The 277,494-nt window shown below is 42.4% G+C and overlaps 6 protein-coding genes, 1 long non-coding RNA gene and 10 other non-coding genes across 40 annotated transcripts; 5 read left to right on the top strand and 12 right to left on the bottom strand.

The window, feature by feature from the left end:
• Nucleotides 1-38,694: 38,694 nt before the first annotated feature.
• Nucleotides 38,695-50,948, top strand: LOC140900734 (uncharacterized). Its single transcript, XR_012155715.1, has 3 exons — nucleotides 38,695-38,825; nucleotides 47,109-47,220; nucleotides 50,553-50,948. It is a non-coding gene; the product is annotated as an uncharacterized lncRNA (long non-coding RNA).
• A 19,035-nt stretch (nucleotides 50,949-69,983) lies between these two features.
• CEP295 (centrosomal protein 295) lies at nucleotides 69,984-125,195 on the top strand. 11 transcript variants are annotated; one of them, XM_073337112.1, is made up of 30 exons: nucleotides 69,984-70,171; nucleotides 70,557-70,618; nucleotides 72,075-72,208; nucleotides 73,679-73,879; nucleotides 75,827-75,951; nucleotides 76,775-76,868; nucleotides 80,650-80,763; nucleotides 81,721-81,861; nucleotides 93,910-94,093; nucleotides 94,350-94,523; nucleotides 95,299-95,523; nucleotides 97,096-97,202; nucleotides 100,791-101,000; nucleotides 102,066-102,163; nucleotides 102,292-103,426; nucleotides 105,237-105,417; nucleotides 105,565-105,717; nucleotides 106,877-107,095; nucleotides 108,681-108,790; nucleotides 109,819-109,963; nucleotides 112,442-112,684; nucleotides 113,717-113,871; nucleotides 114,171-114,336; nucleotides 116,108-116,790; nucleotides 117,417-117,590; nucleotides 119,338-119,455; nucleotides 120,290-120,493; nucleotides 121,292-121,391; nucleotides 123,652-123,751; nucleotides 124,780-125,195. In XM_073337112.1, exons 3-30 carry the CDS (start codon nucleotides 72,089-72,091, stop codon nucleotides 124,816-124,818), a joined length of 5,718 nt encoding a protein of 1,905 aa, XP_073193213.1. In that variant the 5' UTR covers nucleotides 69,984-70,171; nucleotides 70,557-70,618; nucleotides 72,075-72,088; the 3' UTR covers nucleotides 124,819-125,195. The 11 variants fall into 11 exon arrangements, with proteins under 11 accessions (XP_073193213.1, XP_073193175.1, XP_073193185.1 ...); XM_073337074.1 differs by lacking the exon at nucleotides 70,557-70,618; XM_073337084.1 differs by lacking the exon at nucleotides 70,557-70,618 and having other exon boundaries at nucleotides 69,984-70,167.
• Nucleotides 109,490-109,571, top strand: LOC140905645 (small nucleolar RNA U2-19). Its single transcript, XR_012156891.1, has one exon. It is a non-coding gene; the product is annotated as a small nucleolar RNA U2-19 (small nucleolar RNA).
• Nucleotides 125,196-128,251: 3,056 nt separating the features above from the next.
• Nucleotides 128,252-156,208, bottom strand: TAF1D (TATA-box binding protein associated factor, RNA polymerase I subunit D). Of its 10 annotated transcripts, none has more exons than XM_073337198.1 (18): nucleotides 156,120-156,208; nucleotides 155,250-155,372; nucleotides 152,623-152,904; nucleotides 148,694-149,138; nucleotides 148,138-148,313; nucleotides 146,226-146,280; nucleotides 145,481-145,842; nucleotides 144,272-144,346; nucleotides 143,966-144,028; nucleotides 139,075-139,140; nucleotides 138,572-138,658; nucleotides 138,184-138,255; nucleotides 136,322-136,379; nucleotides 135,413-135,499; nucleotides 134,162-134,230; nucleotides 132,043-132,131; nucleotides 130,824-130,914; nucleotides 128,252-128,583 (listed from the first exon to the last, which is right to left on the bottom strand). In XM_073337198.1, exons 3-7 carry the CDS (start codon nucleotides 152,883-152,885, stop codon nucleotides 145,681-145,683), a joined length of 1,101 nt encoding a protein of 366 aa, XP_073193299.1. In that variant the 5' UTR covers nucleotides 152,886-152,904; nucleotides 155,250-155,372; nucleotides 156,120-156,208; the 3' UTR covers nucleotides 128,252-128,583; nucleotides 130,824-130,914; nucleotides 132,043-132,131; nucleotides 134,162-134,230; nucleotides 135,413-135,499; nucleotides 136,322-136,379; nucleotides 138,184-138,255; nucleotides 138,572-138,658; nucleotides 139,075-139,140; nucleotides 143,966-144,028; nucleotides 144,272-144,346; nucleotides 145,481-145,680. The 10 variants fall into 10 exon arrangements, with proteins under 10 accessions (XP_073193299.1, XP_073193318.1, XP_073193308.1 ...); XM_073337217.1 differs by lacking the exon at nucleotides 138,572-138,658 and adding an exon at nucleotides 142,843-143,021; XM_073337207.1 differs by adding an exon at nucleotides 142,843-143,021 and having other exon boundaries at nucleotides 138,184-138,658.
• LOC140905639 (small nucleolar RNA SNORA25) lies at nucleotides 130,640-130,772 on the bottom strand. The gene has a single exon (XR_012156885.1). It is a non-coding gene; the product is annotated as a small nucleolar RNA SNORA25 (small nucleolar RNA).
• LOC140905641 (small nucleolar RNA SNORA32) lies at nucleotides 131,364-131,484 on the bottom strand. Its single transcript, XR_012156887.1, has one exon. It is a non-coding gene; the product is annotated as a small nucleolar RNA SNORA32 (small nucleolar RNA).
• On the bottom strand, nucleotides 132,248-132,388 carry LOC140905699 (small nucleolar RNA SNORA8). The gene has a single exon (XR_012156938.1). It is a non-coding gene; the product is annotated as a small nucleolar RNA SNORA8 (small nucleolar RNA).
• LOC140905643 (small nucleolar RNA SNORA18) lies at nucleotides 134,308-134,439 on the bottom strand. The gene has a single exon (XR_012156889.1). It is a non-coding gene; the product is annotated as a small nucleolar RNA SNORA18 (small nucleolar RNA).
• Nucleotides 135,849-135,921, bottom strand: LOC140905698 (small nucleolar RNA Z40). The gene has a single exon (XR_012156936.1). It is a non-coding gene; the product is annotated as a small nucleolar RNA Z40 (small nucleolar RNA).
• Nucleotides 137,607-137,742, bottom strand: LOC140905640 (small nucleolar RNA SNORA1). Its single transcript, XR_012156886.1, has one exon. It is a non-coding gene; the product is annotated as a small nucleolar RNA SNORA1 (small nucleolar RNA).
• On the bottom strand, nucleotides 138,818-138,958 carry LOC140905638 (small nucleolar RNA SNORA8). The gene has a single exon (XR_012156884.1). It is a non-coding gene; the product is annotated as a small nucleolar RNA SNORA8 (small nucleolar RNA).
• On the bottom strand, nucleotides 139,753-139,878 carry LOC140905646 (small nucleolar RNA SNORA40). The gene has a single exon (XR_012156892.1). It is a non-coding gene; the product is annotated as a small nucleolar RNA SNORA40 (small nucleolar RNA).
• On the bottom strand, nucleotides 144,145-144,216 carry LOC140905655 (small nucleolar RNA SNORD5). Its single transcript, XR_012156900.1, has one exon. It is a non-coding gene; the product is annotated as a small nucleolar RNA SNORD5 (small nucleolar RNA).
• Nucleotides 155,881-174,901, top strand: C1H11orf54 (chromosome 1 C11orf54 homolog). 4 transcript variants are annotated; one of them, XM_073337293.1, is made up of 10 exons: nucleotides 155,889-156,396; nucleotides 160,702-160,846; nucleotides 164,082-164,180; nucleotides 165,499-165,572; nucleotides 166,416-166,517; nucleotides 167,842-168,018; nucleotides 168,753-168,902; nucleotides 171,354-171,470; nucleotides 173,731-173,932; nucleotides 174,185-174,901. In XM_073337293.1, exons 2-9 carry the CDS (start codon nucleotides 160,789-160,791, stop codon nucleotides 173,902-173,904), a joined length of 951 nt encoding a protein of 316 aa, XP_073193394.1. In that variant the 5' UTR covers nucleotides 155,889-156,396; nucleotides 160,702-160,788; the 3' UTR covers nucleotides 173,905-173,932; nucleotides 174,185-174,901. The 4 variants fall into 4 exon arrangements, with proteins under 4 accessions (XP_073193404.1, XP_073193394.1, XP_073193375.1 ...); XM_073337274.1 differs by having other exon boundaries at nucleotides 155,890-156,396; nucleotides 173,731-174,901; XM_073337284.1 differs by lacking the exon at nucleotides 155,889-156,396 and adding an exon at nucleotides 159,251-159,337 and having other exon boundaries at nucleotides 173,731-174,901.
• A 3,861-nt stretch (nucleotides 174,902-178,762) lies between these two features.
• MED17 (mediator complex subunit 17) lies at nucleotides 178,763-196,769 on the top strand. 2 transcript variants are annotated; one of them, XM_073337157.1, is made up of 12 exons: nucleotides 178,763-179,119; nucleotides 180,088-180,254; nucleotides 180,970-181,189; nucleotides 182,433-182,569; nucleotides 182,668-182,752; nucleotides 185,402-185,554; nucleotides 186,502-186,632; nucleotides 189,174-189,358; nucleotides 191,353-191,490; nucleotides 193,409-193,526; nucleotides 195,191-195,350; nucleotides 196,297-196,769. In XM_073337157.1, the coding sequence occupies exons 1-12, from the start codon at nucleotides 178,882-178,884 to the stop codon at nucleotides 196,500-196,502; spliced, it is 1,938 nt and encodes a 645-aa protein (XP_073193258.1). In that variant the 5' UTR covers nucleotides 178,763-178,881; the 3' UTR covers nucleotides 196,503-196,769. The 2 variants fall into 2 exon arrangements, with proteins under 2 accessions (XP_073193258.1, XP_073193268.1); XM_073337167.1 differs by lacking the exon at nucleotides 178,763-179,119 and adding an exon at nucleotides 179,151-179,681.
• Nucleotides 196,770-205,524: 8,755 nt separating this feature from the next.
• Nucleotides 205,525-212,395, bottom strand: VSTM5 (V-set and transmembrane domain containing 5). The gene is made up of 4 exons (XM_073329137.1): nucleotides 212,083-212,395; nucleotides 207,255-207,584; nucleotides 207,026-207,163; nucleotides 205,525-205,568 (listed from the first exon to the last, which is right to left on the bottom strand). Exons 1-4 carry the CDS (start codon nucleotides 212,393-212,395, stop codon nucleotides 205,525-205,527), a joined length of 825 nt encoding a protein of 274 aa, XP_073185238.1.
• A 23,488-nt stretch (nucleotides 212,396-235,883) lies between these two features.
• LOC140905633 (high affinity choline transporter 1-like) lies at nucleotides 235,884-268,189 on the bottom strand. Its single transcript, XM_073329138.1, has 8 exons — nucleotides 268,012-268,189; nucleotides 261,564-261,677; nucleotides 254,116-254,271; nucleotides 251,225-251,373; nucleotides 246,204-246,347; nucleotides 243,939-244,092; nucleotides 239,034-239,251; nucleotides 235,884-236,417 (listed from the first exon to the last, which is right to left on the bottom strand). Exons 1-8 carry the CDS (start codon nucleotides 268,187-268,189, stop codon nucleotides 235,884-235,886), a joined length of 1,647 nt encoding a protein of 548 aa, XP_073185239.1.
• Nucleotides 268,190-277,494: the final 9,305 nt, after the last annotated feature.

Raw genomic sequence — 277,494 nt, forward strand, 5'->3', positions numbered from 1 at the left:
GATAATGTGAAAAATTATAAGTAGATCTAATGGTGTTTATTTCAATGTACTGTAGTGAAGAAAGCCTTGTCAATGTGCATGACATATCTCTTCGCTTCTGTGACACATGGTGCATGTAATTTTGTGCCACTGACACGACATAAAACTTACAAAAACAATGCCTAAAGCTCCTTAAATCACCTACCTACAGTTTCATATTCAACCACCAGAAATATGTTAGTGTGTAACTGATGTTGTATCTCAGCAAAAATAAGCCTGTGAAGATATACAGTATAATTTTCTCTTCAACCTTTCCTCTCTTCTGAAGAACCTGTCATATCTGCAAGACTGTTAGAGTCTGTACTGTGGGCTGGATCCTGGGTGGTGCTGAGCAACTTCCTGCAAGATGCTAAGCACCCTCGACTCCCATTGATCTCAGTAAGAATTGAGGTGACTGGGTAACGCACAGGAAGAACTCAGTTCTTTGCAGAATTGGGTCCAAATAAGCTAAATTATATTATGCAGTTTTAGTTACTGTTGGTTGTAGTTTGACATTTCCATCACACCTTCCTTTTTATATCACAGAAATTTATTTAAATGGCAAACACCTGACTTTGCTTCCCATGCGGTTTTTCACACCAATAGTCAAATTTTTTTTTTAACGATATGTTCAATGTCAGGAGGGCAAGATTTTTTTGGAGAAACTTAGAAACAAAATTCTTTTCGTTTTAAAAGATCCTGTGCTGCTCACGGACTTTCAGGAGACAATTTGACTCCCTCTGCGTATAAACATACCGCTACTGTGGACCCACTTCTAATTTTCCTATGTCATAGCAAATAGGTGTCCAGATGGCTCAGCCATTTGGGATTTTTTTCTCTAATCACTACCTTAGTCCCAGCCCATAGTTAATGGCTGTTCAGTGATCTGTTAAAAGACTCAATGGCATTTCAGGGTATAGGTATGGCTTTTGCAGCATGCCCTTAAAGCCACCTCATTCTGGCACCTACCTGTGCGCCTCTTTGATGGACACCTTACTGAGGCTGGAAAGGTGAAATGATGCAATCAGAGGGTGTTTTTGATTCCACAGAGGCTATGTCATATATCGGCTGTGTCCAGAGTTGCTTTTTTCCATTTTGATCTGGCTCGGAGATTGGTACCCTTCTTTCTGGATGTGGACAATGCTGCAGTTCTCTGTGATGGATCTTCAAATGTGGAACCTACTTCTACCTGTTTGGTTCAAAACAGCCTGAACTGATGACATTTAAACCCCACCATAAAGCACAGGCTATTGGGGTGGGAGAGGCATGACACAGGCACTTGTCTATGTTAGGGAGGGGACTATGATCACGCTTTATTTTTATTTAAGTTGGCTATAGTTGCCTTGGAGAGTGGCTTTACTTTGGTTGGCTGCAATGAGAGATTTTATGTAAGGTGCTAGGATAGACAGGTTTTCCCTATATTGTTATAAACAGAAATAAATTAGTAAGTAAACAGAAGTAAATAAACTAGTGATCTCTGCTTATCTCCTAAAGGACAGGAGAAGTCCACCTAGACAGAAACACCACAATTAGCACTAACTAGAATCCTTGGTGGCACTGGCCTTGGAGTCCCAGGTCTGGACTGGCATGTAGACTGAACTAACCCTGCGAGGCATGTCCCTCACATGGCTATGCAAGTTTAATTCCAGCCTAGAACCCTTTCATTTGTTAATGGCAGGGCTTCCCATGAAAGATATGAAAAAATCGGTCTGCATCAATAACCATCTTTGGGCTCAATTCCAAAGTCTCTCTTCACATTTTATTTGCAGAAGTTCATATCGGTTCAGTCCCTTGGATTCCAACAGATAAGTCTCTAAACTCTTTTGATAATATCTCCCCAGGACTCACATTTACAATGCAGACACATGTTATATTTCATCGCAGTGCTCACCTCACCACAGTTTGCTGTGGCAATAAATGATAGAGAGTGATTGTCTAGTTGTGCAAATGTGGTTACAGAATCAGGCTAATAGAGATTAGAGATGGGCACAAAGTTCAGCTTTGAAACTGGATCCAAATCCAAACTTCCCCAAAGTTAGGGAGTTTGACAATTGTGTGTGTGTGTGTTTCAGATCTGGTGTTCTGGTTTGAAACCATTCCTCATAGTGAAAAGCATCATTAAGAACCTTAATAGTTGTAGCAGTGTCTCCTCATATCTTGACTTTTTCTATTTCCCTTCCTAAAAATATTAGGAGTTAGCCTCTTTTCCCTCAGTCCATGCAGTTGTTTTCTTCTATAAAATTCAATAACAAAAAAGAAGAAATCCAAGGCATTTACGCTCACAGAAAACCAGTCATGCAAAACATTAGTTTATGAAAGAGAGATGGTTATACTGAGTCAAAACTAACACAATTACCTACTTGAACAGGCTCAGCTACTCTACGCATTACCTAATTTTGCCTCTTTAGATTCTTACTGTTTTTCTGTTGTTGTGAGGTTCTTTTGTTCATTCTTTTACACTTTTGTTTGCCTGGACCACCGCTAACTAGAAATATATTAGTAGAAGCTGTTGTCATGGAAAATCTGAATTACCTCTACAGATATAATCTCGCTGTCACTGCTAACAAAAATGGATGCAAGATCTGCAACCTATACTTATAAATCTGAGCTTGTCAGGAAAAGGGATTTTCAGTCCCATGAAAAATTGAGATTTTGAAAAGAAAATTGTTCCAAATCAGAACAAAAAAGCCAAAATTTCAATTTTTTCCTCTAAATTATATTTTTCAAAATGCATTTTGGGTCAGTCAAAATTTTGTGTTTTGATTTTGACCCTTTTCTGTTTTTTTTTTAAATAAAGAATAAAGGACATTGTTAAATGAAAAGTTTCAAAACAAAAAAATCAAAAATTTTTATTTCAAACTTTTAAACAAAACTTCATTGAAATCAATATGATTTAATGAAAAAAATCATTTAATCAAAATGGCATTTCCCTATTTTAACATACATTTTCTTACGAGCTCTATCATGTAGCTCTGCTCCTATGAGGTCCTGAGTTCCTCCAATGAGGGCTCAGGCAAGCTGCTTGCAGGAACTTAGAGAACTGAACCTTTGTATGTCTTGGGCACCTCTGCTGAAAATTATGACCCAATATGGTTGTGTCAAAGGTAAACTACAAACTAAATACAATGGCAAATAGGTATCACTTCATCTAAGCGTACCTTCTTGGGTTCTAAAATTTGCCACAGCCTGGCCTTGTCACCTTGTAATGTAGTAGCAGATGGTATAATAGATTTTTCATTATTCTCTATGTCCAGGCATAGATGTTACGATCTTATTCTTCTTCCTTTGAAGTCATTGGGTGCCTGCTCCTCAGTCCCACTGCACAACTAGTGGTAAATTTGGCCCTGCAAGTGTGTAATTCAAATGAATGGGAAAGTGTGGACTGAACTGCCCACAGCTTGAAAAAGCTGAATATAGTGGACTACATGCTACCCTCTGTTATGCAGTTCAGTGAGTAGTAAAATGTGGCACATTTTTACAAAACCAAAAGGGGTGCTGATCAGTATCCTGACCAAAATTCCAGCCTGGGAAATGACACACTGCTTGCCTAGAATTCACTTTGTACTTTCTATTGGATACTGCAAAGGGATCTCACTAAACTGGTTGACTGGGCAACAAAATGGCAGATGCCCATTGAAAAACATAATCCCAACTATCTATACAAAATTTTGGGGTCTAAATTAGCTGTTACCACACAAGAAAGATCTTGGAGTCATTGTGGATAGTTCTCTGAAAACATCCGCTCAATGTGCAGCGGCAGTCAAAAAAAAAACCAAACTAACAATGGTTGGAAGCATTAGGAAAATGATAGCTAATAAGACAGAAAATATCTTAATGCCACTATATGAATCCATAGTACGCCCACATCTTGACATTCTAGTCACCCCCTCAAAAAAGATATATTAGAATTGGAAAAGGTAAAGAAAAGGGCAATACAAATGAGTAAGGGTATGGAACAGCTTCTCTATGAGGAAAGATTAAAAAGACTGGGACTTTTCAGCTTGGACAAGAGACGGCTAAAAGGGGATACGATAGAGGTCTATAAAATTGTGAATGGTGTGGAGAAAGGGAATAAAGTGTTATTTACTCCTTCACATAACACAAGAACCAGGAGTCACCCATAGGCAGGTTTAAAACAAACAAAAGGAAGTACTTCTTCACACGACATACAGTCAACCTGTGGAACTCATTGGGACACCCAGAGCAGGGGGGACTACAGACACGCAGAGCAGGGGGTGTTGTGAAGTCCAAAACTATAACTTGGTTCAAAAAAGAATTAGATAAATTCATGGAGGATAGGTCCACCAGTGGGTATTAGCCAAGATGGTCAGGTATATAACTCCCTGCTCTGGGTGTCCATAGTCTCTGATTGCAAGAAGCTGTGAGTGGACAACAGGGGATGGATCGCACGATGATTGCCTGTTCTGTTCATTCCCTCTGAAGCGCTTGGCATTGACCACTGTCAGAAGATGGGATACTGGCCTAGATGGACCATTGGTCTGACCCAGTATGGCTGTTCTTATGTATAGTGTTCTTCACTTCCTACCGTATGCTGCCATGAAGTGTTGCTGTGCACATGAACAGAGTGTCTTTTTCCCTTCCAGAGGCTTCTACATTTCAGTACTAGGAGACATAATTTCAACATAAAGTTTGTAAAGCAGTTTGGGATCTTGGTTTTATGATTAAAGACCCTATAGAAATATAAGGCTGTATTATTTATAGACATTTGTGGTGCTGACCATAACAATGGATTTATTATCAACAATACACCTGTAAGGTAGGGAAGTATTACCCCAATTTCGCCAATGAGGAATTAAGATGAATTAAGAGAGAGTCTTGCCCTACAGCACACAGGAAGTCTGCGGCAAAGTGAACCTAGATCAAGTGTGTCCCAATACAATGCCTTAACCACAAGACTATCCTTTCACATGTTATCATTGTTATTTAGTTAGGAATAATTACTGCAGTTTTCCTTTCACACTAAGGGAATGGGGCATGAAGTTCTTACTGCTCACTGTGTAGTTAGAAGAATGTGAAGAAATAGCTGTTCAGAAAAGTATGCTATTGAAGATCTACATTGGTTCAATCAGTCTGCAGCTCACAACTGTGAAATGGCCTGTTTTCTCGAGCTCTTCAACAATGTACATCATTCACTTGCAGGGCTGGCCTTACCATGAGGTGAACTGAGGCGGCCACCTCAGGTGCTAGACTGGGGCGGGGAGGTGCCACTAGGACCCAGAGTGTAGAAAATTGTGTCTGCTGCTGGTGCATGTGTATTCTCTCTGCTCTAGATGCACAGAAATGGTGGAGTGCTGTGCTGGGGGAAGGAGGGCACAAGAGACATAACAGGCAGGCAGGAGAAAAGGTGAGAGGGAATTACAGAAAGCAGCAGGAGCTGCAGGGAGAGAGAGGAGGAGGAGCCCCTTAGGTACCTCTCTAGCACCCCCAGGAGCCTGGACTGATTAACACCAGCTTCTCAGAGAGCTTCCTGTTTCCTGCTGCTTCCCTGAACCCACTTGATGAGAACAGGCAGTCAACTGAAGTAGTAGGAGCCAGTTAATCCCTTAAGATGCTGATACCTTCCCTCACTCAGGCCCTGCTACCAGCCTGCTTATTTGTTCCCTTCAACTGAGTGTTGAGAGCCACTGTAGCTGGCACAGAACAGCAGTCATGAGTGAAAGAAGAAAACGCTCCTCTGGGGCAGCATTCAGAAAAAGAAAGCAAGCAAAGGAAGCTTTTCTATCTAAGCAGGAAGGAGCTCTCCATAGATACATAGACACAAATGTTCACGGTGAGCCTTCCGGCCCCAGTGAGGATGTGAGTGGTGAGGAGATGCCTGATCTTCCAGTTAGTCAGAGTGCAGGTGACCTGGCAGCTACTGCAGCATCTATAACTCCATCTCAAATGGATGTAACCATGCATGTTTCTGAAGAAAAGTGTAGATCAGAGAAGAGTGTGGTGGAGGCTCAAGAAACAGCTGCTGCTGAGTTTAGTTCCTTAAGTCTGGATGATCCAGGACTGTGGACCCACTTGAGCAGTAGCCTGAGGGACTTCCTTGTACTGCATGACTGTCCAATTTGACCAATGTACATGGCAGAGGGGCATTGCTGGCACATGATGGGATATATCACATTGGTAGATGTGCAGGTGAACGAGCCTCTGGTCAAACTGGACAGTCTCTACGTAAAAGAATAAATGGACACAAATCAGATGTCAAGAATTATAACATTCATAAACCAGTCGGAGAACACTTCAATCTCTCTGGTCACTCGATTTCTGACCTAAAAGTGGCTATTCTTCAACAAAAAGACTTCAAAACCAGACTCCAACGAGAGACTGCTGAATTGGAATTAATTTGCAAATTGGATACAATTAACTTAGGCTTGAATAGAGACTGGGAGTGGTTGAGTCATTACACAAAGTAAAACTATTTCCCCTTGTTTATTCCCCCCGCCCCCCCCCCCCCCGTTCCTCAGACGTTCTTGTTAACTGCTGGAAATGGCCCACCTTGATTATCACTACACAAGGTTTTCTTTTCCCCCCCCTCACCTGCTGGTAATAGCTCATCTTAAGTGATCACTCTCCTTACAGTGTGCATAATAAACACCCATTTTTTCATGTTCTGTATGTATATAAATCTCCTCACTGTATTTTCCATTGAATGCATCTGATGAAGTGAGCTGTAGCTCACAAAAGCTTATGCTCAAATAAATCGGTTAGTCTCTAAGGTGCCACAAGTACTCCTTTTCTTTTTGCAAATACAGACTAACATGGCTGCTACTCTGAATGCTATCACAGAAACTGTTTGTGGGAGAACAGTGGCAGAGGAAAATGGAATCACCAGAAACATACATAACTTCAAATTTCTGTGTGGCTTAGTGTTGTGGCATGACATACTGTTTGAAATAAATGTTATAAGCAAGAGACTCCAAGGTTTTGACCTTGATATATCTGGAGCAATGGAACAACTGGGCAAAGCAAAGTCATATCTACAGTCTTACTGGTCAGATGAGGGATTTCAAAACATTCTGAAGAGTGCACAGAAGTTGGCAGAGGAACTTCACACTGAAGCTATTTTCCCACCCATTCAAGAATACAAGAGTCACCGAAGAAGAAGACATTTTGATTACGAAGTTCGGGATAATCCCATAAGAGACCCCAAACAACAATTCAAAGTTGAATTCTTTAACCAGGCGCTAGATTGTGCAATACAGTCAGTTGAAGAACGTTTCATGCAGCTCAAGGAACACAGCAGTATATTTGGGAAGTTGTATGATATTCCAAAACTCCTCACTATACCTGAAGAAGACCTACACCAGCAATGCAGGGCAGTAGAGACCGTGTTGACATGTGATGACATGTGCGATACTGATGGGAGTGATTTAGGTGATAAACTGAAAGCCCTTTCAAGATACATTTCAGCAGGATCAACTCCAGAGGCTGTTCTGGAATATATGTGCACAAATAAGATGACCACCCTCTTTCCAAATGCTTTTCTTGCTCTGCGCATACTTCTAACACTTCCTGTAACAGTTGCCAGCTTCTCCAAGCTGAAGTTAATAAAAACACATCTACACTCCACAATGCCACAGGAGAGGCTGGTTGGCCTTGCAACCATCTCAATAGAGCAAGAGCTGGCTCAGACTGTGGACCTTCAGCAAGAAGCAGTTCAAATCTTCGCAACCAAGAAGGCACTGAAAGCACCACTTTGATTATTCAAACAGATAAAAATACCAGTGTTTACTATGCAGACAAGAAAAGTTACATTTGCTGTTCAGGCATTTGAAAGTTAAGTGTTACTTTAAAATTTTTGAACAAGGCATTTTAAGTTGTTAGTTCTCCTTTATTGGGGTAGGTAGCAGAACAGTATCATGAGAGGAGTAGAACAGGAAGAAGGCAGAATTGAGACCTTTCAAAGTTTTGGCCCAAGCAAAGGGGCAGGGGGACGTCATTTGAGCTCCCTGCCTCAGGTGCCAAAATGTTGTAGGCCGGTCCTGTTCACTTGATAACACATGGAACTTGAATTGGCTTATATACAGCAATTTCCAGTTGAAGTGTTGGTTAAATTGATACATTCACAGAGAGAAATGAAGTAAGGATGTTCTCTCTTTATTTATTGGTGAGGAAAGTCCTGCATGAATATCCTCCTTAACTATTAAGAGCAGAGGAAGAGTATCTGTGTACGAGGGGAAAGATGAGGGGGAAAGGGGAAGCAATTGTAATGCCGATAGACCCCCTGATCATCAGTGGCCAGGATCAAACCTGAGACCTATGGAGTGTAAGGCATGAGCATCAACTGCATGAACTAAAAGATGTAAATTCTTTAGCCAAGGCTGTAGCAGACTCATAAATCTCTAGCTAGTCTAGCTGCCACTCGAATAGGACAGAGTGCTACACCAAACAGACATGGGTTACACAATAAAGAGGAGAGAGAATGTTTCTTTTGAGCTAATTGCTTTAATCTTTTCCTTATTGTTCTTATCTCCTCGTTTGAAGCCAATGAGAACATACATTCACCCCCCACAGCCACTGCACAACTAGTGGTAGAATTTGGTCCTAAATATATAACTGCAATGAATGGAAGGAAGGCGTTCCTTCCTGAAATGAGTGGAAGGTGGGCTGACTACCCTCTTGAAAGAAGACAATCATTTTGGTAAGTAGGGAGAGCCCAGAAATTCATGACTATTCCTCACCAGCTAGGAAGGGCATGTGTCAGTCTCATCAGGTGGCTCTGATATTTTATAGTTCTTCTAGGGTTCCCTGTGTGAACGGTCCAAATTCTGTGAAAGAGGGCATGGATTTATGGCTTATATGGACGGCAAGCAGTTCTCTTAATCCTGCCTTGGATTCAGGTGATTTTATCTGCAAAGCAGGCTGGAAATTCTTCCCAGTGAACAGTGCTGGATCTTTCTAGAGCTTAACAGGGGCATTAACATTGCAGTTTATGATTCAGTATAGTTCTTCTGAGCATGACTTCATGGCTGTTCTGGTGTATAAAAAAATAATCTCTTGGCGTTTTTTCCTCCTGTGGCATACCACAGGAGGAATTCCTTATGCTTTAGGTTGTCAGTGGCTGCTAGTGTTTTCTGCCACTGACTTTCATTCTCCTTCCTTACAGTCAGAGCACATAACAACTCCCGTACATGTTAGCAAAAGAGATCAGACTATGTGCTTTATTATTTAACTAGTTGGCCGTAGCTACAACAGAAAACATTTTTCATTCCTGTTTCTGCTGAGTGAAAAATATTTCACTAAAACCTTTAAATAAATTAAATACCCACATTGTGCATCATTTAGTTTCAGTCTCTTTTATATTAAAATCATTTTTGTCTTTCACCTTTGCACAGCTCCTGTATGTTTAGTAACCATTTTCAACAACTTACTATCATGCAGTGCTAAACAAAGCTTTTACATGGTGGGCTTATTTTACTTCCAGCACAGATACTGGTCCTTAATTACCCCAGTATTGTTTTAAACTCCCTCAACACATTCCTGTCTGGTGTTCTGCGTTGGAATAACACTTTCATTTTATAGTATGCATTTACAGTCAGAGGCTTGACAGGAGGCAAAGGCAATCAAACCACATTGTCTGGCATAACAGTGGAGGAACTGCCATGTTTCTTATGCAGAAGATTAATAATAGACTCTCCTATCTGTATAACACAAAATATGTCATGCTGAAAAGTTGCATCCTGTGTGATATTGTCACTTATGGGAACCCAACATGAGACATTCAAAAGAGGAATTTTAATCTTTAATCATGAAGCCTGTTACTTAAATATCAAACAATAAAGCTCTTCTGCTGATGTCAGACTAAGATGCTAAGTTCAGACAGAGGTTATAAACAACTTCCCTCTTCAGCAAGAAGGTGGTAATTAGCAGGTTGCTCACAAATAACTCTTTTAATTAAAAGCTTTAGGGGCTATATTCTGCTCTTAGATGCACAATGACCATTATGCTGATGTTGCAGTCGTCCGGGTGGCAGAAGATTGTGGCACGAGCTAAGGTATTAGTATGGGGAAGAGAGAAAGGGGCAATTTTATAATTATTATTGAAGGAGAATAGACAATATTTGAAGAAAGAAAGAAAGAAAGAAAGAAAGAAAGAAAGAAAGAAAGAAAGAAAGAAAGAAAGAAAGAAAGAAAGAAAGAAAGAAAGATTAGAGTGGAAGAAGGATAATGGAGTTGTCCATGGTGTGGGATGGGGAGACAGTTTGGGAGGAAGGCTACAGAGGTCAATTTGTGCCCTGGTCTACACTAGGACTTTAGGTCGAATTTAGCAGCGTTAAATCAATGTAAACCTGCACCCATCCACACGATGAAGCCCTTTTTTCGACTTAAAGGGCTATTAAAATCGATTTCCTTACTCCACCCCTGACAAGTGGATTAGCGCTTAAATCGGCCTTGCCAGGTCGAATTTGGGGTACTGTGGACACAATTCGACGGTATTGGCCTCCGGGAGCTATCCCAGAGTGCTCCATTGTGACCGCTCTGGACAGCACTCTCAACTCAGATGCACTGGCCAGGTAGACAGGAAAAGAACCGCAAACTTTTTAATCTCATTTCCTGTTTGGCCAGCGTGGAAAGCTGCAGGTGACCATGCAGAGCTCATCAGCAGAGGTGACCATGATGGAGTCCCAGAATGGCAAAAGAGCTCCAGCATGGACCGAACGGGAGGTACGGGATCTGATCGCTGTATGGGGAGAGGAATCCGTGCTATCAGAACTCCATTCCAATTTTCGAAATGCCAAAACCTTTGTCAAAATCTCCCAGGGCATGAAGGACAGAGGCCATAACAGGGACCCGAAGCAGTGCCACGTGAAACTTAAGGAGCTGAGGCAAGCCTACCAGAAAACCAGAGAGGCGAACGGCCGCTCCGGGTCAGAGCCCCAAACATGCCGCTTCTATGATAAGCTGCATGCAATTTTAGGGGGTTCAGCCACCACTACCCCAGCCGTGTTGTTTGACTCCTTCAATGGAGATGGAGGCAACATGGAAGCAGGTTTTGGGGATGAAGAAGAAGATGATGATGATGATGAGGTTGTAGATAGCTCACAGCAAGCAAGCGGAGAAACCAGTTTTCCCGACAGCCAGGAACTGTTTCTTACCCTGGACCTGGAGCCAGTATCCCCTGAACCCACCCAAGGCTGCTTCCTGGACCCGGCAGGCGGAGAAGGGACCTCCGGTGAGTGTACCTTTTAAAATACTATACATGGTTTAAAAGCAAGCATGTGAAAGGATTACTTTGCCCTGGCATTCGCGGCTCTCCTGGATGTACTCCCAAAGCCTTTGCAAAAGGTTTCTGGGGAGGGCAGCCTTATTGCGTCCTTCATGGTAGGACACTTTACCACTCCAGGCCAGTAACATGTACTCGGGAATCATTGTACAACAAAGCATTGCAGTGTATGTTTGCTGGCGTTCAAACAACATCCATTCTTTATCTCTCTGTGTTATCCTCAGGAGAGTGAGATAGCATTCATAGTCACCTGGTTGAAATAGGGTGCTTTTCTTCAGGGGACACTCAGAGGAGCCCGTTCCTGCTGGGCTGCTTACCTGTGGCTGAACAGAAATGTTCCCCGCTGTTAGCCACAGGGAGGGGGGAGGGTTGAGGGGGTAGCCATGCGGTAGGGGGAGGCAAAATGCGACCTTGTAATGAAAGCACATGCGCTATGTATGTAATGTTAACAGCAAGGTTTACCTTGAAAGAGTGTAGTCACTGTTTTATAAAATGTGTCTTTTTAATTACTGCTGTCCCTTTTTTTTTCTCCACCAGCTGCATGTGTTTCAATGATCACAGGATCTTCTCCTTCCCAGAGGCTAGTGAAGCTTAGAAAGAAAGAAAAAACGCACTCGTGATGAAATGTTCTCTGAGCTCATGCTGTCCTCCCACACTGACAGAGCACAGACGAATGCGTGGAGGCAAATAATGTCAGAGTGCAGGAAAGCACAAAATGACCGGGAGGAGAGGTGGCGGGCTGAAGAGAGTAAGTGGCGGGCTGAAGAGAGTAAGTGGCAGGCTGAAGACATGGCTGAAGCTCAAATGTGGCGGCAGCGTGATGAGAGGAGGCAGGATTCAATGCTGAGGCTGCTGGAGGACGAAACCAGTATGCTCCAGTGTATGGTTGAGCTGCAGCAAAGGCAGCTGGAGCACAGACTGCCACTACAGCCCCTGTGTAACCAACCGCCCTCCTCCCCAAGTTCCATAGCCTCCACACCCAGACGCCCAAGAACGCGGTGGGGGGGCCACTGGCCAACTAGCCACTCCGCCACAGAAGATTGCCCAAAAAAAAGAAGGCTGGCATTCAATAAATTTTAAAGTTGTAAACTTTTAAAGTGCTGTGTGGCATTTTCCTTCCCTCCTCCACCACCCCTCCTGGGCTACCTTGGTAGTCATCCCCCTATTTGTGTGATGAATGAATAAAGAATGCATGAATGTGAAGCAACAATGACTTTATTGCCTCTGCAAGCAATGATTAAAGGGAGGAGGGGAGGGTGGTTAGCTTGCAGGGAAGTAGAGTGAACCAAGGGGCGGGAGGTTTCATCAAGGAGAAACAAAGAGAACTTTCACACCGTAGCCTGGCCAGTCATGAAACTGGTTTTCAAAGCTTCTCTGATGCGTACCGTGCCCTCCTGTGCTCTTCTAACCGCCCTGGTGTCTGGCTGTGCGTAACCAGCAGCCAGGCGATTTGCCTCAACCTTCCACCCTGCCATAAACGTCTCCCCCTTACTCTCACAGATATTGTGGAGCACACAGCAAGCAGTAATAACAGTGGGAATATTGGTTTCGCTGAGGTCTAAGCGAGTCAGTAAACTGCACCAGCGTGCCTTTAAACGTCCAAATGCACATTCTACCACCATTCTGCATTGCTCAGCCTGTAGTTGAACAGCTCCTGACTACTGTCCAGGCTGCCTGTGTACAGCTTCATGAGCCATGGCATTAAGGGGTAGGCTGGGTCCCCAAGGATACATATAGGCATTTCAACATCCCCAACAGTTATTTTCTGGTCTGGGAAGAAAGTCCCTTCCTGCAGCTTTTGAAACAGACCAGAGTTCCTGAAGATGCGAGCGTCATGCACCTTTCCCGGCCATCCCATGTTGATGTTGGTGAAACGTCCCTTGTGATCCACCAGAGCTTGCAGCACTATTGAAAAGTACCCCTTGCGGTTTATGTACTTGCCGGCTTGGTGCTCCGGTGCAAAGATAGGGAGATGGGTTCCGTCTATAGCCCCACCACAGTTAGGGAATCCCATTGCAGCAAAGCCATCCACTATGACCTGCACATTTCCCAGGGTCACTACCCTTGATATCAGCAGATCTTTGATTGCGTGGGCTACTTGCATCACAGCAGCTCCAACAGTAGATTTGCCCACTCCAAATTGATTCCCAGCTGACCGGTAGCTGTCTGGCGTTGCAAGCTTCCACAGGGCTATCGCCACTCGCTTCTCAACTGTTAGGGCTGCTCTCATCTTGGTATTCATGCGCTTCAGGGCAGGGGAAAGCAAGTCACAAAGTTCCATGACAGTGCCCCTATGCATGCGAAAGTTTCGCAGCCACTGGGAATCCTCCCAGACCTGCAACACTATGTGGTCCCACCAGTCTGTGCTTGTTTCCCGAGCCCAGAATCGGCGTTCCACAGCATGAACCTGCCCCATCAGCACCATGATGCATGCATTGGCAGAGCCCATGCTTTCAGAGAAATCTGTGTCCATGTCCTGATCACTCACGTGACCGCGCTGACGTCGCCTCCTCGCCCGGTATCACTTTGCCAGGTTCTGGTGCTGCATATACTGCTGGATAATGCGTGTGGTGTTTAATGTGCTCCTAATTGCCAAAGTGAGCTGAGCGGCCTCCATGCTTGCCTTGGTATGGCGTCCGCACAGAAAAAAGGCGTGGAATGATTGTCTGCCGTTGCTCTGACGGAGGGAGGGGCAACTGACGACATGGCTTACAGGGTTGGCTTCAGGGAGCTAAAATCAACAAAGGGGGTGGCTTTACATCAAGGAGTATTTCAGGCAGGACTTCACAGAGGGTTCCAATAAGAAATGGTGCACCTAAGATATTGTTCTTATTGGAACAATGAGGTTAGTCTGGCCTCTGATTGATACATGGCTAGATTTACCTTGCTGCACCTTCTCTGTGAGTGACTGCAGTGTGACCTAGGGGAATGAGTCCCCTCGACAGGGGAGGGGGGGAAGCAAATGAGTACAAAACAAATCTGGTCTATTTCTTATTTTGATCCACTCCATCCATCTTTTACATCTTTGGCTGGCAGCAGACGGTGCAGAAGGACTGCAAGCCATCCACATCTCACAGCTGCTCGGCAGAAGACGGTGCAATACGACTGCTAGCCATCCTCATCTCTTCCCTGCCCGGCAGAAGATGGTGCAATATGACTGCTAGCCATCCCCATCTCTTGCCTGCCTGGCAGAAGATGGTACAGTACGACTGCTAGCAATCCGTATTGCCTGCCTGCTCACCATAAGACGGTTCAATAAGACTGACTGCACGACTAAAGAGAATGATCTGGTCAAGTCACTCCAAACTTAGTCCCTGCGCCCATGTCTGTCCAGGCGCTCCCGGCTGACGCGGCCAGGAGCACCTCGGACATCACGATGACGGCTACCAGTCATATTGCACCGTCTGCTGCCAGAAGGCAATGGGTTGCTGCTACTGTGTAGCAATGCAATACCGTGTCTGCCAGCACCCAGGAGACATACTGTGACGGTTACCTGAGCGGGCTCCATGCTTGCCGTGGTATGGCGTCTGCACAGGTAACTCAGGAAAAAAGGCGCAAAACAATTGTCTGCCCTTGCTTTCACGGAGAGAGGGAGGGAACGGGGACCTGACGATATGTACCCAGAACCACCCGCGACAATGTTTTAGCCCCATCAGGCATTGGGATCTCAACCCAGAATTCCAATGGGCAGCGGAGACTGCGGAAACTGTGGGATAGGTACCCACAGTGCAACACTCCGGAAGTCGACGCTAGCCTCGGTACTGTGGAAGCACTCCGCCGAGTTACTGCACTTAATGCACTTAGAGCATTTTCTGTGGGGACACACACACTCGAATATATAAAACTGATTTCTAAAAAACCGACTTCTATAAATTCGACCTGATTTCGTAGTGTAGACATACCCTAAGGAATTAGTGGGGTGTCTAGGAGGATATATTGGACAGAAAGGAAGAGCTGAAAGCCTTGTGATGAGGTGGGAAAGATCAGAGAGAGAAAAATAAATTTGAGTCCTCTGCACAGAGCTGTTAAGAGAGACCATGGGAGCAGATGAAATCACCCAAGTCACCTCCTTCTTTCTACGGATGAGTTTGATCCATCCCATCTTTCCTGTGATCCATCTTGTCCGGAACATTTGAATGAACAGTAAACCAGCACTGCAACACTCAGTTTAATTCAGGTATCAAGACAACTTCAGGCAAATCCTCAAAACGCAGAAAGTACTAACAGAATGAGAAAAGGCTAACCAGGAAAAATGTAGGGGTGTCTGTGTGAAAAAGTCCTGATAATAAGCTTGCAAGGAATTTAAAGTCTTCCTTAAAATGTTCAAAGCATGTCCGCTTGGCTTGAATCCAAGATATGTAACAGTTTGTTCGACAGTGATGGAGTACACACTCAACATTAATTCCTAATGTATTATTGCAAAATGTTCTGTAATGATGACGTGCTTGAGCTGTTAATTGATTATGAAATGCCTTCAGAGTTTTATGAAAGGCATAAGATACAATTAGTTATTATTGGATCATGCAGCTCATTAACTGTAAAGAAAATAAATATGCTGAGTTCCAATTTGCCTGTGAATCTCTTTTGTTTGGAAACAGATTTGTGTCATTTTCTTTTTCTCTGCTAACATCAATGTCTGCTGCTTGTTAGAATGGAAATGTGTTCAGAGAGATTAAAGGCTTGAACCAAATCCCATTGAAGTCAATTGGAGTCTTTCCCATTGACTGCAGTGGGAGCTGGCTCAAGCCCTGATTGACTTGTCCAAGCTCAAGCAAAAGATCTGGGGGGGAAGAGCTAAACATAGAACCTATCTTTTCTCTTCTCTTCTGGATAGGTTCAATTCTTCCACATCTATTTGAGTCACAAGACATTTATAGTATAGACTCCCTTTGAGATTCTGTCCATATCCAGAACAGGACTTTACAGTTTGAAGGTGGTTTGAGTTTTTGGTTCAGGCCCATCTCTCTTTACTTTGTCAAAAAGGTTTCTTTATAAATGGTGAGATTAAGGCAATTAGGATCAAATTTTCAAAAAGTGACCTCTAATGTTGTGTGGTGTGATGGGTGTGATGCTCTGTACCTCGAGGGAATAACTTGCACCCCCATGTTCATCCTTATAATATGATTGTGTGGTATCCAATGCAACGTTTGTCATGTCAGGTGTCTTCAGAAGGCTCATGATGCACTGAGCACTGTTGATATAATAATGTTATAGGTTGTAATTTCATGTATATAGTTATGAGGCTGAAAATGCATCCTCATGCCTTAAAACAAACCCAGGCAAAACTCTCCAGGAGCAGAGGGACAGTTCATGCCTCATCAGGGCATGTATGGGACAAAACCAGCCCAGCCTCACAGGAACAAAGGACACTCACCTAGGCAGCAAAAAGGATCTGGTGGACTCTCTCAAGAGTCACCCTACTTCCCTTGGTCAGTTTGGGACTACGATGAGGTAATGCTCACCTGACTCTGAAGGGGGAGGGGAGCAAAGCCAAGAGGAAAGAAAGAACATGATAAAAGGGAGCGACGTTTGCCATGCTCTCTCTTCCACCCCCATTTACAGACACCACCACCAAGCAGCTGAAGCGCTAATCAAAGGGGAGAGCCTGACTGAAGGGCAACAAGCCAGCCTGTGGTGAGAAGCATCTAAGTTTGTAAGGGCAATGAAAGTGTTAAGATCAGCTTAAAATGTGTTTTGCTTTTATTTCATTTGACCAAATCTGACTTGTTGTACTTTGACTGATAATCACTTAAAATCTATTGTTTGTAGTTAATAAATTTGTTTGTTTATTCTACCTGAAGCAGAGTATTTGGTTTGAAGTGTGCCAGAGACTCTCCTTGGGATAACAAGCCTGGTACATGTAAATTTCTTTGTTAAATTGACGAACTCACATAAGCTTGCAGCATCCAGCGGGCATAACTGGACACTGCAAGATTGAGGTTCCTAGGGTTGTGTCTGGGACCACAGATATTGGCTAATGTCATTCGGTTGCAGAATCCAACCAGCGGCCGGCAAAAGTGCTCACTCACGTAGCTGGGAGCAGCTTACATGCTAGAGGCTGTGCGTGAACAGCCCAGGAGTGGGGGTTCTCACAGTGAAGCATGGTAAGGCTGTCTCCCAGAGTCAAGGATTGGAGTGACCTAAGAGATCACCGGTCCAGATAACACCAGGGGAATGTCACAACGGGTTGGTCCACTCATTGCTAGGGTGGCACCTCCTCCTCGCATTCTGGGGAATAACTAGCCAGATCAACACTCCTTATGGTTACACGCTGTTCTCCACCTCTCTCTCTGAGTGTGAGGCCCCTCCCTCACTCCACGAGCTGCTGCTGCCTCTTCATGACTTGGCCCTCCAGTCAGGTCACCAAATGGCTTCCCCTTCTGTGATTGGAAAGTCTTTCCTTGCCAACAGTCCTAGGTAGTCTTCCCATTCACTGCCTCATAGCACCACTTCCTCAGTGGCTGAGAGCGGAACCTGGGCCCCCTACTCCAGTTTCTGGCTCAAGGCCCTCTACCCAGCAGTCAAAATCTGTTCTCTTCTAGACCTTACTGACTTTCCCTGAGCCCCATCCCACCTTTCTGGCTTCCCCCAACTCTGAGTTTGCAAGCCCAAGCCCAAGCCCAAGCCCAAGCCCACCTCCCTCATCCCAGGGAGTGATTGCAGACTTCCCTAGCAGCTCCCTCTGCTTCCAATTTCCTGTCTTTATAAGTTCATCCCAGCTCATTCCTCCTCAGCTGGGCTTCCTCACTCAGTCATGGGATTACTTGGCCACCTGATTCCCCTCAGCTGTGGTCCATTGGATTAATTAATCCCCTGCTCACTCTGTATTAACCCTTTCTGGGACAGTGTGGGATAAACACCCCATCACATGTGGTAAAATTGTTTTCAGACATGAATGCAATAATTGTGCAACTCCCCCTCCCCCCATTTTAAGCCTGTGGAAGCCCCACCATTAAAAAACTGTATGTCTGGGGAAGCTGTGGCTCGGCGAGGAACCACTCTGTTCTATCACCTAGGAAACCCAAGAGGAAATACTCATAGGGACTAATGCTCACCTTGGAAGCATAAATTTGCCTTGGTTCATGCTCCATGCTTTCAAAAAACCCCAATGGAAGCCAAGAGAACATGGCCCAAGAGAGACCCAAACTGCCCAGGTTAAAGGGAGCTTCAGAAGTAGCGTGGAGAAGCCCTATGTCAATGGCCCAGCTCTCCCTCATCCTGTGAGATCTGCATGATTTGCTTGCAGACCTCTATGCACTAGTGGATCTTGAGACATTCCACAGGTATGTAAACCTCAGTCTTTGCACACATGATGCACGATCAACTCAGAGTACAAACTCATTCTTACATCTGTCCAGCCCACAGGAGGGCTGTTATAGCTCTTAGCTCTTGAAGGGCAACTGTTATCACTACACTTAATTGCACAGAAGAATAAATGACTAAGCAAAAGTATTTCAGGCCTCTTAAATATATTAAGAAAATAACAACGAAATAGGAGTTACTATCCTGACTCAGGAAACACAGTTCAACATTTGGTAGGAGACTTTCCACTTTGTTGTATAGCAAGGTTGTTGTTAAATTAATAAAACAAAAATTAAAATTAGAATTCATCTCACATTATCAGTGAGAACTGCCTGCCTGTCTCATGCATTCAAATGCTGCCATCTGAGACACATAAAAATCCCACTTGATAATGAACTATATCAGGAAAAAGGCATCTCTCATTGAGAAACATCAACAGCACCACAGATATGGAGATAATGAAAGAGGGACAAATGTTTCTCTGAGCCCTTTTCCAAACTGAGTTTTGAATTTGGATTATTAGTTAATAAATATTTATTTGGCTACTATACTGTAACATTCATCTAGATAAGGTACTATAATCACAGCAGTTTTCCTTTAAGAAATGCTGGCTTTGATTTTGTGATTATTGAGGTGTTCCCAGCCTCTGATTCTTATCTCCATCAGAAGTGTGTGGAAATGGGCAGTAATCCCTGGAGTGCTGCTAAAGTCCAAATGGATTTAATTTTCTAACTCAAAGAATGCCTTGCAATTAATTTTACATAATTGGTTTTCTTGTAGATCTTACCTTTTGAGGGAGCTTAAGTGTGACCGGCAATTTCTATTTTTTAAAGTTCTTCATTTTTTCTTAACTATTTTCATATTTGGATTTTTTTAAAATTAATATTTCAGAATGTAAGATGTTCTATTGCGTTGTTTGTTTTGTTTCAAAATTTTTGTAAAAGGGGTCATAATTTTTCAAGCTTTTCCAACAAAATAAGAATATCAAAGCAAGTGAAATATTAGTTGTAGATCTCAGTAATGTGGGCCAAATTCTATATTGATTTACACCAATGCAATCCTATTGATTTTAATGAGTCACACTAAGTTTGTTTACTGAATTTCACCCTGTATTTATTTCTTACCGACGGAGAGTTTTGGGAATTTATAAATATAATGTTAGTACTTTCTAAAATGAATTTAAACTCCTGGGGTAAAATTCAGCCCTCTAGAAAACCAGCATATGACTGTGCAACACAACTCAAAATAAAGCAAACTAATGTCCCACAATAAGCAGGAATTAGACTTATTTTGAGTGGGACTTCAGTGTCTTGGGCTGGTCCTCTGTACAGGGGTGAATTTTGTCCCTAGTTCCCAGGCTTGTAGTGAGTTGGTGCATTGTGATTGACAGTCTGGTACTTTGATAATGGCTACATTAGAAATAATGTAGATATTGCTTTACACCAGGGCTATCCCCCCGACGACTATGGAATGATCATACATGTTGCACAAAGATTTTGTATTTTTGCAGAAATATTTTAAAAACTCTATTTCCACAATGCAGTCAGTCTGGAGAACTCAGTGCACTCACAAGCAAGCCCTGCACCCAGAGGCAAATTACAGTTTCGTGGGGCCCTGGGCAAGAGCAAGTGGGAGGTCCTCCCCACCCCTTCTGCCTGCAGTCCCCCCAACCCCTCGCCCAGCACTCCTGCCGGGGAGCGTGTTTGGGGTGGAGGGGCTTGCTCTGCTCCGCCCAGCTGGCGCTCCTTCCGGGGATTGGGGTTGGAGCGCGGAAGCAGGGTCAGGGCACAGGGGCTTTCCCCGCTCAACAGCAGAAATGCCAGGCGGGCGGAGCAGGACAAGCCCCCATGTCCTGACCCCGCTCAATTTGTGCTAGGGCTTGCCAGGGCTGAGCCTCGGCACCTCTTTCATTACAAATTAAGCACTGTACATGAGTATACCCAGTGTCCCACTGTGCTTCAGAATTCAACAGAAAACAAACAAAATCATGCATTTGCATATAAAGAGGCTCTTAATTTCCATTCTTTGCTCATTAGCAGCCTTCATAAACCCATCTGTCTTTGCTGCTGTTAAATTTACCCAGAAAAAGTCACATTTCTGATCAAAAAGAATCATAGAATATCAGGGTTGGAAGGGACCTCAGGAGGTCATCTAGTCCAACCCCTGCTCAAAGCAGGATCAATCCCCAACTAAATCATCCCAGCCAGGGCTTTGTCAAGCCTGACCTTAAAAACTTCTTAGGAAGGAGATTCCACCACCTCCCTAGGTAACGCATTCCCATGTTTCACCACCCTCCTAGTGAAAACGTTTTTCCTAATATCCAACCTAAACCTCCCCCACTGCAACTTGAGACCATTACTCCTTGTTCTGTCATCTGCTACCCTTGAGAACAGTCTAGATCCATCCTCTTTGGAACCCCCTTTCAGGTAATTGAAAGCAGTTATCAAATCCCCCCTCATTCTTCTCTTCTACAGAAGTTCATCCAAAGGTAATTTATTTCTCCTTCCTTTATTTCCATAGGACTTAGACCTTTCTAGACACAGGACAATTAGTTCTAGCCACAATTGAGAAGAGAATTCAAGATTCTGTTATTTCTTTTGTTAAAATTTTCCAAGCTAGTGGTGTGAAGACGCTATTTAAATCCAAAGTGCTATTGTTATAGAACAGGGAACCAGGATCTAGATAATATTTAATCTTGCCATGAGTGCAAGAGACTGGACTAGATGACCTCTCAAGATCCCTTCCAGTTCTATGATTCTATGATCTCTTGAATTCTAGTTCTGACTTTGCCACTGACTCATTATTTGACCTTGGACAAGTCACTGAAATGTTCTGAAAATGATACTACTTTCACTTTAGTGGTGTAAATCCAGAGCAACACCACCAAAGTTAATTGAATTACACTTCAAAATACAGTTTAAATCTGGTAGAATGGAAAAGAGAATCAGCCCCATCTCTTTGTTACCCATCCGTAAATGAGCTTAATATTATTATTCATAATAATCATGTTTATGATAGTAGTGCCAAAGGGCTAACCAAGACTGGGGCCCCATTGTGCTAGGCACCGTACACAGTAATAGACGGTCCCTGCACCTAGAGTGTACAATCTAAATAGACGAGACGGACACAGGGTGGGGGCAGGATCTGATACACAAGCAGAGGCAGCAAACCACATGGTAGTTCCACAATTTTTTTGCGGTGGGTTTAGTTAGGAGGGACTCAGCTAAGTGGAAAGGGAAGAGGAGGTGAGTGAGGGGGCCAGGGCAGGGGCGGAGAGAATAACACAGGCAGGTGTGGAGTGAAGCTGAGGTGAAGAGAGTGTGAGGGAGTGGGATGGAGCAAACGGCCATTCAGCACAGGGTAGAGAACATCCAGTCAGTACTGTAGAGGGTTCTCTGAATGCCCAGAGGTCCCTGCTTTGGCTGCTTCTGCCCCAACTGGCTGGAGTCTCTGGCTGGCTCCTCTCTGCAGTTTTCTCCAGAGATCACATAGAATCATAAAAAGAAAAGGAGTATTTGTGGCACCTTAGAGACTAACCAATTTATTTGAGCATAAGCTTTCGTGAGCTACAGCTCACTTCATCGGATGCATACTGTGGAAAGTGTAGAAGATCTTTTTATACACACAAAGCATGAAAAAATACCTCTCCCCACCCCACTCTCCTGCTGGTAATAGCTTATCTAAAGTGATCACTCTCCTTACAATGTGTATGATAATCAAGTTGGGCCATTTCCAGCACAAATCCAGGTTTTGCCCCCCCCCACACACACACAAACCCACTCTCCTGCTGGTAATAGCTTATCTAAAGTGATCACTCTCCTTACAATGTGTATGATAATCAAGGTGGGCCATTTCCAGCACAAATCCAGGGTTTAACAAGAACGTCTGGGGCGGGGGGGGGGGTAGGAAAAAACAAGGGGAAATAGGTTACCTTGCATAATGACTTAGCCACTCCCAGTCTCTATTCAAGCCTAAGTTAATTGTATCCAATTTGCAAATGAATTCCAATTCAACAGTCTCTTGCTGGAGTCTGGTTTTGAAGTTTTTTTGTTGTAATATCGCAACTTTCATGTCTGTAATCGTGTGACCAGAGAGATTGAAGTGTTCGCCAACTGGTTTATGAATGTTATAATTCTTGACATCTGATTTGTGTCCATTTATTCTTTTACGTAGAGATTGTCCAGTTTGACCAATGTATGTGGCAGAGGGGCATTGCTGGCACATGATGGCATATATCACATTGGTGGATGTGCAGGTGAACGAGCCTCTGATAGTGTGGCTGATATTATTAGGCCCTGTGATGATGTCCCCTGAATAGATATGTGGGCACAGTTGGCAACGGGCTTTGTTGCAAGGATAGGTTCTTGGGTTAGTGGTTCTGTTGTGTGGTATGTGGTTGCTGGTGAGTATTTGCTTCAGGTTGGGGGGCTGTCTGTAGGCAAGGACTGGCCTGTCTCCCAAGATTTGTGAGAGTGTTGGGTCATCCTTCAGGATAGGTTGTAGATCCTTAATAATGCATTGGAGGGGTTTTAATTGGGGGCTGAAGGTGACGGCTAGTGGCGTTCTGTTATTTTCTTTGTTAGGCCTGTCCTGTAGTAGGTGACTTCTGGGAACTCTTCTGGCTCTATCAATCTGTTTCTTCACTTCCGCAGGTGGGTATTGTAGTTGTAAGAATGCTTGACAGAGATCTTGTAGGTGTTTGTCTCTGTCTGAGGGGTTGGAGCAAATGCAGTTGTATCGCAGAGCTTGGCCGTAGACGATGGATCGTGTGGTGTGGTCAGGGTGAAAGCTGAAGGCATGTAGGTAGGAATACCGGTCAGTAGGTTTCCGGTATAGGGTGGTGTTTATGTGACCATCGTTTATTAGCACTGTAGTGTCCAGGAAGTGGATCTCTTGTGTGGACTGGACCAGGCTAAGGTTGATGGTGGGATGGAAATTGTTGAAATCATGGTGGAATTCCTCAAGGGCTTCTTTTCCATGGGTCCAGATGATGAAGATGTCATCAATATCGCGCAAGTAGAGTAGGGGCGTTAGGGGACGAGAGCTGAGGAAGCGTTGTTCTAAGTCAGCCATAAAAATGTTGGCATACTGTGGGGCCATGCGGGTACCCATAGCAGTGCTGCTGATTTGAAGGTATACATTGTCCCCAAATGTAAAATAGTTATGGGTAAGGACAAAGTTACAAAGTTCAGCCACCAGGTTTGCCGTGACATTATCGGGGATAGTGTTCTTGACGGCTTGTAGTCCATCTTTGTGTGGAATGTTGGTGTAGAGGGCTTCTACATCCATAGTGGCCAGGATGGTGTTATTGGGAAGATCACCGATGGATTGTAGTTTCCTCAGGAAGTCAGTGGTGTCTCGAAGGTAGCTGGGAGTGCTGGTAGTGTAGGGCCTGAGGAGGAAGTCTACATAGCCAGACAATCCTGCTGTCAGGGTGCCAATGCCTGAGATGATGGGGCGCCCAGGATTTCCAGGTTTATGGATCTTGGGTAGTAGATAGAATATCCCAGGTCGGGGTTCCAGGGGTGTGTCTGTGCGGATTTGATCTTGTGCTTTTTCAGGGAGTTTCTTGAGCAAATGCTGTAGTTTCTTTTGGTAACTCTCAGTGGGATCAGAGGGTAATGGCTTGTAGAAAGTGGTGTTGGAGAGCTGCCGAGCAGCCTCTTGTTCATATTCCGACCTATTCATGATGACAGCAGCACCTCCTTTGTCAGCCTTTTTGATTATGATGTCAGAGTTGTTTCTGAGGCTGTGGATGGCATTGTGTTCTGCGCGGCTGAGGTTGTGGGGCAAGTGATGCTGCTTTTCCACAATTTCAGCCTGTGCACGTCGGCGGAAGCACTCTATGTAGAAGTCCAGTCTGCTGTTTTGACCCTCAGGAGGAGTCCACCTAAAATCCTTCTTTTTGTAGTGTTGATAGGGAGGTCTCTGTGGATTAGTATGTTGTTCAGAGGTGTGTTGGAAATATTCCTTGAGTTGGAGACGTCGAAAATAGGATTCTAGGTCACCTCAGAACTGTTTCATGTTCGTGGGGGGGGAGGGGCAGAAGGAGAGGCCCCGAGATAGGACAGCTGCTTCTGCTGGGCTAAGAGTATAGTTGGATAGGTTAACAATATTGCTGGGTGGGTTGAGGGAACCATTGCTGTGGCTCCTTGTGGCATGTAGTAGTTTAGAAAGTTTAGTGTCCTTTTTCTTTTGTAGAGAAGCAAAGTGTGTGTTGTAAATGACTTGTCTAGTTTTTGTAAAGTCCAGCCATGAGGAAGTTTGTGTGGAAGGTTGGTTTTTTATGAGAGTATCCATTTTTGAGAGCTCACTCTTAATCTTCCCCTGTTTGCTGTAGAGGATGTTGATCAGGTGGTTCCGCAGTTTCTTTGAGAGCGTGTGGCACAAGCTGTCAGCATAGTCTGTGTGGTATGTAGATTGCAATGGATTTTTTACCTTCAGTCCTTTTGGTACGATGTCCATCTGTTTGCATTTGGAAAGGAAGATGATGTCTGTCTGTATCTGTACAAGTTTTTTCATGCAGTTGATAGATTTCCACTCCATACAGCTAAATGCAGTGCCTTGCATAATGACAGGTTTCATAGAATATCAGGGTTGGAAGGGACCTCAGGAGGTCATCTAGTCCAATCCCCTACTCAAAGCAGAACCAATCCCCAATTTCTGCTCCAGATCCCAAATGGCCCCCTCAAGGATTGAACTCACAACCCTGGGTTTAGCAAGCCAAGGCTCAAAGCACTGAGCTATCCCCCCACAACATGATGGGGATTGTAGGAGAATGCACCATCTGGGCCCTAGTGCCCCCAGAAGTGAGGGAGGAGGGCTTACCTCTTACTTTTCTAGCTCATGGGAGTGTTGTGAGGTTAATTTGGTTAACATTGGCTCTGTACTGTATCAGATGCTAATACATTACAACTTTTAGTGCCAAATATGTCCTCTGTAGGGCAAAATAAATAGTTGACACATAGAACAGTCATGCTTAAACCATTTTGTTGAAGAAACATTAAAACGTATTGGCCTTCATTATAGCACCCATGGCAAATATTCCCATTATTATTTTTATTAGGAAGAGCAGAGTGGTCTATTACATTAGGAGAGCCTCTGGATGCATATAAATAAATTACCACCAAAAAGTTACAAGGTGTAAAACTTAAACCTTGTTTGTGCACAGGTCAAAAGAGAGGCGTCACAAGCTGGAAAAAAAGAAGTTTGGGTCTGCTAAATAATTTGTTGTTATACATTGGGAGAGAGAAGAAAATCTACACACACACAAATAAAAAGACAGAAAGGTAAATTAGTACTGTTAGAAATGGTCTAGACTGCCTTCCGTCTATCCTTTTAACACTACTTTGCCTTGTTATATCTGAATAAAAATGAGAAACTTTTTAGTAGGAAGAAGCAAGGATAATACTGATACCAAGCATGAAAACCTCAGTACATCTGATACAATGCAAACAATGCAAGAAAATAACTATTTATCTCCAAGTGTCCCAACATCTGCCACCTACAAAATGCTACTGACCTGAGGCAAACCATCCTTGAACTGTGGACATGTCAGATCTCACAAAGCTAAGTAGGGTCAGGTAGGAATGGGACAATACAATAATAAGAATACTTTTCACTCCTATGTAGAACTCTATATCCATAGATCTCAAAGCACTTTACAAAAATGTGCGTCAAATTATCCTCATTTTGCAGATGGGGAAAGTGAGGCATACAGGTTAAGTGTCTTGCCTAACCAAGTCAGTATAACAGCAGGAAATAGAACCCAGGTCTTCCAACTCCCACTCCAGGGATAGATTCACTGCAATTGGATGGGAGCCTTCACAGGTGCCACAGGAAAACAGCCTTGGCGATTTGATGGCACTCTTTCCTCTGAATCAATGTGTCAGCATAGCATCAGGGGGCACCAGGATACTGAAGATGATGGCATTTGGATCTTATGAATACTGTTTTCCCTGTCTTCCTTCTGCCATTCCTTCAAATTGTTTGTTACATCCCCTTAGTGCATCATGTCTCAAACTAAAGCCTCACTACTCTATCCAAAGCTCAAAAGACTAAATTCCAATTAAAAACATTCTGGGCTGGTAAAATAATACGACTGAGATACTCAGTGAAGAGAGGTTTGCAAGGAATACTACATTGTGTAGTTGTGCTGAAGCTAAACAATTATGGCAAAATATATACATGTGTAAGCAGAGTCAGGATGAGCTCCACCCTCACATCTGGTGGTGAGTTGTGGCAAGTTGTGGAAAAGAACTTCAGGGGCTGATCTCATTTGCAAAGGCACACCCACCCTGCCTAGCATGAGCCCATAGCTGCCCAAATGGTCACTTTAGCTGCTGTGGGATCCCCAGTTTCTCTGTTGTTGGGGCAGAAGGAATAAATTGTTATTATCCTGATTATGTGAATCAAGGACAGTGGAACTGTACTTGGCCTTTTGTTATGATGGAGGGACTCACCATCAACTAAATAGCACTCGCTAGGCAAGGGACATGGGTTCCAAAACTCAGTGAATGGAGAGAGAGGCTGGGGATCGATATTAATATGTGGTGATATGGGCCTCTGTTGAGGGTCCTACATGCTAATTGCACCTTCTGCTCTCTCCAGTGTGGAATATCAGAGCTAATATTGATTCCCTTAGGAGTCTAGTTACAGGCTGTTGAGCTGAATTCACTTTGGGCAAATGGTGCACCAGCCCTAAGGCTCCCCTACTACCAGCTGAAATCATGAGAGAGCTGAAATCACTGAGTGTTGTGTTAAGTAGCGGGAGGAGCCTGAAGATATATGGTGGAGCAGTTTGTGGGACGGCTGGCGCAGCTCACCGGGGGGGGTGCTGGCAAAGCAGAGCAATTTCTGGGACAGCTGGTAGAGCGGCGCAATCAGCTTCGGATCATGTAAGGTGCCCTTTAACCCTGCCATTTCCACCCAGGTTGGGAGGTAAAGCGCTGCAGATAAACTTTCAAACTCTGCCCTGACCAGGGACAGAGACTTTTGGGTTGTTGGACTTTTGGGACTTTGGGTGACTTTTGGATTGCTGGACTCAAGAACCAAAGGGAAAGAACATGGCCCAATTAGCTTGGGTTGGGTTTTGCTTATGGATTGTGTTATGAATCCTGTCGGTGGTGTTTCCCCAACATAATGCCACATTGTTTCTCTCTGTTATTAAAAGGCTTTTGCTACACTCAGACTCTGTGCTTGCGAGAGGGGAAGTATTGCCTCTTAGCGGTGCCCAGCGGGGGTGGGGGCTCGCGCCGGTTTTGCATTGTGTTATTGGAATGGATCCCCTAGATACTGAACCCGGCCCTTGTTGCTGCCAACTCTGATGGGCAAAAGGGTTACACATGCAAACATTTTGTTCCCAAAATGACTCTTCTGTATATGATTATATTAAGGAAGAAAATAATGTTATTTTCAAAGAAGTAATTTAGCAAAGAGATGCATCAAGTGACTTGTTTATAGCCTTTACAAATTAGCAATACCATTGGTTTGACCAACGTGCCCTAAAATGAGCTCATTAAGTCTCACTGAAAATGCCATAAAGCAAGTAATCGTATGATTAAAAAACCTCTGTGAATTTTATGTCCAATTAGAAAAATACTCTGCAGTGCTCAGCACTTGATTTCAGTTGTGAAAGTCTGCCAAAATACATTTAACTAAAGTGCACATATAGGTTAAATTAATACTCTTTGAGACAGAAGCAGCCCTGACAACAGGGATGTCAACTATTAAAGGAAATAACGCAAAGATCGCAGCAAAATTGCTTGTTAAAAGCCCTCATAAACTGGTGGAAATATCTATGCTTATTTAAAAAATGTATTATCTTAGATTTAAATGGATGGCTTAGTGGATAAAGTGATGAAGATTATCTTTCTTTTTTCACAGCTCCCAGCTTGACCACAGTGCATCAAGAGGAGTGACTACATTCCTTGCAAAAATAAAATAGGCATTATTTTGCTTTCCTGCAATCAGAAAAAGTGGTGTATAGGGAGAAGGAATACCTATTTAATGGAGTGGACTACAAGGATTGAAATTTCTTTAAGTAAGAAGCCCAGTCAGCCTTTCTGGTCTGTTAGCTCAGTGACCAGGCTATACACAGATATTGCCAAACATCCTAGATTTAAACTCTCCTCTCAAACTTCCTACTATATTATTCTCTTCTGGAGCCAGGTTAAGATCAGAAAAAAAAAAATTGGTACATACGCCCTTGCTTTGTCCCTTCTAGAATGTGGTCCTGCTCTTTCTCTCTCTGTAAACTATTTCAGTGCAAAATTTTCAAAAGGAGGTTTTAGTACAAATATCAAAATAAATATAAAATCATGGCCAGTAGTACTCTCTTAATGAGTCTTTACTGGCAGAACTATATGTTAGAGCAGGAGTTGGCAACCTTTGGCACGTGGCCCATCAGGGTAATCCGCTGGCGGGCCGTGAGACATTTTGTTTACATTAACCATCAGCAGGCTCAGCTCTCTGCAGCTCCCATTGGCCGGGAATGGTGAATCCAGATCCCCCCCTCCGCCCTCCCCCCCCCCCCGCTGGGGCTCTGCGAGGGAAACCTATCCTGCAGCCCCAGAGCTGCTGTGGTGGGGAGAGACGCCTCTCCTGCCCAAGCCCAGGTGCTGCTGTGGGGAGAGAGAGCTGGGGGGAGTCCTCTCTCCCTGCCATAGCCCCGGAGCACCCTCCTGCACCCCAAATCCCTCATCCCTGGCCCCATCCCAGAGCCCGCACCCCGAGCTGGAGCCCTCACATCCCTGCACCCCAACCCTCTGCCCTGAGCCCCTGGTGCACCCCGCACCCCTCCTGCACCCCAACTCCCTGCCCTAAGCCTCCTGCTGCACCCCACATCCCTCCTGCACTGCAACTCCCTGCCCTTAGCCACCTGCCACACCCTGCACCCTGACCCCACCCCACCCTGCAGCCCGACCCCCTGCCCTATGCCCCCTGATGCATCCCTCCTGCACCCCAACCCCCTGCCCTGAGCCCCCGCCACACCTCACACCCTTCCTGCACCCCGACCCCCTACCCTGAGCCCCCTGCCGCACCTCACACACCTCCTGCACCCCAACCCCCTGCCCTGAGCCGCCTGCCACACCTTGCACCCTGACCCCACTCCACCCTGCACCCCGACCCCCTGCCCTGAGCCCCCTGCCGCACCCTGCACCCCTCCTGCACTCCCTGGGGACAGGGAGGGGGCAGAGTTGACGTGGGGATTTCAGGGAAGGGGTTGGAATGGGGGCAGGGAAAGGGTGGGAAGAGGTGGGGCAGGGAGGGGCCTCATGGAAGGGGTGGAGTGGGAGCAGGGCCAGGGCAGCAGGGGGGGTGGTCAGTGGTGCACCCCTCGGGCCAATGTACTAGTCCTCATGTGGCCCTCATGGTCATTTGAGTTTGAGACCCCTGCCCTAACACATGCTCTTTTGCTGCAGCTCTCTCATCCTCCCGCTCTTGAATCTAGATTTACCTCCTCGCAAGCTCTAGTGATCTCCTGTTTTTTCACATCTCCTCTCATTTTCTGTGTTATTCAGCAGCACACCTTAAAGAGAAATCAAAGGGCCTTATAAAGTAAAGAAATCAAAGTATTTCTGAGGGGTTCCGTTTCTAAAAACTGAACCAGTATTGGAATCTATGCATAGCTACTCTATAGTCACTGCATGTTTACACACACTCTTACTCTCCTTCCCATTGCTCATGCTTCTCCCAAATGCTAGCTGGTTCCTTTATCTTGTCTTCACACCTTCTCCCATGCTGCTCCTCACACCCAGAACTCCAGTCCCATACATGCATGCCAAATGACCACCACCCTTTCATCACTTAAGCCTCGCCTTGAAATACACTTTTACTGTGAAGCCTTTTAATGAGAGAAACAAGACATTGGTCCAGTAAAAAGATATTACATTACCTATCTTGTCTCTCTCATATCCTGTGTGCAATATGGCTACAACACTGCAAAGAAGACTTTTAATGATAATCCACCTGTGACCCAAAGCACCTAGGTATTCACACCCTATACATTACTGTGAAAATCTTTTGTACAAAATATGCCTTATGAGATATCATTTAAAAACGAATAACTTGCTGGTCAACAATACCATGGTAAAATGTATGTTGAAACATTGTATATAAAGTTAACTCCCCCAGTATGATTTTACTTGAACATGTGAAAGACCAGGTGGCGTTGCCTAGGTAACGGTGTTAAATAGGTCTGTCCTAAACAAAGTAATGTAGGTTTGCCTCAATTTACATATAAGCAGTGAACAGGACCATCAAGAGAGCAGGGGGAGGAGAATGGAGGAAACAGAACAATTTGCATTTTAGCAAACACCAGCAAAGGAAAAAAAACAGCACGGAGCTTCCTTCACCACCAGACTCCATGTCACCTTCCTCTCAGCTTGAATAAAATTTACTTTGAAGGGACAATCTTCAGAAGAATACATTGCAAAGGTTCATAGGTCTAGAAAGGGCGGGGGACCAAACAGGGAGAAACAGGATCCATCCCAAACAGGAGCAAAGGCAGCTATCTACCTGTCTCCAATGAGATTAAGCATGGTGTAACCAAAAACAAGAGAAGCCCCATTTATATAGAAATCAGCAGAGGGGCGAGAAGTCCACAGGAAGGGAAGAACAGCATGAGCTCATCCTGCCTCTTGAAACAAAGTCACTGAACTTTGGAAGATATAAGCAAAGACAGAAGCCATCTTTGGCATCCATCACTAGACAGACACAAGGAAATAAGGAACTCTTGAAAGCTGAGAAAGATGGGCCCTTCAGCCAAGGGCGAGAGGGCGGGTCTGAAGTCTCTGGAAACTGAATATAAGTGAGACACCAGCTTAGGCAAAGAGCTTTCATCTAGTATGATAAGGGAAGCCAGCTTCTTGGTACTTCTGTAAGGTCCTGACTGAGGGAAAGTCAGCTATGGCTGGGAAGAAGAATGACTGGTGAGAGAAACCATCTTGAACAAAGTCTGTGCCTTGCTAGATTTAAAATGCTGCACACACTGACACAACATCCACTGATGGGAGGGATTCTCCTGTCAGCGTGCGTAATCCGTTTTCCCGAGAGGTGGTAGCTAGGTTGATGGAAGAATTTTTCCACCGAGCTAGTACTGCCTACCCCAGGGTCTAAGTCAGCATAGCTCCATCCCTCCGGGGTGTGGGTTTTTCACACCCCTGAAAGACTTACAGCTATGCTGATGTAAGTTCCAAGGGTATATCAGCCCTAAATTGTAGACATTTAGATGCATGTTTTCACTTTTATTTGCCTGTAACCCTTTCTAACTTTATTCCTTTTACTTAGCATAACTTAACCTATGTCCTGTTGTTAATAAATTCGTTTTAATCTTACTATAAACCAACTCAGTGTTGTCTTTGCAGGGAAGACTTACCCCAGCTAAGTTAATAAACTGGAATGTGCTTTTGTTTGTTCTAATAAAGATTTATAAGAACAAACAAACTTTATTATTTCTCTGAACTGTCCAGGGGAGGGCTAGACATTGCAGAGCACACCGTTTGAGGAAAATTTGGGACTGGCCTGAAGTGGTTTTGGGATCACCTTGCTGGTTGTAATCATGGCTGGAAGCCAGAGTGTGACCGATGTGTTATTGTGATGCCTGCTGGGGTTATAGTTGCTGGACCAGGGCTGCAGTTATACACAGACACTCAATGGGTGACTTGCATGCTTGTTGCTGATTGTGAATATCCCAGACAAAGAGTTACAGTAGCAAAGCATTGCAAGACAGCCAGGGATACAGGGTAAGAGGGACACAACCTCATGTTTTATGTTTGAATAGGGGTAATGCTGTGTACCTTTATATTTTTTACAATGTGCTTACGAAACAGTCTCCACTTTATAAAATTCCCTTTTTTCTGCCACGTGCTCTTTTAACCTATCTTTATATTTTTCGCTTTTATTTAATATTTTTAAATGCTCTTGTCTTAACCTACCCTTATATTTAATATTTTAAATGTTTCTTTATTAACCTACTTTTATATTTTTTCTTTTAATATTTAATTTATTTTAAAATAACTCCTAACTCTTTTAAAATGCTCTTTTCTTAACCTACCTTTATATTTAGTATTTTAAAGCTTTTTAAAATATTTCTTTATTAACCTACCTTTATATTTTTACCAGGTGCTTACTAAACAGTCTCCGCTTTATAAAATTCCTTTTTCTGCCATGTGCTCTGTTTTAACCTAACTTTATATTTAATACACCCTTTAAATTTATCTCAGAATTTTTTATTCTTTAATAACATGCCTAACTAGTCCTTTAAAATCATCTCTCCTTAATAAACCTGATCAAGAATCTTTCTTTTCTTTAATAACTTGCCTCTACTCTTTCAAACTAACCCTTTAAAAACAAAAATCTTTATTTTTCTGTAGGTTGTCTCTTTCTATTCTTTAATAACATTCCAAACTAGTCCTTTAAAATCATCTCTCCTTACTAAACCTAACCAAACAATCTGTTTAATAAATTTTCTTTCCTTTTTTTTCTAAACCTAACCAAAGCTTTCTTTTTTTAAAAAAACAACTCTCCTTTCCTTTAAACTCTCTCACTCTATTCTTTCAACCTTTTTCTCTAAACAATCAACCAAATGTATCAAAACACAAGCACGCAACATTCCCCCTATTCAAACATAAAACATAATTTAAAATTTTAACAATCATAAAAAAAAATTTAAATGGCCGATGGCGCCAAACCTTGACACCAACGGAAATGGGAATGGAGGGTGAGACATAAGCCCAAAATGGGGCATGGAAACCTGTCAAAAATACATAGTGATGAATGTTATCGAGGTATATACTACTCCCATGACACCATTTAAGAAAGAAACATTTTAAAAAGATCTCTAAGATACTTTGTGACAGGACTGTCATTTGGGGTACTGGCAATTGACTATGCTCTATCTGGTTTAGATTGTGAGGGTCTTGGTTGAAGTAGTGTCCACATCTTCTGCTCTTTTATCTTTTATATACTGCTGGTATTCCATAAACAACAATAATGCATTGCAATACATACCTGGTGAAAGTGCACTGTACCTCTATGCAGGGTGACTTGGGTTCAATTGTAAGTCACAATTTCTTACTCTTGGGCCATGTAGAGCAGAATTTGCTACAGAGTTCATGCCATGATGGCAGTGTCCAACATCCACTTTTCTAGCTGCTTTAAGAGTGGCTGTTGAGACACCAAAAGGGATCCCCAATGATATTCAGCCAAAAAAACAGATATTTTCCTATTAGACAGCTTTTCATACTATTCAAGAGAATTTGCTGCAGTGTGTTATATTCAGTTGTTTCAAAAAAGGACACTGTTCCAGTTTATTCTCTGCTTAAAATTATCTGGTCAGTAAAGCAGGTAATGTTCACTTTATAGTTTCTGAAATTAAATAAAGTAAGTATTTTAAGTAGGAGAATTAAAGGAATGTTAGCCAAATAGAAAATGGTACAATAGTTCAAGAAGAAGTGCAGAACAGCTGTAGGCTCATTGGATTGAGAATAACTAGCCTATTTTGCACATAATTATTATGCATATAATAATAATTGGAGAAAATTTCCTTTTATGGCTTCAGTATGTTTTACAACTTAGGGTTGGTTGCAGAGTTTTTGTTAAAATATGTGCACATGAACAAACAAGTCCATGCTGTATAATTATGCATATGTTTATATTTTGAATAATTCTCCCAGCTGGTTCCAAGGACATGCAAACAGTGCAGTTAGACATAGCTTTCCCTTACTCATATGTACCTGGGGCCAAACCCAGTTCAATCCCACTGGCTTAGTTACTGTGATGCCTAAATTGAATGTCCAAATCCAGCATTTGGTATACTCATATAAGCACTGAAGCATGTCAATATATCCATATGGACCTATATAAACACCATTCATATTCACCCAAGTGCTAATCTGAGCACCCAACCACAGGCTATAGACCAAAAAGACACCTGTGAGGAAGTATGCACTGGTTCTTTCAATCTATACTAGGAAGACAGCGAAAGGGCCCTGGGAAAGGTCCTAAGCAGTTCTACACTGAGTCAAAAGAGAAAGCAAGCAACTTAAAGGTAATACTGTTTTCTTTATTCTAATAAAGTAGGATTGGGCATTTGACCAGTCCAAAACTATTGGTCAATTGTCCACTAAAACATCGGGCAAATATTGTCAAATACACCGGACCCTCACTAGAACACGCGTCTATATAGCGCGAATTTGCATATAACGCGGTTGCAGCCATGGATCCCAAATTTAATTACTTTAATTGGAATTCATTTTAATGTGGTCCCCACTATAACGCGGTCCCTGCGTTAACGTGGTACCGTTAAGGGATCCCAAATCCCGCGTTCTAGTGAGGGTCTCGTGTAATGTAAAAAATGGTCAAATATTTTAAAGACGTAATAGTCTTCAATAATCTTAGCCTTAGATAGATACTTATACGTAATTACAAAAAACAAGTTATTTAACTGAGTTATTTTAACTCAGAAAAATGTAAAACACAATGAAATGAAGCTCTAAAATATTAAATAATTATTATAATTGATTTTAGCAACATTAAGTTAGGATTTAATTGTGAATGTCATTCAAGACTGAACAGTTACCAAAAAAAAAAAAAAGAAAAATTACATAAAAGAGAAATAAAACAAACATATAGCAGCTGTAAAAAAAATCTCATTTTAAAATGCATTTATGCTAAGTAGACAGCAGGCCAACTTGTCAAGCATCTTGATTTTCATCATCGTCTCTTTCTTTATCAGCTTCAACTGCTTCATCTGTGTTTTTGTTGTCATCTTCACCAAATCCATCAATATCCCCTTCTTCCTCTTCATGTGATGAATACTGAGTCAGTGCTTCATCTGCCACTTTCTTCTTTAATCTTAAATTGTGAAACACAGTCACCAGTTTCCCGGTTGTTAGAAGTCTTCAGTCTATTTCTGGTTTTTAAATCGATGATTCCCCAGCCTGACCAATTTTGTTCCACACCTGCAGTAATACACAGAAGTGTTAAAAGAATTTCTGCCACTGTATCTAGATTGCAAGGAGGCCACAACACTTTTCACCCTGATGGAGTAAGCTGTTTTGATTCAACTGCTGGGATAGCACTCCACATTGTTTTATGACTGAACAAGCTGCTTCTTGTTTTACAGTTTGCTACCTCCATCAGAACTGTTTGTATATCCTTTGAAATTTGCAACAGCCACTAGGCACTCACAAGCGAAATCAGGTTCATCATAAACATCTTCCTGGAAGTGTGCATAAAGAAGGTAGGCAGCATTATGTGTCGGAGAGATCACTCAATTTTTCTATGATATTGTTTTATTATTTTTTTCTTTTCAACTTTTATGACTGTTTTCAGTATCCCCACAAACATTTCTTAAAGTTCAGGAATTCGTTCTTGGCATCAGACATTGTACAATTGTCATTTTTCTATATTCTCAATGGACTGAGCCATGGGTTCAAGCAGTGAAATAATTTTGAGTTTCACATCCAAAAGACATTGTCATCAAGAATGTCAGTGCAGATTACTTGGGGGCAACCTCTGGCAACCCCTCCTTCAACAGCTGCTGAATTAAGAACCTTCTTGCATATCTGAAGATCTTTGAGACATTTAATAGAAGATGCCCGTCAAGCACAACAAGGCTTACTCGGTGTGGATGAAACTGAGTACTTTTAAAAAAAACACGCTGGAAAACAGATGCTGGTATTTTTTTGTTTTTGAAAATCTTGACAATGCTTTTCACTTTTTACACATGTGATGAGAAAGTTGTCAGATCTTCAACATCACGAGTGAAAAGCTGCATTTTATGGGCAGCACATCTGTAACACAGAAGCTAGGGATAGTCATTTATCAACAGAGTCCAAACGGCTTTCATATTAGCTATTTTGTTGGTCACAACCAAAATAACTTTCCATGGACCCACTGATTATATTTTTAACTTGTCAGCAATATGCGGGCTATGTGGTGATGCTGAGTTATACATTGGAATGAATAAAACATTGGTTGTGGAGTTGTTATCATGAAGTTGATGATGCCCTCTTTGAGGGTATTGTGCCATTCATTAGACTCTGGAGACATGTGAGGAGCTTGTGCAATAAGAACACCAACTCTCTTTTTCACATTGTCTACTTCAGCATTCAGAAGACTTCTTTCAAGCCATTTCCTACTTGATACTTGGCAAATTGGATTTAACTGATGGAAAAATTCTAGCATATAAGAATTTTCAACTATATGAAATAGTGTATTGCCAACATAAATACCCCTAACGAATCTACAGTCAAGTTCGTTTTTCTGGCCATGGGACATTCTACCCGAAAACTCTTAATACCAATTGGATGAACGTCTGAAGACTTTCCAGGAGTAGTTTTTGATGCTGAAGAAAATGGAGTAGCAAAATTCTTATTAGAAGATGAAGAAATGGAATTAGCTTCACTTTCATTGTCACTCATGGCACTATCTTCATCAGTAGACTCCAAGCTTCATGATGATGTTGCCAAAGACAAAGTAGAAGGAGAATGCACAGAATTTTTTCCCTTTCTTGCTGTTTGACTGCAACAAGCTATGTTTGAGAGTAGCTGGACACATGTCACAAGAATTCAACAAGTGTTTCGCCATTCTATCTACATGTGTTACGTATTCAGAAGAACAGAACTTCCACTGAGCTTTAACAGTTTTTCCATGATCGGGTCTAGTAAAAATAAAAAGTCAATACAAATTATTTTAGCTTTCCAGGCTCTGCATAATTTTATGTCACTGTTAATAATGTCTCACTACTTCTGGAATGCTCTCTAGATTATGAAATATCTCCTGTATTTCAATCAACCAATAGCCATTCAGTTCTGTTTTTAATTGCTGCTGTTCCAGAAGATTCCAACTAATAAAAATATTTTCAGGAATGCTGCCCTTTCCCTCCCAGAACCCTTACAGACTCCCCTACCACATGTACCACATACCTCCTCCCTGCAGCAAATACAATGGACTCAGCAGCAGCAGCAAGAGGAACAGCGCAGCAGGGAGGAGCATCTACAGATATGTATTGTCAACCCCCTTCATTAGCATAAAACATTTCATATTATCAGCAAGATTTGGCTGGGGACACGTGTGGGTGGGCAGGTGCGGGAGGGTGGGTATGACATTCCGGGGTGCAATCCAGACCAGTGAGGGCCTGTGTCACCACTTGCCCTTTGCCCTGCACCTAGGGTTGTCAATATTGTATTTCAAATTTAAGGGACTCTTTTCTTAGAACCCCCACCCCATCCCTCCTCCTGATATTATCACTAATAATAAATAATAATAATAATTAATAAGCAGTACTCACCTACATTCACCAAGCATGTTTTTTGCTGCTTTTTGCAGCACTCAGCAACTCCCGATCTTGTTGTACAGAGAGGAAAAAATAAGGGACCTCCCTTCTAATAAGGGACTGTTGGCAACCCCTATGCTCAACACTTGCCCTGGTTTGATGCTGTAGCTCCTCACAAACAGCATGCAGGTCACATCCTGAGTGTCTGTGTATAGTCACTGCTCTGGTTCAGCAGCTCTGACTCCAGCAGCCTGTCAGCAAATCTGGCTTCCAGCAGCCCTGGTTACTGTTTTCAGAGTGATCCCAACACACTCCTAAGGCTGATCTATACTATGGGGAGATTGACACTGCTGCAATCGATGCAGCAGGGGTCTATTTAGCAGGTCTCGTGAAGTCCTGCTAAATCGACTGCAGAGTGTTCTCCAGTCAACCCCGGTACTCAGTTGGAGTAACATAACTTAGGTCAGGGATCTCAAACACGCGGCCCGCGGGGTTCTTCCCTGCGGCCCGCCAAGCTCCCCGCGGCCCCGCCCCATCCCCTCCCCAGCGCGCCGCATCCCCAGCCTACCTCCAGGCCAGGGGTGGGCAAACTATGGCCCCAGGCCAGATCCGTCCCCTCTGGGCTTTGGATCCGGCCCATGGATTTGCCAGCCTCGTGGTGCTGAGGAAGTGGCGGGCACCGTTTCCCTGTGGCCGCGGGGGGAGGGGGCGGAGAGAACTCCGTGAGCTGTTCTTGCCTGTGGGTACCTCCCCTGAAGCTCCCATTGGCCAGGAATGGGGAACCGCGGCCAATGGGAGCTTTGGGGGGGGTACCCACAGGCAAGAACAGCTCACGGAGTTCTCTCCTCCCCCTCCCCCTGGGGCCGCAGGGACAGGGTGTCCGCCGCCTCCTGGAGTGGAGCAGCATGGGGCTGGGGCCAGGGCCGGGGCAGGCAGGGAGCCTACCCTGGCCCTGGTGCATGCCCCTGCCACCCCAGAGCCACTCAAGGTAAGCAGCACCGGGCTGGAACCCAAACCCCTGCCACACCCCACACCCCAACCCCCTGCCCCGAGCCCCCTGCCACACCTTTCCTGCACCCCAACTCCCTGCTCTGAGCCCCCTGCCACACCCGAGCCCCCTGCCACACCCCACATTTCCTCCTCACCCCAACTCCCTGCCCTGAGCCCCCTGCTGCACCCCGGACTCCCTCCTGCACCCCAACCCCCTACCCTGAGCCTCCTGCTGCTCCGTGGGCAGCGGTGGGGGTAGAGTGGGGGGGGGCGGGGGCAGTGGGGGGGTGATGCAGCCCTCGGGTCAACATACAAGTCCTCATGTGGCCCTCCTGGTGATTCGAGTTTGAGACCCCTGACTTAGGTCAACTTCCCCCAGTAGTGAAGACAAGCCCCTGGTCCCAGATTTCCCCCCCAAAAAGTATGTTCTGCACTATACAGCCTCTCCTGACAGTCCAGACATATTAGGTCCATTGCCCCTCTAAGAGGATTAATATACAACAATCTGCTACCTTAAATGACACGGGATTCACAACACGGGATTAATTTTAATTAAAGAATAAAACATGTTTATTTACTTACAAAGTGAGAGATTTTAAGTGGGTAAAAATAATGAGGCGTTAAAGACAGAAATGCTTACAAGAAAAATAAAGATAAAAACTAGGGCTGTCAAGCGATTAAAAAAAATAATCACGTTAATTGCACTGTTAAACAATAATAGAATACCATTTATTTAAATATTTTGGATGTTTTCTGCATTTTCAAATATATTGATTTAAATTATAACACAGAATACAAAGTGTACTGTGCTCACTTTATATTTATTTTTATTACAAATAGTTGCACTGTAAAAAACAAAAGAAATAGTATTTTTCAATTCACCTAATACAAGTACTGTAGTGCAATCTCTTTATCATGAAAGTTGAACTTACAAATGTAGAATTATGTACAAAAATGACTGTATCCAAAAATAAAACAATGTAAAATTTTAGAGCTTACAAGTCCACTCAGTCCTATTTCTTGTTCAGCCAATTGCTCAGACAAACAAGTTTATTTACATTTGCAGGAGATAATGCTGCCCGCTTCTTGTTTACAATGTCTCAGGTGCAGAATGAAAGTTGAATACACTTTGGGTAGACTGAAGGGACTCTGGTGATACCGAAGACTTTGAGACAACTCTATTTTCCTTTAAGCACAGCACTAAAGGCATTACTTTGCCATCATTAGCTGAAAACGGGGAAGAGTTAGGTGAACTAAGCTAAATTGGCAAGAAAATAAGGTGGTAACAGCAAACCATAACACTGAGGTAAATAAACTGACAGTTGGAATGTGAATATACATACTGTAGGAATGAAGCAATTGTTTATAGTTTGGTATGTGTGGAACATTGGCATGCATCCAAGTAAAGAGTGGAGCATGCTCAGTACAGAAGGAGGCTAAAGGTCACTCAGACACTGAAAAGTAAGTCAAGCAAGCATGTTCAGTATAAATACAGGCTAAGGGTCACGGACCATAATATTTAGTAGACAGACCATAATACTACAGACCATAATAGATTCATAGATTCATAGATATTTAGGTCAGAAGGGACCATTATGATCATCTAGTCTGACCTCCTGCACAATGCAGGCCACAGAACTTCACCCACCACTCCTAAAAAAGACCTCACACCTATATCTGTGCTATTGAAGTCCTCAAATTGTAGTTTGAAGACCTCAAGGAGCAGAGAATCCTCCAGCAAGTGACCCATGCCCCATGCTACAGAGGAAGGCGAAAAACCTCCAGGGCCTTCCAATCTGCCCTGGAGGAAAATTCCTTCCCGACCCCAAATATGGCGATCAGCTAAACCCTGAGCATATGGGCAAGATTCATCAGCCAGATACTACAGAAAATTCTTTCCCGGGTAACTTGGATCTTACCCCATCTAAAAACCCATCACAGGCCATTGGGCCTATTTACCATGAATATTTAATTACCAAAACCATGTTATCCCATCATACCATCTCCTCCATAAACTTATCGAGTTTAATCTTAAAGCAAGATAGATCTTTTGCCCCCACTACTTCCCTCGGAAGGCTATTCCAAAACTTCACTCCTCTGATGGTTAGAAACCTTCGTCTAATTTCTAATCTAAATTTCCTAGTGGCCAGTTTATATCCATTTGTTCTTGTGTCCACATTGGTACTGAGTTTAAATAATTCCTCTCCCTCTCTGGTATTTATCCCTCTGATATATTTATAGAGAGCAATCATATCTCCCCTCAACCTTCTTTTAGTTAGGCTAAACAAGCCAAGCTCCCTGAGTCTCCTTTCATAAGACAAGTTTTCCATTCCTCGGATCATCCTAGTAGCCCTTCTCTGTACCTGTTCCAGTTTGAATTCATCCTTCTTAAACATGGGAGACCAGAACTGCACACAGTATTCCAGGTGAGGTCTCACCAGTGCCTTATATAACGGTACTAAAACCTCCTTATCCCTACTGGAAATACCTCTCCTGATGCATCCCAAGACGACATTAGCTTTTTTCACAGCCATATCACATTGGCAGCTCATAGTCAACCTATGATCAACCAATACTCCAAGGTCCTTTTCCTCCTCCGTTACTTCTAGTTGATGCGTCCCTAGCTTATAACTAAAATTCTTGTTATTAATCCCTAAATGCATGACCTTACACTTCTCACTATTAAATTTCATCCTATTCCTATTACTCCAGTTTACAAGGTCATCCAGATCCTCCTGTAGGGTATCCCTGTCCTTCTCTAAATTAGCAATACCTCCCAGCTTTGTATCATCTGCAAACTTTATTAGCACACTCCCACTTTTTGTGCCCAGGTCAGTAATAAAAAGATTAAATAAGATTGGTCCCAAAACTGATCCTTGAGGAACTCCACTGGTAACCTCCCTCCAACTTGACAGTTCACCTTTCAGTAGGACCCGTTGTAGTCTCCCCTTTAACCAATTCCCTATCCACCTTTCAATTTTCCTATTGATGCCCATCTTATCCAATTTAACTAATAATTCCCCATGTGGCACAGTATCAAACGCCTTACTAAAATCTAAATAAATTAGATCCACTGCGTTTCCTTTATCTAAAAAATCTGTTACTCTCTCAAAGAAGGAAATCAGGTTGGTTTGGCACGATCTACCTTTTGTGAAACCATGTTGTATTTTGTCCCATTTACCATTGACTTCAATGTCCTTAACTACCTTCTCCTTCAAAATTTTTTCCAAGACCTTGCATACTACAGATGTCAAACTAACAGGCCTATAATTACTTGGATCACTTTTTTTCCCTTTCTTAAAAATAGGAACTATGTTAGCAATTCTCCAATCATATGGTACAACCCCTGAATTTACAGATTCATTAAAAATTCTTGCTAATGGGCTTGCAATTTCTTGTGCCAATTCTTTTAATATTCTTGGATGAAGATTATCTGGGCCCCCCGATTTAGCCCCATTAAGCTGTTTGAGTTTCGCTTCTACCTCAGATATGGTGATGTCTACCTCCATATCCTCATTCCCATTTATCATGCTACCATTATCCCTAAGATCCTCTTTAGTCTTATTAAAGACTGAGGCAAAGTATTTGTTTAGATATTGGGCCATGCCTAGATTATCCTTGACCTCCACTCCATCCTCAGTTTTTAGCGGTCCCACTTCTTCTTTCTTTGTTTTCTTCCTATTTATATGACTATAGAACCTTTTACTATTGGTTTTAATTCCCTTTGCAAGGTCCAACTCTACTTGACTTTTAGCCTGTCTCACTTTATCCCTACATATTCTGACCTCAATAAGGTAGCTTTCCTTACTGATCCCTCCCTTCTTCCACTCCCTATATGCTTTCTGCTTTTTCTTAATTACCTCTCTAAGATGCTTGCTCATCCAGCTTGGTCTACAACTCCTGCCTATGAATTTTTTCCCCTTTCTTGGGATGCAGGCTTCCGATAGCTTCTGCAGCTTTAATTTAAAATAATCCCAGGCCTCCTCTACCTTTAAACCCATAAATTCTTCAGTCCAATCCACTTCCCTAACTAATTTCCTTAATTTTTGAAAGTCAGCCCTTTTGAAATCAAAAACCCTAGTTGCAGATTTATTTTTGTTAATCCTTCCATTCAGTTTGAACTGAATTAGCTCATGATCACTTGAGCCAAGATTATCCCCTACAACCATTTCCTCTATGAGATCCTCATTACTCGCCAAGACCAAATCTAAAATGGCATCCCCTCTAGTCGGTTCAGCAACTACTTGTTGAAGGAATCCATCAGCTATCGCATCTAGGAAAATCTGAGCCCTATTATTATTACTAGCACTCATCCTCCAGTCTATATCTGGGAAGTTAAAGTCTCCCATGATCACACAGTTTCCATTAGTATTTACTTTATTAAAAACATTAAAAAGGGCTCTATCCATATCCAAATTAGATCCCGGCGGTCTATAGCACACCCCAAGCACTATCCCAGGGGAGGCTCTAATAGTTTTCTTCCCCAATTTAATTGTTGCCCAGACAGACTCAGTCATATCCATTTCATCGCTTCTTATTTCTTTACATTCTATCTCATCATTGATATACAGTGCTACCCCACCACCTTTACCTTTATTTCGGTCTTTCCTAAACAGCACATACCCTTCAATACCCGTAGCCCAGTCATGACTACTATTCCACCAGGTCTCTGTTATACCTATAATATCTGGTTTCACTTCCTGCACCAGTAACTCTAGTTCCTCCATTTTGTTACCTAGGCTCCTTGCATTAGTGTACAAACATCTTAATTTTTGCTGTTTGGCCTCACTCACATTCTGTACCCTATTAGGCACGGTTATTTTACTACCAGTATAACCTATTAGACTTGTATCTACACTGCCCTTCCTCCTACCTACAGCTGTATCCACTCTTACTTCATTTTCTTTCCACTCTATGCTAAATTCTGGCGTGGAGATTACCTGGACATCTCCCAACCATCTCCCCCAAATTCCTAGTTTAAAGCTCTCTTAATCAGTTGTGCCAGCCTCCATCCTAGAAGTCTATTTCCTTCCCTACTCAGATGAAGTCCATCCCGAGAGAACTGTCCTCTATCCATGAATGCCTCCCAATGGCCATACATCCCAAAGTGTAGTTATGCAAAGTGTGGGCCATTAATGATGGTTTGGAATCTTAATTGCTCCCATTAACCAGGACAATTGACTGTAGATGGCTCTGTTTTACTTGTAAGTCTTCCTGTATACCTGTGCACTGGCAAGTGGGTAATGACGTCTTACGGTGACATGTGATCATGTCACCTGAACTGGAATCCATCTTTAACATGGTGCTTTTCCATTGAGAAGGAGGGGTGGGAACCCAGAGGGACAAAGGATTCCCGCCTTATGCAAAAGATATATAGGTGGGTGGAACAAAACAAATGGGGCAGCCATCATGAGAAATCCCCTAGCTACACCTGAGCTGGAACAAGGGCTGTACTGGAGAAAGGATTGTGCCCAGACTAGGAAGGCAGCCAGTCTGTGAAAGAAACTTATTGAAACATCTCTGAGGGTGAGATTTTATCTGTATTCAGTTTTATTACTGTACTAGGCTTAGACTTGCGTGTTTTATTTTATTTTGCCTGGTAATTCACTTTGTTCTGTCTGTTACTACTTGGAGCCACTTAAATCCTACTTTCTGTATTTAATAAGATCACTTTTTACTTATTAATTAACCCAGAGTATGTATTAATACCTGGGGGAGGGGGGCAAACAGCTGTGCATATCTCTCTCTCAGTGTTATAGAGGGCCAATAATTTATGAGTTTATACAGGGTAAAATGGATTTATTTGGGGTTTGGACCCCATTGGGAGTTGGGCATCTGAGTGTTAAAGAGAGCAACACTTCTTAAGCTGCTTTCAGTTAAGTCTGCAGCTTTGGGGCACGTGGTTCAAACCCTGGGTGTTTGGCTCAGCAAGACAGGGTGCTGGAGGCCCAAGCTGGCAGGGAAAGCTGGGGCAGAAGTAGTCTTGGCACATCAGTTGGCAGCCCCAAGGGGGTTTCTGTGATCCAACCCGTCACAGGGGGGAAATGGGGTGGGTTTATGTGTGGGCAGATGAGGCCAGCCCCTCCCCCCTGCTGGCCGTGTGCATGTGGCACTGGGCCCCAGACTCGTGGGGCAGGGAGAGATGATAGGAAGTAGGGCTGGGGCCATTCCCTGTGGGTCCCTCTCAGGCCGTTAACAGCACTGCCCAGTGACCAATGTACGTGGCCTCCCCTCAATCCAGGCACTATTGGGGGCTGCTATTCGGGGGGCCGGGGGAGGGGGATTGCTGCAGGATGCTAGTCATTCCCAGACAGGAGCTAACACACAAGTGAGGGCAGGGCAGCAGCAATGGAGAGCCAGCTGGCCTCAGCGACCTGCCCTTCCTTGAGGCCCTGCTTGGGTCAGGTCACTTGCTAGGGGCCATAGATAGACCTGGGCCTGGCCACTAAACAAGGCAGGCTGTAAAATGGAGCCAAAGCCACCGAGAGTCTGGCTGGGCAGGGAGGCTGGAAGTGTCTGTGGGGAATGGAGGAGGAGAAGGAAACTCCACAGATCTGCCCTACAGCTACACTCTGAGGGCTGGCAGAGCTCTGTGTGGGGTGAGGGAGGGCTGGACTAGTGGGGGGGGGTCCCTGTCCTGGGTACCACAGGTCAGCACTGAGGAGAGCTGGGGCTTGGAGGGTGGAGTTTGCACCACCCTTGCCATGTTGTTATAATGCCCCCAGCCACTCCTGCCCCTATGAGCCCTCAGCTGCACTCACCTGGGTCACCTGCGGGTTTCTGTCCTGTAGGTGAATGAGCAGCGTCCCCATGCTCTTCTCCACCTCAGCCCTAAAGAGGGACGACTTCTTGGAAACAAATTTGCTGAGGTGGCCAAAGAGCTCCATGGAGATCTGCCTCAGGCCGCTGTTCTCATCCTCAAAGAATACTCAAATGAGGTGAACAACAATGACTGACAGTTATGTTTCCAACAATTATATTTGGAGGATAAAGAAAGGATTGAAAAATAACCATCGCAGGAGACCTACCATTCCCCTTCCCCGCCCCCCTCTCACCAGCCAGTTCCATCAGTGTACAAGGAGGAAGACATGGAGCCGGTACCACTGGTTCCAATCAGAGCCTCCTCATTGCTGGATGATGCAGCCATCCTGTTGCTGCCCTCTCCTCCAGATGACTACTGGCAATATCAAGATCTATTCCAGAGGGTGGGTAGTGATCTGCAAATCCTGATGGAGGAGATCCAGGACCCTCAACTCTGTCTCCTGGATATCCTACAGCCACAGGGACCATCCAGGATGGCTTCCAATAAATGAGGCCATGAGGTTCATTTTGATAGTTTTTAATTACCTAAGTTTGAAAATTTTGGCCGAGTTTTCATATTAGATGCAGGCTTTTGTCACTAAGTGCTTCAGCTAGCCCAGTGTTTCTCAAACTGAGAGCACTCCAGGGGGGTCTGTGGGCCTCGCTGATCAACTCTTCCCCTTTCCTCCGTGAACTCCTTCCCTTCCCTCCCAGCACCTCCTGCATGCCGGGGAACAGCTGTTTTGGGGAAAAGGGGTGGAGTAGGTGAAGTGGAAGCAGGGCCTGGGGGCTGAGCAGGGGGGTTGGGGGTCCACAAAAAAAATTAAATCAAAATGGGGTTTGTCAGGGTTCCTTCCCTACTCTGAACTCTGGGGTACAGATGTGGGGACCCACATGAAAGACCCCCTAAGCTTATTTTTACCAGCTTAGGTTAAAAACTTTCCCAAGGCACAAATTCCGCCTTGTCCTTGAACAGTATGCTGCCACCACCAAGTGATTTAGACAAAGAACCAGGGAAAGGACCACTTCACTTGGAGTCCTATTCCCCCCAAATATTCCCCCAAGCCCTACACCCCTTTCCTGGGGAAGGCTTGAGAATAACATCCTCACCAATTGGTACAGGTGAACACAGACCCAAACCCTTGGATCTTAAGAACAATGAAAAGTCAATCAGGTTCTTAAATGAAGAATTTTAATTAAAGAAAAGGTAAAAGAATCACCTCTGTAAAATCAGGATGGTAAATACTTTACAGGGTAATCAGATTCAAACACAGAGGATTCCCCTCTAGGCAAAACCTAAAAGTTACAAAAAAATGGATAAACCTCCCTCTAGCAAAGGGAAAATTCACAAGTTGAAAACAAAAGGTAATCTAATGCGCCTTGCTTATTTACTTACTCTTTTTGTAATATCAGAGACTTGTACAGGATGGTTTATAGGAGAAGGATTTTTTTTGACCTGATGCTTCTCTGCTTTCCCCAGAGAACACACACCAACAAAGCCTTCCCCCCCATCCCCCCCAAGATTTGAAAGTATCTTCTTCCTCCATTGGTCCTTTTGGTCAGGTGCCAACCAGCTTCTTAACCCCTTACAGGTAAGGTATTTGAGCTTCTTAACCCCTTACAGGTAAGGAGCGATTTTATGATAACCTTAGCTGTATGTTTATGACAGGGGTCCTCGGGTTGCTAAAGTTTCAGAACCACTGAGCTAGCCCATGGTTTAAAAAGACATGAAAACCCAAACCAGAACAAATAAAAAAAAATCAAACAAAGTTTCAAATATTTTTATTTGTGAAGTTTCTGGAAAAAGTAATAAAAGTAATAAAGCAATAAAGCTTTTAAAACATTCAGAGTTTCAATGTGTGCTATTCTTACAACATCTTTATTGCTAAAAATACTAAACACAAAATTCCCTAACATATATTGAAGCTCAGGGCTGAAAAAAGATGACTTCATAGCTGATTTAAAAATATATATGTATTTCAGGATTACCACTATCTCTGGGGTCCAGTTTGATTAAGCAATTAATGGATCATCCTGAATTGCAAAAACAACTACAAAAAGCTCAGAAAAATGCCCAAAGGGTTATGATTACTGTTCACCACTCTAATAAAAAAAACTGAACGTACTGAGTGTATAAAAAGTGACACCAAACATAGTTGGTGGGAAGTGTTTTTGGGATGGTCTCCCACAGCAACAGAATTCTTTAATATAATTTTACATTCTATTGTGATAGTCTTAGCAGAATAAATTGAGGATCAATGTATGGTTACAAGTAAGCCAGTATTGGAATGCTTGGGGTAACAGCTAATGAAACAAGCCACGATGTTGTTGTGAAGCAAGGGCAGAAAATAGCAGACCTCTTTGAGCCCAAAACCACTGTGAGGCCCCAGTGTGAAACTGAAGGATGTGGGATGTGCAAAAAGAGTGAAACACATCAGACTACAAGATTCCTGACCCTTTAGGGAGAGATCTAGGAAGACTGCTCTCTCAGAGATGGAAGATGTGCAACATCATCTTCAGGAACTGATTGCGAACTGCAACATTACTGAGTCGCACAGCCTGTATGCTTCACCCATTGTGGTGGTCCATAAAAAGAATGGGAAAATCCGGATGTGTATTGACTACCGCACCCTAAACAGCCGCACTGTAGTTGACCAGTACACCATGCCTCGAGTACAAGATGCCTTGGATTGTTTGCTGGGGAGCCAGTAGTTCTCAGTATTGGATCTCTGAAGTGGATACTACCAGATCCTGCTGGGAGAGAAGATAAGGAGAAGACAGCCTCCATCTGCCCAATTAGGGTTTTATCAGTTTGAACGCATGCGTCAAGGGATTTCTGGGGCACCTGCCACATTTCAACTTCTTATGGAGAAAGTTGTGGGAGACATGAACTTACTGCAAGTCTTGGTTTATTGGATGACCTGAATGTATTTGGAAGAACCTTGAAGGAACATGAAGAAAGATTTCTTAAAGTGCTTGACAGGTTGGAGGCCTATGGACTAAAACTTTCAATTGATAAATGCCAGTTTTGCAGAACATCAGTGAAGTATGTGGGTCACATCATGCCCCAAGAGGGTGCGAGTACTGATTGGATAAAATAGAACCACTCATTACATGGTTCTGCCCAAGTAATTACAGAGAGCTTAAGACTTTTCTCAGAGTTAGTGGCTACTACTGCAGGTTTGTGAAGAATTATGCTATCATCATGAAGTCTCTCGATACCCATTGAGGGGATACCCATCCAGAAGAACAAATCTAAGACCAAGAGTAAGGGGAGGCCCCAGGGCCTCCTAAACAGAGACACTATGGCCAATTAGAGCCCTTTAGAGCATGATGGGACAAGAAACATGAAAGGGCTTTTTGAGAAATCATTAACTGCCTAACTCATGTTTCAGTCCTAGTCTTTGCTGGCCCAAGCAAGCCATTTATCTTTATATACAGATGCCAGTTTGGAGGGTTTAGAAGCAGTCCTATACCAGGAAGTTGAAGGCAAATGTAAACCTGTGGCCTTTTCCAGCCGAGGGTTGTCTGATACTAAGACTCACTACCCCATCCACAAGCTGGAGTTCTTGGCCTTGAAATGGGCCATCACTGAGAAGTTTTATGACTACTTGTATGGTGCGCAGTTTCAGGTGTGGACAGACAATCCGCTGACTTACATGCTAATAAGTGCTAAGCTGGAGGCCACAGGGCAGCGATGGGTGGCCACCTTGGCTAGCTACGAGTTCAGCATTCAGTACCGATCAGGAAGAAGCAATGTAGATGTGGATGCACTGTCCCAGCATCTGCAGGCATCAGCGGTTGCTGTGATTCCAGTGGATGGAGTGAGAACTATTTGCAGTGGGAGTTGTCAAAGAGCCAGAGGCCCAGGAGAGTCTTTATGGTTGTGTTGCAGAAACTCTGGGCCTATCCCCTGAAAGAGTGCCACCTGCCTCAGTGAACTATATTGTGTTGGACCAATCTCTGTTACCCTGCAATGCTGCCAACTGGCAAAAAGCCCAACTGCAAGATACTGACATTCGTGACACATGACTTGCAAAAAGGCAGTGGCGAAATCCTGTTGCAATTATTCCATCTACCTCTGAGGGTAAACTTATATTGAGGAAATGGAGAAAACTAAAACTGATACGGTGAGCACTATACTGAGTCACAGCAGATCCTTTACAATATCAACGAATGCAACTAGTGCTGCCAAAAGAGTACAGAGCCCTGGTCATGAGGGCCCTGCATGATGACTTTGGACATTTGGGAGTGGAGAGAACCCTGGAACTTATTCATAGTAGTTCTGTTGGCCCCAGATGGCTGCAGATGTTTGCAAGAAATATGAGACATGTGCTCAGTGTGTTCAAAGAAAAAACTCTGCCCACTAGAGTGGTGTATCTGAAGAATATCACCAGCAGCAAACCTTTGGAGCTGGTGTGCACTGATTTCTTGTCTTTAGAAGTGGACAGGAGGAATGTTGGGAACCTTTTAGTAGGGACTGACCATTTTACATGGTGTGCACAGGCAAAACCCACACTGGGCCAGAAGGCCACCACCATTGCTCGAGTGTTGTGGGAGAAATACTTTTCACAGTGTATGGATTCCTGGCTCGGATACTCTCTGACCAGGGATGGGACTTTGAGAATCACCTTCTGAAGGAGGTGCTGATGTTACCAGAGGGTTTTTTTCCCACTTGCTTGCCATCTGTGTAAATTGCAGCACCCTGGATAGGGATACTGACAGTGGAGGTTGGGTGGGAGGGAGAAACATTGTGAGTAATTTACCTCTCCCAATTAGCATTTCAAAGGTAGTGTTAGCATCAGAGTGCTTTAGTTTGTAGGGGTCGGTAGTTAGTTTTAGGCTAGATGCTTTAGGTAAGTTATAATTAATGATAGTTTGTAGTTAAAAATTCAAAATGGTGGATGCATTAACTTTCTATTAGGAATTCTCAAGATGGAGGACACAGACTAAATTGACCAACAGCACGCAAGGAACAAAGGTCGAACAAAGTTCAGGAGTATGACTCAAAACACCTGCTGGAGGGGGCAGGCGGAGGAGTAGCTATGATGTCAGCGCAAAGCTGATTGGCTGAATGAGTTGCCATCCATGCAGGTAACAGGCAGCTTGAAAGGTCAACCAATCAGAGAAGGCCAGAAAAGTGAATATAAGAAGGCAGCTGGCAAGCTAGGGTGTGCGTGTGGTTGGTGAGAGAACAGAGAAGAAAGGCGATCAGAAGGTGAAGATCAGCAATTAAGTAGCAGTAGCAGAGGGAGAAGATCATGAACAGCAATAGAATAGATAGAGCCAAAGGACCATCATGATCAGAGGGAGTGAAAGAAGGAGCGTAAGTCTGATTTTTGTCTCGTTAGTGTGTGTGTGTGAATAAAGCTGGATGCCTGCTGCTGAGTGAGAACTGCTCCACCCCATGCTGTGAGCAGCTGGCCACTGCTTGCAGAATAGTAATTGTTAATTGTTCCCTGTTTCTTTAATGTTATATTGTAGTGCTTTTTATGCATATACATTGGGTACTTGTTACATTGTAATTAGTCTAAGGTTACTGTATTGTAGGCCTTATGCATATGTATCAAAGGTTCAGTGTATGCTGATATTGCAACATGGTATTTGTCTTACAGTCTCTGTAGTCTCTTGTACTATTTAAATGTATGATCTTTAAAAATAATCCAATTTTGCCTTATTGCCTACTATACAATTTAATTTTTTTCCTTTCTTTTTCTTTTGTTGCTTTACTAGATATATTGTAACCACCTAACTTTCTCTTAATAAATAAGACTTTGTTTTCAAAGCATTACTGCTTGTGTGCCTATTCCTGATCGGAGGGCTGTATCCGTGGCCTTTCAAGGATTAGCCTGCTCTGGAGAGTCCTCTGTGGGTCAGAGGCAAACTTCCTGGCAATATCCTGGAAATTCCCTTAGGGCAGGTCACTACCTTTCTCCCCATTTGGGCAGAATAAATTAACAAATCAATTTATAATTATAGGCAAACCAATACTGAAGTGCCTTGGGTCCAAATTTTGGGGTAACTCCGAGGATTTCAGGAATTAAGAAATCCAGGACAATGCCTATCACCCACACGGTGATCCTCAGCCAGAGCGTTTTAATCAAATGCTGTTGGATATGCTGGGGACTTTATGTCCAGAGCAGAAAGCAATTGGAGCCATCATGTTGCCTTTTGGTGCATACCTACAATGCCGCAAAGAATGATGCTGCAGGAGTCATCCCTTATCTCTTGATGTTTGGGCAGGAACCAAGACTACCCATAGACTTGTGCTTTGGCATGTCAGAGGATAAAGATAGCTACAAGATGCATCAGCAGTATTGTCAAGGTTCCTTCCCCACTCTGAACTCTAGGGTACAGATGTGGGGACCTGCATGAAAGACTCCCTAAACTTATTCTTACCAGCTTACGTTAAAAACTTCCCCAAGGTACAAACTTTGCCTTGTCCTTGAACCCTATGTTGCCACCACCAAGCGTGTTAAACAAAGAACAGGGAAAGAGCCCACTTGGAGATGTAAATACCTTACAGGGTAATCAGATTCAAAACATAGAGAATCCCTCTAGGCAAAACCTTAAGTTACAAAAAGACACACACAGGAACATACATTCCATTCAGCACAGCTTATTTTACCAGCCATTTAACAAAAGGAAATCTAACGCATTTCTAGCTAGATTACTTACTAACTTAACATCTGTTCCCGGCAAAAGCATCACACAAACAGACCCTTTGTTTCTCCCCCCCATCCCCATTTAAAAGTATCTTGTCTCCTCATTAGTCATTTTGGTCAGGTGCCAGTGAGGTTCTTAGCTTCTTAAGCCTTTACAGGTGAAAGGCCAGGAGGGATTTTATAGCACTGTATACAGAAAGGTGGTTACCCTTCCCTTTATTTTTATGACAAGTATGTTTCCCGACTAAGAGAAAAGCTGCTGGATGCTTATTGCTAAGTTATGGCTGCTGCCCACAAGAACTCGGATCGTAACAAGCACTGATATGATGCTAGGGTGTATTTGCAGGAGTTCCAGCCAGGGGACAGAGTTCTGCTGCGAAATTTGGGTGTTGCTGGGAAACAGAAGATTGCTGATAGATGGAAGACAATATCTTACCTGCTGGTGGAAAAGCTGGGCGACCTGCCAGTCTACAAGATTAAAGATAAAGACATTACATAGAAACCTCTTACTCCCTGTGGGGGAACTGGTAGGCACCTCTTATGGAAGGGACCATGATATGGTACCAGGATGGAAAAGAGGTGCTAGACCAAATCCATCACCCAACATGTGCAGTAGGTCCCCTGGGACTAACCCACCCTTATTTAGTGCATATGAGAGTGAGTCTGAAGAAGAGGACACTACCACGGTGTACCCTAGATTGGAGACCAGATTCTGGCCTTAAAGGAATGAACTGGGGGTGGTTGGGGACTCCTATGATTGGTGCAGCAGGGAGTCAACCCCCCTTCTCATAGCCAACCTTAACCCTCCTATGAGGAGGGTGGATGGTAATAAGGTCCCGGCAATGGATTTGCTGGAGGGACCTGGATGGAAAAAGAAGGGGAGCTGCATGGAAGTAGCATTTAGGTCTGTTGCTGGCGCACCCATACCAACAAGGAGACCAGCTTGGGATAATGAGCTTGTTCCACCAACATTCCCAGACCTCTTGGAAGAAAAACAAGCCTGTGATGACACACCTAGGCTGTTGGACAGTGGGGACATACAGATGGAAGGTGTCCCCAGTGCCTTGGACCTTCCAGTACCAGAACAGCAGATGCGCATTTGATCAAAATGTTCACAAAAGGATCAGTTTAAGAGAGAACCCTCTTAACCTGGCTTGCTCCAGTATGATCAGGTAGGATCTGATAAATACCTGTAGCAAGCCTGGTTCTTTTATACAGTGTAACAAACAAGTGATGTCAGATTTATTGTTGCTATCTTAGCTAAAAACCAGGTTTTGGTTGGTTTGAGTCATTACTGGTGCAACATGCATAATCCTTCCTATTGTTCCAACCAGTTAGAACTGTCCCTGATAATTGCAGCCTTTTTTCCCCAAGAACTTTTCCTCTTACCTTATCAGTTATCTTTCAGGTCCAGTTTCTCCAAGTAGGCCACATTCCAAGCCCAGTATTCCAATCAAGCATACCATCTTTCAAAGACCTTCCAACTGCGAACTGCAAACCATATTTTTTCCAAGCTATTTAATCCTTTTTATACCTATTTAATCCTACAATATACATAAAGGAAGGGAGTAGAAAATCTTCAGAACTTTGAATGAGACAGACCCTTTAATCGAAACATCTTACCCAGCAGCATCAGTTTGCTTATCTCAAAAACAGGACTCATGATCAGTTTCCTATAATATAATTCTAGAGCATAGATTTGACCTTTTACACATATTTTTCTGTGAAGAGAGTTCCAAAAAAATCTATAATCTTAATTATTTCCTTAATAAATTATTCTCTGTTTATACCTGCTTAATTGCAGGAAGCAAGCTATTTAGAGAGGATATATTAAGTGGAGAGCATGTCATAATGAGGAGTTTAAAGGACAAAAAAACCACTAAGATCTAAGGAGATTGGAAAACAGATAGCCATTTAGAAAAACACACTTTTCAAGTTTAATTTATAAAACATGCATATTGAACATCTGGTATCCTCAATGCACAATCAAATATTAATAGCCATCAGTTTGCTCACAAGCCCCAAACACTCAATTCACAGCAAGACTCTTGCAACTCCCTGCACCTCATGAATTTTAATCCGCAAATAAAGCAACATAGCCTGGTAATAGTAAAAATAGGGAGATAGCAACAGCTGCCCCCCTTTTTTAATGCATAAATCCCAAGCAGCCTATCCTTCATCCTTCCCAGGCCAAACTATCCTACTTACATCTAAGATTTTGCAGGCCTATGTAATTCCAAGGCCTAACCAAGGACTTCAGCCCCATACAGGCTATTGCACAAGGACACAACCTCAAGTCCTTCTGCAGGGAAGTGGATACCAACCCAGACTTACCCTGGAGCAGGTGGGTGAAAGGCTCAGGCTGCTGGTGCAGGTTCAGTGGATCCACCAGTTAGAGGCTGGCTAGTAGCCTTCTCATGCAAGGATGCTGTGTAGGAGCTGCAGTGCAAGCAGGTCAGCTGAGCCCTGTGGAGAGGAGCATGTCCTCACTTCATCTCCTGTGACTTCTCAGACCAGTGCAAGGAGAGCAGTGGTCAGCACCGAAATAACTTCTGCTACAAGAGGTGTGATAAAAAAAAGAACTAGCATTTTACAGGAGGGGAAAACTAGGGTTCTTCCCAAGGACTGGACCCCACTCCAATTACACCTTGCTTACTCTGGGACCAGTACTACCCTGTTTTGTCAATAGGCAATGACTACTGTTTGAAGTTTTTTGGGAAAGAGTTCACAATACCATACAATGGCTCCAAGATTCATGTGGCTCAGAATGTTTGCACATTTACAGTTGGCAAGAGCTTGTGGGAACAGAGCACTGCTGGCAAAGAATGTATTCTGCGACCCAGGACTAATTGTAGGGGTGAGACATCTCGGGGGACACTAGGATCAATGTAGTGGATTCCCCCAAGCCCGCTTCAGTGAGGAGCCAGCGAGACTCCAGCTGGTAGGAGCAACTGCAGAAGCAAGCAAAGCAGGGACCTTGGATGCTGATTAAGTCAGTTCTTTCTGCAGGACTTCCCCTAATTAAACCTATCCAAAAACTGAAAAAGAAAGAAGTGGAACTAACATTCCATTTGCTGCCAGTGATACTGGAGAAATTTTCTAGCCTACATTTTGTGTGCCTATTCTTTACTCTGAATATGCAGGAGTCACTCCACCCTACAATGCAAGCTGTAGATCATGAGCATGCTTGCTACAAATTTTGGACATATGCCTGGTTGTAAAATTTCATAAAATGAGGTATGGCCATGAAATATATAGCCTGAAGCATGAGCAGTAGGGTCAGATGAGGTAATCATGGCTCTGAAGTAAAAAACAACGTGAATGAGCATGTGCAAAATGAGATAATGTATAGCAATGAGCATGTGCTGTCTGAAGATGAGATAATGTGTGTAGGGGTGCCAATTTTGGTTGGATGAGTTCCTGGAGATTTAATCACATGACATAATCTTTAATTTAAAAGATTAATCTTTAATTTCTGGAGACTCCAGGCCAACCCTGGAGGGTTGGCAACCCTAAATGTGTGTTAGTGAACACGCTCAGCAGGGGTTAAGAATAGCACCATAAAAGAAAACTCCAATAAAACAGTACAAAAGGCAAACGATCAGCAGGCAGTTGTTCAGCTGGGAGCCAGTGAGAAGAGCTGCTGGAAAGGACTCACCAAGAAGACAGAAGAGTAGCTGAGAGGATTGAAGAGTTCCAGAGACAGAGTAACGGATTAGAATCCTAAGTAGAGCACTGCTGAAAAACGACACTTCAGCAAACAGCAACATTTGTGACAACACAACAGAATCAATGGATAGTATAATCCTGTTAATTCTAATTATAGTTGGCATAAAGTATAGTTTAGTATTAGTCTGCCTGAGTATGTGAATGAATGGTTAACTGTAATTTTGTTATGTAAAACTTAAAATATAAGTTAAGAATTGCTGTCCAGGGCCAGGCTTTGGGGTGGACTGTCCAGGCCCCCGCTCAGGGCAGCCTGCCAAAGACGGCGCCGTGCACAGGGTTTGGATTCCCACCTGACCGGCTGAGGGCCAGCTGGGTTGATGGAGGCGGCAGGCAGGTGAGCAGCAGCACTCGAGAGGGGGCAGCGGGGAGAGACCCGAGCTGCCAGGGGCACTTGGATGACCAGCCATCCGAGCCAGGAGACTCCTCCAGAGCAGGGGTTCCCCTCCTCCCCCATGCTCCATGTGTGCAGCCGCTGCTGTTCCTGTCCCCTGCCCCCTTCCTCCCCAGAGCCGCCCCTGGCCACTCCGGACTGGGAGCATCCTCCTGTCTGCTGGGGGAGGAGGGAGGACTGATGTCGGGGCATCCTCCTCACCCGTGCACCCGATTTCCATTGAGCTGGGGTGACGGGACAGGGGAAATCTGTGTGTGTGCTGCTGCCCCTCTGGGTCCAGAGTTGCTGGCGGCTGCTTGTGTCTGAACGCAAGCCTTCAGGCTCCTGCCCCTGAGTGCTTTCTTAAAGAGACAGCGCACTCATACACTCAGGCGCACACACATTCCCCTCAACACAACACACTCACGTGATCACAGCCAAAGACCTTAAGATGGCAGTCTTGGAACAATCCGGCCTATGGCAAGCTTGCAGGCTGAGGTTAGACAAAGGTCACTACAAAACCTGAAGGGAGGGGTCAGTCAGGCAAGGCACAAGTTTACAGTTAGGTCTGGCTCTGATTGACAGGCAGATCTAGCAGCTATGATCGGTTTAAAAGAACTGACCAGTCAGAGAGGGTTTAAAGATTATTGGAGGAAAGTATGCTAATGATGAGGATTGAGGGAATAACCAATCAGAATAGGCCAAAAAACGTATATAAGGCAGAGAGCAGACAGGCTTGGGTTAGTAGAAGGAAGAGGCCGGAAGTAGAAGGATGAAGTCAGCAGAAGTGAGAAGAGTCAGGGTCAGGAGCAGGAGAAGAGGAGGAAGATCAGCAGAAAAAGTGAACTCACTGAAGAGGGTGGAAGAGGATTAGGTTTTGCAATGGACCAAGAAACCAGTGGCAGTAGCGGCAGCAGAATGACAACAAAGAGAGCAGGACCCCTTCTGACAGACAAGAGGACAAGAAGATTACAAAACTGAGCGTGTCAACTATAGCATAAGTTATAGAGAATAGGGGGATTGAATGTGTATCTTTGGGATAATAAAGTTGGATGTCTGTGCATGTATATGTAACCAGGGTCTGAATGATCTCTCCCCTGACAACTAGCTGGGGAGAGGAAAGACTTCAGGAGCAGACTCGATTTACATGAGCACACCCACTCTACCTAGGTATCCAGCAGATAGAGCTGTGTTGCCAGATTGGTAAACTTTGGCTGGTGTTGGGTTACAAATCACTTTAGTACTGAATGCAGGGATAGTGAAATGTTATCAGTGTTGTCTTTACTGTATGAGTAAAGAGCAGCAGAACTGTGCTTAGCCTGTCCTGTTTGAGGGGGTCACTCTCAACTGAAATGAACTCACTAAACTGGGGGCTTGAATGCCAGACCCCTGTGAAAGTAAGAAGGGGTGGAGACAGGTGTCCCTGCCAGGAGGTGTGGACTCTACTGAAGAGCCCTAGGTATGGTTCAACCTGCCCCTCCCCAGTGTTCAAAGATAGAGCTAATTAAGGCTCCATGCAGAGTTTTTTGTGTTCTTAAGTGATCACTAAGGCTGAAATCACTTGCTGTGGGAGAGGGTTTCTGCCCAGTCTTCTTCAGCAAGGTAGTTCCCCCACTAAGAGCTGAAAATCACTAAGAGCTGGGTGGAACCTCAAGAGACTGACCTGCAGAGGTCACAGCAAAGAGGCAGGTGATGGCAGAAGGCGACAGATGGTGGGCGGGCGGAATAGAGCGGAACAGTGACTGGCGGGGCAGCCAGCGGAGTGAAGCGGTGGCTGGCCAGCAGAACAACGATGCCAGATTAAGTGCTCAGATGTCAGAGCAAGCAAGGTACCTTCTTCCCCCCACCCTGGGTGGGAGGTGAACTCACACAGATGTCCCTCTGAATCCTGGGGTCCTCACTGACCAAGGACAGACAACCCATGTGAGTGGGGTGTGGTGAGGGAGCAGAGAGGAACATGGCAAAGGACCTTCTGGTTGTAGAACTCAAGAACTTGAGGCAGAAGACACTGCCCAACGTACTCTGGGATGGTGTTCTGCTCATGGTGTTGTGTTTATGAATCCTGCTTGTGGCATTTTCCCAAATTAATGTCGGCTGACTTCCTCCTTTCATTAAAAGTTTCTTATCTACACTCAGGCCTGGTCTACACTGGGGATGGGATCAATCTAAGTTACACAACTTCAGCTATGTGAATAGCGTAGCTGAAGTCAACGTACTTAGACCTACTCACCATGGTGTCTTCACTGTGGTGAGTCAACAGCTGCTGCTCCCCCATCAACTCTGCCTGAGCCTCTCACGGCGGTGGAGTACAGGAGTCGACAGGGGAGTGCTTGGGGGTCGATTTATCGTGTTTAGACTAGGTGCGATAAATCAACACACACACCCCGGATCGATCGCTGCCTGCCAATCCAGCGGGTAGTAGATGTCTATGCCTCAGACTCTGTGCTTGCGAGAGAGGAATTATTGCCTCTTAGAGGTCCCCAGGATGGTGTGGAATTTTCCCAGGTTACTGGGTGGGGGCTTGAGCTAGTTCTGTGTTGTATTGTTGAAAAGAGACTCCTAGACATTGAACCCGGCCCCGGTTGCTGCCAACTCCACCTGGCAGAAGGGTTACATGTGTTTGTTGCTATGTATAAAGTTTAGTGTTTAATCAAAATTGCTGTCAGCATCCTACATGTGATTGATCACCACATGTAGAATGTAATCATGTAAGCCACCTCTAACTATATGACCCAGTGGTGCAAGTAAGCCAGTACAGTCAGGTACGCTGTACCATTAAGACATTTATTGCCGGTACGCCATACTGGAAAGACACATTTTCAAGAATTAATAATAAATACTGGTTTTGTAAATTAACCATTGTCATGGACTCATTTTGTGTAATGTGCCAAGTGTCATAGCCATCCCAGGACGCACTTTGGACAGTGTTTTAGGGCAGCTGTGTGAGACTAGTCCATGGATTAGTTCCTCTTGTTATCCTCATAAGGAAGAGTGCGCTGGCACGTGTCCTCAGTAACTCCTCACTTAACATCCTCTCGCTCAACTTTGTTTCGATCTTACATCTCTGCTCAGTTACAGAACACGCTCCATTTAAAGTTGTGCAATGCTTTGCTATAACGTGTTCTGGCTGCCTGCTTTGTCCACAGCTGGCAGGCCCCCATCAGCTCCCCTACGACCCCCCCCACAGCACCTCCCACCCGCTAGCAGACCCTGCGGATCAGCGCCTTCCCCCTCCTCCCTCCTGCCTGCGGCAATCAGCTGACTTGTGGCGTTCAGGAGGGAGGGGGGAGGAGTGAGGACGCCGTGTGCAGAGTAAAGGGGGGGGGAAGAGGTGGGTTAAGGGGGGTTAAGGGGGGAGGCTTGGGGGAAGCGGTGGAGTGAGCAGGCCAAGGCTTCAGCCCCCCACCCCTGGTGCTTGCAGAGTAGGGGAAGCTGCCGCTGCTGTTGTGCAACGTGCTTCTCCTAGCCTACAGCACCTTCAGCCTCCTTGCCTGCCTCTCCACCCCCCCACACAAATGACCAGCAGGAGAGTGAATTTGTGTGGGGGGGTGGAGGGTGAGAAAACCTGGATTTGTGCTGGAAATGGCCCAACCTGATGATCACTTTAGATAAGCTATTACCAGCAGGACAGTGGGGTGGGAGGAGGTATTGTTTCATATTCTCTGTGTATATATAAAGTCTGCTGCAGTTTCCACGGTATGCATCCGATGAAGTGAGCTGTAGCTCACGAAAGCTCATGCTCAAATAAATTGGTTAGTCTCTAAGGTGCCACAAGTACTCCTTTTCTTTTTGCGAATACAGACTAACACGGCTGTTACTCTGAAACCTCTCCTTACAATGTGTATGATAATCAAGTTGGGCCATTTCAAGCACAAATCCAGGTTTTCTCACCCTCCGCCCTCCTCCCACACACAAACTCACTCTCCTGCTGGTAATAGCCCATCCAAAGTGACCACTCTCTTTACAATGTGTATGATAATCAAGGTGGGCCATTTCCAGCACAAATCCAGGTTTTCTCACCCCCCCACCACCCCCAAAACACACACACACAAACTCACTCTCCTGCTGGTAATAGCTGATCCAAACTGACCACTCTCCTTACAATGTGTATGATAATCAAGGTGGGCCATTTCCAGCATAAATCCAAGTTTAACCAGAACGTCTGGGGGCGGGGGTAGGAAAAAACAAGGGGAAATAGGCTACCTTGCATAATGACTTAGCCACTCCCAGTCTCTATTTAAGCCTAAATTAATAGTATCCAATTTGCAAATGAATTCCAATTCAGCAGTTTCTCGCTGGAGTCTGGATTTGAAGTTTTTTTGTTGTAAGATAGCGACCTTCATGTCTGTAATTGCGTGACCAGAGAGATTGAAGTGTTCTCCGACTGGTTTATGAATGTTATAATTCTTGACATCTGATTTGTGTCCATTTATTCTTTTACGTAGAGACTGTCCAGTTTGACCAATGTACATGGCAGAGGGGCATTAGCTCTCTACTCTGCATTGCTCTCTTATCTGCACCGCCGGTGGTTCCAGAAATACTTTTAAAATAGATTGAAAATATTGTAGATAAATGTAAAGGTAAAAATCAATGTGGTCTTTCCATGTTAGTTTGCTATCAAATGTCACAGCCAGGAATGTGTAGCTTTTACCTATACCTAATTGCTGTCCATATAATTTTTTTTTTTTAGTGACTATCAATACTTTAATTTTGTGAACTCAAAATTTAAAGCTCCATATGTTTCCCCATTCCCCACTTTTCCTAAGAGCTTCATTTATTCTCTTCTCAGCTATTTTCTGGTTCCTGTTTCTATGGCGCTGTCATCTGCAAACAAGGAAATGCCTATTCCTGCACTCATCCTTTTTTTGGGGGTGGTTTATCATGTTGAATAAAGTAGGGTTGATTACACTCCCCTGTGGAGTATTGTTTGTGATTTTATATATGCTAGAATAGGCTTTCCCTACTTTAACCTGCATAGTTTTTACTTAAGAAATCCTTTGTTTACCTAGTTTCAGAGTAACAGCCGTGTTAGTCTGTATTCGCAAAAAGAAAAGGAGTACTTGTGGCACCTTAGAGACTAACCAATTCATTTGAGCATAAGCGTTCATTTTGGTTAAGGGGCCACAAGTACTCCTTTTCTTTTTGTTTACCTATATATTCTTCTTTTTATGTCCATGGATGTTATTTTATGCAATAAGCCCTCTCTCCAGAATACATCATATGCTTTTTCAATATCTTGGAAAGCTACTTATTTCTCATACTTTTTTGTGTTTGTCTGTACTCTACTATATAATCAGCTGTACTCCTTCCTCTCCTGAACCCACTTTGTATGTTCTCTGTAAGTACATTTCTCTTTATATATGTTGTTAATCTTTCATTCTTTCCATGGCTTTACCCATACATGATGTAAGGGCAAGTGGCCTGTAAGCATCAAGTCTTGTTTGCAGCTTACAGAGTTTCCACACTGGGACTACAAACGCATGTTTCCACTCCATTGGTAGCTCACGTTTCCCCCATATACTGTTGTACAGTTTTAGCAGTATTTTTAGACTCCATCCAGATGTTTTACCATTTCATTACATATGCTATCCTCATCTGGTGCAGAGTTTTTGCTTTTAGCTATAACTTTTCAAAGTTCCCTCATACAGAAGTTTTCAGTTAATATCATATCCTCATCTTCCTCCAACCTCTTCTAGTTCTCCTGATTCTCTTTAATGATCCCACGTCGGTCCACCAGAGATTTCTATACTCTGATTTTCACCATTACTAACATTGTAGACTGTGACACTCTGTACCTCGGGGGAACATCCTACACCCCCATGTCCATCTTTATAAAATGATTGCGTGCTAGCCAATAAAAAGTTTGCCATGTTGGGTGTGTCAAAGTCAGATTCAGGACTCACATAATTTGTCAGACCACTCTGTTTATTAGCAAAGCGCCTTGCTAATGCACCCAGATGTGAGCCCTGAATCTGACTTTGACAATTTGGAGGTTCCACCGAGATGTCAACTGTCTTCACTGGGGCTGTGTGACTCCTGACTGTTCTTAGGACGGCCGTGGCAAGCTGGCACCTGGGCATTTGGCCCGAGCGGTCCTCCACCAGAACGGAAGGGTGCATGACCACAGTGAAGTCTACGCCATTGAACCTGTTCGTTCCCACTCTGTTCTGGTAGGGATCCCAGGATCTGACATCAGGAATCTGGTCAGGTAATTATTTCTGTGTTTTGTCCGAACTGAGGATTGTCCTGTCTCTGTGTCTATCTGTCCTCCCTGTGGTGTGTTTGAGTCTGGGCACCATCTCCGTCTGGGGATTGGCTGACCATAGGGTTCCTGTCCCCACGGTCTGAGTGAGTGAAATCTGTACAATCGCAGCCGCACCGCGCCTTGGGTAAAACCCTTGGTGTGAAAGCAAGGGCGATTGAGGCAGTAGCCTGTGGGCTCCTTTTGTGTGTTGCACCGGGCATCGCTCTGACGAACCCGACTTTCCTTCTTGTGTGATTGGTGTGTAAAGTCCTCCTGTATGGATAACCAGACGTCTAAGTCGGGACAGTTCCCTAAAGAAACGCTGGCTCAGTTTATGTATTTTAGGAAGAGTCCGGACTCCTGTACATTTCTGGAAAAATGGTCTAGGCTAAGGGGTTCAGGTAGAGTGACTACTACCAGCACTACGCTTCTGTCCCCAGAAGCATTTACAGCTATTCTGAGGGAAAATGGGCCCTTTTCCCACAGAAATGATCTATAAGGGACTGCTGCAGGCAGCAGGCAGAGAGAGAATCTAATCAAAATCGTTTGACTATTGGGTAATGTAATCAAAATCACTAAAGGATGTAAGGGTGTTCTATTGGAACTTAACTGCCTCAAATGTATAAAGGGAATGTAAGATGTAAAAAAAACAAAAACAAAAACCAGAGCAGTGTGGAAGGGATGTTAAGGGAAAGAAAATGTGTATGTATCTGTCTCTGTGTGTGTAAATATGTAAAGTTCTAAGGACCAGTTGGTTGTTTTTGTTTTAAATAATGCCACTAAAAATCCATTTGACTCTTTAATTCAAAGTTGCAAAACTGACAGACCTTTTTGCTAGACAAAGGTAATTAGTGTTGTTTGGCTTTGGGATTTGGCATTTAACCCTTAAAAGGTAACTCAATGCTTTACAAAATTTAAAACGTTTTTAAGTTGTGGCTGCAGCAGGGCAGTCAAAATCAGGAGAATAGAAAAAAAAATTCTGGATTCTTTTTGTTTGTTTGTTTTTTGTTTGCTTGTTTTTGTAACAAAATAGCAGATGAGAGGTGTAGTAAAAAAAAAAAAAGACAGTGCCCTTCTGAAGCAACAGCAGAGGTGAAGTGCACAAAACAAAAAGAAGCAATGTTCGAAACACTGAGTCTTAAAATGGCTCTGAGTAATCAGACTGTCACTTTGATAAAGGTACATGAAAACTCCGTAAGCAAAAAAAAGAAATAGTTACACCTTATTTAAAAATGGATCTGGATAATGTTATAGAAGTTAAACTATAGAAGGAATGTGCATTTTCCCCAAATAATGTGCAGGGTATATTGTAGAAGGGGCAAAAGAAATGCAAACATACCATGCTACTTAATTAAAATGCTATTAGGGCTCCAAAGGGGGCCACAATAGGTTGGGTTTTCTTTTTCAGATTGCTGTGTGTTTTGGAAGCAGAAGTTAAAAGTAATCAAAACTCTGGTGAAAGTTGATTGTGTCCCTTTTACACCCTGAGCTGCTGATGGCTTTAAATCCAAAAGCAGGAAGTGTCTGTGAAAATGCAAATTACCTAAATGATAAAGGAAGGAAAGAACTAGCAGCACAAAGGAGCTGCAGATAAAGGACACACCTGGTCAGCAAACAAATTGTCTAAATAAAAGACATGGGATAACAAGATAATTTTAATAAATTTAATGATAATAAGTATCCCTGTAACAACGTATAGTGTGTATGATTTTTGGAAAAACCCTTTACGGTCGTATGGTAATGATGCTTCTCAGCTATTGCCTGTAAATAAAACTTAAAAGCTTAACACAGCAGGAAAAACATTATAATGAAGTGAGCTGTAGCTCACGAAAGCTCATGCTCAAATAAATTGGTTAGTCTCTAAGGTGCCACATGTACTCCTTTTCTTTTTGCGAATACAGACTAACACGGCTGTTACTCTGAAACCTGTCATTATAAACTTGGTCTGCTATATAAGAAGGAAAACTCAGGGATTTAATGACTAAACAGTGTGATAATTTCCCCATAACCCTTAAAAGATAAAAGCCATTGAAACCTGGCCTGCCTATAGAACAAAAACAGGAAAATGTGGGGGCAATTCCTCTGTTTTTCCTGCAATTAGCAAGGAAATTTGTAAAAGAAAGTGGTATTATTATTAAGCAATAATCTGTCCCCACCAGGGGGGTGGAAATTGTTTCTTTTGTTTTTAGACTCTACAAGCAAGCTGGTGCCAGTGGAAGAATAACTCAGAATATCATGGATCTATGTTTTGTGTTGTTTGTCTGTGGTGTTTGTCTTGTTGTATTTTAATGAACAGAAAACCTTATGACATGGGTGGGGGATGGCTTCAAAAGGCTGACCTTGGGGGGATGGGGGGAAGATGTGTATGGGAATGCAAAAGGCTAACTCAGGAGAATCCCAAAATTCAGTGGCCACTGTTAGGATCTTGGGACAAAGACCGAGTAGACGTCCTAAAAGACAAACTCGGCCAACCTAAAACTAAATTGGCAAAAGGAGAGGTTGATTGTTTCATGCAGTGGTGGGAAGAGGCAAATCATAGGTGGACAGAATCAAAACTTGCCTCTCTCAAAGATTCTGGCTTCTATCCCACCAGATGCAACTCATTTTACTGTTGTTGATTTGTGCTCTGCTTTCTTTTCTGCCCTGGTTCACCCTGACTCCCAGTTCCCGTTTGCCTTTTCTTACAAGGGGCAACAGTACACATGGACCACACTGCCCCAGGGGTATACTGAAAGCCCGTCATATTTTTCCCAGCCCCGGTGGAAGGGTCCTCATCAGGTACTGCTTAATACACAGACGGCTGTTAAACTATCTGGCATCGCAGCTTGGATACATGCTTCACAGTGTAAGAAGGCACCATCCCCAGAGACCCAATCATCACCTCAGGACAACGCAGAGTCAATTTTGACTCCAGAAGAAGACGTACAGGAACAGTCTGCAATACCTTACAATCTACGTTCTCGTAAGGGTTGCCAGAAGCAGACGACGAAAAAAGAAAAAAAGCAGTAGTGAGCCTAGCGCCTACTGCCTGGTGGACGTAAAACCGTGACTGCGGTTCCCTCAGTTGAGGTTGTCAGAACCAGAAGAGCCTTGCCTCCAACATGCACCTCTGCCTGTTCCTTGGCTGCTGGTATCTTACGGTCTGGGGAGACCATGATGACAATTCTTTTATCCAGCAGCAGGTGTGGATAGCTCAGACCCTTAATATTTCTAATTGTTGGGTCTGCAGCCACATCCCAGCCCACTCTCACACTGGTGTTCCTGTCCTGGCTATCCCACTCAAGTCCTCAGACCTCACTGGAGGGCCTCGTCCGTTTAACAAAATATGGAACAGCAATGACACTTGGGAAGCGGTGGGAATAAATGCAACTAAATGGATAAGTGTGGTGGAGGGAAAAGGTCATTGGTGTTGGGTGTGTAATGGGACGGGGCTGGATCTGGGGAAAAGCCGTTGCCTTCAGCATATTGTGGCCAATGGTGTATAGGATTATTCAAACAAAACTAAAAAGTGGCAGGCCGGGTATGGAGATATGAATTTTTTCTCAACCTGGGATCAAACAGAGAAATCAATCTCATGTTCCCCGTACAGTAACCTTAGTGAAAACAATACAATCTTTCAATGTCATGCAAATAACACCATTCCTTGTAAGGAGAATTACCCTGTACCCTTTGGGGGATACTACTCCTCCTTTGCAAACACCTATATGACAAATGGGTGCAACCGACCCTTCCTGGCTTTAATAGGCCATCACTGGGTGTGTGGGACCAGAGCTTATACCAAACTAACAGCTAATTGGTCAGGAACCTGTTATCCTGCCCGACTCTTCTCACAATGCCGAGTGCTAGGAACCTTCCCTCGAGAACACCTCTGCAATTTCAGGTGAAAAAGAAGGGACTTAACAGATGCCCAACGGCACGTAAATAACATAAGCCCCTTAACCTGGGAAGAGGCCATTGGCAGTTTCTTAATACCATTAGGGGGAGTAATACACCATGCAAAAAGGCTCCTAAGGTTACAAGCAGTAGTTGAAATAATGGCAAATGAAACCAGAGAAAGTTTAAGAGCCCTGTCCAAAGAAACAGGGGCAATCCGACAGATTGCCCTCCAAAACCGTCAGGCATTGGACATAGTGCTGGCGGCAAAAGGAGGGACTTGTGCTCTTATTGGAAAAGACTGCTGTGTGTATATACCAGAGAACACCAATGAGGTAATAGATCGTGCTAGCCACTTAGAACAAATCGCATATCTTCCCCACGAAGAGGCAAGTTCTTTATGGAAGTGGCTAAGTAACCTTTTCAATTTCTCTGGCATAGGAAACTGGTTGTTTCAGGGAGCCCTAACTCTCCTGTTTGGAATCCTAATAATTTTTGTATGTTTTCAGTTACTTTCCTGTTGTATCCAAAATTGTGTCAGGCATGCTACACAGATAGCTGCCCCAAACCAGAGTACTAATTTGGTGATTTTAAATATCACTGATGAACAAAGAGATAAAGAACGCTTGATATGTGGAACCCAGTAATTGTTGGTCATTGCGTAGCTTGACCAAAAGGAGGGATTGTGAAAGTAGAATGAATTATATTGAAATTATAATTCATTAAAGAAATGCTACTTGAAGGGTTTGTTGAAATATAGTTGTCAGGAAGAGAAACATTAAGGAGTGTGAGACAATGGGTCCTCAAACTAATTAACTTAGAGCTCCTACTGAGCTAGGAGATTGGTAAACGTTAGTATGCAAATAAGATATGTATGGTTAGTTTCTGCTTTCCTTTGTCTCTTATGTTAAATTGGCTTTGGCTTAGCTGTATAAATAGGTTATCTTGGGCCTCAGAGAGGGGCTCACATCTGGGTGCATTAGCAAGGCGCTTTGCTAATAAACAGAGTGGTCTGACAAATTATGTGAGTCCGGAATCTGACTTTGACAGGTGTCTTCGGAAGGCTCATGATGCACTGAGCGTGGTTGTTAAGTGATCTTATAGTAATTGTTACAGTAATGTTATAGTAATGTTCCAGGTTATAATTTCATGTATGTAATTATGAGGCTGAAAATGTATCCTCCTGGCTTAAAATAAGCCCAGGCAAAAACTCTCCAAGAACAGAGAGGCAGTTCACACCTCATCAGGGCAGATATGGGACAAACCCAGCCCAGCTTCACAGGATATTGAAAGTGTTAAGATCAGCTTAGAACGCATTTTGCTTTTATTTCATTTGACCAAATCTGATTTGTTATGCTCTGATTTATAATAATTTATTATAATTAATAAATCTTTGTTTATTCTACCCGAAGCAGTGAGTTTGGTTTGAAATGTGGAGGGGGGTGAGGGAGTGAGAGAACCTGGATTTGTGCTGGAAATGGCCCACCTTGATTATCATACACATTGTGAAGAGAGTGGTCACTTTGGATGGGCTGTTACCAGCAGGAGAGTGAGTTTGTGTGCGTGTGGGGGGGGGGGGGGGGGCGGAGGGTGAGAAAACCTGGATTTGTGCTGGAAATGGCCCAACTTGATGATCACTTTAGATAAGCTATTACCAGCAGGACAGTGGGGTGGGAGGAGGTATTGTTTCATGGTCTCTGTGTGTATATAATGTCTTCTGCAGTTTCCACGGTATGCATCCGATGAAGTGAGCTTTAGCTCACGAAAGCTCATGCTCAAATAAATTGGTTAGTCTCTAAGGTGCCACAAGTACTCCTTTTCTTTTTACTCTGAAACCAGTCTCCCCTTGGGATAACAAGCCTGGTACCTATCAATTTCTTTATTAAATTGACAAATTCATATAACTTGCAGCGTCTACCGGGCATAACTGGACACTGCAAGGTGGAGGTTCCTAGGGTTGTGTCTGGGACCAGAGATATTGGCTAGTATCATTCGGTTGCACAATTCAAGGAGCAGTTTACACGTCAGAGACCATGCGGGAACAGCCCAGGAGTGGGGGTTCTCACAGCAGAGCAGGGTAAGGCTGGCTCCCAGAGTCAAGGATTGGAGCGACCTTGCAGATCAATGATCCAGATAACACGAGAGGGAAACGTCACACTCATAGCCTCATATTTCTACTAAGGTTCCCATTTTTCTTCATTAGAGCTTTTTATCTCTTGGCCATAGTATTACTTATTCTACACTCAGCCCTGCCCACTGCACCTGCGCAACCAGGGACAGCTACCAGTGAGCCTGGTGCCTGCCCCAGTGGGCAGAGTTGGGAGTGGTTCAGCCACCCTGGAGAAGCTGCCGGCGTAAACTCATGGGAGCAGCAGCTCCCTCCTCCCAGACTGCCGCTTTTGCCATGGTGATTCCTGGTAGAGCCTTGCAGCTCCATGGATACTGATTTATAACCACAGATATCCACATCCAGAGATATACATTTTGTATCTGCGCAGGGCTCTATTGACCTGGGGCCCTGATGGGGCAGGATCCCACAGCTGTATCTCCAGGGGAATGGACCCACCCACTGCAGATGCAGAGGTGGGACCAGTCGGGAAGCCGACCAACCCGGGCTCTTTCTGAGCTACAGCACTGGCTCTGCCTTGTTCCTATTATTTGAAAAATGTATGAGGACCGAGGTGCAAAAAAACCCCCCATGTTCTGGAAAACCAATACACATGGCAACCCTCTTTCTATCCTCTATCTTCACAGCCCTCCTTGACTAACGACTGCATCATTATAACAAGATTACTCTTCCCTGCCTTTCTGCCTGTTGTTTCTTTTCCAGCTCTGGCACAGCCACCCATTTCTTTTTCCTAACCTCTGACCGGCCTTCCCCTCTGCTAGCGCCTTCATTTTCAAGCCTGGAGTCAGTATTCTGCCTTATAGCCTCCATCGCCCCACAAAGCACAGTTTACTAGCTGGGACCAGAGATATTGGCTAATATCATTCGGTTGCACAATTCAAGGAGCAGTTTACATGTCTTTGGGGGAGGGATAGCTCAGTGGTTTGAGCATTGGCCTGCGAAACCCAGGGTTGTGAGCTCAATCCTTGAGGGGGCCATTGGAGATCTGAGGCAAAAATTCAGGATTGGTCCTGCTCTGAGCAGGGGGTTGGACTAGATGACCTCCTGAGGTCCCTTCCAACCCTGATATTTCATGAAAAGCTTGGCCAGCCTTGCCCCACTGGGCCCCATCCCTATAACAACCCAACCATCCTCTTCACCCCCCGCACCGCCGCCTTTTACATTCGCGCCGACGCCTTCTTTTCCCGCCGCTAGAGACGTTTCTTGGACTGCGCCAGTCAGTCACCGCCCTTCTTAGCCACCATTGGCCAACAGGCGCCATGATGCTGCCCCAGGGGCGTGGCTTATTCCCCCTGGTCTCCTGCCTGGGGAAAAAAACCTCTGATTGGCACGTGCGCAATCGCAGCCGTGAGCGGAACTAGCGTCCAAGCTTCCCCCGCGCCTGCGTAGTGTAGGTTCATGCGCTGGGCCGGCTTCGCGCTGTTCCCTTAGCCATTGGCGGGCGGTTCGAACGGCAGCGGATGTGACGACGTGGGCCCCCCTACCCAGTGACCGGAAGGAGCCGTTTGAAACGACGAAGGCCGGGGCGCGGTAGGTCAGTAACCAGCAGGCTTAGGGGGAGCGGCGCGTGTCGCCTCCCGGGAGCTTCGCCCCTTTCCCCAGCCTCGCCCCGCTCCCGTGCTGCGGTTGCGGCGGCGGCGGGGGGTGTCGTGTTCGGCTTGGGTCGGTCCCGTCCCCCCGCAACTGCCAGAGCTGCAGCGCTGGGGAAGCGGAGGGGGCTGGCAGCGGGAGGCCCCTGGGGTGCCGGGCGGGTCGGCCCGCCTCGCTGTAGGCTTTGTGTGCGTGTGTTCCCCGGCCTCAGGTGGCGGCCAGGACCCCGCTGGGCGGGGGGCGGAACGGCTGCCCTATCTGCGAATCGCTGTAAGGGGAGGTAGGGTAAATATGGAGACACTAATCCCGCCACACCCCTCTGTTGCCAGCGCCTGCTTCGGGGCCCCTTCCTGAGAGAAGCCGGAGATGCAGGTGTAGGCTGAGCCATGGGGTAAAGCGCGAACGCTGCTGGCCTGGAACAAACGTTTGGGCAGTGGCCCCCTCCCGTGTCTTCCCACGTGCGCTAACTACCCTGCACTGAAGGTCAACAAGTGATCTCAAGGTCAAAAAGGCCAGTGTAGACAGACCACGTGGGTAAACTGCATACTCATGGCTGATGTAAACTGGGCTGTTGGGAGAAAAACAATGAAGTCGGGTTTTAGGGGGCAAGTGCGGGGAAATGGTAAGACACAGAACAATAGAAACGGCCCCTCCCAAATAAGAGTGCTTGGTGTGCATGCCAGCTTGCATCTGTGTTATATCCCTTCATTATAGTGACAGGTTTCAGAGTAGCAGCTGTGTTCGTCTGTATCCACAAAAAGAAAAGGAGTGGTTACTCCAGTGATGCCGACAGGTGCTTTTACAATGCAGAGTTCTAGTGAACAGACGAATTTAGTTTATTTTCAAGTTTCTTACACTCTCTTCTTGCACTACATTGTACCAAAATCTGAAATATCAAACATTTAGAAGTGGCTTCTGCTTTACCGATTTAGTTTATGCTGCTTCTGTGTTCCTGAAATTTCAGTTCTTCAGTTTTTGCACTGAAATTATCCTTTTCTATTTCAGTAGGAAATAGAATGTGTTGCTCTCTTTTTTCAGTGTTTTTCTCCCTTACTGCCTATGTCAAACTTTTGATTTATAATTTGTTAGCATTGATGCAGCTGAGGGACAGATACCAGTAGCACATTAAAAAAGTATATAGTAGTTAAAAGGTCACTGAGAAACTGGTTATTTTCTAGTCATTTTTACAAGCAGACTATTGCCGATCTGGCTCAGAACTTCATATGGTAGAGATTCCCCATCTGGTCTGTGGAGAATTTACAGGTCATGTAATCCTCATTCTCCTTGTTTCCAGCTGCTGAATTACATTAAAAACAGTTTAAAATACTTTTGTTTATAATATTACTTTTTCTTGTCAGTAATTGCTGTAGTTGGTATAAGGATATGAGGTAATTGGGAAAGAGTGGGTAAGGTGGTCTGCATGAGGGGGAGGAGGTAAGGGCAATGATGCGATCTCTGTCAGGAGTTAGTCCTTCCACCCTTTGAAATATCCTTCTACAGCAGGATGTCTCAGACTGTTTCAGTCCAAATAACCCAGTACAATGAACTTTTATTGATACGTTTCATAAATTGAATGGAGTTGTAGCATGCATGCTTTCAGAGGCCCCAATCGCTCAGTGATTGTCATGTGAATGTAGGAGTTGTCCATGCAGAGCTCATTGCAGGTTTAGTGGCTTAAGTGATAAATGCGTTTTATTGTAAGCTTGTAGCAAAGACTTATGCTTAATGCCATTGAGTTTTTTGGCAAAGTGTGCAATGAGCATGAATATCTTTATAGATTTTTAGGCTTTCCTATAAGTATTTTTAAATACAGTATGTTTACTTTATTCTATGATGTTTTGATACAGAAGTCAAATATTCAATGTATGCAAAGATGAAAAGAAAAGTGGCAAAGGGTGGGAGACTGAGGCTTAGTCCTAACGAAGAAGCTTTACTTTTGAAAGAAGAATATGAAAGACGACGAAGACTAAGGCTGCAGCAGGTATGTCTGCATTATCAGCAATAGTTTTCATTTAGATGGTTGAAGAAAAGAACATCTACAGTTTAGGAATACGCTTCTTTAAACAATACTGTCACACAGCAAAATTTGCAGTTTGGTAACATACTGTGCTGTGTTTTGCAGAGTAAGTTTGTGAAACGCTTTCGTTGTCAATTCATTGTACCTTTTGTGGTGGCTTTTCTCTTCACTGTTCTTTTCCCAGGCCCCAGGGGGCTCTGTCCTTGCTCCTTTCCTTCCTCTACACCTTACTCCTGAACAATCACATGTAAATGTCTCTCTTCAACTACCACCTATCTATGTTGACAGTGACCACTTGGATATGTCTCTTTACTCTTGAGGTATCACTTCCATACAGACTCACATTCCTGACTGCCTTTTAGACATTCCTTCTAGATGATGCACTGCCAAATCAAACTAAACATTATTAAAACTGAATTTTTCCACTTAAACTTCCCTTTTCTCCTTGGTCACCTTTGGGGAAATTCTATGATTCTCCATGTACCATAGCTTGGTGCCTTAATATAAAATTGAACTCTTCTCCCCTCTCTTTGTGTCCATGTGGCTAAGTCCTGTAACTTTTTCTACCTCTTTCTCTCCATATCTACTGCTCTTACTCTTATTTCATTCCTCATCTACTGCAACTTTCCTTTTGTTGGTTTTCTGGATTCTCATTTTGTCTTCCTTCAGTCTATCCAAAATGCTGCCATTAAATTGCCTACTTTAGGTACTGCTGTGTCTGTCCCCTCTTTTAATGCCATTATTGGCTCCTCCTGGTACAGAGGAAATGTAAGCACCTTGCCTTTAAAGTTTTTCACAACCTGGCTTCTAATTGCTTTTCCACCCTCATAACTTTCTGAAAAAAATGCATTTCCTACTTCCTTGTACATTCTCTGTTTAGATTGTGTGGTCTTTTGGGCAGAGACTTTCTATAACTAATAAATCTTTCATTCAGCAGTACTCACTGATTTGGCAGGGGTATGTTGTAACAGCATGTGAGATTTGTTTGCTAGCCTCTTCTTAATTCTCTCTGACAGGTGGCTTTTGTCTCTCTACTCTTGAGGTATCACTTCCATACAGACTCACATTCCTGACTGCCTTTTAGACATTCCTTCTAGATGATGCACTGCCAAATCAAACTAAACATTATTAAAACTGAATTTTTCCACTTAAACTTCCCTATGGAGAGAAGGATATTAAATGCATCATTGAATTATGGCTGTTAATGGTTGGTCAACTGTAGCTCATTATGAATAGTTTTGCACATTTATTTAAGCTTTTTAGTTTGGAAAAGGGAGAAAATGGCAACTTAAATATGCTCAGAACCCAATTAGGTTGATCTGAGTAGTCACTAAGGTGGATGAGACTGAAAGAGTCACTAGCAAGTTGGTTAAAGGTCTGCTACAAAAATAAACTGTGATAAGTCCTCTGATAAAATATAATTTACTTGCTCAGGTTAGAGAGCAGGAGAGGTACATTGCTGTACAGATAAGACAAGAAGTGAAGCAGAGGAAAGATGAACAGCTACATCAGTTGGCAGAGGAACTGAAAGCAGAGTGGTGGAAAGCACAAAATCAGAAGATTAAAGCCTTGGAAAAACTTTATCTATCAAGTTTAAGAGCTGTGGGAGAGGGACACAGACAGGCAAAGGAAAATGTAAGTAAACAAGTCATTTGATATTGTGTCATAGTCAAGGCTCTCAGAAAATATTTACTTAACTAAAATTATAAAGATTACAGCTTACAAGTTTCTGTGACACTTCTGACCTTGCATTTATAATGCCTGAAGTGATATGTTTTAAAAAAAGCCACTTGAAAAGCAAAAATATTGACATACACCTTTATACATAAACATGTATGCATGAGATAAGGCATGGTGTGTGGTACTATAAACACTTTTTATTGGCATTTATTTACAATTGCATTGCTTTATGAAGGATGAAAATCTTCAGGCCTCACAGCACAAAACAGCCGCTAATTGATATGTTTTAGGAAGCAACTTCTCTTATAGGCAGGTTATACCATTATTGGCCTACAGGGTTTTTGTGACTTCGTCTAAAGAATCTGGTACAGGTCTCGGTCAGACAGGATGGACAGCTGGTCTGATACAGAAATGTAATCTGTTAGGCAAACTTCAGAAGAAACATGTTTAAAACGTGGCATAAACAAAATACATGATGGTGTGTGATAGTATAAAGGTTTTATTTGTATGTGTTTGGGATGACTTGTTTGCTTCTTGTGTAAACAGTTATCCCAGACACATACCAAAAAAACTGTTATATAGTAATACACTATCACATCTTTTCTGAAATATACATGTGAATGTACGTGAACATCTTTACAAAAATCGTGTGCAGAGCCCATCACATAGCTCCTGTTATGGGCTGCAGAGGACTTTATCTCAGCTTTCTGCGCTGGGGTCTTGTCACAGTCCCATCAGTGGTTGTAAACTGCACAAAAACTTGATTGTTTTTCCTCTTAACTTACACTGGACCAGATTCAGAGCTCATTGAAATAAAGGAAAATCTCTCCAGTGACTTCTGTGGACTTTAGATCAGGTTTGTAGAGAGGAAGGATTGTCATACCCCTAGGTCCATGTGTTAATTGTATGTCTAAACAGCAACTAGACACTTGTGGCTAGCCTGTGCTAGTCAACTGAGGCTTGTGAGGCTTGGGCTGCTGGGTTGTTCAGTTGCTATGTAGACTTGTGGGCTCAAACAGCCTGAGCCCTGTGAGCACAAGTCAGCTGGCATGTGCCAGCTGCAAATGTCTAGTTGCTGTGTAGACCTACACTAGAAGTCAGGAGACCTAGCTCTGCTACAGATTTCCTGCATGACCTTTGGTAAGTCACTTAACCCCTACCTCAGTTTCTCCATCTATAAAAAGGGGATCGTGCTACTTCACCTGGTGTTGAGACTTAATTATTACTCAAGTGCTTTAATATCCTAGGATGGAATGTGCTGTAGAATTGCATATTAGTACTATAGTAAGAGGAGGCAACTAACTACGAAGGATAGAGTTACTGTTGATATATCCTAGGAATTGGCAACAGTGGAAAAGGAGGCACAAAAAGGATGTGGCATTGTAAGGAGTTTTTGCTAAAATACTACATTGTTGATAAATTGTGGTAATGGTTCTTTGAAATGCTAGCATCACTTTGGTATGAAATTGGTATTTTGAAAAAATTCTTGCTTCTAATAGATGCAGCTAGCAGTCAGTGAGTAGATGCAGAGGAAAACTAAGCTTTTCAAACTGTTTCAATGAAGGACGGGGGAGGGGAAGGGCATGGCAAATTTGTTGCTATTGGTACAGAATGATACAAAGAGCTATAAGGAAAGCAATAGAGTAAGGGAAAGTGATTTCGTGTAGCTCACGAAAGCTTATGCTCAGATAAATTTGTTAGTCTCTAAGGTGCCACAAGTACTCCTTTTCTTTTTGCAGAATATTTTGATCCTTATAGTACAGGATTAAACACGATGCATTTCTTTCATATGACGTGCTGTTTGTCAGCAGTAATACTTGAATTGTCATGTTGATAGTATTATAAGTCATTAGAATCTGGGCGAAGTGTTTATTATAACATTCGTTACATTTCATTGTAAAGGAACCTGATTTGGTGGCTCTGGCAAAGAAAGCAGAGGAAAGGAAACAAAGAGCAGAGAAGAGACATAAGGAAGCCCTGAAAGAACAGAAAAATCAAAAAGAAAAACTGTTGAAAGAGCAAACATGGTATATAGTGGTAATTTACTTTTCTTTAAAATGCAGATTATCGTGTATAAAGAGTGAAATGCAGGAACCTTGAGACTTCTTGTGTGGTACGTTTGTAGTTTAGGAATTCCGTGTAGTGCTTGATGAAGTTATGGAGTTTAGTAAAAATTCTAGCTTGAAAAACAAGGGGGTAAAATGGTCAAATGAACTAGATGGCTCAGGGAGCTATCAGTGTGATGAAGGGCTTTTCACCATCATCACTGGTTTCAGCCCCCTTGTGTGGTTGACATATGACAGTGACATATGAAATTAATTGATCTTGGTTCAGTTCCTGAGGGACAGATATTCACTTCATAAAATCCACCAATCCACTGGCTGTCATGCTTCTTAGTGTTCTCAGCAGATGAGTTCAAATTTGAACAGGCATGAAAAAATAAATGATATGTCTTAGAAGATAGTATTACTAGAGGAGATGAGGCACTATAGGTAAGTTTGTGTACATATGAAAAATTAAAGTGGGCTGACCAAAATGACACATGCAACCCAGTAATATTCAGGAAGCTTATTTAAAAAGAAAGGTTGATTTTGTTCAGAAGCTTGTGCTCTCTGCAATTCTAATCACTTTCTGAACATCTGCATTATTTCAAGATATTGATTATTCAGTGCTGCCTTTCTTTTTCAGTTGCCTGTTCACTGATCAAATTACTTCTGTTCACTCACTCCTTGAGAGTTGTTATAAGGGTACATACAAAGATTAATTAAAATAAGTTTTTAGGTTTACCTTTGATTTTTACAGTGCTAATATTCCTGTTTGAACACTTTTTTCCAACCATTCTTGCCCAAGGCGAACAAATGCACGTAAGCATGCATTGTATGTGGAAAAAGAGAGAGCTGCCAAAATTGCAAGCCTGCCACCACCTCCACCCCATCCTTTTGAGGTGAGTATCCAATATGTGGGGATGGTGATAATTTCAGGGTAAAATATAAGCATTACTATGGCTTTATTCTGTCTTCTGGAAGTCTGAATTCACTGTTTGCATGTTGTAAGTTGCAATAGTGCACCAAAGACTTCAAGGGCAAATTAAAGAATTAATTTTTATGCGCAAACATACTCCTTGTCATTAGGTTTTTTATATTTAATTTGGTTTGTGATGGTGGTGTGTTTTTGTTTTGTGAGACTGATCTGATTTTTCTTGATTAATGAGGTCTTTTAATCTTTATTACCATTGAGGCAATTAAATGAAAGTTTAAATGCTCTTTCCCCCAAAATACAAATACAGCCCCAATCCCGTTTTAATGATTTTATAATGTGATACTTTGGTTTGTGTGTGTAACTGAGAGCTTTAAGATTCTGTTAGCTTTTTTTCTTGAGCTGTTTTTGCATTTTCTTTGTTACACTTGTGGAATATGGAGTACAGAATATATGCTAGAACAATTTTGTGATGGGTTTGGGTCCTTTGGGGTGTCACCTGATGTGCTGAGGCGTCACTGAGCCTGTCTATTATGCCAGCCTCGGTCCCCTTTACCTGGCCTTGCTGGGTTATGCTCACAAGCCTCTTCCAGCCAAGCACACAGGCAGGGCCACACCCAGCTGCACAGAGCGACGGACTCAGCCTTAGGGGCTAGCTCCAGCCCTCTGATGCCCACTCCTTTTAAGGGGTACAAACCCAAAGGTTTTATGAAATTTGCCCCCTACCTCAATGTGGAGGGAGATATGCACAACTTCTTCCCCCTGCCATTAGAAATTACATAAAAGGGGTTATATTATAAACAAGTAATAAGTTTATTAACCACAAAAGGTGAATTTTAAGTGAATATAAGAGATAACAGGCAGAACAAAGCAGATTACTGAGCATTTAAACCAAAGTACGCAAACTAAGCTCAATATACTTAAGAAACAGGTTACACAATGTAATTTCTTGTTCTTAATGTTTTAGGCAGGTTGCAAAGTTTCTGTGGTTCAGAGTTTGTTATATTTCTTTTCAGACTGGACCCCTGTCTCACTCTGGAATCCCCCCTTGCCTTCCCTTCAGGTGGCTTTTGCAATCTTTCTTCTTGGGCAGACAGGCCATGGAAAGGAGGAGTCCCATTTGCCTTCCTTCCCACCCTTAAATAGGATTTACATAAGGCAGGAATCCTTTGTTTCCCAAACTTGATCCCCTTCCTTTTCAATGATATCTCACATGAGCCATCTTGCGTAAAGTACATCTAGGTTATGTCATATTCATATCATACGCATATTTTCATAAAGAACAGGTAGTGACACGTCACAAATTCATTTTGTTAAAACAGTGGTTTAGAAAAGCGAATGGAAACTAAGATACTGATCCTGCAGTAATTTTGCGTGCACAGACGTACACCCACTTGGAGTTTCATTGTCTGCTGTGCGGCTTTTGTGCACCACAGAGGTCTATTGTAGAATTGGGGCCTAAGTTTGAAAAATAACACGAAACATATTTTTAATCTTGTGGTGATTTTATATTAAATACATTTCTACTTAATTTTATCTGGAACTGGACAATACTATTTTATTGAAAACCATTTCAATATTAGAGAAAGAAGTTTCTTTCAAAACTGCCTGCTGTTAGCTCACTTAATATACCTGTTGACAGTATATCCACTTCTAATATTGAAGGATCACAATATATTACCATAAAGTGTATGAAGGCCTAAGAAATTACTCTCATGGCAGTGGCTTTTAGACGTGGATAATTTGGGCCTTGATCCAACAAAGCACTTATGCACATGCTTGACTCTGAGCACATAGTCCAATTGACTTCAGTGGGAATACTTCCATAATTAAAATTGAGCAAGCGCTATGCTGGATTGAAATCTTAGTAACCCGGAGGGGTGGAGGGGGGAACTGCTGGGGCCCATAACATTTTTTCCTTTGAAAAATTGTTATGGTTCTTACAGAAGCACCTCAAATTGTTTTGAATTGGTAAACTCTTCTTGATTTCAGCACTCTTAAAAATAGCTTAAATTGTGTTTTGTTCTGTTAAATTGCAGGGAAAAAATGCTGCCGCTAAGATCAGTGTGCTGAAGTAGAGTGAATTTTTTTCAGGCTGGATTGGAAACCCCAATAGAAACTCTGACAGATTCTTAACTACAGGAGCAGTAATAACATTGATCACATATGGGGAAATAGGCCACTAAGGGTCTTTGCGTCCTAAGGAGATTTTTTTTTGTTGCATTAATTGGAAAATTACAGCCTTGTGACAGAACTTTCTCATCTTTGCAACAATTATGATTTGCAACTCTTGCATAAAATGCTGGAGATTTGATTAAAACGTAATCTGTTAATGACTGGTTAACGTTAAATTTTCAAATATTTCAAAAGAACTATATCTAATTATATTCTTAAAGTTGTAGGGAAGAGGGCTAGCAATAGGTAATCTAAGTTTAATTATGGGAATTGTCTGTTTTCAAAGCTATAGTTAGTATCTATAAATATTCTAGTTTATGTGGGTTTGTTATAATTACTTTGATTTATTGTCCCAGATAATTCCGGTAACATATTTTTGTATTGTTTAACATTTCAAGTAGTCAAATTGTCAGTGGGGCTATATTATTGATGCATCACCAATATTTCTAGACTAGAAAGCATGTGTTTTCAATACTTAGAGTGGTGGTAGTCTCACTCCATTGGGAAAGTCGAAACTGGTGCGCTCTCTTTCTGTGTGTGTGTGTATATAATATGATATATATAAATAAAATAAGGTATAGAGATGGGAGTAGAGGACTGGGGAAGGCATATGAACGGGTGGCATGGAGTCTGGCTCCCTGGTCTTGGAATGGGGGCCTCTGAAGGAGACATGAGGTAGATGCACATGAAGGAGACAGAACACTGGTGGGATATGAGTGTGGGTGGGGAGTACAGAGGACCACAGGAGCAGAGGTACAGGGTATGTATGCATTTTTTCACACGTTTTCAAAGGGGATAAAGGCCAACCGCCGCCTCTGCTGCATTTGTTTGCATCATATCCTACTCGGGTACGACTCCTATCTTCTCACACCATCTGTGGGCCACTAACATCTGCAAGAGAGAAACCTTGCTTTGGTGGGTTGAGGCCCTCTCCTGCACACGTTCTATATCAACCCAATTTAAACCTTTTGGCGCTCATTTTAAAAAGCCCAGGGAAATTCAGAAACGAAGTCAGAAGATTTTTCAATTAAGTGTTGCCTGTTTTCCTCCTCTCCTCAATTGCACACATTTTGGAGGAACAGCGTAGACATTTGCTAATATAAGGAATGTCTTTTCTTGAACAGAATTACTAGTAATTCTGACACCATCATAAGACATTTAGGCATTTGTAAATGTAGTCTGCAGTTGAGTGTATTTGAGAGATTTTACTTTTGCTTTGTTGTTTGAAAGTATATTGTGTAGTTTTGGTTGTCCTACATTGTGACAGCTGCTATAATTGGGATCTGTATTAGTACATTAAAAACAAAGCACTTTTAAATTAAGGTAATAACTGTTGAAAATTGGAACCATAGCCTTAAGATTAATGACAGTTGGCAGGGAGGAGTTTGTCTTGGGCTGTTAGACCCTGTCAGTCATTAAACCCTCTCTATGCCTCATGTTGAATGTGATTTGTTAGTTAATATATACGTAAAGTTTGAAAATCTATGCAAATCATTTATTTATGTTCCATGTAGCTCATAATGGAACAGTGCAGCTGGTAAAGTAACTGATAATTTGTACTTTCTGCTTTTTAGAACTTTGAAGTGAAAAGAGTGCCTACGGTGAAGGTCTATAATGCTGACAAGTTTTCTGTTACTCATCACCATCTTTCTGAACCTTATGTGGATAGAGAAATTGACACAGAGCAGGTGACGGATGTCAAATATGTCTATGGCATATGCTCCCTTATTTCAGTACTGTTGTCTTGCATCGATGGATTTTAGATCTGTGGCAACAGATACTAGTTTTGCAATACTTGTTTTAAATGATCTAGGAGCTGGTATCACATAATTATAATGAAGACGTCAGCTAATTTGGATTTCAAATGGTGAAGACTTGTAACAGCATACATTTTGCGAATGTATTTGGGCCCCAATCCTGCAAATACTTGAGTAGTCACATTATGTTCAGTGGGACTGTTTGCTTGCCTAAAATTACCCAGGATTGTTAAATATTTGAAGGATCATGGCCTAAAGGCTAAGAGCAGATGCCTCAGAGTTTTTCATATGTAAAACTTGGAAAATGTTTTCCCTGTGGTGTTGCCTGTGCATCCTTGTGTATGGGCCTTGAGTTTTCACATTAACTTTTTTCAGCTCAGTGGCCAGATTTCAGAAGGCTCTTACATTGCAAAACTCACAGAATGTGTTCATTTTCCATATGAATCTGGGAAGACTTCTGTATTTTCTGTTATGTTAAAAAAAAAAAAAAAAATCTACCTAGTATGAAATCAAATGTATAGCACTGTCTGTATTCAGCATTATACCTTGTATTGAATGAAAAATCCTGGGTGTTTTTTGGTGTAGCCAAGCTACTATAAATATTGTATAAGGCATTTTTCACAGCAGCACTTGAAACTAGAACAACTTGACATCTCAAAATGAGAGGATTATAGATGTCACTACGTACATGTGCCTTTTTCAAAAGAATAAAAGCAATTTTGTACTGCTTCAATTGTATACATTACAAGTTGTGTATAGCCACTCATAACTACTTTTTAAAGTGGTTTGGCTGAATAATTGACTACAGAATTACTCATTTGTTGTTTGCTATATTTTGAGTCTGCACAGTTCTTTGTGATATTTGAACTGTTACTAATTGACTACCAGCCAGATGCTCGATTAGTAGCTGAAGAGGAAGCAAAGCGGTTGGACGAACTACAAAAAGAGGGAGAGAGAGAGAGGAGAGAACAGCTTGAAAAAGCACATCTGAGAGGAAGTCATGCCTTGAAGATAGTCCATTTGGAACAGGTAAGCAAAGTAGAAATAGTACACTGTAATTCTTCATAAATGTCAAAATGACCAGCAATTAAAAAACCAAACAGTAGTAAACTGGATTCTAAATTAATTAGTTTGAACTAGAACATGCTGACTTCAGGAAAGACCTTGGAATAATGGATGTTTTCAAAATGCATATCCTTAAAAGAAAACTGTTCTCATTTTGCTCAGCCCTGCAATCAGAACGTTCAGGAGGTAAGAAGCAATTCTCCCTGTCATTAAAATGACAGGGATTTGAAAATTAAAGGAATGCTGCAGATAGTTCAGGTTTCGTGGATAATGCCCAAATTTTACAAAACCTGATATATGAAAACAATAAATAAAAAGGTTTTTGGTTAGGTGTAGGTCTTCAGTTGCAAACACTGGAAAAGGAATGTTGAAATGAGTGTATAAGAAGTGGGAATGTACATTCTGTTTTTAAATTGACTTATATTTTTTACCAAAATTGCCCACAAACATATACATAGTAAATAATACCTTAGATTGATTTTAAAAAAAAGTGGAGTGAATTTGAGCTATTTATTTTGCAAAGCTTGCAAACTCTGCTGGTATGCTTCTAAGTTCTTTGCTTCAGAATTGTTTGGCTTGATCTTGAACACTGCTGCCCCTTTAATGTAAAGGGTTTTTAACTGAAGTACTGCAGTGTGAATAAACTGCTTAAAGTGGTCTAAACCAATGAGGTGGTCAAACAGCAGGAACAATTTAGGCAGATTCAAAGCTTAAGTGTTTCAGAATCCCCATCTCTCGCAGTGTTCTAAGAACTGTAGTGGTTCCTTTAGTGACCTTTAAAAATGTTCATAAAACTATTATATTGATTTTCAAAAGTGCGTGAGTGAAAATCAACGGGACATAAGGTTTATAATTACTTGGGCACGTTTCACATTTTTACTTGACATCTACAAAAGCTTTATTTAAGACACTATAATCGGTCTTTCTTCCTACTTTAATTCTTGCTTCAATGCTAAATGAACATTAAAAACTGAATATTGAAATATTTAATTTTAGGCAAAATACAGTTCTTTTAAACATTTAAAAATGACCTATGCTTTATATTAAGTAATAGTGAAATTCCTGACTTTGGAATTTGACATCTAATTCTGATAGTCCTTCTCATCCCCATTTAGGTATTTAACTGTGTTACTACATAATGATGACAATGCTCAGCAACACCCAGTAGCAAGTGTGAATAACTAGGTTGTTCTAAAGTTAAAACATATATTCAGAATACAGGCTACTCTGCTCGCTTCCTCTACTAATCTTATAAGAGATGACAGAATGATTTTTAATTCATAGAATCATAGAATATCAGGGTTGGAAGGGACCTCAGGAGGTCATCTAGTCCAACCCCCTGCACGAAGCAGGACCAATCCCCAATTAAATCATCCCAGCCAGGGCTTTGTCAAGCCTGACCTTAAAAACTTCTAAGGAAGGAGATTCTACCATCTCCCTAGGTAACGCATTCCAGTGTTCCACCACCCTCCTAGTGAAAAAGTTTTTCCTAATATCCAACCTAAACCTCCCGCACTGCAACTTGAGACCATTACTCCTTGTCCTGTCCTCTTCTACCACTGAGAATAGTCTAGAACCATCCTATCTGGAACCACCTCTCAGGTAGTTGAAAGCAGCTATCAAATCCCCCCTCATTCTTCTCTTCTGCAGACTAAACAATCCCAGTTCCCTCAGCCTCTCCTCATAAGTCATGTGTTCCAGACCCCTAATCATTTTTCAAAAAGAAAAGGAGTACTTGTGGCACCTTAGAGACTAACCAATCATTTTTGTTGCCCTTCGCTGGACTCTCTCCAATTTATCCACATCCTTCTTGTAGTGTGGGGCCCAAAACTGGACACAGTACTCCAGATGAGGCCTCACCAATGTCGAATAGAGGGGGACGATCACGTCCCTCGATCTGCTCGCTATGCCCCTACTTATACATCCCAAAATGCCATTGGCCTTCTTGGCAACAAGGGCACACTGCTGACTCATATCCAGCTTCTCGTCCACTGTCACCCATAGGTCCTTTTCCACAGAACTGCTGCCTAGCCATTCGGTCCCTAGTCTGTAGCTGTGCATTGGGTTCTTCCATCCTAAGTGCAGGACCCTGCACTTATCCTTATTGAACCTCATCAGATTTCTTTTGGCCCAATCCTCCAATTTGTCTAGGTCCCTCTGTATCCTATCCCTGCCCTCCAGTGTATCTACCACTCCTCCCAGTTTAGTATCATCCGCAAATTTGCTGAAAGTGCAATCCACACCATCCTTCAGATCATTTATGAAGATATTGAACAAAACTGTCCACAGGACCGACCCCTGGGGCACTCCACTTGACACCGGCTGCCAACTAGACATGGAGCCATTGATCACTACCCGTTGAGCCCGACAATCTAGCCAACTTTCTACCCACCTTATAGTGCATTCATCCAGCCCATACTTCTTTAACTTGCTGACAAGAATACTGTGGGAGACTGTGTCAAAAGCTTTGCTGAAGTCAAGAAACAATACATCCACTGCTTTCCCTTCGTCCACAGAACCAGTAATCTCATCATAGAAGGTGATTAGATTAGTCAGGCATGACCTTCCCTTGGTGAATCCATGCTGACTGTTCCTGATCACTTTCCTCTCATGTAAGTGCTTCAGGATTGATTCTTTGAGGACCTGCTTCATGATTTTTCCGGGGACTGAGGTGAGGCTGACTGGCCTGTAGTTCCCAGGATCCTCCTTCTTCCCTTTTTTAAAGATTGGCACTACATTAGCCTTTTTCCAGTCATCCGGGACTTCCCCCGTTCGCCACGAGTTTTCAAAGATAATGGCCAATGGCTCTGCAATCACAGCCGCCAATTCCTTTAGCACTCTCGGCTGCAACTCGTCTGGCCCCATGGACTTGTGCACGTCCAGCTTTTCTAAATAGTCCCTAACCACCTCTTTCTCCACAGAGGGCTGGCCATCTATTCCCCATGTTGTGATGCCCAGCGCAGCAGTCTGGGAGCTGACCTTGTTCGTGAAGACAGAGGCAAAAAAAGCATTGAGTACATTAGCTTTTTCCACATCCTCTGTCACTAGGTTGCCTCCCTCATTCATTAAGGGGCCCACACTTTCCTTGGCTTTCTTCTTGTTGCCAACATACCTGAAGAAACCCTTCTTGACATCTCTGGCTAGCTGCAGCTCCAGGTGCGATTTGGCCCTCCCGATTTCATTCCTACATGCCCTAGCAATATTTTTATACTCTTCCCTGGTCATATGTCCAACCTTCCGCTTCTTGTAAGCTTCTTTTTTATGTTTAAGATCCGCTAGGATTTCGCCGTTAAGCCAAACTGGTCGCCTGCCATATTTACTATGCTTTCGACACATCGGGATGGTTTGTCCCTGTAACCTCAACAGGGATTCCTTGAAATACAGCCAGCTCTCCTGGACTCCTTTCCCCTTCATGTTAGTCCCCCAGGGGATCTTACCCATCCGTTCCCAGAGGGAGTCGAAGTCTGCTTTCCTGAAGTCCAGGGTCCGTATCCTGCTGCTTACCTTTCTTCCCTGTGTCAGGATCCTGAACTCAACCAACTCATGGTCACTGCCTCCCAGATTCCCATCCACTTTTGCTTCCCCCACTAATTCTTCCCGGTTTGTGAGAAGCAGGTCAAGAAAAGCTCCCCCCCCTAGTTGACTCCTCTAGCACTTGAAATTGTCCCCTACGCTTTCCAAAAACTTCCTGGATTGTCTGTGCACCGCTGTATTGCTCTCCCAGCAGATATCAGGAAAATTAAAGTCACCCATGAGAACCAGGGCGTGCGATCTAGTAGCTTCTGCGAGCTGCCAGAAGAAAGCCTCATCCACCTCATCCCCCTGGTCCGGTGGTCTATAGCAGACTCCCACCACTACATCACTCTTGTTGCTCACACTTCTAAACTTAATCCAGAGACACTCGGGTTTTTCTGCAGTTTTGTACCGGAGCTCTGAGCAGTCATACTGCTCCCTTACATACAGTGCTACTCCCCCACCTTTTCTGCCCTGCCTGTCCTTCCTGAACAGTTTATAACCATCCATGACAGTACTCCAGTCATGTGAGTTATCCCACCAAGTCTCTGTTATTCCAATCACATCATAATTCCTTGACATCACCAGGACCTCCAGTTCTCCCTGCTTGTTTCCAAGGCTTTGTGCATTCGTATATAAGCACTTGAGATAACCTGCTGATCGCCCCTCATTCTCAGTATGAGGCAGGAGCCCTCCCCTCACAGACATTCCTGCCTGTGCTTCCTCCCGGTATCCCGCTTTCCCACTTACCTCAGGGCTTTGGTCTCCTTCCCCCGGTGAACCTAGTTTAAAGCCCTCCTCACTAGGTTAGCCAGCCTGCTTGCAAAGATGCTCTTCCCTCTCTTCGTAAGATGGAACCCGTCTCTGCCCAGCACTCCTCCTTCATGGAAGACCATCCCATGGTCAAAGAATCCAAAACCTTCTCTCTGACACCACCTGCGTAGCCATTCGTTGACTTCCACGATTCGACGGTCCCTACCCAGGCCTTTTCCTTCCACGGGGAGGATGGACAAGAACACCACTTGTGCCTCAAACTCCTTTATCCTTCTTCCCAGAGACACGTAGTCCGCAGTGATCTGCTCAAGGTCATTCTTGGCAGTATCATTGGTGCCCCCGTAGAGAAGCAGGAAGGGGTAGCGATCCGAGGGCTTGATGAGTCTCAGCAGTCTCTGTCACATCGCGAATCTTAGCCCCTGGCAAGCAGCAGACTTCTCAGTTTTCCCAGTCAGGGCGGCAGATAGAAGACTCAGTTCCCCGGAGGAGAGAGTCCCTGACCACCACCACCCGCCTCCTTCTCTTGGGAGTGGTGGTCGTGGAACCCCGCATCTCAGGAGAGTGCATCTCATGCCTTCCAACCAGCAGAGTCTCCTTCTGCTTTCTCCCCCCAGACACATCATCTGGTCCACTCTCCGCAATGGTACCTGTGGAGAGAACATGAAAGCGGTTAGTTACCTGTGTCCGCGTTGATGGAACCCGGACATTCCCCCTTCTAATTGTGCATAGTAAAGGTGATTGCAAACTATGTACTTTTTAACCCAGCATTCTTTAGAGGCAGCATGACTGATAAGACTTAATCCACAGAATATTAGCTGGGAGAAAAGTAATTATTCTCACTTTACACGTGGGGGAATCTGAAGCAGCAGCTACCTTTTAGTAGGAATGCATAAACTTTACCTCCAAAAACCTGGGTTTAAATTAACTTTAGTGACAAATTACCGTATATACTCGTTCATAAACTGAATATTTTTGGTAAAAAAGTGACGCATCAAAGAGCGGGGGTCGGCTTATAAACAGGTCTACACCAAAATTTGATGATTTTAAACGCTATGAAATTATTGAATTGAATATCTAATACATTGTCATTTTGTTTACCTGGAGCGTTCACAGGCACGGAGCTCCTCAGCTCCCAGTGGCCGCAGAATGGCAAACCGCAGCCACTGGGAGCTGAGCGGCTCCGTGTCTGTGAACGCTCCAGGTAAACAAAACGTCCTGACCTGCCAGCAGTTTACCCTGACGGGCCAGAAGCCAAAATTTGCCAACCCCTGAAATATAGGGTCCACTTATGAAAGGGTCATACAGTTTTTACTCTTCTTACCTATCCATCTTGTGGGGTTGGCTTGTAAATGAACGGGCTAATGAATGAGTATATACGGTAAATGAGTTTGTCTTCAATCCAGCCCACGTTCCATACTGCCACAGTTCGGCCCCAAGCATCTCTGGGTATGTCTACACTATGAAATTAGTTTGAATTTATAGAAGTTGGTTTTTTAGAAATCGTTTTTATATAGTCAATTGTGTGTCCCCACACAAAATGCTCTAAGCGCATTAACTCAGCGGAGTGCTTCCACAGTACCGAGGCTAGGGTCGACTTCCAGAGCATTGCACTGTGGGTAGCTATCCCACAGTTCCCGCAGTCTCCGTCACCCATTGGAATTCTGGGTTGAGATCCCAATGCCTAAAGGGGCAAAAACATTGTCGCGGGTGGTTCTGGCTACATGTCGTCAGGCCCTCCCTCCGTGAAAGCAGCAGCAGACAATCATTTCGCACCTTTTTTCCTGAGTTACCTGTGCAGACGCCATACCACGGCAAGCATGGAGCCCGCTCAGCTCACTGTCACCGTATGTCTCCTGGGTGCTGACAGACACGGTACTGCATTGCTACACAGCAGCAACCCATTGCCTTGTGGCAGCAGCCGGTGCAATAGGCCTGATAACCATCGTCATCGTGTCCGAGGTGCTCCAGGCCACCTCGGTAAGGTCGGTCAGGAGCGCTAGGGCAGACATGGGTGCAGGGACTAAAAAGGAGTGAGTCGACCAGGTCATTCTCTTTAGTCCTGCCGGCAGTCCTATTGTACTGTCTTCTGCCGAGCAGGCAGGAGATGAGGATAGCTAGCAGTCCCTGCTGCACGTCTGCTGCCAGCCAAAGATGTAAAAGATAGATGGAGTGGATCAAAACAAGAAATAGACCAGATTTGTTTTGTATTCATTTGCTCCTCCCTCCGTGCAATCAACGGCTTACAGTCGTTTCGGTGAGGTCTGTCGGGCACCTTGAAAAGCTTAATGGAGATTCACTCCTGCCGGGGGAGGGATAGCTCAGTGGGTTGAGCATTGGCCTGCTAAACCCAGGGTTTTGAGTTCAATCCTTGAGGAGGCCATTCTGTGTGACAGTTGTTTTTGTTTCTCCTTGCTGTAAAGTCACACCCTTTGTTGATTTTAATTCCCTGTAAGCCATGTCGTCAGTCGCCACTCCCTCCGTTGGAGCAATGACAGACAATTGTTCCGCGCCTTTTTTCTGTGCAGATGCCATACCATGGCAAGCATGGAGCTGCTCAGCTCACTTTGGCAATTAGGAGCACATTAAATACCACGCGCGTTATCCAGCTGCACCAGAACATGTCAAAGCGAAACCGGGCTAGTAGGCAACATCAGCACGGTGACAAGAGTGATGAGGACATGGACACAGACTTCTCTCAAGGTACGAGCCCTGGCAGTGTGGGCATCATAGTGCTAATGGGGCAGGTTCATGCAGTGGAACGCTGATTCTGGGCCCGGGAAACAAGCACAGACTGGTGGGACCACATAGTGTTGCAGGTCTGGGACGATTCCCAGTGGCTGCGAAACTTTCGCATGCGTAAGGGCACTTTCATGGAAGTTTGACTTGCTTTCCCCTGCCCTGAGGCACAAGAATACCAAGATGAGAGCAGCCCTCACAGTTCACAAGCGAGTGGCAATAGCCTGTGGAGGCTTGCAACACCAGACAGCTACCTATCAGTCAGGAATCAATTTGGAGTGGGCAAATCTACTGTGGGGGCTGCTGTGATGCAAGTAGCCAACACAATCAAAGATCTGCTGATATCAAGGGTAGTGACCCTGGGAAATGTGCAGGTCATAGTGGATGGCTTTGCTGCAATGGGATTCCCTAACTGTGGTGGGGCCATAGATGGAACCCATCTCCCTATCTTTGCACCAGAGCACCAAGCCGGCGAGTACATAAACCGCAAGGGGTACTTCTCAATAGTGCTGCAAGCACTGGTGGATCACAAGAGACGTTTCACCAACATCAACGTGGGATGGCCGGGAAAGGTACATGACGCTTGCATCTTCAGGAACTCTGGTCTGTTTCAAAAGCTGCAGGAAGGGACTTTCTTCCCAGACCAGAAAATAACTGTTGGGGATGTTGAAATGCCTATAGTTATTTTTGGGGACCCAGCCTACCCCTTAATGCCATGGCTCATGAAGCCGCACACAGGCAGCCTGGACAGTAATCAGGAGCTGTTCAACTACAGGCTGAGCAAGTGCAGAATGGTGGTAGAATGTGCATTTGGATGTTTAAAAGCACGCTGGCGCAGTTTACTGACTCTGTTAGACCTCAGCGAAACCAGTATTTCCACTGTTATTACTGCTTGCTGTGTGCTCCACAATATCTGTGAGAGTAAGGGGGAGACGTTTATGGCGGGGTTGGGAGGTTGAGGCAAATCGCCTGGCCGCTGGTTACGTGCAGCCAGACACCAGGGCGGTTAGAAGAGCAAGGCAGTGTGCATCAGACGAACTTTGAAAACCAGTTTCATGACTGGCCAGGCTATGGTGTGAAAGTTCTGTTTGTTTTTCCTTGATGCCTCCGCCCCACTTCATTCACTCTACTTCCCTGTAAGCTAACCACCCTCCCCTCCCCACTTCGATCACCGCTTGCAGAGGCAATAAAGTCATTGTTGCTTCACAGTCATGTATTCTTTATTAATTCATCACACAAATATGGGGATAACTGCCAAGGTAGCCCAGGAGGGGTGGTGGAGGAGGGAAGGACAAGGCCACACAGCACTTTAAAAGTTTTAAACTTATTGAATGCCAGCCTTCTGTTGCTTGGCCAACCCTCTGGGGTGGAGTGGCTGGGTGGCCGGGGGCCCCCACACCCCATTCTTGGGCATCTGGGTGTGGAGGCTATGGAACTTGGGGAGGACGACGGTTGGTTACACAGGGGCTGCGGTCTGTGCTCCTGCTGCCTCTCTTGCAGCTCAATCATACGCTGGAGCATATTTGTTTGATCCTCCAGCAGCCTCAGCATTGAATCCTGCCTCCTCTCATCACGCTGCCGCCCCCTTTCAGCTTCAGCCCTCTCTTTAGCCCACCACTTACTCTCTTCAGCCCGCCACCTCTCCTCCCAGTCATTTTGTGCTTTCCTGCACTCTGACATTGTCTGCCTCCACACATTCATCTGTGCTTTGCCAGTGTGGGAGGACAGCATGAGCTCAGAGAACATTTCATCGCGAGTGCATTTTTTTCGCCTTCTAATCTTCACTAGCCTCTGGGAAGGAGCAGATCCTGTGATCCTTGAAACACATGCAGCTGGTGGAGAGAAAAAAAGGGACAGTGGTATTTAAAAAGACACATTTTATAGAACAATGGGTACACTCTTTAACGGTAAACCTTGCTGTTAACATTACATACATAGCACGTGCTTTTGTTACAAGGTCGCATTTTGCCTCCCCCCACCGCCTGGCTCACCCCTCCCTGTGGCTAACAGCGGGGATCATTTCTGTTCAGCCACAGGCAAACAGCCCAGCAGGAACGGGCACCTCTGAATGTCCCCTTAAGAAAAGCACCCTGTTTCAACCAGGTGACCATGAATGATATCACTCTCCTGAGGATAACACAGAGAGATAAAGAACGGATGTTGTTTGAAAGCCAGCAAACATACGCTGCAATGCTTTGTTCTGCAATGATTCCCAACTATGTGCTACTGGCCTGGCGTGGTAAAGTGTCCTACCATGGTGGACAGAATAAGGCTGCCCTCCCCAGAAACCTTTTGCAAAGGCTTTGGGAGTACATCCAGGAGAGCTTTATGGAGATGTCCCTGGAGGATTTCCGCTCCATCCCCAGACATGTTAACAGACTTTTTCTGTAGCTGTATTGGCCGCGAATGCCAGGGCAAATTAATCATGAAACACGCTTGCTTTTAAACCATGTATACTATTAAAAAAGGTACACTCACCAGAGGTCCCTTCTCCACCTGGCAGGTCTGGGAGGCAGCCTTAGGTGGGTTCGGGGGGTACTGGCTCCAGGTCCAGGGTGAGAAACCGTTCCTGGCTGTCAGGAAAATCGGTTTCTCCGCTTGCTTGCTGTGAGCTATCTACAACCTCATCATCATCATCTTCCTCGTCCCCAAAACCTGCTTCCATGTTGCCTCCATCTCCATTGCAGGAGTCAAACAACACGGTTGGGGTAGTGGTGGCTGAACCCCCTAAAATGGCATGCAACTCATCCTAGAAGCGGCATGTTTGGGGCTCTGACCCGGAGCGGCCATTTGCCTCTCTGGTTTTCTGGTAGGCTTGCCTCAGCTCCTTCAGTTTCACGCGGCACTACTTCGGGTCCCTGTTATGGCCTCTGTCCTTCATGTCCTGGGAGATTTTGATAAATGTTTTGGCATTTTAAAAACTGGATCAGAGTTCTGATAGCATGGATTCCCCTCCCCATAGAGCGATCAGATCCCGTACCTCCCATTTGGTTCATGCTGGAGCTCTTTTGCGATTCTGGGACTCCATCATGGTCACCTCTGCTGATGAGCTCTGCATGGTCACCTGCAGCTTGCCACACTGGCCAAAAAGGAAATGAAATTCAAAAATTTGCGGACCTTTTCCTGTCTACCTGGTCAGTGCATCTGAGTTGAGAGTGCTGTCCAGAGTGGTCACAAGGAGCAATGGCTCCAGGAGGCCAATACCATCTAATTGCGTCCACAGTACCGCAAGTTCGACCCGGCAAGGCCGATTTCAGCACTAATCCCCTTGTCAGGGGTGGAGTAAGGAAATCCATTTTAAGAGCCCTTTAAGTCGAAAAAAGGGCTTCGTCGTGTGGATGGGTGCAGGGTTAAGTTGATATAACGCTGCTAAATTCGACCTCAACTCCTAGTGTAAACTAGGGCTCTGTTTCATTTGAGTCTGATACAAATGAAAAAGTGCTGTTGGCTGAGTGTTTCCAGTGATCATCCTACCACTTTGGAATTCACATCTCCCTTGATACAAAATACCATGATCTTTTGAGTACATTGCAGAGCTCATCTTTTTTTTCCCCAAGATGTTTGAAAATGGGGGGAATTTTAGAGATGACAAACTATTGTATGGGGAAGAGGGATTTAATTTATTAAATTAACTTACTAGTGGTGAGTTATGTTTGTGATATAATTAAATTATATCTAGGGTGCCTAGATCACTTACTACTTTTTTCCACAGAACATCTGTGCCTCATTATGTATATAGGAACGAGGGTTCAATAGTTTATTATAATTTTTCAGTAAATGAACCCATGCCTTATTTATTGTACACCATCTACCCCTTGCAGTGAATATAAAATTGTTAATTGCCTTATGGCTGTTCTGTAGTGCTTATCAAAGTATCTGAGCACTTCAGAAAGATCAAAGAAGTTATCTTCGTAACAAGCCCTTAAGGGGGGGGAAGATATCTTCATTTTCCAAATGATCCACAGACAGATTAAGCCCAACATTTGCAAAAGTGTCCACTAATTTTTGGAGCCATGGTGATTGGCTACCCAACTTGAGTCATATAAGGCTTGATTATTTTCTAAGGTTCTATGTAACTGCGTCTCTTATTGACTTCAGTTGGAGGTGAGTGCTCAGCACAGAGAAAAATGAGACTTTTGCCTCTTTTGTTTCTTTATAATTTGAGAAGCCTGAAACGTTTTCTTAAAACATTTTTTCTGCCTTTTTTTATTTTACATTAGCAATTCTGCACAAAGGTCTTGATGGTGACTAGAGAATTAGAAAAATTATATCACAAGAGATGAGGTAAAAGTTGGGCTTTTAAGAAAGGAATGGATTTTAGTCACTGTTGTAACTCACCGGTTTTTGTTTTAACACTTGTTTAACTTGACTAACATTTTGGAGAAAAGAAGTCTTCCTTAAATATTCAATAGCTCCAATCTGTCAGGCAAGGTGTGCGAGCTAATGATCTATATAATCTCCTCCAAGACCCCAACCAGTCATCCAGCAAAACTAGGGAAGACCAAAATTGACTGCTGATATTTCTAAGGTATAAAATAGAAGGAAACATTTAAAACAGACTTTGACTTCTTTTATATATCATGACAATACAAAGAGAGTACTAGCCCAATCTTTAAAAAAAAATCCTTTGCAGGTCAGCAATTTAACAACACCCAATGTTTTGTTCTATAAAATAGAAAACTTGGAGTTATCCTGTATTTAGGAAAGTTGGCCTACAGGTATATTTTCTGATCTTTAATATTGTAGCTGATCCTTCAGTGCTATTAATGACTCTCTTGATGCCAATAAATGAGTGTAGGATATCTAGATTAATATATTTTAAGAGGTGTTCTGTGTGTATATATTTAAGCTCAGGAATTTTGTATTCCAATATGAAGCAAGCATTAAACAAATCTCATGGCAGCTAAATGAAAATGTTTTATTACTTTTAATGTCAGACTGTCTGGATGTGAATGCTAAATTGTTAATTGATTACTTTGCTACTTGAAGGACCGGGAAAGGTTAATGAAAGAACTTGAACAGATGCAGAATATGGACCTGGCACGCAGAAGACAGATTGTGGCACAGATGCCACCTCAGCTGTTCGAACCTGCATACAGACGCCTGGAAATTAAAGAAGACTGGCAGAGGGAACTGGAGTTTGCCTTTGAAGATATGTACAGTGGAGATAGGAGTAAGCTATTTTGAAAGATTAAGTGAGCCACTGTCAGCATACAGTATTAAAAAAAACAACTTTGTAGTAGGAGATGTAAATTAGATGTGTTGAAAGATTCAAACAACTTCCTTAGTTTCTTTGAAACGAAGTTTTAATTTTGGAACTCTTGAGGAGCTTCTTATGTGGTGGTCTTAATCTTGCAATTTAAAGTGGTTGTATTCCGATTACAGATTAGAATATATGACTCTTTCACATGGTTTCATTTCTTCTTTAGAAATGAAAGGAGACATGATTTTGCACCTAGAGCCACAGCCTTTGCCAATTCCCTCTGATCGGTCTCAGGATGAGGACTTGGATATCTCCCTGGAGCCAGATTTTGCATGTGAGACTCAACCAAATTTGGACAAGGTGGCAGAAAAGGAAGCCCAGCACCCCAGTGAACCAGAGAGTAAGAAACTTTCAAGTTTAACTCTTGTATTGGATATACTTCATTATTTAAGCCATTTGGATGTACCAGAGGAAAAAGAGAGGTATTGTTTTTGTACAGGAATTTTGGAAAATGTAGTAGTGAATTAAATAAAATAAAAATAGAAAGTTTATTAAATACCAGAGATCATGGTATCTTCATCTCTCTTTAATTTTAACATCTAAGAATAAGAACTACTGAATTTAGAAGGGGGATGAGCTACAGTTTCTTTGGAACCATGGCTTTGAGTAGTTTAAGTTGAATGTAGATTAACTAGTTATTAAAGTATTTTTTTAATTATAGATATGAAATCTGTGCATCCTTAACAGCTTTTGATACACTCCAATTTCTGGAATGGAAAGTAATAAATACAAACTTCAAATGAAAAAGTGAACTCTCGGTTTTTTTTGTCTCAGTCCTATGAATTGTGTTGAGTAGTACTGAGGACTATCCTAAGAAGTTGCAGGGTTTGTAAATGTAACTAGTGAAATTGCATGTTGACTGTAATACATGCACATTATAAATATTTTGAAAAGGTACCTTAAGATATCTATGTTGAGAACCTGTCTCCATTCCATATCATAAAGTTTTTTGTGTCTCCTTAATCCATTTGTATAAGCAGCTAATGAAAACAAATTTTGCCACCGTAAATATCTTACTAGGATGATTTTGTTTACAATCAGTGACTTACATAATGTGTACCTTGTTTTGTCTTGTTCTTATACCTTTAAGAGTTTGAGGTCTGTGTTCCTCCTAGATCATGAAGTGAGAGTGGCTCCCCAACCACAATCAAAACTGGTCTTAAAAAAATTGCTAAATAAGATCCGGAGCCAAAAAGACCAGTGGACTTCAAAATGTGATGCAGAGATTCAAAGTGAAATTGAGACAATTGAGTCAGGAACACTTGCTAGTGAAGAGAGACGATTATGTGATTCAGATCCTGGTCATGAACAACATACTGATTCAGTCTCTGAAGCCATAGGTAAGTATTGTGTAGCTCTCCAACTAAATTAAATGTGCTTTGAGAGCAAAGAAGGCCTGGCTGGGCAGAGCTGTGAATACTGCTTTACCCATAAGAACTCGTTAGTGAACAGCCTAAAGTTGGTGCTTTGTTCTGTTCATTTTGGAGATGTGGGTTAAAAAGTGGCTATGTGACTTGGCTTTAAGAAAGACCATTTGATTTTCATTGAGACTTGCTTCTTTGAAAATTTTACCATTGGTCCACTTCTGAATTTTTTTAAAGGGACTTCTTTTAAAAGAAAGTTCTTTGGAGGGAGGCTGAAATCCCTTTCTCCCATATTTCTTGTCATACTGGATATCAAGTAGCAATAAATTGTAAGGACATCTGTTCCTGGATTCAGTAGCTCTTTTGAATTATCTTTAGCATGAAATAGATTGGGTTTACTGCTTGATTTGTAATTACTTTGCAACCATTTGTTTATCGCCCATTTGCTTCTGGGATGTCATTGGATTAATGCATGTGATTGTTTTTTTAGAGTCTAACTATTAGGCAGTTCAGTCACAAGTACTGTAGTTATTTAATAAGTAAATGATCAAGTACCTTTAACATATTAGAATTTTACTTATACTCGTGAATGTATTTGCTGTAATCTCATTGTTTAAATTGAACAGGCATTCCCTGAAATTTTTGGAATGGCTTTGCCATTAAGGCGTGTGTGTAGATGTGGTAATTTTATTACTTCATTGATAAGGTGTGAGAAATACACTTGCTAGAGGGGAGCAGGAAACCTTTTCTCATGAATATTGAGAGCTAGTCATAAGTGACCATTCTCAATTTAAATGCTCCATTGAAGCTGACTGTGTTCATGGGGATGCTGAGAAGGCAGAAGCAGAGGCTCAAAACTCTTCTGCTTGAGGGTGCATGAGGAGAGTCTCTTCTGTCTTTACCTGGCAGTGCTGCCTCTACACCTCTCCTTCTGGCAGCAGAGACCTGAGTTGCTGCTGCTGTTGCTTTTTCAGTAGCTTATTGAAGACTTAGAGAATTTTGGCAGAAGCAGTGAAACCAAATCATGATCTGCTTTCATTGATCTGTTCCAGAAAGCTATGAATGAATTTAGGGGAGGAAAAAGAATGTGAGAAGCTTGCTATACTTTTTTAGCAGCTAGGAAGATGGTGGGTTGGAAAGTGTAAATACTGCTTCAGGAGGGTGTGTGGAGGAAGAGAAGCCCCTTCCCCATCTCCCTGCATCTGGGAGAACAGTGAAAAGGAGAAAGATGAAACTCTCCATCTTAGAAGTTGCTATTAAACCCCAACCAATATAAAAGATGGGGCCCCTCTACAAGATTCAGGGACAGAACTCTAGGTGGTGGGAAGTGCCAATTTCCACCTTCCCAGGAGCCAGTGGGGATGTTGGAGGAGGAACTTCTCATTAGGGTGTTTTCCTTAGACTCAATTAGGGAAACCCACCCCCAGATGAAACACTGGGTTGACCTGTAATACCTACGTTTTTAGTGTTCTGGCTAGTAGTTCCCAAGCCCCGACATGAGTAATATTCCTGACTGTGCTATCTGTTAAATATATACATGTGTTTCAGAATCTCCAGAAACGTTGGAGCATACTGTTATAGCTGGAAATTCAGTCCTAATCCACCCTCAAGAACAAGCAGCCAAAATTAGAACGGAAATAGAGAGACAAAAACAGGTATGTGGGGGTTTTTTTGTTTTTGTTTTAAACTTCTCAGGATCCTTTAACGTGTGCTTTACATTATATTTGCTATATTTCAAATCTAAGAATGGCCATATTGAGTCAGATCAGTGGTCAATCTAGCCAAGTATCTTGTCTTCCAACAGTGGCCAGTGCCAGATGCTTCAGAGGGAATGGTCCGAACCGAACAGAGCAATTTTATCAAGTGATCAATCCCCCTGTCATCCAGTCTCAGCTTTTGCAATCAGAGGTTTAGGGACACCCAGGGCATAGGGTTTTCCTTGACCATCTTGGCTGATAACCATTGATTGACCTATCCTCCGTGAATTTACCTAATTCTTTTTAACCCAGTTACACTTTTGGATTTCACAACATCCCCTGGCAACGAGTTGTATAGATTGACTGCATTATGTGAAGTACTTCTTTAGGTTTGTTTTTAAACCTGATGCCTATTTCATTGGATGACTCCTACTTCTTGTGGTATGTGAAGGGGTAAATAACACTTATTTCCATTCTCCACACCATTCATGATTTTACAGATCTCTGTCATATCCTCCACCCTCTTACTCATCTCTTTTCTGAGCTGAACAGTCCCAGTCTTTCTTCTCATATGGAAGCTGTTCAAACCCATAATCATTTTCGTTACCCGTTCTTTGTACCTTTTCCATTTCTAATATATCTTTTGTGAGATGGGACAACCAGAACTGCATGCAGTATTCAAGGTATGGATGTACCATGGATTTATATAGTGGAATTATGATATTTTCTGTCATTTTATCTATCCTTTTCCTAATGATTCCTAACATTATCAGCTTTTTTGACTGCAGCTGCAGATTCAGCTGATGTGTTCAGACTATCCACAAAGACTCCAAGATCTTTCCTGAGTGGCAATAGCTAATTTAAATCCTATCATTTTATATGTATACTTGGGATTATGTTTTCCAGTGTACATTACTTCACCTTTTACCAGCATTGAATATAATCTACCATTTTGTTGCCCAGTCACCCAGTTTTGTGAGATCCCATTGTAACTCTTTGCAGTCTGCTTTGGACTTAACTATCCTGAGTAATTTTATATCATCTGCCAACTTTGCCACCTCACTGTTTACCACTTTTCCAGATCATTTATGAAGATGTTGAACAGCACGGTCCCGGTACAGATCCCTGTGGGGGACCAATATTTATCTCTCTCCATTCTAGAAAACTGACCATTTATTCCTACCCTTTCTTTCTTGTCTTTTAATCAGTTACTGATCTATGAGAAGACCTTCCCTCTTATTCCATGGCTGCTTACTTTGCTTAAGAGCCTTCAGTGAGGGATCTTGTCAAAGGCTTTTGAAAATCTAAGTACACTATATCTACTGGATCATCCTTGTCCACATGTTTATTTACCCCTGCAAAGAATTCTAAGAGATTTGTGAGGTGTGATTTCCCTTTACAAAAACTGTTGACTCCCCCCCCAAACAAATTGTGTTCATCTATATGTCTGATTATTTTATTCTTTACTATAGTTTAAACCAGTTTGCCTGTAATTGCCAGGATTGCCTTTGGAGTCTTTTTTAAAAATTGGTGTCACTCACATTGCTATCTTCCAGTCATCTGGTACAGAAGCTTATAAAACTGATAGGTTACATACCACACTTAGTTGTTGTGCAAAGTCCCCCATGGTCACACCATATACTCTACTAATAGTCTTTGTACAAAATATGCCTTGTGAAGTATCATTTGAAAACTAACAAGTTGATGGTCAATAATATCATGGTAGCAACATTATATGTGAAGTTATGTATGATGTATGGTGATGGTAGCACATGTTCAAACGCACACAGCCCTGATTAGGCAAAAGTTGTTAAACAGGTCTGTCCTAAACAAAGGAATGTGTGTTTACCTCAGTTTACATATAAGTAGTAAACAGTCTCCATGAGACAGCAGGAGGAGGTAAACTTGTTTCTCAAAGACAAAGGAAAAACTGATTCCTCTAGCCAGGAGTCATCAAAGTTGATGGGCAATCATTGGTCAAGTGGCCGTCCTTTGGCAAGGAAGGGGAGCAGGAACATATGAATCCCCATTTTATCAAGCAACAACATGGAAGCTCTTTCAGAGACTCCACAGCCAGAAGTAACTTTAGGGGTAACCCTCAGGAAAATGCATTTCAAAGGCAGACTGGACTATAAAAGTGGTGAGAGGCAAAAACACCCCAGGTTATTTTTCTTTCTTTCCCTATCTCTCTACTTCTCTCTTTAACCTAAGATGACAAAGGAACCAGCCCTTGGGGAGGGGGGCAGTTCTGACCCAAGAATTTGGTCAGCAATGGGAACATGTGGTAAGGATTTTACCTTGAACCAAGTCTAATTTAAGGTTTAGCTGCTATAAAGAGTTTTATCTTTAGTTCTCTTGTGACAATTGCTGACTTTAATACCCTGTTTAACTACAAAGAGATTTTAAGTGAGTACAAGTATAAACTTGTTTTATTTTTTAATCAAAATTAGTCCAGTGTTTGTGTTTAAATTGAACTCTTAGGGTAACTCGAGTTAAGGTGGCAAACTTGCATATTGACCCCGATGGGAAAACAGACCTTTAATAACTGAATTGCCCAGGAGAGGGCTGGACAGTACAGAACACAAGTTTTTGGGAAAATTTAGAACTGGAAGTTGCTGGGGCCACCCTGCAAGTAATAACCAAGGTTGCTGGAACCCAGAGCATGGCAGGTGTTTTGCTGACAGGCTGCTGGGGTCAGAGTTGCTGTACTGGGACTGTAGCTATACACAGATATTCAAGATGTGATTTTCATGTTTGTGAGCTACAACAGCAAAGCATTGTGTGGTGCCCAACGTTGCAGTGCAGGTGGTGACACACCCCATCACTGGTCTGGAGTGCACCCCGGAATGTGACCGTGACCATTAAAGATCTTGTGGCATGTTGTATAAGAGTATGTGTTAACCTCTGTGTCCTGGCAACAATTTCAAATAGATTCTGTATTCTTCACTACCTATCCCAAGGGGTTTTGAGCTGCTGTTGTGCCCAGGTACTTCAGTGACTTGTGCATAACAAATTCGTAGACCAAAAAAATAAGCCACTTCAGAGTTTTGTGAAGTGCAATTTATGCTGTGTACCTTTTAGCTACTTCAGAGGTATTGTGAGACTTGCATCAACATTAGCAAAATGTGTTGAGAATCTTTGAAAAGCACGAAAGAATTGCAAAGTACACTTATTCTGAATTCAGTTGCAAGATGGGGACTTTGTCCCCCCATTCCCTCCCACCTGAAAATTGTCAATAGAACTGAAATGAATAGATCACTTTTTTATTTTATCAGTTTAATAGCAATTATTCGAAGCAATATGTAATATAGCTCTGTACAGTGAAATTTTACTTAAAGCAACCACCACACAGACAGTAAGAATCTGTTCTAGTCAAAATCAAGCAAAATTATACTGTAAACTTTAGGGCTACTTTTAGAGGTCTCTTGCAATAGGGATTGCCTATTGTAGGTTTCGCTGCAAGTGATTTGGGACATAAGAATTAACTATGTTTTATGCTTCTGTCATTTAATTCTGGAGAATCACTGTAGTATTTCTCTGTGATAGATAGCGCGAATAGAGCAACAAAAACAGCAGCAGCTAATTTTGCTTAAGCAAATTGAAGAAAAGAGAATATGCTTAGAGGCAGAGTTCCTGAATGTCCAAATGCAGGCTCAGCTGGAGGAAATAAAGAAAAAAGAGCAAGAGGAGAAAGCTCAACAGTCGCAGCGGAGTCCTGATCCACTTATGAACCAACAGAGGGAAGTGGAACACAAGGTAAAGTAAAAAGAAAAGGAGGACTTGTGGCACCTTAGAAACTAACCAATTTATTTGAGCATGAGCTTTCGTGAGCTACAGCTCACTTCACGAAAGCTCATGCTCAAATAAATTGAAGTGAGCTGTAGCTCACGAAAGCTTATGCTCAAATAAATTGGTTAGTCTCTAAGGTGCCACAAGTACTCCTTTTCTTTTTGCGAATACAGACTAACACGGCTGTTACTCTGAAAGGTAAGGTAAGAATACTTTGTATCAAAATTGAGAGCTGATTCCCATTACTAAATTGGAGTAATTGTTTAAACTTTATTTTCAACTTGTTTGCCGTGAGGCAGGATTTCCTAGCTCCAAAATGTATTTGTGCTAATGTGTAAGCACTGATTCGCTTGACATCCACAGACTTTGGGTATTGATTTATTTCTGCAGGATTATAGAACATTTATCATAGAAATTAGAACATTTTTATGCACAAAAACCAAGGTCATGTGGCTGACTTGTGCAGTGAGCCATATCATTCTCTTCTGTACAGAAACGCATGGGAAGAGGGAAACTACTCTTTAAAAAAAAAAAAAAAAAAATGCCTTTTTGGCTACATAGAAGCCCCAAACATTATCACCTCAGGAGGAGGGGGAGATGAATGAGGGTATGGAAAGGGTATGGTCTAATGGTTGCTCTTAAGTGATCTTGAGGCATCTTCTTTCTAGACCCCCATTCCTCCTTTAAATGCAGCCATCTTGGATCATTGGTCCCCTAGTCTGTGGCTGGACCCTTGTACCTCTCTGAAATAAGCGGCAGATCAACTGAGAGCATTAACGTCCACAGTATGTGCTAGTATATAATACCACTTTGGCAGGAGAGAATGTAGCCTTAGACCAGCTGCTCTAGGAACTGCACCCCAGCTCCACTGCCTCAAGCTGAAATTTCATGGACTTCAAACAAGCACTAATGCAGAGTGGCTTCTGCTGGCTTTAGAGTAAGAGTGAACATGCTGCCTAGCATTAATCTTATTTAATAGGTTTTATACGTGTTGTTTGAATTTTCCCACCTAAACAATTCATTTCCTGTTAGAATGAAACTGCTGCAGTGCCAGAAACTAGCAGTTCTAATGAAGAAAATCATATACAGATGATTCGTAACTATCAACAATGTCTTCTACTGCAAAACAGGTATTTTCCCTGGGTAAAATTAATATCTTGGTTGGATTGTTTGAGAATTATTTTGTAATTGAAATCTGTTCCAATAATGAAAAATGTATTCATGCTACACAGGAAAGAAATGTTTTTGTTCTGTTTAGATTGCACAAACAGTCAGTTGAAGAAGCCAGAAAACAGTTGCAGGAATATCAGAATAAGCTGAAGCAAAGATATCCATCTATTTCTATGCCATTAGGCTCTGCGGTTACGTTGCAGTCAAGATTTATTAACTTAAAACCAACTACCTGTGAATCAGTTTTACAAATGCGTGGTCCGGCAGTGCTTCATAGAGATCATCCATCAGCTAACCAGTCATCTGTGCAAGTTCATGTACAAGAATATGTTCCGCCATTAACCACACATTCAAGAACACCTTTTGTGTTGGAAAAGTCATTTGAACAGAGAGATGACGAGCAAAGGCATAACATGGGCTCTGGTAGACAGATACAATCTATAGAGGCCTTGCAGTTGGAGCAAAGGCAGTTTCATTTGCCACAACAGAATTACCCTTCACAAGAACAGATGGAAATGTTGGATCCTTCTGATCATCAGGTCAGAGAGTTGTCAGAATCCCAGAAGCTGCGAGGGTCAGTCATGATGACTTCACAAGATGCTTCAGTTATGATGCAAACAGAAGCGCAGATACAACGGGACAGTTCAGCTTTTCCCACAGAAGAGTCATCTGAGCCTTCAAAAACCCTAGACCTTGATAAAAAATCAGTAACATCTCAGAAGATGTCAAACCTACTAATAGAGACGGAAGCACAAAAACAGCCTTCGCTTATGTTTCTTGATATGCCAGCAGCAGAGGGGTCTCTGATAGCTCAGGCTGCATCATTTGCTTCTTCAGAATACCAGCAGGTACCTACAGAGAGCAGCATAAAGACAACCTTTGAACAAACTATCCCCCAGCCTTTTCAACGACTTACTTCATTATTTCCTGGTGAATCTGAGACTGGGGTAATCCAGGAGTCGTTGACATCCAAAAATGGAGGTACATCTTTGTTAAATTATTCCAATATACTAAAGTTAAGAGAGAGAGTGCTAGCTTCTTCAGAGAGCATCCAGGCTCAGCAAGACCATTTGAAAGAACTGCAAGAACAACTGGATGTACAAAGAGAAGCTCTTCTTTCTAGGCAGAGAATGCAGGAAGAATTGCTTTTACATAAGCAGGCTAAATTGAAGGAACAGATGCAGAGACAACAAGAGGCTTTGAAGGATTTTCTTAATAAACAGGTATGTTTTGTAAATGTAGTATAATGAGTTGCCTGCTAGTAGGTGTCCAAGCTACAGAGTGGACTTTGCCGATTAGCAGAGTTCCCCATGTAGTGTGCAGACTTTGAGGATGTGCGTTTCTCCTTTATTGAAATTAAGACTCAAACTAGTGATCTGTGACCTTTGTGATCTGTAATCAGTGGTTCTGTTAGAGAGAGGCTCTCGTGGCTCGTCTGTCCAAGGATACAGGAACTGTGCTAAGTTTGTCTTAGCTTGAACTCTGAATGTTCATTGAAGTAGTTACAGTTTTTGAAATATTTGCAGGCATCATTATTCAGCTTTACAACCTTTAAATGATACCTCTAACATTAAGGATATAATGAACACTTGTGTCAGGTAAACGGTTTTAAACTGAGCTACACTTTTTATACCTGCAAACAGGAAAATTGATTTTAAAATTGCTTATATTGCCTTCTGTTTTGTTAAATTGTTTCTGAATAGCAGTAACATTCTGGCTTTGAATTGTTTTTTAATCACTTAACGATATAAAATAACCCCTGTTCATTTCACAAAGGAATTTAAAAATTCACATTTGTAAAGGCTGATCTGTTTCAAAAGGCAACTTTCCTGTTCTGCATCTCAATTCTAACTAATCTTGTTTTAAATTTGCAGCTTCTCCTGACCAGGCAAAAAGCTATAGTGTGATATTTGCGATACGGACAAATATCCATTAAGGTTTAGGCTGGGGCACTCATAATTGTCCCTTGTAATCTAAGAAAAACTCTCTCCCCAACCCTCTAACTATGGGGCCTTTTCTAAAGCTTTTTCTTTGCTGAATTTTCCTTTTTTGGGGAGGTTGGGGCGGGAGGAGGGTGATAACAAAGAGAGCATATTGTCTATGAACTAAGCTACCGTTGATGATTAAAATTTGTTTGAACTTACAGAATCAATTTCATTTACTAAAAATTCCCAGGTTGCCAATTTTTTCCAGTATAAAACTTGTCCATAAAGTCACCTAAGGGATTTCTTTAGTTACCATTCTAAGATTAGAATTGGATGAAAATTTTTCAGCAGATAGTAAATTTGCTGAAAACCAATGGTTCAGGGTGACTAAAACTATTCAAGGTAGAATTGAATTCAGCTAATAATTCATTGGAATAAAAGAGTGCATTTTTTTTTGCAAGTTGAAACACTTTGACTTTCTGTGTGTGTGTGTGTGTAATGAGCTGTTTTGACATTTTATTTTGAAACAACCCATTTTATTTAAGCAAGAAACCAAAATAATTCAATTTTGGTTCAAAATGAACTTATTTTGGTTCAGCCACTGAACCAAAAACTCCGTTATTTGCTCAACTCTATCCAATATAGTCCACAATATCTTCAAGTTAAGCAAGTCTCTTTATAGAAGCTGGCTATACAGAAACTCTTTTTTTGCCTTATTTTATTTAAACCGGTCTAGAACAGTAGGCATCATAAAGAATGACTTCACGCTGCTTTGGTTCTCTGCCTTTCATTTGTGGAGTCTTCAGAGAATTAAAATCTCTATCGCTGGTAACTGAGAAGCAAATAGAAATATTATTTCAGGACTGGATCCTGCAAGAAACAAATTATTTTGGCGCAATTCAGCAAAACACTTAAACACACAAGTAATTAACTTTTAACAAGTATTCACATGCTTAGATGTTTTTCTGGGTTGAGCTCTTAGAACCTTTCTCTTTCCATCTTCTGGAAAGTCCTGAGGTATAGTGTATTTGGTACACATGGAAAAAAATAGAGGTTTAGTAAAATGGGTGTGAAAATTATCTTAGCCACTGTTACTTCCTTTTTTAAGAGAGAAGAATCTGTCACGTACAGAGAGATGACAGAAACACAGAAGTCTGATCACTTCAATCTGATGACTTACCTTTTCAAAGATGCAGAAAATAAATCTCAAGAAGTTAATTGTGGTGATATGAACAAATATGATGAAAACAGATGGCTTTCACAAAGCATCAGTCAAGCTGAGCAAATCGGTGAGGCCATTTATCATATTATAATGCTGCTGCTCAGTTTTTCAATTATAATTGCTTTCTTTTTTCCCTTCCCTCAAATTGGATCTTCAACTGCTTATAGTATGTTGCAAAAATGTAAATTGCAGAACATTTATTTTTATATTACAGAGCAGTCTCAAAGAATTCTGGGAAGAGAACAGAGATGGCAAACTTCAAAACCGCCTCTGGCTAAAATCAAGTTAGGGCTAGATTTGGAACAACATGAACTAAGTGTAATACCAGAGCTAGACACGCCAAGGAGTGGCAAAGTTTCTTTTACAGGTAAAAAAAAAAAAAAAAAGCAACAAAACTTACTAGATGTTCTGGTGTGCTTGAAATATAATTCCTGAAGTAAGAAATGAGCATTTTTCTTTTAAGACTTTGAGGTGGTTGAGGGTGAAGCAGGGGTCTCAGCTGTAGCTTTATTGAGGTTCAGGTATTTATTTTGTATTTGTACAAAGGGTGATAAATTGTTCTCCTTAACCACTGAGGACACAATAAGAAGTAATGGGCTTAAATTGCAGCAAGGCAGTTAAGTTAGACCAGGGGTCAGCAACCTTTCAGAAGTGGTGTGCCGAGTCTTCATTTATTCACTCTTAATTTAAGGTTTTGCGTGCCAGTAATACATTTTAGAAGGTCTCTTTCTAGAAGTCTTTAATACATACAACAATAGTTCAGTTATATAAAGTAAATAAGGTTTTTAAAATGTTTAAGAATCTTCATTTAAAATTACATTAAAATACAGAGCCCCCCAGACCAGTGGCCAGGACTCGGGTAGTATGAGTGCCACTGAAAATCAGCTCGCGTGCCGCAGATTGCCTGCCCCTGGGTGAGACATTAAGAAAAACTGTCAGGGTGGTTAAGCACTGGAACAAATTACCTAGGGAAGGTTGTTAAATCTCCATCAGTGGAGGTTTTTAAGAGCAGGTTAGACAAACACCTTTCAAGGATGATCTAAACAATACCTAGTCCTTCCTCAGTGTAGGGAACTGGACTAGATGACCTCTAAAGGTCCCTTCCAGTCCTACATTTCTATGATCGGAAACAGTATTTCTCTTTATGTACTCTGAACATTAGACAATACTTTGTAGACTGTCCATTTCACTGTTGTATCCCCTGAAAAGTCAGGTAGCTTCCTTAATTGCTTAGGTCTTTCAAAACTAGGAAAACCTGGTTCTAAAACTACACAAATGGGCAGAGGGACTCAGTAAATTAGTTTTAATTTTTTTAATTGACTAGAGTTCAAGTTCACAGTATCGCTTTAAATTAAACCTAGAAATTAAATGCATTTTAGCAAGTGCTAAACATTTTAATTGAAATCGAACACTTTACAGATTCAGTACTGTATTTCTGTAGTTCAAAATGCGCGTTTCAACACAGCACGTCTTTTTATGAAACATTACCTCTTATCTCTAGTAAGTAAAAATTCTTTCAAATTCAGATAAGGCAGATTCCGTTGGTGGAGAAGCTTCTCTCATTTCATCTGTGGAAGACCTGATGTCTGGCATGTGCAACAGTGAATCTGTTCATGAGGAAAGAGACTTATCCATAGGAAACTGCAAAGTACAAGATTCTAATGAGAACCCAAGATACACTAACCAACTAAGCAGTTCTTGGCATGAAAGACTGGTGGTGGATGCTAGTAGTTCACGTGAGCCAGGTGGGAGAATCCATCTTTTTTTAAGGTATATGTAGTTATTTTATCATTGTAAAATATACAGCTCTTTAACTATGTCTGGCCTGATTTGTTAGAGGATGTACAGTGGGTCTGAAGTGTGCATGTGTGTCTCTCACACGCACGCTTGACTCTACATACATTTAAATGTAATACTCAGTTTTATAGATCGTATTTTAGGGAGTTTCCCTTAGATTTATTCCTCCATATTATGGTGACTTCCTCAAGGAACCGAACCACCTATCGTATGGGTGGTAATTGTGGTCTTAGATGCTTTCATCCATGTGGTCCTGGATTTCAGGACTGAATTTGGTACTCCTGCCAACCATATATTTTCCTTTGAATAACTCTGGTTTTAACAAATACTGACTAAAGACACTTTTTAAAAAAAATATCTGAATGTGTTAAGGGGTAGGCAATTTATAGATAGCTGTGGGTTTTGGTATTTTGGTTTAAAATAGTAACTAGACGTTATATATAAACACCTTAAATTTTCCAGCCTTAAGCTCCAATCCATGTTCATCTGCTCAGCCCCCAATCCCAAACAACCCTGCTAGCATTATTCCAGATGTGATTTTACTTCCACGTTGTTATCCCAGTCAAAACTGCTAACTGAACATTGTTCCTTTTCTGATCCATTTTCATTTTACCTAGCTATCTACTTTAATCCAAAATACCTGCCCATAAAGGCATTATTGACTGTATTAAATCACATTTTGTTTAAATGGGCCCACGTTACCAAGCGATCCAGATCACTTTGTATTACTGCCCTGTCCTCATTATTTATCACTCCACCAATCTTTATCTGCACCAGTCTTTGTGTTTCTACTTCAGAGATTGGGAGGTGAGATCTGAGAGTACATTCTCTAGTTTGCCTCAAAGGGGGAGCTCTTGGCCTTATAGGTCAATAATTCTCAATCTTTCCAGACTACTGTACCTCTTTCAGGAGGCTAATTTGGCTTGCATACCCCCATGTTTCACCTCACTTAAAAACTGCTGGCTTACAAAATCAGACATAATACAAAAGTGTCACAGTACACTATTACTGAAAAATTGCTTTTCTCATTTTTACCATATAATTATAAAATAAATTGAAATGTTAGTTTATACTGACTTCGCTAATGCTTTTCATGTAGCCTGTTGTGAAACTAGACAAATATCTAGATGAGTTGATGGACCTCTACGTACCCCTAAGGGTACACATACCCCTGATTGAGAACCACTGTTCTAGGTAACAGTTTTCTTTCTCTAACTTTTGATGGCATACTTCCCCCACTGATTAAGTTCTTCAGATAATATTTTGCAAAAAAGAATGTATCGTTCGCATTTGTAAATTGTAGAAAAGCCAACTAAGGAGAAGCACTCTGTATTTACCAGTGCAATTGCTGTTCCTGGAGGTAACACAATGGATCAGATAGTTTTTTTTATAGTCGATAAAGAAGAGGTAAACATGAACAGAAGTCAACAAGTTATATAGGAACTGAGGCAGCAGGATTAAGTCTGGTTGCCATCTAGTGTTCAAAATTTGGTAATGTTGGACTTTTAGCTGTTTCCTGTTCTTGATTTACAGCCAGCCCCAAGGATTCTGTTGTCATGGGTCATGATTTACCAATTTATGCTGCTGACATTGGAAGGGGAGTAATTACAGATTCTCAGCCATCATTTAGACCTGATAGTACGGTTAGTTATGCTGGAAATTAATATAGCATGTCTTTTAAAATAACTATACTACTTACATTCAGTTGACTGTCTTAGTATATCCTAAACCTTTTTTATTTATTTGAAATATGAATTTGAAGGTGACCTGCAAAGTGTTTTGTGGGGGCAGTTATTTATACCATAATTTTGTTGCTTTGTGATGTGTAAAACACACATGCAATTCTGCTTCTTTTTTCAGTAGAAATTCAGGTCTTGTTTACCCTTTATTTCCTGCAAGTTTTCATAGACTACTGGAGAAGTGGTGTGAATATTACAAGTTTCTGAGCAGCTAATGGATGAAAGGGTTTTTAAGTAATTTAAACCTGTTTTGTTAACACTTTAAAAAAGACAGCAGCAAAATCTTTGAAATATTCAAATATCTTGTCCCTTTCAGTTCAGGACTAAGAAAGCACTTATTCCAGCTTTTCTGATCTCCTAAGGATTTGTCCAGCAAAAACAGGGGAGAGAACTTTGTATCCCTGATATTTTTACAATTTAAAACAAAGCGAAATTTCTAAAAAATAAAATAAACCTTTCCAGGCCCCATTTATATGACATAAAGAAACAAAAAAGGCACAAACCCAGCAGTCTTCCTTTGCAGGTCACCTATAAAATGAACATGGAGGCTTTCCTATACTACACTTCTGTTCCTCTGAGATCTGCTCTTTTATTATTGAAGTGGATCTATGATGAGAATAGCCAAATCTGAGCACCAGTAGATCACCTGGTTTACATGGTGTATGATCTATATAGAGTTCTGGGAAGCAATATAACGGATCCTGAGAATGTGGTTGTGTGCTGTGTGTGGGGGGGTGTGTGTGTGGGGGGGTGTACGCACGCATGCATGTGTGAGAAATTTTTGTACTGAGCAATGATGAACCTTTATTTTGCCTGAGTCTTCAAATAATGAAGGTTCCTACACTTGAACTGAGCTCAAAATTAAGTGTTTGTATTTTAAATAATTTGTCTTGTTCATAGACAATGCTATAGTTATAGTTTCTTGACCCTAGGTAGAACTTTCTAAAGGATGGACAGCCAGTTTTGCTCCACAGGCTTGTGCACGAGAGGCAGCCTGTGATTATTTGTCTTCAACAACCATTTCCACTGGCAGTTTTTTAACCGGTGAAAAGTTGGACCTAAGCCGTGCTAACACTGGTAAATGTTTTTTTCTTATAAACTGGATTTTATTTACAATATTATAAAGGAAAATGAATCTAATACTTTGACATTAGTGAGTTCTTCTGAAAGAAGATTGATTAATGTGAAACTTTACTTAAGCCTTGTTAATGTTGCCCTCTGAAATAGAGCATAGATAAAATGGAATGCATGTTCTATGGTTGTAGCTTTATTTGACTTTCAAGAAAGCTGAATATATTAGCAAGTTAACTACAACTACATTAGTTTTGGCAAATGGCAACTGAAGTTACAAGTACTGTTTGAAGTACCTCTGGTTTTCAGGTTGGCAAAACTGAAAAAAGGAAAACTATAAATTGTTTGCTCAGAAAAGGAATTTAACATTTCATACATGCACATACAGTAAGTCTTTGCTCTTCTACAGTAAGTCTTTGCTCTGTCTATGACAGGTCGGCAACCTGTAGTACGCGTGCCAAAGAGGGCACGAGAGCTGATTTTTAATGGCACGCTGCTGTCTACAGTAGCATGTCATTAAAAATCCTGCCTGGCCCGCTCTTCTCCGCACCCCCCCCCCCCCCCCCGATCTCTCCTTGCAGGGCAGGCAAGCTTCCCCCTCCCCCTGCTTCTTCCCCCAGTGTGCTGGGTTCCTGCCCCTCCTCTCCGTCCCTGCGGCTATGGAGGGGGAGAGGGAAAAGTGGAGCTCCAGTGCGCTCTCTGCTCCGGCGACCTTGGGGAAGGGGGTGGAATCGGGGTATCCCTTCCAGCCCCCTGCCGTGAGCCACTCAGGGCAGGGGGCTGGGAGCACCCCCACGACCCCAGTCCACACCCCCAGCCCCCTGCCCTGACTCTGGCACCCCCCACACATACCCAGCCCCCTGCCCTAACTCCGGCACCCCCCACACCCCATGCCCTGACTCCGGCACCCTCCTCACACACCCCCACACCTCATGCCCTGACTCTTGCATCCCCCACATCCCACCCTGAGCACCAAACAGGAGGTCCGTGTGTGCGCACACCCCCCCACATTCCCACCTGCGCCCCTCACAGCAAATGGGAGCTGCCCTGGTAAGCGCTCCACACCCAAACCTCCTGTCCCAACCCTGAGCCCCCTCCCTCATTCTAGCTGCTGGCCAGACCCTGCACCCCAACCCCCAGCCCTGTGCTCAGCGCACTCCCATCCTCCTCTCAGTGCAGAGAGAGAGGAAGAGAATGGCTAGAACCAGGGAGAACGTAGGTACCTACTCTTACGTGGACAGGGCCGGGACCCGAGACCGGCAGCGGGCTGAGCGGCAGTGGGCTGAGCCGCTGGTCTGGGGTCCTGGCCGCCGGCCCCGCTCAGCCCGCTGCCGGCCTAGATGAATGGAACCTGAGGCCAGCAGCGGGCTGAGCGGGCCGGCAGTGTAAGATCATCATTTTAATTTAATTTTAAATGAAGCTTCTTAAACATTTTGAAAACCTTGTTTACATATGACAATAGTTTAGTTATATAATATATAGACTTAGAGAGAGAGTCTAAAAATGAGTCTATAGAGTCTAAAAATGTTAAAATGTATTATTGGCATGCGAAACCTTAAATTAAAGTGAATAAATGAAGACTGCACACCATTTCTAAAAGGTTGCCGACCCTGATCTGTGAGTTTCAGTATTACTTGACAATTTGTCTGAACAGTGATCACAAACTTCAGATGTTTTTTCATAGCATACACTTTGTAGCAAGCCTTAGAGGTATGGTTTTATCAGGTCTGATATGGTATTTTAATTCCTCATTTTTATATGTTCATAATTTTCTGGGAAAATCTCATTTTGGGAAGAAATTCCATGGTCTTGAGTTACTTTGAACAATACAAGTCAGATATTTTCCTCAATATTCTAGATATGACAGGTTAGTAAACATGAAACATTCACATGGGTTTTTTTTCACTGAATGCATCCGATGAAGTAAGCTGCAGCTCACGAAAGCTTGTGCTCAAATAAATGTGTTTGTCTCTAAGGTGCCACAAGTCCTCCTTTTCTTTATTCACATGGGTGTGACTGAGTTAGCATTATGAGACCTAACTTTTCTTTATTCTTTTTGAATATAGTCTTCTGATTCAAGATTTCTGAAAATATTTAACGCTTTAACCGGTCGTGTTATGTAAATTTTTTAAATAGCAAACTCTGCCCTACATAATGTGTGTTTAAGGATACACTAAAACACTGTGGGGCACTCAGATGCTGTGGCATTGAGGGCCACATATGTACCTGAGAGAGAGGGTAAAGATCTTCATCCTTTGAAGTTGCTACGCTCCATCAAGCATTATGTGATTAGGTATTGTCAATGTAGATTTATAGAAATTACTTTTAAGTTTTGTATGGGAGAGAATTGTGATAGAAGACCATCATTTTTTAAAAATCTTCAGTTTACGCTGTTTCAAGGCTGTCAAAAGTTTATTTTCGGACAAGTTCACTTAAGGGGCTTATTTGAAAAACTGGGTGTCAGACTTATGGTTTATCTTCCAGAGTTATCTTCAAATAGTGCAGAGGATAGGATATTGAGAGAAACAGCAAGCAGCCCTTGGGACTCTTTAGCATCTCTAACACCTACCACTGCTCAGCAGAGGCAAGAGAATTCTTCTGAAGTTTCTGAATTTCATCTGCCTGCAGAAGAGAATTTTATCTCTAATAGAAGTCAAATTCAGCAGATCATAGACAAATATACGAAAGATTTGAACTGGTTACCTGAACACAGTACATCTTTCCATGGTAATAACCTGTTTAGAATATGGAGACTGAATACAAGAACTAGAAGTATACTGTGAGAAGGAGTTTAACAAGAACATGCATTTAATCTGTATTCAAACTTTAATTACATTTTGTTAATCACTAGATAATATACATGTTGATGTTCCCTGTTCTGCTGATATTCTGCACCCTGTGGCCAAATGCCAAAAAGATCAGAGGCCCAATTATATAGTCAGTTGCATATGTGCAATTTTCACTGGCTTCAGAGGAAGTTGTGCATATGCAGCTGGTAGGATAATTGGGTGGTTTCAAGATATTTTTGCCACGGATTTATCTCCGTCTGTAGTGGAAAACACACACATGTACAGCTAACGGTAAATAGTAAATACTAGTATTTTAAACCAAATCTTTTAAAGAAAATGAGGTGTAATTTATATAGCATTTATTTATATATCCTTTTAAGTTTTTGTTAATACTCTATGCCTTCAAATTAGAAGACTATGCATGAAAGTATGAGAGTATGATCATGAATTACTACTTAGTGTTTATTGACAGGTTTCAGAGTAGCAACCATGTTAGTCTGTATCCGCAAAAGGAAAAGGAGTACTTGTGGCACCTTAGAGACTAACAGATTTATTTGAGCATAACCTTTCGTGAGCTACATGTATTTTCCACTACATGCATCCGATGAAGTGAGCTGTAGCTCACGAAAGCTTATGCTCAGATAAATTGGTTAGTCTCTTACGTGCCACAAGTACTCCTTTTCTTTTTACTTAGTGTTTAGCTTCAGCATTTTAGTTTGTCACTGTCCCAGAATACTTTAAAACAATCTTAGTTTTTACTTTGAATTGACTCAGCACAACCTGTATTGGTAGTGTATACACATGCATCACTTCAGAGAGACAGTGATGTAAATAGCCTGTTTTAACACAAAATACTTGCAAAACTATTCATAAACTTTTTAAATCTTATGCATTACATTTATAGCACCTGAGGTGTAGGTGCCAGGTTTTCATTTTTTAAAAATAAATTTTCCACTTTTTTTTTTTAAAGCTCCAGCAGTTGGACTCGATTTTTCTGATATAGAAAGAAATTTCCCTAACTTTCAACGTCCACCTTTTCAGCCTTTGGAACCAAGTCCTGACTTTGATATCTCGTCATCTCTTTCTCAACATAGGATTTCTGAAGACAGCAAGGATTTCAACAAGGTATTACACACAGTTTTGAAATAAGGGAATGCTTTGGCATGCAATTTATATAAGGTTACAGTGTTGTGTGATTAGAAACTTAATCTTTTGACATTTACAGAAAATATAATGGCAACTTTGTGTTTTTATCTAGAACTGACAATGTAGTTCACTTCACAATAATTTGCTGTTTGTGATAGAAATGGATCTGAAAGAAAAATTAAAAATTACTGTTGCAGTTTTTCTCTTGTATTATATTTCTGAGAATATTTAACCATGATCAATAACTAAATTCTTTGCCATGATTCTTCTGCCACTAGAGTTTAGCTTTCTCAATCCAAAGTCAAGACACATCTGTATTTCCTGAAGCCACAACCTCTAGCTTGAAAGCGAGAAGTTACAATCTTCATTCTTTCCTTAATACAAAGAAGCTAAACAATACTACATCACAAGCAGAGGAGTCGATTAAGGAAACTGTTACTCTGGGTATGGATCTGTTTTTAATGTCTAAACGTGGACATTTATAGTTGTTTGGTCCCCTGCAATTGTGTTCTCTTGAAGTTAGTGTGACACTGCTAGCTGTTTGTTGTATACACTGTCTTCTCTGCAATGTCATAGCTTAGCTCTTACTCTGTGCCCCCGTTGCTGTTTAACAAGACTGTGTCCACAGACCTGGTTCCTTAGTTTTTCTGCTGTTGGGTGATATTCCCAGGAATTACGCAATCCAGTTGTTTGCCTTCCCAATTATTAAAATTGACTGTTGACTTTGGTACATGTTTCCTTTGAGAGCATATGTAATTTTTATATTCAGGCCACTCTGTAATGTATAGATACTGCTTATTTACTGATACAGTGTTCTCAGACAAAAGGAAAAAATACACTGTTCACTTTTTAAAGGTGTGGGCACACATTCTGTGTAACTCACCTTGCTGTCTCTGGGTATTGAAGAGATCCAAATGCGGAATGCATGATGCTCAATATCTAGACATAATAGTTACTTAAGGGTAGAATTTAAATTTGTAATTTTAGCTTAAATCATTATTTTCTGAATCCTTGTAAATTCCCTCTCTCCAAAACCGATTATTTCATGTACTGAAAATACAACAAATAAAATTATGTGACATGCATTACTATGAGCACTTTTAAGGTAGATCAAATTTTAGGTCTGTCATCTGAAGTTTTTTTAAAGCAATGACTAATCTCAAAGTATGAGTTGTTCCTGTGGACTTTAATTTTTTTGCTGCTGCTGTTCACCATGGGATGACCCCTTACTCAAGTAAAACTACAGATGTTTTGCTTGTGTTAAGGCTTGCAGGATTTGGCCATACAGAAATATTTTGAAAGTTGTCTGCATATCACAAAGTCTATTTGTGTGTGTGTGACATGAGCCTGCTTATCAATGGTATCTTATCACCATGTTTAGAGACATGTATATTTGAAAGAATGCTTATCTGCTAACTTCCAAATATTCTCAGTTAAAAAAAAAATAGAATCAAAACCTCTTATTAGATAGATATAATCCCATTGCTGTAATATCTAAGTGACTCCTAAGTATAACTGGTTTTGTATGTGTAGATCTTAAGGGAAATCCAAGTGAGAATAACCATCTGCTGTAATTGGCCTTCATAAGAAAGAACAGGCTGTGTTCTGATTTGGGTGCTTTTTTCTACTGTTACTGTATACAGTACCAGTAATGATTTTTTTTCTCTTTTGCTTCCTTTAGAGACACTGTCAGAGAGGCCTGAAATGCTACGGCTTTCTAATTGAGAGTGGCTTCCAAGGGCCAAATTCTCTGCTTGGTATAAATTGGTGCAGCTCTATTGACTTCAGTGTAGTTGTGCCAGCTTACACCAGCAGAGAATGTGGTCCTAAACATTAAAGAAAAAGACAAGTTACTATGTCAAGAAATATAAATCTATTAGAGATCGTGTTTAAAAGAAACCAAAATTATTTTATGTAAAATAACATTTTTAAATGAAGATACTTTCCTGATTAATACTCAGTTTTTTTATGATTTGGATATTTGGCTATCTAGAATTTCATTCTAATTCACCAAATTGACATAAAAAACACTGTAATATCTTAATAAATGTGAATATTATGTACTGGAATGAAATTACTATATTTAAAACATTGTTGCCTATTTTACTATGCTTTTCTTAAATGCATAAATAGCTACTTTCTAGACCATGGCTTCCTTCTTTTTGTAAACTCTATTGTATGTAGTTAGACTTTTCTGACAGTCTGACTTTTCAAGCAGGTTCTGAAGAATCTTTTCACCCTCTTCAGTTGGAATCTACCCTGAATGAGCACAGACAGAGAACTGAACCACCAACAGGTCTTCGCATTGTATTTGAACAAAATTCTAAAATTAAAAAATCAGAGAATGAGAACTACTTTTCACCTTTTGGAGACCAATATGGGGGGCTGGCGAGAAATATAAAGAATACTAATCTCCAGTCTTCAGTGGAAAACCTGCGGAGTCCAACTCTGAGTTCATTGGAAGAACAGGGTTCATTTTATCAGCTACTTACAACACAGATTACAGAAAATGAGACTCTCCTGACTGAACATTCAGTAAAAGACGTTGTGGAACTGAGAAAAGAGAACTTGTGCTTTGAAGAATTACCTGTTGTGACATTGAATAAGCACAAGGAGCTTACTGAAACTCCAGTTCTTGGAAATGAAGCAAATAGGATTGTGGAAGGTGACCGTTTACAGTGCAGTACAAATATATTGGAGGAAGAACAAAGCATTCTGGAAGTACAGATGTCATCTAGAATGCCTAGAGCAATAGACTCAGAAATCTCCGTCAGCCCTTCGCAAGCAACTATACAACAAAATGGTGGTTTGCCAGAAATACCCCAAAACCAAAATTCTAATTCAGTGCTCACAATATGTTCAGGGTCACATTCCTTACAAAGCCGTGTGCCAGTCTGGGTGAGTGAAATAAAGGTTTCACAAGGTAATTGTTAGTGAGTTAAATGCCATTCAGATTTCAACCAATTGCTCCATGATATTTTAGACCTTTTGTAATTGGAAAATTTAGCAAAGTTCACTTTACAGTTTTAGTTTGAGACTTCTCAAAATTTGTGTAATTTAATCTGAAATTATACTGATCCTGGTCATTTTAGGTCTAGATTTTAATTGAGAAAAGGCTAGCCATTATGGTAAAGGAAGATACGGTTAAAATGGTTAATTTAGAAAAACAACCAAGCTTTGTTATAAATGCTGTTCCCTTAAGGATCAAATAAAAGCTACTTTTGTTTGCCAAGAATTAGCTTTCAGGCTGTGACTAGAATTCCGGTTTAGAGGAGGGGTGGAAAGGAGGTTTTGTACAATGGCAAATAAAATATTTAGGTTGGACTGAGCTCCTTTGGAGGCGTTCTGAGTACATCAATAAATGTGGGAAGAGCACTTTGCCTGAGGTATTTCTTTCACTGCCTGGGGCACGTTTTCTTTTTATCTGTATGTTGAATAATTCTTTCCTTTGTAACAGGCTAACAAATGTTGCTGTTGCTAGAAATATTGATTTTTACCTTGATGTTGTCTTCTCTATTTTCTAGGAGACCGAGTCAGGGCATGGTATTATGGAAGAACCTGAACTGACTCTGATAAGCTCAAATGACATCAGTGTTGCAGAATCAGACTCTGAACACATTAGCCAAGAGAAAAAAAGAAAAAATAAGTTTGATAGCCTGGCATATGCTAGTCAGTCTGAACTTAAAAGTTGTTCTGAGGTAAATCTTGATTATCTCTCATCATTTTGAACCTGGTTCTGCAGATTTTTTGCTTTAGTAGGAGGAAGAAGAAACTTCATAATTTTAAAACATGTAATACAATATTGTAAATCATTAGCATGTTTTGGGTTCTCCAGATTTGCAGATTTTTGCGCCATTTGGTGATGGTGCCATGTCTGGTAGGTTGGGCTGATGCAGAGAACTGAAATCCATCCTGCTTCCTTCATTTAGTCCTTTGCCTTACCCCAGCAGCTTAGTTGAGATGGAGTACTCCAAAGTTCACACTGTCAGAGGAACAAAAATGTCCCCCGTTGTTAAGGCAGAACAATAACCCATTCCTGGAAGACTCAGTGGGAAAGGCAAAAGTCCTATTACCTTACTAGAGAAAGGGCATCCAGGTATTGCATAGAGGCACACTTCAGAGCCATCTGCAGTTCTCAGAATAGACAGAAGAGGATGGGCTCATTGCATTACTGCACTAGTTTTTTTTATTATAGTATCCTTTTGTCTTTTTTGCTCAAATTAAATGAATGATGTCCCCAAACCCCTAGGGTACTGAATGACTAAGTCAGTGGGTGTGAGTATGCTATTTAAGTTCTGACTGCATGCTTCCTTATTCTAATGTAAGAAACTTGCCTCGGGGTATTTTGTAGTAGACTTTTAATGAGACTTCTGGAACTGAAATTCAGACAGTGTTTAGGGGCCTCTCTCTATCCAATCCTCCCTTTTCCTTCTCAGTGGATAAACTATAGCTTTTCCTCAGAGTTGCATGACTCAAGCTAGTGTATCAACTGTTCCATCCTCAGGATATTTTAATAGCTCTGGAAAGGTCCATGAGGATGCTAATGATAAAACTTTAAAATCAGGTTGTGAATGATTATTTCCTCATTTGAGGACTGCCAATTTTCCAGGCATTTCCTTGGTGGTTCTCTTTGACCTAGATCATTCTGTCCCTATTCAGATGCTCATATGTTGTCCACAAACTGTCCCTGACCAGTTCCAAACTCTACAGATAATGCCAGTTAGGATTAAACCATTCTGACAGTGGATGATCACAGGGTAATTTATTCAAAGATACCTTTTCTCAAGACTATGTGGATGACTATAATATAGTTGATGCCAGCCAGTGTTATGAAGGAACATGCTTACATAGCTGCTATCTTGGGAAGATGACCACACACATTCAAATGAATAATAATTAAATTGCAAAAGGGCATAGTGACAGTGAAGAGCTCCAAGTGCATGAAGGTAGCTTTTAAGAAGCAATTAGACCCTGGAAGAAATTGAGAATAGACAGTTGGAGGCTGTTGTAAACATTGGGGCAGCATTGGGGAGTAACATTTATCTGAGAATAGGAGAAGTAGACAGAATTGTGTGAGAAATAGAGATGGAACAGGAAAAAAAGTGAACAGATGTAAGTGGGGTCAAAACTGGATCCTGAGGCAAAAATGAGAAGTTTGAACTTGATGGGGAAAAGCGGCTTTATGGGTAAGGATCTGATTTTTTTTTTTTTTTTGTTTTGAGAGAAGTTTTTATAAAATGGCTTTTAGTGCCAGGAGTCTGGATTCCCTGCTGCTGTGTGCTAACTACGTTTTTCTTGTATCTGTGCTAATGATGAAAGATCTTTCTGTTGGCTCCTTAATTGTTTGTTCCTTGACAATAATGGAGATGCATTAATATTACTTCACTAAAATGTGTAGCCTGTTCTAAGTACATTATACCAATCGATTCTTCTGTTTTGCAATAGGGGAGAGAATTTTTACCTTTAGACCCAGAAGCAGATTACTCTGTTTTCACGCTTCCTGACTACTCTGCAATAGCTCAGAGTCCTAATGAGGATCAGTCTCCATTACGTCAATCTGCAGGTACTCATGTGTAACTTCAGTATACTCATTAGAACTGAAACAGAGAATCTCTGAAATATTAAAACATTGGTAAAATACAGCTCCACTTATGGGAGACTTGTAATTATATAAGTATATGCCGCCATTCATTACAGCATCATACTAGATGTGGTCCAGGTCCAATGTATACCACCGTACCATGGAAACAGCTTTATTTGCCTGTTCCTATTGAAAAGTCTGTTTCAACATTGCCTGTCTTGAAGGCTTACTTCAACAAGAAGCTTATTAACTCTTCTCATTTCACATTCTATCCCTTTTACTAATTAGAAAATAGTCTTTCACTCCTTCATGATGTACCACCAGCTTTGCTGAGCTATTGCATAATATGTAATGATCTCCATCTTTCCTAATTTCTTGTTGGTCCCCTGCCCCTTAGTATTAATTTGTAAGCTTCTCAGACCAAAGATCTGAGGATCTGCATGAGTGGGTGCCTAATACACTTTGGGGCCTTCTTAAAATGACAAGCTAGATCTGCTCTGTGTTTTGAGAATGTCTGTAATTTGGACCCTGTTGTTTACAGTGTGTTTTAAGGTATTAAGATTTAGTAACATGTATAGCAAATCCAAAATGCTATATATGTGCACTGTAGCTTTAAAATAACTGTAGGAACCATAAATCTGAATTGCTGTTTGTTTAGTAAATTTCCTAATTCTCCTCAAATCAAACCTTGATACAATCCGTGAAAACAGTAAAGCTCAGTTTTAGGACAGCTATCTAAATTCATAGGTTACTACAGGTGATTATCCTATCAGCGATAAAATCAAAAGTCCTGAGACCTTCCTTCTTTCTTCACAGTCATGTTGTTAGAGTTCACTTCCACACCAGGTAGTTTACAAGAATCATTTTTAAGGAGAAAGAAAAACTTCATCCAGAAGTCCTCTAAAAGAGTGGAAGAAATAAAAAATAGAGAGAGAAGTTCTGAAAAGCATCAGGCCAAGCTGTTTCAAAGGGACAAGACTGAAAGATTTAACATGCCAAAGGAGGATTCTTCTACTTCTGGTAAATTTCATTTGGAAGTAGGGTAAAGCATTAAGGATTCTTCTAGTAATTATTCCATAAAGCAGGATAGAGTCTGCTATTTTTGGATCTTTGCTCTTGCAGATCAGAATATTCTGTAACAGGGGTTCTCAAACTTTTTCACTGCCTGGATCACATCTTAAGAGCGTTTCAGAGATACCTCACCCTCTCATAATCCTAGGATCACCTCTTCACCAGCTTAGTTACATAAAATCCCTGGAAAAACCGTGATTGCTTACATAAAAAAGCAGTATTGAGAGCGTAACATATTTTTAGCTTCTTTTAATGGGAATTAGAAGCTGGAAATAAGGAGCATAGCTAGCACCATTATGACAAGCTAACTCTGTGGCCTGCTATAGACAATAGTCTAAAAACTAAGAGAGCCTCACAACTTGGTGGTGGTTCCCTGTAGGAGATAAGATCGTTACTATTGTCCTTGGCTGAGATTTGGAGACTTACTCTCAAAAGAGAAAATTCTGCCTTATGGAGTCCATTCTATCAGCCTGTTTCTTTTCAAATGTGTTTTCTCCAAAATAGGAAACATGATTTAGTCTTTCTTGTTTTTGTTTCAGACCTTACTGCCTTTTGAGGCCAGGGCTTATCTGCTGTCTGTCAATCACTACACACTCAATTTTGTAAAAGGTGTAAACTTGTCCTGGTAAAGATTATATAGTTGTCACTGGTACAGTTGTTGTCACTGATCTGTATGAGCCCACTTTTGGGTTGGCCTCATAGTTGCATTTTCAAATGTAAAAAAAATATATTTTGTTTAAAACGAAGGTGCAGTTATCAGTCAGTTGAAGAAAGTGGGGGAAGTGAAAGTGTGCTCTCCAGAGGACAAAAGGTCTGCAGATGTTCAAATGCAGCAGCGCACTTTAAGGTATTGTGTGAATATAGTTGGTAGAAATTAGACTAAACTACTTTTGTTTCTGAAATAATACCTGTTGCACTAATATAGAACCTTAATTTTAGCAATGGTTTCTGATCTCCCATTTATTTCAGCCCCTTAGACTTAAACTAGATGAGTGCTTGTGGAGACTACTATTTTGTGCTTTTTGTTGGGAGTGCAAGGCAGGAAACTGGGGTAGGGAAGGAATTTTTCTCCAGGTCAGATTGGCAGAGACCCTGGTTTTGGGGGTTTTTTTTGTTTTGTTTTGTTTGGGTTTTTTTGCCTTACTCTGCAGTGGGGCACAGGTCACCTGCTGGTTTGAACTAGAGCAGGGGTGGCAAACTACGGCCGTAGGCCGGATCCAGCCTGTGGAATTGCCACCTCCATGACACTGCGGGCCCCACACTGCTGCTGGAAGTGGACGGCACCACGTCCCTGCAGCCCCTGCTGGGGGAGGGCCAAGGGCTCCGTGTGCTGCCCTCTCTTGCAGGCATAGGCACGCACACGCAGACACGCCCGCAGCCAGGAACGGGAACTGTGGCCAATGGGAGCTTCAGGGGAGGTACCCACAGGTGAGGGCAGCATGCGCAGCCCTTGGTCGTGGTCCGTGTGTCCGTCCCCGGGGTCTGCAGGGATGTGGTGCTGGCCGCTTCCGGGAGCAGCAAGCCTGCCCTGGCCCCGGTGCGCACCGCTGCCACTTCAGGTAAGTGGTGCCAGGCTAGAGCCCGCACTGCAAACCTCTCCTGCACCCCAACTCCCTGCCCTGAGGCCCCTGCTGCACCCTCACCCCTCCTGTACCCCAACCCCCTGCCCTGAGCCCCCTCATACACTCCACACTCCTCCACCACCCCAACCCCTGAGCCCCTCCTGCACACCTCACTCTCTCCCCTGCACACCAACCCTCTGCCCCAGCCTTACATTCATGGCCCTGGATGCAATTTCCCCACTCAGATGTGGCCCTCAGGCCAAAAAGTTTGCCCACCCCTGAACTCGAGTAAATGGTGGCTTCTCCGTAACTTGAAGTTTTTACATCAAGATTTGAGGACTTCAGTAACTCAGCCAGGGGATATGGGCCTATTACAGGAGTGGGTGGGTGAGGTTCTGTGTCCTGCAATGGTGCAGTAGGTCTGTCTAGATGATCGTGCTGGTCTCTTCAGGCCTTAAAATCTAGGAGTCTGAGTCCACTCAGTTCAGGCTTAATCATTTTCACCTTTATTTATAAAACTTCAGACATACATGATGAAATAGATAGAGGCCCAAGTTACCAAATTCTGGGCTACCAGGAAATTCTCCTGTATTTTCTGACGATCATTGCCACCTCTGATCCCTGGTCTGGTCGGTCAGACTTATTCCTCCAGTGTCTGCTCCAGTATTTCTCCAGTTTGGTTCTACTAAACTTCACTTGCATATGTAATGTAGACAAGTATAAGAATCCATTAATTAAATTTTTCTCCATTCAGCATTAATGTAATCCATACAGTACATATGTGCAAGCTTTAATGTACACAACCTAGGCTGCTTATACAGTTTTCATGTTGTCACCCTGTCCTTATTTTTCCCCACTAAAAGGCACTTTTAGGATTACAGGATTGTATATTTATTAAACTAATTAACTTTTCCTTTTACCAAAAATCTAATGTAACACATTGCATGAACAAAACATCACTTTTTCCCAGCCAGCTGTAGCATTACTTAAGCAGATTTACGTAAGAGGGGAAAAAATTGGCAAAACAACACTCATGCCAGGCAAAGTTAGGCTGAGACCTTGGCCTAAGTGTTGCTGCATCTAACCTCATTCGCTATCCATAATTATAAATTATGCTGTATAAATAGTGTTTTCACTCTTTAGTGAAAAGACTTTTGACCTACAGAGTTCCAAGGAAACAGTTTTTTCCCATTCTGTGACTTTGAGTTGTTATAGCTAAAATAATTATTCATGCCAATGTGTTTACAATTTAAATCTAACTTCAGGATTTTAGATCAGTAAAACATTGGGAAAATTGCCACTCACATTCTGTCAAATGTCAAGATGATAATATATAGTAAAACAATTACAAATATAACCTCAAAACTCTGGGTAATTAAACTTATTGGATATAAATACTAATAAGGATTTTTGGCATACTAGAAGTAAACCAAAGTTGCATTTTTAATCGTTTCCAGTTTAACCCTGTATATGTAATACAAACACTTAAATTTTTAAGTTGAGCCCCCATTAATAAGAAGTATACACATTTTTACTGTTTGGCAGACTTTATAATCAACTAGCCGAAGTGAAAATCAGAAAGGAAGAGAAATCAAGACAACAAACCTACGCTAAAAACAGGGAAAAGGCTAAAGAGTTTCAAAAGGTAACTGCATCTGGTACAGTATCTTAAACCCCTTGGCCTAGCGTTTCTCTATTTTAATGCCTGTTGTTCTGAGCAGTTCTAATTCCACTGAGCTGTCGGTGAAGTCCCTTTTTAATGAGACTGCTATCTACGTCGTATTGTTAAAAACTGGAGTTCATCTAAAGCAAATGTGGTGAGCCATTCGTGCAGTAATGATGAAATTCTACCACCCTATCTCATGGTGATGAATTACAGCCATGTGACATGTGTTTATAGGCTTTCAGCTACTAATTTTTTAAATTGACATACTAAAATTTTGCATTTTTCAATGAAGACCAGGTTGAAAAATAGCAATAGAGAGCTACAGTCTTTAAGGTGTATAGTTAAATTATGAACGCTGGCCAAAAAACGGTGGGAAAGAAACAAAACTATCTAAACTCTTCCCTACAAATTAAATCTGATTTAGCATCATCTGATCCTGATTTTTCCCCTCCTGTAACTTTGCTGGAAAGAGTGCATCGGTGAAAACCTCCCAAATTAGGAGTCAGTGTTTGAAAGCTTGGTGCCTCTACAGTCCAAGTGTTCCACTTCTAGCTATTAAGAGGTTACACGAGTTTTGGTTTTGAAATGGAACTGCTCACTTGATTTAAACCAAACCATAGTATCAGGATTTAAACTTCTGGCTACTGTTAGCACACTGTTCCATTCATTGCAACAAATGTAGGGTTAGCCTGAGAAACTCCCTGCAGAGGGCCGCGGTTAGGACATCCACTGCATGACTTTAAGAAATATAATTATTACTGTGCTTGTTCTGTTATTTACATAAGGTTGCCTGGTACCAAATATACACTGATGTATTTAAACACTGAATACCTCATTGTCTGAATAAACCAATCTGCTGTTGTGGCAAGTATTCAATAGAACATTGACGCTTAGCTGATGCCCTTCCGATTGAGCATTAGCTATTCATAACACTGCCAGCCCGTGATTTAGGAACTTCGCATCTAAATCGATCTGCTAGATATTTAAACACCTATTTTTACTTACAGAAAACATTGGAAAAACTACGAGCCAAAAAGACACATTGAACACTAGATCCTTTAGGAGACTTCTGGGAATAAAAAGTGCTTGACTCCTTTCTCAGTTCAATCCAAGGAATGTATGATAAGGCCAAAGTCACATTAAGCAATATCATTATGTGGCTGTGAAGTACTGAGCTTTGATATAGGTCAAATTCATAATTTAAATAATGTAGCAACCTCAGTAGTTTGTTCCCAAGATTTGAGTGATAACCACTACCAAAGCTTGCCTAATTAGATTTCATATTCCAGTTTATACTCCATTTCTGCTTGTATTATGACTCAGATTAACCAGATCTAGATTGTACAAAGGCTTTTTAATTGAGGATGGTCTGCATTTAAAAGTGAAGTCAGCTGAATCTTTTTAATAAAGTTTTGTAATGAAACCTGTGCATGTGTCAATTTATTGGAAAATCATAGGATACAGAGGTAAAACAGTCCAATTTGCCTAATTCCTATCAATTTAAAATGATACACCCTTTCAATGACACTTGAGGGGAGATTTATTTCAAAGGTGAAAATAGTGGTGTCAAGGTTCCTTCCCCACTCTGAACTCTAGGGTACAGATATGGGGACCTGCATGGAAAAACCTCCTAAACTTACTTTTACCAGCTTAGGTTAACTTCCCCAAAGTACAAACTATTTTACCTTTTGCCCTTGCACTTTTGCTGCCACCACCAAATGTCTAACTGGGTTTATTATTGGGAAAGTTATTTGGAAATGTTTTTCCCCCCAAAATTCTCACAAATTTTGCACCCCCCTCCTGGGGAAGGTTTGATAAAAATCCTCACCAATTTGCATAGGTGAACACAGACCCAAACCCTTGGATCTTAAGAACAATGAAAAAGCATTCAGTTTCTTACAAGAAGAATGTTAATAGAAGTAAAAAGAATCATCTCTGCAAAATCAGGATGGTAAATACCTTACAGGGTAATTAAATTCAAAACAGAATCCCTCTAGACAAAACCTTAAGTTACAAAAAGACAGGACTATCCATTCCATTCAGCACAGCTTATTTTCCAACCATTTAAAGAAAATCGAATGCATATCTAGCTAGATTACTAAGTTCTAAGACTCCGTTCCTGTTCTGTCCCTAGCCAAAGCATCACACAGACACAGATCCTTTGTTTCTCCCCTCCCTCCAGCTTTGAAAGTAACTGTCTCCTCATTGGTCATTTCGGTCAGGTGCCAGTGAGGTTATCCTAGCTTCTTAACCCTTTACAGGTGACAGGGCTTTTCCTCTGGCCAGGAGGGATTTTAAAGGTGTCATAAATATAAAGGGAAGGGTAAACAAGTGGTTAGGCCTGTTACTATTAATTCCCATTGAAATTAAACCCTTGCCATTTTTACCTTTGAAAATTTTACCTAATGCATTTTACTGAAACTCTGCAGTCCCTCAAAGGAGTCTGACACATAATGATAAACTGTATCCTGGAAAGGCTGTAGAGTCTTACAGTTAACATGAGATCACTTTACCTCTGTGTACTCTAGTGGTGAGACTGATAGTGGAATATTGTATCTAGTTCTAGTGTCAACATTTACAAATGTTAAATGGAGAAGCTGAAGAACATGCCTCAGGCTGTGTCTACATTAAGTCCTGCATTAGAACTTGAAGTAGCAGCTGCTGGACTTGTTAACCTAGGGCAGGGGTGGGCAAACTTTTTGGCCCTTTGGCCACATCTGGGTATGGAAATTGTATGGTGGGCTATGACTGCTCACAAAATTGGAGGGTGCTCCAGGTGGCACTTACCTCAAGCAGCTCCCAGAAACAGCAGCATGTCCCCGCTCCAGCTCCTATGGGGAGGTGCAGCCAGGCAGCTCTGCACTGTCCACTGACAGTGGTTCCCAACCAATGGGAGCTGTGGGGGCAGTGTGCTGAGCCCTGTGGCTGTCTGTGTGTGTGTAGGAGCTGGAATGGGACATACTGCTGCTTCTGGGAGCCATGTGGAGTGGGGCAAGATCCTGACCCCACTCCCTGGCTGGAGTGCCAGATCTAGGCAAGCCCTGGAGGCTGCTTCTCAGCAGGAGCTGGAGGGCTGGATGTGACCCCTGGGCTGTAGTTGACCCACCCCTGACCTAGGGTTACAAATATGTAGATGCTAAGGTTAAGAATGGTTGAACCTTAGATCCCCATCTGGGGCTCCAGTGTCTACACTGCTTAGGTGGATGTAAATCTAACCAACCATCCCAAGCACCCTCCCAAAAGGTGGCTGCCACTGCCCTAGCCCTTCATGCTGCAGTATGGGAAACTGGCTGTCCACTGGGCAAATAAAAGTCTATGTATGGGCTTCCTTTGGTGGACTCCCCCAGCATGAACCAGTGAGGCTACATCTTCACTGCAAAGAAACAGGGCTTGAACTTTAGGTCCAGGGTTGATGTAGGGTTTTGGGACTGAGCCCTGGGCTTGTGTAGATGGCAGTGGGGGGAGGGAAGAAGGGGAGTTAGGCTTGAGCCTGGGTATTTACTCAAAGTCATGCCCTATCACCTAAGTTCCCTCTAAGCTGTGTATCAGCCTCTTAAGCACTACAGCAGGTTTTTTTTGGGGGGGAGGGGGAGGAGAAGAGATACATTGCCCCCAGATCTGCTGTGAGTAGGGGAGGCAGCTGTCCTATGGCCCCAACCTGAGCTACTACAGCAGGGGACCCACAGGTCTTCGTAACCCTCTGCCCTAAGCCCCCTCCCACACTCCAACCACCTCTGCCCTACCCCTGCAACATGAATTTTATATGCCACTCTGCCTCCATACTGGTGCACATAAAATTCATTCCACCTGTTGGGAAAAATTAGAGGCAATGCTGCCCATGTCTCTACTATACAAATACCCTTAACTAAAACATAGGTACTTGGGCTGTGCTCCAGCAGATCCTGCTGCTCTGGCAGCCCTCAGGTTTGCTGCTGCAGTCATGGAGGTCCTGGGAAGTCACCAGTTCAGTGACCTTTGTAAAAGACACAGGCTGTGTTCTAGCTACTGAATTCCTTACAATGCAGTTGTGTTGGGTTCAGCTCCTGATGGGGTCAAGTTACCTGGGTTCTCAACTCAGATGCCACCCAGGACCCAGTTTAAATGATAATGAAAGATTCTAGCTATGTGCAGAATTGGGGTGCTACTGCCATCCCTTCAGCCAGGGGTTCAGATTTCTGCACTGGTGACCCCATCCACATAAAGCTGAGTGCAACCCCCCCTTATATAAAGAAGTGTTTTTAATGTACAGATTATAAATGCTGGAGGCAAAGCAGGGTTTCAGGTGGAGGCAGACTGCTCGTGACCACCCCCATAACCTCAAGCACCTGAGGGGCCCAATCCCCAGTTTGAGAACCCCTGCCTTAAGTAAACTTGACCTGTAGGTAACCAAGTGTCAGCAGCAGCTGCATTGCTGAAAATTAAGCACAGGTGTGTTCAGCTAAGTTATAGGTAACTGAATAATATGAGGAAAAACTAGACTTTGTACATAGTATATTTATTGAATGACTGCCACTTATTTGCAAGTAAGTTCTCAAATAACTTTAGAATGTGTCATTTTCCAGGGCTCACAATATACAACTGACTCAATCATGAAGCCAATGTAGCAGTTCACCCTGAAGTTTCCTGTCCATTAGAAGGTGACTCATTCCATTAAATCCTCCAAAGCATGTTTTTAAAAATACATGTGACAGTTATCAAGTTTAGGTTAAAGGATTCAGTAATCAAGTTTACTACAGCAGCATCCAGTGGAGCAGTGCAAACTCAAGACATTTTAAGGTTGTCCACAGCTTAGGGAGGGGTCTCTCACTGACCTAAAAAAAAGCAGATTCAGGTAACATTGCTGAGCTTCTGGTGATTAAGTCAGTGCATACAATTAGTCATGTCTCCTATTAATAGATATTTAACCCTGTAAGGAAACGATCAATATTCTGGTAACAGGGCCATACCACTTCCTAAAATAAAGCATTACACTGTCTATATTAGTCTGGGAGCATGCATAATTCCATGGGCTAGTTAACAATAAAGAGGTAAGGGAGGTATCTTTTGATTCCTAACTCTACAGAATTATAATTTAAATGCTGTCACCCTCTGCAGTGTTGTAGTGGAGCCTCACTACCCTTCCAGCTAGCTCCACTGGTTGGTGGAAATATTCATACATCAGAAATGGGTCAAGTTGGGTATCATTCGAAAGCCCTTTCTCCCACTAACAATGGTGTCAAACATGAAAAACGAATACATAAAATCCAATTTTTTAAAATTATACTTTATCACAGGAATGTGAAACATGCAGCCCTTACAAAGTTAAATCGTGGCCCCTGACTGACAGTATTGCCTTATCAGTTAATGCTCAGATCAGAATCCTGATCAGTGTTTTGTTTTGTTTTTTAAAAGTTACAGTATTGCACTGGCAAAGAAACAGTCCAATGGTACTGAGTACCAGCTTTGTTTATGCAAACACTGTTGTAATGAGGCACTGGTTAAGACAAGCTTTCAGCCAGAAATTACTGGAATGCCTCAGTAAATGGTAAGCACATAACATACACTGTTAAACACAAGGACTTCGTAACAATTACTTTGGAATTGTAACTTATACTAGTGATATTCTTCAAAACTTCAGCTACTAGTTGGTACCGTCTCCCCACTGATACCTAAAAATGATCAAGACTGAAATCAAAGTGCCATGCAAATGCCTGTTACTTTCTGGTGACACTGATTTCAATTACAGACTACAATGTATTTGAAAATGTAGAAAAACATCCAAAATATTTAATAAATTTCAATTAGTATTCTATTGTTTAATAGTGGGATTAAAACAGATTGATCACAATTAATTTGAGTTAATCATGTGAGTTAACTGCGATTAATCAACAGCCCTAATAAGTAAATAAAAATGTTGGGTCCTTCAAAAGCACCTGGCAGTCTGGATTTGGTGTGTGGTCTGCTTATTGACTAGCCCTCATTTAGAAGTTGAGCAACTTGCAGGTCAACTTCTAAATGACCTGTATGAAGAGTGAATAAGGAATATTATGAGCCTGAGTGACTGCTATTTAACAAGGATAATTCTGATATCTCAGCTTTACATAGCTGACCTTCCAAAACCTCACCCCCTTTTCTCCCTTCTGACAAAAAGGATGGCTCAGTTTGCATTCTGGATACATCTCCCTCAACAAAAACAAAAAGTCACTACAGCTCGTATGTTGGAGGTAGGGTTAGTCAAGTTACAAGATGGTATGGAGTTACTCTATCCATTCCCCAAGCCTATGGATGCTACCTCTATAGTGCTACACATTTGAGGTTCCCACAATCAGTGATTAGTGGATTAAAAATGAACATCCCCTGGTTTGGTTCAACCTTCACCCTCATCTGCAAGTCTGCTTTTGCTTCGAGGGTTGTTACCTAGAGCTGGCTTTTGGTTGCTAGATTGTCATTTATGAACGGATTGTTGTTGGAAGTGAAGTATGTGAAGATAAGGTAATACAAGTAAAACTTCCAAGGTTTTTTGGGTCCAGAGTTGGTCCTCAACTAGCAAGAGGAAATCTCCCATAGACAAAAGGGCTTAGAATAAAAAACATTTACAATTGTTATTTCTGTTTTAAATGTGAATACTTAGGGCCAGACCACCAACTGACTGAAGTGACACATACACTAGAAGTATGGGACTCAGCATCAAGCTGCTTTCCATCATACTTTAAATATTAATTTAAACCATTTCCAGTTCTGAGGTCAGAAGCCTGAAGAACTTAAAATGTAACCTAAATTCTGAAGCCAACATAAGTTTTCCCATTAATTGGCACAGTTGCATTGGATCTGTAATTTGGAGTGTTTAGTGGCACACCTCTTACACCTGATCAACACCCTAGCTGCACTACATCTATCTCCTCAGAAATAGGCCATGTAGCACACTAAGTGCTCATGGCATCCCACAGAGGATTTCAATATTAGGTCATCGCGTTAAGAGCAGCTGGTTTCAGAGCCATGCAAACCCTCTTTGAAATGACCTTAAGTATAGTGGCTGCTGTTGCTTATCAGAATTGCTTGCACACATCCTTACCTTTGCAATACAGCTAGAAAGTTTTCCATACCCATGTCAGCGCCTGGTCTTCATTTAGAATTTGCGGTCAATGATTTGTCAGCAATAGGCACTAAAGGGTTCAAGTGAGAGTCACCAGATTTGGTTAGTATCAAGCCATAAATTACAGCAAGGTGAGAGTTGCCTGAAGATAAGCCAGGAAAAGCACTCTATTCAGAGGCAGTTTAGCTAATGTCAGTTTTCTTTAGTTACATTTAAATGTAGGAGTCCTGTGATAAACTGCTCTTCAGTGAACCATCTGAGGAGCTTCCAACGAAATCAAAACAGATCTTTATTAGAAATATTCAATAAAGTCAGGGATTTTTGCCTGTAATCCTGATAAAGAACGTACTGTCAAAGTGATAATTCTTCCATAGTTAATATTTTAAAAATATTTTTTAGATAGCTTTAGCTGAAATCTGGCTATTCTTAACAGAACAAACCTATGTAAAAAGGTTCTCAGTGAGGATTTATGCAAAAACAGACCGTGACATGAAAGAGTGCTCTTTGATCCCTTACATTACTTGTTTCCAACAGATTTAGTGCTACTAAAGTAGCAATGCCAAAATCTGATGGAGTTACTTTATGGTCATGTCCACAGCACACCAGAAATGGTATTTCCTAGTATCCTTGGTAATGACCACTGACTGGAGTTTTGAGTAATACCTGAGCATTAAAACCTTTAATGGAAAAGGCCAGAGTTGTTATATGATGATGCAGAAGGCAACTTAAAGCTCTAAAAATTAAGCTGAGAATTGGAACAGTCGTCCTTGATGGATCGAAGCATTACAAGTGCTTACACCTCACAGTAGACATCAGTTCTTCCTTCACACAGCCTGGAACTTCAGGTTACTTTTTATCTTCAGAATTATTTGAGGCACTAAATCACAATACCCACGCAAGGTACATATGCAATGCCAGGTACGTACGTAAGAATTATCCTAATTTCAGATATGGGTAACAATTCCAAATTGATTTTGCCCAAGTCAAAAATGTTATCACAATTAGAGATGAGGATTGCCTTAGTCTTTGAGGTTTAGACTACACTTCAGCAGTGTTGGAATAAAGTAGAAACACTCACTGACTGCTGCAGTTTCAGCGTATTAGATGTTCTCAAAATCTTAATTGTATTTTGAGTTATTTGCAATTCTATACCTTCCAAATTGAATGAAAAATGTTTCGGCTGTTGTAAGTATATTACCTGTCAAACAAGCAGACGTCATGATACTGTGTTTCAAACAATTCTTTCATCATAATGAAATCTGGTCTGTCTAGTGTAGTGAAGTCCCTCTAAAAAGAATAAAGTAGTGAGTGCACCACTGATTGTCAGTCTTCTACAGCTGGTCAATGGCTTACTATATGGATAAGTTAAAATCAGATACATTCAATCCATACAGATGACTCCAGTTTGTGTCAACAGAAATACCAGGTTTAACAAGCACACAGCAGCATGAAAACCAACGATGCCAAATGCTGAATTACTGTAGCACTGGCTTTTGAGCATCCCATCAGAAGAATGCTGTTGGATGCAGATACCTTGCAGTGCGCAGTTAAAACAGTTTGTAACAGCTTCCACCATCCCAAAGTATCAGCCCATTTTAAAATTACATTTCTGTAAGCATTGAATTAGAAGTTGGAATACTGTGTGCAGTTCTGGTCTCCCATGTTTAAGAAGGATGAATTCAAACTGGAACAGGTACAGAGAAGGGCTACTAGGATGACCGAGGAATGGAAAACTTGTCTTATGAAAGGAGACTCAGGGAGCTTGGCTTGTTTAGCCTAACTAAAAGAAGGTTGAGGGGAGATATGATTGCTCTCTATAAATATATCAGAGGGATTAAATACCAGAGAGGGAGAGGAATTATTTAAACTCAGTACCAATGTGGACACAAGAACAAATGGATATAAACTGGCCACTAGGAAATTTAGATTAGAAATTAGACGAAGGTTTCTAACCATCAGAGGAGTGAAGTTTTGGAATAGCCTTCCGAGGGAAGTAGTGGGGGCAAAAGATCTATCTTGCTTTAAGATTAAACTCGATAAGTTTATGGAGGAGATGGTATGATGGGATAACATGGTTTTGGTAATTAAATATTCATGGTAAATAGGCCCAATGGACTGTGATGGGTTTTTAGATGGGGTAAGATCCAAGTTACCCGGGAAAGAATTTTCTGTAGTATCTGGCTGATGAATCTTGCCCATATGCTCAGGGTTTAGCTGATCGCCATATTTGGGGTCGGGAAGGAATTTTCCTCCAGGGCAGATTGGAAGGCCCTGGAGGTTTTTCGCCTTCCTCTGTAGCATGGGGCACGGGTCACTTGCTGGAGGATTCTCTGCTCCTTGAGGTCTTCAAACTACAATTTGAGGACTTCAATAGCACAGAGATAGGTGTGAGGTCTTTTTTAGGAGTGGTGGGTGAAATTCTGTGGCCTGCATTGTGCAGGAGGTCAGACTAGATGATCATAATGGTCCCTTCTGACCTAAATATCTATGAATCTATAAGTTAATGATCTAACAGTAGTAAACTCCGAGCAAAATTCCATTTTGCAAGCTGTGAAGTAACCAGAAGCATAAGAGGAGTTCTTATTAAATGAAGCTAGTAAAACTCTGTTTCCAGGATTATAAGAGGTATTTGTACTCCAACTGATGCATTTTTTAAAACAGAACATTTAGCTAGTTTTAGTCAAGACACTGCTATCTGCAGTAATTCTGTGGCAAGATCCCTGGATTCTGCAACACTCCAGCACAGTGAATTGGAATTTCTGCAGCAATTTCATTGAATGAAAATACATCTGTTACTTGACACTGATTTTATGCTGCCTCTACCTTTTCAATGTGTTGTACGTTTTTATTCTGAGTGCTTACAGCACTTCAGAAGATGGGAGTTTGGCAGCTAGAGAAGGGACAGTTGACTTTTGGCACATGGTCATGGAAAGTTCAGTTTGGGATACATAAATTCTGCTAAAGTTTAGTAAATCCATTAATGTTGCTTTACTTTCATTTGGATTTTAGCATTAGCAGCCCGCAAAATGAGAGAGATTCACACCTCAAAGCTCTTCTTTCAAATTGTCTACTAACTTAATAGTCTGTTTGTACACTGTCTGGTCTTGACAAACCATGAAGGTTAGAAACAATCTGTTAAAAAGAAAACTTAGTTTTTCCAGCAAAGGCTGGGTGAAGGATTGATTTCACAATTTCTGAAGCTGCAGAAACAGAACACATGAGATCCTAGTTTTAGTTTAAGCTGCAAGGTGACAATGTGATTCAACTAGTTACAATGAGAAATCAAAGCACAGGACAAGTCACTCACTAAATCTTACCCAGCAATTTGCTCATTTCCTTGTGAGATAAGATTTTCAATCCATGTTGAGTGTTAACTAAGCTAGTGCCTACGGGACAGAAAATATATTGCTCAGTGTCCATGCATAGAGAGTTAAATAGTTACACACGCCCCCCCGCAATTAAAATCTGTCTTGCAGTTTTATCCCACAGAGCTAACAAATAGTTCAATGGGTAAAGCGAAACCACAAGTTTGCTCTACGAGGTATTTCCAACGACATGAACCTATAGGAGAGGCTCCATCGGGATAGACCTCAACAGTTATGTGGTACTGTAGTAAGAAATACAGGGCTGAGATCCTACAGCTTCTGTAATTTCCAATATAGGACAAGCTTTGCCAATATCAACCAGCCTAAAGATTAACTTCAACAGGAACACCTACTGAAAAGGTAAAAGCCTGCTTTTTCCATCATGTATAATGATTTCTGATCTTGTCCTGCCATTTGATATGAAGTCTTCATCGAAGAAAGACTACGAGAATCAACAGCATCAATCTGGCATTCTTGATCTTTCCTCACAATCCATTTCACTGCCAGAGTTGATACAACTGTGGCTCTATACATCAGAAGCTTTGTAGAAAACCTGATATCACAGCTTCCCCACAGACTGCTGACAGGCCCAAAAACTCTACAACAGCACCAGCTGCTGCTGTACACATGTCCACATCTTTTGAGGATCCTTCAGTACAGTCTACAATGCTGCCCAAATATTTTAACAGCTGCCATCTGCTCCATGTCCCATCCAGACAGGTTAATACTGAACTGGTTATAATCTGGAACTGGAGACTGCTTGATGATAATGGCCAGCAACTTAGTTTTATCCAGATAATTAATCTGGACAGGAAAACTGACTATACACAAACTGCTATCAATTGCACAAAGTGACTGAAAAAAGGCAAAAAACTCCCTGCTATTTCTTCAGTTAGCCATCTCATGTGTTATTTATAACAGCAATTAAGTTTTCAGGCGGAAGTGTAGTTCTATGTTACTATTTAGCTGGCTATTTTTGTATAGATGTCCTTTGGAGATGCCAGTGAAGTTAAAAAATCCTTCACTTATGTGCAGAGATAGCACTGATAAAACTAAGTGTTCATTCTATGATATTTTCAATTAAATTATTTAGTAAGGAATGCTTCTCAAATCAAATAAATTTGATAGAAAAGTTTTTACTTAAAACCAAAAGCCACCACTCACTGAATTTTTAATAAAAGGGTGAAGGGTAGAATTTCCTACCTCATGAACAGGCATCTCCTCATTTCTGGTTGACCAGGCTTCTTTGTAATCACTTCACTTGCCTTGCTTCCTAAACATGGGATCCACCTGAAAGATCGACGTCAGTTTACCGCCACACAAACACACATAAGCAGCAGCAATTTTTAACAATGGGGTTGTACCACCATACATTTCCTGAAGCACCTGTGTTCTCCTTGAAAAATCACCCATGCAACTACCAGCCAGAACCCTACTTTTGGAGAGCTAAAAACTAGAACCCAGGGGATAAAGTTAACAAAAAACCACACACTTGCCACACACAGAGCAGTGGCAAACAAACACGATTGTCCCAATTGTAATGCATTTTTCCTTTAGTCTGATACTAAGGTAAGCTTAAACCATTAAACAGCAAGTGTGTACCTGAACTAGAGCAAGATAGACAAGAGCCACATAACTCAAGTGTTCAGAAAGGCTGTCATCATTCACTCTTTTCAGAGCAGTTGAACATTTTGCCAATCATCATAACATTTCCTCACAATATCCTCTATATTCCGGAGCAGAATACACTTTTACTTTATGAAACATCTCCACCTATTTCTTTCAATATAGAAACAGATGCCAGTTAAATGAAAACAAAGCTCTAATTCTTCCTATACCAAAACAATCTGATTGCAAGTTTAATAGGACTAATTAACAATGAGTTTTATATGGCTCTTCAAAAGAGCCAACTAGAGGAATACAGGTCTGTGCATAATCCTCATTATGAAGCCTTTTGCTTTCCAACAAGGACTGCAGATTCTATTCTGATGCTACACACCCTAGCATAATCCAATCCTATAGCATGCAAATCAATTTTGAGTTAATGAGGCATGCAACACCCTTTAACCAGGTAACAAAATTCATTCAAGGAGTCACACCAGAATTTCTTACCAAGACACCAGAAGAAAATGTGATTTGTGACTGCGTGTTCCAGAGTTATTTGGACTCCCTGAAAACAGAGAGAATTCAGTTTGTTATACTCAAATGCCAGTTAAGTGGCCTCTACAATTTAAAATTTACCTTTCCCCTGGAATTGTTATAGAAGTAGTTTTATTACACAATTTGCATTAGGCAGGATGTGGTTCACAATCATCCATTTACATTACTTTCAAACTGCAGTTCAAATGCTGACATTAAGTAATGAAAGACAACGTGGGTGAGGTAATCTTTTATTGGACCAACTTCTGTTGGCCAAAGACAACCTTTTCAGCTTACACAAGAGCTTTCTTGTTCAGGTCCTGTGTAAACTCAAAAGCTTGTCTTTTCCCAACAGCCAAGCTGGTCCCATAAGAAGATATTCCCTTACCCACCCTGTCCCACTAGTATCCTGGAACAAAAACAGCTACAGTAATACTGCAAAATACATAGTTATCAAGTCTTTTGAAGGTATGGGACCTCCCTGTTCACTACAGAACCAAACCTTGCTAACATAAACCTCTAAATCCTCCAACAGGACTCCAGAAACATAGATAAATGCCCTAAATATGAAAAGCCCAATTTCCAAGAAAGTGATATGAAGAGTCAAGTGGTCTTGTAATCCCCATCTTCAATTTCTTTGACAAAATGCATGCTGCACCATATGTATTTAGATATTAACCTGCACTAGGGATGTAAACAACATTTAAAAACATAACTGTGTAACCAATTAAAATTCTATCAGTTACACAGTTAAATGTTTAATCAGGGAACTAAGGGTGTGGGGGCAGCAGCCAGGACCCCGGGCGGAGTTTAATAGTTACTGGTTAACTGGTAAGCATCACGCTTATCAGTTAACTGGGTTAGACTTTTACATCCCTAACCTGCACCTACCTGGATTTCTTATAGAAAGTCTATGGCTAAACTTGATCTAAACCACAGATCTTGTTTTGCTGCCCAGGGCAGGGGTTCTCAATCTTTTTCTTTCTTTCCCCCTCAACATGCTATAAAACCTCCAGGACACACCAGGACTCCACTCCCAGTTTCAACCAAATGGGGGAACAAGGGCTTGTGTTTCAGCTGCAGGTCATGGCCCCCTGGTTGAGAACCGCTGGCCTAGCGGACAAAAACCCGCATGTCAAAATAAATTGAAGCAGATCAGTATTTTATGATAATCTCAATACAGTGGACCATTTTTCAGAACCTATGTTTGAATTTACCCTTCTATCTGGACAAAAAGTTCATATTCATTTTAAGACTAGTTTGTCACAGGTCTCATTGTCACCACTGTAATTCATTTTACAGTGATGGAAGCATAACCTGTTACTTCTGTAGCCACGTTGCTCAGTTCAGACACACACCATTAATTGTGCCTATTCTTAGTGTGTAACGAGGCAGTTTCACCCAGCTATCAAAAATTCATATTACAAAAAAATTCAACTATTCACCTAAATTAGTAGTCCATATACTGCTGGCTTTCTTCCCCTATTAGATTTAGCTTTAAAAGGCTCTGTTTGCACAAGAAAGATTGCGTAACCTTGGCACCCCTGCACAGAAAAAAAAGTTTGCCACCTTTGAATTTGTTTGAGCTGGTCATACTGTACACTAGGAGGGAAATAGTTCAAATGGGTCTACACAGATGTTAGAGGTTTTCAATAAAAAACCCAAACTTTAAAAAACCACACATTTTTACCCAAGTAGACAGGGCCAAATTAATGCAGGCAAGAAGATTAAAATGAACTGCAAGTAGCTTGACAAAAATGGAAGTAACGTAATGTGTTGAATGATCCCTACAGAGGAAAAGGGACATTTTAAAAGCTTCAAAATTAGTTGTCTACCTCAGATCCTGAAGCTTGCTCAAATTGGCTTTGGTCTGCAAGAAGTCATTCTAGGGCACTGGATATCAGGAGCTTCAGTGGAACCAGCACCCAAGTTTGCAGAAATGCACAGCATATGGAAAGATGAAGGAAAAGGTCATTAGACAACACCTACTTAAGTGAAACTTGTGGGAAGGCTTCCAGCTCTTCTCATAGTGGCTTTATAGTAAAAAAGATATGGTGTCCCTTTTCAAAATAAAGGTTTATTTCTGCTTTAAACAAAAATGCACCTTCAAGTCCAGTTTAAGACTTGAGCATGATCATCAACTGACCTATCCCTATCTTGACACTAGCTATTTTCCTTAGTTTCCTTCCTGATTACAAATATGTACATTTCCTCTGTACATACCCTCTCAGTATGAAGATGATCTTCCTGACCGTGACCGCAGTCAGCTTGTGTTTCTCTACAGTCAGAACGCCATAGGAAATTCCCCCCCTTTAAGAACACAAAATCAAAGATATTCTGATGCAAAGGTCACTTCATTTTTCTACTACTGTGATTTATAAAAGTCTGTACTGGCACTTCCACAATATTTCAATGGCAACATTATTTCACCAGCTTCCGAATAAAACCACCTACAATTTAATTAAATCTACATGTTCCAACAGATATACCAGGTTTAACATGCATAACAGCATGAAAACCAACGATGCCAGATGCTGAATTACTGTGGCACTGTTTTTTTGAACACCCCATCAGGAGAATACTGCTGGATGCAGATACCAAAACAGTGCAACAATTCACTTGATAACTACTTTCTCCAAAAAGCCATGCATTTAAAATTTTAATTTCCCTAAAGAAAATTAGTGTACTAGAATGTGGTAATTTATCAGGAATGCATCACAGCTTACCCTTTTCACCAACCAGCTACATATTTCCATTTTGATTTCATCAATGTATTTTGGAAGTTCCAGAAACTAGAATGGAAAAAACAAACTTTTCTAGAGTTTTATGTTCTGTTCAGCACAGTTTACATTAGTCAAGCAAAAATTTGTTTATTTTTGAAATCAACACAATAAATATTCAATATTGGCTCACCTAATGTAAGAGTTTATATATTTAGCAATTATTTCTCTCATACTGGTAGGTTAATAAATGCCAGTCACTTGTTTAAAACTGCATTTGGGGGCCAATCATCAACTAGAAATAGACAGATTGGCTGGCCAATCTGCCTACTCAGAACTGATGCTTTATTCAATTCCCCTGGAAATGGTAGGGGACACTGTCGGAAAAAAGTTTCCACTATCCAGCTGCTAAAGGAAACAGACTGACATAAGAGAAAGACCAACAGGTAAGACTGTGGAATTATCAATCCAAGAAGTTGGCTGACTGTAGACATTTATTTGAGCAGCTGCATGTCTTCTCAGAATTTACATTAGGAGGGCCTAAAACAAAGTCAATGTAACTGGGATTACGAGCAAACACTGAATATTTATATTATCCATTTTAGAGTCTGAACTTGATGCAAGCAGAGACTGGAGTTCTCCAGTGTTCACAGAAATTCTGTTCTAATGGAAGCACATTCAAAGACTGTCCCTTCTGAAAAGTAGCACAGCTCATATATTGATGAGTTGTGGGTTGCAAGAGAAGGGTTTATTCTTAGCACTTACTCCAAGATTTTGTCCACAGCAAAAAACAAAAACTGGAGATGTGCTAGGAAAAACAAACTTTTTAAACAGTCCTCCATGGGACTTCTCCCTTTAGTTGAAAGTAGAATATTTATGCACTGTTCAAATGCAGGTGGTTCTAATAAGTAGTTGGTTATATATCTGGCAGTATTTACTTCAGTTACAAACCTGCATTTCCAATTTAATAGCAAGAGACTACATTAGCACAAAGTTAGGGTTGCTTGGTGGTATGTCATCCCCATGCAGAACAAAGACTGAGCAAAACTCAAAACTTCTGAAAATCAAGAAATGCAGCTATGGTTGCCCATGCAATAATTCAACAACTGTGGGGTTGACAGAGAAGTAGTATGTGTTTTAATGAGGCATTTAATGAGGAACTGGGATTATTTAGTCTGCAGAAGAGAAGAATGAGGGGGGATTTGATAGCTGCTTTCAACTACCTGAAAGAGGGTTCCAAAGAGGATGGATTTAGACTGTTTTCAGTGGTAGCAGATGACAGAACAAGGAGTAATGGTCTCAAGTTGCAGTGGGGGATGTTTAGGTTGGATATTAGGAAAAACTTTTTCACTAGGAGGGTGGTGAAGCACTGGAATGGGTTACCTAGGGAGGTGGTGGAATCTCCTTCCTTTGAGGTTTTTAAGGTCAGGCCTGACAAAGCCCTGACTGGGATGATTTAGTTGAGGATTGGTCCTGCTTTGAGCAGGTGGCTGGACTAGATGACCTCCTGAGGTCCCTTCCAATCCGGATATATTCTATGATTCTATGTTGGGGCATTGCTGAAAAAGGGCAGAGTTAAGGATGCACGAAAACACTTTAACTATGCATTTCCTGGTTTTCAGAAGTTTGAGTTTTAGTCAACTCAACATTCTGCAGGGGACAACATAGAATCACTTTGCATTAAAAATTTTGTACTGAATTTTAGCATTTTTAAGACAGGAAAAAATGTTTGGTAGGAGTTAGTAATCATTTAGGTAGTTGTGGAACAGGACATGCACCATTAGGGGGATGCAGAGGGTTGGGGTGCCATGCCTCCCCTACCCGAGCACCCAACTTCTTCCCCTGCCCTGTTACCGTCCCCATTTATCCCTCTCACCTCACTGCAGTCCCAAATCCTCCTTCCTCCTGCTGCTCTTATAACCCTCCCAGGAAGCATTCACTTTTCTAGCCCCATTCACCCCCACATATTTTGATTATAAAAACAAAATTGTCACCTATGACTTACAAATTGTGGCAAACTTAAGACAAAAGGAGTTTTGAAGTGAGTGGCTGAAGTGGGGACTTGTGATGAACTTATCCTTATTAACTGAAGGTACGCTCACAGCAATCAAAAGGTTTGTGGATTCCTAAATGAATTCTTTGCTTCAGTCTTCACAGCTGAGGAGATTAGGGAGATTCCCAAACCTGAGCCACCTTTTATAGGTGACAAATCTGAGGAATTGTCACAGATTGAAGTGGCACTAGAGGAGGCATGGGAATTAATTGAGAAACTTAACAGTAACAAGTCACCAGGACCAGATGTCATTCACCCAAGAGTTCTGAAAGAACTCAAATGTGAAATTGCGGAACTATTAACTATGGTTTGTAACCTGTCCTTTAAATCAGCTACTGTACCCAATGACTGGAAGATAGCTAATGTAATGCTAATATTTAAGAAGGGCTCTAGAGGTGATCCTGGCAATTACAGACCAGTAAGTCTAACATCAGTACCGGGCAAATTAGTTGAAAGAATAGTAAAGAATAAAATTGTCGAACAAATTGTTGCGCAAAAGTCAACATGGTTTCTGTAAAGTGAGATCATGTCTTACTAATCTATTAAGAGTTCTTTGAGGGGGGTCAAACAAACATGTGGACAAGGGGGATCCAGTGGACATAGGGTACTTGGATTTCCAGAAAACCTTTGACAAGGTCCCTCACCAAAGGCTCTTACGTAAATTAAGTTGCCATGGGATAAGAGGGAAGATCCTTTCATGGACTGAAAACTGGTTAAAAGACAGGGAAGAAAGGGTAGGAATAAATGGTAAATTTTCAGAATGGAGAGGGGTAACTAGTGGTGTTCCCCAAGGGTCAGTCCTAAGACCAATCCTATTCAACTTATTCATAAATGATCTGGAGAAACGGGTAAACAGTGAGGTGGCAAAGTTTGCAACTACTAAACTGCTCAAGATAGTTAAGACCAAAGCAGACTGTGAAGAACTTCAAAAAGATCTCACAAAACTAAGTGATTGGGCAACAAAATGGCAAATGAAATTTAATGTGGATAAATGTAAAGTAATGCATATTGGAAAAAATAACCTCAACTATACGTACAATATGATGGGGGCTAATTTAGCTACAACTAATCAGGAGAAAGATCTTGGAGTCATCGTGGATAGTTATCTGAAGACATCCACGCAGTGTGCAGCGGCAGTCAAAAAAGCAAAAGGGATGTTAGGAATCATGAAAAAAGGGATAGAGAATAAGACGTAGAATATCTTATTGCCCTTATATAAATCCATGGTACGCCTGCATCTTGAATACTGTGTACAGATGTGGTCCCCTCATCTCAAAAAAGATGTACTTGCATTAGAAAAGGTTCAGAAAAGGGCAACTAAAATGATTGGGGGTTTGGAACAAGTCTCATATGAGGAGAGATTAAAGACTAGGACTTTTCAGCTTGGAAAAGGAGACTAAGGGGGGATATGATACAGGTATATAAAATCATGAGTGGTGTGGAGAAAGTTATTTACTTGTTCCCATAAGAACTAGAGGCCAAACAACAAAATTAATTGTTTAAAACAAATAAAAGGAAGTTCACTCAGCGCACAGTCAACCTGTGGAACTCCTTGCCTGAGGAGCTTGTGAAGGCTAGGACTATAACGGGGTTTAAAAGAGAACTGGATAAATTCATGGAGGTTAAGTCCATTAATGGTCATTAGCCAGGATGGGTGTCCCTAGCCTGTTTGTCAGAGGATGGAGATGGATGGCAGGAGAGAGAGATCACTAGATCATTACCTGTTAGGTTCACTCCCTCTGGGGCACCTGGCATTGGCCACTGTCTGTAGACAAGATACTGGGCTGGATGGACCTTTGATCTGACCCAGTATGGCCATTTTTATGTTCTTATGACGCTGCTTGCTGGAGGGAGAAGTGGAAGCTGGAGGGTTCCTGGCAACTGCAGTTCTCAGCATGCCCTGAAAGAAGGAGACAACATACAGGAACCTCCACAAATGTCTGGGTCCCAGCATCAGCCTGTTTCTTGCATTGGGATGCCCCACAGGTGGGCTCTGAGGGGATAGGGTGTGGGTGTCTGGCCTCACTACTGGGCTCTGGGGGGAAGGGGCAGAGAAACAGGAACAGGGTTGTCATAGGGGTTTCCTTAACACACTACTCCTGGAGGAATGTGTGTGTCTGTACTGTTACAGACAGTTGCTGATAGATATTTTGAAATAAATTACCAAAATAATTGAAACTAACATGATTATATAGTGTTTTGACAAATAAAATACAGACTTTTTTTCAAAATTTTACAATATTGTGCACAGAATATTTAATTTTGGGGGGCAGAATTCTCCCAGGAGTATTATATGGACCAAGTAAGCCTTCACAAGCACTTGAATACTGATTATTACAGAGTCAGCAAATCCTGCACAGGGCAGAATTATATCCAATATGAAATTGGAAGTCACAACACTATAGATGTAGGGCATATAAGATAGTATTAGTCTGAGAGAGCAGAACAGGAGGACAAGAAAGATTTTAGAAGATAGTTAGTTTACCAGAAATCTTAAATTGAGAAAGCAAGATATCAGGTTGAACAAGCACAGCAGCCTGAGAACTCCAGATGCCAAGTTATTTGTAGTATTTCTTTGAGCATAAGGATAACTGCATGTAACTGTCTGACCACTACTGTAATCAAGAGTTCCAAGTTCTAGTCCCATCTCAGACAGACACACTAATTTTGGCCAAGTCATTTAATCTGTTTCCATTACTCAACCTCCTTCTACCAAATCAAGTATCAAGCAAGCAAGATTAGAATACATGTGATTTGTATCTTTTCAAAGAGCCATTCAGATAGTTTATTTCAATTTATTGAAAGAAAATCATGAAAAGAAATACAACGAAAGCAGCAACTTACCTCTTGCAGCAGAAAAACTAAAATGGTTCCTCTCTCTCTCCCTCCAAAAAAAGGCCAATTGAACTAAAATGCAGAAATGGAAAAGAGCCAGATGAAGTCTCAGGTTTTTAGCATCAAAGATTAATATTTCTAACCATTACATTTGTAAAAAGCTAGCTTTCATGGGATATTTAATCAGTTCTATTCAGAATTAGAATTTAGTTCATTTGTGAATCACCCAGCAGTTGAACAGAGAAATTCATCATGTGAACTGCAATGTGAAGTCAGGTAGATCAAGTACTATATATGACACCTGCAATACCTTACCCAGCAAAAACTCCAGTCCCAGATCCAGCATGAAGTTTTTCAAATCATGTGAGAGGATGTTTCCCATGTTCAAGCCTAGAAAGAAAGAAGTTAAGCAGTTCTCAGACCAGCATTAGAGATAGTTTGATACTACAGCCTAAAAACTGATCTTGCAGTTTTACTCTACATAGCTAACATAATTCAGTAGATAAAAGTAAAGCCACAAGTTTTGTTATGTTGAACACCACAAACCAGCAGAAAAGTTTCTACCAGGATTGAAATGATTCACCTGACTTGTTTATGTCTTACTAATGAGATTCAACTAAGATCTCAAAATGAGAATTATTTAAGAAGCCCATATATGAAGCCTGCAAACTAAAATATAAATATAACAGCTAAAATATACAAGCTTGTGTTCTATTACTGTCAATATCCCACCCTGTCCCCAATTTTGGATTATGTTTGCTGTGTGACAGGAACTTGTTTGTACAATATCACTCCAGACTGGGACCTCTGAACACCACTATAACAATTTAATAACTATGTCCTATATGTGCTTTAGCCTTATTTGCACAATTTAAGAGGTGACATTTTCACACCTTAAACATTTTTGTTAGATCCACCAGCACTGAGGAAGTCTTGCGTATTAATTTTTTTTAGATAAGAAGTTTGGAGTCATTTAGCTCTAGAATTTGAACAGATTGAGGGATGAAAGATTGAGACTTCATAAAGAAGAGAAAGAAATTGTATTATCTACTCAGCATTTCTAACACCATTAATATATGTGTTCAAATTACTGTCCACACTTACAAGTAGCACAACTCATATTGTTATCAGTTGTGGGTTGCAAAAGAGTCATTTTATTATTAGCACAGAATTCAAAGCTTCTGTCCATGTTAGATAAAAACAAAAGAATGAAGTGCTTCTGAAAGTGATATGCTGTATGGAATATATGCATTAAGTTTCAATCACAATTTTCAATTTATATCACTATTTTCTACGGAGGCAGAAGGCTGTTCAGACATGATTTCTTTAAACTAAGGTTAGGATGAAAGGAGGCAAGGTTAATCTCTGAACCAAGTTAATTTGATATTTTACCTTTCTTTTCTACAGATAGCACTGAGCAAACTAAAACCTCAAAGCTTTATAAGAGCAGCTTCTTTATTACTATAGTTTTATTGCAACATTTACAATTTTATCTCTAGACAGTGCTAAACAAATCATACTCACCCAAAGGAGACAAATTATATATTTACAACCTCGATGATGCTAGATCAATCAATTGCAATAACAAAGTTTCCTTAGTTGGAATGTTGAACATAGTTTTTGTCTGAAGTGAATGTGTTTTTGCTAGGCGGAGCAGCATATGCAGACATGCATGCTCAGAGTCAGGGTCACAGCAACCAGCATTTATGGGGTTCCATGATGTACTAGTTTTCTGATCCATGTAGTATCTCATGTACAGGCCCGGGCCCATCAGCAGCATATTCTTCCTCTTCTTCATCTTCTCTGATCAGATTTGAATGTTTTGCTTTTGTCTTTGATTTTTTCTTGCTTGGAAGTTTGCTGCTTAATATGAAACAGCTGTTTTCCTAAGTCAATGGAAGATATAAAACTGATCAGAATAAAAGCCAATTATAAAGACAACATTTGAAGTGGGATTTTGCCAGTAATTTTTGGAGATACAGAACAGTATTTCCCAAGAACTACCCATGAGTAATTCTCATAACTGTATTCCTCAATTTAGGATTGTTTGCCACCCCAAATAAGACAAAACCATGCATTTTCAAATAAAAATTTTTTTTTACATCAAGAAGCAGGGTCAGAGATGGCATATATAATAGTTCATAGATATAGTCTAATTCTAGGAACAAATATTTAATCCAAAAATACTTTAATTTTGCTTGATTGTTCTTTTGTTTCATTTGCTTTAAAATGCTACACAGGGTAGTGAAGTTAACGAAGGTTTACTCACAACTATTGTGGCACCAAATTCTTCTTGATCAGGATCCAAGTTGTGGTCATCTTCACTGAAATAAAAATGGTCCAGAGTTTGGTTAGGTTTATGTAATAGCACAAAATACGAAGACTACATGTGGTCTTTGATTTTTACCTCCACCAAATCTTGAGTTTCTCTTGGCCTCAATGCTACTACTTGTACCTACATGAGGATGCCACTCCTGCAGAAGTCTGATCTCAAGTGACACCTCACAAAACAATTAGAAACTAGGTAGGACAAGCTTTCAATGATATTACAAAGAAGTGGATAATTGGGAAGGAAGAGGTAGAGAGAAGGCCTTCAGAGTAGATATGAGAAAGTGGACAGGGCAGCCATGAAGAAAAGCCAACTGGTACACTGAGGAGATAAAGAGGACAGGTCTGTATTAGGAAAAAAGAGAAAGCCAAACAACACTGCTTTTACAGCCAAACATGGGCCAAAAGAGGTGAGGGGATAAGGTTCGCCTGATATTACATCTGTGGGTGAACCACAGCTGAGTAACGTGTGCAAGGAATAGTTGTAACCTTTACCCAAGAATCTTTAACATGCATAGTCTGACTGCTCTCTGGTTCTTATTTTGAGCAGGGTAATCTGTCTGCAAAAAATTTTCTACTCTTCAGCTTTCCACTTCTCTAAATGACAGGTTTCAGAGTAGCAGCCGTGTTAGTCTGTATTTGCAAAAAGAAAAGGAGTACTTGTGGCACTTTAGAGACTAACAAATTTCATGAGCTACAGCTTCTGCTCAAATAAATTTGTTAGTCTCTAAGGTGCCACAAGTACTCCTTTACTTCTCTAAATGGAATTTTCTCTGAAAATGTAGTCAGAGGCACAACCATTACACATGGTATACTTCTACACATTAGAGACCAAGGCAAATCATCCTGCAGCCTTTATTCGCAGAACTAGGCCTCCCTCCAGTCAACTACACTACCACCGTCACCAAGGGCAGAAGGATTGGGTTCTTATTCTTAACAGGTTTTTCCAATCTTCAGCCACTGTAAATTACCTTGTCACTTAAAGGAACATGCCAACTTGAAACATACTCCATTTGAGAAGTGAGTTAAGAGATTTTATTATTGATCCCCAAGCATCCTTGCTAATTGTTATGATTTTACATCTTCCCCTCATGGCTGTGTGAAACACCCATGTAAATGGGGGGGAAATTACTGACCACGTAGGAGAGAACAGCAAAACTTTACAGAATACACTTTCTAATGCCTAGTCAGTTACATTAAGTCTCTGATCTTTCAGCTATAGAAAGCTCAGCTATTATTTGTAATAAGTGTAGACAAGTTTCAGACAAGCATGATTTTAAGTTGACTATTTCCCATTCCACTCAGGTTACTGAATCAAACAAAATGCAAGGGAAAAAAAGACCAAAAAAAAGACAACAGTCCTCAGACTTGACAGGTTACACTCCATGAAATCCCAATCCAATCCCTATGCCACAAGATGCCACGGCTTTTTTTTTTTTGAACTGGGGCTGGATCTTATGGCTTCCCTCACAAAGTGATACTACATGAAGTTAAGGTGTGAACAGTTTCTCAAAACAAGTACTTTTAGTAATTCCCAATCCAGATTTAAACTCTATTAAATCTAAAATTACCAAAGTTTAAAGTTCATAGATCAAGTCTGATAGAAACATGTACACAGTGGATGATGGTCTCACACTACAGTGAGACTTAGAAAACCTGAGTTGAATGCCCAGGTCTGCCACAAGCTTTCTGTGAGACCTTGAGAAACTAGTTTGCTCTGATTCCTCAATTCCTGATCTGTATGGGGATATACTTCCCTGCCTCAAAGAGATAGGAAATAGATAGAAGCCAGTTAAGGAAATAGATGAAAAGTTGTTATAATTTCCAAAAAAAGTATTTAAGCGTGAACTTACTTTGTCTCCTGAATAGGAGAAATGGGTCCTTCATCATCTAAGTATTTGTGTTTCCGCATCACCATACATTCATTTTCTAAATCCTCACTAGCATTCAGGTTTTTTAAAGCCTTTTTGAGATGTTCTTCATATTTGAGCATCTTAATGTATTGGAAATATCCCTTTAAAGCTGCTTGCTAAGAAAAAGATTTCTTGTTACATTATGCAAGACCTTGAAAATCAATGTCATTAAGACAGACTGACTTCTAATACCAAACAGACCCTTCAGCTTACATTTAAAATATGCTATACAGCAAATCAGTTTCAAGCATTTAGTACTAACTGATAAATTATGTATGCAGATTACTTGACAGCAATTTCATCTATAATGTTGTACTGAAAGTGTGAATTTAATTCACTGTACTCTGTGCCCAAATTAGTCAATGGTTCTTAAGTGCAAAAACACAATAGTTACCTTGTAACAACTGCCATTTCAGTTTTTGTCTGCAAAGACTGAAGTTTGTTCTGCCTGTAGAAACCACTCCAATTTAAAAAACCCCATAGACAAAAATCTCACCTCGTATTCAACAATCATTTTCATGGGGAGATGTTTCCTTCCATATTCTTTTTCCACAAAAGGAAACTGAAAGCCTCTGTCTAGAAGTCTTTTTTTCTGCTCTTCTTGTGAAGCAGTTAGCCGTGGTCTCCCTCTAGGCTTTCCTGTGCTCTTATACCTCTTCTCTTTCTCTTTTGGTTTCTCCTTACATCTTTGATGTGCTCGTCTCCTATACTTCCTCCTCAAGTGATTGTCAAAACTGGCTTTCAAATTGGGTGCAGATCTAGACAGCCCTGGGGATTTAACCAACTTAAATGGTGATCCAGGATCTGGAGAAGAGTCAGTTGAAGTGTCTCTGTCCAATGTATTTGCTGGAGACTTTGCCAAGTGTCTTGCTGAACTTCGAGCTGAGGGTGTAATGTTACACTCAGGTTGGAACAAGCTGCCAGTCGAATCAGAAAGGTCACTACGATAAAACAAGAGTAAATTGTTAACTTTTTTTGAAGGCACAGTTGATGTTTCTGATAAATTACACTCTGATTACAAAGAATTCTCCCATTATCAAACAAAATTTTCTCTACCCTAGTAGCTTTGGAGTGATTAGGTATTCATGATGATTACTATTAAAAAATTTGACTAAGTATGGCTCTTAGATACCACAGTAATGGATGCATTAGAAATACCTAATGCACTAGATCAGTAAACATGCATCTTAATTTCAGGTGAAGCCACAAGGGAGTTAAGTAGAAAACTGACTACAAGCTACGTAAGATTCTTTATGGAAAAAGAATTACCTGAGTTCTATTCTCAACAGGGTAGTAGGTAAAACTTCAAATATTTAGAAGCTGGGACTGGACAATGGGATAGTTCATTCAATAGTTGCCCTGTTCTGTTCAATCCCTCTGAAGCATCTGGCACTGGCCACTGGGCTAGACGAACCATTGATCTGACCCATTATGGTCACTCTTATGTTCATATTCTTTGTATGAATACAGAGCCCTTCAGAGATTTCAAAGCTTTATTCATACAGCTTTATAGGTGTGAATTAAGCCTCCATGCCACTGCAAGGCAGGGAACTGTATTACAGATGGAAAAACCTAAGTATTAAGGCACAGAGTGGGTTCACAACTTGGCTATGGTCACATAGGAAATCTGACAGAGACCCAGAAAACTTACTTCCCATACCCATGCATTAACCGCAAGACTGCTATCCCTTCCTTGGAAAATCTGTTTAGTACCAGTTTAACTTCATATTGATTGGAAATCGTATGGCAACTTGCTGTAACATGTCTGCTTGAAATGAAAGCCAATCTGTTTGGTCACTCTAGCAGAGGTTCTCAAATGTTGTCATAGTGAGTCTAAGGGGGAGCAGGTCTCCAACCCATGACCAGCTTCAGGGATCCCACATCACTTCCTCCCTAGCATGGGCAAACATGCTATTCCCAGTAGGCATCAAGAGCTCCTGCAGAGCTCAGAGCCCACTTGTGACCTGTGTGAAATGAGTTGGTCCCAATCTAGTTCCAAGGCCCAGGAGAGGTGGGGGCAAAGAGTATGTCCCATGGAGAAAATTGTGTTCTCTTATTCCTTTTGCATATGAGACCTAGATACCACAATGGATGGAGATGTGAGGGGCTGACAGGTGTTTTACACAAGCAAAGAAAGTATATGTGTGTGGGGGAAGGTCACTTTATGCATGTGCATAGGGGCACTGCTGTGGTGAGGGGCTGCAGTGCAGCTGAATGCCAAGCTGGAGGCGGTGTATGCCCCTTTCCCTGCCAGTGGACAGGCACCCTCCCACAGAGCATGTAGGGCTCCCTCTGCACCAAATGCATGCTCAGGCAATGGCCACTCAACTAGAGTGGGGCTGGTGTAATTCTGCCCCATAGCAAGGGACGCAGTGTGCATGGCTGAGCAGGAAGATGGCTCCACGCCAGTTTCTCCAGCTCCTCTGTGGGAGAGGGGCATTACAGCTGCCACGAGTGGAGTATGAGCTTTGGTCCAACCTAAAGGGAGCTGTGCAGGAATGAAGGAGGCAAGATGCTGCTGGGAGGAGGGGGGGCATGTACTATGGAAGCACAGTGGGGAGGCCAGCTCCATCAGCAAGTGCACAACCTTTTCCCCAGTAAGAAGGGTTCAGCACTGCTGCAGCAAGCCACTAGCGAATGTTAGTGTGCAAAAGGAGGAGATGCAGTTTGAGAACTAGCACCTCCCTGGGTGCACACTTACCTCCCCCAAGGTACACCACAATTTGGTTTGAGAACCTCTTCTCCACCATATTCTTAAAGTTTAAGAGGTAAGACTTCTTGCCACAACCAACTTCTGCTTGTACCTTAAAAATTCTATATAATGGCTCTCCTTAGCTTTTTGTTGGTTGCTACCACCCTGCAGAGAAAGGCTATGATACTAGGGCAACTTCATTTCTGTAACTGTTAAAATTGGTTTAACCTGCTTACACAAAAAAATATCTAGTTCAGTAGTAAATGCCCACTGTAAAGCTACTTTGAAATAATCTCTGACTAATGGTTTGGATGAAGAGGCTGGTAGCCCCGGCTCCTGGATTATACTCCATACTTGCAGCTTTGCCAGTGACTGACTGACCTTGGGTAAGCCATCCCGTTTTTCACATAACCCAGCTAGAGAACAGCCACACTTCTCTATCTCACAGACCTATCACAGATTTCTTTGCTGAATTCTCTTACCAAAACCTTGTGTAGTCAATCTGCACAATGACAAGTGCTACCAAATCCAAAATTTTGCTCCTACTTTTGCACTAGGATTGCCTACACAAGATACAGGGTGACAGAATCAGATGCACTATTTATGGAAGACTTTGGATGCAAGGAACTACAGAGCAACAGAATACTGGAACTGAAAGTCACTTCCTTACTACTCAAGTACAAGCACTAGATTGTTACTGGAAAGTTGCTGACTTTTTTTAAAAGCAAGTTTATGAGGTATTTGCAAGCCTTTAAAAAAAATTTATATCCAACTGAAAAAAGCCAGGTGGAATTTTAGTCCTAGAGCCTTAATAATGTTGCCTAACCAAAAGAGGTAATTCAAAGGGTAATGATATTGTTTAATAAATCATTAAAACCAGCTTAAAATGCAGGCGAATAAAGACTGAATTCCTGGTACCCATCACCATATGGTTTGTTTAAATAAAAAATGGCCCCAAAAGAGCAAAACTGGAAGGGAGTTAAGAAAAAATTCCAACAGAAAGTCAATATATTGACTTTATTTTTTATTACTTCCATGGAGGAATTGTGGCAGGTAGATCTATGAAGTCTTTCAAGCCAAAGTAGATATGACATGGGTTAGGAGTTCTAGGGTATCCTAGATAACTAATTACATAGGATATTTAGACGATTCACTCTTTGGGACAAAGTCTGTCTTCCTGTGTTTGGAAAATACTTGCCTAACACATGTGGGGAACTAACAAAGAAACAGCCCTCCCCCCGAAAATCACTCAAATGAACAGTAGAATCTCAGAGTTACGAACACCTCAGGAATAGAGGTTGTTTGTATCTCTGAAATATTTATAACTGAACAAAAGTTGTTCTGAAGTTGTTCCTTCAAAAGTTTACAATTTAACATTGAATTAATGCAGCTTTGAAAGTTTACTATGCAGAAGAAAAATGCTGCTTTCCCTTTTTTTCATAGTTTATATTTAACACAGTACTTTACTGTATTTGTTTTTTGTATCTGCTGCTGCCTGATTGTGTAATTCTGGTTCCAAATAAGGTTTGTGGTTGAATGGTCAGATTGTAACTGAGGTTTAACTGTACTGCATATGCACCAACCCAAGTACATCATCCTAAACAGAAGTCAGCAGCATGAATTGTTTGTTTTCAATCAAGATCTCATACACCTGACTTTGGGATTTTAAGAGATTTAGAACATTCAGTCTGTTTTACCAGACATGTAGCTTAGGAGGGGGAAAAAAAACTCACGTCTCTGAATCGCTGTCCTCCAGCAAGGCATTGGTTGGGACAGTGGTCAAGTGGGTGAAACATTTGGAAGATCTACCACTGGTGTAGGATTCCTGTGAAGAATTTTCACATACAGAATCTTTCTGTGCAGAGCCTAAACATGAATTCCTTGCAGTTGCATGTTTATGCACATTAGACTGTTGTTCTTGCGGCATACATATTAGATCTTGGGAATCTTCAAAGTGGTCAAAAGCTGAAGTCTTGGCTTCATCAGTATCAGTCATTCTGAGCTTTCAATTTGTTCTAAAATAAAAAAATATTCAATAAAGGATCAATCAGCAGGGGTTTTTTTGGTTACACTTAGGTCAGCAGTTCTCAACCCGTGGCCCAATTAGCACAAGGCCAGCCCATGTGCGGGGTCTGTCAGGTTCCCAGCTGGCCTCACGCAGATGGGGCAGAGTGGGCAGCCAGCCGACCCAGCACTGCAGGGGTCCAGGCTGCCCTGCCCAGTCCCTGCAGCCCAGGTAACACACTGCAGGCCACATATGCAGCCCACAATGTGTAATCAGTTGAGAACCACTCCCTTAACTATTTGCACATCTGAGAGACTGATTCAGGTGAACGTCAAGCTACTTTGTATTAAAGTTCAGAATAACCATCAGCTTTCAGCTATGTAGGGTATAACACTCATTTTCTTCACCTGCAACCAAATAACTGCAACATGCATAGTGTATGCAGTGACTAGTTTGAAAAACATTAGTATTAAGATAAGAAGGTGGACATAACCCATCCTTTAGGATTCTGCAAAATTATTACAAATAACTCAGTTCTAAGACATTTTGTGCAAAAAAATATTTTATTAAAAATCTTCAGGGTGTAGTATAAAATATCCTTCCTGCACTGCCCCAATATTGAGCATTCAGGTTTTTTGGAGCAGTAAATAAAAGTTTTTGCAGATAATCACCTATTATATTTCCCAGCGATATTTCAAAAAAGTTGTAATGTTTAAAAAAGTGTGTACTTTTAACAATATTTAGTTGTGTCCCAAAGAGTGCTCTGCAAACATCCAATTAGTCTCATAACAGCACTGATATAGGAAAGTATTCTCGTCTTATGGATGAAAAAACTGAGGCAGAGAGGTGAGACATACCCAAAACAATGGACAATGCATGTTGCAAGCAGGGATTAAAATTCAAGAGTGAGGTTTTCCAAAGCACCTGCTGGAGTAAAGAGTAGACAAGTCCTATTGATTTGTTCACTCCTTCCCTCCACCAGGCATACTGGAAAGCCTCATCCCTACTAGATCAAACTCCTAAAGTTTAACCCAATAAGCTGGATAAGTAGTCTGAACATTGTTACATGTACATGTACAGATCTCAGGCGAATATCAGCAGTTGACATTGGCAAAAAGTGTGCCAGCCTTCAGCATCTGCTGTTAACTGCTAACTACTGAAATAAAGAATGTTAGGAGTGCAGGGTTGTGATGCCAAAGGGGGAGCCACACGCATTTGCAATCCCTGCAGATAAAGGGAAAAGTTGATGTAGGAAGTAGGATCTGCTTTGGCTAGTTTAAGACATTTAGGGAATTGTATTAGGAATTTTCCCTGACAAAGGACAACAGTAGAAAAGTGATCTGTACAAGAAAAGTAAACATTAAATCAGTTAAGGTCAAAAGGTGCTTTTTCTTCTGTGCAGGTACTTTTTGCTTTCTCTTGTGATAGCTCAAATAATTTGTAACAATACTAAAAATTAATACTGGCAGTGTTTGCTACTACATGAAGCTTTTAAAAAAGTGTAAACTTATCTATAGAAAGTTGAATAAACTATACATTAATTTAACTACCTATAATACTCAAGACCCCCCAGAGATAAGATCATTGCAATGATCTCATCAGTATATAACTGTCATTTTTCCACAGAAAAATGACTTCCAAACTGTAAGGAAAAAACTTCCTCAATGGTGTTACAAGCTTTTTTCTTTTTTAACCCCGCAGGGTAAGAAAGATGAAAGAAGGGCATACTGGAATGATGGTGTAGTAGGCAGATGGAGCTCCTGAATAAAGTTTGGGAAGTGAGATGGTGCAGTTTAGTTTAAAAATGTGACTAGGTTTGATATCTTGTTTGTGTATCTCAGCTAATAGAATTTTAAGCATTTGAGAAGAGCTCATCTCTTATTGCATCTAACACAATATTTGGGCCCTACCCAGTTAGGGCAACTGGGTACAACTGCACTGTTAATTTTAGTAGCATCATGCATCTGAAGAAGTCGGCTTTTTACCCACAAAAGCTTATGCCCAAATAAATCTGTTAAGGTGCCACCAGACTCCTTGTTGTTTTTGTGGCTACAGACTAAAGTGGCTACCCCTTTGATAAGTGTTAAGCATGGAGTTCATAACTGGTGAAAAATGTTTCCAGAGTCGTAAACATTACTATTGGTACTATTGTACCTAGAGGCCTCTACTAGAAACCAGGACCCCAATGTGCTAGTCATTGTACTCCTAATAAAGACACAGTCTAGTTTACAATCCAAGTAGAAGATGAGGTACATCAAGTGAAAACACAACAACAGAGAGGGGTCACAATGTAACAGAAAAATAATGGGTAGTCACAGCACACCAGTGGCTTAACTATGGTGCTTTCAAACTTACACGTGTATACAAACATGCAGAAACGTCAGACTTTTTCATGCAGTTCCACAACACCCGTTTTCTCCCTGCCCTAACATGGCAAGGGCTGATCCCTGCTGCAGACAACTAGCAGCACCACCTCTCCTGCCACAGAAATAATAGGGTTAAAAAGTGAACATTTGAGAGTTTTCCCCAAAATCCTCGTGTTGCTGTAACAGGGGGTTTGTGTTTCCTCCCACAAATTGATTAAAAACACAACTCCTTCTGAAAACTGCTGCGGTCTTTCCACTTCTACAGCACCGTGCAGTCAGCCAGCCTCCCGCTGTACACACGGTACTAATTACACCCACATGCTGTCAGGAGCATTTCAGACGTGAGTCAGTCCAGCAGGCACAGCAACGTGAAGGGCTTGCCCCGCGCCCCAGCGAGCCCACGGCAGCGCAGGGAACGGAGGAACCCGACACCCGCCCCGGCCCCGCGCTCTGGTCACTCGGCCGGGTGCCTCCGCGTGGAGGGAGCGCCCAGGCGCCTGGCCGGGGGAGGGGACGCCTCTCTCGGGGGGCGAGCCGTACCATTAGCAGGGGAGCGGGCCAGACCATTAGTAGGCGCTTCGGCGAGCGCGCGCCTTATCCCATGCTGCTGCCGAGCCAAGGGGGGGGGGCGCCCGCCCCCCACCGGCCCTGGGGCGGGGAGGGACCAAGGACGGAGACACCGCCCAGCCCCCCAAGCCCTTAGAGCGGCGCGGGGCTGCATTTAGACCCCAAGAACTTGCCGCAGCTAATCGATGACCTCCCACCAACCAAGCCCTGGACCCTCCCCGTGAAGGTCCCCGCCCGGCCCAGCGCCGCGGATGGCTCCGGATAGAGGAAGCGACCCTCACACAAGACTCACCCTCCGCCCTCTCCACGCTCTCTGGGAGGCCAAGGCAAAGGCCGCTCAACGGCTGTTTGGTTTCTTAAATAGCGCACCTGATCTCGCGAGAGCTGGCTGGCCTGATGGGAAGAAGGGAGCAGAGGGGCTGTCCGCGAGCGCCATCTTAGGAGAGGCACTGAGGGCTGCTGCCTCTCTCTCCCTCCCCAGCGTTGTACGGGAGCCTGGTGCGCGCGCGCAGACAGAGCCCGGCCGCGGGGCAGGAGCGCCGCGGAGCCCCTCCCCCGCCCGCGCTCTGGTAAGTAGCACAGCGGCCGGCGGCTGAAGCCGGCTGATCGCCATGGCGCGGGTAGGGAGGCTGGCCCAGTTACCCCGTGCTGGGCGGTTCCTTACCCCCGCCGGGCCAGGGGCGCTGTTTGTGTCCGAAAGCGGTGGCTTTGGGGGAAAGGGCAAGGCTAATCGGGAAGTGACCTCCTGAAGGGGGGGAGGGATAGCTCAGTGGTTTGAGCATTGGCCTGCTAAACCCTGGGTTGTGAGTTCAATCCTTGAGGGGGCCATTTAGGGATCTGGGGCAAACGCTGGGGATTGGTCCTGCTTTGAGCAGGGGTTGGACTAGATGACCTCCTGCATTAGCGCCGCTACCCTTCCCACAGCCCGTTAGTTGCCTGCTTCCGTCACGGGAGCTCCCCTTTTGGCAAAGGTTTAAAAGAGCGTGTGTGAGGCTGTGATTGCTACTAAGGGTTTGTTATTTCTCAGAAGTAGGCTTAAATGGAACCAGGAGACTGCAGATGTTAATATAATGTACTTTGTTCACTTTATATGTGAAATATGTTCTCTGTGTATATAAATCTCCCCACTGTGTTTTCCACTGAATGCATCCGATGAAGTGAGCTGTAGCTCACGAAAGCTTATGCTCAAATCAATATGTTAGTCTCTAAGGTGCCACAAGTCCTCCTTTTCTTTATATGAGGCATTAACCTTACCGTCTGGGCATGTTTATTCACCTATCCACTCACTTTCAGAACTGAGTAATTCTCATTTGAAACTTTGCTTTTATGTTTTGTAAGAGACTTCACAAAACTGGGTGACTGGGCAATAAAATGGCAGATGAAATTCAATGGTGATAAATGCAAAGTCATGCACACTGGAAAACATAATCCCAACTATACATATAAAATGATGGAGTCGAAATTAGCTGTTACTACTCAAGAAAGAGATCTTGGAGTCATTGTGAATAGTTCTCTGAAAACTTCCACTCAATGTGCAATGGCAGTCAAAAAAGCTAATAGAATGTTGCGAAATCATTAGGAAAGGGATAAATAATTTGGTTAAAAAAATCATATTACCTCTATAAAACATGGTACACCCACATCTTGTATACTGCGTGCAGATCTGGTTTTCTCATCTCAAAAAAAGAATTGGAAATGGTACAGAAAAGGGCAACTAATATGATTCGGGTATGGAACCGCTTCCATAGGAGAAGAGGTTAATAAGACTAGGACTTTTCAGCTTGGAAAAGAGATGACTCAGGGGGATATGAAAATCACAATTGGTGTGGAGCAAGTAAATAAGGAAGTGTTGTTTACTCCTTATCATAACACAAGAATTAGGGGTCACCAAATGAAATTAATAGGCAGCAGATTTAAAACAAACTAAAGGAAGTATTTTTTCACACAGCGCAGAGTCAACCTATGGAACAATCTGGCCCCCTTTCAAGTCCATTCAAAACGTTGCTACTAAAGTCATCTAGTTGGTTAATTGCTCTGGCTAAATACCCCCTCACACTTTTTCATTCCACGCTGGATTTTTCCCCCCACCACCTCAAACACAAGCTACATATTTGTTTACCCTTTGAGTGCTTTCCTGGCTTTGTATTACACTACCTATCAACTCTAATAATTATTGAGCTGTCAACTCCTGACCTGAGAAGGTAAGGGAATCCTCTACCTGCTGAAGGAGATACAGCTCCTCCTGAGTTGCTTTCTGCAGCGTAGGAGAGGAAAACATTTCAGCTGACTTTTCAGCAGAAGCCCAGTCAATCAGACACATCCAGCTTCCCAAGGGTTGTGCCCCCTCAGCTAACAATCCCCCAAACAGCTTGGCTACTGAAGGCATTGGTCAGGAAGAGAAAGTTGAAAAAAGTCAGTAACTTAATTTTTGCTACTTTTATTGGGGTGAAGAATACAGGTTTTTCATAGGGGTGGTGGGGAATCACTGTTCTGCTCCCTTCTGATTTCCTTGTTCTGTGATGAAAAGTCATGTGATCTAAAGCCTAGTGAAGTCAATCAGAGTATTTTATTGACTTCACTGAGCTTTGGATCAGCCCTTAGAGAGCAGCTTTCTCCTTTCACTTGGGAAATTGTTGCTATAAAGTATGCTCACCTCCCTCTCCCCACTCTTTGATCTTTGCTGTGCCCCTGTGTGTCTGCGGACTCAGGAAGACTATGGGCTCACTTTTGAAAAGTAATATTGATGACCATAAAGACTGGAAACATGTTTTTTTAATTAAAACTTGCATCGTGCAGAAGTTGATGGTTAATGTGTGACAAGTTATGCCCCTTACGAAGCTTTCACAGCAAAACAAATTAAAGCCCCAATCTTATAACTGGCTCCACCTGGGCAAACAGCTGCAGGTATGCAGAGCCCTTTGAAGTCAGGGGCCTGATTACACAGACCCAGTTACAGGCTTGGGTCTAAGTCTTTATGGATACAGTGCTCTGAATTCTCTCTAGAACTGTATGCTATGCATGTTGTCATTCCAAAACATATGAGGAAATTAGCATTATAAGCATATACATATCAATCTCACTTGAAGCAAAAAGTCTAGTCTACTGTAGTTTATGTATTCTTAATGTTTTGTAAAGCCGCCGCTCAAATGGGATTGTAAGATCTGTAACTTGTAACATTAAGGTCTGCAACCTTATTGTAACTTCAGTTATTGTTACCACAGCCTTTTAAGTTTTGTAACCTTTGCAAGCTCTGTAACCTTTTCAAGTTACCACTTGTGTCATAAATATAAAGGGAAGGGTAAACCCCTTTGAAATCCCTCCTGGCCAGGGGAAAGCTCCTCTCACCTGTAAAGGGTTAAGAAGCTAAAGGTAACCTCGCTGGCACCTGACCAAAATGACCAATGAGGAGACAAGATACTTTCAAAAGCTGGGAGGAGGGAGAGGAACAAGGGGTCTGTCTGTAGTCGTCTTGGCCGGGGACAGAACAGGAATGGAGTCTTAGAACTTTTAGTAAGTAATCTAGCTAGGTATGTGTTAGATTATGATTTCTTTAAATGGCTGAGAAAAGAATTGTGCTGAATAGAATAACTATTTCTGTCTGTGTATCTTTTTTGTAACTTAAGGTTTTGCCTAGAGGGGTTCTCTATGTTTTTGAATCTAATTACCCTGTAAGATATATACCATCCTGATTTTACAGGGGGAATTTCTTTATTTCTATTTACTTCTATTTTTTATTAAAAGTCTTCTTGTAAAACACTGAATGCTTTTTCATTGTTCTCAGATCCAAGGGTTTGGGTCTGTGGTCACCTATGCAAATTGGTGAGGCTTTTTATCCAACATTTCCCAGGAAAGGGGGGGTGCAAGTGTTGGGAGGATTGTTCATTGTTCTTAAGATCCAAGGGTCTGGGTCTGTAGTCACCTAGGCAAATTGGTGAGGCTTTTTACCAAACCTTGTCCAGGAAGTGGGGTGCAAGGTTTTGGGAAGTATTTTGGGGGGAAGGACGCGTCCAAACAGCTCTTCCCCAGTAACCAGTATTAGTTTGGTGGTGGTAGCGGCCATTCCAAGGATAACGGGGGTAATATTTTGTACCTTGGGGAAGTTTTGACCTAAGCTGGTAAAGATAAGCTTAGGAGGTTTTTCATGCAGGTCCCCACATCTGTACCCTAGAGTTCAGAGTGGGGGAGGAACCTTGACAACTTGTATGAACTGCCAAGCTTTGTAATATCCCATAAAGCAATCAGAGAGAGTGTGAACAAGGGAGTGTGTGTGTGTGGAAGATAAGGGGGTGTGAACAAGGAAGTGTAGGGGGAGACTGGGCAGAGAGGAACTGCAAGGAGAAAGGAGCCAGGTGTGTCTGATATAATCTGCCCTGAGAAGGCAATCACGGAGTGCTGTAAAGAAAAGATGCATGAAAGGAACAGGGACTGGGAATGCTTCTCAGTGACGGACACAGAAGAAAAACTCAGTGTACGTGACAGGAGCACCCAGTTCCAAAATAAAAGGAACCAGCCGCGCACACAAGCTGCTGCTCCTTGACTTGCTCACCAGCCTAGATCCGTGACTGCAGGCAGATACACCAGATCTACCACGCTTTGGCTTCTTGGCTTCCCATGCTGTCTCCGGTAACTCTCCGCCTGTGTAAGCATGTGGGTACATAGGGGTATAAATGCAGTGTATAAATAAGCTCCTTCCCTTTTCTGTCTGACCTAACAGCTGCATTGTAATAAAACTAATACAAGTGTGACCCTAGGTTGTTTTTTTTAGGGGAACAGAGGTAACAATTGAAACTGTGGTGGAAAACCCTACATATCAAAAAGTAGGATGCAGCTGTGCAAGCCCTTTTTAATCAGTAAACCATTATGTTTGTTCACAGATCAGTAAGTCTCTACTGAAGAGATCAGAGTACACTAGGCACTGAGAATTATAAATCAGTTGTCCAGTTTGTGGAAAGAAATAGAAAATGACCAAAGTTGAAAAGTTTGCTCTTTATGTCCCAAGTCTAGAGGAACTTTCTGGGGGTAAGTAATGCAATTTATAGTGTTATGGAAGTTGTTGCTATAAGAAATGACAAATAACTAAATTTTGCATTGTGCTGTTTGCTCCTGTGTCCTAAATAGAGCTGGGTAGAGGCTGGCTTTGACCTGATACAGTTTTTCCCATCTGAATTATTCTAAGACCGCAAACTGTGTCTGTGCATCTATCCCATTTATAACCTTCAGCCCAATGATTGGACACTTGCTTGGGAAATGGGAGACCCCATAATTGAATCCCTACTCTGGAGTAGGGACTTGAACTCGGATCCACCTGTCTGGGGAAGTATCCTGGCCACTGGGCTACAGACTGTTTTGGAAAGGGTTGCTCATAATCTCTCCTGTTGAAGCTGTTCCACTTTATAAACATAAACTTAATATTCATTGGGCCAAAGAGAGCCAGAACAATTCTTTAACCACTTGATTAAGGCACTCACTTGGGAGGTAGGAGATGAATGTAGGACTTGGAGGAGGGAAAACCTGAATTCAAGTCTAGGTTCCAGAGTAGGGATTCAAACCTGGATGTTCTACATGAGAGGCAAGTGCCATAACCACTGGGCTAAAGGTTATAAGATTAATGGATAGCCACCACCGTGAACACTTTTGGACATATACCCAATGGTTCGCAGTTGCTTTTCTTCCAACTGAGACCTTGCTAGTCCCACTTGCATCCCACATTACTTTGCAGCTTCAAAAAATTGCAAGATTGAGATCTTGGCAAGAACCTCCTGGTTGCATGGGAGTGCTACTTTTACCCACTATGTGTTCTGATTGGAGCAGTGCCAGGATCACAGCCTCTTGAACCGGTGCTGCCCACAGAGCTGAATGCTTGGCAGGGAGGGGTGAGGAGTTGCAATAGGATCGGGGGCGAGATGGGGTGGAGCACTTGGAGAGCAACCAGGATAGGATCAGGAGGCTGAATTTGTCACTACATCAGCAGCAGGAGAAGTAGAGTGGAAATCAGTTTCCCCTTCCTGGCTGGGCCGTCATACCCAAAGTTTTGTCTTGCTTTTTATTTTCTCTCTCTCTCTCATCAACCTTTGGGGAATGACTCAGTGGAGATCCTTTCAGAGCTTCCTTACTGATCCACTCACCTAGCAGGAGTTAAAACCTCACATAACGCTGCTAAGTAAATTTTGCTGACTCATTATGGCAAATGGCTTTAACTCCACCAGGCTAGAAGAGAGGTGGGTATGTGTGATGCTGCACTCCATATGTTTATGGAAATATGCTTATGAGTGTAAATATAATGTAACTGGAATATGATTTATGAAGAAGGTCTCTTGTAAGGTATCCTTACAAAGCTTATAATCTACTGAGTGTGTTCATCCTATTTGTATGAATGTATCGTTCTTGTGTCTGAAGCTAGAAATATGAAGTGTTACTCTGAACTCTATTTTAACTATGCAAAGTGTGGGCTATTAATGGTGGTTTGGAATCTTGATGGCTCCCATCAACTAGGACAATTGGTTGTAAATGGCTCTGTTTACTTGCAAGCATTCCTGTGAGTCAGGCCAGGAAGAATGAAGGCTTGGGGTCTCACAGGACATGTAATCATGTCACCTGGTACTGGAATCCATCTTAAACCTGGTGCTTTTCCATTTAAAAGAAGGGGTGGGGACCCAGAGAGACAAAAGATTCCGGTCTTGTGCCAAAGCTATATAAGGGGGTGGAACAGAACAAAGGAGGCTGCAGTCATGAGAAATCCCCTAGCTACCACCTGAGCTGGAACAAGGACTGTACCGGGGAAAGGATTAGGCCCAGTCTAGAAAGGAGTCTAGTCTGTGAAAGAAGCTTATTGGAACATCTCTGAGAGTGAGATTTACGTGTATTCAGTTTCTTAAATGTAGTAGGCTTAGGCTTGCATGTTTTGTTTTATTTTGCTTTGTAACTTACTTTGTTCTGTCTGTTATTACTTGGAACACTTAAATCCTACTTTTTATATGTAATAAAATTACTTTTTGCTTATTAATTAACCCAGAGTAAATAATTAATACCTGGGGGAGCAAACAGCTGTGCATATCTCTCTATCAGTGTTACAGAGGGCGGACAATTTATGAGTTTATCCTGTATAAGCTTTATACAGAGTAAAATGGATTCCTTTGGGGTTTGGATCCCATTGGGAGCTGGGTGTCTGGGTGCTGAAGACAGGAGCATTTAAGCTGTTTTCAGTTAAGCCTGCAGGTTTGGGGTGTGTGGTTCAGACCCTGGGTCTGTGTTGGAGCAGACTGGCGTGTCTGGCTCAACAAGACAGGGTTCTGGAGGCCCAAACTGGCAGAGAAAACAGGCTCAGAGGTAGTCTCGGCACATCAGGTGACAGTCCCAAGGGGGTCTCTGTGACCGAACCCATCACAGTATGAATCTCTGAACAGGGGGACAAGGGGCGGAGACAGGGAAATCCTTCAGGAAGCCCTAGAAACAGTCTGGCCTAAGGAGAAAACATAGACCCAACAACAGAAGATAAAATTCAGCCTATCAATAAAGCCAAATCCAGGAATGGGTTAAGTGTGAACTTGAATAAACCCCCTCTGAGTGACATAAGTTACAATGACATAGCACTGTTCACAGCGGGAGAGCTTTTCCTGCCAACATAGCTTGTGCTACTTGCAGAGGTGTTTTTTATTATGCTGATGGAAGAACTTTCTTCCCAGGTAGGGAAGGCTGTGCCTCCCCAAACAGCCTGGCCCCTGCCCCCTGACTGTCCCCCTCGGAATTTCTGACCCATCCAACCCCTCCCCCCCCGCTTCTTGTCCCCTGACCACCCCCTCCCGAGATCCCCCACCCCTAACTGCACCCCCAGGACCCCACTCCCTATCCAACTCCCCCTGCTCCCTGACTGCATCGACCCATGTCCACACCCCCGCCCCCTGACAGGCCCCCCGGGACTCCCACACCTATCCAACCCCCCAGTCCTCATCGTGTAAAAAAAGAAAAAATAGAACCTTCTGTCCTTCAGCAATATGACAGGTTAGCAGAAAAGGATTTATTCCTCTCTGAGGCCCTGATTCAGTGAGGTAATTAACATATGCGTAACTTTGAGCTTGTGACTAGCCTTACTTAAGTTAATGGAATTGCTCATGTGTTTAAAGTGACACATGTGCTTATGTATCTTGCTGAATTGGCACCTTAAAATATGTGTTTTATTTGGTGTATTACTTGCCAAACTCTAGCTAATGTCTCACTAATAATTTTTTTTTTTTTTTTTTTTTTTACTCTATTCTAGTCCTGCAGAATGGGCTTACAGAGAACTTTGCTGATGTCCAGGTCTCTGTAGTAGAATGCCCTGATCTGACTCATGATCCCTTCAATTTCCCTGTTAAAGGTAACATACTGTTCTAACCATAAGCTATGACTGCCAATATTTCGTAGCTGATTCGTCATAATTAGAAACTCTTGAAGATGATGGCAGAGGAAGAATGGTCTTGTGGATAAGCTACAAGGCTGGGAGGTAGGAGAGCCGTGTCTTATTCTTGGCTCTGCCACTGGCTGGATGTGACCTGACTAGAACAAATCACTCAAGTGCTCTGCATCATTGTTCCTCATCTGTAAAATGAGTTGAACAGGTTTAATTCTCTATTGTATGTTAAGGGTTTTGACATCCTCAGATTGAAGGGGCTATGTAGATACCAAGTACTGTCTTGCTATTCAACTTCTTTCTAATAATGAGCTCAGTCTCTGTTTATTTAAACTCCCACCATTGTCCCTACACAAGATAGGTGAAAGCATTTTTATATCTGTACCTTCTGCTGTCTTTGCATGATGACATTATGAACTATGCCTCATTGGAGAACCAGTGTTCCTCAATTGTTGCCTAGCAGATTTGTGAGTGCTTGTAGAACAGTACTACTTTTGAAACAGGCTGGCTAGCTAGCTTTTAGAAGTGAGCCCTTACCTTATTTTCCACTGAATGCATCCGATGAAGTGAGCAGTAGCTCATGGAAAGCTTATGCTCTAATAAATTGGTTAGTCTCTAAGGTGCCACAAGTCCTCCTTTTCTTTTTACGGATACAGACTAACACGGCTGCTACTCTGAAACCTACCTTATGTATGTTTTTCTTCCAATTCAGGCCTACTTTACATAAATTTGTAGAACCCCAATTTATCTTAGTACTCAGAAAAAAAAATGGTGATTTAAAACAGAGGTTCTTAACCTGTGGTCCGGGGCCCCCTGGGGGTCTGCGAGCAGTTTCAGGGGGTCCTCCAAAATAAACCAAAGAGCAAGGCCAACATTAGACTCGCAGGGGCCCAGGCAGAAAACAGAAGCCCAAACCCTACCATGCGAGGCTGAAGCCCAAGCAACTTCGCTTCACAGGGACCCCTGTGGCTTGGGGCCCCAAGTAGTTGCCCTGCTTGCTACCCCTAACACCAGCCCTGGCTTTTAATCCACAGGGTATGCAGAAAAACAGTTGCTGTAGCACAGGTGGGCTATGGAGTTTTTAAAGCATGGGTGCGGGGGGGGGGGGGGGGAGGAGAAAGGGCTCAGAAAGAAAAAGGTTAAGAACCCCTGATTTAAAAGACTTTCTGAACACTTAAAGGAAGCTTTTGAGGAACAAATTCTTTGTCTTATTATGCTTCCAGTACCCAAAGAGAACTTTAGACGGATTCTCTTGACGAGCTAACTTGCCTTATTCTTGTTCCAGGAATCTGTGGGAAGCCTAGAATAGCAGATGTGGGAGGTGTTCCTTACCTTGTGCCTCTTGTACAAAAAGATAAAGTGAGTTAATTTACAGTCCTGGCTTTTTAGTGCATTTGCCAAAGAAAGAAGCATATGTAGTCCTATTTTAAAATACTATCCTGGCGAACACTGACGAATGAAAGCTGCAGGATTCCATTTGTAAAAATAGGCTTACATTGCAAAAGCATTATGGGCCAAGCATCCTGGCCTGTGCTGAACATAAGAACATGTCAGAAATCCCACAGCAGAAACTGCATGCAAAAGTTGTCCCTCTTCTGGTACCTGCTAAATAGTATGTGGCTGTTTTTTCAAAAGCTGTCTGACAGAAGCCACAGAGGATGTTGGAGGGAATTACTTAGAGTCCATGGCATGATCTGTATGTTTATGTATTGTATGCTATCTAGCCATGGCCCTTCATGCTGATTATTACTATTGTTTGTAAAAACAGTCTGTGTATGGGGTCGGTATAGGCTAAAGTAGAGTTCACATTAATACTTGCTAATGCATTCTCTTTTGGTAGAGCATGGGACCTGCCAGAATCTGATTTTATGTGACATCACTTAAGGATATTTTCATTTTTTGCTTTAAACAATGTCACTTGCACAGAGAGAGTAATTTGGCCCTTAGACAGGATGGGGCCAAGCTTGTGCAAGAAGACACTGCAGTCCAGCAAATAAGTGGATATGTGCCCAAGTCATTAAGTTTGAACTTGACCAGATGCCAATGCTGTTTGGATTTGGGGACTGTGTTCAAACCAATCTGTACAAATAAATAATAATGGCATTTGGATAAAATCATCAAGAAATTGCAGTGGAATGTAGCTGAGATGAGAATTACAAGGCAAGAAAGTCAAAGGTACATAAATGTATGTCTCTTGTATAGGTTTATGACCTGAACACTGTTGCAAAGCAAATAGAATTGCCTGGAGCGTTCATTCTTGGAGCTGGAGCTGGGTCCTCTAGGATTCTTGGAGTAAATGCTGAGGTCAGTAAATATGTATAAACATGCAGAAGTTCTCAAAAAATTATTTCATTGACATAGCAAACATTTCTACACTGATAACATATGTAGCACCACAAGTTTGTATGGCACTTTACAAAGATAATAAAGACAAGGTTACTTATTACTTGGATAATAAACCACATTTTTGTGTTTATAAATTCTACAGGGAAGCATATGGTTACTATGGAGTTAAGAGGAAACCGCCTCTAGTTGTTGCTATACTGAAATTTGTAATTGGCTGATCACATTTTTAATTCCAGAGAAGAGGAAAAATATGCAAAAAATGGATGCCAAGGAGCTGAGTGGTAAACTGCTTTAAATACCCAATGCTGGTCTTCATTTTAAATAGCACAAGAGAAAAAATTGTGTTACTCAAGATGCTTTTGCTTTAAGACTTACGCTGTAAGGTCAGGTAAGGATCAGCAGTTAAAACATGATTTAGTTGATCTGTCCTACATGGTGAAATAGATAAAGAAAGCAGTTTTGATTTGAGGTGAATGGAAAACTCCAGTGTAATGTGAAAAATGTTCTAAATGCTACATCTAATTAAAAGAAGAGTACATGACTAAACATATTCCTAGGTGAGTGAAATACAATCAAAGAAAAAAACGAAATCAATTGAAAGCTGGTATCTTAACAGCCTGATGCACAGTAGGAGTGAGAGAATTTAGCTCTTGGTAGTAAAAATGGTAACTCAGACTTTCAAAGTCGCTACATGTTTTTCTTATTTAAATAAAATAGGAAAATACTTTTATTTTAAAAGTAAGTAGTCAAATGAACCATTTAAATTATTATAGGCCTTGCCTTACAACAACATTAAGGGTGATATTTTCAAGAGCACTCAAAGTTGGTCTAGTTTTGCTTCTATTGAAGTCTATGGAACCTAATAGTATGAATACTTTTGAAAATGCCACCTGAAAACTCTTTCATTTCAATGCTTTCTAACAGAAGCTGAATGCTCAGTCCTGGTCATCATCACTAAACTGGGCCTCTTGCAGTGATATATTAAGTTGGTTGCCTCATTGAGAAACTTTCCCATTTAGTGTTCTGTTATTTATACAAGAACTTGAATCCAAATCCCTAGATAAGAGAAAATGCTTTAATACATGTGTTTCACACTTAATCAATTTTAAATTGAGAGTTTTCTTTAAAATAGTTGTGTCTTTGCTAATCTATATGGACCTAATCCTGCGAGATGAAACTTCTGTTGTAGTTCTCAGGATTGGGCCCTAACTTGGGATGCTATCTACCCAGTAATAAAATCAACTGACTAGAACTAAGCAATTTTACATTCTCTTCTTTTCAGTTTATCCCAGTTGTTCAAGCTGAGAGTGAACAAAAGCCTGCTGTAAATGCAAGTTACACCGCTCAGATTAATCCTGCAGATGGAGGGTGCCTCCTGGAGAAGTACAGCAAGAAATATAGTGACTGTGAATTTGGACTACTGGCCAACCTGTATGCCAGTCAGGGCCAACCTGGCAAGGTGCATATTTGGATAAAATGTCACTTCTTCAGTAGGTGATAGCTGAAGTTAAACTTCTTCTTTGTTTGAGGCCTGCCTTTTCTTTCAGGGAATACTGATGTTAATATTAATGCCAAAAATCACATAAGGGAAATTATATCCTTCACAAGAAAATGAAGTTGATGTGAGGGAGTGGATTCCCCAGGGTATTGGTACTGGGATATGGAATTTTTCACCCTTAAATCACCCACTGTAATCCAGCCCAGGTTGATAATGACTGAAACTTGATTGGCCTTTGTAAACTGAAGTTTGTGGTCTTAGTTCAGTTCTTGGTGGACAAGTGTCTCCCTCAACACAACTGGCACTAGGTGGTCTCAACAGAAAAGCAACGACCGAATCGTGCATGAAAATTTAACAAACCTTTTTATCCCTAGAGAGTCTCTTCTTTCATGACTGGTTTGAGGCCTGTTGGGTGGGAGAGGGAAGCTTACGCCTCTGTTTCATGTGCTGTGCCTGTTGTGTGACTGACTAAAGAACTTCAGAAAAGCAAATTCTTACATGCACAAAACCAAACCTGTTGAATATTTTAAGGATACAAAGGAAGCAGCACCTGTGAGAGAACTTACTTTAACAAAGATTATAGGATACAAGGTTGAGTGTTTCACAGCAGCATTGAAATACATGATGTACATAGCAAACATTCACAAAACATTACAGCATGTGATAAGCATGATAAATGTATGTCTACTCTCCAGGTTATTGAAGTGAGAGCCAATGGAAGAACTGGACAGCATAACTTTGTGACCTGTATGAGACAAATTATAGAAAAATGCTATGGAGATAAACCAGTCGGGATAGGCGGTACATTTGTCATTCAAAAGGGGAAAGCGAAGATTCATATCATGGTAAGTTGCTCTTGATTCAGGCTCTTTATCTTTCTAAAAGATAAAGATGCAGGACAGTTCAGGATATAAAGACTTAGTGCACTTAATTTTTTTGCAATAATGTGCACTTTCTGAAAAGTGATAAACGGAAAGTACAAAAACACCAAAATTATATATCCCATGACCCTAATACTCCCATCTTTTGTTGGGACAAAGAAGCTGTAGAAACAAATGGAGATGTATAAGGACTTGGTGAAACACACAAACAGTAGAATAGTGTGAAAAATAATTAAATCAATTAAACAATGATCAGAGATATGGTTTAACTTAGAGATTTATAATTTTTTATAAACTATTACAAGTATTAAATATATTTATGCAATAGCTATACAGTTCTTACTGATTGTATTTGCTTGGATGGTTACCAGAATTCGCTTTCCATTTTACAAGCAGAACTTTCTGAAATGTTAAATTTTTACAAGTCTCCACTGATTCTTGTCTCTGTCAAACCTATCAAATGTCAAAGATGAAATTCCTGTCGTCTTATAATGCTGCTTTCATCTACCTAAAATTCAAAGGGTAATTTTAAAAAAATCTATTACTCTGAAGAATTTTTTTTTTCTCTTCAAGAAGTGGATCTAAACATGATACCAATGGTGCTCCCCTTTGGAGAAAAGCACCATTCCTGAGTCCTCCATGTCTAGAACACTCCTGAAACAGATGTCTTGAATTTGTGTGCCTTAGGCTGTATTCACATTGGGAACAGTATTCACAACGCTTATTATCAAGGTTCTATTATCAAGGCTGTTGATTAATTGCAGTTAACTCACGCGATTAACTCAAAAAAAATTAATCGCAAAATTAATCACGATTAATCTCACTGTTAAACAATAGAATACCAATTGAAATGTATTAAATATTTTTGGATATTTACATTTTCAAATATATTGATTTCTATTGCAACATAAAATACAAAGTGTACAGTACTCATTTATATTATTTTGCACTGTAAAAAATAGTATTTTTCAATTCACCTCATACAAGTACTGTAGTGCAATCTCTTTATCATGAAAGTGTAACTTACAAATGTAGATTTTTTTTTTGTTTATATAACTGCATTCAAAAACAAAACAATGTAAAACTTCAGAGCCTACAAGTCCACTCAGTTCTACTTCTTGTTCAGCCAACATCTCAGACAAACAAGTTTGGTTACAATTTGCAGGAGATACTGCTGCCTGCTTCTTATTTACAGTGTCACCTGAAAGTGAGAACAGGCGTTCGCCTGTAGCCAGCATTGCAAGGTATTTACATGCCAGATATGCTAAACATTCGTGTGCCCCTTCATGCTTCAGCCACCATTCCAGAGGACATGCTTCCATGCTGATGTTGCTCATTAAAAAAAATAGTGCATTAATTAAATTTGTGACTGAACTCCTTGGGGGAGAACTGTATAGCAAGGACTCATGGAATGGTGGTTGAAGCATGAAGGGACATATGAATCTTTAGTGCATCTGGCACATAAATATCTTGCGACACTGGCTACAACAGTGCCATGCAAACGCCTGTTCTCACTTTCAGGTGACATTGTAAATAAGAAGCTGGCAGCATTATCTCCTGCAAATTGTAACCAAACTTGTTTGTCTGAGATATTGACTGAACAAGAAGTAGAACTGAGTGGACTTGTAGGCTTTGAAGTTTTACGTTGTTTTGTTTTTGAATGCAGTTATATAAACAAAAAAAAATCTACATTTGTAAGTTACACTTTCATGATAAAGAGATTGCACTACAGTACTTATATGAGGTGAATTGAAAAATACTATTTTTTACAGTGCAAATATTTGTAATAAAAATTTAAAGTGAGCACTGTACACTTTGTATTCTGTGGTGTAATTGAAATCAATATATTTGCAAATGTAGAAAACATCCAAAAATATTTAAATGGTATTCTATTATTGTGTAACAGCGCGATTAATCATGATTCAGTTTTTTAATTGCTTGACAGCCCTAATTCTATTATAATTTCCATGACTAAAGTGGATAGGGATAATAAAATTATGGTCTAGATTGCTATTCCTGGTACAATTGTAATCACAGTTTGGCTAATGTTGTTCTCAGAAAAAAATCTGTCAGCATCAATTGAAGAAAACATGCCAGAATCCTGTGAGTTTCAGCTGTGTTCAAACACAGCTGAAACTGACCTAGTTCTGATCCCAACATGATAGGACAAATGTAACATGTGGATACAGGTTACCTGATTCTAAGAATTCCCCATTTGGTACCCGAGGAATGGCAGTGGAGGCAGCCATTGGGTAAAAGCTTATCATTCTGAATAGAGAAACAATTGTGGATACTGCTTTTGCTAGTTAAGAAGAACTAGGGAGCAGAAAATAATTTAGGGCTAGTGAAGAAAAGTAGCTTCGAGAAAAGTTTTGGTCCTAGTGTCTTCATTCAATTGATGATGCTTTTTTATAGCCCCCAGAATTTTCTGCCTGTCCTTTAAACACTGACGAGGAAGTGAATAATTGGCTCAATTTTTTTGAAATGAGGGCTCCGTTGATTTGTCAGCCAGTACTAATTTCCAGAGATCCAGTAAGTCACTATTTTGTGTTTGTCTGAGTTACTAACTTGATGTGTAATGATTCTGTCTTGGATTTGTTTATTTTTATTTTTTTTCTGTTCAAGAATGGGAATTATTTATGGATTATATTAAAGTCTTTGAGGTGTTGGAATGGGTGGCTCAGGGGATTGGTAATAGAATATAACTAAGCCTTTCACTTTTCACTGGTTTGAATTAAACCCAGGTCAATAGTGACTGAATGCTGATGCATGTTCAGTAACAAGAGTGAAATGTTTGTTCCCAGTCCAGTTCTTAGTGTGTAGGTGTCTGCATCCCAAAACAACCAGCACAACTTGCATTAATTTGGACATCTGTTTGGCACTCAGAAGAGAGACCAAGGAATGAAAGGGGATGGAGACTGAATTATCCTTACCTTCATGTGGCCCATTCAGAAATGGGTTGGGACACTTTGGCAGTGCTATGTGGGGAAGTTGCTATTCGCACTGCACTGTATTTATAGTGTGAGCAAATCAGAGCCTTACAGCCTTGGATATCAAAGTATAGACTGAGCATATTTCACAAGCACTAAATTCAATAGTAAAAAATATTAAAAGTATGAGAAAATCCATGTTATAAATAAGACTAGTGTCCCTATCATTAGGAATATTGTTACATTTACATTAAAGTATATACGTTAACCAAGAGTCTTGGGAGAAAAACTAATTACCATCCATATTTTGTATATCTTTTAAACAAATTTATAACAATTTAAAAAACACTTCTGCCAAGTGGTGGGTACGTTAGTGGGACATGGTGTTGGTTTGCACATACTCAAGTGCCTTACTCCATTGGGTCTCTATTTGGCAGTCTTTGGGCCCAGTGCTCAATTGCATATAGTTTCCCAAAAGCTAGTGATGAGTATTATAGGAATGGACATATATCGACAGCTGTTAATGGAATATTCTTCTGAATGAAAGCATCTGACATGTAGGTGCTGTTTTTATATAATGATTGCTACTTCTTATTTGTATTAAATTAGTGCCCAGAGAAATTAAGAACCAGGGCCCATTGTGCTAAGCATGATTTGTTTGTACAGAGACTGTCTCTGTCCCAGAAAGCTCATAATTTGAGCGTGACAAGATGCAAAAGAAAGGAAAAACAGACAAAAAGATGGAATGTGTATTGCACAATGCCTAGCAAAGTGAGGTCCTAGTGATGAGGGCTCCTGGGTACTATGGTAATACAAATAATAATAAAATGGATACATTTTTGCCTAATAGCTAGTAGTCTCAACGTGCCACCAACTTAGCTGTTAGGCCTAATCGCACTAATATTTTTGCAATATAATAATGCCTTATATCTCTAGAAGGCAAATAGCATTGTGCCAATGGGAACTTCTTCATTTAGGCAGCTGGTGTGCAGAATCCAACACTTATCATATCGTTCCTTATCATCTTATTGTTACCTGTGCTTCCTCCTGTCAGTACCTACCTGTTATCTCCCAAAATTGGGCCAGACACTATCTTTTTTTGTTGTTGTTGTTGTGTTTGTACAGTGTGTGGCACAATGGGGCCCTAATCTCTGATTGTGGGCCCATAGACCCTACCTCAACACACATACTAGAGCCTGGCTTGGACCAGCTGGATTGCATGGAAGAACGGTTGTGTGTTGTAGTGCAGAGCAGGGGCTCTCAACCTTTTTTCTTTGAGGACCCCCCCAACATGCTATGAAAACCTCCATGGCCCACCTGTGCCACAACAACTGTTTTTCTGCGTGTCTAGTAGATTAAAAGCCAGGGCTAACGTTAAGGGGTAGCAAGAAGAGCAATTGTCTGTGGCCACCCTACACCACAGGGGGTCCTGCAAAGCTGAGTTGCTTGGGCTTCACCTTTCTACCCTGAGCCCCACGGAATCTAATGCTGGCCCTGCTCTCTGGTTTATTTTGGCGGACCTCCTGAAACCTGCTTGCAGCCCCCCAGAGAGCCCCAGACCCCTGGTTGAGAACTGCTGGGTAGAGGATTAGGAGTCAGGACTTCTAGATTCTACTCCTAATTCTATCACTGTCTCAGTGTGACCTCAGGAAGTGACTCTGCCTCAGTTTACCAGTCTATAAAATAGCGAGAGTACTAGGTTACTTCACGTTGCAAGTCTTTAAATAATTAAATGTTTGTAAAACACTCTGAGATCCATGGAAGAAAAAATACAACATGAACTGCAAAATACTGTAGCATTACTGAAATACTTTCTTTAAAAGAAAATGTGCTCCCATAACATAAACTTGTCTCTTTTCTAGGGGTTTGATCTGCGAGTGGAGCACACCCATTGTTTCAGTCACCATGGCGAAGGAGGACACTACCACAATGACACTACACCAGATAGTGTGCAGTATCTGGGATATTTTTTGCCTGCAGAACTTCTCTTTCGTATTGATAGACCCAAGGAGTCTCATATGGTTGGGAGAGATTAAATCCATGGATGCACACTTAGTTTGGAGTGTAAGGATAGCCATTAATTTTTAAAAATTAAATATTGGATTTGATCAGTGTTTGAATTGACATCAAGCACACACATGAAAAGTTTGCATTTTATTGCAGTCTTAGCCTTTTTAAAGAATGGGACACGTTCAGAGTTTAGATTGTTTGTTTGTGATTGAAATAGTTATTTGAATTCAACTTAATTTTTATACAAACATCAAAGCCAAATAGTTTGTATTAATGATTTATTTTGTTCCATATTGATTACTTTAGGCAGGCATTACTAGGCGATTTTCTCTGGCTATAGAGCGCCACCACTGAATTAATGAGCGCTACACATTCTAAATGGAAGAGGAAAAGAGATGCCAATCAAGAACCATGTAACTACACTACAATTCAGAATCTGATATTGACATGGCTGTGTGCCCTTCTAGCTATATGTGCCCTAGTGGGTTATATGTGGGTAATGGGATTGGCCACTTATTTTAATCAGTAATTACAAGAAACTTGTTTGAAATAAGAGGAAGGCACTTGTAGTTCCACTCATGTAACTTCTAGCTCAGCAGAACTACAGGGTGGTGCAATCGTACAACTACAGGGGTCAGTGGCAATTCCCCCATTGATTTCACTGTGAGTGAATGCAAACTTGTCAAAAAGGGACTTTTCTCATTTTTACTGGTGCTTATAAGCTAGCTAACTACTTAACAAGCATAGGACCATTTCTAGGATTTTAAATGTTCATGTTACTATCATGCCATGTGTGCTTGATTATTTTCTCATACCAGTTTAAATGAGGAATAACTTTATTGAAGCGAGTGGAGTTACAGTGGGCTGACTGGAGGATCAGGCCCTGTTTGTTTCTAGTTTTGAATAAGGCTGAAATACAGGAGCACTTTGTCAGCATTCTTTCTTTTCTTTTCTTTTTTTTTTCCCTTTACACTCTGATGATATTTGTCATTTGTCCTGCCAATAAAGTTTTACTGAATTGAATTTAAACTGTCTTACTTGCTGTCAAGTGGGATATTTCTAGGCTGTGAATAAACCCTGATTAGGAGTTAACATTTTAAGTCTGAGCCTTGTTATATTTCTCTTTTGTGTTTTGTAGCAAAAACACACTAAAAATGTAGATGTGAAGTGTATTTAATATTTTTTTAATATTCTGCCTGCTATGCACTGAAAGTAAGACACATGTATAAATCACTAACATACATATAATTTAAAGCTACATAGTCACCAGCCTGCCACATATATGAACAGCAATGCATATACATAGTACAATACACCCATGGTGTGTTAATTGAAATAAAGAAAATACAGAACATGTGTTCTGGGCCTTAGGATAGCACAAGTACTTGAAAAGAGAGCTGGTGAAGCTGTCAAGCACCAGTTGTGGACAATTTTCTAGCAAACCTGCAGTAATGTCTGGTGCAAACTGCTTTGTGTAGCATTAACTCCTCTGTATCTTGTAACCCCCTTACTCCTCGGAAGGAGTGATCACTAAGTATGCCCACTGACTTGGCTATGCTGCTGCCAGCATGAGTGTTTATAAAGTCTCAGGGCTTTTACTCAAAAGTGTTCTGGACTATCTGTGCCTGTGGCAAGAGCAGCCTACAGATCCTTGCTGATCTGAAAATGCCAAGCCACACCACCACTCTCAGCCCGACTCCTGCTGGCTTCCCCTATCCCTGCAGTGCAGGTGGCAGCAACTCAGAGCTTGGCTACACTTGCAAGATACAGCGTATTAAAGGAGCCCCAGGCGCACTAGCTCACTACCTGTCCACGCTGGCAAGGCATGTAGAGCGCTCTGACTCCGTGGCTAGAGCGCTCCTGGTACTCCACCTCGGTGAGTGGAATAAAGTTTTGTGCGCCCCTACTGGAGCACCGCAGCAGCAGTGTGGACACCCTGGTCTGTTAGTATACTCTGATTGGCTTCCAGAAATGTCCCACAATGCCTGTTCTAGCCACTCTGGTCATCAGACCCGCCCTTTAAATTCTCTGGGAATTTTGAAAATCCCCTTCCTGTTTGCTCACTCCAAACTGTTTCCTGTGCTGAGGCGGAGGAAGACACCCCCCCCCCAGAATCCCTAGATGCATTCAGCCAGGAGCTGTTCTCAAGCCAGGAGGAAGGTAGCCAGTCATGGCAGACGGTGCTTGGGAAAGGACAAACACCACAGGAGGTTCCCGATAAGCAGCTTTTATTTTGGGAAGGAAGTTATTCAGTGCAGGCTCTTGGGGTGAGGAGGGATTGGCTGATAAGCATAATGGAGCACCAAGCGGTCTTTATCCTGGCGCTCGTAGCCAGGCAGGCAGAGCACTATCTCACCCGTCCCCCCCGCAGCCCTTATTTAACCCTAATTTAACTGGGAATTGGTCCTGCTTCGAGCAGGGGGTTGGACTAGATGACCTTCTGGGGTCCCTTCCAACCCTGATATTCTATGATTCTTATCCCAAAACTTTCCCTTGTGCCCCCATGTAACCTCCAACCCACTTTCCCCAACATCCGAGTTCTTACTGCTACCAGCTGCCTTCACCACCCAGCCCTGAAAACTATGACTCTTACCCACTGCACTCAACCCCCATTACCATGCAGTATAGCCATCCTGAAGTGCAGCACTCATTGCACAGCACTCCAGACAGGAAGGCTGAGTATAACAGGACATACGTAAATCTGTGATTGTACCGTTCCCCATCCCACCCCCTTGCCCTTTCTGTTTCCCAAGCACTTGTGTTTCTTTTCAATAAATGGATTTTTTGGCTTTGAAAACATTCTTTATTATTGCATAAAGTAAAAGATACCTTAGCCCAGGAACGAAACAGGCACTTCAAGTCAGTGTAGCAAACACAGATTCCTACTAACATTGGAACCACTGCACTTCACTCCTGTGCAGGGCACCAGACATTACTGGTGGCTTTCTGCCTCAAATTGCTCCCTCAAGGCATCCCTAATCCTTGCAGCCCCGCGCTGGGCCCCTCTAATAGTCCTCCTCTCTGGCTGTTCAAATTCAGCCTCCAGGTGTTGAACCTCTGAGTTTCATGCCTGAGTGAATCGTTCACTCTTCCCTTCACAAATGTTACGGAGGGTACAGCACGCAGACATAACCGTGAGGATGCTGTCATTGGCCAGGTCCAGCTTCCCATATAGAGAGCGCCAGCGGCCCTTTAAACGGCCAAAAGTACACTCCATGGTCATTTTGCACTGGCTCAGGCTGTTGTTGAACCGCTCCTTGCTGCTGTCAAGGCTCCCTGTATAGGGTTTTTGAGCCACTGCATTAAAGGGTAAGTGGGGTCTCCAAGGATCACAATGGGCATTTTGACTTCCCCTAAGGCGATCTTCTGGTCTGGGAAAAAAGTCCCAGCTTGCAGCTTCCTGAACAGGCCAGTGTTCCAAAAGATGCATGCATCATGCACCTTTCCAGGCCAGCCTGTGCTAATGTCAATGAAACGCCCACGGTGATCCACAAGCACCTGGAGAACCATAGAGAAATACCCCTTCCGATTAATGTACTCGGAGGCTAGGTGGACTGGTGCCAGAATTGGAATATGTGTGCCATCTATCACCCCTCTGCAGTTTGTGCATTTGTGCAAAACCATCCACGATGTCAAGCACGTTACCCAGAGTCACGGCTCTTCTGAGCAGGATGTGATAATGGCCCTGCAACCTTGCATCAACACTATTCCAAGGGTCGACTTTCCCACTCCAAACTGGTTAGCGACCAAGTGGTAGCTGTCTGGAGTTGCCAGATTGCAACGGCTACCCGCTTCTTCACCATCAGGGCAGCTCTCAATCTCGTCTCCTTGTGCCACAGGGTTAGGGCAAGCTCCTCACACAGTCCCATGAAAATGGCTTTTCTCATCTGAAAGTTCTGCCGTCACTACTTGTCATCCCAGACTTGCATGAGGATGTGATCCCACCACTCAGTGCTTCTTTCCTGAGCCTAAAAGCAGCATTCCACGGTGGTGAGCATGTCCGTGAATGCTACAAGCAAACTTGTGTCATATGCGTTATTCGAGTCAATATGATTGTCGGAGCCCTCACTGTCACTTTGGATCATAACAAATAACTCGACTACCAAATGTGACGTGCTGGCGAGACTCGTCAGCATACTCCTCAGCAGTTCGGGCACCATTCCCGCAGCCCGAAAGGGAAGACAGAGCACGCAGTACAAAACACGTTGAAAGATAGTGCTAAATGTGGGCGGAAGCGCTGGGATGCGAACCGATGCATGACGGGGCATTGGGACAGGACCCCGAATGCCCCGCACCCCCCCACTCCCTTCCCACAAGCCACAGCGCCAGAATGGGACGAGGTGCTCTGGGGGACAGCGGCCCACAATGCAGCGCCCCCAGGGCCGCAAACGTGGCCACGCCCGTGCGCTGGCAGCTGTCAGTGTGGACAGACTGCAGGGCTTTCCCCGCTGCGCTCCCCGAAGGCGGGTTTAACTCACAGCGCCCTACATCTGCAAGGGTAGCCGTGCCCCCCCCCCCCGAGTGTGCTGAAACTTAGACCTCTCCCTTCCACAAAAAAGGGTGTGGGGGGGGGCTGAGGCACCCACCTTGGCCAGCATCCCCCCTCCCCGCGGCTAGCTGTGCTCGGTGGAAGGAGCTGCGGGCGGTGCTGCCCAGCGGCCTGAGGCACTGCACCGCCCTCCCCACGCCGCGCCTGACAACCTGGCTGCGGAGCACCGCCCAGGCCGCCGGGTCTGGCCCCGCCCCACGCCCGGACCCAGGCAGCGCCTCCCTCTGGTCTCCACTTCCCCGCCCGGACCCGCCAGTCCGAACTCTCCCGAGGCCCCTCCGGAAAGAGCCGAAGTCCGCGGCGGCCGCTGGGTGGCGGCCGCGCCCCTAGGCGGTGTGTCCCCGGCCGCTGCCCGTAGCGGTGGTGCGCATGCTCGGCGGGGCCTGTCCGCCGGGGCTCGGCGGGCTGCGCGCTCCGCTCTGCCGTGGCCAGCGGCGCCCCAGCCGCCGGGAAGATGTCGGGGGCGCCGGCGGTGCGGATCAGCATCGAGTCGGCGAGCGAGAAGCAGGTGCAGGAGGTGGGGCTGGACGGCAGCGAGACCTACCTGCAGCCGCTCTCCATGTCCCAGAACCTGGCGCGCCTGGCGCAGCGCATCGACTTCAGCCAGGGCTCCGGCTCCGAGGAGGACGAGCCGCCGCCTGGCGCGCAGGCCCGCGACTGGGCCGCGCCCGGGGACGCCGAGGACGAGGAGGGTGAGAGAGAGGACGGGGCGGGGGGCAGCAAGGAGACCCCCGCCCCGCCGCAGGGCTCCCCACCCGCTGCCCCGCGCTGGGACCCAGCCTCCGGGAGGCAGCGCCTGTGCCCCTCCTGGATCCCCAGGGGCAGCCCTCCGCCCTGGGCGACGCCCTGGCCGCGCCCACCCGCCCCGCTGCGTTCTGTGACTTGGGGCCGGCCAGCCCCTAATGGGCCTGCCGTCTTGGCCCTGACCCGAGAGCTGCGCAGCGCGGGTGGCCCCGCTGAAGTCGCTGGGATCCTTGCAGGCCCACCTGTGCGGCAGGGCGGGTAGGATCCATGCCACGAAGTGGTTCAGCTGCCGTGAAAATGCCACTCCGGGACTAAACTCGCCTTCGGCAGAGTCCGGAGCTGTCATGGTCCATGCCCTGCCTGAGCCTGTGTATGCTGACCGCTAGTGTTTGCAGCCAAGCGGTACTAGGGTGGTGGGTTCTACACTGAATGTCGTATGAGATACCTTCCTCAATAGCTGAGCCAACTATGGTGGTCACTCTTTCCTGGGAGAGAGATACTGGTCAAAACGTGAGTTTCGGTGTCCTGTCATTGCAGTCGCCTATATTAGCCCATTGCTAATGTAACCTGGTCTGTGCGTTTGAGGCCTGAAGCAGTTCAGATCCTGAACAAACTCCCACTTACATGACTTGACCAGTGCACCAGAGACTCCAAAGTAAAAAGCGTGTGCTGCTTCATTTTGAGCTGAAGAGCTCTGGCTCTTTAGCTGGGGCAATAAGACTCTTATTCTCTCTGGATTAGGCTCAGAGGAGGACATTTAACATACACCTACATAAATAAAAAGTATATTTTAAAATGCAGAATGTTCAGAGTATTTGCAGACTGTCTATGCCCTGTTTCAGTTTAAGGACCAGTGTGGTATAGACACCGTATTTGCTCTTGGAATATAAACCTTTGTTTTGTTTTTGTGCTTTAGGGTTGGTAAAGTTTCAACCATCTCTTTGGCCTTGGGATTCAGTGAGAAACAATTTAAGAGGTGCCTTGACTGAGATGTGTGTGCTCTACGATGTTCTCAGCATTGTCAAAGATAAAAAATTCATGACTCTGGATCCAGTTGTGCAGGATCCGCTTCCCCCAAAGCAGGTACAAACGATCTTATTGTTTAATACATCCTGATAGCTTAATACTGAAGATCCCATACAACTGGGACTTCTTATATAACCACAAAACAGGTGTAGCCTAGGGCAAGCCTCCCCATGCTGTCCTACCACAGTGCCTCATCTTCCAACGGGAGGGACCACTTCTAGGGGGGAGAGGGTAGCTCAGTCTCAGTGATGTATCTACTGAGACTGCCAACAAGTGTGCCAGTTATAGTAGTGTGATACCTGCATATGAAGCTAAGGGTTTGTCTACACTTACATTTTATAGCATTCTAACTTGCTGGCTCAGGGGGGTGAAAAATCACCCTCCTGAGTGCAGCAAGTTAGTATGCTTTAAAGCGTCAGTGTGGACAGGCTCTCTCCCAGCGCTCCTGGTAATCCGCCTCCATGAGGGGAATAGCTCCGAGCGCTGGGAGCACTGCTCCCAGCACTTGGAGCCTGTCCACACTGATGCTTTAAAGCATACTCTCTCCCAGCGCTCGCGCGTGACCACACTCACACTTCAAAGTGCTCCTGTGGCAGCACTTTGAAGTTTCTAGTGTAGACGTAGCCTAATTTCAAAATAAGTTACTAAATAGCACAGCAGATAATAATTTTTAGGCACTACTAGTTTCCAGTCATTAGAACTATGAAGATTTGTTTACAACTTAAAAATATTTACAACAGCTCAAAATTGGAATTTATTTTCATATTTCCAGAATCCTCAGACTTTACAGTTAATTTCAAAGAAGAAGTCACTAGCTGGAGCAGCCCAAATCCTGTTGAAAGGAGCAGAAAGGTTATCCAAATCAGTTGCAGAAAACCAGGAAAATAAGAGACAACGAGATTTCAACTCCGAGCTCTTGAGATTGAGGCAGCACTGGAAGCTGAGGAAAGTGGGAGACAAAATCCTCGGGGACCTGAGCTACAGAAGTGCAGGTATGGCAGGTCACCAGTTATCAAGAATGAATCTTAAATCTTTTATTTCACTAAACCATTTTTGATGATTAATTGTAAACACCAAAGTTGGAAAGGAATGATTGAAGTGGTAAAATACTATAAGTACTGTGAAGGAACTAAGAAAAAGGAGAACTTACATTTAATACCAGGAGAAACATCCTGATATTGAGATCTCAAAGATAGTAATAAAGCTGCATCACTTTTGGTACATTAAAAGTAGACTGTTTGGAGAACTGAAAAGGTACTTTTAAGGATCAATCCTGCATTGGGGTGGGTTAGATGAATAGTAATTTTTCTTCATCTCTGATTTCTGTTATCTAGATTTGTTCTGTAAAAATTGTTCAAAAGATATTTGGTCACTTTTATTCTTTTCTGAATTGACATACAACCCCCATATTCCAAAGTACAGACTTTACAATACTAAAATGTAGTTTATGAAGTATTAAATGAGAGATGATAAATGTTATTGATTAGAACATACTAGGTACTATAACCTGGGAAAGAGTTCTAGTATGATACACAAAAGGTGGTTGGTTGTGTTGTTGTTCATACAAGGTTAATAATGCCCTAATGTCTTGATTCAGCAAGTAATTAAGCAAGTGATGAACTACACACACACAAACGTAGTCCCTTTTGAAATCAGTAAGTATACATGTGCTTAGAGGTAAGCCCTTGTGTAAGTGTTCGCGGCCTAAAGGAGAATGTGGCATCACCGTGACAAAATGAAAGAACCACTTTATTGTACCATCTAAAAATCTGTGTATTAATCTGTGTTAAAAAAATAAATCCAAAGAGTTTTAAGCATTATGTGGAAACATAATATGATCATTTTGAGCTGGGAGTAAAATATTCAGGTGCAGTGTCCCTTACTGGTAAAATCACAGGTACTATTACATTTAAGCCAACAACTCTCCTCGCATTCTCTCTTACCTCCCCCACTCCCAATGCCCAGAAAAAAGGAAAGGAAACCATATAGCCCTGATCATATTGTTCCACTGTATTTCTCAGCGATAACGCGTAGAGCCTCTTCAATTGACAGTTATGGGGTGGAGATAAGACATTTTACTGAATTGAACCCCTCCCCCCCACCCGAAACAATGTTAGTCAAATATAAGCAATATCTCTCATATGATGCAAAGATGAGAAGACTTCTAATCCATAAAAACATTGTCTTGTGAAAGCTTTTAAATGTTTTCATGATATTTTCTGTTTCCCTTTTTAGGATCCCTCTTCCCTCATCATGGGACATTTGAAGTGATAAAGAACACAGATATTGATCTGGATAAGAAGATACCAGAGGATTACTGTCCTTTGGATGTTCAGATTCCAAGTGATTTAGAGGGATCAGCCTATATAAAGGTTTGCCTGAACCATTTGTTGGATAGCTTCTGTACTATTCATGTAGTTGTAATACAGAACACAAGACAAGTAACATTCTTTTTCATTTTCTTGTATAGGTTTCTATTCAAAAGCAAGCTCCAGACATAGGTGACCTTGGCACAGTTAACCTATTTAAAAGACCTCTGCCAAAATCAAAACCAGGTACATTCTTTAAGATCCGGTCTTAGGGATTGAGTTTGCATTTGACGCTAAATTGGTGAATCTCATATTATGGAGAAATACTCGAATAGTACCTGAAAATAAGAACAAAAGGGGAAATAATTTTCTCATTCTTGGTTTAGCTGAAATTCTTCACCTAAATGCAAAATGAGACTTTGCAAACGTGACCCTTTCAAAATGTACATATGGATATGATGCTATTGAAGGTGTTAAAATTCCTTCAATGACTCTAATGCACATGCTTGGCTTCTGAAATGAAGATGTTAAAACCATATTTGTTTAGAAGGAGAGTCAACCATCTAACTTGAGATTAATTGAAAATCACTTACATAATATGGGTTCTGTTTAAACCCTTTTCTCAAATTATTTTACTTATATATTTTAAGTATTCCAAATATACAACAGGATGAACTAAGGTATAATATTCGTGGTTTTGATGGGGAGGAGCAACAGGGAGAAAGAAGCACATCACGTGCCTTCTGTAGTTCATGGAGCTGAGTAGCTAAATTTTGCCTGAAAAGGTTACTAATGGTAACTCAGTTTATTTAATATTCTGTTTCAAGCCAAAATTTAGATTGAGACGTTTGATGTCAGCTCAGACCATTTACAGAATTGTTTAAGAAATTAAGAGCAAGTTTGTGAGATTTACTTATATGAACAGGACAGCCTGTATTTTACAAATTAATTGGGGATTAAGGAGCTCATAAAATTGATCTCAGAATTACAGTAGGTGCGGTGCACTGCTTTCGTCTTGTCCTTTAACCCATTGTAAAGCAATTTCCAGTGCACTCTAAAGGCTTGGAATGTGAGGGCATATTGACTTGTTCTTCATCAACATCACTTTTGTTACGTGATTTCACATGCACTCACACTCACCATCCCCCCACCCCCCCAGTTGCAAAGAATGATCTTTATAATTGTTCATTCGTAAGATCGGTGTTCATAAAATTGAGATTCTACTGTAAATTTAGTGTTTAGAAGATACCTGTAAATTGTGAACACAAAGTCTATCCCGTCTATCTCTTGTATTGCTATTAAGTAAACGCAGGAAAAAACGCAGTACAATTAAAGAAAACTACATGAAATAGTCTTCATAGAGTTAAGTTGGAGTTACTAGCTTATGTAATAAGTATTATATTGCAAGTTATTAAATTCTTTGCTAAATGGAAATTTATATTAGATACGACTGGTACAATATTCAGCAGTAGCCGCCCACTTATTTAGTGGTGTTGGATGAGAGGAGCATATTATGCCAGTTCTTTAAGGTCTGCATTAGTTGCCTGTGCAATTAAAGGTGTTTATAGAGTAATATTAAGTCCTGAATGGTCTGGGACCTGGCTACTTACGCTAGTGCATGGAGAGAGGCAGTCTCTTGACAGCTGTGGTCAGCTTGGATACTCTTGCATATTTCTGAGATTTAAATGTTTCAGGGCAGGGCATTTTAAGTGGGGAGTGCTCAGTGCTGGAAATAACTTTCCCATTTGCCTGACAGACCAGTGGTTTTATGTGAATTGATGGTATGCTCTCATTTGGAATACCATAGTCAGTTCTGGCCACTCCATCTCAAAAAAGATTTAATATGATTGGAAGAGATTTAAAGGTGAGCAATAAAAAGTACTAGATGCAGGAAGAGCGTGAAAACATTGGGAGTTAAGTCTAGCGAAGAGACAATTATAAGGGGAAATGATAGCAGTGTAGAGCAGGTGAATTGGATGCTCCTATTTACCTTTTCTCATAATACAAGCCCAGGAGGACATCCAGTCTGAATGAAAGGTGATACTTTAAAAACTCATAAGAGGAAATGTTTTTTCATAACACTTACGGAATCTGTGGAATTTCTTTTCCATAAGATATCAGTGAATCTAAAAGCTTAGCAGAAAAACTAAGATTTTTTTTTTTTTTTAAAAACTAGATGTTCTTTTTTTTTAAAAAACTAGATGTTCTTATGAATAATGACCTCTACAATTTCAAACTAAGACATGAGATTTCATGCTTCAGAAGCCAGTCACTAAGTTTTGGGCTTAGAAAGAAACTTGGTGCTGGCTGCTCATAGACAGAACGCTGTACTAGATAGACCACTGGTCTGATCTCATATGGTAATCTTTATGTTCAGGGCATGAGGCCCATCTGTTTATTCAGGCCAATATTTTAAAAAATGGGAGCCTAAATTTTGGCTTCTAAATCCATACTGAAGCACCTCCCTGATTTTAAAAAATGTTGTGTGTTTATGTGCATGGGTTAAGTTTGCAAGTCTAAATGTACTGTTTTGAAAGTGTGCCTCAAAGAAATTGCAAACCAAGTAAGCAGACTGTCGTCTTAACTGTTTGTACAGTGCCCAGCACAGTGTAGCAGGGCTGTCTAGGTGCTAGTGCAATACAAATAGTTAATAAAATGCCCATGTAAGCTTGGTTAAAATTCACTAATATTTTGTTTTGTATTATAACAATGTTCACTAATATTTTGTTGTTGTATTATAACAAGGTTCAGCTCAGGTGGGAACAGTAGGCTAGATTTTCCAGTCACACTGATCACCTGGTGCCTTAGTCATTCTCTAACAGCTGAGATGTGAATTAGTAAAATGGGTTGCTTTTTGTTGTTTCTTTGAAAACTTGGATGGCTCGTGTATTTCAGGTGCTCCACATTGGCAGACAAAACTGGAGGCTGCACAAAATGTTCTCTTATGTAAAGAAATATTTGCTCAGTTGTCTCGAGAAGCTGTTCAAATTAAATCACAAATTCCTCACATTGTTGTGAAGAACCAGATCATCTCCCAGCCTTTTCCAGGTAAGAAGCCTTGCGAGACTCTTGTCATGGAACATGGAATTCACAGAATTGTCTATTTTAATCCAGACTTAAACTTTGATTTGTATGACGTTTAAGCAAGGTCAGTTGACCTCCTTGCTTCTCTCATTATACCAAATGAAGAATTGGATTAAAAGTAAGACTTCCCTGGAAACCACATTATGCATCTGATCTTTTCTGACTAAAGTGTTTTGTTTTGTTTTTTAAATGACTCTCATGGTGCACTTGTATTATTTCAGTAGTAATGGTACCAACAACAAAAGTTGTGGTAGTCCAGTACACCACCTTGTGGGGACTGGAATTTGAGGCTTTTTATCAGTCCTTCTCTCCAGAGGTAGGTTTATGGGAGACTACAAAACTTCTAATTGACTTGTGTTAATGGTACCTGAATAGAGAGAAGACTAATACCCTTCAATCAGGCTGGCCCAAGAATATGGGGACTCTGAAAGCATCCTCTGTGCTCAGAGTTGCCTTGAGAATCTACACCATGTTCTCCCTCCCCCCTGCTGAGAGTGATCCTGACTCCATCTTTTGAAGATTTTTTTGGATTGCTTCAAAAAATATAATGGTTGGTAAACTGGGTGATATGAGAATTATTTCTTCCCCAGTATGCTGCAGAGTCTCGACCTTAGGAGACTTTCCTTTTCTTCACTTGATAAGGAATTATAAATGAAAAACACCTCTTAAGTCACAAGTTGATCCCTGGGCACTTTATTAATTACAAATTGGCAAAATGATCATGTTTTCTTTTCTGGTTTGCACGGTGTGACATGATAGTTTGTTTGAATTTCTCTGAAACAACATTGGTTGCAAAGCTAATGATTCTGAAAGGGGATAAGGGGAAGAGAAGAATAAATTATCCTGTCTTGTTTCTACTTATCAGCATGGAAAAGTTGACAGTGTTTTTGCTTTTCATTTTCTTTATACAGGTTTGCAATTGTCTATTTCTTTGTGTCACTCTTCTAATGATAAGAAATCCCAAAAAGCTGCTTCTGAAAAACAAAGTCCAGAGGATCACCTCTATGTTCTGGAACACAATTTGCATCAGCTGATCAGAGAGGTAATGCATTTTTAGTTGAACACTGAAGTTCTCTTATTTCCCATTCAGAGTCTCTGAGCACATCATATAACTATAATAATGCCAGAGGCCAGTCATTTTCTATCCAGCTGTATAAGGCAGCCTCTGTTGCATATATGAGAAATGCCACCATTGTGTAGATATGCAAAGCTGATACCAGGAGTTTCACTTGTACCTTCATGGGATATTATTTCCTGGATGTAGCCTCTAAGTTGGATGCTCATTTCAGGAGAAGGTCCATGCAGGTCATGCTTAAAGTAGAAAGAACAGTTACTTACTATAATTACGGTTCTTTTGAGATCATTCTCCCCACTCCTCTTTTTCACTATTCTGAACTCTTACTATAAATTCTTGATTCATTAGAAGGAGCTGCATTGTGCTTGAGGCTTTGCCCCCTAATATATCTTTTTGGGAGCAAGGAAAGCACAAGGACATGCATAGCCTTAAAAAACAGTAGAAAGTTCTACTCTGGAAAGTTCTGAGATCATATGACCAGGATATGTACATCTTCTTCAGCATGGTTCCAGTGAATACTGAAGCAAAATAGGCATTACACACCTCAGCCTTCTTGATGTCCTCAGTTATTTGCTCTTTCCCCTCTGAGTAGAAGGCCTACACTTTCCTTTGTCTTTCTCTTGCTCCTACTGTATTTAAAGAACCTCTTTTGCCTTTTATGTCCCTTGTTAGGTGTAACTCATTTTGTATGTTAGCCTGATTTTGTCCCTACCTGTTTGTGCTATTCTTCTGTATTCCTCCTTAGCAATTTGTCCATGTTTTCTCTTTGTTTTAGGATTCCTTTTTGGTTTTCTGGTCATTAAAGCTCTTGATGGAGCCCTATTGGCCTCTTACTATTTTTGGTATCTTTCCTTAACATCGGAATAGTTTTCAGTTGTGCCTTTAATGTTGTCTCTTTGAGAAACTGCCAGCTCTTCTGAACTCCTTTTATCCCTTAGATTTTCTTTCCATTTTCATTCCTACCAGCTTTCTGAGTTTGTTCAAGTCTGTTTTTTCTCAAAGTCCATTTTCCTTATTCCGCTGCTCTTACTCTTTGCTTTCCTTAGATTCATGAAATCTATCCTCTCATAATCACTTTTACCCAAATTGACTTCCGCCTTCAGATTTGCAACCAACTCCTCCGTGTTGGTCAGAATGAAATCTAACATGGCTGTCCTCCAGTTAGTTTCCTAACTTTCTGAAACAAAAAGTTGTCCCCAGTACATTCCAAGAACTTATGGGAAATTTTGTGTTGTCATACTATTGCAACAGACATTTGGGCAGTTAATCCCCCCCCTCCCCCCATTACTACCAGGTCTTGTGTTTTAGATATTTCTGTTTTGTTCTAGAAATGCGTCATCGACCTCCTCTTCCTGATTCTGTTAGTCTAGCAGACTTCTATCATGATTAAGGCTATGTTTTAGTCAAGGGTATTTTTAGTAAAAGTCATGGTCGGGTCACTGGCAGTAAACAAAAATTCACAGCCATGACCTGTCCATGACTTGTACTATATACCCCTAACTAAAACTTGGGCTGCGGGTGCTGGTGGGGGAGGTTGGCCTGGGACCCCTGCAGGTGCTGGAGGGAGGGAGGGTTTGCATGGCTAGCAGGCTCCCTACCTGGCTCCGCACAGCTCCCCAGAAGCAACCAGCATGTCCTTGCAGCTCCTAGGGGAAGGGAAGGCCAGGGGGCTCCGCGCACTGCCCCCGCCACTGGCACCAGCTCCCATTCACTGGGAACCACAGCTAATGGGAGCTGTGGGGGTGGTGCCCACGGGTGGGGGCGGCGCACAGAGCCCCCTGGTCCTTCCACCTACGAGCTGCAGGGACATGCAAGCCACTTCCAGGGAACCCCCCGAGATAAGTGCCGTCCTGCACCCCAGCGCTGGGTCCCCACCAAAACTACTGCTGCTGGCGGGGTGGCACACGGGGCATGGTGGCACGAGACTGCTCAAGCAGCGGCTGGTGCGGATGGCCACAGCCGCTGCAGAAGTCAGAGGTCGTGGAATGTCAGAGTCTGTGACTTCCATGACCTTCGTGACAGACACGCAGCCTTAATCATGATGTCACTCCTATTTTTCTCCCGTTTTATCTTTACCCAGAGACTTTCAACTGGTCTGCCACTCATTTCCCTCCGGACCTCAGAACTAGTGTATATATTCTTGATGCATAATGCAGCATCTCCTCTCTTTTAGTTTTCCCTTCTCAGTGTGCAAAAGATCCAAATAAACAGGGAAGCAGACTATACAGGGAAATATGAAAGGACTGTTCGTAAAGTGCAGTCAAATGCACAAAGTAAAACTAGAAAAATGAATACTTTTCTTAGTTTTTATTACTGTGATTATAGGTATTCAAATAGCATGCAGTTTTTTGTTTTTTTCCCCAAGAAGTGTGACTTTTTAAAGTTATCCTTATAAAACATGAGGCAGTGTATTATAATTGGTTAGCGGCATGTATTAGAAGAGCACATACTTGAGATTTGTTATCTTCTCCTTCTCTCATCCCTCCTAACTGCTTTTATTTGTTGCAGTTCCACAAGCAAACTTTGAGCTCTACAATGATGCCACATCCAGCTAGTGCACCATTTGGCCACAAGAGAATGAGAATGGCAGGACCTCAGGCTTTTGATAAAAATGACATTAGTTCCTTACAACCAAATGAAGGGCTTCTGGAAAAGATCATTAAACAGGCAAAACACATCTTTCTGAGGCACAGGTATGCGCACAAGCTATTCTTGGAAAAGTCATAGTAAAACTAATCCTTCTGTGTTCCACACAGGCTGTGAATTAATTTTTGAAAATGTTCCCAAAACTTATTACTGTTGTTATTCCTGAATGCTTTTCTAACAGTTTTGTTAGTGCCTAATATTAAAGATTAAAAATCCTGTCTCCAAGTACGTGAGTGTAGTGACTCCCATGGAATGCAAACACAGAAAGTTCAATACTACTTGTAAGGTACCCGTCTACAGGATACTTATATCATGATAGTTGTCTCTGCTTTAACAAAAGCACTACCTCAGTCCTTTTCAGTACTTTCCTCCGTACACTGTGTAAAAACACATAGCTGATCTCTATGCTGAGTAACATATGTTTATATTTTACATGCACCCCCAAAGATAGTCTTAAAGTGTAAGCAGATACGCTTCTTTTGCAATTCAGGCACCAAAACTGTTTTGGTCTCCTTGTGTGTGCCCAAACTGCTTACCCTATAATGCAAATAAATGTAGCTTTAGGTGTCATAAAACTTAGTTTTGTGAAATAAGTTTATTTTACAGTGTAATTTACAGTACCGGCTAGATCAAACTGATGTCTACTCACTACCCTGACTTTATTTGGAGAAAAGATGGTGGCATACACTATCTAGATATCTAGACCATGATTTTATTATCCCTGGTTTCAGAGTAACAGCCGTGTTAGTCTGTAATTTCCAAAAAGAAAATGAGTACTTGTGGCACCTTGGAGACTAACCAATTTATTTGAGCATAAGCTTTCGTGAGCTACTGCTCACTTCATCGGATGCATGCTGTGGAAAGTACAGAAGACGTTTTTATACACACAAACCATGAAAAAATGGGTGATTATCACTACAAAAGGTTTTCTCTCCCCCCACCACACTCTCCTGCTGGTAATAGCTTATGTAAAGTGATCACTCTCCTTACAATGACAGGTTTCAGAGTAACAGCCATGTTAGTCTGTATTCGCAAAAAGAAAAGGAGTACTTGTGGCACCTTAGAGACTAACCAATTTATTTGAGCATAAGCTTTCGTGAGCTACAGCTCACTTCATCGGATGCAATGTGTATGATAATCAGGGTGGGCCATTTCCAGCACAAATCCAGGTCGTCCCCCCCTCCCCCCAACACACACACAAACCCACTCTCCTGTTGGTAATAGCTTATCTAAAGTGATCACTCTCCTTACAATGTGTATGATAATCAAGGTGGGCCATTTCCAGCACAAATCCAGGGTTTAACAAGAATGTCTTGGGGGGGGGGAGGGGGAGGGTGTTAGGAAAACACAAGGGGAAATAGGTTACCTTGCATAATGACTTAGCCACTCCCAGTCTCTATTCAAGCCTAAGTTAATTGTATCCAATTTGCAAATGAATTCCAATTCAACAGTCTCTCGCTGGAGTCTGGATTGGAAGTTTTTCTGTTGTAATATCGCAACTTTCATGTCTGTAATTGCGTGACCAGAGAGATTGAAGTGTTCTCCGACTGGCTTATGAATGTTATAATTCTTGACATCTGATTTGTGTCCATTTATTCTTTACATAGAGACTGTCCAGTTTGACCAATGTACATGGCAGAGGGGCATTGCTTGCACATGATGGCATATGTCACATTGGTAGATGTGCAGGTGAACGAGCCTCTGATAGTGTGGCTGATGTTATTAGGCCCTGTGATGGTGTCCCCTGAATAGATGTGTGGGCACAGTTGGCAATGGGCTTTGTTGCAAAGATAGGTTCCTGGGTTAGTGGTTCTGTTGTGTGGTATGTGGTTGCTGGTGAGTATTTGCTTCAGATTGGGGGGCTGTCTGTAGGGAAGGACGGGCCTGTCTCCCAAGATTTGTGAGAGTGTTGGGTCATCCTTCAGGATAGGTTGTATCCGTATCCACTTTAGTCATGGAAGTCATAATAGAACTAGGGCTGTCAAGCGATTTAAAAAAATTAAATTACTGGGGTGTGGTTTTTCTGCTTTTGTTTTTTTAGAACTGCTCGAACCATTGACAGCCTAGCTAGTCGTATTGAGGATCCACAGATTCAGGCCCATTGGTCAAACATAAATGATGTTTATGAATCCAGTGTCAAAGTTCTAATAACTTCCCAAGGATATGAGCAAATATGCAAGTAAGTATGAAAACTGAAATATTCTCTACTTAAATAGATAGTTATCTCTTTTAGCTATGGTGATTGAGTGCATATAACATTGTGTTGCTCCTATGAGATCCAGTCCAACTTCAGGCAGACCAACATGAGCTTAGTTTTTGTGTATTTGCTTTATATGTTCAGGTATGGAATATTAATGTGGTTGCAGAGAATGAGAGAAAATTTAACTTTCCATAGATTAAGATAACCTTGTCTTAAAAGTAACACTCTGCCAAAACAGCTTTCAGAAGAGAGACCCTAAAGTTAAAAGTCTATCTATCTGCCTTCTGTAGCAAAAATGTTACATTCATGTAGGAATTTAGTACATATATATATATTACCTTTTTCTTCAAATGTCTATGACGGTATTCCTTTAGGGGAAGAGTCAAATGTTGGGCCTGGTTACTAAAAGTGTCCTTAAAATGCTTTCCTCTACTTCCACATTAGTGGGCTGGAGAAACTGCTAGATTTCTGAACCAAGAGTTGCACCTTGTTAATATCTGTTGGCTTGTCTATACGGAAACTGGAACTAAAATAATCACTTGAAATTCATGCCTTTAGTTATTTCAGTGCAATTCTGTGTGTGGACATTCTGTAATACAGGTGTCTGTACACAGACTTGCACCAAAATAGACATTCATATTGCAGAATTGAATATTACATAATTAAAGGCATGAATTCCTACTCATTTAGTTACTTTGGTTCCAGTTGTCATGCTGGTAAGTCCTCAGTTCTGTGCTGCATTGGGTGACCCTGAATTTATTGAGAGCAGAGATGAGTCCCATGTGGGTTGTACTGGGTCTTCACCCTCTGCTGGCTCTGTTCTTTTAAGTTGACAGGGAATTGCAGTTGATGAGATTCTGTGCTCTTGGAGCACTTCAGCGAACAGGAATCTTACCAGCTAGAGTGGGACTGATATTGACAAGAATAGAGCTGGCTGGGAGAGAGCGGATGTATGTCATGTCACCTGCATCTCTGATGATAAACCAACATCCACTGTTCTAAGTTAATCAAAATATTTTAAAAACAGAATTTACCAAGCAACCTTGAAAGGTTTGTTAGGGCTCCCCCTGCCCTTCCTTGGTTCTTGTCAGACAGACAGAAAGCAGAAGGCCAGAGTCCAAAGTGCAGGCAATGCAATGTTTATTGGGGTTACAAAGCAAGCATAATCCCATCTCTTTACACCAGTAGAGCTTTTCTTTTTTCCCCACCGTCTCCTTCTTAACAGGCTTAATCATACCTGTAGTGCTCGCCCCTGGTACCACCCATTACAGTTTATGGTCATGTTCCATTTTGGAGAGTGTTGAGTCTCTGGGTTTCAGTACCACCTCTTTTGTACCCCATGGGAGGGGTAGGGAGTGAGGTTGTGTACTGGCCAAGGCTACCTTTTCTTTGTTTTTCAGTGTTTCTTATACCGCCCCTCTCGACTAGGAATCGAGGCAGTTGTATATTAAACTCCCACCATACAACACTTAAGCTCTGCTTCTTTTCTTTTCTCATTATACAAAAAACCCCATCTGTAGGCAGAAGCAACACACAGTGTCTTTGTTCCTTATTCACATATCTTAGTAAGGATATAAGAATATCAAAAGTCAAACAGGCAAACAAAACCGAAAATTCTATCTCAGGCTAATAAACAGGCCTCAGTACTATATTACCATATCTAACAAGGTTCATGCTTTGTTATTCATTCAGATAGAAGCCATTTCCCATGTCTGTCCTAATCAAGAACATGAGGGTGTCAAGATGGTAGCTTGCTCTTGGATTGTCCTTTAGCATTTGTAAGATGCCTTTTAAAAGTGACTTTTTAAATTAGGAACTTTTATTAATGTAGTTGCAAACTACCAATTTCTAGATGACTTTTCAATAAATATACTGATTGTATCTTTTTGTTTAAAAGGTCCATTCAGCTACAGCTGAACATTGGAGTTGAACAGATCAGGGTAGTGCACAGAGATGGAAGAGTTATTACGTTGTCCCATCAAAAGCAAGAATTACAGGATTTCCTTCTGTCTCAGGTAAACTCACGTTCAATTCCTGGAACTTTTTCTTGCATGTGTTTGTCTTGTGTCTGCGATTGGGACAAACAGTAATAAGTAGCATGAGTGTATTTGAAACAAAAGTATTGTTTATTGTCAGATAGAAACTAGGTAGAAATTCCACATGTGCATACAAGAATGTCAGTAATTTTGCAGGTTTAGTGATGATTGACCACATTCTCCATAAAGAAATGTTTGTGTATCGACTGTGGGAACTGTATCACGTTTTAGCCAGGTGGCTGTGAGTTCAGAAATACTAACAAAGAAGTTCATTTGAAATACATTTAAACGCATTGTTTGTGCTGTTCACCATGTGAGCCTTCAGAACACAGTGCCAATCTAATAAGCATGCTGCTTTTCTTAATCATAAGATTCTACTTGGTGGGAGCCATGTCGGAAACTAAGGTTTTTTTTTATGTAAAACAAACTTGTTCTAGCCAAACCCCATCAGGAATGGAGTTCTTAATAGTTAACATGCCCTTAATTAACATCACTTTCAACATTGTGTCAGGGTTTCCAACTTTGCATGTGACACTACTAAATCACTAATGTTTGAATGAACTGTGGTTTCTTAACTGTTTACAATGAGTCTTGTTGTTTTTGTTCATATGTGACAGTCTTTTCAATACACATTATGTAGTAAAGATGCAGGCATTGCCTTTTTACAGTTTATAATGTGGAATGCTCAGACAAAACAAGTTGGAACAGATTCTGTTGAGGGAGGTATTATTTTCCTCTAATAAAGTAGTTTTCAAACTGGTTCACAGAGACCTGGCTGGTTACATGGCATTGGCTCCTCTCTGTTTCCAGCAAATAGATCGTGTTAAAAGCAAACTAAAATGCTTTTTCTTATAAACAATTGCTGTAGTTTCTACTAGAATGTTACACGGGTGTAAAGTGTGTTTGGTAACCCCAACTCTAATCTTCCCAAATTTGCCATGTTGGAATGATTCATTACCACTTTTCTGCATAATACCCTGTAAATGCTTCACAAAAAGGGTTAGGTGTCTCTCTTAATTGGATGTGGGACTAAAGGAAGGACACTTCTGAAACCTTAACCATATACAAGATTTTTGAGTAGCTTTAGAGACTTGTGTTAGTTTAAAATCCAGAACTTGTAAGAGAACCTCACAAAAACTATACGTTGAAAGAGTTATAGATGTATTGAACTGTGTAGCTTGTGTATACTGAATAACTCTCTTCTCCACCGCCAAATGAGCTAGTAACAGGCATGTATGAAGTCAAATTTCTACTTGCTATTATATGTATTGAGGTATTTCTATAAAATGACCAATTCTTCTGAAACAGGGTGGTGCATTTCAGGTGGAAATCACTTATTTTTTTCTTAAATGAGTAATACAGGACAAAAAGAAAAGGAGTACTTGTGGCACCTTAGAGACTAACCAATTTATTTGAGCATAAGCTTTCGTGAGCTACAGCTCACTTCATCGGATGCATAAAGTGGAAAATACAGTGAGGAGATTTATATACACACAGATCATGAAAAAATACACATTGTAAGGAGAGTGATCACTTAAGATGAGCTATTACCAGCAGTACAGGAAACAAAGAACAGGAACCAGGGACAACAAAAACAGTAAGAGACAAAGATAAAAATAACCTAATCCTCTGTCTTCTTTCAGATGTCCCAACATCAAGTACATGCAGTTCAGCAGCTGGCTAAAGTTATGGGATGGCACGTGTTAAGTTTCAGTAATCATGTGGGTCTGGGACCAGTAGAGAGTATCGGCAATGCATCAGCAATAACTGTGGCATCGCCAAGTGGAGACTATGCTATTTCAGGTAGACTTTTGTATGATTTATAATAAATGTATGAGAACTTTCTAGCAGTTTGATTATAGAATCAATCCTGAGAGTTTATGGCATCATTATGTAACAGAGTACTTTATAAACAAGCTTTTTATTTTATGGGTAGCATTGCCATCTATGCAAAGTAGTGATTCAATCAAGTTGGCTACTCATTGCTGTTTAGTACGTGGGGTAATCAGCTTAAAGCATTTTTTAAAATATTGTTTTCTGATTTTGTTCTGTAATAAATGCAGGAGAAATAAATTGTTGCATATTTAAGATAAAGTAACTTTGCATTACACATAGTATAAGGCCACTAGAACTAATCATTCCTGGTCTTTTACTCTGATCACCAGCCCTTATGCTTCCATATGCACTGATATTGCTGCACTGAAAAGCTTTGTCCCCTCACTAAATCAGTTTGACTGTGCTATCTTAGAGAGCTAGATTCCCTCAGTACTTTAAAAAAATGGCAAAGATCTCTCCGATAGTAGCTGTAACAAAAATGTTGGGAGACTTCATAATTGTCTCTTTGAAAGATTACACTGGAAAAGAATTCTTCTATAAAATCTTCTTGAGAAAGCCCACAAATAAGATTCAGACTTGGGATAAAGCTCAGTGGGAATTGTTGGAGACATTTTAGGATTCCTGTGCTCATTTAACTTTCCTGAATACAGTTGTTGACTACTGGTTTGCTCTGACCAGGAAAATGTAGTGCAAAAGAGCAATGAAAACATGCAGGGAAAATAGGAAAACTTGAGAGCAAGTCAGAAAACTTCATTAGAAGTAACAGTGTTTTAATTTATTTTTTTTAGTTACAATATGGAAATGTACTTAAAGGAAAAGTGTCTGGTTAGTGTACTTTGTATAGGGATATTTAATGTGATGAATTAAAAAAGCCGTAAAGGCTTTATACTTACATATTTTCTGTTCATTGCAGTACGTAATGGTCCTGAAAGTGGCAGCAAAGTTATGGTTCAGTTTCCACGATGTCAGTGCAAAGACCTCCCCAAAAGTGATGTGCTACAAGACAGTAAATGGAACCATCTTCGTGGGCCATTCAAGGAAGTTCAGTGGAATAAAATGGAAGGGCGTAACTTTGTATATAAATTGGAGCTCCTCATGGCTGCCCTAACTCCATGCTAATTGCCTGACATCTTACTAAGGAGGACACTGGATTGCCACTCATTTGTAGTGGTATCAATGATCACAATAAAGGGAAACCTACCTTGGGAGACAATACATGAAAATAGAAAACAGTGCAAAAGTGTTCAGTTTTGCAGTTCTCTATAGATGTGTATCCATTGTGATTATGTCAGAACTATGTTACTTGCTATGTGAAATAAATGATTTTTTTAAATGTTCCTTACAATTAGTTTAAAAATACCATTAAAATATGACCTTATTTTTCTAGCTTGTAGTGTTCATATGATACCAGGGGTGGAGTTCTGAAGGTTGCTGTTTATTGCAGATGCCTAAAATTGCCTTTGCATTTGACTACTGAAAGTTACTGAGAGAACATCTGACTAATTCGTGTGATCAAATTTTTAAAGATACTTGAGCTAATAAACTACAAACATAATATAGCTTTCTGGTAATATTTTAGAGTGGTTCAGATCCAATTAGCTATCCCATTTTTCCTTTATAGTGAAGCTCAACAGCCTGTTCATTCCTGTATGGAAAAACCTCTGTTCATGTGTCTTTGCTATTTTCCTCAAAATACCACCTATAAGCTCTTCTGAGAGGTGATGATTTTTGGCCTTTAGAGAATATATGTTATGCTACCACTGAGCATTTGTGGGAGCAGTCCTAATAGTCATAGCGTGTTCAGTGGCTTGCTCTTTTAACTGCTAGTGGATTATTTGGATAGAAATAGACAATGAAGGGAACAGCAGAGCCCATAATGAATTATTAAAGCCTCATAAGATTCATAATTCATGTCCTCCTTTTGGAGTGAGCCTCTGACATGAGCCCTTAAATTGGAGTGTCTCCGTGGGACCCTACTTTGGTGTGGCCTCTGGACGTTCTTTCTCCTATTCTTTTAAGGGAAAAGAAGTTTGTTCACCCTGAAGGTATGGGCAAGTATATGTGGGACTGTATCTGTGGGAATGCTCTTCGATGCCTGTTTGTTGACAAATTTTCTATCACCAGTAATCATGGATGGAGGTCACTGACCTGGAATGGACCTACCTGGGTGTGATTCAGATTTTGGCTTTCTCCAGAAGTGTTTTTCTGTAGCACCCAAAAGAGGGCAAAAGGGAGGGTCTTTCTGTGTTTGCATCTGAAGGAAGATGCAAGAAGTCCCCTCTCCTAAACTGAATTTGTTTTGTATGGACCCCATGTTTGCAAATCCCAGACTAGGTTGAAGACTGGAACTGTTGTGATGAACACTTCTTGTAGTAATTGTGCTTGCAAGCTAACACTGTTCTTGTCTACTTTGGGTGACCTCAATGTTCACTCACACAATAACTTTTTTGGGTGATTTGTTTTAGTGGTACCCAAAACAGGAAAGAATGGGGGAACCATTTGTGGTTGAGATTGACACCTCTCATTAGTTTATCTTTAGGTTATTGTGCAAAGCGTCTCTCTCTTGCCTGAAGTTGAATTGCTAGTGGTTTGTTTCGGCATCTGTAAGTTCTAGAATTATGTGCATACTGTACACTGAGGTCAGTTAGTACATCTTATAAATCACAGATAAAATGTGTGGATTGATTGAACCATGTTACTTCTGTGGTAATAGTGACTATTTCAGCTATCTTCCCCTGGTGATAGAGACTAACTATAGCAACTATATATTAGACAATACATTCTGCAAATTGGTTTTTCTGTGTGTTTCCAAGCCAGTTATTTTAATTACAATATTAATCACAAATATGGAACATGGCTTTTTTTCAACACATTGAAGCACTAGTTTGTATCATAACTGATTGATTTATGAAAATGAAAACTTTTCCTTTTAGCTTCTTATTGAAGGGACATTTCAAGGGAGGAAATGAAAAAATATCAATTGAAAATAGTTTACAGGTGATAGAAACCTTACTGGAGGATACATATGACTTCTCCATAACATAACACTAAAGATACTTTTCCCCCCCTCTTGCAAAGGCTTTACAAACACTGGTCATAGTCAGATTCCAGGTAGAGAAGGAGATATTGTGTCTGCTGAACAAACTTCTGAGACCTTTGCCTCAGAGACATGATTTAGAATGAGGTTGTTCCCAGCTCCCATTCCTGTGCTCACACTACTACCCCGTGCTTCTCTAGTTCAATACAAGAAAATGTGAGATTGTGAGGTAGGCTGAAAATCACAGGACTTCCTTTGGAATGTAAATTCACATTAGGGATACCACTGCACCCAGAAATAATGAACAAGCATTCCCTGATGTCAGATTGAGGTCACAGAGGGGCTACTTTTTTTTAAACTAATTTTGCTGGTTGCTACTTTTGTCACTTTGAAAAGGAAAGTAAATGCAAGGGAAACACGTTTTTGTAGGCACTGCACAAAGGACTTGTACTTAAAAAATTGGCCAAGATGTTGAGATTTGCATTTGTAATGAGGTGTCCACCCCATCTGAGGCCTGAAAGGGTTAAGGTGGCTAGGTGGGCCAATTAACCGCCAGGCTGCACCTGGAGGAGGAGCCAGTGTGCAGTAACTTAAACAGTAAAACCTATAGTCAGTCACTGCAGTGTTTCTGGAACAGCAAAGGAGGATCAACAAAAATTATTAGGGGACTGGAACACATGACTTATGAGGAGAGGCTGAGGGAACTGGGGATGTTTAGTCTACGGAAGAGAAGAATGAGGGGGGATTTGATAGCTGCTTTCAACTACCTGAAAGGGGGTTCCAAAGAGGATGGCTCTAGACTGTTCTCAGTGGTAGCTGATGACAGAACAAGGAGTAGTGGTCTCAAGTTGCAGTGCGGGAGATTTAGGTTGGATATTAGGAAAAACTTTTTCACTAGGAGGGTGGTGAAACACTGGAATGCGTTACCTAGGGAGGTGGCGGAATCTCCTTCCTTAGAAGTTTTTAAGGTCAGGCTTGACAAAGCCCTGGCTGGGATGATTTAATTGGGGATCAGTCCTGCTTTGAGCAGGGGGTTGGACTAGATGACCTCCTGAGGTCCCTTCCAACCCTGATATTCCTGATATTCTATGAGGCTCGGATGGGAACAGGAGCTGAGAGCAGAAAGGGACTGACTGCAGACTACTTCCCTGCAGGCCTCTGGGTGAAGGGAGGTGGGTTTAGGATTATGGTATGTAGTCGACAATTATTCCCTGGGAGGAGGGAGTTTATGCAGAGCGGTGCAGGGTGGTCAGAAAGGCTCATGGGAAAAGCAACAAGATTTAGGATAGTGCAGACCTTGGCTGCTGATCAGAGCGTCCCTGCATTGGAACCTGGAGTAGAGGGCAAGCCCAGGTTACTCTACCAGCTCCTTGGGAAGTGTCACAGACCAGCAGTGGAGAGCAGAAAGCCTGGGATAGTTTGCCCCAAGAGACTCTGATACCACAGAAGGGGAGGACCACAGAGACCTGGCTGGAGGTCCAAGTCAACAAGAGGAAGCTGCAGCTCCTGGAGCAATAAGGGCTGCAGCGTGAGAGAGGACAATGGGTAGAGACACCACCCGAAGAGTGCACAGCGCCTGGCGAAGGAGCTAATCTCTAGAGCAGCCAGGAGGTGGCACCCTAGGATTGAGTGAGCCCCAAGACAGGATGTCGAAAGTTAGGTTCCTAAACCTTTAGTTAGACACCTTAATAAGAGCCTGTCTCAAAAGTGCTGAATTTCTACAGCTGTCAATGGGAGTTCCAAGGAGCCTTATTTTCACAAGTGCTAAGTACCTAATTTCAGACACCTAAATCTGAAAATTTTGGTAGTGTCTCCTTCATTTCTAAGGTTAAGCTTTTCAAAGCCATCTAATAGAAGTGGATGTTTTAATGGAAGGTTTCTTAATCCCCCAGATACGTTGAAATGTTCCAAGCAGAAATCTTGCAATTAGTGTGCTGTGGTAGCTACATTTGTATATATCACACCTTTCAACTACTGAACCCCCCAACTATTTAACCATAAAACTATAAATATCTTAATTATCCCACCATTAGCACCTGAGACATAATTCCGGCGTCGTTTAGCTTTGCCCAACCTTACTGGCAATGATGGTACACGCAGAGAAACTCTTTTATTTCATAAATGGGTCTCTCCATAAAGGGAGACCGACAGGTTAAATTTGGATTAAAATGTAGGATTCTTGTAAGATATACGGTAAAAATGCTACTATTTTTATAAACTACTGCAGCTACTCTTTAAATCAGTGGCTCTCAAACTTTTGTACTGGTGACCCCTTCCACATAGCAAGTTTCTGTGTGCGACCCCCCCCCACCTTATAAATTAAAAACACTTGTTTACATATTTAACACCATTATAAATGCTGGAGGCAAAGCGGGGCTTGGGGTGGAGGCTGACAGTTCGCAACCCTCCCCCTTTGAGAACCCCTGCTTTAAATATTCCTGGGCTGTTTAGAACCCACCCATTACAGTATTCAGCTAGTGCACTAGAATCTGGAAGTGGGTGACAGCACCTATAAGCAAAATTGAATAGTCGAGGGGAGAGACACTAAATCAATATTTCATTAACCAAAATGAAAGAAATGCAAAATTGTGAAAAGTTTTCATGCTGTTATAATGCATTTTAAATCTTCAAATTGTCCCTTTTTAATACTTCATCATAGCATTTTTAGTATTGTAACTCAAAGGTATAGCTGCAAATAGCCTTTCTTAGTGCATTACTGTACATATATGCATTTGCTGAGTAGTCCCTGTAATTGTTAAGGGGGCAAATATCAGTCAATGAGATGACATTTTGGTATTTCCTATTTCTCTTATTCTGTTTTGTTCGCTGATGTCCAACATCAGTACTATATGCACTTGGATTGTCTTAGTGATAAACTTCACATTTAAGGCTTAAATCTTTAAGGATAAAGCCACAAAAGCAACCAAAATGTTCACACAACAAAAACTGCAGACTGTTCTGTAACGTTATCAGTATTATGCTGTATGTGTACATGGTCACTGTAAAGCACTTTGTGAGGAAGGATGCTATACAAACAGACCAAAACTCAAGTCCTCTTTGTGCCATATGTTGTTTTTTCTCATAGTCAAAGATTTTCCCAATGTATGGTGTACTTTCTGCAAGAATAAATTTCAGATACACTTCTCTTTTTTCAGGGGATGAAGCTCTAGGCACTACATCTCTGAAGTAATAAAGACTTGTCCACATCCTTGCAGTCTATTGTAGCAGATATGAGGGAAAAAAGGAATCCCTATGATGCCCCCTGAATATGATATGTACTCAGTGGGTGCCAGTGAGGAAATTAATACAATATAGCCTGAAAGACACTGGTAGTTAAATCTTTTATAAAGCTTATTTGTGTGTTTTTCTTTTATGGCTCAGATACTTTCTTGCAGGCCAAAATTTGTAGTCTATTTTCTAGTTATTCCTGGTTTGGTCTGCTCTACTTAGCTTTAAGAGAAGGGGCAGTAGGAATGTCCACAACATAAAAATGTAGCGCAATTTTATCATTCAAGTAAATTTTGTATCTTATTGCTTCTGTGATTTTCACCTATAAATTAGGCACATATATTTGTGAAATGGATTTTAAAAGTAACAAATCCTGAAGGCTTCAGCAGTGAGAGTCTTGCTTTACCGATATTAAGGTGTGTCCGTGCTGCTGTCAGGAAGATTTGGAATCACATTATCCATTAGTGAAACACAGTGCAGCACAATAGTAAGTGATGGATACTAAGAGTCCAGCAGAAACTTCAGGGAGCAGGCAAAACGTAATAACCTGAATTAGAATCTGGCTAGAACAGTAAGGCTTCCTCCTGTGTCTGTGTCCACCCCTCCGCTTTACAGAAAACGCCATGGGATTTTTCGTGACTGCACTTGGGTAAACTTAAAGTTTATGTTTCATCTGAAAGTTGGCAACTCAAGTAGCATAATCCTCCTCCCTGCTCCATGCTGGCATGTTGATTCAAAACCAATGGGGAAAAATCCCACTTCCTGAATCCTTAACAACACTTCCTGTACACTTGGGTGTTGCTTGTAGGTCTGCCTGATTCCAGATCTGTCCTTACGCTGTGTGGTGGCAGGACTGCATGATGTTACATGTTTGTTTTTCTTTCCAAGTTGCTTAGCAGGTTACAGTTTTGAATGCATTCTTTCATGTGTTTCAGGTACCATCTCTGCAGACCACAGCAACTCCCCTGAAACTTATGACATTCTTTTTGTGATGTTTTATTACAATGATAAAATCTTACATGAAAGGAAGTTTTTTTCTAGTGGTTAGGACACTAGTCCAGCATGTGAAAGACCTGGGTTCAAGTCCCTATTCTATCACAACCCTCTTATGTGACCTTGGGCAAGTTACTTAAGGCCAGCTTTGTAAAGGTATTTAGATGCTTTAAGAAGCAGATAGGTGCCTACTGGGATTTTCAAAAGTGCCTCACTTCCATCGATTTCAATTTGTAAAATGGCAATAATAGCACTTCCCAACCTCCCAGAAGTGTTGTGTGGATAAATACATTAAAGAGCATGAGGAACTTAGATACTATGATAATAAGGACCATATAAGTATTTAAGATTATAGATATCAGTTCAGATACAGACTGATCTAGTGTGTCTCAACATTTTCAAGGTTTATTTCATAATGTAGTATTCCTCTCTTCTTACAAAAACAAGATACAGTACTGTAATTTAGATTTTAATGCTTTTAAACTTAAGTAAACAAACTTTTAGTGCTTTCTGTTTCAAAGAGCCAGTATTATTCCACCCAGAAGACCTATATAATAACCTTAAGTGCAGCACACAAATACAGTCCAGTATTTGTTAGTTCATTTAATATTTGCTTACAAAAAATAAAAGCAAAGGACGCTTTGCTGTAATTTAAAACGTAAATTCTGAAAAAACACCACCACCTTGTTAAGCAGCTCTCCCATACAAGATAGACTCAATCGTTCCCTGGCCTGAGTTTGTGGAATCCATGGCACTTTGTACCACTCTGGATTAAGCTCCATGTCACTTTTTGACCCCACCAGAAATTTTCTGACTGTTCTAATCATAGTCTATTGACGGTGTCACCTTCTGTACATTTGCATTGTTCATTGTTTAAGAACTTTCCATAAGATTGTTAAGTGTGCATTGAGATCATGGAACAATCATAGAATCACAGAACTGGAAGGGACCTCGAGAGGTCATCTAGTCCAGTCCCCTGCACTGAAGGCAGGACGAAGTATTATCTAGACCATCCCTGACAGGTGTTTGTCCAATCTGCTCTTAAAAATCCCCAGTAATGGAGATTCCACAACCTCCCTAGGCAATTTATTCCAGTGCTTAACCACTCTGACATTTAGGAAGTTTTTCCTAATGTCCAACCTAAACTGCCCTTGATGCAATTTAAGTCCATTGCTTCTTGTCCGATTCTCAGAGGTTAACAACAATTTTTCTCCCTCCTCCTTGTAACAACCTTTTATGTGCTTGAAAACTGTTATCATGTCCCCTCTCAGTCTTCTCTTCTCCAGACTAAACAAACCCAATTTTTTCAATCTTCCCTCATGGATCATGTTTTCTAAACCTTTAATAATTTTTGTTGCTCTTCTCTGGACGTTCTCCAATTTGTCCACATCTTTCCTGAAATGTGACACCCAGAACTGGACACAATACTCCAGTTGAGGCCTAATCAGCGCGGTGTACAGCAAAACAATTACTTCTCTTGTCTTTTTTACAATACTCCTGCTAATACATCCCAGAATGATGTTTGCTTTTTTTCAGCAGTGTTACACTGTTGACTCATATTTAGCTTGTGATCCACCATGACCCCAGATCCCTTTCTGCAGAACTCCTTTCTAGGCAGTCATTTCCCATTTTGTATGTATGCAACTGATTGTTCCTTCCTAATTGGTGTACTTAGTGTTTGTCCTTATTGAATTTCATCCTATTTGCTTCAGACCATTTCTCCAGTTCATTTTGAATTTTAATCCTATCCTCCAAAGCACCTGCAACCCCTCCCAGCTTGGTATCATCCGCAAACTCTCTGTGCCATTATCTAAATCACTGATGAAGACATTGAACAGAACAGGACCCAGAACCGACCCCTCCGGGACCCCACTCATTATGCCCTTCCAGCATGACTGTGAACCACTGATAACTATTCTCTGGCAACGATTTTCCAATGAGTTATGCACCCATCTTCTAGTAGCTCCATCTAGGTTGTATTTCCCTAGTTTGTTTATGAGAAGGTCATGCAAGACAGTATCAAAAGTCTTACTAAAGTCAAGATATACCACATCTACCACTTCCTCCCTATCTATAAGGCTTGTTACCCTGGCAAAGAAAGCTATCAGGTTGGTATGACACAATTTGTTCTTGACAAATCCATGCTGACTGTTATTTATCAACTTATTATCTTCTAGGTGTTTGCAATGTAAACAATCATAAAGAGACTGAGTGATGGAACTTCAACCATGGGGTCATTGGCTCAAATTCACTTTTGTCTCATGATGAATTATAATAGTCTTCAGAGGCTTCAGCGAATTCTTTTTGCCTGAAGATAGCAGCATAATATGTAGTATACAGTATACTGTCCTTAATTTTTTTAAATTAATAATTTAATACATTAATGCATAATTACAACATGTGAAAGAATGTTGAGGTCTAGTCTGCTGCCTATTTGTGATGGGAAACTTGCATTAGCTGGGATGCTTATTAGCACAACAAATGTCTGTTAAGACCCTAACCAAGTCCTTTTTATATTTCCCAGTATTACGTAGCCAATGTAGTATGATCGGTTTGTTTTTTTGAGAGAGATACAGGCTATAGATCTTATTATATAGACCATAAATAGTGCCCAAGCTCAACAAAGAAAGCAGTCTGTTCACTTTGACCTTGTCCAGTGTAAATGGTAGAACTGAAATCTTCACAGTTGCAAGAGGCTCCATACATACAGCTCTGATTCCATCTCCAATTGACGTTCGTCTTATTTCCAAGTCAGGAAGTTTCTATATCAGTCATATTAAAAAACGATTGTATAAAAACTTTACCTTTTGTGGGTTCCCCCCCTTTCCTTTACCATTATTTTTTCTTGAGGTAGAAATGTTATTTGTTATGAAATGTTCTTGGCTAACACTCAATGGTTTGCAGTTCAATCTCTTCAGCTGTTCTTTCTGCAAATAAAAAAAGAAATGTATTGATCTGAAAATCAATTAGAAGACCAACATTCCAAAATTAACAATCCACCTAATGTTAATATCAGAGCTGCTCTGAACCTTTTGTCATTAGTACAAACTTGCTCAGACATGATTACTCTGGGATTGTATATTATTTTTTAAATTTAGTAAAGGTATTTAAAAATATTTCAGTTAACCACATACACTGCCCCTCACCATGTTTAAAAACATAAACGATACTGGTTTCTTCAAAGAGAAGACCACTAAGATACCATAACCTGTTGTGGCTGACTATACACTGTCATCCCCAAATTTGGCCAGCCAGATAAGGGTTGCACTTTACTCTGATGTTTACAAAGCTCTGGCTCTGGCAGAATGCCTGCACTGGCTGGTTTCAGAGCAGGTGGACCTTCTCTGAACAAACTCCTTAAATCAGGACTCACAGCAAAAATAGCATTAGATTGCAAATTCCTTGATGGAAGATGGGGGAAGGGGTGGAATCTCAGAACTGAGCTCTATTTAGACCATTCCCCTGGGTGAGGTCCTGAAGCTGATGGATCATTGGGTTGGTCTGATACAACAAATTTTGTTTGCTGTTGAGTCAAATATCCTATTTTCTGCATCTGTGCCCACAGGGGAGTATGTTGTACAAAATGGCCGTCCCCTAAGAGGCTGAGTAAATGTTCAGCTTAGGTAAACCATGGCAATGTATATTTAGTGCACATAATGAAAGAGTTTTCAGCTGCAACAGCAGTTGCAGAAATACGTTGTGTATGTATGAAAACCTTTTGGGGTCTTACAAGCATAGAAGTAAGAGATGAAAGAGACCTACTGGACCAAATTTATCCCTTCTATAACTCACTGACTTTAGCAGAGTTAAAAAAAAAGATGATTTGGACCACACTGCCTCAGAACTTAAACTTTCTTTATTTGTGTGGTAAAAGGTCTATTTTTCCAGCTTGGTCACAATTAAAAAATTTAAATTGTACCCAGATAGGCAAAAATACCGACTTTTTACCAACAGGAAAAAGCCACTGGAAGGTCTGCACTGAGAAGAAAGATGGTTGAGGGCCTCAAACTAGTGAAGCGTTGGGTAGGACCTGGGTACAGAAGGAAGCATATTCTCTGTAGCATAATCTGGTATCATCTTGGCTTGTTACTCAGCCAGTACAAAAGTTGCCTGAAGCGTTGCAATTCAGAGTTGTTTCTGACAGTACATTTCCTAGTGTTTTTTTTAAAAAAAAGTCTAATTATAAGTAGGACTTTTAACAATAGCGAGCAGTCTTCACTGGCCTACATTAGAGGCTTGATCTTGAGGATCAGTAACTCTCATTGAAGTCAGTGGGAGGTATCGATGCTCAGCACCTCCCAGGACCAAATCACAAGTGAACAAATGTTCATAATTTAGGCATGGAAATCTCATTACATGATGATGTCCACACTCAGAAAATTACCTTTAAACTTGTCTCTCTTATTCTGGAATAGATGCACAGATTTATTACAGAACCACATGCAGCAGACTAAAACTGCAGACACAGCAGTGAGAAATGCAAAGAAGACAGCTACAAAATGTAAATCTTCATAGATAATCTCTAAGGGGGGAAAAACATAACATTATGAAGTTGGTCATGAGCACATATATATTTAAATGGTAGAATAAAAGAACTATTGATTAGTTCATACCATAGACAGTTAATACGATGGTGCCGTAGATGTTGGTTCCCAACTCTTCTGTTATGGTGACAACATAATAGCCAGCATCTCTCACGCCTACATTCAGAAGCTGTATAGAGCCATTTTCATAAGTATTCACTCGGTCCTTGTAACTTTTGGATATGTTAGTATAACTCCCCGGTTTCCACTCCACAATTTTGTTGGTGCCCCAACTCGACACATGCTTCCACTCAATGGAGACTATGCCTTTGCAAGAATATTCAACAGAGAGGAGAATATTTTGTGCCACAGTGGCGTTTATGTTGGGTTGCGGGACTAGTAAAGATACTCCTCCTTGGGCTGAAAAACAAGGGAGGGTTGGGCAGTGAGTGCTGATGCAGTACTACAGCAAGCATGACTTATAGTGAGGGCAGTTCATACATTATATTAGAGTGATCAGCATGACAGTGGCTAATGGTCAGGAACAGATCAGATTTCAGACTAATGCCAGGCTTAAACAATACTGTAGCATTCCTCCTTTAAGGTAGAGGGAAGAGAGGTACAGATTTTCCTAAGTGACTAGTGATTTTATTATGTACCTCAGTCTTTGGGTGCCCAACTGGAGACACCTTGATGGTGCCTAAGGGTGGATGCTCAGCATTCTCTGAAAACTGGGCCCCTTTAAGGTGTCTCAAGTTAGGAAGCCAAAATCACTATTTACTTTAAGAAACTGTTATTTTTGCTTCCTGGTTTGTTTTCAGTTTATCTATCTTAGGAACTTACGTGGTCCCATCACGGTAGTATCAGACTGTCTCACAATTTTTTCATGTATTTATCCTCACAACATCCCTTTGAGGTACGTAAGTGTAATAATTCCACTTTACAGAGAGGGAACTGAAAGACTAAGTGACTAACCCAAGGTCACAAAGGAAGTCTGCGGTAAAGGAAGAAACTGAACTTGATTGTCCCAAGTCATAGAATATCATAGAATCATAGAATATCAGGGTTGGAAGGGACCCCAGAAGGTCATCTAGTCCAACCCCCTGCTCGAAGCAGGACCAATTCCCAGTTAAATCATCCCAGCCAGGGCTTTGTCAAGCCTTACCTTAAAAACCTCTAAGGAAGGAGATTCTACCACCTCCCTAGGTAACGCATTCCAGTGTTTCACCACCCTCTTAGTGAAAAAGTTTTTCCTAATATCCAATCTAAACCTCCCCCAGGGAGGAGTCTAGCACTCTAACCCTGAACCACCCTTCCTCTCCATAAACACAGAATCAGGAGTTTTCAGGCTTTTCAGAGCGTGCACCACACCTTAATACACAGATTGTTTCATGTATGACCTCTCATTACGTCCGTGATGACAATCACATCCCAGTGGCAACTAGAGAAAATGCAGACATGCAAAAGTAATCTTAGGTTCATGTATTTTAAACTTCTTTTAATACAGTTTAGCAGCTGGAAATGAGGAAGATGAGGCATCACCAGGTGACCAGCCAGCTCTTTTTTGCAACGTCACTAAGTTCTTTGCTAACCACAGTTTGGGAACTATGAATCTATAGACTTTTCAATGTGCAATAGCTAGATGGCTCTGCTTCTCCTGAGGACTAAGAGAAAACAATTACACAAACAAAAAGCTTCACTTTTTCCTTGGATTAGGGATGGGTGCTGTTGTGGGGAGATTGTGGTGTTTAGAAGTTGCTTGTAATTATTAGAATTGGGAGCACTGGCTGCTGGGAGTCTGAAAGGACAGGAAACAGGAAGGAGGAGGAGGAGCTGAGGGGTTGGGAGAGAGAACAGAGGGTGCAGCAGCAGCTTGGTAAAGAGGTTTCCACTTTGAAAATAAAATCCTGTTGAAGCTTGTTAGTACCTTGCCTGGTTGATACAGCAGAGATGCAGCTTCCTCTTAAAAATCAGATGCTCACGCAACTGATTAAGTTTAAAAGCAGACATTTCAGGTGAATTTCAATTTCTCCTCTTCTCTCTCCCAATTGCCAGAGAAAAACAATCAGCAAACACATTGTCTCCTTCCCTTTACAGCTCGAATTTCCTTCTTCTGGAGTTTGGCAAAGAGATATACATGCTTATGTGCTATACTGCTACAATTTTAAAATGATTTAGAAGAGATTTAGCAGACCAATTTGATTATAGAAAAAGCAACGGCTACCTGCCAATGGAACTGAAGTTAAAATCCATCCTCAGCAACAGTTAGGGAAAATTCTTCTATCAAAGAAAACCACCTGTGGATTTTCCTACTGTTTACAAATTGCACCACACAACAGTGAATCCCATTTCAGGTCATCGTCCACTTATCACATAAATATGGGTGTTGTGGCTTTGGCTATGGGATCTGGATACTGTGGATTTGGGGGGGAAGGGGAGGAAGGAAGCTGAGAGATCAGGGGTAGGGGAGGAGAGAAATAATCCAAAAAGCAGACATTCAATTGAATGGAGAAACCTGAAGACAGCACTGCCTAACAATGACTTTGGGCTGATACTGTGTGATTGTAATGTGATATAGCAAGCAACAAAAGGCCAATGCAATTTTGGGCAGCAGAGACAAAGGTATCATATTACAGAGAGGGTAGCGGGCGCCTTATTATTGACTAACTGGAGAGAATTCAGAGAAAAGCAACAAAAATGGTCAGAGGACTGGAGGGCATTTAAACCAAAATGGGACAGTGCACAAGTAATTGTACTATTCTAGGGAACAATCCTGCACTGGCCAAGGATGGGTCTAGGTCACCTACTGTAATAGTTTGGTTCCCTCTCTATTTTCTACATCCAGTAACAATGACCTTCGATTGCTGTAACCAGCACTTTTAAAACTTTCCACCCAAAGGCCTCGGACAATAGGAGTTTCTCTCTGGTGTTTAAAACGTATATATTGTCTGGAGCCCGCTAAGAGTCTGATTGTGCAGCCCTTACTTGCCAGTGAGTATCACTTACTCGTGAGAATATTCTCATCTTTGGGGATCAGCTCTGTAATTATGATCTGCTTGGTAGTCTTAGGCTGCATTTTCCAGCACTTCAGTCTCGATTCCCATTTGTTTGAAAAGGACTGAGGCCACGTCTACACTACAAACTTTGGTCGATGCAACTTATAGATTCATAGATTCATAGATATTTAGGTCAGAAGGGACCATTATGATCATCTAGTCTGACCTCCTGCACAATGCAGGCCACAGAATTTCACCCACCACTCCTAAAAAAGACCTCACACCTATCTCTGTGCTATTGAAGTCCTCAAATTGTAGTTTGAAGACCTCAAGGAGCAGAGAATCCTCCAGCAAGTGACCCGTGCCCCATGCTACAGAGGAAGGCGAAAAACCTCCAGGGCCTCTTCCAATCTGCCCTGGAGGAAAATTCCTTCCCGACCCCAAATATGGCGATCAGCTAAACCCTGAGCATATGGGCAAGATTCATCAGCCAGATACTACAGAAAATTCTTTCCCGGGTAACTTGGATCTTACCTCATCTAAAAACCCATCACAGGCCATTGGGCCTATTTACCATGAATATTTAATTACCAAAACCATGTTATCCCATCATACCATCTCCTCCATAAACTTATCGAGTTTAATCTTAAAGTTATATCAGCATAAAGCCGCCGCAGGTCGTATATTGCTTGTGTGCATGCATACTTGTGGTGGCGCTGTGTGTAGTCCCCAGGAGTGCTTGTGTCAGAGGACCATGGTTAGGTATCCTGGTGTGCAACCTGCAATCATCCAGCTCACTGTCTTTTGGGGAATTTGGCAATGCTTGGTGGAGCAGAAAGAGTAGCTCAAGGGTAACTGGGCGCAAAGGGCCAACTTCTCAATGTGCAACTGTCTCCAGCCCATAGTGTCATCTATATCTGTAATTTTTGTGCTTTTTAAAAAATCTCAGGAACCTGCAGAGCCCTCTTTGTTTCTGCCATCTCTGACTGAAGCATGGAGCCTGTGCAGTTCTGTACTATTGTCATAAGCATTGAAAGCACAGGATGCACAATCCACCAGTATTTGCAGAGCCATAAGAAGACCGGAATCAGTGTGGAACATGACAATTTCTTGGAGGACGGATTGCTCTAAGACAGAGCAAGAACCAATTCAAGGTTGTTGGTAGTGTTCACAGAGCAGCTGCAGACAGTGGAGTGCCACTTCTGGGCCCAAGAAATGAGGAGTGACTGGTGGGATCCCATCATAACGCAGGGGTGGAATGAAGAACAGTGGCTGCAGAACTTACAGATGTGCAAGGCTACATTCCTGGATCTGGGTGCTGGGTTCATTCCAACCGTCCAGCACAAGGACACCAAAATAAGAGCTGCACAGACAGTGGAGAAGCGAGTGGCGATCATGCTGTGGAAACTGGCAATGCCAGATTGCTACTGGTCAATGCAAAATCATTTTGAAGTCAGAAAATCCACTGTGGGTGCTGTTGTCATGCAAGTGTGCAGGACCCATTAATCATCCGCTGCAATGCAGGACTGTGACTCTCGGCTTTGTGCAGGACAGAGTGGATGGATTTGCAGCAATGGGGTTCCTGAACTGCATGGGAGCAATAGATGCCACATATGTCCCTATTTTAGTACCAGACTACCTTGTCACAGAGTACAACAGAAAGAGCTACTTTTCTGTGGCTATGCAAGAACTGGTGGATCACCAAGGAAGCTTCACCAACATCCCTATGCCCAGTGCCCCCCGTACCCGTTATGCCCAGCACCCCCCCCCCAAATTCCCCCACCATAAAGGCACAGTGCCTTGCACACCAATACCGCTGCCCAACACCCCCCTATAGCCCCACCACAACTGCCCAACACCCCACACAGAACCACCCACTCCCTAGTGCCCCAACACACACAGATCCCGGGAATCACTCCAACCCCTTGGGAGCAATGCAATCAGCCAGGCCTCCTCTACCTCCGCCTCATCCTTGCTGTTCACCCCGGGGGCCTGTGGCTCAGTCTCCTTGGAGGTATCCGTGGTGGTCTGTGGGGTGGTAGTGGGGTCTCTCCTATGTTTGTCATGCAGCTCTTTGTAAAAGCAGCAGGTTTGTGGCTTGGTACCAGATTGACTGTTGGCCTCCCTGGCCTTCTGATACGCCTGATGCAGTTCCTTTGCTTTCATGCAGCACGAGTGCTGGTCCCTGTTGTACCCCTTCTGCATCCCCCACGCAATCTGCTCATAGATGTCCATGTTTCTACAGCTTGTCCATATCTGTGCTTGTGGAGCTGCTTCTCCCCACAGGCGCAGGAGATCCAGTATCTCCTATCTACTCCAAGCTAGAGCACATTTGGAGAGTGTAGCCGGCATGGTCAACTGGGCAGTTGCACGTAACAAAGGAGATCTGCTCGATGTGCTCGCCAAGCTGGACAATCAGGAAAAGGCATTGCAAAAACTTGTGGGGATTTAAAGCGGGGAGCGAGGGGGTTTCCAGTCTCCATGACCCCTGGGCAATGGAGTTCACAATTGTGACCAGAGTGGTCAGCGTCAGGCATTGTGGGACAGCTGCTAGAGGACTGTTAGGGTCAACATAAGTAATGCAGTGTCTACATTCTCACTGCATCAACCTCAGTACATCACTCATGGCTCAACACCACTCAGGGAGGTTGTGTTACTGCATCGCTGTAATGGGGTACTTACACTGGTAGGAGACAAATTAAGTGTAGCCACATGAACAATTAGGTCAATGCAAAGCAGCTTATATTGACCTAACTTTGTAGTGTAGACCAGGCCTGAATGACAATCTCTGAATTTTCTGGATCAGAGGTGCGGAGTCAACTTGATTATCTACTGTGTTGGTTCCTTGACATCTTTAACAGTTCTCACTTATAACTGGAAAAACTAGGTGTGGCTATAAACCTATGTAACTAACGCTATAATGTAAAAGGCTGTTTGTTTTGGCAGGCATGGGTGAATATCTGCCAGTGGGTGGGGTTTTCACATATACTCTCCTGGCAAACACCTTCAGTGTTTAGCTCATACCTTACACATATGTGGGTTTCTGCTTACACATTTTATCTACCATGTGCCTCTTGGTTGTCTCATTCTGAAACAGTTTACTAGCTATTTTGTTAGAGAACAGATCATAGACTAGCACAGTGGCTGAGATTCAAATCCTTATGAGCCACACAAGGTCCCATGCAAGTCAACAGCAAAACTCTCTCTGACTGATGCTATGGACACATGGCATATTTAAAAACTAGTGTATCAACTTGATAACTGTTATATGTATTATTATGGGTAAGCTAGTGACTATATCCCTGGCTCAGTGGAGGAGTTATCAGGTTTCCTGAAGGAATTAAAGTCATTGGGGGAATAATTAATCAAATTCCCAACACAGATAACAAGCCTGGGGACGTGTCACCCTGGGGGCGATAGTATAGACTGGTCTAGATACTGTAGAGAGTTCTGCCACACAAGACCTCCTTGATGTGAGGCAGTGGGTCGCTCGCCCAGTGTTGCTAACTCTCAACATTTTTTCATGAATGATGGGATTTTGGCTGGGGCTGACACTGCTCTGGCCATGAGGCCAGGATCTCCAGACCTACAGTGAATTTATTTGTTTGAGCTCTGCCTGAGGGGAAATCCCCTCTGATTGGCTGTCTGCCTTGCTTTCCCACCTCCTGGGGTTGAGTGACCAATCAGAGCTGCTGTAGGAAGAGCTCTTTCTCTCTCTCTCTCTCCATAGTAACCTGAAGTCATTCTCACAGAAGGGGAGGGGAGGAGGGAACAGAAAGAGCCCAACAGCTCAGCTGGCTCCCTCCTCCCGTCCTGTGAACAACAGAGGCAGGACAGCGCCTCCGCTCCCTGCCTCTGCCTCCCTGCAGCATCCAGCCCAGAAAGGGACAAAGGGGGGTGATGAGCCCCCTGGAGCTGCCCCACCACCTGGAAGGGGGAGAGGGACCCTGCTGCAGCAACCCCGGGTCTGGGAGAGGTGGGTGAAGAACCCCAGGAGGAGCAGAGGTGGGGCTGTGATGCGGGTAGGGTGGGGGGCAGGACTGGTTTGGAGACTGGGGGAAGAATTCATTGCTGGGAAGGGGATGGGCTGATGTGGGGGCTGAGAGCTCTGCAACAGAGGCTAAAATCACCACACGTGTTACTCTGGGAGATTTGGTGACACACACTGGGGATGGGCAGGGGAAGTTTAAAAATCAAAACAAACCAAAAAACCCACCACTATCTATCTATCTATCTATCTATCTATCTAATGATTTTTGGACCTATCTTATGATTCTGAGAAATTCTGAGTCATGACTTTTGAACCTTTGGGTTTGGCGATACTGCTCACCCTCAATCCAAGAATGGACTTGAGACTGTGACCAAGAAAGGCAGACCCTGAAGTACTTAATCCTACCAGAGTCCCTATATGGATGATGGATGTCTGCCTGGTAAGTCTTCAAATATTCAATTTGTTAAGAACATAAGAGTGGCCATACTGGGTCAGACCAAAGGTCCAACTAGCCCAGTATCCTGTCTTCTGGCAGTGGCCAATGCCAGGTGCTTCAGAGGGAATGAACAGAACAAGTAATTATCAAGTGATCCATCCCCATCCATTGCCCATTCCCAGCTTCTAGCAAACGGAGGTTAGGGACACCATCTCTGCCCATCCTGGCTAGTAGCCATTGATGGACTTGTCCTCCATGAATGTATCTAGTTCTTTTTTGAACCCTGTTATAGTCTATAGTCTTCGTTGTTTTTAAAGGTATGTTTTCTCTGTAATGCTTTTGTTCTGAATAACTGATACTTTGCTTTAGGAAAACTGGCTGGTCACTGATTAACCCTGTTATTGCCTCTGAGAGAACAGGACTGCAGGTGCTGAACTAAAGTCAGACCTGCTGAGATAATCATAGTAAATTAAAAGATTCTGCAGCCTAAGACTCTAAGGCTGGTAACTATGATAACAACCTTGCAGAACCTGTCTGTGTGTGTGTGTGTGTGTGTGTGTGTGTGTGTGTTTGTATGAATGAATGTGAGAATAAATATGAGATTGAATGGAATGTTACAGCTATAACTAACTGCTTACTATGATTCTTTCTGTATTCACAATAAATGTGGTATTTTGCCTTTTTCCCTTTAATAAGATCCTGCTGGTTTTTATTTTATTGGTACAACATTTTGGTGGAGAATTGCGAAAGGGGGAATATTGGTAAAAAACCTCAGTTATTGTAAATATTGGTGTGCACACCGCCAGCTCTAGTGAGCTAGGCATTTCTATTAGGTTAACCAGACCTGCTGGCCTCCGAGAAGGTAGCAGGAAAAACAGATTAAACCAGACCTGCTGGCCTCTGAGAAGGTAGCAGGGGACCTGCTGGCCTCCGAGAAGGTAGCAGGAAAAACAGATTAAACCAGACCTGCTGGCCTCCGAGAAGGTAGCAGGGGACCTGCTGGCCTCTGAGAAGGTAGCAGGAAAAACAGATTAAACCAGACCTGCTGGCCTCCGAGAAGGTAGCAGGGGACCTGCTGGCCTCCGAGAAGGTAGCAGGAAAAACAGATTAAACCAGACCTGCTGGCCTCCGAGAAGGTAGCAGGGGACCTGCTGGCCTCCGAGAAGGTAGCAGGAAAAACAGATTAAACCAGACCTGCTGGCCTCCGAGAAGGTAGCAGGAGACCTGCTGGCCTCCGAGAAGGTAGTAGGGAAAACAGATTAAACCAGACCTGCTGGCCTCCGAGAAGGTAGCAGGGGACCTGCTGGCCTCCGAGAAGGTAGCAGGAAAAACAGATTAAACCAGACCTGCTGGCCTCCGAGAAGGTAGCAGGGGACCTGCTGGCCTCCGAGAAGGTAGTAGGGAAAACAGATTAAACCAGACCTGCTGGCCTCCGAGAAGGTAGCAGGGGACCTGCTGGCCTCCGAGAAGGTAGCAGGGAAGAACAGGTTAACCGGACCTGCTGGCCTCCGAGAAGGTAGCAGGGAGAAACAGGTTAACCAGACCTGCTGGCCTCCGAGAAGGTAGCAGGGAGAAACAGGTTAACCAGACCTGCTGGCCTCCGAGAAGGTAGCAGGGGACCTGCTGGCCTCCGGGAAGGTAGCAGGGGAAAAACGCATAGATTAAGCTATGATTTCAGAATCTAGGCTGTGTCACTTGCTAAGTAATACCAGCAGTGACAAAGAGATTGAAATATCCATGTTAAGATGTTTAAAAGAAAACAGGGTAAGCCAGTACTAGAGGGAGGAATGGAGTCAGAAGGAACTCCAACCTCACCTTTTGTTAAAGAAATTACACCTTTTAAACAAATCCTTCAAAAATTTGGGCACAGTCCTTGGACTAAACAAGGCCTAGCTGATGTCTGCACTATTTCGGACCTAGAGGATAGATTGGCTCAGTATATCCTCATATACAAACCTTCTAGTGCTGCCAAAAGAGATGCAGCAGCAATTTGGTTGTTGTGGGAGGCATGTAAGGATTCTTCCCTCCGCTTGTCTTCATGTAAAGAGGAAAAGGCACAAATGGAAAAGGGAGCAGACAATAGGAAGGTGCTGGCTACAAATATCCAAAGCCAGCTGAAAATAGTGAAAGAGGCACTCCAGGAATACAAAAAGAGTGAAAAAGTTAACTCTGCAGAGGCTGGAGGGAGGCAGGTAAAGGGGGAGAAGGTCCTATGTACGGCACCCCCAGGCATAATTACAAAGAGAAAAGAGAGTAAAAAAAAAAAAAAAAAAAGTTAACTCTGCAGAGGCTGGAGGGAATTAAGCAGTTAAACTTTGTATTTCACCCAAACAACTTTTAACCGAAAATGTTAAAAAGGAAAAGTGTTAGAGCATTCTTGGTTTCTTTGCAGCCATTCTGAAAGAAAAATGGGCCCTTTTCCAAAGGAATGTCTGTAAATTAGCCAGGCAAAAATAAACTATCTGATTAAAATCATTTGACTGGACAATTTAGTCAAATTTGCTAAAAGAACATAAGAGGGTTCTATTGGAACTTAACTGCCTCAAATGTATAAAGGGAATGTAAGATGTAAAAAACAGAGCAGTGTGGAAGGGATGTTAAGGAAAAGAAAATGTGTATGTATCTGTCTGTGTGTGTGTAAATATGTAAAGTTCTAAGGACCAGTTAGTTTTGTTTTTGTTAATGCCACTAAAAATCCATTTGACTCTTTAATTCAAAGTTGCAAAACTGACAGACCTTTTTGCTAGACACAGGTAATTAGTGTTGTTTGGCTTTGGGATTTGGCATTTAACCCTTAAAAGGTAACTCAATGCTTTACAAAATTTAAAATGTTTTTAAGTTGTGGCTGCAGCAGGGCAGTCAAAATCAGGAGAATATAAAAAAAAAATAAATTTGGGATTCTTTTTGTTTGTTTGTTTTTTGTTTGTTTGTTTTTGTAACAAAACAGCAGATGAGAGTTGTAGTAAAAAAATAAAAATAAAAAAAGACAGTGCCTCTCTGAAGCAACAGCAGGGGTGAGGTGCACAAAACAAAAAGAAGCAATGTTAGAAATACTGAGTCTTAAAATGGCTCTGAGTAATCAGACTGTCACTTTGATAAAGGTACATGAAAACTCTGTAAGCAAAAAAAAGAAATAGTGACACCTTATGTAAAAATGGATCTGGATAATGTTATAGAAGTTAAACTATGGAAGGAATGTGCATTTGCCCCAGAACATGTGCAGGGTATATTGTAGAAGGGGCAAAAGAAATGCAAACATACCATGCTACTTAATTAAAATGCTATTAGGGCTCCAAAGGGAGCCACAATAGGTTGGGTTTTCTTTTTCAGATTGCTGTGTGTTTTGGAAGCAGAAGTTAAAAGTAATCAAAACTCCGGTGAAAGTTGATTGTGTCCCTTTTAAGATAGAGTCTCTGAGCTGCTGATGGCTTTAAATCCAAAAGCAGGAAGTTTCTGTGAAAATGCAAATTACCTAAATGATAAAGGAAGGAAAGAACTAGCAGCACAAAGGAGCTGCAGATAAAGGACATACCTGGTCAGCAAACAAATTGTCTAAATAAAAGGCATGGGATAACAAGATAATTTTAATAAATTTAATGATAATAAGTATCCCTGTAACAACGTATAGTGTGTATGATTTTTGGAAAAATCCTTTAAGGTCGTATGGTAATGATGCTTCTCAGTTATTACCTGTAAATACAACTTAAAGCTTAACACAGCAGGAAAAACATTATAAACTTGGTCTGCTGTATAAGAAGGAAAACTCAGGGATTTAATGACTAAACAGTGGTATAATTTCCCCATAACCCTTAAAAGATAAAAGCCTTTGAAACCTGGCCTGCCTATAGAACAAAAACAGGAAAATATGGGGGCAATTTCTCTGTTTTGCCTGCAATCAGCAAGGGTATTTGTAAAAGAAATATTTTAAGCAATAATCTGCCACCCCAAAAGGGGTAGAAACATGTTTTTTTGTCTTTCAGAAAATCAGGAAAAGCTGCCAGCTGAAAAGCAACCCAATACCACGAATCTACTGTCACAATAGAAATTGTGTTCTGTGTTCTATGTTTTGTCTTGTGTTTTGTGTTGTTGCTAGCACTGTTGTGTGTTTAAAAAAAAAATACTGAAGACCTGCAGGAACTTAAAAATAAATTAAGCTTTCTGTCCCAGCTACAGGACAGCCTGATACAAAAACAAGTACATGCCAATGTAGACTTGGTCCAAATTGGTCTGGGTAACCTAAAAGGCCAATGGAATCTTTAGTAATGGCTTAATACTACCACATGGCTTATCCATAAGAAAAAAAAAATATTAGAAATAGGAAACTACACAGCCATAGCTATGGGATGCACTGAAATGCAGATACTTGCACTAGCTACTTTGGAACACAAAATGTTCTGGGTCATATTGGGAAATATTAAGGGTTTGATGCATTTGTTAAAAAAGAAAGAGATCATTGTTTGACACTTATCAATATGAATGGATGCAATATGTTTCCAGTATTGTAAACCAGACTTGTTAATGGGAGAAATTGTTGTCAAAATTGCACACCAACAGTCCCTGGAGGCAAAGGTATTGAAGGTTAACCCACTCCCCATATTACACATGGGATCCTTTTGGCTACCCTGGAACTTGAGCCAGTGGGCTGGAGAGGGAGGAAAGCTATTGGACACTAGAGGTTGTACCGAATGGACTCCTCAAAAGTGGGTGTGCCTCACCTTGCCTGTTGCCCCAGAACCTTGTAGTAAAGATGCATCACTAGGATCATGTATGTGGCATGAATTGGAATCACAAACTCAAATTGCCTCACAGTACTTTCTCTTGAATAGGCTACATAGAAAGTGACACTGACGATTATAAATCTTAGTGTCAAAAGGGGGATTATGTTGGATCATATTAAAGAAGTTCTGTATTAAAATCACAAATGAGTTTGATTCCCCAGAGTTTAAATTCCAGGGTATTACTAATTAAGAGGTCTCTTGGTTTTTGGTACTCTTTCTCTCCCTCTATGTGTGAAACTTGCAAGCTGCTAACTGTGTTAGTACATTCTAAGACAGAGTCTGTTCTCAAAGCAGTTCACAGAGAGAGACACTCAAAACAATACTCTAACAACAGAAACAACACCCAGAGACTCCCCGCCCTTTTGTTGTATTAACAATTGTGATTAAAATAGAGATAGAGGATGTATGTGGATGGATGCTTGGTGTGGATAATAACTGAATGATCAGGGAGGTGCCAGCCTAAGAATCCAGTGTCCATTGGCTGAAGAAGGCGTCAACTGGAAATAACCAGAGGACCCCCCCCCCCCGGAGGGCAGACTGGAATCCACCCAACAGCCTCAAGGATGGGAGAACCAAAGAACAAGATAACATCTTGGAGCCGTCAGGAATGTGCTATCTGCTGATTGATTCAGCAACAGCATGATGAAGCAATTCCCATAGACTGGCATAGGAAGAAATTCCTATAAAAATAGACTCTAAAAAGTGAGAACTTTGGGGTCTGATTCTGCAAACCAACTTCCAGGAGCATCAGATGAGCATCTGACAAGGCCCTGCTCCCTCCTCATGTCCAGGCCACCTGGCGAGTGACTTGGCATGAGCAACTCTAAGGCTGGTAACTATGATAACAACCTTGCAGAACCTGTGTGTGTGTGTGTGTGTGTGTGTGTGTGTTTGTATGAATGAATGTGAGAATAAATATGAGATTGAATGGAATGTTATAGCTATAACTAACTGCTTACTATGATTCTTTCTGTATTCACAATAAATGTGGTATTTTGCCTTTTTCCCTTTAATAAGATCCTGCTGGTTTTTATTTTATTGGTACAACAGAAGCAGACTGCAGGATCCCGCTCTGAGAAAGGGCTGGAGGCCCAAGATCTAAGTGGGATGTCCTTAAGGAGGCCATAGAGGGGTCAGAGGTGCAATTACCTTGGGAACTGTGACATATTTGATGGCAGCATGTGTGGGATTTATGAGCGTGGTGAATTTCCAACAAGTTCCAACAGCAGTGAAAGCAAGTATTGTAGAAGGAAAAAGGGCACTGAGAAAATGTGTCTCATAACCTCTTGGGGAAAGGGAAGCTTTGGGCAGGGGAGGGAAGAGTTGGGGATGCTTTTGTAGCAAGCGGGTTCTGTTTAACTGTGGACAGCCAAGGTGAAAGGAAACAAGCTGTTTGGAGCAAAGTGGGTGAGGAACTCACAGTTCTCCAGAGAAGCCATGTGCAAGACAGGGAACCTCAATTCCTCAGAGGATTCTGTCTTAAGGATGATCCTGGGATGATCCTGGGAACTACAGGCCGGTCAGCCTCACCTCAGTCCCTGGAAAAATCATGGAGCATGTCCTCAAGGAATCAATTCTGAAGCACTTAGACGAGAGGAAAGTGATCAGGAGCAGTCAGCATGGATTCACCAAGGGAAAGTCATGCCTGACTAATCTAATTGCCTTCTATGATGAGATAACTGGTTCTGCGGATGAAGGGAAAGCAGTGGACGTGTTATTCCTCGACTTTAGCAAAGCTTTTGACATGGTCTCCCACAGTATTCTTGTCAGCAAGTTAAAGAAGTATGGGCTGGATGGATGCACTACAAGGTGGGTAGAAAGTTGGCTAGATTGTCGGACTCAACGGGTAGTGATCAATGGCTCCATGTCTAGTTGGCAGCCGGTATCTAGCGGAGTGCCCCAAGGGTTGGTCCTGGGGCCGGTTTTGTTCAATATCTTCATAAATGATCTGGAGGATGGTGTGGATTGCACCCTCAGCAAGTTTGCGGATGACACTAAACTGGGAGGAGTGGTAGATATGCTGGAGGGTAGGGATAGGATACAGAGGGACCTAGACAAATTGGAGGATTGGGCCAAAAGAAATATGATGAGGTTCAACAAGGACAAGTGCAGAGTCCTGCACTTAGGACGGAAGAATCCAATGCACTGCTACAGACTAGGGACTAAATGGAAGGAAGGACTTAGGGGTGACAGTGGACGAGAAGCTGGATATGAGTCAACAGTGTGCCCTTGTTGCCAAGAAGGCCAATGGCATTTTGGGCTGTATAAGTAGGGGCATTGCCAGCAGATCGAGGGACGTGATCGTTCCCCTCTATTTGACATTGGTGAGGCCTCATCTGGAGTACTGTATCCAGTTTTGGGCTCCACACTACAAGAAGGATGTGGAGAAATTGGAGAGAGTCCAGCGAAGGGCAACAAAAATGATTAGGGGACTGGAACACATGAGTTATGAGGAGAGGCTGAGGGAACTGGGATTGTTTAGTCTACGGAAGAGAAGAATGAGGGGGGATTTGATACCTGCTTTTAACTACCTGAAAGGTGGATCCAAAGAGGATGGATCTAGACTATTCTCAGTGATAGCAGATGACAGGACAAGGAGTAATGGTCTCAAGTTGCAGTGCGGGAGGTTTAGGTTGGATATTAGAAAAAACTTTTTCACTAAGAGGGTGGTGAAACACTGGAATGCGTTACCTAGGGAGGTGGTGGAATCCCCTTCCTTAGAAGTTTTTAAGGTCAGGCTTGACAAAGCCCTGGCTGGGATGATTTAGTTGGGATTGGTCCTGCTCTGGGCAGGGGGTTGGACTAGATGGCCTCCAGAGGTCCCTTCCAACTCTGTTATTCTATGATTCTATGATTAAGCCCAGTAAACTCTCCAGAGTGGTGAGGAAATTGAGACAGGTAAATGCATATGTAACGCCTACAGACCCCGGTCATCAGTGGGCGGGATCGAACCAGGGAGCTCTGGAGTTTGGTGCATGAGTCTCTACAGCATGAGCTAAAAGCCAACTGGCTGTTAGCTAAGGCTGTAGAGCAGACTCATTTTTCTCTCTCTAAGTGGCCTCGGTGCCACTATGTGGGACAGCCCACCACATTCAGGAGGTGTGTGGCTTACATTTATTATTTTGTCTAGATTTGTATATTTCTTGTGCTATTTAAGTAAAGAGTAATTGTGTCTGGAATCTGATGCAAAGTCTGTCTGTTGGCTTTCACTGTCACATGTCCTGAACAATTAAACTATAAACCTGAGTACCCATAAGGTAGAACTGTGGGAACAGATGTGCTTAAATTACAGGGGACTTTGAGGGGTCAGCATCAGTCCCGAGGGCTAGGCAGTTAGACTGGGTGGTCTCAGCTCTCAGTAGTGGGTGTGAGACAGGGGATCTGCACCCAGAGAGTGTATCTAAAGACCCCAGCAAGGAGCAGTGCCTGTACTCTGTTCAGACACATGAGACTTGCAAAGCACAGAGGGCCCAGGGAAGTAGGCCTCAAACACAGCAGCCTGGGGAGTGCCCAGCCAGAGAGGGAACTCTACCAGGGCAGTGTGTGTGTGATGCTCTCATTTACATCCGGGTTTCAGGACAGAACCTCTTTTTTGAGCTTGCTTTCTCTGTCTGAAAGGGGTTTTCAAATAAACAATAGCTGGAGTTTTTGCAGATTGGCAAGAGCCCTGATTGGTCCACTTCTCAATTGGTGCCTCCCCTGCATCTGCGGCTGATTGGGCCATTCCCCTGCAAGCCAAAGGGTCCAGATCCTGCCCCCCTCTCGCAATGCTGGGAAGGGGGTCCCACAGGGAGGTTCTGACCAATGGCTGTTGCTGCATCCTGGCCTTGTGCCAGCTGCCCTGCCACCGACAGGGAGCAACACTGCCCCCCACCTCCAGTGAGTACCCCCACCACAGGTACCCCCTCCTGCACTGCCAACTGTACCCCCTATTTCCCCCTCCCACTGTCCTCTTTTTGGGAACCTGAAATATGGTAACCGTAGCTCTCATTATTTTCAGTGGGGCCAAGCTTTGTCAATTCTGTTAGAAGTAAACAATCTGTGGCTGACGCTGCAGAGCCCAAATGGCTAAACAGATAGAGACTGAGATTTTAAAAGCTATCTAGGGCACTTATGCACTTACCTTCCTTTACAGCTAATTAATTATCTCAAATCAGGCACCCCAAATTACTAGTCACTTTTCAAAATCTTGGCCTACATTTTAAAAACATGTCAATAATCAGGCCCGGATTAACCAACGTGCATTCAGTGCCCTTGCACAGGTCCCTCATCACAGGGGCCATTGACCACAGAAAAACCCCACCCCCACCCCCCAAACCTGTGTGGTGCTGCGATCCCACGGAAACATGCCAGGTTGCAACATTACTCACTCAGATTTGGCCCTGCTGCCTCTCATGATGTAGAGGTGGCTGGGCAAAACCTGAATGAGTGACACTGTGACCGGGGCTGGACCTGTTCCCTTCTGCCATAACCACTAAACTATCAGAAGGCTTGCCATGCCCCACCAGAAAGTCAGATGCTGCCCCTAAGGGGGAGCACCCCCCCAGCTGAGAACCTCTGTTCTAGGGAGCTGAAGGGGGCAGGCGGGCAGCACACAGAAGTTGTGCCTAGAGAGGCAATTGTCTTGTATATCACATGGTCCATCTAGTTTAAGGAAGAGGAAGGCAATTTCCATAGTGCATAGGGTCCCAAAATTCTTTAATCTGGACCTGCCAGTAATACTTTTAAGAAAGAAGAAATGTTTGCAATTACAGTTCTATGGCAATATGTTTTACTTTAACAAGCAAAGTGAAAGAATGTAACATGATGAATGATATTAACTCTATTTAATGTTGGATTTGTTTGGAATTGTTGCAGAAGCAAAACCTATTTCCACAGGAATATCATGCCAATATATAGCACTTGCTCGGCAGTATTGCAAATTTGTCTTTTGCCTCAAGCTGTAATAAAACTGAATGTGTCAACACAGGAATACAGATCAAGGAGTAGGATAGAGGGGGCTGTTATATATTTCCTAGCAAAGGTGAGCTTTGGTCCAGACGGCTGTGTGTAGTGCCTTCAGCTGTTTAATATGTGTAGTGTTGTCATACAGAAAATATATCCTGCAGAGCCAGGGCTCTGAAACTTTTTCACACAGCAGAATGCTTCCTAAGCTAGAGCCCCTCTTGTGGATGCCACCCTTCACAGCCCTCGAGGCAGCTATCTGTGGTATTTACATGGGCCTCATCACTGAGGAATAGGGTGACCAGACAGCAAGTGTGAAAAATCAGGACAGGGGGTGGAGGGTAATAGAGGCTTATATAAGAAAAAGACCCAAAAATCGGGACTGTCCCTATAAAACTGGGACATCTGGTCACCCTACTGAGGAATCTGAGCCCTTCATGATCCTTAATGCATTTATCCTCACACCACTTCTGTGAGGGGGGGCAGTGCTAATATCCCCATTGTACAGATGGAGAACTGAGAAACTAAATGAGACAGATAGGAAGCCAGTGATAGAGCAGGGAGTTGTATCGGGGTCTGCCATGTCTCAGGCTGGTGCCATAACCACTGGGCCATCCTTCCTCTCTCATAGCTAGACTCTGTGTAACTTGTTTATATGAAAAGTAATATGAGGAAACAAGCTGAAAATCAGCTCACTTTAACATGATGGGTGAGATTAAAAAAAATCTTATGGAAATCCTAAAATAGACTTGGACTGGGTTACAGCGAGCAGCAGATGTCCCTACCAAAGACTGATAGATGCTTCACTCTTGTGCCGAACAGCTTTGCGGCTCTCCAAACAGCATTCTACAGACCACTGAAAAGTACTGTCCTGAAGTTGTTCCTTGTAAACAATAACATGGGGAAATTACTGCACATTAAAAATAGTTTCATTATAACATCGGCGTCAGTGTTCTCAGTGCAATGGCAATTCAACAGGATGCTGTCAGAATGCAGTTCTGACTCCGTTAGTACACTCAGACTATGATAACTTACAAAGAGATACTGTGACTAAAGCTGAGAGGGAAACAGTTTTCCCATCCTGTGAGATTTCAAAAAAAATTAAAAAATCCTATTCTGCATTGGGGAGAGAGTGACAGCAATTGCACCTCCACCCCTCCCAAATAGCGTAGGCTTGTGGCACTCACTTGCGATGTAGAAGACCACATTCAAGTCCCTGCTTTGCCTGAGACTTATTTTTCTCTTCATTGATCCTGTTTGTTATTGTGTAATTTTTAAGCATTGCATATCTGTCCGGAGCATTGGATGGACATCTTTTTATTACTAAAGTCTGAATAAAGTATATAAAGAATAAAATTTTCTTTGGCTGAAACTCCAAACAGTGTCTATCACCTATCTGCATTTATAAAGTACCTGTCCTTAGATACAGAGAGATGTGCACAAGAGTAACTAACCACAGGAGATTCCAAGAACAAGCTTTTTAAACAGACACGATTACCCACTCACCCCGAACTAGAACTCTGTTTCTTCAGTTCCCAAAACACACAGCTCCACCAACTGAGCTTAACAGCAGTCACCCATTTATCATAGTGGCAAGTCCCTTATCCTCTCTGTTATGTCTCTTGCTCTTTATCAATAAACATAACATGAAGGAACCCCCTGGGCACAGGGGGATCCAAGGAACTGTGTTCTCTAAATATATCAAACATGCAAGGCCTAGCTACATACGCACTGCTGTGCTGGCAGGGTTGTGGTGGTTTCTGAAACACAGAATACAATGAGTGCCACTAGAGTGCTCACAAAATATGTAAAGGGATACTAACCCAATTCCTATACACTACACTCTCTGCGGGCAACATTAGCCCTTCCCCACCCTACCCAAAGTCAGTATCTTACATTGTGACATGTTACAACATACTTGCTGGACTCTTGAGACTAAAAATCTGGAGGACACACTTGAAATTTCCAAAGCCCTGTCCCAGTTACAAATATCAGAATCCTATTTTTGTGTGTCCTTCAGACACGCCAATTCTACCAACTGGTATAACTGGAATGGTCAGATACACGGTGAATATAAATATAATTTTATAAAAACTGAACCATTTACTTCATGCCATGGAACAAACAATAATATAAATAAATATACATTTTCCATGTTTGTCAGGAAGGACTTTACTCTAAAATCTTGCATTTAATAGAAAAATTATCTACCACTGCTGGGGTAACCTGCTGTGTAAGTTAATTGCCTGGGCCAAAAAAGCAAGTTCTGTCGTGGGTTTAAGTGCACAGTCACTTAGCAATTGACCCGCAATGTTTTCAGGACTACAGAAGCACTGCTATCAGATTGGTTATAAACCATTGTTATAAAGTGTAGTCAATCATTTGAGACAACAGCAATGTATAAACTACATAAAGGCAGTCAGTTATTTGTCAGAGTTGTAATTCACATGTAATAAATTCTCCCCATTTTCATAGCGGTTTAGGGCCTGATTTTCAAGGACAATGGTGAATCCAAAAGCACACCTAACTTGCACACACAGTTACCAGGATTGCGTGATCAAATCAGGGAGCTGTACACACACACCTTGTCCAGTTATGCGTGTAATAGGCCTGTTGAATGTACAAATACCTAACTTGCATGGGTAAGCACAACAATTGTGCATGCACTTTTTTTGCAAGCAGATTTGGATGAAACAGCTGAAATATGAACTTTCAGAAGGCAAATAATTAACAAAAATTGTGCTGGTGAAGGATGCTTGAAGACTGAAATCCTCAGTTATTGACCCAAAACACCTGGAAGAGTGAAGGGTAAGTTTCACTACTGAAGGGTTGTTTTGTGTTGTTACTAGAACATCGTCTTGTTTGGGGGGAGCTGTTGGCGAGCACCTCTCCTTTAAATTCTTTTCATGGCCCTTCTTGCTGTGCTCAATTGAAAAAAATATAAAATTTGCAAATATTTGCACCCTTGAAAACACAGAAAGCCTGACTCTCAGGTACACTAGGGCCACTTTATGCCACTATGGCAGCATAAAGGTACCTTCCAGTGAGTGTAAATGATCTCCACAGAAAAGATCATTTAGGACTGTGTTTGGAGTTTTGTGGAGAGTTCACAAATTTGATTTCAGCAAAGGCAAACACAGAAAGAATAAAATTCTCAATGGAAAAATTGTACTTTCAAAATTCAATTTCCCCTCCCAACCTAAGAAAATAAATGGGATAAATTGCCAGCACCCTCCACTCTTAGTTACAGCTGTGAGGTCTATCAGCCTTCACTACAGCAGCACAGCATCTAACCTGCAGAATTGTTATTACTGGTGGAGTTGCAAGATGGAAAAAACAGTTTAATTCTCACATCACAGGTTTGTAAGATCGGCACTAGGGATAAAACCCCATCTTTGTATTTGTTTACTGAACACATTTGATCTGGAATCCCCAAGAAATGATAAACATGGAATCCCTCAATGCCAGTGTTACAATGTAATTTTTCAGGGTAAAGGCACATTTGCTGTGGCTGCACAGGATTCTCCTCGCATAGGCCCTCCTCGTAGGTCTTTTGCACATTGGTCAATTTCACTTTTTACTTGTGAAAAATTAAATAGGAGCTGTGAAAATTAGGTTAAATTAATTGTTCTGGCGACAATTCAAAATTGTTTAAAAAGATTAATTCCCCATATCAGGTGTTTATTTAAAGGGGCTTTGCTGTTCTTTGGTTTATGTGTTGGTGTGGTCATGGCAAGTGTATTCCTTTTACCTTGCTCTTTAAAGTGACTTGCTTTGATAAATGCATGGTATTGTTTTGAACATGGTAATTGTATTCCTTTCACAGAATGCATTTTCCGGCAGAATTTTCTGCCAGAAAATTAACTGCAAACATTTAAAAATCTTTGTCTAACATACATAAAGTCTGGCAATCTGAAAAGTAAACATATAAATATATTTTAGCATGCAATCAGTTTGGATCTCTTGAACCTGCCCAATCCAAATAGCCAACCTTGAAAGCAAATATCAAACCCTAATCCATTTTCTTGTGAATGACTGCAAGATGACTCTGTGAGTACATGTGCTGAGCTGCAAGGAATAACTAAAAATCCCTTTAACTAAAATTCCAGAAATATGAATAGACTGAACTGACAGGAAGACACCATTGCTCGTATCATGGGATCTCCATCTTCTGCAGACTATAAATCCTGGACTACAAGTTATTCAACCTGCAGAGGTTCAAAATTGAAACTAATGCACCATATACTGGACCTTAACATGGCTACATAAATTGAGTTTATGCATTCTGATCGCGTATATGTTTGGAGAAAAGCTGGCAGCTATGAAATTATTCATGAAGAGGAGAAAGCTTTGAAATAAAATGTTATTGACCGTTAGTAAAATTACCAAAGGGCTAATGGCTACATCACTCCCCTTCTGTATCCTACTGTAGCTGAAGATATGGAATTTAATCTTTATAAAGATGTAAACAGAAGGACTGTTAAGTGAAGTGACTTGCACAGAGTTGCACAACAAGTCATTATCAGAGGCAGGCACTCCTGACCCCAATATGAATACCCTCTCTGCTTGTCCTGGCTGCTTCTATTAACCCTCTCCTTGGAAGTAACACAGGAAACACCACGTCAAATACATACCTAGTTTAATTCCACTGACTGTACTACACCAGGAATGAGCTTGGCTCACCATCTTTAATATACTCGGGGTGTTTTGTGTTTTTGAGTTAAGCTTATTTTAGCTTTTTGCTGACTGCACTGCCATATTTCTCAATTTTGCTCTGGCCCTTCGTCCTAAGTACAGTTTGTTTGCACTAAATGTTCTTGTTTCCTCTTGTGTTTAAAAATAAAGGAGAAAAATATGATTAGTAGAACCCTCCTCTTTCTCAGCCAGGGGTGGGAATTACACCTGGTTTCCAGCTTTGTTGGGTCACTACTAAATCCATGTGCTCTCATCCTGCCTGGGAGTTGAAGCTCACCCAATGCTGAATGCTCATCTGCTTTCTTACTTCCGCGGAAGGAGTAGGGAACAGAAATTGGGGCTATATGTCTCCAACAATTAACATTGTCAGGGCAAAGAGCAGCTAAGTAGATTCCCCACAACACACAAACTCCAGCAGCATGAATGAAAAGTACTGCCAGCTACTTTTCCAAGGCCAAGCACTGTGTAGACTTACACCCCATGCTGTCCCTCCCACATTGCGGGGTCCCAGAGCCCGGCCTCCAGCCTGAGCTCGAATGTCTACACTGCAATTAAACAGCCCCTTAGCCTGAGCGCCGCAATCCCAAGTCAGCTCACATGGGCCCGCTGTGGTGTTTAATTGCAGTGTAGACATACCCACTGAGTTCAGTTTGGCATCAGGGGCTGGAAGTGCATATGCCACAAGACCACAATGTAAACATTCCCCTGCTCTCAAAGACTTAGGAACTACATTGTTCATACACAGCTCAAAGGGCTGAGAGAGAGAGAGCAGAAACAAAGATTGGAAGAGAGATGGGAAGAAAGGAGACGGGGAGAAGGAAAGGGGAAAAGAAGGAGAGAAAGGGAAAAGTAAAAGGGGGTGGAGAAAAGAAGGTAGGGTGAGGAAGAGAGAGAGAAAGCTGGGGAGAGCACAAAGCAAACAGATTAAACTCATCCAGGACACTTACTCTGTAGAGCCCACCCAGCAGCCAGGCAGAGGGTCACAATCCCCAGTATGATGCCTTGTCTTCTGCAGCCCTGTAGAGGTCTCATTAGAGAGAAGAGCAAATCCCGGGGGTTGCATTTAACAGGGTATCTGGGCCAGTATGACCTGCTCCGAGGGCTGCCTGGCTAAGAGCTATCAGGCCTCTCTCCTTCTCCTGAGTTGCTGCCACTGATCCTAGGGCAGACCCAGTTCAGCTGGTTGCAGGCTCTGACTAAACCAGTTCTCACACTCTTTGTCTCTGCCGGAGCTTGAGATTGTTCTGCCGGCCACGCACAAAGCACACACATAAGCAGTAGGCTACTCCCATTGCTCACAACCTGTGATCCTCTGGTATTGATTTAAGATGCAATTGGCTGAGGGCGGCAATGAGAAGAGGAACTACTATACAGAGTTATGCTGTAATACAGCCAGGAAATGAGCATCTAATTGGCAGTTCTGCAGAGGAGCCAGCAATGCTGCTCCGTTACTATGCACTATTCCAACGTCACCACTTTAGAACTGGGCCACATTCATCCCTGGTGGAACTCTGCTGACTTCAGCGGAGTTAGATCAGGGAAAAGTTTGTGCCAGTTCCTTTGTCTGGGAGGAAATACATCACAGTGGCAGGGAAACAGACTATATGGGGTGTAATGTCCTCTAACTCTGCCCTCCACGCCATCTAGGCCCAAGGTTCAGACCCCCTTTGGTGAGACTCCCCTTAGAGAACCTCAGAAGACAAATCCCAAGTGAGGCTGCTGTCCCTTTTATTTCTAGGCACACTGGATTGTTTTACTGTAATATCCAGGAACTCACGGGTGATGTAAATAACATAAGCAAGCCTGTACAACAGCATCTCTGTGTTCCTCCAGACATGCATGATCAAAGAGTGCAGCAGAACCACCCAACCTCCAGTGCACCTTCCCCCACAGAAATGAGTGACTGCTTTTCACTCCACCACTCATGGGTTATCGTTTTCCCTCTCTCTAGAAATTAATAAGAAAGCGCTTCATGAGTTACTTAGATTGTAAGCTCCTTGGGGCAGGGGCTGTCTTTTGTCCTGTATACAACACCTAGCACAATGGGATTCTGGTCTATGACTAGGCCTCCTATGTGCTATGGTAATACAAACAGTAACAGCGATCAGAATGAGTTTTTCCACACTGAAATTAAGCTTGATACACATTTGGGGCCTGATCCTGAAAACTCTCAATCACTTAAGGCCTCAGTCTCCTACCCTTATTCACTTTGGCTATTTGAGGGGTAAGGGACTCCTCAGTGGGTGGCAGAATAATCCATCCTTTCTCTCACAAGTCATGCCATTGACTCCAATGGGATGACCCGCATGAGGGAAGGGTTTGCAGAACTGGGCCAAAAGTAGGATTCTTTTGTTCTCTTGCTTATATTTTCTTTTCCTTGTGGCATTTAAAACTCACAAAAGGCACCAGATTTGCTTTGCCAACCCTAGAGATTGAAGTCATCTGATCACAGAACACATGCAGCGTAGACAACAGCAGTGCAAGTTTCCCTACACACACAGCAGCAGACCTTAGCCCTAACTGGAGGAAGCACCTTCAGGAATGAGAAGAAAGTTAATTATCTGTGTACCTAGGGATCTTAGGTGCTGGAACTAGGGGTGCTGCTACACCATCTGTCTGTCTTGAAGAAGTTTCCATCATATACCGGGTTTAGAGTTTGGTTCAATGGCTCTCAGCACCCCCACTATAAAAATTGTACCAGCACCCCTGCTAGGGATACTGGACTGAAGTCCTGTGAAGTTACATACTAGCTGGTAATGGCCACAGGTATAAGTTAGTCTCAAAAACAGCAACCATCTTGCCTCCTTGGAAGAGAGACAGCTCTAAACAGGCAAAAAGCAACAATTCTGTAGTTCCTAATTTGCTCAACCCAAATGACAGATTCCTAGGATGAAGTATAGTAGTGTGTTAAGTGGGTACAACTTCACTGAAGTCTGTTTCCTTACTCAGTGAAGTAGTGTTGCCATTAAGAAAAGCTTGAAAACATGGCCCCCTTCAAGGTTAAAAATAAGAAGGTAAATAAAAAGAATCCAAAATATATTATTTGGGGGCTTAATTCATGATTTTTGACCTCTTGGGTTGGTCAGATTTCCTGAATATAAGTGACTTTCATGGATTCTGTATGTCTGGCCTCCACAGAGCAGCATACAGTACTATAGCATGCTACATATGTATATATAACTGTAGAAAAATTATCTTGTATTATTTGAGAAATGGTGTGTGATCTTGTTATTAAAGATGGTAGGCTAATGTATGTGCAAAAGGGGGCAGCATTAATGTTACATATACATCCTTAGTTTTGCCATTTTCTGATAAGAATTTAACTGTACAACCTAAACCTTTTTTGAGAGAATTGTTAATAAAATTGAGGCGAATATAAAATTATGCAGCCACAATACCCAGATGGGCACAGATACCTTCTTCAATGCCAAGGAGTGTGAGTGTTGGTTGGTGTGAAAATAAGCGAGGAGTGGTAATGGTGCATCTGCAGGTGAGAACTGACTGCTTTGCTTGGTATGCTCACACAGCACAATCACACCCAAAGACAGCTCTTCATTGGAGGCCGGAGGCTGTTTTTTGCATAGATGTGTAAATGTCAAGCAGTGGGCCAATAATGGGGATAAAAATGGAATTTATAAAACTAAGGATACGTGACTGTGCTACTGATTGTCACTATGGACAACTAGCATCCCACTAGAGTCACAGGTCCAGCAAGGATATGTTGCCAGGTCATTTTAAGAATTTTTTCTTTGCACCAAAGTAGCTATCTTTAGTAGTCACACATTTCCTATAGCCAAGGGATTGGAGAGGTGTATAACACAGCAGCCTTTTCTCCAAGAGCCATTTTCTTGGTGTCATAAATATAAAGGGAAGGGTAACCACCTTTCTGTATACAGTGCTATAAAATCCCTCCTGGCCAGAGGCAAAATCCTTTCACCTGTAAAGGGTTAAGAAGCTAAGATAACCTCGCTGGCACCTGACCCAAAATGACCAATGAGGGGACAAGATACTTTCAAATTTGGAGGGGAGGAAACAAAGGGTTTTTCTGTCTGTGTGATGCTTTTGCTGGGAACAGATCAGGAACGCAGCCTTACAACTCCTGTTAAGTTAGTAAGTAATCTAGCTAGAAATGCGTTAGATTTCCTTTTGTTTAATGGCTGGTAAAATAAGCTGTGCTGGATGGAATGTATATTCCTGTTTTTGTGTCTTTTTGTAACTTAAGGTTTTTGCCTAGAGGGATTCTCTATGTTTTGAATCTGATTACCCTGTAAGGTATTTACCATGCTGATTTTACAGAGGTGATTCTTTTACCTTTTCTTTAATTAAAATTCTTCTTTTAAGAACCTGATTGATTGTTCGTTGTTCTTAAGATCCAAGGGTTTGGGTCTGTGTTCACCTGTACAAATTGGTGAGGATTCTTATCAAACATTCCCCATGAAAGGAGGTGTAGAGTTTGGGGGGATATTTTGGGGGAAGATGTCTCCAATTGGTCTCTTTCCCTGTTCTTTGTTTAAAACGCTTGGTGGTGGCAGCATATGGTTCAAGGACAAGGCAAAGTTTGTACCTTGGGGAAGTTTTTAACCTAAGCTGGTAAGAATAAGCTTAGGGGTCTTTCATGCAGGTCCCCACATCTGTACCCTGAAGTTCAGAGTGGGGAAGGAACGTTGACACTTGGTAATGGAATTTCCTAATCCCTGCCAATTCCCCCTCTCCCAACTGCAGGGTTGCCCTTTTATAAGGACTTTTTTCCTCAGCATCCCTTTCTCAGGTTGACCCTTTATATTTGGCAGGGAAAAGCAACTGCAGCTCTACAGTGGCTATTTTGTAATTGGCTGCTGCTGTTTACTTCATCATCCTCTGTTCCATCTGAGAAATAATCTCAACTCCTGTTATAAAAAGAAAAGGAGTACTTGTGGCACCTTAGAGACTTCATTGAGCTGTAGCTCACGAAAGCTTATGCTCAAATAAATTGGTTAGACTCTAATTGCCACAAGTACTCCTTTTCTTTTTGTGAATACAGACTAACACGGCTGTTACTCTGAAATCTGAACTCCTGTTATGTTTTCCCTCTTTTTCCTGAGGAGGTGTGTATGGCTTAAGGATAGTTGTACAAGCTGTTGTGCATGACTCAGCAAGTTCATCCTTTCGGGACAGGGCATCTGCCTTCTTGTTTCCTGCACCTGGCAGGATGTCACGATGAAATTGAATCAGGTGAAGAAAAGGGACCAGCGGATCTGGCGCTGGTTTAGGTTTCAGGCCATGCCAAGGTTCTCCAGGTGTCTGTGGTCTGTAAGGGTCTGAACTGGAAATTGGGCTCTTTCAAGGAGATGATGCCATTCATCTGCCTAAAAGCTGCACGAACACAGCTGTCCGAAACAATGAATAAGTCTCCTCCCCTGGCCCAGTAAAGATAACTCAACTAAGGGGATTCGGATCACAGTTGCACTGCAGTGTGCGAATTACATTTCCGTTTCTCATACGTGCCTCGACTATTTTGCCTGCTTCTGAATCATTACACCTGCCATTTAGGAGGCCAATGAATTGAGACATTTGGGCCCCATTGTCAGGAATGAGGACGTGCAGCTCCCCACTCAGTCTCTGGGCAGCCTATGAGCACAGCTGATCCTCGCAGGGCCGCCTGATTGACCTCTCCCACTGATTGGCCAAGGAAGTCAGCAAGCCTGCGCTTTAGCCCAACAGCAACGACTGATCTCTGGCTGTCAATGTACATGTGCACACCTGCAATTGCTCCTGTGAAAGCCTTGTTCCTGCCCAGCTCCAGTCCAATCCGCTCCAGCTCTGTTTCCTGACTCGACTCTGACCCCTGGCTCTGGGTACTGGCTTCCAGACTCAGCTCTGACGCCGACTCTGGCTTCTGACTCCTGCTCCAACCACAAGGCCTGACCACTCACATCCTGGTTCATGACACCCATTCATTCCTCTTGCAACTGAGCTGAAGTCTATACAGTTACATCAGAAACAGGCCTCAATATGTTTAAGTAAAACATATATGCATCTCTTAAAGCTTGTAATTGTTTGTACATTTTTCAAAGTTGGATACTAGAGGGAAAAATGAACTGAGTTCAAATTCTTCATTTTCATTATTATGCAGCCAAAATGAATGACTTCTACTCTTTTTTACTGAAAGGGCACAATCCCTGCCTTTCAAAATATTCTTCATGTGGCTGTTTTTGACACACCTTTTACATAATAACATAGGATTGCAGTATGGGCTCACAACTGAGGTCCATATAGTCCGGTGTCCTCCTGTCTCTAACAGAGACCAGCACCAGATTTGTCAGAGGAAAGTGCAAAAACCCCCATAATAGACAGTTATGAAATAACATGCCCATAGGGCAGTTTATTCCCAACTCCCATCAGTTAGTGGTTGATTTTCTTCTTTAAAGAAAACCCTGTCTAATAGAACTGTGGATTTCTTTCTTTAGCTTTATAAACTTCTAATCCTTCACTGAATCTTTTTTTAGCTTGTGGCCTCAGTGATAGCTTGTGGCAGCGATTCCACATGTTAATTCTGTGGTTGTGAAAAAAATAAATCCTTTATTAGTTTTAAATGTTGGCTCAATTGATTTGGTTTAATCTATTATAAAGACAGAGACCAGTCCCAAAGTTCAGATCCACATCTCAAACTCTCCTCAAATGTGGATTTGTTTGGCTTTGGGGTTTACGTTCAGTTTCATCGCAAACGTTCAATCTTATAATAACAAACCAATATATGTCTGTATAATGAAAGAAACAATGTTAATCAGAAAAGAGATTTCAGCTTCCAGCTTTCTAGGGGGATATTATAAATAATCATGAATAAAAATAACTCAGCATGTAATGAAAAATACCTTAGCCCATATTATGAAGTACACAATATTAAGTATGTATTTCAATAGGATTAATATAAACTATATTTACTTGTAAGCCCGCTTGTTCGTCTATCTCAGGGAGTGGAACAGAAGCCTCCCTTTCTTTTATTACGCTGCAAACATCCCACCTGTGAGGGAGGATATTTCTCTTAAACAAAAACGCCACCAGGTATGAAACAGCAATGATAGTCCCCAAAGTGAGAAGCATGGTGAAGGTTTTAAAGGGGAACAGCTGAATGTAGACCCCATCCACAAGAGAGCAACCTGGGTAGTGAATAATAGGGGAGATTTTCAGGGAAGGCTCCCCTGCCAGCAGCCTTAACAGGAACCCGAAGAGGAATCCAGCAGCTGAGCCATATGTGTTGGTGCTGGGAATGAAAAGCACGCAGCAGAGCTGGGGAAAGAGAAGGGCATATACCAGCTCACCACTCAGGAACCACAGATCATAAACAGAGTTAGAAAGGAAAGCCAGGCCTGCAGCTGCTGCCCCAAAAACCACCATGGAGACCCTCATTATACAGATGACTTCTTTCTCCGTAGCCTGTAAAATAAGAGAGTATTGTTGTAGAAATCATCATTGGCTCATTTTTAATCTCACCCTGAATTAGATCTCAAGGTTACAAAAGTCAGAGGAGTTTATTAATAGATGCTGGCACTGTTATAACAGTGCACTCTAGTGCTTGTGTAACAGCCCCTGCCTTGCCAGTAGTGTTTGAACTCAGGCCTTTCAGCGCCAAAGCCCGCACCTCTGCCACTTAAAATAAAGGAGGAACTTTATTAGTTGTACTGTTGATTAATGACTGAGGCCAGCACATTAGCTAAAGTGGCCTTGAATTTTGGGTGCCCAACTTTAGACACCAGAGCCTGATTTTCAGAGGTTTGGACCATCTACAGCTGCATTCGAAACCAATGGGAGCTGCAGGTGTTCAGCTCCTTGCAACATTACATCACACAATATGTCCACAAAACTGAGCTCCCAAAAACTGAGGCATGCAAGTGGAGAGGCCAGGACATTAACTGTAGTATCAAACCAGGTCAGAATTCATATGTTTCACCAAACTAATAATATTGATCCTTACAGATTTTACATTTGTATTATTTGTCTGTGGTAAGGAATTTTCCATATTAAAAATGGGTAAATTTAAGAAATGTTTACAGAAGTGAGGGTAGATTTTAACTCTTGCACTAAAGAGCTTTTCTGAGTTGCTTTTAAGTCCCGCTGGTGGGCCTCATGCTGGGATAGATTATGTGGGATGAAATCAGAGGCAAGTCTAAATGAAAATACCTAAGAGAGTGTAAGCAACTATAATTTTCACCTTCTGGAATTCTCAGTGTGTAAGTTACGCTAACTTGGCCAATACTACAAAGTGTTGCCAGGACAGCTATGTCAGGTAGGAGTATGAAAAAAATCACACACTCCAGCTGACACAGTTATGCCAGCAAAGCCTCCTATGTGGACGCAACTGTGCTGACAAGAGTGCTTTTTTTTGGCAGAGCTGATGTTGTTCAGGGAGGTGGGGGGTAGCTATGCTGACAGAACTCCTTTTGCTGGCATATGCTGTGTCTCCAGTAGGGGGCTTTGTCAGCATATCTATGCCTGCAAACGCTCTGTAGCATAGACAGGCCATGGGACTCTCTTCGCTGTTCTGTGGTGTGCTTTGAGGTACTGCTGTTTGAAACAGAACTCCCCCAAGTGAGGAACATGTACGGTTTCCATCCCCATCCCCCATGGAGATGATGATTTGGGCCAAATCTATTTAAAATAGCCTGGTGAGTTTTGCCACTGACTTCAGTGGAGCACTACAGGCTCTGAATGTGGTTGTGCTTGCCTTGGCAGACACAATTACCAACCCCAAGCCCTGAAAAATCATGAGTCAGCCCCTCCCCCCCCATCACGAGATCTAAAAATATAAATAAATTTTGGGTTGTTTTTATTTACATTCTCATGTCTAAACCTTCAATATGTACTCCACCCTTTTCAAGGTTTTCTCCATCACCGTGAGGATTAGAAACTTTTGTTTAAAAGAAAGCTGAGATTCCCATGCAGTCTCTTGATTTCAGCAGTTCAAGATATTGATATTGACTTCACTGTGACTACTCGTGTGAGCAAGTGCTCACTAGCATGAGTAAAAGGTGCACAATCTAGGCCCCATTGTTTTAGCAGCCATTTTGATTTAGTAATGAAGTGAGAACAACCTTTCAGGAAAATCAGACCAGCCTGTTAATTCTGGAGGGTTACTTGCCCAGTCAAATTAGTGATATATTTTTCTAAAGCAGCTTGATATTGAAAACCTAGCTATACATCTTATACAAATAAGATTAATAATACCCATTTCTAGGATACAGTCACCTTGTGCATTAATCTTGGCCTCCTAGTTTTTCCTTTGTCATAACACAATGTATTTGCCAGAGTTTAAATAAAAAGGTCAGGCCACCAAGTAACAAAGTACAGACCCCAAGAAATTCAATTTCCTGTCTTATCTTTACTACGTACCTTTAAATCATAGGATATCAGTGTGATTTACAAACTTTATAGATAAATCATTTCACCAGCACTGAAGTGCTGTCATAGAATCATAGAATATCAGGGTTGGAAAGGACCTCAGGAGGTCATCTAGTCCAACCCCCTGCTCAAAGCAGGACCAATCCCCAACTAAATCATCCTGTCCCCAGCTAGAAAACTTCTCTGTCACTTTTTTTAGTTCCAATTTCTAAAGTTTTCTTGCCTCCTCTGTGTCACATGAGAGCATCTTAAGTTTGTTGGGAAGGCCAGGTTTCTCTTTCTGGAGTCATTAATAATGAAACAAAACCACTTTAACAAATGGAACAATAGTCAGAGAGGAGCCAAAAAGCGCCTTCTGCTCTCTAATATGCTGCATGAGTGCTTTGAAGTGCTTTGCCCAAGGGCTTTTTGCTGTTCTCTTTGACTTCATTTGAGGCTATGAAATAGATGCACAGCTTTTTCATTTGCTAAATGACTAGTTCAAAGTCTGCTCTCTGTAGTGATTCCATCCCATGTCTAGAGCCCAATGACAGCATTTTACAGCAACATTCGCCTTGAGAAATCTCCTGGGGGCATACAGAGGAGTAGTTTAAAAACCTTCCATAACTTTCCCTATGTGATCCATGGTGTCAGCGGCTCACAAAGACTCCTCACCTTTTTCCTAAGAATTTTCCTGTAGATGTTGTGAGCTAGCATGGAGCTGGCTGATAGAAGGGCTGAATCTGCAGAAGACATGACGGCAGCAGCAATGGCTCCTAAGCCAGCAACGGAAACATACGTTGGGCAAAGATACTGCAGAACTATGGGTAATATCATGCTGGACTCCCCTCTTTCATTAGGGGTTGGCAGACCATAGCTTGTCTGATTCCAGTCTTAAAAAAGAAAAGAACATTAATTAACAGGGAGTTTTGGATTTGCTGTGTTTAATTTTTCATTCCTTTACTCTCTCCTGTGTTGAAGTAACTAACAGTGAATTCCGCATTGATCTTGACCTTTTATTTTTCCCTGCAAGGTGCAGTAAGACATACTTATTTCCCCTGAAACAATCAATAACTCTGAAGGGAAAGATCATTAGGAACACTGTCAGCATTCCTGGGCTCTGTAAGATCTCTAAATTGTCAGAAATCCACCAAAACTTTCTAAGCTTCATCATACTTTGAGGTCTGTGGTTTGGGGGTTATGAAAATGGAAGAAAAAATTAAATGAAATTCAACCTTGAAAAACACCAGAACGTTCATCTGAAGGAAAATAATTCAAAGCACAGCATAGAAGGAAGATTCATAGATTCATAGATATTAAGGTCAGAAGGGACCATTATGATCATCTAGTCTGACCTCCTGCACAAGGCAGGCCACAGAATCTCACCCACCCACTCCTGCGAAAAACCTCTCACCTATGTCTGAGCTATTGAAGTCCTCAAATCGTGGTTTAAAGACTTCAAGGAGCAGAGAATCCTCCAGCAAGTGACCCGTGCCCCATGCTACAGAGGAAGGCGAAAAACCTCCAGGGCCTCTTCCAATCTGCCCTGGAGGAAAATTCCTTCCCAACCCCAAATATGGTGATCAGCTAAACCCTGAGCATGTGGGCAAGATTCACCAGCCAGATACCCAGGAAAGAATTCTCTGTAGTAACTCAGATCCCACCCCATCTATCATCCCATCACAGACCATTGGGCCTATTTACCATGAATAGTTAAAGATCAATTAATTGCCAAAATCATGTTATCCCATCATACCATCTCCTCCATAAACTTATCAAGTCAGATAGGTCTTTTGCCCCCACTGCTTCCTTTGGAAGGCTATTCCAAAACTTCACTCTTCTGAGGGTTAGAAACTTTCATCTAATTTCATCTAACCTAAAAAACTCAGCCAGTAGTCATCCATACAATTAATCTCTCCTGGCTTCTGCTGCCAGAATCACCGAATTCTGTTCAGCACTGGTAGCTTTTGGTAGTTTTGCATTCTTTTGATTTTCTTGACAAACAACACATTTTCCAAATTTGTGGCAAGTCCTGTTCTTTCAAGTACATTTTAAGGGGCTTGTGTCCTTGAAGTCTTCATATACTGTAACTTCTCTGTAGAGGTAAAATTCCCAAAGTATATTGTTAGCATTACCACCACCACCATTTTTCATTTTGTACAAGTACACAGATTTGTGCTACAGAGGATATAAATTAGATCTATGTTAGCATCAGAACTGACATTTTTGTACTGACCTATGTATAAGCATCACTAAACTAAAAAGCTAATTTCTATAATATTTCAAAGGCTTGTACTGCATGAACAGGCAATTGCAAATTAAAACATTCTACCAGGCAGATCAGGTGCAACATCATATGTACAAAAGCTTACAAATAGAGAAGCATTACATTAGGAATTTATATATGCATTCATGTCTACCCACTATGCAGTACAAACTGTGGGCACACTATCTACTATTTGGAATGTCGTAAAACAAGAACTTCATCAAATCAGTTGGTTTACAAACAAAAGTCAATGCAATTTGGGGATGCACAGGCAGAAGAAGGGTTATGACAGCTCCTGTCTACATACTATAGATATTTAGGCCCCATCAACGTAGTATCTGAGCACCTCACTAATACCAACAAGTTTATCATCTCAATAGTTTTCTGAGGTAGAGAAGTAGTAATATCCTGATTTTTCAAATGGGAAACTGAGGCACAGGGATTAAGTGACTTGTCCAAGATCACACAGGATGTTTGTGGTAGAACTGGGAACAAAGCTCAGATTTTCTGAGTTTCTTATGGTTTAACCTTGAGGCCATTTGTGATAAGTGAAGGGGGGGGGTGGGGGGTGGGATAGCTCTCTTTTACGGACACCCAGCCAGCCAGTTAGCTATAAAATCCCTGTTAGTAGCTGTTCTCTACTTTCTTTTACCTATGGGCTTTTTTAACCCTTTACAGGTAAAGCAAGGAAGTGGGGACCTGACTAAAAGAGCCAATGGGAGGGCTAGAACTTTTTAAAATTGGGAAAAAACTTTCCCTTTTTCTGTCTGTTGTTGTTCTCTAGAGAGAGGGGACAGAGCAGAGACAGGGCTGTAGCTATGCTGTAAAAAGCTGTGGGCCAGGTTTGAAAATCACTAGATCATACCTAGAAACTACTCATTTGAAACCCCAGATATGTAAGTAGATCAGAAAATGTCTAGAAAGATGTGATTAGATTTATCTCTTTTATTTCTTTATGGCTTGTGGACTCCTCTGTGCTAACCCCCAAATGCTTTTGTTTTGCTGGTAACCATTAAGCTGGACCTCAAGAAAACCATTCTTGATGCTTTAATTATTATATTTGCTCTTTTTAAATCTAGCAATAGCCTAAGTTCCAGATGTATTTTCTTTCTTTTGGTTTTTAATAAAATTTACCTTTTTAAACAACAGGATTGGGTTTTTGTGTCCTAAGAGGTTTGTGCACGTTGTTTAATTAGCTGGTGGCAACAGCTGATTTCCTTTGTTTCTTTCTCAGCTCTTCCCCGGAGTGGAGGTGAAAGGGCTTGAGGGTACCTCATAGGGAGGAATTCCCAAGTGCGCCTTCCTGGGTCTAAAGGGGTTGGTTTTTTGTTTTGTTTTTTTGCACTTGGGTGGTGGCAGCATCTACCCATCCAAGGTCAAAGAGAAGCTGTAAACTTGGGAGTTTAATACAAGCCTGCAGTGTCCAGTATTAATTTTTAGAATCCGTGTGGGCCTCCACCTTCTGCACTCGAAGTGCCAGAATGGGGAATCAGCCTTGACACCATTCTTTTCCCTGCTGAGATTGCATGAGAGTTGGCAACGCTGACATTTTGAATCTCTGTGACTGTAACTCTGTAAGCCTAATATTGCAATGAGCTTTCTTTTTTTTTAATTCTGAGGGACTGTTCCTCAGCTATTGTAAATTGGTGTGAGCTACACAGATTTACACCAGCTGAGGATCTAGTCCTCATTATATATGACTAGGGATTAAAACAAACAAACCTCTTTGTACCAGAGCATTGCCTATTTAACCATATCTGGAAAATTAATGAGGAAAATATAACTTCCAGAGTGGAAAGAATGATCTTAGGGGTAGAAAGAATTTTGAGACTGAGGATAGCAGGCCTGGGTCCAGCCTGCCCTGTTCCACGTTCTAGCCTACAGCTGCCTGACATTATGTCTTCTAGGAGTTGTAGGCCAGGCTGCAATGCATGATGGGAAAGAAAGAGACTATAAGAGGCAGCCTTTCGCAGTGCTACCAATTCTTGCGATTTTATCACAAGTTTCACAGGATTGGGTGATTTTCTTAAAGCCCCGGCTTCGTGTAGAAACTCAACTTTCATTTAAAAACTAAAAGTTCATTTCTAGCCATATGGTCATTGAGAAAAGTTTGAAAATGTGACCCAAGCCTTAAGGCTCAGAAACCAGAAGGCAAAGAAACCTTTTTTTAAAGTCTCATGATTTTTAAACCAGTCCCATGATTTTTGGAGCATGACTCATGGTTTTTGAATGCTTGGTGATAGCTATAATGCTTTCCTCAGAGTGGACAGAAGGCCCAGGCAAGCAGAAGCGTAAGGAAGCTCTTCATGGGCTTGGATCAAGGTGGTGTGATTCCTTCTTGAGAGGGAGCCAGGGAAGAAACCTGGGAGGGTGTCTGCTGAAGACATTTCAGAAGGCCTAGGATGAGATGGGCCAAGGTGGGAAGTGTCTGGAAAAAAGTGAAGCAGGGCAGGGATTTTAATGCAGTGCACAGCAGCTTAAGGTACATCTACACTGGAATAAAAGACTTGTGGCATGGCTGCGGCTGGCCTGGCCATGGCTGGCTCGGGTCAGCTGACTCAGGCTTATAGGGCTCTGGCTGTGGAGCTAAAAATTGCTGTGTAGATGTTTGGGATCAGGCTGGAGCCTAGGCTGGATCCTCCCCCCTCACAGGGTCCCAGAGATCGGGCTCCAGTCCAAACCTGAACGTCTACAGAACAGTTTTACAGCCTCGCAACACAAGCCCTGGGGGCCCAAATCAGTTGACCTGGGCCAGTCGCAGGTGTTTAATGGCTGAGTAGACTTTACCCTTAGTGGTTGAGGAAGCCTGGGCTGAAGACTGCACTAGACGATGGAATTTCTTTATGGTGCCACCTATAGGAGATGGGAACCTCTGCAACCAAGGAGAAGGCCCTGGAAAGAAAGCCAAAAAGGCTGTCTGGAAGATTTGGATTTTTCCATTTTGTTTGGACTCTTCTTTGTGACTTTTGTATCCTGGAATATTTTTAATTTTGACAACAGGGCTCTCTGAGACCTCCTTCCAGCCAGCTAAAAGGAGATCACCATGTATTGGGAAACTGAGGCAGACACTGCATCTCCATGTAGGAGAGGGAAGATGCCTGTTACAGTGAGATTGATATTTACTTTGCTATTCATTGTGTCACTGTTTACTTTTTCTTCCCCATTTGTTTGTTCTATCCATCATTTGTGCCTCATACGTATAGACAGCAAGATTTTGGGGACACGGGCGTGTGTGTGTGTGTACAGCGCCTAGCGAAATAGGCCATTGGTCATGGCCTCAGGGTACTAATGGAAAGAAACAGCTTTTGTGTTACCTGTAGAAGCAGCAACTGCACCAATAAGAACAGATGGAATGACCATGAAAACACACCCAAACCCTGCAAAATAAGAAGTGAGCCTTGCTTGTCTGGATGAGGAGGCCGCGAGGACTCTTTGGAAATAGATCTGCCATGGAATACTTCCAAGAGCCTGAAAAGAAGGTAAACCATTAAAAATAACTCATGCATCATTATTAGAGGCTGGAGTGACGTTTGCTATAGACCTTCATTTGCTCCCTCCCCCACCAGAATTTTCATAGGTCTGTATACTCCATTATGTCTTCCGCTCTTTGTCTCCCTCCCTCCCAACTTTGCAGGATATAATATAATCACATATAATGTTCTGCATGCTGACGCAACTTCGCCCCCTCTCCCCTGAATTTTTCTGAAATGACGCCTGTGATTCGGGGCAAACCTATCCTCATGAAGGCAGTTCCTCCCTCCAGACAGTAGTCTGGTGTTACTGCTGCTACTGAAACCTGTGGGTTGGTAATATTCCTTCTGCCTGTCACTCTGTCCTTTTGCAGGGGAGGGTGATTGGTAGATCTGTGGCATCCATTATCTTGGCCCCCACTCCTCCCTGGGCTTGTCTCTCTCCTAACCCCATCCCTTTCCACTGCAGCCAGGAAAGATCCCATGCAGAACCAGGCTTTATAGCCCACAGGGGTGTATGCTCCTTCATTCATTAGGCTTCCTTCATTCTGTAGCAGAGCTGCCCTTGTTCCACTGTTTTGTGGGAAAAGCAGCAGGAGTTTCCCTGTCAGGCACTCAGGGTGTCTTTGGCATAGGAACTCCTTTGTTGTCATTTATTATTTTTACAGCACCCAGTACACAGGACAAATAATAAGACTGGCCCAACCCTAAGACCTTACAATCTAGATTTAAACACAAGCCAAGAGTAACAAACTTCCTGGAGAGGGATGGGCTGAGGCAGGACACGAGTCACAGCAATAAGAGCACCCTGTTCCTCAGACAGTATTATTAATGTTTATTATTAGGTCTGTCAAGCAATTTAAAAAAATGAATCACGATTAATCGTGTGATTAAAAATATTAATTGTGACTAATCGCACAATTAATCACGCTGTTAATAATAGAATGACCATTTAGTGGAATATTTTTGGATGTTTTCTACATTTTCAAAAATATTGATTTCAATTACAACACAGAATACAAAGTGTACAGTGCTCACTTTATGTTTATTTTTTATTACAAATATTTGCACTGTAAAAAACAAGAAATAGTATTTTTCAGTTCACCTAATACAAGTACTGTAGTGCAATATCTTTATCATGAAAGCTGAATGTACAAATGTAGAATTGTGTACAAAAAAACCTGTATTCAAAAACAAAACTACAATTTTTGGTGACATTTCACATAGGCACCAACTCTATGGGTGCTGAGGGGCTGGAGCACTCATGGGGAAGAATTAGCAGGTGCTCCACACCCACCAGCAGCTAAGCTCCCCCCGCCCCCGCTCCTCATCCCCCCCCCCGAGTGCTGCGTCCCACTCTTCCCTCTCCCAGCGCTTCCCGCCCGCCACCTAACAGCTGTTTGGCGGTGCTTAGGACTTTCTGGGAAGGAGGGGGAGGAGTGGGGACGTGGCGCGCTTGGGGGAAGAGAGGGTAAAGAGGTGGGGTGGGGGCGGGGACTTGGGGGAAGGGGGTGGAATTGGGGTGGGGTGAGGGTGGTGCAGGGGCAAGCAGGGGCAGGGCCAGGGGTGGTGGGGGGAGGGGTCGAGCACCCACGGGGCAGAAGGTAAGTCAGTGCCTATGGCATTTCAGATTTTTAAACCTTGCATGGAGGCCTGGGCACCTCCCAGCTGCCACAGGCAGTGCGGGACCCCTGGAGCTGCAGGAGGCAGGGGTACCCCGCAGCCCCCAGCTGCTGCAGGTAGCTCCTAGCCCCAAGCAGCTGCCCCGCTTCAGGCGGTGTGGGGACCCGCAGGTCCCCATTTTGTCCTGGATATTTTTAGTAAAAGTCACGGATAGGTCACGGCAACAGGTCACATCTTCTGTGAATTTTTCTTTTTTGCCCGTGACCTGTCTGTAACTTTTACTAAAAATATCCGGGACAAAATCTTAGCCTTAACCATAATAAAGATGCATTCATAAAAATATCTGAAATTCTGAAGTGTCTTTCTCCCTGTATTCTATCGTGTGAAACTCAGTCTGTACTAGTGGGTTTATAAAAAGGTGCTTTGCTTTTACTGTCACTCCAAGTGAACTATTAGAAGGAAAGGATGGAAAAAAGAAGCTCTTACCACATACAGAAGTTCATCTAACCATCTTCCAAGATACTCTGTTTCTAGTTTGCCAATCCATGGTACTTGATAGAATTCATTAACAGCAGTATAATAAATGCTTTCAGTTGCAGAGTTCAGCAGTGCAAATGGCACACAAGTCCACTATGTTTAGCATGAAAACAATTATCAGTACAAAAGGATAATGTACACCAGACAACATTTGTAACTCTTCTGTTTTCCCTATAATCCTGAAATTCCCCCTCCCCAGACCATACCACCACGAAATCTTGGCATTCCACAGAAATCTGAAATTGCCTCCCACCTTTAAGCTCTTATATGGGATTTTTCTAATGTTAAGGATGATGGTTGTGAGTAGACTGAGGCTGAGAAGGGGGAAATAAACTAGTCCTATTTAACCTTTCCATTTAAACTTCTGTCTTGTTTTCGATAGCTCTTTTTATACAGCTCACATGGGTACTCTGTCCTTGTCATTTTATAAAGTGGCTGGTTTTGTATAGAGAAGTTGCTTTGCATTGCTGTGGTGCTACAAACCAGCCCTAAAGCTGGTTGAAGTGGGGAAGCATGTCGAGGACTCTTCCCTATACCTGAGCTTTTCTATAGATCTGCAGAAAGACTGCTGCACAGGTCCTGTGGGTGTTGTGCTGTGTTCCAAGGCATAGCCTCGCCTAGTCCTGACTCCATGTAGTCATATCCAGTGCAGTTTATCTCAGCTTCTTGACGGAATACACTGCTATGGGGCTGGGAACAGCCAGTGGCAAATCAAATGGAATCTATCCCATTTGGCTCTAACAAAACAGCGGCTGAAATATTAATCATGCAGGCTCTTGAATAATGATGGTGATTAAGCAGTGATGATGCAATTACCAGTATCTATTTCAGTGGGGAAAACAGGCAACTCAACACTGTTATAACTCAGAGAGCCTTCTAAAGGTACAGCAAGCACTTTCCCCCTTGAGAATCCTGGATGTGACTCATTCAATTAGAGAGCAGTGCCCTGACCCTCTTCACAGATTTGCACATGAGGCTGCTGTCCTGAACATACCTAAAAACTGAAGGTTTACTTTTGCCCTAAATCTTTAAGAGCTCAGCTTTGGCTATAAGGCCCATGGAGGTGGCGATGTGAAGACACAAACCCTGTAGAATAAAAGACTGAGAGCAGTGTCACTGGTACACTCCCCTTTATGTTGTACTACTGTATATAGCAATGGCGTAGCCAGGAAGGGACTCTTGGGTGGGTCCCGACTTTGGGTGGATGGGCAAGCCCTTGCACCCCAACCCCGCTCTCCGGCTGGAGCACCAGGCAGGCAGAGAGGGGCAAGTGCCTGACCCCATTCCCCAACTGGAGTGCCAGGCAGTAGGGTGGAGCAGGGCAAGCCCCCAACCCCACTCCCCGGCTGGAGCGCCGGGCAGGCAGAGTGGGACAAGCCCCTGCACCCGGACCCCACCCCCCAGCTGGAGTGTTGGCAGGTGGGGGGAATGGGGCAAGTGCTGGGGCTGGAGCAGAGCCAGGCTGGAGGGGGTGGGCCTGGATGGCTGTGGCCCACCCAGACCCACTTGTGGCTACGCCCCTGGTACATAGTACCCTCCCAATGGGGAACAGCTGTGATTGTGCTGTAAGGGTGTGGGGTGTGGCAGCAGAGACCAAAGGTCATCCTCCATTTTGGAAAGCAGGATTCCAGACTGCCAGGCCAGAACAAGCTGTGGCTGGCTGTCACTTATAGCAGGATCTTGTTGCTGTGTTTTAAGTGTTTAAGTAATAATGTCATGTTAAATATAAAGCTCTCTGGGCCTCAAGAATAATACCACGCTCCCCACGGAGGGGAGCGTCTCTGCTGGCTGGCATAGATAGGGTGAGGACATTGTCTGTCCTGCCCCTTTGGGAGAGGCTGGTGCTGATGTGGGTGGTAGCCTGCATTCTCCTTGAGCTCTCTGGACACAAGTGCAGCAGTTATTTCTAGCCATGTGTGAGTGTGCTTCTGGCACCCAGCAGTTCCTAGTGCCTCTTGCTTTTCTCACCCCACCTTGAGCACCCATTCTGGATGAAAAAAGCAATCGTGCCTAAATGGCTAACACCTTTTGAAGTAGGGTGACCAGATAGCAAGTGTGAAAAATTGGGATGGGGGTTAATAGGCACCTATATAAGAAAAAGCCCCAAATTTCAGAACTGTCCCTATAAAATCGGGACATCTGGTCACCCTATTTTGAAGACAGCTGTTTTGTTTATAGCCATGTTCTGGATGACATTAGACTCAGCTGCCGGTTAAGTGACTAGTGTTAACCTAGCCACCAGAGGGGGCCCATGCTGTTCCATAAAAGCAGTTGGAGAACTGTAGTAATGAAGCCTTGCAGAGTTCAAATAAAGTCCCTCCCTTGGGTCATATCAGGCTTGCAACATTTAAGGAAAGACAAACTGAAGACTAAAGTTTCCCCACTTTGGCCTGTGTGGATCTCCCTGCCTGAATTCCCTAGTGACTATTTTGTTTGTGATATTAGAATAAAACAGTCTGAACAAAAACACAGATGCCAGACCCTGGCTTATGCTATCTCTGCACCTGAAAAACTACAGCCAGGAGAAGGGATGCAGCTGCTGTGTCCTAAACCTAGCTCCTCCAAAACCCATGCAACCTGAAGCTCATCTCACATCCCTGTAAATCAGGATGAGCTCCATGGAGTTACATTGGCATACAGCTGGTATCAGAGAGAGGAAAGTCAGGCTGCAGGAGTTAATATTCTGCAGAGCTTGGTGAGTCGCTCCCAGGTTGAGCCTTGGAGGAGCATTCTGTGGAAGGGATCTGGGGTCGGGAACTGTAGGTTGTGTGAGTTTTAGTGTCTTATTTACTACTTATGGAATGCATCCTCTTCCACTCAGAATACTCATAATAATCCTGGCATAAGAAGAGCTTGTGTAGACACTCCCTGTCTCTCTAAAATATGGAGGGAGGGGGAAACTGTTTTAAGAAATTTGTGCAGTAATCTGACCCTTCAAAGACAGAGTTCCAGTGATCGGTGGTGTTGGATCCAGAGTGGATACACAGTCATAATCATCATGATCTTTTTCTAATATGCTAAGACTAAACACTGTTTTTGATTTAAATAGTTTTAATTTCAGCCCATCTAATTTAGAAGTGCTGTTACAGACCCGTTTATTGCAAATTAAAGTGCAACACTCTGACAGTCATCTCCCACTGCTCATTCTGTTGGGATTGTTTTGGATGTCCACTAAAGGCTCCATCCTACAAATACTTATGTGTGTGAATTAGTCCCATTGGACTGCTTGCCTGAGTACTTCATATAAGTGTTTGTAGGACTGTGCTTTGAAACCCACATCTTACGCAGACCCCTTGCCTTCCTACAGATCCATGGATTTCACTGGAGCTCTATGTGGATGCAGGGATCCTCCCACATAGAACTCAGTGTAGGACTGGGAAGTTAGGTACCGGTCCTACAAACACTTAAGCATGTGCATAACTCTAATTGAAATTAATGGTGTCACTCACGCGAGTAAAGTTAGACGTGCTTATGGAATTGAGTTGTTTTTAAGCACTATTGGGCAAGGACTGTTTTCTTTAAACTTTCACCTAACTTTGGGTACCTGACATGAGCATTTCCAAATTTTCCAACACGTGCATGGTTCTTCCCACAAGTGTAACCTTAATCTGAACTTTGAATCTTTAAAAAAAATACCTAAAATATTCTCTGAAGATATTTCCCCCTTAAGTTATTAAATATATTTATATTTTTAAACTGTTATTCAGTTTAACAGTGATTTGGAGAGAAGGTGGAATTGAGGTTTTTGTGAGTCTGAATAGTGTATTGATTGAGAAACCTGTTGCTGTTTTAACACAGACATTTAGAAAATGGCATGTTCCAGCTTTGCGGAAAGAATTGTTTTCTAATAAGTTCTGACTTTGAGGTGGTTTCTGGCACTCTTGCACATTCTGGATTTAAAATAAGCTACTGGGGAAGGCACTTGGAAGGACTTGGGAAATTTGGTCTTTTGATGAATTGACCTAGAAACTACAACACTACAGCCTCATAAAAGAATTATTGTTCACCCTGTGCTCGCTCCAAGACTCATGAAGGGTTTTACATATCATTTATGCTGCTTTGTAATTCCTCTTGTAAACCAATGAAGTGTTTGTCTTAATTAGACATACTGAAAGATCCTTGGGGCTGAGACTGTGGGTTAGATTCTGATCTTAGTGACACTCATAAATCTATGAGGCCAAATTCTGCTCTGGATTTTGTAGGTGTAAATTCAGAGTATTTTCAGTGGGATTACTCCAGATTTATACTGTGTAAATCAGAGAATCTTTCATGGACTGTATGTGAGTCAGCTGTTTTTTCCCAAAGGAGCATGAACTTGCTTGAACTATTTCCCTCTGTTTGGATTCAATCTCCAGCTGTTTTCTGGGAATTCAATAGGTGGCTCTCCGACACCCCCCCTCCCCCAGTCCCCACACCCCAGTCAATTGATAGCTGCAGTATGGCCTTCCAGGGTTTCTGTGCTGCTGCAGGGCGTCATTTTTCAGATGAGATGTAAAACTAAGGTTGTCACCATACTCTATGGTCATTAAGGATTTTATGGCAATTTCACAATAGTAGCAGTGTTAGCTCCAGTGACTGGGTCGATTCCAAGTGGGGCAATTAGTACAATCAAACTAAATGCTCTATAGTTTCAGTTATATCTGGTATTTTCTCTTCTTCTCCTAAACTGTTGTGTAGTGTGCGTATGTGCTGTTAAACAGTTACTGCCATCCACCCCAGAAGTGGCTGCATTTAAATGGTCAGTAAAATGACATTGGTTTTATGACTGCAGAACTGCTTTGTTTCACATCCTGTATATAACTGCCTTTAGAGCAAAGGTTGCTTTTTAATGGTTTTCCTTAGATTGTTATTAACCATGCAATAATGAGATCAGGAAATAATAAAGAAGCCCCTTCTCTACATAAACAGGTTTCTTGTGCTTTACCTCTTCTACACTTCAATCTAAAATCACAGAAGTGTATAGGCCTTACCAGGCTGACCATCATAAAAACCAGCTGTATCACATCAGTGTACGCAACTGAGTATAGTCCTCCCAGTAAAGTGTAGAGTGTAACAGTACATGCTGAAATGATGATAGCTAAATATCCTCTGATATCCAAGATCACACTCATTGTAGCTCCTGTAAAGAAAAACAGCTTTATATATATCTACTCACACACACACACACAAACATATATACATACATACACACACTATAATTACACAGTTGGCACCATACCGGTCACAGAACTGCAATCAATATTCCTGTTATAAACCAAAACTTGAAGCAAGGAATCTTCATGCATCTAATGGGCAGAAATTATTATACAATTTTAAAAAATTTATTTTAAATGCCTTTATTTTAAATGGTTTTTGTGAACATTCCACTTTTACAGTTCGGTCAGTACTAAAGTTTGGCTAGCCTCAAGCAGCGCAACTAATCTTCCCCAGTCTCAATGTTCAGTTTCCCTTTCGATTCCTCTGTGAGAGGAAACACCAAGGACTAGTTTCAGAAATGACACTTGAGATGGTGTAAAGGAGTTTAAGGAGGTCTAAATTGGTGTCATTTATTCACCCAGAGGCTGGAAAAGTGTGAGTTAAAGTAAGAAGAGGCATACTTAAGTTACATCCTCCTGTGAGTTGGTTTTCTTGCTACAGTCCTATCTTCCAGATCTGTCAGTGTGTAAATTACACCAGCTTAAACTTCTCTAGGCTCCTTCAAACTCACTTACTCCCACTTACCAATGTGTAACAGTCAGAGGTGATGTGTAAAGTGGCTTTAACCCAGAAAAAAAATCTTTGGTAAAATATATCCTCAGTATTCCACACTTCCCAACCATACAACATCCACATACTTTCTCCTCCCCCAACTAAATCTCCAGACTCTAAATCTGGTCATTCTGTCTGGGTTTCCTAGGAACATAAGAATTGCCGAACTATGTCAGAACAGTGCTCCATCCTACCCAGTATTCTGCCTCTGACAGTGGCCAGTACCAGATGCTTCAGAGGAAGGAGGAAGAAAACTTGAAATTGTGGAATATCTTATTCATACAGAAAGCTCCTTAACACTGCCAGTTAGAGGTTGGCTTATGTTTTGCAGTATGAAGGCTTATCCTATTCAAACTTTTGTTCTTTTTGAAAAAAACCCTCTTTACTAGCATAACTGTGGATATATTTGTTATCCATATAAATATCTAATCGTTTTCTGAATCCTGGTAAACTCTAGGCCTCAGTGATACCTTATGACAATGAGTACCACAGCTTAAATGTGCATTGTGTAGAAGTATTTCCTATTATCAGTATTACATTTGCTGTCTTGCAATTTCATTGAACATCCCATTCCTCTTGTATTATGGAGAGAGTAAATAGAAGTTCTTAAACTACCTTCTTTGGGCCACTCATTATTTTGTTAGTTTTTATCATGTCCCATTTTATTCCCTTCCAATTTAGAGTAAACAATTTTTTTATTCTCTCTTCACATGGAAGTTTTGCCTGGCCTTTAATCATTCTCATTGCCTGTCTCTGAAAACTCTCTTTACAAGTCTTCTCAGAAAAAACACCCCAACAAACCATTCCCATTTTTCCATCTCCCAATTTCATTCTTTTCTACATCTCAATTTTTCTATTTCCTTCTATGACACTTCCCCCGTCGCTCTCATCTTCTGTCTCTCCTCTTCCCCATCTTTCTGTACCTGTGCCCACCTCTTTCACTCTTTCTCTGTCTCTCCTATTTCCTCCTCAAGACCCCCTGCTCATTTCTTTAGCTCTCCACTTTATATCCCTCTCAGTCACTCTCCTTTTCTATTCCCTTCACTCACCTTCAGTCCTTCTCTTCCCTCTTTTGTCCTACCTCATTTGCTCTTCCTTATTAAGACTGCTGCCACAGCTTCCCCTTTCTTTCCCAATGGCCAGTGTGTCAAGAGCAAGGCTGTTTCTCTGCTTTTCCCTCTCTGCTTCTCTGTGTCATTTTGTCTCTGCTTCTCTCTTCCTCATGGGGCTTCTTCACCAGTGGATCCATGGTCAGATTTAGGCCATTTAGGCCACACCCATGCTGTAGCAGTCAAGAGTTCAGCTGCATGTAATGGACTTCCTGTTGTGTGCTAGCTATCCCTTTGAGGAGAAAGCAAGTTTCCCTTTATTATCATGCTCTGTGGCGGGGGTATAAATTTAGCACAAATGGATTTCCCACTGATGTCAATGGCAGATTTGCACAGGGTGGAAGTATGTAGTAGCTAAATGTTTAGTTTTTATCATAATTTGTTCAGTACCTTTTCGTCACATTCAGCATCACCGAGGGGGAGAATATTCTACCTTTAACATCGCTGCTATTTCTACCCCTTGTCACTCTTCCTTCTCAGTCCTCCTTTCCCCCGCCTCTCTTCCTCTCACTCTACATGATCATTTTTGTTTAGTCGAAGACCGAATTTTCCATTGGACAAAAAACTGTTCTGATGGGAAAAGTTTGCTCTGTCCTAGGTCACGGTGAAAGTTTCCTTTGCAAACATGAGGGCTACAAATCTAGGTGTTTGTCACCCTTGCCCTCGGGGAACCGCTGCCCAGTACTAGAACAAAACTAATGCCACCCTTATATTAAATAAAACACTATAGTGTTCTCTCTGCAGTAATAGTCCAAACACTCTGCAGCAGTAGTTCAGATCTTACAGCTTACAGTTACATAATAATAGTTCTATGGCTCTTTTGTGCAGATTTTTATTGCTTATTTCCCTATTATGGTTTAACTGTTGCATTCTGTTCAAATTTCGGTGTATCTGTACAAATACTAAAAGGATCCAGAAACTACTGACTCTTAAAAAAAGCTACATGATGCAAGGGGAAAAAGAAATCTATTCTGAATGAGTATATGTATAAGATATATACTTACCTAAAGCAGAAAGAATAGCTGCAAACCAAAATACATCTCCTATCAATGTTGGAAGAAAGAGAAGGGTTCCCATAGTGTTCCCATAGGTTTCTTGGAGGGGATCCATCATTGTTACATAGCTTTTGGATCGCATTGGCTTTACAAAGAAGAGGCCCCCTAGCAAAAATCAAATGACAAGGTAAATTATTATTTTAGTTATTGCCTACTAACCAAACAAGAATGGGGCCCCATTGTGCTAGGAGCTGTACAGACACAGAGTAATAGACAGTCCCAGCCCCAAAGAGCTTATAATCTAAATAGACAAGACAGACACAGGGTAGGAAAAGAGATATAACAGGCAGAGTGAACAATATGGTGACTGCAAACTTCATGTTAGTTCTATGATTTTTAATACATTTAAATTATGCATTTAATTATGCATAGAATATCTCCTGATCAGAACTATCTTGTCTTTCTGGAGGACGTCAGCATTAAAACTAAGAGATATACATTATATCATATCCTTTCACTAATGTCTTCCTAATAAAAATTGGATGGTTTCCTCTCTCCTCCCCAAAACATTCATGGGTCACTATTACCAAGTTGTTGTTGTTTTTACATTAAGCCCATCATTACATTGACTTTATTTCCGAATAGAGATGAAAGACTAGTTCAGAAGCACAGAAAACCATTGTTTTGTGTGTGTGTAGAAACCAAACATGGCAAGAGGTTAAAGTTGAGTCCAAGCCAGAATTTTTTCAGATTTTCCATAATGGTATTGAGAGGGCATATGTGAGTGTTAGATATGGAAGCAACCCAAACTGTGGGGACTCAAGGTGCCTCCATCCACCACAAGTGTTGGAGAATGCGGGCAGCTTATGCCTGATACAAGGGGAGAAAAAGCCCATGGAGGAAGACAGAGCTCAGTAGCTCTGAACAAGATGGAACCTGAACAGTGGTGTAAGTGGCTAGCGGAGATGCAGCAGCAGCAAGCAACTCAGCAACAATGGACCACCCATGAGCAAATTCACACAACACAACTGCAACTGCTGCTGAGGGAGTTGATGACCCAGCAGCAGGAGTTCCACAAGAAGATGACACAATGTATTGTGCCAACACTGCACTCCTCAGGAGTCCCTGCAGGGCACAGTAGTGCCATAGTGGGTACCCCCACCAATACCCATGAAGCTAAACAAGATGGGGCCAGACAATGACGCTGGGGCCTTTTAAATTAACTTTGAGAACGTAGCACGAGCTTCCTGGTGGCTCCCTGAGCAGTGGCCTTTGATTTTTGGCTCTATACTTGACAAGACCAGCACAGGCAGCCTACCATAACTTGGACTTGGAGCAGACTAGGACTATAAACAGGTAAAATCTGGCCTTTTGGACATTTCCAGGGAAACTCACTGTTTATCTTTTAGGTCTGAAACCCCTCCCAAGGGGGCTAGACCCTGGGTCGTAGCTCAGTGTTTGAAGGAATACTGTTGGAAGCGGCTCCACCCAGAAGAAAGGTCTGGGGCTCAGGTTGCTAAGTGAATTGTGATCAAATAATTTGTAAGGCTGTTGCAGCAAAAGGCAGAGAGTGGGTACTATACCATGATCTGGGACTTTGTCAGATACGGTATGGTTAATGGAGAGTTTTCTAGAGGCCAAAAGGGCTGTTAGAGACAGAATGCATCAAGACCTTGATGCCACACAGGATAGGTTTGAGAGAAACCTGTGAAGGCAACCTCAAAGTGGTAACACCCACTCTGAGGGGGGTCCACCTTTGGGGATGTCCTCCAGGATGATCAGACCACCCATTAGACCATGGGAAGACTGTGAGGAACAAGGGGGTCTAGCTCGGACATGACACTGCCAGTGGGACCATCAGTCATCTCAAGCAGCTGAAGCAGGACCTGCAGAACAGAGGCCGGCCACTACTCCATGGCCAAGTTCTCCTCCAGCTAGAACAGATACTGTCAGTGCCCCTGAGTAACTTGCTACTCTTCTGGACAGACAGGACACATAAAGAAAGGATTCTCTCTTAATGAATGTGAGTATGACCAGGGTTCTGGACTGCAGAAACCAGTACACAGAAAATGGTACCCCTCAAGTTGACAGTGCTGGTGATGATCCAAGGGAAAAGAGTTCCAAGATTCGCTGTAGGCGACGACATCCCCCAGAAAGTCAATTCACTCACAGTGTATACATGGCAATGTGAAAACATACCCCAGCTGACCCTGTGGACATGTTCTAAGGTGATAAGTGTAGTCCTGGCCCAGAAATTGGCCTACTTTGTAATCAAAGGCCAGGAGTGGCCATTTTTTGGCAAGTTGTTACTGTACGGGTCTGCCCAGTGAATGGAGTTCTGGCTCAGTTGTTGTAGAGTGACTCTCAAGGCTGGTAAACCTTGGGGAATTGGAAGATCCCTGAAGAAGGAACATCACAAGCAACATGCTTGTCAATCTCTGCAGAGAAGGAAGAGGTTATCAGCCTGGAAAAGGAAGTGCTCTTACAAGGCAGGAATTTTGTTCAGGAACAAAAAAACAATCGTACACACATAGCCAATTGTCCGGGCATATGACCAATTGGCATTTATAAATGGGGAAATAATGGCGCATCAGAGGGTCAAGCAGTATCCATGAGAAAGAGCACCTCTACTGAGTTGAAAGAGATCCACGAATGGGGTAAGAAGGGCCCAGCTGGTGGTGCCACGCAAGTATCACTGGACAGTATTGCAGTCTGAACACAGCCTCCCATGTGCTGGACACCTGGGAAGACAGAAAACACTATCATGACTACTAGCTCGATTCTACTGGTTGGGCATGCGTCAGGAGGTGAGAGAATACTGTTCCTACTGCCCTGAGTGCCAGTTGTCCAGCAGCAAGGGGGCTCCCTGTGGTCCCTTTGCCCTTGATTGAGACACTCTTTGAAAGAATTGGAATGGACATAGTTGGGCCCCGGAAAGGATCACACCGGGGCACCAGTACATTTTAGTAATTGTTGACTATGTGACCAGCTCCCCAGAGGCTGTTCCCCTTCACTCTGTGAAAGCTACAGTGATAGACCTTTGTGACAGACCTAGAGCTCCTGAACCTCTTCTGATGCATGGGATTTCCCTAGGGAAATCATAGAATCATAGAATCATAGAATATCAGGGTTGGAAGGGACCCCAGAAGGTCATCTAGTCCAACCCCCTGCTCAAAGCAGGACCAATTCCCAGTTAAATAATCCCAGCCAGGGCTTTGTCAAGCCTGACCTTAAAAACCTCTAAGGAAGGAGATTCTACCACCTCCCTAGGTAACGCATTCCAGTGTTTCACCACCCTCTTAGTGAAAAAGTTTTTCCTAATATCCAATCTAAACCTCCCCCACTGCAACTTGAGACCATTACTCCTCGTTCTGTCATCTGCTACCATTGAGAACAGTCTAGAGCCATCCTCTTTGGAACCCCCTTTCAGGTAGTTGAAAGCAGCTATCAAATCCCCCCTCATTCTTCTCTTCTGCAGGCTAAACAATCCCAGCTCCCTCAGCCTCTCCTCATAACTCATGTGTTCCAGTCCCCTAATCATTTTTGTTGCCCTTCGCTGGACTCTCTCCAATTTATCCACATCCTTCTTGAAGTGTGGGGCCCAAAACTGGACACAGTACTCCAGATGAGGCCTCACCAATGTCGAATAGAGGGGAACGATCACATCCCTCGATCTGCTCGCTATGCCCCTACTTATACAGCTTATATACAGCTATGCCCCTACTTATACAGCCCCTACTTATACTTATACAAATCAGCTCAGCTCAAGGGACTAACTACACCTCCCAGCTGATGCACTGAAGCTATTCCATAGAGAAAAGGCTACTCGATTATTGAAAAAGAGGTGCTACCAATTAAGCAGGCCATGGATTCCCTGAGGTATTACCAGCTGGGCAGCCCCTTCTCCTTGATCATGAATCACGCTCCTCTATGCTGGTTCCATAGCATGAAAGACTTGAACTGTGTATGATGTGATGGTACCTCGTGCTACAGCACTATAGCTTCAGGGAGCAACACCAGGTGGGAAAGGCCCATGCTAACGCTGGTTTTTTTTTTCCCACGGGAAGTCGGAGATGGAGGCAGCCCTCCCCAAGACCACCCTCCCAACTTGAGTGGTGGGCTACGTGAAGGGGCACACCCTTTCCCTATCAAGGAGGAAGCTAACAAACTCCACTGGGCCTGGCCAGCACTATCTAGATACACCTCCAAGGCTTCCTGTGCCTGGTGGGGGAGGGAAAGGGGAAGCCTGCCACAGGAAGAGGCAGTTAACTGGGGAAGCTGCAGTGCCTCAGACAGCTGATTACAGAGATAGATCAGCGAAGAGGGAGACAGTCACTGACTGAGACAGCCCTGAGACTGCCTGGACTAGGTACAGATCAGGTGTCACCAAAAGGGGGCAGGGCATCTAAGGAAGGATTCTAACTCTGATCAGGATGATTAAAAGCCTATAGACAACCTGGGACCCAGAGGGGTGGCAGAGAGACTGCCCAAGAGACTGAGCATCTATTTTTTCTTTTTCTTGTCTTTACTTTGTTCCTCCCTGCCCTCAGAGAGGGGGAAAGGAACTCTTTTTTTGGACAAAATCTTGTATACCCCAAGCAGCGGAAGGAATCTGTCAGTTCCAGAAATGCAAGCAACCCAAACCATAGTCTCAAGAGGCTCCCACCTACCACAGGGAGGCACATTTCTTAGCTCAGCTCCCTCAAGCATGTGTAAACCCATCTTTGTCTGGCCGAGTTAATTTTGCATGAGAGTGCAGGATAGTAGAAGGAACTGTTCATACCAAATGCAGTAGGTGGCACACTTCCCTCCGAGTCAAATTTAAGTGAAGATACTTCCATAGCTATATTGACCTAACTGTGTAGTGTGGACCAAGCCCTAATCTTTCTCTTATTAGAGGACAACAAAGACAACCTTGGAATCACAAAGATGAATGCTTATCCTCCTTGCTGTTCCACCCTCTTTTGTCATTTCCTTCATCTATTATGGCCATCTATTTACAGTGTAAGCTCCCCAGAGCAAGGGGCCTATTTTCTGTCTGAAGTGCCAAGCATGCTGTCGATGCTATATAAATGCTAACAGATAACGGACAAAGTCTTGAATTCCTTCCTGCAGAAAGCTTCCATTGACTTCAACAGGACTGTGTCTGAGTACGTACTGAGCAAAGACCTCAATAATAATCATTTAAGATGATGGTCTTGCATCTTGGAAGTCAATGGGAGTTTTGTCACTGAGTTGAGGGGAACAAGGCAAGGTCTTCATAAGTAATAGGTTGCTGGGTCTAATCCAACAATCATTGAAGTCAATGAGAGTCTTTCCATTGGCTTCAATGGGATCAGGCACAAATGAGTAGAACCTTCACATTCTGATTTGGACTCTGGTATCTGGTGTGCTGATAGGATAGTGTCGGGGCCCAATAAGGGATAAAATATTAATAAAACCTTTGTTCAGTGTTACAACATTAAATAGTTATGTGCAGTTCAGATATTCAGGTTTAGCTGGCTTGTTTCCACTATAACAACCACCATTAACCATTTTTAAATCTTTTATTAAAAACATAGAAAAAGAAGGAAAAGCAGTTACAACACTGAAACCAAGTATAAGACAAACACACAACAGGGGAGAGACAAGAATAGCAAAGAGAAAAAATGCAGCTTCTGTCTCTGATGCTGACTTTCACAAGTAGCTTCCCTTGTAGACTAACACAGGTCCAGCACATGGTCTTATCAGTCACTCAGACCTGGCAAACTTGTACCTCTGTCAGGCTGACTAAAGCCGTTGCGTTAAGCTGCCTCTGATCACAGGCTCACAGCAGTTTCAAAAGGTAGAGTTGTTTTGGCTGGCTATGCCAGACTCTTATTAGACAGAAGGTAGAATGAGAAAGATAGTCCAGAGAAGAAACAAGATAGAGAGGGAAAATAACATATGAGGGAGGTGGATGATGGCAGGAACCCAAATCTCAAAACCCAGGTGGTGGTGGTCAGGATTTAGACTAAACTGGTGGAGGTGGTAATTTCATCTGGTTCTCTCTGTGGCCAAGTCTGCTCTCGTAGCCTTTCAGGATCAGGATGATGACAGCCCAATAGTATCAAGGTAGATCCTGAGGCCCCAGTGAAAGGTCTGAGGCCTTTTTCTGCAGCCACAATAGGAGAGCAGCAGCCATGAGCCAAGAAGCAGAACATCACATCCTCACATTCTGTCTAAATTACATTAAAATAATATAATATTGGGCTGTTACGGATGATATCCTGTCCTAATAGTAGCCACCATCACCAGATAAAAAAACAGATCTTAAGATGTTTAAAGAAAACTTTGTTTAATAGCATTCTGTCTGGCAAGGAATCCTGTGTCAACAGTTGTGGTTGTGAAATCTCTACTTTATTGTTTTGCCTTGATAGTCCCTACTTCTCTGTTGTTTATCTGCATGGTCTCTGTCTGGTTCTTTGATTGTTTCTGTCTGTTACGTAACTAATTTTGCAAGGTGTAAATCAACTAAAGTGGTGGGGCATGACTGGGTGGAGAATTGTTTCACAATGTATTAGGATTGGTCAAAGAATTATTTTGTAATACTTCAGTAAAATGATTGCTTAAGGTATAGCTAAGCAGAACTCAAGTTTCATTCACTATATAAACTGGGGTCCAAAAGGAAACTCTTGGGAACCAACTCCAGGACACAGCCCAAGATCAGAGCTGCCAGACCTCAACACCCTGGCAACCATATCGTGCAGAACCTGGAGCCCCCGGATGACCTGATCTTGACTGGCCAGCAGAAAAAGCTCATCTGCATTACTGGGAGTGGTGAGCATTGTATGCTTAGAATGTGCATTTTGTTTTGATGATTGTTAATAAATACAAGTTAAGGATATTACTGTCTGAGGCTCTTTCACTGGTAAAACACCCTGAAAACCCACACAGTGTAAGGTTTACACCTTGAGCCCACGGAAGGGTAAGGGTGGGTGCCCTAGAGTGTGGGGTTATACCGTGAACCCTAGGAACAGGGTAAAGGTGGGTGTTCCTACAGTGTGCGAGTAACCCCAGGAAACGATGGGAGAGGCAGCCACGATGGTACAGTTCACCCCTACCAATCCCCAAAATAAGCAGTGTCCAAGAAGGGGGAGCAACCTCATTGCATTAAAATTAACCAATCAAAATGAATTTTGGTGATTTAAATGATAATAATTTTCTCCCATTTCTAGAATCTTTCAGTTTGTTGTTAAGCCAAACCAGGAGTTTAACAGGATCCTTGAAGTCCCCTAAACAGAGTTATTTTAATGTGAACTATCCAGTTTGTGCCTGTCTGTCTCCAACATTTGCTGACTTTCATAACCACTTTTATGCAACCCAGTTGAGTTGGACAACTCAGAATACAGGCATCTGAACAACAAGAAGGCTAAATTTTCATGTTGCTAAAACTGCTTTGCAATGAAAACGTCTAAGAATCGAATTGTTGTTTTTACCAATGATAAAAGCTAGAACATATCCTACTGGAGCCAGGACCCAGGCCAGCCCTCGTGTAGGGAGGTACACGATCTCAGACGTCCCATTGATGTAGCCACCTCCAACCCAAGTTGCTGGAAAAAAAGAAAAGCAGGAGGAAATTGAGAAAAAGAAGAAATCATATGGTTTTCCTTTACTTCAGAGCCACCATCATATTGTGTGCTAGAAGATAAGACATATGAAGCAGAAGCAAAGATAGAACTTCAAGAATATAATGTTACAGAGTGAATTTTCAAAGTGTGGGCCACTAAAGCTAGGCACCTAAATAAGTTGGCTGGTTTTCAGAGATGCTGAGTGCCTATCACTCAGTTCAGCAAAGCACTTAAACACAAGTACTTAAGTCTATCCCTATTCAGCAAGACACTTAGGAACTACTTAGCTACTAGAAAGGTTACACTGTATGCATCCGATGAAGTGAGCTGTAGCTCACGAAAGCTTATGCGCAAATAAATTGGTTAGTCTCTAAGGTGCCACAAGTACTCCTGTTCTTTTTGCGGATACAGACTAAAACGGCTGCTACTCTGAAACCGTTCTTTGATAAGTAATTCATGCTGGCCACTGATGTGATGCATGGTTCTGCAGTTGCTGCTCTTATTTAACCTGTATGGGACCATTAGGAGGATTAGTGAGGAGGAAAGGATTGAGGTGCTTTCAGCATGTAAATGACAGTAAGCAGTATTTTTCCATCCCGTCCAACTCTGGTGGTGCAGGCAAAGGGCTTTTCTGGTGCCTGGTTGGCTTCAGTAGGAACAGTGGGAGCTCAGTGCCTCTGAAAATCAGGCTATTTCTTAGCTGTTGCAGCCTCTGCATTCTCCCAAGCAATGATTTTACACTTATCTTTCTGCTTTTCCCTCTTTCTGATGGGTGCCATAGCTTTGATAATGATCCTTAGCTGCCTTGGTTTCCCTTCTCTCACCTGAGTTTGTCTTCACAGCACCTTTCAGCCATGCCTCAGTATCCCTACCAGTATTGGGGTTTGCATCTGAGCCTTCTGGGTTCAAACCAGTTTAATCATTTCCCAGCAATAGATCAAAAGGCATATCCTGCAGTATAACCACTGTCAGGTTCCCTGAACCTTCTCAAGCTTTTACAGTGATTTGGGTGTCAGTTTAACTTTTGCAGAAGAGGTTACAGGGCTTTCCCCATAAGTATGGGTGACCATAGGCACTGACTCCGTGGGTGTTCCGGGACTGGAGCACCCATGGGGAAAAATGGTGGGTGGTGAGCACCCATCGGTAGCCCCCCATCAGCTCCACTCCACCCTCCAGTGCCTCCTGCCCACCAGCAGGCCCGGCGGATCAGTGCCTCCCCCTCCCTTCCTGCACCTCCCGCCCACCGTGATCAGCTGTTTTACAGCATTCAGGAGGCTCTGGGGAGGATGGGGGAGGAGCGAGGACGGAGCGTGCTCAGGGGAAGGGGTGGAACTGGTTGGGAAGAGGTGGGGTGGGTGCAAGAAGAGGCGGGGTGGAGGTGGGGCCTTGGGGGAAAGGGCAGAGCAGGGGGGTCAAGCACCCCCCGGCACTTTTGAAAGTTTGTGCTTGTGAGGTGGCTATCTAATGTAACTCACAATTCATCTCAAAAGCATTTAATAACACATCCATGTCAGCCCCCTCCTATCGTGAGGCTAGGCAGCAGTTTAGAAAGGATGCAGTCTGAGAACCCTGGTATCTGAGGTTTGCCCCCACCTCCAGTATCCGGGTGCAACTGGAGCATTTTCTCCATTTCAAGTTCATGCTGATGCTCCTTTTCAGTCTGTACTTTCTCTTCCTGTTCATGTTGCCATTGCTGCTCCCAGTTTGCAAGTTGCTTGGCCTCAAAGTGCAACTTGTCTCTTTGAAGCTGCAGCTTTAACTCTTCAACCTGCAGCCTTTTCAATGCCAGCTGCTGATGAAGAGGAGAGCTTGGCCTAGATGGTGCTAACTTGCTGCTTCTGCCCATCCTCTAGGAGGTTGTTTCCAAGATCTTCCAGTCCTGTGGGGCTGTTCTGGTCTCCCTCTCCCTCAGCCTCCAGCAATCTGGGTGCACCTTTTGAGTCCCCTCCCAGTTGTGGGATATCAGTCTTTCTCTGGTCCTCAGAGTACAGTAGGCAAACCAGCTGGTCTTTGTCTGCTCTTGAGAGATTATCTGCTGCTCCCTGCATTACTGCACCAACTGACTTTTCCTGAGTTGCTCAGAACTCAATCTTCCCTGTTTTTTCCTATTCTTTCCTGAAAAGACGACAAGATATTTTTTTCTGTTGGCTTTTTTTCTACTACAATACTTGCTTTCCCTGTGTGATGTGATTATGTACACCACACTGGCAATGAAAGGGTTAATGTGTGCCTGAGAGGCCAATTATGCTCGCTGGCTGCACCAGAAGGGTGGGCCAGGTTTAATTAATGATGAAGCCCTGCTGGTGAAAGAGCTGAGCAGTGGCTATAAAAAAGGGAACTACCGAGTGGAGGGGGCTGTAGATCTGATTGTCAACATTGTGTTTCAAAAATAAGGGACTGTTTTCTTGGTACCCCTGCCCTACCCTCTCCTCCTGATATTATTGACAATAAGCAGTACGCACCTACATTTGTCAGGGGTTATTTCTTGCTGCTTTTTTGCAGCACTCATCAGCTCCTGAGCTTGTTGCAGAGAGATGAAGAAATGAGGGACTGTTAGCAACCCTAGATGCAGGGAGAACTTTGTAGTCACTCTCTGGGACTAGAGAGGTTGTGATGAGAAAGCCCAGGGGGAAAGCTGGGTCCTGAGATCATCTCCTGAGAAGTCTTGTGGGAGGTTAGGTTAGACACAGAGCAGCTACTGGGGTGAAGCAAGTTCTGGTGAGGAGCCCTGATAATAGGGCAGGATCTGGACTTCCAGGGAGAGAGCCCTGAGACATGTTCATCTGATGATCAAAGAGGACATGAGAAACATGAAGCCTGCGGAGGGCAGAAGTGGATTTACATTTAGTTATGGATTTTGTTGTGGGATTCCAAGGGGAGGCCTGAGAGAAGGGTGAACTTAGAGAGGCTGTAGGAGAGGCCTGCTGACAGGCAAGCCTTCTTGAAGTCCAAAGAGTCAGCAGCAGCAAGAAGTCTGGCAGAGTGAACCTTGACTCCCTGTCCTAGGGTCCCTGGACTGGAGACCAGTGTAGAGGGCGGCCCTGGGTTCCCCTATCAGCCCCTGATAAAGTGGTGTGAAACTCCTGAGAAAGGGATACGGGTGACTAAGAGCCCTGAGAGAAGGGTGTGTGGGCCATGGGGCCCAGAGTCAGGGCTGAAGACCTTTTGTAAGGACATTGGACAGTTGTTTATTGGACTTTATTACTCTGGAAGGGGTGGGACTGGCATGAGGGCCGAGTTGTGAGAAGAGGCAGACTGCTGTAGGACCAGAGCAAGTGTTGGTGGGGAGCATTAGATAAGGAGAGAGCTGGTACGTCCAACCACGAGGGGGCACTCTAGTGGTGAGTTCGCTCTTCTAAACCCTGCTATTCGCACTTGCTGAAAATTCACCACTGTTGTGATCCCAAACCACTGTAAACCTTGTTTTGCCAGGCTGGGAACTAGCGATCAAAAGCGCTGGGGATGGGCAGAGGGTTCACTTGTCGGCAGACAGGCTGGCCGAGACGGGCCCTTTGGAGGAGACTGAAGGAATTGGGCCTCACATCTCCAGGGAATCATCAGCCTTAGGGAAGAACTAGAACTTGCAGTATGCTCTGTTGTATTTTAAGAGATGTTTTCTCTGAAGGACTTTTGTTCTAAATCAGTGCTTCTCAGTCTTTCCAGACTAGCGTACCCCTTTCAGGAGTCTGAAGCCCGAGCCCTGCCAGCCGGGGCTGAAGCATGTAACTTAGCTTCGCCAGGCCCCCTGTGGCTTGGGGCCCCAGGCAATTGCCCTGCTTGCCCCCCTAATGTCAGCCCTGCACTTGCAACCCCCTTAAAGCTATCCTGTGACACCCGCCCCCCTAGGGTTTGCACCCCCCAGGTTGAGAAACATTTCTCTAGATGAGTTGATGTACCCCGGAAGACCTCTGCATTACCACTGTCGTTACCACTGTCATTGCCTCATAGGGTTGCCAACAGTCCTTTATTTCTTTATCTCTGCACAACAAGATCGGGAGTTGCTGAGTGCTACAAAGAGCAGCCAGAAATACCCCTGGTGAATGTAGGTGAATACTGCTTATTATTACCATTATTATTAATAATAACCATGAAGATAATAATGATGATAATAATGGGAGGAGGGTGGGGCATGGGTGCTAAGAAAACAGTCCCTTATTTTTGAAATACAATGTTGGCAACCTTAATTCGTCCCAGAAGGAATAGAACTGCAGAGTCTGAGCAGTCAGACCTGCTCTGGTGATTGTGGCTGATACACCAGGAACTGCAGCCCAGCACCTGGTCTGAGAGTGGGAGAACCCATGTTTCCACACTACGGCCATTACTTCTTTCTCAGACCTAGAAGGTGTGCTTGGAGAGACCAGGAGGTGTATCACATGCAATTAGTTCAGTAACCATGACACTAAGCACCTCTGAAAATCAGGCCACTTCTATTTAGGTATCTAAATATGAATTTAAATGCCTACCTTGAGGAACCCATGTCTGAGAACTTTGGCATATTGTCCAACTATTTCTTTAATGAATAAGAGCAAAAAATGACTGAAAAATAAAAGCTTTTGTTGAGAAACAAAGCAGCTATGAGAGTGCTGATCATTTATTACATATCTGAAATCATCAGCAATGGCCATCATAGAAGGTTGTCTAAATTCTGCTGTCAGACCACTCACACAGCTGTGAGGGATCCCAGTCCCCCAGCACAGATCTTTGCCTTACCTGTCTTGGCAGCTACAGACGCAGCTCCACCTCCCCACATTCTCCCAGCAGGAGGCACCAAATAATCTGAATGTAGGCACAACATCAGATGCTTAAACATTATACACAAAAAACTTTGTGATGAAACAGGTAAGGTTTCTACACAGCAACATAACTCTCACAACCCATAGAAGCAAGGGTATGAAAATTTAAGTACCCTAACAGTACCTACTCATTGGCACAAACCTCACAACTACCATACACACATTTATACACTCATGTCTCTGATGTGGTTATGAGGCCAAATCTCATTTTAGGATACCCTATATCTGAACAGGGATGAGGTAGTCTGATAGTAGTGATGGACAGGATAAAGAAATGTGAAAATAATGGAATAGAACATCCTGACCACTGAATTTCTGAACTTCCAGTTTCAGTTCTTCAAAATATTTCAATGCCCTATAGAAGTGCTATCCAGTGAAGTAGTACTTTGAATCAGATTTAAATGCTGCCCGCAAGATGGATTCCCATTTCCTTTCATCCTACTTGGTAGGCAAACAAGGGAGTAAAATTTTAATTGGTTCCTTCCTATCCCTAGTTCAGGTAACTCTTTTTTAAATCTGCCTCTGGGTGGTTCTATTGAACCTTCTGTTTACTTGCTCCAGGTATGATTGGATCAATTTGCTGAAGTTCTATTAACCAATCAGAGAGGTGGAAAAGACCCTGTTAAGTCATTTAAGGCTCAAATGTATGAATGACTGATGCCTTTCATTGACTGCAATGGGCACTGAGGAGTCTTGACACTTTGCAGGAGGTGCTTGGGGGAGATTTCCAAGGCGTTCACTGTTGGGCGCCTAACTCCCCTTTGTGCCTTTGGAAATCTCCCCCTCAGTGTCTTGCAGGATCAGGCCATAGTCAATGTTCCTGCTATGCAATGTTCCCTTCAGTTTATTTTCTAAGGCTTTGTCCAGTTTTGAACATCCGTATTCGCCAATGAGATCCGGTCCACTCTACTTGGGAGGCTGTTCCACAGTCTCAATGGGAAGACATTCTGCCTGATATTCAATCTTATTTGTCATTTCTCCTAGTGAATACAGGGCCCAACTTATTTTATTACACTTATGTGTAAGAACTGAGTAGAATTTTCAACAGGTTGGGATGGTGAAGCCTGTATGCGTTTCAGTGGCAGACAGACACTTGTATTTTGTATAACACCACTCCTCATTTACACAGCAGCTTTCTTCTGAAGATGTCAAAACACTTCACAGAGGTAGCTAAAATACTGTCTGTTATGGAGTTGAGAACAGAAACCATGATACTTAGTCCCGTGACCCTAACCCCTAGACGACAATACCTCCAGGGTATAAGAGAGAGAAGGGGGAGGATTTCTGACACAGTATCCTGTGCTACTGGAAAAAAGAGCAAACTAAGAGCGCCAATAAAATTAAAGTAGGTGCATAGAAGAACAATTCCTGTAGCCAAAAAAACTGAAACTAAATACATGTAGAGGACAGCTCCTTAGGTTAATTATATAAGGAGAATACACAACAGAATTTAAGAAACTCTTACTGGTCTAAAATATAGATTAAAACCTAGAACAGGAATTAATATTAAGAAACAAACTCACCAGTTGTGGTGAATAATCCCACAAAAATGTTCATATTTCTGCCTCCCACCATGGCAACCTCGCTTCGGTTTGCATTCTTCTCCTCCTTTTTGGTTTTCCAAGCAGCCCAAATCCCAGTTGCCAACATTATCACATAGAACACAATTGTGGCTACCAGACCGGGGATGTTTAGAGCCATTTTCTGCAGTTGTATTATAAAATAATTCTGATCACCAGGACTAACGCAAAGCACCTCATAGAAGATTAAAAGTCTTATGACTGGAAAAGCATTAAGGGGTTTTGTTTTGTTTTTTATATACAAATGCCCTATTGTGGTGAATTAGCTCACTTTGAATTCCTGCTGAGTTGTAAGAACCCAAAGGAAGAAATAACAGTGGTCTCCCAAAGTGATAGGAATGATTACATGATCCAAAAGCTGACGTGCACTCAGCATGCCCCAGACTGGCACCAAGAGAAACATGCTCTCTCCCTTCAGACTCTCACCCTCTTTTCAGACTCCGCCCTCAGTGAAAAAATAGCCAGTCCTGCATCAGTAAATAGGACAAAGAGAAGAGACATTTCTTGGCTAAGGCCTAAATCCTGCTGTTATTAAAGTCAGTGGGAGCTTTGCTAATGACTTAAATGACAGCAGAATCCAGCCCCCCATCAGCTGGGAAATGACACAGACTATGAAATATGCACAAAATGAATTCAAAATAAGACATCAAAGAATTTACAAATGATTATCTTGAATGTGGTACTTGAGTAAAGTACCAGACTGATGGCCTGATCCAAGGCACATAGACATCAATGGGAGTCTTTGCAATGAGTATAAAAGAGTATAAAAATATTGCTCGGGCATGTAGGAATGAAATCAGGAGGGCCAAATCACACCTGGAGCTGCAGCTAGCAAGAGATGTTAAGAGTAATAAGAAGGGTTTCTTCAGGTATGTTGGCAACAAGAAGAAAGCCAAGGAAAGTGTGGGCCCCTTACTGAATGAGGGAGGCAACCTAGTGACAGAGGATGTGGAAAAAAGCTAATGTACTCAATGCTTTTTTTGCCTCTGTCTTCACGAACAAGGTCAGCTCCCAGACTGCTGCGCTGGGCATCACAGCATGGGGAGTAGGTGGCCAGCCCTCTATGGAGAAAGAAGTGGTTAGGGACTATTTAGAAAAGCTGGACGTGCACAAGTCCATGGGACTGGACGCGTTGCATCTGAGAATGCTAAAGGAATTGGCGGCTGTGATTGCAGAGCCATTGGCCATTATCTTTGAAAACTCATGGCGAACGGGGGAAGTCCCGGATGAGTGGAAAAAGGCTAATGTAGTGCCAATCTTTAAAAAAGGGAAGAAGGAGGATCCTGGGAACTACAGGCCAGTCAATCTCACCTCAGTCCCCGGAAAAATCATGGAGCAGGTCCTCAAAAAATCAATCCTGAAGCACTTACACGAGAGGAAAGTGATCAGGAACAGTCAGCATGGATTCACCAAGGGAAGGTCATGCCTGACTAATCTAATCGCCTTCTATGATGAGATTACTTGTTCTGTGGATGAAGGGAAAGCAGTGGATGTATTGTTTCTTGACTTTAGCAAAGCTTTTAACACGGTCTCCCACAGTATTCTTGTCAGCAAATTAAAGAAGTATGGGCTGGATGAATACACTATAAGGTGGGTAGAAAGTTGGCTAGATTGTCGGGCTCAACAGGTAGTGATCAATGGCTCCATGTCTAGTTGGCAGCCGGTATCAAATGGAGTGCCCCAAGGGTCGGTCCTGGGGCCGGTTTTGTTCAATATCTTCATAAATGATCTGGAGGATGGTGTGGATTGCACTCTCAGCAAATGTGCGGATGATACTAAACTAGGAGGAGTGGTAGATACGCTGGAGAGCAGGGATAGGATACAGAAGGACCTAGACAAATTGGAGGATTGGGCCAAAAGAAATCTGATGAGGTTCAACAAGGATAAAATGCAGGGTCCTGCACTTAGGATGGAAGAACCCAATGCACCGCTACAGACTAGGGACTGAATGGCTATGCAGCAGTTCTGCGGAAAAGGACCTAGGTGTGACAGTCTATGAGAAGCTGGATATAAGTCAACAGTGTGTCCTTGTTGCCAAGAAGGCCAATGGCATTTTGGGATGTATAAGTAGGGGCATAGCCAGCAGATCGAGGGACGTGATCGTTCCCCTCTATTCGACATTGGTGAGGCATCATCTGGAGTACTGTGTCCAGTTTTGGGCCCCGCACTACAAGAAGGATGTGGATAAATTGGAGAGAGTCCAGCGAAGGGCAACAAAAATGATTAGGGGTCTGGAACACATGATTTATGAGGAGAGGCTGAGGGAACTGGGATTGTTTAGTCTACAGAAGAGAAGAATGAGGGGGGATTTGATAGCTGCTTTCAACTACCTGAGAGGTGGTTCCAAAGAGGATGGTTCTAGACTATTCTCAGTGGTAGAAGAGGACAGGACAAGGAGTAATGGTCTCAAGTTGCAGTGCCGGAGGTTTAGGTTGGATATTAGGAAAAACTTTTTCACTAGGAGGAACACTGGAATGCGTTACCTAGGGAGGTGGTAGAATCTGCTTCCTTAGAGGTTTTTAAGGTCAGGCTTGACAGAGCCCTGGCTTGGATGATTTAGTTGGGGATTGGTCCTGCTTTGAGCAGGGGTTTGGACTAGATGACCTCCTGAAGTCCCTTCCAACCCTGATATTCTATGATTCTATGATTCAGTGATCTCAGTGGGCTTTGCATCAAGTCTTCAGAGACTCCAGTCCTCTGTCCCCAGAAGAGATATAGCAAGACAAGGTTTCCCCAGCCTGCACTGCCAATGTGCTCATCCTGAGCAGAAGGGATCAGACTGTCCTTCCAACGTCTGTCTTTTTAATTGTCATGGGATGAAATGTTTATGGAAGGGAAAAAGTCAATTTAAATTCACTTTGAAATCAGAACGAATATTCTCTGACTATTTCCCCACCCTATTTCCATCTCTATTTGTGAATAATCTGAAAAAAAAGAAAAAAAAAAGCTTAAAGTAATACTGCATTCAGAAAACTATTTCAAATTTGTGAGCCAGTTTTCCCCACATGTAATTAAACATCATATTGCTTTCAAGGGCTAGTCCATGTAATATAAAATAATAGATGATAGATGGTTTAAAGCTAAAGATAAGCTTGTTTCCTGAGGTATAGAACAGAAGACTTGGCTGACACAAGTGAGTGTCCTAGTCAGTACGGGGTGAGATTTTTCAAAAGCACCTAAATCACTTAGATATATAAGTCCTACTGACTTTCAATAGGACTTGTGCTCCTAGGTCACTTAGGCTCCTAATTGCAGTTGAACTGATGTTTACTTTCAGATCAGCCTGAATATTCAATTTCAATTTAATGATCACCATGTCTCCACTCTACAATAGTTAAAAACCTTGATATCCCAAAATATTAAATAGTGTTTCAAGAACTGTGCTGTCATAGCAATGGAAAAATAGATATTACAAAAGAGAGCCAGGAGTCTTGGTATTTTATACTGTTCAAACCATAATCTGCGATATCCCTGCCTCCTCCAAAATCTCTGAGTCAGGGTTTTAATTAACAGCTGAAGGTATGAAGATTTAAATTCACTTTAATTAAAACCAGCTATAAATAAATTAGTGTGTTTTAAATTCAAATCAGAAAACAATGGCCTTACTTTCTTAATTATGTTTTACATTTATAGAGCACCATTTATCCCCAAGAGCTTTACTATTTATCTAATCTCTATAATCAATCACCATTGAAATGCAATAAAGCAACTGGCTTGTAGTGGGAGAGAGGTTGAATTTGGCTAAGGGCAGTAGATCCCACCCCACCCATTCTTGGAAGGTGAGATACAAGATCTTTACTAAAAAGAAAAGGAGTACTTGTGGCACCTTAGAGACTAACCAATTTATTTGAGCATAAGCTTTCGTGAGCTACTGCTCAAGTGAGTAGCTCACGAAAGCTTATGCTCAAATAAATTGGTTTGTCTCTAAGGTGCCACAAGTACTCCTTTTCTTTTTGCGAATACAGACTAACACGGCTGTTACTCTGAAAGATCTTTACTGTTTGTGCAAAGCTGATAGGTTCTCAGTTTTCAAAGTCTCCCAAGAAAACATCACACCCAGTAAAGCTGCCAGGTTCTCTGTTTGGGCCTGATCCGGCATACTCTCACCCATGTGACTGCTCCAATTGATTTCAAAGGGACTGCTCACCTGAATAAATGGGGGAGACAAGGTGAGTCAGGTAAATAACTTTTATTGGACCAACTTCTATTGGTGAAAGAGACAAGCTTTCAAGTTCCACAGAGCTCTTCTTCAAGTCTGGGCTAAACAATAAAGGTTTTTAAGATTGGACCTTTACCCATGATACTGCGGAAAAGTGAGAGACCAAATTGATAATAGTGTGATTTGAACCTGTGATTCCAGCGAGTATCTTTCATCTCTGAATTTTTAGACCAGATGCATCAGCATGGTACCTGAGCACCTTAAGAGTTCACTTTTTCTGGCTTAATATGAAGTCCAGAGTGAGTCCCTAAATCATTCTGCACCGCAGTTTCCACATCTGTAAATGGGAATAACAACACTCACCACCTTCCTCAGGGGGTGTTCTGGGGACTGATTAATATCTGTACAATGCTTTGAAAATGGGAAGTGTAATATAAGCATTAAAGAGTGTTGCAAGTGATTGTATCTTTGTAATTTACAGTGAAGTTGGGTCTTCATAAGTGGAAAACCCCCATTTCCCTCTGCTTATACCAGCAGCATAAAATGTATAGCAAGTTCATAGGCCTGAAATATGCCAGGTGTGTCAAGTGAATTCAGATCTTTACATTGCTTAAGAGGTTTAGGTTTTAAGGTTGTGTTAACTTAGTGGAGATTGTGGCTCCCGAAAACCTTCAGTAGTGTTCTGTGTAAAAGTATGCTGAGCTGAAATTTCAAGTCTGTCCTTGGAAAGTTATGACTATCCCAATATGATGTCATCAGTAGGTTAAATGTTTAAGGTCCTGGATGTTCTTTTTTTTCTTCTTCTTTCAAATAGGATATGGAAGTGGAACAACAGCAAAAGGAGAACAACTTGGTAGCCAGCAATAGACATAATCATATTTTATTAAAAGGCATTCATAGAATCATAGAATATCAGGGTTGGAAGGGACCTCAGGAGGTCAGCTAGTCCAACCCCCTGCTCAAAGCAGGACCAATCCCCAGCTGAATCATCCCAGCCAGGGCTTTGTCAAGCCTGACCTTAAAAACTTCTAAGGAAGGAGATTCCACCACCTCCCTAGTAACGCATTCCAGTGTTTCACCACCCTCCTAGTGAAAAAGTTTTTCCTAATATCCAACCTAAACCTCCCCCACTGCAACTTGAGACCATTGCTTCTTGTTCTGTCCTCTTCTACCACTGAGAATAGTCTAGAACCATCCTCTTTGGAACCCTCTTTCAGATAGTTGAAAGCAGCTATCAAATCCCCCCTCATTCTTCTCTTCTGCAGACTAAACAATCCCAGTTCCCTCAGCCTCTCCTCATAAGTCATGTGTTCCAGTCCCCTAATGATTTTTGTTGCCCTCCGCTGGATGTTTTCCAATTTTTCCACATCCTTCTTGTAGTGTGGGGCCCAAAACTGGACACAGTACTCCAGATGAGGCCTCACCAATGTCGAATAGAGGGGAACGATCACGTCCCTCGATATGCTGGCAATGCCCCTACTTACATCCCAAAATGCCATTAGCCTTCTTGGCAACAAGGGCACACTGTTGACTCATATCCAGCTTCTCGTCCACTGTAATCCCTAGGTCCTTTTCTGCAGAACTGCTGCTTAGCCATTCGGTCCCTAGTCTGTAGCAGTGCATGGGACTCTGCACTTATCCTTGTTGAACCTCATCAGATTTCTTTTGGCCCAATCCTCTAATTTGTCTTGGTCCCTCTGTATCCTATCCCTACCCTCCAGCATATCTACCTCTCCTCCCAGTTTAGTGTCATCTGCAAACTTGCTGAGGGTGCAATCCACACCATCCTCCAGATCATTAATGAAGATATTGAACAAAACCGGCCTGAGGACCGGCGCTTGGGGCACTCCACTTGATACCGGCTGCCATTCTTCTTGCCTTCCAGCTAAATGTGCCACAGAGTGATCCAGTGAAATGGATACTGGCCAGGGAGCTGAGTTCTAGTCCTGCTTGTGTCATCACTTAGTTCTGTGACCACCATGCCACTTAATCTCACTTTGCCCTGGGTTCCCTATCTGTAAAACAGGGGTAACTATGCTTTTACCCAGCATTGTAAAATTAATGAATGTGAAGTGCTGTGTGTGTTCTGAATATAGCTGTAATCTGACATGGTAATTCCATGTTTGCTGTTCTCCCTGCAACTATTATGGAACTGCAGTAAGAACAAGCAGATTTCTACTACAAGGCCAGCCCCTGTTCTACCTCCAAACCACAGTGCTAGCATGCTAATGGTTCTTTCTACCTAGCCCCTTCCCCAAAGAGATGAATGCTTATTCCAAGCAAATGTAGCCCTTTGTAGCCCACTGCTGGATGCACAGCCCAAGAGTTGGTGTAGAGTCTTATTCCTCACATCTTGCCCCAACACCTTTTATACTGATTGGGGGAATAGTCAATGTCTCCAGAAGTGGTGTGTATGTTTGCCGAGGGAGTTAAGACAAGAGTTGATGGAAGAATTTGTGATGGAGCCTAGCCAGGGCCAGGGTAAAGGAGCGAATATCCCAATTTCATAGGGGCATTGGGGTTAATGTTAGCAACACATACAGGGACAAAGCTCAGTTGCCACTGTTGAGTTAATTTTGGTGGAGCAAATGGGCTCAGAGAGTCAAAGGTGTTAACATGGACCCTGTCACTGTACAGCACTAAACAGTTAAACAAGGTTCGGGGTTTTGAGTACATCAATCTTGGCCTGTTAGTTCCATGGTGAATACTTCATTAAAATCTTTATTACCTCATTACATATACAGAATAAGAGGGAAAAACAGCAAAAGCATTTTAAATGTAAAATATTAAGTCAGGCTTTCATTTTAACAGCATCCTTTATTGGCTTTCCCTGTAGTTGTATCCACTGTATATAAGGAAACCACCATTTGACAGTATGTTCAAGGGTGCTAAAGGTGGTAATAACGATCCTTTCTGGAAGGAAAAGAGAAAAAGTTAATTGCGATAGGCTGGAGCTGTTGTTAAGTCTGATCCTGCTTCCTTGAAGACAAACGCACACAAAAGGCCGGGGACTATAGACGCCGACTCCGTGGGTGCTCAGCGCTCACCAGCAGCCAGCTCCTTCCCCTCTCCCTCCCCCAAGGGCCTCCCACCTGTTGGCGGTCCCACCAATCAACTCCTCCTGCTCCCTCCCAGGGCCTTCTGCCCTCCGCGATCAGCTGTTCAGCAGCGTGCAGGAGGCCCTGGTGGGAGAGGGAGGAGCCGGGACGGGGCATGCTTGGTGGAGGGGACAGAACTGAGTGGGAAGGGGTGGGGGCGGAGCAGGGGTGGGAAGAGGCAGGGTGGGAGCTTGAACTTGGGGGAAGGGGTGGAGTGGGGGTGGGGCCTGGGGCTGAGCGGGGGTTCAGCACCCCTGGGGAAAGGAGGAAGCCAGCGCCTGTGCAGGGGAGAGAAAAGAACACTAAAGATAGAAAATGCAGCTTCTACCTTTGGAGCTGACTTGTAGTTCTAAATTGTAACCTCAGGGTGGAGAAGCCTGGGTACAGCGTATTGTCTTTTCAGACACCCCAAGATCTGGCAAACTTGCATCAGGCTGTTAAATGTGGTGCTTTTAGCTGCCTCTCTGGTCATGGGCTCACAGGAGTGTTGCAAAAGATGCAGTTTTCTTGGCTGGCTAAGCCAGGCTCCTCATAAACAGTGTCCTGCTTTGAGCAGGGGGTTGGACTAGATGACCTCCTGAGGTCCCTTCCAACCCTGATATTCTATGATTCTATGATAGAAGGAATAAGGTGGGGAAGGAAAAGGACACATGAGGGAGGGGGGCTGGCAGGAACCCAAGTCTCACATTCCAGGTGTTGTTCAGGACTTAGCCAAAACTGGTGGAGGTGACTGTGTCATCTGGGTCTCACTCTCTGGCCCAGTCTAACCAGAACGCCTTTTCAGTTCAGGACGATAAAGGCCCAATGGTGTTACAACGGATTCTGAGGTTGAGGCGTCATTTGCTATGAAGCAAGGGGGGGCAGTTGTCTCCTCCCAGACTGTTCATAAGTCTGCGTGCTCCATTATATCTTCCACTTTTGTGGGGGAGGTTGGGGTGGGTGGGTGGAGGAGACTCTGCAGGTTACAATTTATTCACATAAAATGTTTTATGCTGATGCAGCTTCGCCCCAATCCCCAGATTTATCTGAAATGACACCTCTGCCCAGGGTCCCAGGAGATGGTGACTGCCATGGTGGTAAAACTCATTCCTTCCAGTCCAACCATCCTGCTCCTGGCATCACAATTCCCTCCAAAGTCTCTTTTTTGTAAGGCCCTTAAAAGGGGGTGGTGGGTAGAATGGCGTATCCCCTCATTATTTCATCCACCGTTAGGCCTCATTTCCAACACACCAATTTTGGCCCATTTCCAATTCCACCCTCCTTTTGTTTACCACAGATAATCTCATCACAGTCCTTGGGTGGTATCTGCAGACCTTTCTGTTTGGACTAATTCAGGCTGGCTGTCTTTAACTGTGGCTGACTTTTATAAACAATTGTATGTAAGAGGCTGAGTTGGACTTTTGTTACCTTGGACAACTTAGAGTACAGGCCTGTGCACAACACCATACCCTGATGTGGTACTGGGATAAAAGCATTAAACATATTAGTGTTTGTGGGGAGGGGTACCCACAGGGCAAAGCAAGGCAGAGCTGGGGGCTGGGCAGAAGGGCATTAGATGTGGTTTTAGTTGGTCAGCTTTGATACCTGGTGTGGGAAAAGTTTTTAAGTGTTTACATTTTTTTCTTTAGTTTGTGGGCTACTAGGGCCAAAAGGTACTCTCCCCTTATTGTGGGAGGATGGAGAAGGCCAGGATGCTGGTGGTAAGTCTTGTGTAATAGGAAAAGAGCAGAAAGGAATGGTGCTCAAAGCAGATGCCCTTCTGCTGCTAGTTTCATGTGATTGCAGAAGCAGCAAATGTCGCTAGTGGGAACTATCCTCCATATAGGGACCTGATCCAACTTCCATATGAGGGACAGGCAACCGTGGAGTCTAGAAAGGAAATAACATGCCAGGATCTGTCCCCAAGTTGCCAAGATTCACCATTTTATTGCAAGTCTCACAATGTTTGGTGTTTTTTCCTAAAACCCCAGCTACTGGAGTCATGTGACTACATGAGACCCCCCAACTTTAATTTTGTTTAAAAAGTAAATTTCTAGTCTTCGTGGTTGCAGTGAAAAGCTTTTGTTTTAACTCTGATGATTTTTAAGCCAGTCATGATTTGGGGTTGGCAATACTGCAAACCTGATCATTAGAATTGGGTGAGAGAGTTTATCTTGCAATCAGAATGAC

This window comes from Lepidochelys kempii, chromosome 1 (assembly GCF_965140265.1).
Source record: "Lepidochelys kempii isolate rLepKem1 chromosome 1, rLepKem1.hap2, whole genome shotgun sequence".
Taxonomy (NCBI): Eukaryota; Metazoa; Chordata; order Testudines; family Cheloniidae; genus Lepidochelys; species Lepidochelys kempii.

Bases quoted from the DNA above. Each gene is read 5' to 3' on its own strand.
- CEP295 (XM_073337054.1), top strand. From the start codon at position 70,777: ATGGCTGATGTAAACTGGGCTGTTGGGAGAAAAACAATGAAGTCGGGT. The intron at 76,869-80,649 runs GTGAGTATCCAA...TCTGCTTTTTAG, and splicing joins CTCCACCCCATCCTTTTGAG to AACTTTGAAGTGAAAAGAGT. The intron at 107,096-108,680 runs GTGGGAGAATCC...CTTGATTTACAG, and splicing joins TAGTAGTTCACGTGAGCCAG to CCAGCCCCAAGGATTCTGTT.
- TAF1D (XM_073337249.1), bottom strand. From the start codon at position 152,885: ATGACTGATACTGATGAAGCCAAGACTTCAGCTTTTGACCACTTTGAA. The intron at 149,139-152,622 runs GTGAGTTTTTTT...GTTTTATCGTAG, and splicing joins GAGGACAGCGATTCAGAGAC to TGACCTTTCTGATTCGACTG. The intron at 145,843-146,225 runs GTGAGTAAACCT...CCATTGACTTAG, and splicing joins AATTTGGTGCCACAATAGTT to GAAAACAGCTGTTTCATATT.
- C1H11orf54 (XM_073337293.1), top strand. From the start codon at position 160,789: ATGACCAAAGTTGAAAAGTTTGCTCTTTATGTCCCAAGTCTAGAGGAA. The intron at 166,518-167,841 runs GTCAGTAAATAT...TCTTCTTTTCAG, and splicing joins TTCTTGGAGTAAATGCTGAG to TTTATCCCAGTTGTTCAAGC. The intron at 168,903-171,353 runs GTAAGTTGCTCT...GCTTTTTTATAG, and splicing joins AAGCGAAGATTCATATCATG to CCCCCAGAATTTTCTGCCTG.
- MED17 (XM_073337157.1), top strand. From the start codon at position 178,882: ATGTCGGGGGCGCCGGCGGTGCGGATCAGCATCGAGTCGGCGAGCGAG. The intron at 179,120-180,087 runs GTGAGAGAGAGG...TTTGTGCTTTAG, and splicing joins GGACGCCGAGGACGAGGAGG to GGTTGGTAAAGTTTCAACCA. The intron at 191,491-193,408 runs GTAAGTATGAAA...TTTGTTTAAAAG, and splicing joins GGATATGAGCAAATATGCAA to GTCCATTCAGCTACAGCTGA.
- VSTM5 (XM_073329137.1), bottom strand. From the start codon at position 212,395: ATGGACATCTATGAGCAGATTGCGTGGGGGATGCAGAAGGGGTACAAC. The intron at 207,164-207,254 runs GTATGAACTAAT...TTCCCCCCTTAG, and splicing joins CATCGTATTAACTGTCTATG to AGATTATCTATGAAGATTTA. The intron at 205,569-207,025 runs GTAATTTTCTGA...TTTTATTTGCAG, and splicing joins TAAGAGAGACAAGTTTAAAG to AAAGAACAGCTGAAGAGATT.
- LOC140905633 (XM_073329138.1), bottom strand. From the start codon at position 268,189: ATGGCTCTAAACATCCCCGGTCTGGTAGCCACAATTGTGTTCTATGTG. The intron at 239,252-243,938 runs GTAACACAAAAG...TTCTTTTTTAAG, and splicing joins TGCAGTTGCTGCTTCTACAG to ACTGGAATCAGACAAGCTAT. The intron at 236,418-239,033 runs GTGAGGAGTCTT...CTTATTTTACAG, and splicing joins GGAAAATTCTTAGGAAAAAG to GCTACGGAGAAAGAAGTCAT.